Below are 237,500 nucleotides of genomic sequence, written 5' to 3'. Positions count from 1 at the left end.
GAGCCTTTGCTGCCAGAGGTGAATGTTTTGCAAACAGATAACGGGGATAGCCTGGCTACGTAATGCTATTAAGCAAGCACTTAAAATGGTTAAAATGGCAAAATTTATAGTGTGTTATATGTATCTCACAAGTTACACACCACAATAAAAACCTACATATCACAATACAAATCTACGCATCACAGTACAAATTACTATCACAATACAAATTACTTATCACAACACAAATGTACACATCACAGCTCAGATTTTCACATCACAACACAAATTTATGAATCCCAGTGCAAATCTTAAAAAAGAAAGCCCTATGTTATAAATCTAAAAGGCTTCTTTTATTAAGATAAAAATGTTAAGCCATGCAGTGGTGGCTCATGCCTCTAATCCCAGCACTTGGGATGCAGAGGCAGGTGAATCTCTGTGAGTTCGAGGCCAGCCTGGTCTATAAAGTCTGGGACAGCCAGGGGTCCACAGAGAAACCCTGTCTCAAAAAACTGAAAGGAAAAAAAAATGCTAAGTGGGAAATAACAGTAAGTAAGAAGTTGGAGGGTGTGGGCAGGTGACAGATGTTACAGGGTGGGCAGGGTGCCAGGAGGAAGACCTGGGGAGCAGAGACCCTGTCACTGGTTGTAAGGGCAGAGTGGGTGGAACATGGAATGTTCTGGAAAACCACATCTAGATCAGAAAGGTGTGGCTGCCGTAGAAGGGGTCTGTGGGCAGCAGGGGTGACAGAATGGGGGCCATGGCCCAGAAAAGTGGCTCTCAAATGGCAGGCACCGCCACGTCACCCCGAGGGCTGGGTCCAGTTCCACCCCACGAAGCTCCTGCTGTTGGCTTTGGGGGTGGTGGTGGTGGTTGGTGACAGGGTGGCAGCCAACACTGACCCATCTGTCTTCTCTTTAGATACTACCACACGCCTGCTGCTGGGAGCCATTGCAGTCCTTCTGTTTGCCATCCTGGTGGTCATGAGCATCTTGGGTGAGTGTGCATGCCAGAGTGTGGCAGCGGTGTGGCTCTGGCACGCTGGGCCCAGCATGTCCAGCTAGGCAAATTCCTCCACATATCAGGAATTCTGGGGTGGGGTGGGGCACAGTAAATTAGAGATAAGTGTGGGTTGTTAATGTAATGGTAGCCTAAAGTAATACAATCCCACGTGGACTGTGCACTTCCCTTTCCTTCATTGGCTGTGTAGGAAGAATGGTTCCAAGGAACCAGTTCATAAGTGCCGTGGGTATTCAGAGCAGCAGGCAACGCCTTGGAGGTGATAATTTGGAGACATGAGACTAAATATCACATTCATTCAGCAAACACTTATTGAGCCTTGCTACATGGAAGATCCTAGACTAAGTGCTGGGGGCTCTTCCTCTCCTCCTCCTCCTCCTTTTCTTCCTCCTCCTCGAGACAGGCTCTGATGTAGCCCAGTTTGACCTTGAATTCCCCGTGTTGTTGAGGCTGGCCTTGAACTCCTGGTCTTCAATCTTTAGAAAGCAGTTAGGTAGCCTTATTAAAATGGTGAAAATCCACTGACACGCTATCAGTCTCTACTGAGATCTCCCTTGTCCAACTTGTTTGATAAGCAGAGGGTCTGAATGTATTTGCAAATGGACCGAGTAGCCACTGGGGCCAGATCGACTTTGTCTATAATAAGGCTATACACAAGGAGTTATTTTCCTTTCATTCTTGTCCTGGGTCAGGAGGTTAGGGAACATCTGGACACAGGACTGGTGCTTTCAGCAAAGCTCAGCTGTTCTCAGGGGAACCCAGGGAGGTAGCCACACCATGGTCAGTGTTCTCGAGAGGACCTGAGTCAGTGAGTAGGTGGGTGGGCCCAGGGAGTGTCCAGCAGTGACTCTGTGCCCATGTGGTGGTAGGCCCCCAGGACAGTGTGGCTCCTTGAGTAGTATGACGTAATCTTGGCCCCATTTTGCCCAGTATTTTAATTAATTACTTGTAAGGAAAAACAAAACAAAACACAGCATATGCTCGTGGAATTTGAAGTTAACACAATTCCATATGATGGATGGGAAAAACAATCAAGATTAAATTTACCTTTAAGGCCTGCATAGTGGCACACACCTGTTACCCCAGAACTGGAGTTCAGGAGTTCAAGGTCAGCCTTGGAGAACTTGAAGTCAACTTTGGCTGCATGAGACTGTACCAAATCCAAAACTAAACCTTACATTTGAAACTTCAAATGAGCCAGACATTGTGGCTCATGTTTTTAATCCCAGCCCTCAGGAGGCGGAAACCAGCAGATCTCTGTAAGTTCTAGGTCAGCCTGGTCTACATAGTGAGGTACAGGACAGCCAGGGCTAACAGTAAAACCAAACATCAGATGAACCCAAGAGACAGAGACACATGTAGAACAGAGCTGTACAAACGATGACTATTTTTGGATTAACACATGTTCTGGTTTCCAGGAGACCCACATGGTGACGAGTCTTAGAGGGTTGATGGACATTCTAAGCTGCTTTCCCTAAAAAGAGAGTGTGTGTCTCTGTGTGTGTCTATGTGTGTGTGTATGTCTATATATGTGTGTGTGTATGTGTGTGTGTATGTCAGGGTGGGTCTGCGTCTGTCTATGTATGTGGGTCTGTGTCTGTGTGTGTCTATCTGTGTGTGTCTGTCTGTGTGTCTATATGTGCGTGTCTGTATGTGCGTGTCTGTATGTGTGTGTCTGTATATCTGTGTGGGTCTGTGTCTGTGTGTGTCTGTCTATATGTGTGTCTCTGTGTGTGTCTATATGTGTGTGTCTGTATGTGTGTGTCCATATCTGTGTGTGTATCTATATGTGTGTGTGTCTGTGTGGACGGGTCTGTGTGTGTGTGTGTGTGCGTGCGCACATGTCTGTCTGCTGTGGAGGCCTGAAGAGGGCATGGGATCCTCTAGGACGGGAGTTGTACACAGTTTCAAGCTGCCTCAGCTGAGAAGCCAAGGAATTGAACCCAGATTGTGTACAAGAACAGCAGTGCTCTTAACTTAAGGGCCATCTCTCCAGTCTCCATTTAAAAAAACTTTTTTTTACATTAGTATTTATTGGTGGGGTCATGGGTTTAGAAGTCAGGCGACAGTTTGCAGGGGTTAGTTCCCTCCTTCCATTGAGTGGGTTCTGAGGATGCAACTTGGCCGGTCAGGCCTGGAGACAAAGTGTCTTTACTCACTGAGCCATCTACATGGCTCAGGACTCAAAAATTTAAAAGAATTTCCCAGCAGGGTTATGGAGCTAGCCAGTGAGAGAGAGTGGTAAGGAAAGTGGAGTGTGACACACTGACTGCAGAGATGTGGCCTTCAGGTCCCTTCCTGGTCTGAGTTCCTAGGGTTAGGAGAGAGGAGATCTTACCTTGGCTTTGCCCCTCTACTGTCCCCATGGTCACACACTGGCCAGCTTCCTCAGTGCCCCCTTGTTCATTTCCTCTGGGACTCCTCCCTGAGGCACGGTGACTTCAGCAGTGTCTCTGAAGGGCGCTGAGGTCCAGACAGACAGACAGAGGGCTGGAGGCATGCTGGGCACACTCACAGACACTCAGCCCCTCCCCCTCCCCCCCCAAAGCATCCAAAGGCTGTATCAAATGCGAGTCACCCTGCCCGGAGGACTGGCTGCTATATGGGAGGAAATGCTACTTCTTCTCGGAGGAGCCTAGAGACTGGAACACCGGAAGGCAGTACTGCCACACCCACGAGGCGGCGCTGGCTGTGATCCAAAGCCAGAAAGAACTGGTGAGCACACGGGTCGGGAGCACGGACCCTCACGCCCATGCCCAACCCTGATGGGAGGTCCACACCCAAGCAGAATGACCCCCAGGGTGCCTGTCTCCAGTTGCTCAGCCACTGTACAGCGTGGGTGTACAGGTGAGGCCCCTGGGGTCTTAGACACCTGAGCCTCCATCCTCCAGGCCACTTTCATCCAAGGCTGCTTGGCTGAGCTAACAGTATTAAGAGGGTGACGTACGGGCTGGGAACACACTTGTACAATGTAAAACACATCCTCATTTTCTACCATATAAGCCAAGGCGAAGTCTCAGTTAATACCTCAAGCTGTTTTGCCAACAGAAAGGTTAAAGAAACAGACTCCCTGAACCGCTTGCTCACTTTGGACTTTGTGACAGTGCTGTACTCTTCTAAGATAGAAGCAGGTCTCTAAATCAACTTCTGTTTGTCTGCAATACGCAGTATTTCTGCCTCGCTTTTTGGGAAAGTCCTAGAAATACAGGTAGGACCTTACGGGGGCGGGGGGTAGGGTAGGGATGGGTGTAAGATTTGGCCAGGACTCTAACACATCCAGTAGGCCACCCCCAAATCCCAGCTACTTAGCCCAGGCAAGCTGGGGAACGGGACCCTTTCTCAACCTTTTGGGGACATCTACGGTAACCTTGGGGAGCTGTGCCAGTCTGGCTCCAGCAGTGTGGCTGCCCAGGGCTCTGTAGTCATTGATCCGGAACCTCCCGTCAAGTGACACATCCTCTAGGTACCCACCGGTTCTTCCCAGGCCGAGCCTTGGCTTGGGCCATTCTCCAGTGACAAGACTGCACTCCACGGCCGAGTTTCTCTCTTTCCTTTTGCAGGAATTTCTGTTCAAGTTCACACGGAGGGAGCCCTGGATTGGCCTGCGCAGAGTTGGGGACGACTTCCATTGGGTCAGCGGGGACCCATTTGACCCAGACACGTGAGCTGAGGAGCCATTTTCTAGGAGAGAGATGAGCTTAGATGAGGAAGGTGTAAGCCCTTAGAGGCAGCTCTCAAAGAGAGCCATGTGGCTTTGTGGTAGCTACAGATGGCAGGTCTCTGGAGCAAGTGGAGGGCTGTGGCAGTGGTCCCTTTATGAAACTGACTTGATTTCCCTCTAAGTCCAGCCCTGTTTTACACAGAGCTTCACAGGGAAAGATGAAGATGCTCTCTATCTGTGACCACCCCTCTATGCTACTCCTGATGGTCAGAACTTAGTCACGTGGCCACACCTGGTTGCAAGGAATGATGGGAGGTGTGGCTTCTGTAGTTAGTGGGCTATGATAGACTCTGAGCACAGTTGCCCACTAGCGTTGCAGCTCACGGTGACAGCGTCTTTGTGTGCAGGGCCCTGAGGGAGGTGTTGGGAGCACAGTGGTGCTCTGTTTGTGTGGCCCAAGAGATAAGATGGTCTTGCGCAGTGGGGATGGTGGGAGTGTAGGTGTGTGTGGTGGCTTAGGGACAGGAAGGTCACTTCTGGGGAAATGAGAACTCCAGCTTCTGATCCAGGCTCTAGGGAGCAGTGCTCCCTAGGGTGCTAGCTCAGAAGAAGCACAGCTGTCAGCTTGCTGGTCATGGCAAGAGTGTCCCCAAGGCAGGAGCTGAAGTGAGAGTGTGGCCCATCGAAACTCAGTGCCAGCCGGCAGCCTTTCCCGGCCTTCCCCACACTCCGGTGCTCAGGGGAGGCACCTTTCCCTAGCTCCTCGGCATCTTTTTCTTTCTCCCAGCCTAGACCATGGAAGAAGAGCCTTTCTGGAAACTTCCTGCCTTTAGTGGTCTGGAGAGTTCTGGAGGCTAAGGTCTCTCAAGAGTGGCCACTGGGCAAGGGCCTGGCACTCTCACCTACCAGACAGCAAACTGGGCAAATGGTGTGATTTCTAGGAAATGCTCCCAGGGCTGTGTGTGGTTTCCATGAGTTCCAGGCCATGCAGCCCCATTCTTCCAACTTGACTGACTGTATATTACTAAGGTTGTTTTAGCCAGTCCCTGCGAGGGTGATTTCCTTCAGCCTGCATTTCGGGACACTGTGTACTATCAGGGAGCCTAGCTTAGCAGGGCACAGAACCTGCACCCTGTTTAGACTCTGGCTGCCTTGGGGACTGGTGGGGACAGAAACAGCTCTCAAAGCTGTGAGGAAATGTGCCTCTTGGTGCAAACAGGATTCTGTGGGAGATAAGGTGGGCAGAAGGTGGCTCTGACCCAGGTACCTTAGAGCTGGCCCTGGAGGGACAGAGACAAGGTATGGAAGGCGGGGAGCATCAGTGGCAGGCGTGTGGAGCAGTCCCACTGGGTCAGTGGAGGACCAAGCTGGAAAGGTGCACCAATGTCTGTCTTGGTAGTGAAAACTCGAGGGAGGGGCAGGCCAGAGGGCAGCTCAGACTGCATGCGAGCACTTGGTCTTTTCTCGTCTTATCACAGATTCACCATCTCGGGAATGGGGGAGTGCGTCTTTGTAGAGCCCACCAGGCTGGTGTCAACAGAGTGCCTGACGACCCGTCCCTGGGTGTGCAGCAAGATGGCCTACACATGATGGGACTCAGGCTGGAGGTGGCCCCTCTGCCCAGGCCCAAGGGCAGTGTCCGTTCTGCCACCCTGCTTCCAACGGGAGCCGCCACCCTCTCTGGATGGAAGTGATGGGGAGGGTGGCCTTTGTCACTGTCCCCCTCAGGCTCCAGAGCTCCGAGGCCCTGGTCCCTGGTCTTTCTTGTCCCCAGGCAGGTCCTGTGGCTTAGCAATTATATCTCATATGCTAAGTAGTGTAGACATCTTGCCCCCATACACACAAGCACACAAGTGTACATGCATGTACACACATGCATACGACACACACGCAAGCTCTTCTCAACAGGTCACCCCTTCCTTGGCTCCGCCTGGAACCTTCCTCACTGCAGCCCTGGTGCTTCTGGGCAGATGGGGGCTAACATGGGTTGTATGACTTTTGGCTGGGCCACCTGCCCTCCTGAGTGGCTTCTCTCGGGTGGCTGGGCCAGATAGACAGGCACAGCTCCCTCCACACCTTGAGGAGAAGAGCCCATGGCTGGAGGCGCCCCCACCCCCATATCTGTCCTCCCTGCCTTCCCGGGGTCCTCAGGCAGGGCCTCTGCTGTGCTGTGGTGCTGTTGTACTGGTCACTAATGGAATAAAGACATGACTGCATCTGTGTCTGCTGCCATTTATTCCAGGTTCACAGCTTGGGGAGGGGCAGAGGGGCAGTGTGGGAGACACCAGAAAGATGCGCTTGTCCCAGTGTGATAAGCAGCATCGTGCAGGAAGCTAGGATGGGAGAAAAAAAAAAAAAAGGAGCAACAAAATGGACTGCATTTTCCAGCTGAGGCCTCATTTGCTGTTGGTGGTGGCTGTATGAAGGGCAGACTCCATTCTGGTACCTTCTTTGTCCTTTGACTCTATATGGCAGATGTTTATCCACATCTTCTGTGCTGGCTAGTTTTATGTCAACTTGACACAAGCCAGAGTCATCAGAGAGGAGAAAACTTCAAGCGAGAAAAAGCCTCCATAAGCTTGGTTTGTAGGCAAACTAGTAGGGCATTTTCTTAGTTAGGGATTGACCGGGGGAGGGCCCAGCCCATTGTGGGTGGTGCCATCCCTCAGCTGGTGGTCCTGGGTTCTATAAGAAAGCATGCCAGCTGGGTGTGGTGGCGCATGCCTTTAATCCCAGCAGTCTGGGAGGCAGAGGCAGAGGCAGAGGCAGAGGTGGGTGGATCTCTGTGAGTCCAAGGCCAGTCTGGTCTACAAAGTGAGTCTAGGACAGCCAAGGCTACACAGAGAAACCCTGTCTCAAAAAAATCTAAACAAACAAAAAAATCCTAAATAAACAGACAAGCAAGCAAGCAAGCAGGCCAGGTAAACCATGGAGACAAGCAAGTAAGCAGCACCCCTCCATGGCCTCTGCATCAGCTCCTGCCTCCAAGTTCCTGTGCTGTCTGAGTTCCTGTCCTGCCTTCCTTCAAGGATGTACGCTGATGTGGAAGATTGTAAGTCTAGTAAACCCATTTCTCTTCAAGTTGCTTTTGGTCTTGGTGTTTCATCACAGCGATAGAGACCCTAACCAAGACAAATTGGTAGCAGGGTTGTGGGGTGTTGCTGTGTTTTGGGAGGATCGTGGAAGAACTTTGAAATTTTGGGCTGGAAACCCCACTAACTGTTCAAAGCTTGGGGAGCTGGTCTGTGGGGACTTGGAGGAGAAGAAAGCTGAGGGCAGTGCAGACGGTGGAGGCCTGGTTTTTCCAGGTAGACGTTTGAGGGTCTCTGAAATACTCTAATCAGGGCCTTTTGATATTTTGAGTTGAGAATCTTTAGTTTTAGTCAGCTATAGCTGAGGGGTCAGAGTGAGTCTAGGACAGCCAAGACTACACAGAGAAGCCCTGTCTTGAAAAAACAAAAACAAAAACAAAAACAAAACAAAACAAAACAAAAAAAAAAAGAAGAAGAAGAAGAAGAGACCAGTGCCACTAAAGTACTGGGACAATTGATGCTGGTCAGCCTGACCTGAGAAATTAGCTATGATTCAAGAAGAGACCCGCTCACTGAGGTGAAATCTTCCAGGAAGTGTTTCCTCAGGGTCAGCACCCAGAGGCAGCCAAGGTTGTAGTTTGGGCTAGCAGCTGAACTTGGTTACCGGGAAGAGTCTCCCAGGTGATACTGGTTTTGAAGTACAAAGGCTCATGGAGGGCAGCTGAGGCTTGGCACTGTGAGAGGCCAGGAGAAGCCATCAGTGAAGGTGCGGCCTCAGCTGTTGAAGCCCCAGGACTGAAGGGGCCACAGAGAGTTGAGGTTTGGCACCATGGAGAGAGCCCAGGAAAGGCCCCTGGTTAAAGTGTAGCCCAACTGCGGCTGCAGACCCCAGCATTTTGGAGTCCCCAATGCCACAGGACAGCAGCAGCTTTGGAGTGGAGCTGGCCCGAGGCAAGGAGACAAGTTGTGTGTGCGTGGCAAGCCCTCCCGACCCCAGAAGACCGTGAGTGAGCCCCAGGCATTACGCCTTGTGCTATTTACACTGCTGGAGCTTGGTTTTGCTTTGTTCAGGTTGTGACTGAGTCCTGGTTATTCCCTTTCGAAATAAGAAAAGTGTTTATTTTTTAAAATTTTGCTGGCACCCACAGTTGAGAGACTTTGGACTTCTAAAGAGATTTTTTGGAGTTTTACAGAGACCTTGGATTTTAAGAGAGAATAATTTTAAAGAGGCTGAACTTTTTAAAGTGTTTGAATTTGTAAAAACAATGAGGCTTCTAAAGTTATTTGTTTTATATTGTAATATTTTTATTAAAGTGTCCTCTTGTTCAGGTGGTGGTGGTGCACCCCTTTAATGTCAACCCTTGGGAGGCAGAGGCAGGTGGGTGTCTGAGTTCAAAGCCAGCCTGGTCTACACAGTGAGTTTCAGGATGGCCAGGGCTACATAGAGAAACCAACCAACCAGACAACAACAAAAACAACAACCCCAAAAAACATGCCAAACCAAACCAAACCAACCAAACAAACAAACAAAATGCCATCTTGATGACAAATGAGAAAGGAAACGTTCTAGCTGAAAAGTGATGTAATATTTGTATTTCAAGTTGACAAGGAGTCAGTTGTACTGCCTAGTTTTATGCTAACTTGACACAAATTAGAGACATCTAAGGGGGCGGGGACCTGAATACCTCCATGGGCTGTGGGCAGGCAAACCTGTGGGGAGTTTTCTTAGTGATTAATGACCGGAGGGCCCAGCCCATGAAGGGTGGTGCCATCCCTGGGCAGGCAGTCCTGAGTTGTACAAGAAAGCAGGCTGAGCAAGCCATGAGGAGCAAGCCAGTAAGCAAGCAGCATGGCCTCTACATCAGCTCCTGCCTCCAGGTTCCTGCCCCATTTGAGTTCCTGTCCTGACTTCCTTCAGTGATGAACAGTGAGGTGGAAGTGTGAGCTACGTAAGCTCTTTCCACCCCAAGTTGCTTTAGGTCATGGTGTTTCGTCACAGCAATGGTAATGCTAAGACACCTACCATGTCACAGACACCATGCTAGGTGTGTGGGGATATGGGAACATGTAGGGAGAAGAGGAACTAGAAAGCACTGGAATGTTCTGGAGCATTGGAGACAAATGGGGAAGGATGGGGTGATATGCATGGGAAGGTTTGGTGAAGCTCGTGTTGGGTAAGAGCCTTTGAGGGTCTTCTGGCCTTAGGCATCCAGGTTTGCTTGGGAAGGGGCTGGAGAGGTTCTGGGGAGCCTCTTCTTTCCAGCACATTTGGGGGTCCCATGCTGCCTGCCCAGGAGCCTGACTTCTTCCTGGTGTCTGCAACCAAGTGTGCTATGTATGGCTGCTTGGATCCTGGCCCATTTTCAGAAAATGCCTCCGAGGCAAACTGAGTCCTGCAGGGTCCTGTTCTGTCCCTTTGAATGAAATTTTCGGACAAAACTACTAATTTCTGTTAACTTTTCTGCATGTTTTCTAGGTATTTCTTCCAACATGGGTAATTTGGGTCTTCTTGGGAAGGATGTAGGACCATGTAGCTAGGGGATTCTGGGGGTGCTCTTCCACTAATTAGTGTGGTGAAGGGCACTGCCAGGCACCTGGTCATGTTTCCTCTCAACCTGTGCTTGGCCAGCAAAGTCTCTGGAAGGGCGCAGGGTTCAGCGAAGGAAAGCTTTTCGCCCCTTACCTCTCACTCACCTCACCGATCTGGAGAGATGGCTTAGAGCTTCAAAGCACTTATTATGCTTGCAAGAGGGCCTGGGTTCAGGGCCCAGTGGCTACATGGTGAGTCACAACTGTCAGTAACAACTCTGGTTTCAGGGGATCTGTGGTGGCTTGACTGAGAATGGGTCCCCTAGGCTCACATATTTGAATGCTTGGTCATTAGGGAAAGGTACTACTTGACAAGGATTAGGAGGTGTGGCCTTGATGGAGGAGGTGTGGCCTTGTTGGAGGGGGTGTGGCCTTGTTGGAGGGGATGTGGCCTTATTGGAGGAGGTGTGGCCTTATTGGAGGAGGGTGGCTTTATTGGAGGAAGTATGTTACTAGCCGTGGGCTTTGAGCTTTCAAGGGCCAAAGTCAGGCCTTGTCTGTCTGTCTGCCTGCCTGCCTGCCTGCCTCTCTCCCTCCCTCCCTCCCTCCCTCCCTCCCTCCCATCCTCCCTCCCTCCCTCCCTCCCTCTCTCTCTCTCTCTCTTCCTGCTAATTGCAGATCCAGCCGCCATGTCTGTCTGTGTGCCACCATGCTCCCCACCGTGAGGATGGTGGATAGTCTTCCATGGACTGCCTCTATGTGGTCTTACCTGGCTGGTCCTCCATCAGAAAACAAATGAGACCCTTGCCACAGGCCTGTCATAAGCCATGGAGCTCTGTGAAATCTTGTGGAGGGAAAAAAAAAGTTTCTGGGGACTCTTCTAAGTTTTTGTCCATTATGTTGATCAAGGGGCCGTTATCACTTATGAGTAGTTTCTACCCTCACAGTGTTTTTCGGCATAGTCAGAGACCCGGAGTCCTTGTCTCTCTGCCTGCCCATCATCATCATGAGCAATAAAGATAAAAGTGCGTGGCCTCTCTCTTTTAATGAGAACACCAGTGCTAGTAAATGACTTCTCTTTGTCAATATTTATTGAGACCATCAGAAAAACAAATGGACACACCTGGCACCTTCTGCTTCCTCTTTGCCACCCCTACTCTATCAGGCTCTTCTGGCTCATGACCACCCTTACTGTAAGTCACTGCTCGGCCTTCTCCCTGTGAGCCTGCTCAGCCACATAAAGCACAGCCATCGCTTCCTGTGTCAGATGACTGAGAAAAATCCCATCAAAAAGTCAGCAATGGAAAACTATCACTTTTAAAAATCAAACGAAACTATTATTTTATATAAAACTGTATCAATTAACTTTTCCTTTATTATTTTATTTGGCCTAGCACTCTTGGTGATCCTCCTGCCTCAGCTTCCTGAGTGCTGGGACTGCGTAAGCCACGCCTACCTTCTTTTCCTTGTTGAGCCTTTTTACTTCCACAGTCTTTCACATTTTGAATTTCGTTTTCCCTTGATTTTTTCTTTTTTTCAACTAGACTAGTGTCCGCTGCCCTTCCTCTCATATTTCACTACGTAGACTAGGTTGGCCTTGTGCTCAGAGAGATTACCTGCCTCTGCCTTCATAGTGCTGGGTTAAAGGCGTGCACCACAATGCCTGGATGATTCCTGCTTAATTTTACCTCTTATAGAATCTGTGAGAAGAATAACTAAAAACTAAAAACAACAATAAAACAAACCCCCTGAAACCTTTCTTTCTTTCTTTTTCTTTTTCGAGACAGGGTTTCTCTGTGAAGCCTTGCCTGGACTCACTTTGTAGATCAGGCTGGCCTCGAACTCACAGTGATCCACCTGCCTCTGCCTCCCGAGTGCTGGGATTAAAGGCGTGCGCCACCATGCCTGGCTTGAAACCTTTCTTAAAGGCGGTGGTGCCAGCATCCACCGGCTAGCTTTTCTGGGTCACTCCTCACGGAACTGGGGAGTCACCTGGCTGTAGTTTTAGTGTTCCATCTGGCTCCAGGTTTTATTTACGTCTCACCTAGACCATAATCTTCCTAGCCTTAGAATAAGTTTCTTTATTTTTCTGTTTACACATTTTATTTTATGTTTTTAAAACATATTATTCCATTTTAGTGCACGCGTGTGGAGCACGTGTGCCATGGTGTACATGGTGTACATGGTCAGAGGACAGGAGGAGCTGGTTCTTCCTTTCACCATGTGGGTCCTGGGATCAAACCCAGGTCCTTGGGCTTGGCAGCAGGCAACCTGTACCCACTGAACCATCTCAGTGGCCTTTATTTTAGATTTTTTTTTTTGAGACAGGGTTTCTCTGTGTACCCTTGGCTGTCCTGGACTCACTTGGTAGACCATGCTGGCCTTGAACTCACAGCTATCCGCCTGTCTCTGCCTCCTGAGTGCTGGGACTAAAGGCGTGGGCCATTCCGCCTGGCTACAAACCAGTACTTTCAATAGCTTGCTTGACACAATGAAAAGGGTCTTGGGGGGGCCGGCTGTCTGGCTAATCTTCACATTACTTTATTCCCAGGTAGCATGCTGGGGTACCAGGGCCTAGGGACTTCCCAGATTTCCTAAGGATAAAGAACAGATCCTGGAGTTGAACCTGACCTGGACCAACCACACAGCTTGCTGTGTATGCCTCAGTGGCCCGTGGCAGCTTAAAATGTCTTTCCTTCAGCTAGAGGGCTGTCTCCAGGATCAGCATTTTCCTTCTGCCTCTGGCCTTCCACATACCAAGGTGTCAGCATTTATCTCACTATCCGTCCTGATCCATGGGTAAAGATTTTGAGAGAGGTGGCTGCCATAAACCCAAGACATCACTGAAACAGAATATAAAAAGTGTGTAGGGCTGTCCAGCATCTTTACTACAAGGGGACTTGGAGTGTAGCATTGTTTTAGAAGTACCATCAGATGCAATGTCCCCAAAGAAGAGACTCTATATGGCATCTCTTTATGAGTTTAAGTGGGACAGATATGTATTTAAGAAATGGTGAGCCAGCCGGGCAGTGGTGGCGCACGCCCTTAATCCCAGCACTCAGGAGGCGGAGGCAGAAAGATCACTGTGAATTCGAGGCCAGTCTGGTCTACAAAGCAAGTCCAGGACAGCCAAGGCTACACAGGAAGACTTTGTCTCGAAAAACAAACAAATGAAACAACAAAGAAACAAACAAAAAGGAAATGGTGAGCCCAGCTACTTGGGAAGCTGAGGCAGGAGGATCACAAATTCAAGGCCTAGTTGGGCTCTGCATTGCGTATGAGGGTAGCTTGAGTAAATTAGCAGGACCCTGTCTCAATATTCAAAAATAAAAAGGGTTGGGGATGTGCTTAGCAGTAGAGTGATTGCCTAGCATGCCCAAGGCCTGGGTTCAAACTCAAGTGCCCCCAGTCAATCATCAATAGTAAGTGGATGGTGGCAGATGGTCTCAGTGTGGGGTGGGGGAATTTGGCTCTACTGAGCTGCTTCTACAGGGTGGAGGCTGGGTGTAAGGGGACTGCAGCTCCAGGCTGAGTGGCCAGGACAGCCAAGGGAAGGTGATGAGGCTGACTCCCAGGTTGGAGAGGAGCTGGGGTTGAGGAAGCCTCTTGGTTACTATGGAGAAAAGGAATCTAGGAAAGTAAGGCAGCAGAAATGGGGACTGTTTCTCATCAGTCACGGTGGCTGGGATACAGAGGGCCTGACTAAAGCCACGAGCTATTTGTCTGCATGGCTGAAGAGGTTGGGGAATCTAGTATTGAGGGCTATCTTAGTTAGGGGCCTGCTGGATCAGTGGTCTATAGGGTGAACGGCCAGGGGGTCTGCTGGATCAGTGGTCTATAGGGTGAACGGCCAGGGGGTCTGCTGGATCAGTGGTCTATAGGGTGAACGGCCAGGGGGTCTGCTGGATCAGTGGTCTATGGGGTCAGAGGTCTGTAGGGCCAGGATGCTGGGCCAGTGGTCTATGGCGGGAGGGGGGGCGGGGGGATTATGCCTGTTTGTGGTCTATAAAATCAGTGGTCTGTATGGAGGATCAGGAGTCAGGGTCAGTGGTCTGTATGGAGGATCAGGGGTCTGCATGGAGGATCAGGGGTCTGCAGGGTCAGGAGGTCTACTCCAACAGATCTCAGGAGCTTAGCATTTGGGTGATGGAGTGGATTCACAGCAGGTATATGGTGGAAGCAAGGGGTCTGCTGGGTCAGTGTTCAATGGAGCCAGGGTGTCTGCTGGGTCAATGGTCTATGGGTCCAGGGTATCTGCTGGGTCAATGGTCTATAGGGGCCAGGGTGTCTGCTGGGTCAGAGGTCTATAAGGACCAGGGTGTCTGCTGGGTTAGTGGTCTATGGGGCCCAGGTGTCTGCTGGGTCAGTGGTCTGTATGGAGGATCAGGGGTCTGCAGGGTCAGTGGTCTGTATGGAGGATCAGGAGTTAGAGTCAGTGGTCTGTATGGAGGATCAGGGGTCTGCATGGAGGATCAGGAGTTAGAGTCAGTGGTCTGTATGGAGGATCAGGGGTCTGCATGGAGGATCAGGGGTCTGCATGGAGGATCAGGGGTCTGCAGGGTCAGGTCTACTCCAACAGATCTCAGGAGCTTAGCATTTGGGTGACGGAGTGGATTCACAGCAGGTATATGGTGGAAGCAAGGGTTGGCGGCTGCTCAAGTTATGGGCGAGAGTAAGTTAAGGGGCCCCAGTGTTTAGGATGAATAGGGAGTGTGTAAGAGTTGGAGGCAGAAGATCCTGAGGATACTAAAGAGAGAAGCCAGGACAGGAGTGCTGGGAAGAACATGGAGCCTGTGCACTGAAGACGGGAGTGCAAAGTGAGCCACCGTTGGGGCACCAAGATGGTTCCTTAAAAGTTAACATTGTCGTATGACCCAGTAATCCCACCTCCATAAGACATTTCTGAAAGACTCAAGAGCGGAGGTCTGAAGAGAATTTTGCTCACCGACGTTCACAGTGGTGTTAGAAAGGCCACAAGGGGGAGCAGGGCAGATGTTCATGCAAAATGTGGTATGTTCCTACAATGGAATACTATTCAGTCTATAAAAGGAGATTCTGACCCATTCTATTAACATGAATGAAACAAAAATCATTATTCTAAAATAAGGCATAAAAGGACAAATAGTGAATGAGTGTACGCATATGAAGCACATGGAACGGGCAAATTCTAAAGCCAGAATGCAATGGGGCTTGCAGGGCTGAGGAGAAAGGAATGGCAAATTTTGTAGATATTGGCAAAAACCAAAGCAACAACAAAATCATTGACACAGGGAGCTGTGACCAGAGGAGGATGTGGTATCTTCTAGGCTGGGGGAGGGATGGGTAGGTGGAGGCAGGCCTGAGCGAGGCTCCCGTGGGGACCGCAGCCCTGGCCATGGGGCTGTGCCACACTGAGGTTGCCTGTGGAACTCAGGGTGAAACAACAGGACACAGATCTGGGAGGAATGTCGGCAGGGCCACAGGATAGCAACGCTTCGGGGCTCGGATGGGCTCACGGTAGCTTGGAGGAGACAATGGGGTCCAGGAGACCGGTTGGTGGGGAAGTGACCACAAGGCCCGCCTCTCGCCAGCCAGCATGAGGGCGGGTTAAGAGTCCTTTCGGAGGCAGTGAGCAGCGCCCTCTAGTGAGGCTCTGGATAACGAAGCTGCTGGGCAAAGTACAGTGATTTCAAACAGTTTAATGTAATTCCAAGACAGTGTGATCACATCTCTACACATATACAATATGCATATGTGAGTTTACAGATCCAATTAATAACTCGCTTCACCTCAGAGACCAAAAAAATGATAAAAAAGAAACTGAGTAACAAGCTATAACAGAGTTCACCACAACAGGACCCCCCTTTCTCACCCTACAGTTAGTAATATTACAATTAAAATAACTATATTCTTCTATAATTTTTTTCTGTTAAAATCATCTCATAAATTTACAATGCTATTATTAGTTTCCAAGACTAATATAAATTCACTCCATTTTTCTACAACGAAAATGATGATTAATTTAGAAGCGCACGACGTCATGATGAAAACAAGCATTTTAGTAGCAACGACTTCATCAGTTAAGAATTAGTTTTCTTGAAAAACATTCTAAAGCCAAGTAAAATATCCATCCTTATAAGATTCCTATAATGAGACTAAGGAACAGGTTACACAGAGGTCTACGACACACTGGTTTGTCCTTAAAAAAAAAAAAAGTAGACATTTATAAATAAAAGAGGGACACGTCACAGAGGAAAAAGAGGTACACGAGAAAATACTGTTGCACGCAATAATCCCCACACAGATTAACATGGATTAACACTTTATTACAGAAACCATACAGTGAAGAAACGTGATGGGCCAGGGCTCTTAAGAGGTTATCAAGGCTGAGCTGAGATGACCTGGGGGAGGGAGCCTCCTTCCTTGGGCTGGGGGATGGGCACTGCCAGGTCCCCTTTTCCCTGTTCTTGTTTTGAGGGGCGTGTCTTTCTGTCCGAGCATCCTGAACTCACGGGCAGCTGAAAGCTAAGCATTGTTACTGATCTCTCTTGCCATCTTCATGTTTGGGAACACGATAAACTATCAGGCTGCAGCGCAATTCATGTAGTCAGAGCAGAGTGGGATGAAAATTCCAGTCATTCTGATCTATGTCCCCTCACTCCCCTATGCTGTTGTTGCTGGGGACCCTGGCAGGCCTCCCAGCTCACTGAGGTTGGTGGATGGTGAGGGCTAGGGGTGGGGGCCTTAGCTGCGCGTGAAGGAGCACACTGTGTCTTGCTCGTTGGACACACTGAGGCTGGCTCCAACCTCTAAAGGGCTCCTCTTTCTTCTCACCCATAAAGCTATACTTTTTCTATCAGAAATTTGGCTTGATATATATATACACACAAGCATATCTAGCAACATCTCTATCTATACAGTGCTTCTACTCCACGAGGAATCCTGCAGCCCCAACATACACCTTTCTTGTCAACTTCATTTGGTTAAAAAACACACGCAAACGGGTGAAGGGTACTTTGGGGGGCTAGAAATGATTGTGTGCCCTGGGTAACCCACGGAAGAAAAGCCAGCTTTAAATGGGTAGCAACACAAGAGAGGGGGATGTGCAAGGGCAGGAAGCCAACAGACTTGGAGGCAGTGCGAACAGGACCTCTGCCTTGAAGGGCACGTGGAAATTGGTTGAGAGGGAACTAAAGAGAGTGATAGCAAAGCCCTTTTTTAAATACAGTAAATTTACTTTTCAAATGAAAAGCCCACTTCCATACCTCTCATTTTTTTAAAAACATGGGTTAGCTCCAAAGACAATGACATAAAATTCATTTGGTTTATTAGTGCAAAGGAAACGAGACACACACACACACACACACACACACACACACACACACACACACACGCTCCTTGGAGTATGACTAAGAAGGGCGAGATGAAGAACATTCTACAAGGACATTTGAACTGATCACAAGAGCATGCTGTGAGCACGGGCCACAGGCGCAAAGCAAGCATGGGAGGGAGGGAGCAGACCCTGGTGCTGGTGTGCTGCAGCGCTCAGGGTCACATCACACACAGATCGCCATGGGGTCTCCATAGTTCAGTGGTAGCACAAGAGAAAACAAAAACCAAACAAAATCCAGTCCACATTGTGAGTTCCAGACCAGCCAGGGCTACGTAACGGGACCCTGTTTTAAAAACACAACACAACATCCCAAGAAAAACTCAAACCCAAACCCAACAAAACGGTCAGGGACACTGACGTTTCCTATCTTCTCCCGCCTAACAGTGGAGCCCACTCTTGTCTCTGGAGCCTGTTTCAGTCATTGTAAATCCCCTCTGTGGACCCAGTCTCCATGGACCATCCTACACTGCCCACCCCAGCTCCTTGGGTTTGGAAGCCAAGGCCCACCCTCTGAACTGGTTTCAGATCTTAGCCAGACAATGGAAATTTAAATTATACATCATTTTACATGGGTTTTGTTTTAAAGGGAAAAAAAAAATCCTACTAAAACAGAGACATGTAGAAAACCCAGGCAGCGAACATGGGCCCAGGGGTACGGTTCTCCCTCTCAAAATGCTGGCCGAGGTTCACTGGGGACCCTGAAACAGCAGCCATGTCTTCGGCTGCTGAGTACCAGCATCACGTACTGCCAGGTGAGTGATCTAGTCATAAGGAAAGCATTCAAATTGAGACAAAGTTGGTAAAGCAGGGATCACATCTCACTGCCCCTCCACACTGTCAGGAAGGCCAGGCAACATGGCGCAGGACTGCATCTGGCCCAGGTTCAGGACTCACCCCCCCGCTCCCCATTTCCTCTAGACCTTCCTTTCACATTCTCTCAGGTTCACTGGAAAGCAACAATAAGGGAAACACACATGTCGGGCTACAGAACAGTATGAGTGGAACATGCCTGCCTTGGGGAGACACAGCTTCTAACATGAGTTATATTACTGTGGTTGAAGATGTCAGTTATAAACAATTTTCTTTTAAAAAAGTACCAGGCTAAATGTAAACTATAAAATACTTTAACTATAAAATGTAGCCAGAAGTATGCTTGAGTATCTACAGTCAACTGTGTAGTTTCCTTGATATTGGAGAAATCAAAGGGCATGTTACAGTACCGAGAGACGTGCCCCCGTGCACCTGACCACCACACGATGACACACGGAATCATCTCTTTTGGTTTCACTTCTGCTGTGAGGACGAGCTATTCTCAGGAGTCCCTTAGGCAACAGTGGCCAGGGTGTGCATTGATCTTTACCTTCAGCCCAGAGAGAATTCAGTCTTTTAAATCACAAGATCAAGCTGGCTACATGATTTCAAAAAAAGGCTAAAACCAGGACGAACGCCCACATTTGAGGTAATTATTGCCACTAGGTCACAGTTTGTGTAAGGTAACATAGCTAAGACCTTCTGAACATTGTCAGGTGCCCTGCTGGGACACCTCCTCACACCAACAGGCCTCAGATCTACACTAGCTGGGTTTGCTTCCAATGGATTTAAAGTTCTAGAAGAATTTAGAACTTGTGTAAACGACCTAAGAATTTAGGCAAACAAGCCTGGAGCCAGTCAGTAAAGACATTTTTAAAAGAAAAGAGAAACAAGAAACCCAACCAAAACAACTGAGTAGACACTCACAGTGCATGACAAGAGTTTGAAGAAGTTGAAGTCTGGTCCTAAAGCATTTCTAGATTTTTTGCCATCTCTCAAGTGAACTGAAACTGCGTGGGCAGCACCCCAACCTCACAGCAGCCAGGGGTGCCTTTCTCACTTCCTGGGGCTGGCCGCTGTGCTCTCTGACGCTGTTGTGGTGTCCATCTCCTCAGGAAGGATGTCTCTTGAAAGAAAACTCGATTTTGTTCCTCTTCCCAGAAGTCATCTTGCTTTCGTCCTTCCCCTCCTCCTCGTTTGTTTTGTTTCTTCATAGAAAAAAAAAGTTCCTGGACACAGACCCACAAGGTATTTACAGATTTGGCTTCTGGTTCATCCCAGAGCTGAAGAGTGGGTCTATTACAGAGATCAGAGCTGTTGATATTTATAAAGTACAGTAAAAAATAGCATTTTGGAAAAAATATATATACTTTAGTATTGCCTTTCTAGGATTAACTATAAGCAAGGAAAAAAAACTTCATTTATTTATTTAAAAGAAAAGAACACTTTCCCTTCACTTTCAAAGAATTGTAGCAGCAGAGACTAAAGCTAGTTGCTGGAAAGAAACTGGAAGTAATTCTAGGAATCCAGAGAAACTCCCCAGAGAGTTTTCTTAAAGTCAAACTGCCTCTTCCACCTGTAACCAATTCTGGAAGCCTCTTTGCCCAGACCTTCTGCTGACACCCACAGTCCCACGGGGAAGGCAAAGGGCTGTCCTTGCTACACAAGGGAGGCAGCTGAGCTCTGCTCTGAAACCGGGCAGACAGAAAGCCAAGCCCTGACTTCCTTCTCACCAGCTGGGTGCCTCACCTGTGCCAGTGCTGACACAGCCATCCTGAGCACAGTGGTTGGTAACAGGGAGTGGGGGCATCACTGGATGGCTCATAAGAGATAGGCGGCTGCTCACTGCAGTTAGCTAAACAGGGAAACAAAAGTTCACAGCAGGAAAGTCCTGATTGACAAAAAATTGAATTAGAAACTTGGGGATTCTGAGACATCATATTTTCCTTTTCTCATGCCACTCTCTCAGAGGGCCAGCTTTTCCATCTGTCAAAAAGGGGGTGTTGACTTCTTTCCAGGGATGGGTGTCTACAGTGGGTCTCTGAGAGAGCGCTCAGAAAGGGCTTGGCATGTGCGCGACCTTACATGAGGGACTGCTAGTGAGCAGCAAGAGGCGATCAGTGTAATGTCCTCCCGCGGGTCTCAGATGGGGGGCCCTGAAAGGCCTCGGGATGCGGAGGAGCTCCAGCTTAGGAGCCAGGAAGCATGGATTTCCGTGACAGGGAGCCTCCAGGATCTCTTTCCTGGCAATTAAGGCAGAAGGGAGTGACTACCTTGCCTGCCTGTCATGAGCTGCCCCAAACCCGGGCAACCTGAGGAAACCAGACTTTTCCTCAGCTCGTCACTACAGTAGGTCACAGTGCCAAGGCATTCACAAGGTTTCTTTTACAATTAAGTAAGCCTCATCTTGCCATCTTATTTTTGTTTTGTTTTGAGACAAGGTTTCTCTATGTATCCTTGGCTGTCCTAGACTGACTTTGTAGACCAGGCTGGCCTCGAACTCATAGCGATCCTCCTGCCTCTGCCTCCCGAGTGCTGGGATTAAAGGCCTGCAGCACCATGCCTGGCCTATCTTGCCATCCTTTGTTCTCTAGTGGAGTGACAGATTTGTCTGAATCCATTTGTGGAGACTAGGCAGATGGACAGATGCTGCTATCCCAGCCAGTGCTACCCACCCATCCCAAGCCTGGAACACAGTGTGGCCTCCCTGGGGGAAGTTCTGCTTGCTTGTTTTCTAGCCTCCCACAGTAGCATGAGATCAAGAAGGTACAAATGAGCAGCACGGGGACCTCAGTTCCCCAGGAGCAGCAGCATTTAGGGCCACCACTCCACTCCTCTTTAAATACGAGTGGTTTTGAATTAAATGCAGTGAAATTAAAAAGGAGGCAGGACAGAAAGATAAATGGAATTGTATCACTGAAGTCATTTTTGCCAAGAAAGGCACAGGGAATGACATCGGTCCATCTCTAGAGGGGTCTTTGAAAAGGTTCTTTGGCTATAGAAAGGGTCAGTTTTACTTTCCTTTCCAATTTGGCAAGGACCTCTCTGGCCTGCTTAAGTTTTAGGCTTCCTCATGTAAAGCACATAAGAAGGAAAAAAAAACCACTAAGAAAAAAAACAGGGAGCAAAGCCTGTGAGACCCTGGGCCAGAACATGTTGTGTGGTACAGTGGCTGGCGGGGGCGGGGGCGGGGGCGGGGGCGGGGGCGGGGGTGCAGTCTCAGGCTGGGCCATGAAAGGAATTCTGTCTGCTAGCTGAGGGCACCAAACATTTTTCTTCTTTCTGTTTTCTGTCCTAGCAGCTACTTGGCAGGTCAGCAGGAGCCACACCCGCACCCTACCAACCCTCAGACAGATGTTGAGCACCTGGGGGCAGGAGGGACAGACGGGGTACCGACCCAGTCATCCTCCACCATGAACCACCAGCAATACTTCCCTGCGCCTTCTCAGCACCTCACTCTGGCTTCCAAGAACATTAACCCCACTCACTCACTCACAAGCACCCAACCCACTCCTCCAGCACACAGTTCAAAGCGAGTGTGCACAACTCCTGAGACCCAGTCGAGGGAGGGAGGCCTTGTCTGCTTGTGCTCACCTCCCTTTCTGACCTGCTCCACGCTGTGCTTGGTCAGTCCTAGTCCTTAGAGGCAAAGAGAACAAAGCCAAGCTGGCTTTCATAGCTGCGAACAACTTTGCCGCCAGGAAGGGGAGAAACTCAGCACAGTCAGGGACACTGGGCTGCCCGCTCCCTTTTCCTCTGAATCACATGAACCGCATCCACTTCACAGGGCTATCTGGCACCAACACCAGCCTTGCCTACTGGCCTGCTCATCCGCTTTCCTAAAACATCGCCCCCACGCGCTAACACAGGGACATGGGTACCAGGGCTCAGATGGTCAGTAAGAATCCAGCAAGCAGCAGAGCCTGCTGACTTGAGGGTCACGAGGTGCTACAGACCTATTTCCTTGAGCTGACCTTCTCATCTTCCTCATGCTGAGCAGTGCTTCTTTATTAAAGGTGGCCCAGAGGATGGACCAATGATACACGGTCTACTAAGGACTAAGTGGGCCTCCTTCCACTGAGAGCACAGGCCTAAGGACAGCAGCCTTTCTTCCATCTTCTTTGCTGAAGGGGGACACAGTGCTGAGCACCTTGGCGGGAGCCTGGGTGAGGATGCTAACTAGCTGGGGTCTGCTGTGACTCCTAATGCATCAGCTCTGAACATGGGATGAAGAGATCAAGGGAGGGGTGGTTGAGGGATGAGGGTTTGTGGCTTCTGTTTGGGGAAGCAATTGCTTCACTCCTTTCTTCGATGGAAGCCTGGTTATTTCGGAGCGGAGGTGGGTAGTGTATATACACTCATTTCCACAGCACAGGTCCCTGCCACTGTGAGGAAGGGGTGATTTAGAAGAGACCCTACAGTGTCTGGGCAGCTACTGGGCTTTCTGTGGGGCTCTTATGTCCTCCCCATTCCTTTACTTGGCCCCCTAAAATTGTGTGCTGGGAGGACACATCTTGGGAAGAAGCAGACTAAGGAAGCATCTCACAAGGAGATGGTCGCTGGTCACCCTCACTGTACCCGATGGTTTTCAGGTGGGACCACTGACTCTGCATTGAGGGAGATAAGCCAGATAAGCCATACTCCAAATATGCTAATGGAAAACAGTTGAGGAAAGGGAAGAGGTATAGGGCAGGAGAGAGAGAGAGAGAGAGAGAGAGAGAGAGAGAGAGAGAGAGAGAGAGAGAGAGAGAGAGAGAGAACGTGAGCTTTCTTATGCTCAATGTTGGGTGTGAGGCAGGCTAAAATCTGGTCAGTAGTTCAGACATGAAGGAGAGCACAGAGAATGTGAGAGAAACTACCAAAAGGTCCAAAAGACATTGCCCTGACAATGGCTGTGTACCACGACTGGGCCGTGCAGAGAGGATGGCCCCAGTGTACCTGACTCTCTGCTATGTGGTAGCTCTTTCTTGCAGCGCTTTGTGGGACAGAGATGATAGAAACAATTTTCCTAACTCCTGGGCCTTTCTTTTTTTCTTTCTTCTTTTCTTTCCTCTGACAAGACCTGACATCTATATGTCCCTCCACTCTACTCATAGACTAACAGATAGAATAAAATAAGTTTAAATATTACAAAGAAAACACAAAGATACTTGGAATAAATGTGTACTTCAACCCTGACTAAAATAGCAACAAAGTGATAATAATCATAATTACAGTGGCATAATACAAATAATCAGTACAATAATACTAACTTTATGAGCAGCAAGGAACATTTATTCCTGATCTGAAGGATAAAGGGAAGGACACTCGTGGAAGAGAGAAGCTTCAATGTAAGCAGACAAACAGACAGAAGGACAAAGTCGTCCCTCCCCTAGAAGGCCAGTTCTAGAAGGGGCTGGCCTTCCAGGTGCTGCCACACAGCAAGGCGAGCCCAGGCCCGCTTTCAGCCAAGACTTATTATGAGAGGGTTCCATGGGGAACTGGCTGCTGGAAACTATGTGACATACGGGTTTCCATGCTGGTGGCTCTGTAAGAGCCTCTGGCTCAGGGGTTCTCCAAAGGCTTTGATCCCCACCCCTCTCTGAACTTTGTTTCCCTGTTGTCTCACTTCCAGTGAAAGCCATTCTTGGGCTAAAGTGGTTCTGACCAGGATGAGGACAGTGAAGCTCCCCACTACAGGCCGCTCTTTCCACTTCCAGCAAGTCCTTGGTCAGGCCATGCCCAAGGCTTAGCATCTCTTTTTTTGGCCCAAGGTACACTAAGACATATCCAGTTTGGGGACTTGACTTTATAAGAACTGATGGGTGGGGAGGTTTCCAGAGTTTTTCACAGCTAAAAGCTAAGTAAGCTTTGTTACTGGAGGAGGTCAGGGACTGTGAGGCAAGCCTTTCACAGCAGACTGCTCAGGGCCTGCAGAGGGAGGAAGGGGAGGGAGCCGGAGGTTGCTGTACTGCTGACAGAGCCCCTCTTTGGGCCTGAAGATGTTGATGAGGGGCCATCCGGGACCCACTTTAGGACCAGGCAATCCATCCCATGTTCCTGTGTCCCACCCTGGACCTGACAGGTCTCTAACATCCATGGCTTCGGAGTTTCTCAGTAGGAATGGAGAGCTCCTACCCACTGCACCATTCAAGGCTGCAGAAAACATCCAGAACGCAGCAACGGTGCAAAGAGGGCTCAGGGAAGATTTCTTTGGAGGCTTAATTGTCCACGGGAATGCTTCCCCAAGTGCAGGGGACCACGGGCCACCTCATCAGTGCCTACTCACTGTATCTCTCTCAACGGCAGGGATCAGGCTGTCTTGGGAGACCTAGGTTAATTCAGGAAAGAAGCAACAGCAAACTTACCAGTGTGGTCTGCAGAGGGAGAGAGCTGGCAGAACTAGGAGCCTGACAACGGCCGCTGGAGCTGTTGGGGAGATTTGTGGGTGCCTCTGAGGCTACTGGGCTTCTTGTGGGAGGGAGGGGCTGGGGAGGTGACCAGAAATGGGAGCAGGTCTCCTGCCCTCTCTCTCTCCAGGGCTCCAAGAAGGAGCTGGTGGGCTTGGGGGCTGAGGCAGCTGCCTGGCAAAGCTGACATTCCTAAGACCCCCTAGTGTCATACATGGCAGAGCTAGGGAAGGGTGGGGAGTCTCTCTGGATCTCTGCCTTCAAGGTAAAACTCACCCAAAGAACCGGTGTGCCTCACCATGTGGCTCCCACAACCCTCTTGAGATCCACGATTCTCCCCTTTTAGTTACGTGAGCTTCTTTGAAATCCTTCTGCTCAGAAAGAGCCCAGGAAAGAGAATCCACATGACATCAAAACAATGTAAAAACATAAAGATCCAAGTAAAACACTCTAACAGCTAACGCAGAGCTGAGAGCATAGCTGACCAGCCCTGACCAGTTTCTTGGAGTACCAGTGGAAGTAAACCCTTTGCCGTGTCTGTCTGTCAGTCGTTAAGGCACTAGGAGGGAATGGTGTAAAATCAAGACTGCAAGGGCTGTGACGGCGGTGCCAAGGGACACACGGGGAGGGTGGCAGCCCCGTTCACACCCACACGCGCTCATGCACACTCACTCGTTCACCTGGACCACCGCATTGGTTCCATGCCTATGTTATATCACTTTTTGTGCAATTATACTGAGGAATAGTCTATTGGTATCACTGGAGGTGAACACAGGGTAGGAAACAAGGGCGCAGAGTGCTACATTCTACAGGGCGTCCACGGCGACCACTGCCCTGTGCTCTAGGGCGGCCACGGCCACCACTGCCCTATTTTCTAGGGCGACGGCGGCGACCACTGCCCTGTGCTCTAGGGCGTCCACGGCCACCACTGCCCTATGCCCTAGGGTGTCCACAGCGACCACTGCCCTGTGCTCTAGGGCGTCCACGGCCACCACTGCCCTGTGCTCTAGGGCGTCCACAGCGACCACTGCCCTGTGCTCTAGGGCGTCCACGGCGACCACTGCCCTGTGCTCTAGGGCGTCCACGGCGACCACTGCCCTGTGCTCTAGGGTGTCCACGGCGACCACTGCCCTGTGCTCTAGGGCGTCCAGGGCGACCACTACCCTATGCTACACGACTAGGGGTTGATTCAAAGAGAAGAAATTTCCAGAAAAGAAAAGAAATTAAAGACTGAAACACACATTATTAATGACATTTGAGGAATAACATTGCTTAGAGATTTGTCCAGAATGCTTCAAAAGAGGAAACACGCCCTTCCATTAGTCTGGCTGACTCCACTATTTTTGACAAATAAGCCAGAACTGGGCTTTGTCAACCCTAGCCCAACCTCCAAATATAAGCCTCCTCAGGTAATGGCCTGACATTTGAAGGAGGTGTTGACCCTTTCGGAGTTCTGGAAAAATCCCTAATTTTCACGTTCAATTAATTAAAAATCTATTGGATTTCCATATCAGGTGTCCCCGACAGCAAATTCTTCAATGTCACTTGCTGCCATATGAAAATAATCTTTAAAAAGTTCATGAAGTTCTTCAAAAACTGGGGCCCCTTGCTTCCAGAATCTCGCTGTAGCTCTTCTTTTCCTTTCCAGTTTGGTGCAGAATGGGTTTGTGAGCTGTGTTTTTTTCTTTTTTTCCTCTTTTGTTACTAACATTTTTCTTTTTCTTTTTTTTTTCCTTTTTCTTTTTTAAAATAAAAGCATAGATCTCCCCCTCCTTAAACCCCACCTTTTAAAATGTTCTCGTCTCTGCTCTAAGTCTTCCCACTTCCTAGTTCAAGTTTCATTTGTGCCCCAGCTGCCCCCCTCCCTGCCCCATTTGCATTGTTTGTGTGTGGCACCTGCAGTATAAAATCCCAGCTCCCCAGCTCAGTCTGGGAGCTACTCCACCCACCTCCCTGCGGGCCTCCTCCAGTGTTTATATGTAAGGGTATTGGTTGACCTTGGCAGGACTCAGTGGGTATCCAGTGTAGACGGTGGAGGCTGGCGAGGCGCTGATATAGGTCTGGTGGGCGAACTGGGCTGGATACTGACTGGGGTGGATGGTGGGCGAGGGCAGGACCCGGGGCCCCATGCTCACAGGAACCTGGTGGACGATGCTGGCCGGATAGGCAGTGTGCTGCACGGTGTGGCGTGCCGAGCCTTGGGATGCCACCAGGTGGGCTACGGTGCCGGTGGAGCCTAGGGCTGTGGGCGCCGTATAGGTGTAGAGGTGAGGCTGGGTGGGGAGGTGGGCAGCCGCAGCCAGGTGGGGGTGAACAGTGCCGTGGCTCGGGCTGTTGTGCGGGAAGGTGTATGGAGCCTGGGCCATGGTAGGAGTGATGTAGGCCTGCTGTCGACGATGACTCCCAGTGCGGTCTGCAGCCATGTGCTGCTGAGCCTAAGGAGAAAAGCAGCAGAGGGACTGGGTTAGGGAGAGGAGGGGAAGGAGGAGGAACAGAATGGGAAACGAGAGCGGCAGCAGATGCTTCCCTTCAAAAGCAGAGACCGTAAACATTTGTTTGGATTGAGAAAGTAATGTCTGGCTGGCCAGTCACTAGGCTAGGGTGATATCCAGTAAGTCCAGCGGACACTTGGCTGCAGTGTCAGAAGGAGCCCTCTCTCACTGACTGCTTTCCCACGCGATATGAGAGCTCACTCTAAAAGTGGGGTCTTCCAGAAAGAGTCCGAGCAAACAGCCCTCTCTCCTGTAGAGAACCCAAATCACTGGGGCATGCATGCAAGTCTTCAGGTACTCCTTCTGTGGGTTGGGGGAGGCGGGGAGGACAGTGCTGGTTGTGAGGACCCTCTTCAGGGATAGCCTGGTGGACCAGCACAATGGCAGGGCACAATGGTCACCCTTTGCAGGGTTGACACAGCGCCTGTGGGCCCTCAGAGCAGCCAGTCTGCCCTGGCACCATGTCACTGAGTACTCTTATCACTTTGTTTTAGGCTGGCTCTCCATGACCCAGAGATACCACCTTTCCCAGGGTTGGTCTAGGGTAGGAATAAGCCACCCAGGCCCCTTAGGGCACTGCCTACTGTGGCTGCCGGGGTTTACCTGGCTGAGATTGAGGGGCTGCTGCTGCTGGAAATGGGGGCCTGGCCGCTGCTGCCTGTAGGCGATGGCTCCTGAAGAGCTCCCTGAAGAGTGGCCGCTGGTGGAGGTCACGGTGCTGGAGGACTTGGACTTGAAGGAGGACGAGTGGTGACTGGTATTGCTCGCTGACGGAGGGAGAATAGGTCATAGGTCAGTGGCATGTCCTTGGCTGTCTAGAAGATACTGTCCAGACTAAGTCTCCAGCCCTAGTCAGGCATTCACCTCAATTCTAAAGAGGCAGCTGGGCTCTGGGCCTTAGCTCTGTGGAGGATTGAAGCTGCAAATGAGGGAGCTAGAAGAACAAAATCAAGGGTAAAGGCACAGGCCTAAGCTGGGCCCCACACTGGTCCTCTGGGGGAAGTAGTGTCGCAGTACCTGGGAGGTGTAAGGAAGGAAGGAGGCCTGCCTGCTCCCCCCCAAGCCGAGGAGATCAGATGTGATCATGCCAATGGTTGGACCTAACAAACAGGGTGAACAGCAGAGCTACAAATAACCCTGCAGCTCTACTGACCCCAGGCAGGATGAAACTAATTCTCTCAGGGAATGACCTGAGAGCCTATCATGGCTGACATAACTGTCCCTATGTTACTGACAATGTAGACTCTGCCCAGGCAGGAGGTGGCTCTACACCACGGTCAATGTGATTCCAGCCCCATAGCTGGGAGTGGCACGAGAGCCTGCATTCTAACACATTCTCGGTGTCAGTGCTGCCAGGTAGGAAGACCATAGGTTTAGTGGGTAGGAGGTTGAGGAAGGGCAATACTCACATCAGATGGCCTAAGTGCCCGGCCAAGGGAGCCCAGAGCTTTATTAGAGCCTGCTGTCTTAGCCTAGCCAATAGACTCTAAGGATATGCTGTCTGCATGCTTTAAGAAGGAAAGGCAATGAGCCCGCGTCTCCACCAGTCCAAGCATATCTGAGCACTCTCACATTGTGCCTCGTAGTTAAGCGTTTCATTTCCTTCACTGAGTTTCCTGAATTGACTAAAATACCTGTCTATCTATATCTCATCCTTAGGACAAACGGTGCTACACATTAAGAACACCCTATGATAGAAGGTGGGGACCTTGAGTGACTTGGGCTGGATCAACTTTTTGACACTCTCAGGGTGATGAAGTCAAGAGTTGTGAAGCGTTCCATCAGAGGGATTGGCTCCAGGTCACAGGGGGACTGGAGACCTGGGGCAGAAGACAGCAGAACACTCTGCCTCTCAAGAGGCTCCCAACCTCAACTAAAGGAAGGGCTGAGTTGCTGGGAAGGAGATGGTGGGTCCCAGAATGAGGTTCCCCCTATCTGAGTGTGCACTGGCACCTACGGCCTCACCCACTTAACCCACTGCATCCAAGCCCCTTAGGAGGTGCCTTGCAACTGGGATGTTGAGCTTCCCAGGGGTCCAGGGGCATCTAGGTGCCAGTGGAGCAGACTATGTCTAGGATTCAGTGCCCAAACTAAGCCAGCTGGATTCCCAAAGCCCAGCCAAATCCTGGGTCTCTGAGGACTAGATATGGTGTCAAACAGAGAGGAGCATGTCTTGGGAGCCTCCCTTTCTCTCCAGGCCCCAGGGGCTTGTGTGCTGGAATTCAGCTCCTCATCCCTGGCTGGTGACAGACTGTGAACAGATCTCTGCTCTAGTCCGGCGTCCTAGACACTTTGTATGGATTACGTTAGAAGAAGACTGAATCAGTTCAAGGGCTCTACAGTTTGGGCCTGCTAAATGACAATTAGCATTCTACCTATGTAATAGTGTCCGACCTATTACATTATTGTGGTGACAAGATATGGGGACTGGGTCAGAGCTGGTTAAGCTGTCAGAGTGGACAAGCACTGGATGTTGAAGGTTCTGAAGGGGTCAGGAGATTCAGGTAGTGATTTCTCTTTCAGAGATGTGTGAGGTGGCAATGGGCCATCACTATCCTAACAAATTCCATAGCCAGGGAACAGATACTCATGCAGTGTGTGCGTGCAAATGTACACACAGGTACGCTGCAGCACCGGATCCTGAGAGGCCAGCGCATGGCCTGGGCCACTCTGTGAATCTCTGTGCTCTTGCAGTTCTTTTGTTTGGAAATCAGTAGTTATGTGTAGAGTTACTATGAAGAGAGAGTCCACGTGGAATTCGTTCCATGTGCACACCACGCCTTACTGAGTGGCTCAGCAGCCTCATATTATTTCTTAGCCAGGGCACTGTGGGCCCCCTACTCTCCTCACTCCCACAGCATTGACTCTGTAACTAGCATCAACTCCACAGACTGTGGGACCAGCTAGGACATGAAAACGAGCAGCGGTGGGAGGGTGCAGGGCAAATGTATTTGATGGGCCTATGTTCTGAAGAAAGTAGCTAGGGGACCTGTAAAGCCACAGGGGAGTGCTTGAAGGAGGCCGGTGAGCATACCTGACATCAGAGAGTGACAAGGAAAGAACTCTAAGCCTGCTTCCATTTCCTCTCAGGCAGAGCTACCTGGGGTTAAGAGGGGGCCTGGTCCCAGGCTTGCTGTGAGCGTTGGGAAGTCACTGCAAGCTGGCTGCAGCAGGGGACTAGAAAGTCCCTGGAGTTCTCATTTTACTCATACTCCACACTTTGAGTGGCAGCACCTCAGCAGCTGCATCTTCTAGGCCTGGTAATGTGGTAACCACCGAAGAAGAATCCTTACCTTCTCAGATAACCTCAGGTATCTCCTGTAGGCATGTCAGGGACAGACAGAGGTCCCTACCAAGGAACAATAGCCTCTCATTTCTTGACAGTATGTCCCTCCCTGACATCACGAAGATGCTACAGTTACAACAGTCGGCTGGCTGTGGCTGACAACAGCTTGTGGCAGAACAGACACACAGACTCTTTTGGCTTAGCCTCCCAACTCTTGTACGTGAGCATGAGTGGAGGGGACACTGAAGAGATGCTCTCCGTAAGACCGTGGCAAGCCGCTGCCCGGTCTTCAGAGGCTGAGCTCACCGGCTCTCTGCTAGGGCCCAGTTTTCAGGATAAACCTCACGGAATGTTAGTTCTTTAAGCAAAGCTGAGAGGAACGTGCTTAGCTCAGGTCTCTGTGCCCAAGGGAAAATCCTGATAAAGGATCATGACCCTCACATGGCACTCAGAGGAAGTGCTTCCTTCACCAGACACTTGCTCTACTAATAGGACCCTATAAAGATGTCAGCAATGTCCAAATCAGTCAATAAGAAAAATTACTTTCACTGTTTATTTACCAACCAAGGCAGAAGCAGAGCCACCCTGAAGACAGCCATGCTTTAAGACTTTCAAAAGGAAAATGTTTTAGGCAAAACATGATCGTTTTCTATGCGATAGGCAGAATCCCACTGTGGCTGCTTGAACAAAACCGTGTGTACAATGTAGGTGACCTGACAGAATTAGGTCTGTTCTGTTTCACTAGCATTAACAGTTCTAATAGCAGAGAACAAGAAGAGCAGAGAGATGCTATGGGCCTGCTGTGGTCCCAGGTTACCTGGCCCGAGGCTGTCACACTCTACCAACACTTCACTGGCCTGAGTCTTCAGTGGGGGCACGATGATGGTGCGGGGGTTGCCGGGGCAGTGATTCTCCAGGGCTCCCTTGGTGTCCACGGCGTTGGTGCCATTGTGCCCTGTGCGCTGCTGCACCGAGTAGGGGCTGGTGTTGCTGGAAGAGTCAGAGTAGGGAGAGTCGTGGACCGTGACACAGCTGATGACATTTTTTCTTTGCTTGGAGACCGTGCTGCAAAGTTAAAGGGAGAAGTTACAATTGTAGGCTGGCTGTGAGGTGTGGAAATCAGCTGTTTGGAGAACATCTTCTGGTAAAAGCCCCTGGCTGTGCCCTGCCCCAGGGTACATGTGAAGACGGGCAGAGCAGCGCTGGGCCTGGCCCTGGGCACACTGAGCGAGACAAGTGCCTGGGCTCTCCCCATGTGGCAGATTCAGTAGAGATGGATGGCAACCCCTCTGACTGCTGGGATAGGAGTGTGTCTGAGCAAAGAAACAATCTGAACGAACCAGGCAGGTGGAGGGCCAAGTTGGGAGGGAAACGGCCCTGGCTCTGGGCTCTGGGCCTGTGAGAGTCATCAGAGTGTAAGCAGGAAGGAAAGAGGTGCAGGGATTCAGGATGCTGCGGAATAGACAGTGGACAAGTGAGTGAGGCACTGAAGGTGCTGAGGATCTCGGCAGTGTCATTCAGAAACCTTGAGAAGTAGAGATTACATTGAATTTGGGAGATTGTGTTCAGGCCACCCAGGACCCATTCTTAGGGATGACCTGGCCTTCCTGCAGAGTACCTGGGCTGATATCAGGAGACAGTACTGTCCTGAGCTCTAAAGGCAAATGTGTGCTGATGGCACCAGGGAGTGGCTCCCAAGCCCTGGTCTTCATTGCTAACTAGAACTTCACCTGGGAACAGGGAAGAGCTGGCTTGGGATGGCTCCTGGCCAGCACTTGCTTTTCATAGAGTTCTACACTCCTGTGGTTACTCTGGGAACCAGTTCCATCTGCCTGAGGCTTGGTGACAGGCTGCTGAGATGACAGATGTGGAACCTACTGCGTACTATGCAAGGTTTTAAAAATGGATGCTCATCTATTTTTGTACACTGTTTATTTTTAAGAAATAACAATTGCCTAGGCCACATTCCAGCTAATCTGATATGGAAAAAAGGTAGTATTTATAGACTCTGAAGGAGTTCCCAATGCCCTCCTACCCCAGGAGTCTTGTCTAATGCCACAGACCCATGCCAGGCTCTTTCCACGATGAGGTTTTTTTTGTTGTTGTTTGTTGTTTTTTTAAATCTTATTTTATCATCTGAGGCAGAGTGGGGAAGTGGGAACTTTCAAGGGCAGCTAGGCAGAAGGCCAATAGGAGGTCACTAGGGTTGTGGACCTACAGAGGCTGGAAGGGCAGTCGCGTAAAAGCCCTGGGGGCCCTGGCCCCTGCTCCTGACACTTAGCACTGGTGATGCAAGGGCTGGACCACTCCTTTATTGGCCACGCACCCTATTCTTGCTGGATTAGGACAGAAGGGCCCAGACTCGCAGCTGGGTCTGCGAGTTAGAACATGGCCTTCTAGTCAGATGTTTACATTAGTATGTGCTGATGACAGGGCCTTGGGAACTGCTTGTCCACACAGTTATAATATGGGTAATAACAGAACCCGTGTCACAGGCTGTTCTCAGGACCTGGTGAGAAAATAATGCCACATGACACTTGTTAAGTAGTTCTTCACATAAACTCTCACTGTCACTATACAGGACAAGCTTCCATAACCCTTAATCCCCAATGTCCCCAAACTTAAAACTTATTGACTGCTGATATGGCAGCATAAGTGGGAAACCCATGTCTGACCTGATGTGACTGATATGATAGTCAAAAAGCAGGCATACTAAAAATAATTGTGTAAAATCCCCTTTGGAAAACTTGAAATTCAAAACAGTTTTGGTTCCAAGTCTTTTTAATGTTTATTAAAAATAGATTTTTTTCATATAATATATTCTGATCATGATTTCCCCTTCCTCAGCTTTTTCCAGATCCCCCTCACATCAACCCATACCTTTTTTTCCTTTCTCACTAGGCAACTAAAAACAAAAAATAAAAAACAAACCCCAAAACAACAAAAACCAAGAAAAAAAAAACCCATACAAACAAATCAGAATAGGACAAAACAAACGGGGGGGGGGGAGGTGCAGAGATGCACACACAGAGAAATCTTACAAAACCATAAATTCAGAAAACTATATAATGAAAAAAAAAAAAGCCTAGCTAGACAAATCACTATGAAACAAAAGTCCTCAAAGTTTGCTTTGTGTTGGTCATCTAGTGCTGGGTATCCGGCCTGCCCATAAGTGGTTGTTTTATTTATTTTATTTTATTTTGTTTTTTTGAGACAAGGTCTCTCTGTGTTAGCCTTGGCTGTCCTGGACTTGCTTTGTCGCCCAGGCTGGCCTGGAACTCACAGAGATCATGCCTCTGCCTCCTGAGTGCTGGGGTTACAGGCATGTACCACCACGCACGGCTATCCCTAAGTGGTTTGTACCCTAGTCAAATGTTGGAGAACTATTCTTCCTGAGTGGTTATCAACAGGAAGTAGGTTGAGTTAGGAACAGGGCTTATGACCACTTCCCCTCTCTGTGCTGGGACACCATCTGGCTTAGACCTGTACAGGCCCTGTCCCAAGCCTTATTAAAGACAGGGTTCCACTACGTAGTCTAGGCTAGCCTCGAATTCAGAGACCCGCCTGCCTCTGCCTCCCGAGTGCTAGGATTAAAGGCGTGCGCCACCATTGCCTGTTGTCCCACGTCTTTTCGATAAAGGATACTCAACTTGTATTCTCATTGGTTGTGCTACCTTACAAAGAATTTTATGACGGAAGAACTTGCTGAAGAAGTTTCTTCTCTAGTCTTTGCTAAACCAGGAGACTGATAGGAATGAAAGTGACAAGTCATTAGTTTAGAATCTTGGAGATCTACAGTCAGTGCCACAGGGAATAGCTGCACAAAGAAACAGAAACATGCCTCCGTCCCCGAGAAGATGAAAAGCGCAGTAGGAGACTGTATAACAACATGACAAGTTAAACAGTAAAAGCTTTACAATAACCAGTTAGAATAATGGATGTCACAAAGCCTTCCACAACTGTCAAGTGCGTCTTCCAGATGATAATTGTTAAGAACCCAAAAGAAGGAGAGGAATGAACAGGCTGCATGCATTTACAGCTCTGCACATTACCTTATTTTAAAAATTGTACTTGGTGGTGGTGGTGGTGGGGAGTGTGTGTGTGTGTGGTGCCTGCAGAAGCCAGAGGTATCGGGATGCCCTTGAGCTGGAGTTATAGGCAGTTGTGAGCCTCCTGGGAATAGAGCGTAGGTCCAACAAATGGCCTTATGTGATCTTAACTGTCCAGCCATCTCTCCAACCCCATGAGTGAAGTTCTGATATGCATCTTGAAAGTATCACATAAAACAAGCCAGGAACAAAATTTGCATGATTCAACACAAGAAATACACAGAATAGGCAAGCTCATACAAAGTGGAGATAGATTACAGATACAGAGGTAGGGGAGGGGGCAGTTGGGCAAAGAAAAATGTAAAATCATTTAATGGGTAGAGACTATTGGGTGGGAATGGTGGAAAAGTTTTAGAAATAGATAATGGTGACAATTAGTGCCCCTGACTGGCTAAAATGGCAACCTTCAATTTTTTTTTAACCATAATTTAAAAAACTAATGTCCAATCTTCCTAGTGAATTACACATAGCAAATTGGCAAACTGTACAGCATATGAATTATTTCTAATTTTAAAAAGCCGATGGGTTTATCCGCAATAAAAAGCTCACAGGACTTGGCCTTGGGCCCTCTAGTAGCACTGCCTCCGCACATCTCAGGGGCCACACATAACAGATCTGCCGTGAGAGTTAGAAAGCCAGTCCCTAGGAAGAGGGCCCTGAACCTGGAAAACAGGAAAAAGCAATGGAGATGTGGGAGCCGCTGTGCAGAGCTGAGAGGAGGCGTGGCCAAAGGAAGCCACTGGTCTCTGAGCAGGACTGTCTGGTGTCCTGTTGTTGTGGCCTCCCTCCCACCTGCATAAGGTACAAAATGCCACGGAGAATTCTCTGCAGGGAGGTTCCCAAGGGGATGCGGGAGGCACACTGCTTAGCTTGTCACTGTCACTGTATAGAACTAAATAACCCAAACACAGTGGCTCCTCTTACAGTTGCCGGAAGTGGGGATATGTTCTGTCTCAGGGCCGTGTTCTGAAGGTGGGTAGAGGCTGGCTGCCGGTGTGTCCTGCAGATGGCGTTCTAGCTCTGCTCTGCTTCCCCATCACAGATGGGACCCTGGGAACCATGGCCCTATATCATCCATCTCTGACCCACTCTGAAATTACTTGGGGAGATGGGAGAGATTACTTGCAGTATGAAAGGGCCCATTTTGAATATAATGCGGAGATTTATCATGGAAGACATTCAAGATAAAATCCAGTCTACTGGGCTGGAGAGATGGCTCAGAGGTTAAGAGCACTGACTGCTTTTCCTGAGGTCCTGAGTTCAATCCCCAGTAACCACATACATGGTGGCTCACAACCATCTATAATGTGATCTGATGCCCTCTTCTGGCCTGCAGGTGTACATGCAGACAGAGCACTGTATACATAATAATAAATCTTTAAAAATTTTTTATTTATTATGCATACAATGTTCAGCCTGCATGTGTGCCTTCAGGCCAGAAAAGAGGCTCCAGATTTCATTATAGATGGTTGTGAGCCACCATGTGGTTGCTGGGAATTGAACTTAGGACCTTTGGAAGAACAGCCAGTGCTCTTAACCACTGAGCCATCTCTACAGCCCCAAATAAATCTTTTTAAAAAAATAAATCCAGTCTACTGTTCATACCGAGAGAAACTAAATCTCTTCAGTGAGAGGACTTTATACATAAAGCAGGTCTTGGCCAGTTCCTGCTGAGCCTCCTTCCCTTATGCTATTGACTATTTAGAAAGTGATCTAATGTAGCAACACACACAACACTAATTTTGACCAAACTGTAATCTGACCTCAAACACAATTCACATTGCTCCCATTTGGAATTCATAACTCAGATTTGCAAAGTAAAGAAGCCTAATGCAGATACATTTTTCCTAGCTGCTGGAACTTTCTGAAGGCACAATGAATTACTTCATGAACTAGCATGCTGCCATTGAAGGTAGGCTTTCTAGACAGAGGCCTGTGAGAGCTGGAAGCTTGGTTGGAAGTGAGTGGAGCATGTCAGTGTCTTGTTAGCTGTGAAGAAGGGGGTGGGAAAAGCTCTACAAACTCTTCCCGAGGCTCATCCCTCTGTGTGTAGCTAGAAAGCCCCATGACCTAACAAGTAAAAGCACGCGGGGCAGCTTAGCAGTGCATCTTTTGGGACTGATATAAGACAGCTTGGGAAAGATGAATTAGTTTGATAGCCCTGCTTCTAATCTTATCCACTGCTAGAAATGTCTGTGCTCTAGGTAAACTACCCAGATCAGAGAGCAGTGGGAAGCTGCTAATGGCCCATTTAAAAAACCAAGTGTGCTTTTGAGATCGCCACGGCTAGTTCTTCAGGCTCATGTGTGTCAGTACTACTGGGATTCACGCCACCATTGTCTCTGATTATTATTGACAGTTTATCAATACCATTCTGAGCTGGTTAATGGAAGTGAGAGAGACAGCAATAGGAGAGGAATGAGAAATATTTGCTCAAATGGCCTTGGCAGACATCACTTCTGAATAAGAAGCAAAGCAGCAAGAGCTCACGACTGCATTGTGTTGTCATGGCAATAGATGATTTTCATCATTTTAAAATGATGAAAGGAAATAAGGAGCTAAGATATAGAAATGAGCCACAAAGGAGAAAATACAGCCAGAGGATCAGATGCAAGCTGCTGACCCCATCCCTGTAGGATCCTGTCTGGAATGTGATTTTGATTTCTATTTGCTAATCTCAGCCAATTTCATCCTTCAAGACCAAGGTCAAAACTCATTTCCTCCAATAAACTTTCCATGACTCCTGACTTCAGAGTAAATGCTGTATGTGAAAGAAAAAACACAAACCAAAGCAAAGCAAACCAAACCACAACAACAACCCTATTCTTCCATTACAACACTGATGACCAAATATACTGACACACCCTGGGCACATTATCAGCTACCATGCAAAGTGCTGCATTTGTGTTATTTCCTTCAGGCCTTGTAACAAGACTACGTGGTAAAGAAAACGATTACTTCCCTCTTAAAGACAATGAACTGCAGGCAAGGAGAGCTTGAGTCATTTGCTTGCCCAAGGTCAAAGCATCTGCAACATTAATCACTACATAGCCCTCAGCGTCTCCCAGAGAGGGTCCTAGCAAACACTGGAAAGGTAAAATGAATGAAACTCTCCTTTCTGCTGTCTCTGGGGCCCATTTGCTAAGTGGTTTTTGTATTTTGAGCACATGGTGGTTTGCATAGACTGTTTCCCAGCTGAAGGAAATAAGACCTGAGGGTTCAGCCAGCCTTATTGCTTTGTCCCCACGACCCTTTTGCCCTAAGTCCCTCAAGCAGAAACAGCAGAGGATTACTTTTAGCTGTCCCTAGTGAGAGGAGGATGAAAAGCCAAGGCCTGCAGACCAAAGTACCCCGTCTGACGTTACGTGGCTTTTAATTTAGCTATTAGTATGAGACAAAGTACCTTAAAGTTGTTTGTTTACTGTTGATGTATGTGTTTTTGTGTGTACATGCCTAGGCATGGAGGTCAGGGGTCAACCAGAGGTGTCATTCCTCAGGAGATGTCCATCTTGTTTTCTGAGACAAGGTTTCTCTCTGGCCTGGAGCTCACCAAGTAGGCTAAGCTAGGCTAGTCAACCATTGTGTCCCAGGGATCTACCTGTCTTTGTAATTCCACGGCATGCACTACCATGCCCAACTTTTTCACGTGGGTTCTGAGGTTCAAACTCAGGTCCTTATGCTTGGATGGCAAATACTTTTCCAACTAAGCTATCTCCCAGGCCCCACAACTTTATCTTAATATGGTACATACATCTTATTTAAATGATATCTGAATTTGTTTGTTCACACGTGTGTCAACATTAAGGTCAGCCTTCACATGACTACTTTGGGTCTGGAAGGAAGTGCTGTCTTTCCATCCCCTTTCCTCAGTAGTTCGGCTACCTCTTCCTAAACCAGCTTGACTCAGCTGGCCTGGGTCACCAGTCACAAAAGCCATGCTCTGAGCACTGCCCTGCCAGACCAGATCCACTCCTCTCTGGTGGCCTCAGCCCCATCTGTGGAAAGCAATGAGTAACCAGGAGGTTGCCAGGCATCAGTGTGGTTGCAGTATATGAAAGCACCGAGATAAACTATTGGGGCAGACAGGTTGGCACAGTGCTTCTTTTTTCAAGATGCAGCCCCTGAGCCTTTCCCCTCCACCCACTGACCTGTTCTGAACAGTGCCCTGTAAAGAAGTTGTAGTGAGGATGGCTGCGTGAACAACCTACCACTGCTGGGGTGAGTCGCGAGGCTAAAATAGCTGTCAACCTAGGTGTGCCCTGTAGCTCAAAACCAGCCTCCGTTACAGGACACTGTGAGGCTGGCGTCTTTGTTCCTTCCCTCTAGCTGGCAGTCAGGAGCCCAGGAGTGCCATCTGGTGCTGGTTGTACGGGGCCCTCTTAACCAGCCTAGGAGGCGAAGAGTTTACATTGTTGTAGGCGTCAAGGCAAAGAAATTCCAATTTGGGTTGACATTTTTGCTCAGGTAATAATAAATGATTGTTTATTTTTCTTTCTCTGGTTGCTCATTTTTCAGGCAGAAGTCATTTGAATCATTTAAACAATAGTTTGTAAGTTTCCGACTGTGACTTATCTGGAGTAATTTTACCACCTTTTCAATTTAGTATAAAGGAGCAAAATATCTTGGGTCAACTCTTTTTTTTTTTTTGGTGTGAGAACTGTACACAGAGCCTCATGCATTTTGGATAAACAACTGAACTACAGACCTAGGCCCCAATTAAAAAAAATAAGAGTGAAAGAAGACATAAGAAAAGATTTTATATTTAAAACATCCTGTGATATTTATGAACCCATTTTCTTAGAGTTAGGGACTGTTCAGCTAATATTGCCAAGAGTGTCAAGTAGCTGCCTTGTGTGCTGTCAAGTGTGGAATGCAGACACGCCCTATGACCCAACTTCTCTACTAGAGATGGCCATCCAAGTGACTCAGTGATGGGCAAAGGGATAACAGATCATCAGCTGAAATGAATCTCTCTGATCACACACTTAAAATGTTTTCCTTATGTCTCCATAAGGTGAGTTAGGCATGAGGATTTGGGTGAACCGACATGACCTTGTAAACACTGCTCAAGAAGGTTCCATGTAAAAGAAGATAGAGACAATCAAATGCTTCCCCCGTCAGGAGCACTTGCAATAAGGCAGGTTCTACTTAATCCTGGGCAACACAGGAAGAAGCACATTTATTGTTTAGTTTTTCTGTCTTTAGTTATGCCAAGTCTCTAGCTATGATTAGAAAGTCCCTGGTCTGGTAGTGAACCACTGAGAAATAGAGAAAAAACATTTATTAAGATGATATGAAACAGTGAAAAGATTTAAACTTCTGCCCATTTCCTGAGATGGCCTCGGCCTGGCACTCTACAGTGCCTGGTGAACATGCTCTGAACTCCGCGTGGCCCTGTCATGGCTCCCTGCACGCACTGGTGCTTATCATGGGTTGGCCGCAGAAGTGGGAGGACTCAATAGCTATAAAGTTAGTGACTAACGGGAAATCAGTTATTTTGTCAATAATCAATAATATAACGTCTTCAGTGGTATAGCATGTCCTGAATGAATCCCAATTCTCCCACCTGAACCTTTATTAATTAGACTGAGTCCTTTGGCTTTCTTGGGCCTGGGTTTCCTCATTTATTGAATGGAAATAGAAGTGACAAGCAGACTGAGGTAAAACGTATGTGCAGGTCTGCTATGATTCCCTTCAGTCCATCCTGTCCCATGTGTCTGGCCATGTGCTTCGGCAGTTGCCCATATTTGCAGTCAAGACCTTCCTTTTACATTCTTTTAACAATTCTAGGCAATGCTGTCTAGTTTTGCAGATGGAGTGACATTGTCAATAAGGCCCAGACATGTGGTTCAGCACTTATCTTATGTTTATGTTAAAAGACACTCTGTGGTGAGGCTCTGTTTCCCTGTGAGCATCTTTGACCCCTGACTCTTTAGCTGTTGTGCCGAGGCTGAGCCACACTAGGGAAACAACCAGCATTTGAGGACCACACTGGGAACTACAAATGCTAGACTGAACTAAGTAGCAAGTAGGGAATTAAGTCAGGAAGACAGAACACTCGATGCTCACTTCCCAGGAGAAATGTGGTTTGGTGACAAGGATGACCAGAGTTAGAGACTGTGGTGGTTTCAACGAGATGTCCCCCCTAAGTCTTGGGCATATGAATACTTGGTCCCCAGTTGGTGGCTGTTTGGGGAAGACTGGGAGGTGGGCAGGCTTTGAGGTTTCAGAAGACATGTATGCTTTTGAGTTAGTGCCCTTGCCTCCTGCTTGTGCTTCGAGATGTGAACTCTTAGTGGTTCCTGCTGCTTGCTAAGGTAGCTCTGCCATCTGGACTCTAACCCTCTACAACCATAAGCCCCATACAAACTCTCTCTTCTAGAAGTTGCCTTGGCCATGGTGTTTGATCACAATAGAAAAGTAACTAAAACAGCGACAGAATGTCTGCAATGCTCAAACTGGAATGTGGAGGACAGAAGATGCTGTCCAGCTCTGGAGCCCATGCCAAGGGCTTTCTTGTTTAGGTGCAGATAGTATACTCTTGCTTTTCTAGACCTGATGCCTTTCCTTGAGCCTCTGAGAGCCTTCTGACATTCCCTCACCCCCATCCTAGGGGAAATACCTCAAAACCCCATTCCCATGTCTAAACCCATCTCCTCCAACACTCTTCGTCTCTTGGATAAGCTTCGCAACTGCGATGCTTCTGTTTGCTCCCCTTTGTGGTTCTGCCACATCAGGCATCTCACTTAAATCTGCAACTTTCTTCCTTCAGCTCCCCTGAGACTTTGCTAGTTTTGCTGGAAGAGATGCTCTGAATGTCAGAATGATTTGTGCATGTCTTATCTTGCTTATTACCTGCAAGCCTCAAGAAGAGAGACTGTCCCGACTGCTTGTATAACACTTGAAGTTACAGATAGAATATCTTACAATGGGGGTAGAGTAAATATTCACTGTGTTAAATTTTATGGTAATTACAATATCCAGGAACAAGTAATTGTAAGTTCCTTAACATTCTCATTGTTAAATATAGTCACAGTTATTGATACAATTACACAGTGCTTTCTCTATGAATAAGAGCTACTGGCTGCTGCTTCTTCAGGTAGACTTTCGTATCTTCTTAGGTACTGAACCATTTTCTAAGGCAACAGTCATTCACCTCTGCAGAAAACATCACTATTGCATACCTTCCCTGCAAGCTCCCTGTCACCACAGTGGGTAGCCGGGGCCCTTTCCCAGCACTCTGTGGCTTCAGTCTGCAGCGTGTCCTCCCTATTGTGAGGAAGGCTGGCAGTCCTCTATATATCACTGTATGAAGCCACTGGGTTCAGTTTGTGGGTGTTGCTCCCATGTCACCCACCCATTGCTGCTGCCCACCTTTCCTCTGAGCCTCTGAGGCATTTGCATCACAGTTTTCACCAGCTACCACAGTTCAGTTACGATGTTTCCTCCTGGGGAAACAGCTGTGTGTTCTACTTGCCTTTTGCTTTCAGCCCTATTGGCTCTCTGGCTGCTGGAGAGGTGGTGCTCATCTTCCTGTCCTCTGACCCTCTATTCAATTCTCTCCTGAGCACTAATGTTCAGAGTCGGTGTCAATTCAGATCTCAGACTTCAAAAATGGCACTGCATTCTGGTTGACAGCATTTCTCCAGCTGTGCTCAAGGCTGCTCAGCTTTTCTGATGCCAGCACTACAAATACATGCACAGGCTTCCCCAAGTCAGGGGCCAGTCTGGGGTAGGAAGAAACTTCCTCTCCGGAGGGAGACCAAACCCTCAGGATTCTCAGGTTTGCACAGATGGAACCCTAACTCAATTTGGGGCTATAATCACAAAGGCAGGCGAGGCCAGTCTTGGAACATGCAGATGTTCTGTAAAGTAACACTGGGGTAATAAAAACATGTGCCTGATCTCACCAACCCTATGTTCCCTCAGACACCTAGCAAATGGCAGGAACAGAAACACAACAGTATATTATCAAACTACACTGATGATCACACTGCGCCATCCAACAGGAAGAAGGACACATTAAGGAGACACATACTAGCCCTGTCAGTGAAAACTCAGACTACTAATTTCACCTGAAAGCTGGAAGGGTTGCATCCTGTCGGAACTGCTATGGCGAAGGGCTGTGATCAGTTTAACTGAACATTTTGTAATGGCTGCAACCATGGAAATTTACTGTCTTATCAGAAACATTTGTGGTTAATAACTAGCAGCATTACGTCTAGTCAGGAGTCAACAACTGGGGCCTAATTGTGAATATGGAACCTGGCATCCATTTGTGGGACATGTCTAGTGATAATTGGAGGTCCTGGCTCGGGGTGGCAGGCCCCCTTCCCTGGCCTCACTCCTAAGGCAGAGGTACTGGGGCAGGGTGTGGTTGAGACTGTGGATCCTGGGAGGCTGGGCTGGTGGCACATGTTTCTGGAGTCTGGCTGTAAACTGAAGAAAAGAGGCTCTGGTGCCAGGGTTAACAGTCTCACAAATACAATAAATCTCTCCCCTCCATCCAGGAAGCATACACAGAGTAAAATGAATTACTGCTACTTTGGAATAAACAGTAGTGCTCTCTGGGTGAAGAGTCAACTGACAGTTTGAAGGCCTGGGTTAATCAGACATGAGGACATTTTTGATCAATTGGACAATTACTTCAAATTCTGAGTGAGCCAAGGCAACGTTAGAGAGATATCCTGACCAACTAGAAATAAATTCAATAGCCAGTGGCAGCAATTTTTAAGCTTCTAAGTGTTAAAATAACCTGGAGTTGGGAGCCCAGTTTTCATAGGCTCATGCTCCGAAATGTTCAGGGACTGTAACTATTTTTTAAGGCCAAACTCACTGAGAATTATTTTGGTTTTGAACGATCATGGCAAGCCTGTTTGTCACTCTCATGAAGTCAGTTTAGGATCTGAGAGCATGGCTCAGGGATCAGGAGGCGATGATCACCACCTTTCCTGGAAAGCGGTCCGCATCCTTGGCTGAGGGCAGCTCTAGCATGATGCATGCCCTCTGCTCTTCCCTGAGAGTCCGAATGCACAGCCTCACCTGGTGGGGGCATGTTTCTGTTCTTCTTCCTCATCTGTGTCACTGCTGATGGTGATGACACTGACTGTGGGGCTGGGAGTGTCGGGGATGACAATCGTCTGCCGCTGTCGCTCCCTGGTGGTGCTGGAGGCCACGTCACCCCACCCACAGGTGACTGAGGTGCTGCAGGCTGGGCTGCTGTGCACCATGGCACACCGTGGGGGAGTGTTCTCCTTGACACGCTTGGATCGCTGAGGGGAGCTGATAGCCTGTGAAGAGGTCACCTCACAGGTGGAGACATTTCTGTAATGACAAAACAACACATACTTACAGAGGAAGGTCTGGCTCTACATCTCCATCCAAGGGACCCCCAACCTTCAAAATCTCCACAGAAAAAAAACCCGAAGCCCAGGCCAATTGGCCCTCCATCTGTGACAGATGTGACCTCAGCTAGGTCCTCTTTGGGCTCTGGGTTCTTGAGAGCTGGTCTCCTAAGGACAGCTCTTCTGATCAGGAGTGTAACAGTCTAGTCCAACATGGCGGCGTATGATAATCTTCAGGATTCAGTGCAGCCTTTGGCTTCATCTAGTCCTCCTTCAGTGGTACTTGAGTCTTGTTTTAGGAGTGGTGAAAAAGTGTTTGCCACATTAAGGCTTTGGTCTCCTTGCTGATGGTTGGTTTATTATTTAATGTCCCCCTGCCCCTTCTCTGCTGGGGCTGAATCCAGGTTATCACAGATGTTCTAGCATGGAGCCACTCTGCTAGCTTAAGACATGGCGAGAGTTTCCAGAACTAAAGAGTATAACCTCAGTTGTGTGTGTGTGTGTGTGTGTGTGTGTGTGTGTGTTTTCCTCGAGAGTTGTCCATCTTGTGTTTTGAGACAAGGTCTCTCCCTGACCCGAGCGAGCTCACTGATTTACCCTGTTACCCAGGCTCCCTGGGATCTGCCTGTCTCTGACGCCAGGACTTGAGTCACAGGTGTGCTGTGCCATGCTCAGCTTTGTATGTAGGTTCTAGGGACTAGACTCAGGACTGTGCTTGTGTGCTGAGTGATCACAGAGGGAGTGAGCTCCCCGACCCCGTGGTTCAGCTTTCCCTTCTGGGAAAAGCTATGACTATTCAGATTTGTGAATGAACAATGGAAAATAAAACAAACAAACAAAAAACAAAACAAAACTGTTTTTGGATTTTTACCTGAGCCTCATGGGAGGCTTATCAAGTAATTTGTATTGCAATAAAAATGCAAATGCAAGAGGAAGAAGGTATGCTTAAGAATGGACTTTTTAAAATATGGATAAGCCAAATCTGACTATTGTAGCATAGCTCTAACTCTTTTGAAATTATTTATTAGTTTTACACTTATTGATTATTTCATGTGTATGAGGGTTTGCCTGCATTTATGTGCATCTTGGTACCCTAGAAGGGTTGGAGAGGGTATCAGATCCCCTGGGACTGGAGTTACAGATGGTTGTGAGCTTCCATGGGGGTTCTGGGAATCAAACCTGGGTCCTCTAGAAGAGTAGTCAGTGCTCTTAACTAGTGAGCTATTTAGCCCAGCCGAAGGGACTTTTTAATTTAGCTTATTGACCTGAAATTTTACATTAAGTTTTGGTAACTTTAGGGGACAATTACCTTCTTTTTTCCCCATCAAACACATACAGTGAAGATCAAAGTCAAGAGAGAATAAATCTTCGGCCCTGCTGTGTCCTTAGAGTCTAGTACCTTCTAAGTAAAGAGATGGCAGTAAAATAATAGCTCAGTAAAGGTGACCTTGATTTTACACATAGCTACCTTGGTAAACTCCTCTGGAGTGAGGTTTTCTGGTAAGATCAAAGCCTTTTCTATATGTTATGGGGTCACGGTGGTAAAGAGAAAGCATGTCTGCTGTATCACTATAAGGGATGGCCTTCTGTGAGGTTTCTCACAGATTTGCTGGAGATACATCTTTAAAAGAGGCAGCTGTATCATGTGGTGGCGCAAGCCTTTAACCCCACAGTCAGGAGGCAGAAACAGGTGGATCTCTGTGAATTTGAAGCCAGGACTCATCTACATAGTGAATTCTAGGTCAGCCAGGTCTACAGAGTGAGACCCTATCTCAGAAACAGAAACAAAAAGAAGGAAAGAGGTGATTTGCACTGTGACTATATTGACTTTGCATTGCACATGCAGTGTGGAGAGAGACAGTGGGGACTCCAAGGGTCCTGACTATGCATACTAGCAGGGCGGCCATGAATACTAAGCTCAGTTCTGTCTGATCTGCATTCTAGTAGGGCTCCTGGCTGAGCCTACGGGAGCACAGAGATCAAGGCAGTGGCTTCTGCTGCCTCTCAGTGACATTGGCATGTTGTCACACGGCTGCCACACTAAAGCATTCTAAGGAGCTGCCACTGACCTAAGCAGAATTTCCTCGTGTTATCAGAAACACCCTAACAAGGAAGTATGAAGGAGGATGCCAACTTGAGGGGAGTTAGCCCTTGAATTAATGTTTGAATAAGAATTAAACAAGGCAGATCTAACTTCTGGCATGAAGAATAAGGAACCTCATGTGTGAAGAGGAACCTCAGAAAAACTGTGTCCTTCAGATTGGCTGTGGGCATATCTGTGGGAATTCTCTTGATTGCTAATTGACTTAAGAGGGCTGTGGAGGGCACCATGTCTAGGCAGGCGGCCTGCACTGTATAGGAAAGGTAGTTAAGCATCAGCTTGGGTGCAAGCCAGTAAGTCATGTTCATTCATGACCTCTGCTTCAGTTCCTGTTTTGGCTTTCCTGGACAATGGACTATAACCTGAGGTGAATAAACTCTTTCCTTCCCAAGTTGTTTTGGGGCAGAGTCTTTTTTTTTTAAATCACAGAAACAGAAAAGCAAATTAGAACAACTAGACATTTTATGTACCTGATTTCTTTTGTTCAATCTATCCCAAATAAATATGTGCACCTAATTCACTGTCACTGGGTGTTCTGGAGCAATTCTGAACTTGCATGATCTAAATATATTTGACAAGCTATAAGTTATGGTTTTTGCTCTTATTGTTTGTTTTTTGAGTGGAGCCTAGATAGCTCTTTTTAAAAAGGTCAGGCTTATCGAACTATATAGTTGATACTGTATACACTAACTTCTCGCTGCTGAAGTGTTTGGTGAGTTACTGACTAGCATACAGTTACAAGCTCCACCCACACCCTAGACAGGGAACCCTTCATGCACTGTCCCCTCTTCATGGCCAGTCCCTGCCACTGCTAATTTATCCCTGGGTTTGCCTTCATCAAAGTGATGTGATATGTAACAGGGGCCTTGTGTCCATCTTGAGTTCAGGAAAAGGGAGTCATCAATGTTATATTTAAGCAATTATCCAAATGTGTTCATGTGAGATCAGTTTTATAGTTTCACGATCTAGGTCTATCTCACTAGCGAAAGAGCTTAATTTTAAGTCAATGAGTTGTATTTTTCACCTCAAATCTCAAAGAAAGTGCATTTTTCTAGTGTTTTTGAAAAAGATATCTTGATTGTCTGTAATCAAATGGAAGCTTCAGAGGACTGCCTTTTCTAGAAAAGATGACAGAGGTTGTGAGGCCAACTTTAGTCAGGCTTTGAACCTCCTCATAGGCTCAACTGTGCACTTCCTTATAAAAGCTGGTTTTAGTCAGAGGCCACTCCCCATCTCGTGATAGCAGACTGGACTAAATGTCTGATCAGATTCCTTATTCTCCACTGTCCCTTAGGTGATGGCTAATCCTTCAGAGAATCCTGTTAGGGTGGTTTAGCTGCAATCTTCCAGTTTCTGTTGCCTCCTATTTGTTATTTTACCTATGTGACCTAGACACTACTCCCTGGCTGCAAATTCTCACTGCCCATGGTCTGTGCAGAGCTGAGCCCACTCTTTTTCCTCCACTGCAGCATCTCTGACCCCATCCCTGTGGTCTCAAGTAAAATCTTCCTTACTGTGCTTTAATACTTTTTCTTTAATAAAAAGAACTGAAGCACTCAAAATAATTGGCACACCAAGACTCTAGATCTAGGAACTAGGAAGAGTCAAGAGGCAGGGTTTCACTTGCACGGGGCCAAGGGAGACTGCTTTCAGCAAACCCTGGAGTGTTGTGTGACGCTCCCCATTCATGCAGGAAGAGCTGCTTTCTGCACCATGCTGGGGCAGTGCACTGGCAACATTACTTCCCAGCGGTGATGAGCATTTTCATCTTCTGGTGATTCTGGCCCCCAAGCTCTCATCACCTACCTCACAGATGACTGGTGCTGCTTACTCTTCCTGGAGGAGGTGGTGCTGGTTGGTTGCTGCCTCATCACGTGGGCTACACCCACATTTAAGGGCTGGGCTGCTGGAAGGGTCACATGTCCAGTCAAGAGTGCAGGCTGCTGCATGATAGGATTGTAATGGCTTCCATGAGCATGTGTGTTCCTGAAAGAAAAAAGGGAATACAAGGCCCTTAGCGGCTTTACGGAAGCTCTTTAATAAAGCGACGCTTCTTTTCCAGGCAAAGGCTGACCAATGTTAGCTGTCTCACTAAGCCATGAGGAGGCTGAAGAGAAGAGCCTCACAGGGTAAGTTCGTCATGTGGGAGTCCTAGAAATGCAGAATGGAAGCCCTGCGCTGAGGAAGCAGGAGGAATCAGCTGGCTGATGAGTGAGAACCAAGGCTTTCGAGGGGAAAGAATGTCAAGTGTGTAGATTCAGTCTTTAAGTTCTAGAGAAATGGGATAGTAGTTCCTCCGACCTTTACAGTCCCTGAACAATAATATGCGCCTTTTGTTTTAGAATTTACAAAGCAACTTCAGTGGGTTCCTTTATTCTGTTTTGTGAGGTAGGCAGGATGTCTTAGAAATACCATTTTATCATGATGTAATCTGTAATGAAAAAAAATTAAACTTCATTTCAATAAACTACTAGGGTTGGCCCAAGGAGAAAGGGCAAGCAAGTAACAGACATGAGAGAGTAAGCTAGAGTGAGACGGGGAACAGCCAGGGAGATGGATAAATGGGAATGGCAAAAGAGATAGGCAGATGGGTGACAGCAAGGAAGAAGAGAGTTAGAAAGATGGGTGACAGCAAGCAAAAAGAGAGATGGAAAGATGGGTGACAACAGCAAGGAGTCAGACCGTAAGGGAGACAGAGACAGACAGAGAGCCAGAAGAAAAGTTCTCCTGGGCTTTAAGACCTTCAGTTTGTACCTTAAAAAAAAAAAAAAGAAAAAAATTCTTTTCTTTTCTTTCTTTCTTTTTTTCTGGTTTTTCGAGACAGGGTTTTTCTATGTAGCCTTGGCTGTCCTGGACTCACTTTGTAGACCAGGCTGGCCTCGAACTCACAGTGATCTGCCTGCCTCTGTCTCCCCAGTGCTGGGATTAAAGACGTGCGCCACCACGCCTGGCTCAGAAATACCATTTTATTAATGAAGAAATTGTAGTTAATGTGAAAAACAAACTTTGGCGACTGGGAGCCATATGTTTCTGGTGTTAAGAATCATTCCCTCAGTAGCTAACACAATGCTCAGGCATGCAGCAGCTGATCAGTTAATTACACGCTTGCTGAATGAACAATTAGGTTAACTGAGGGATGACTAGACATGTAGAGAGTTTGTATTAAATCAAAATTAATAACAGTCATACACACACTGAAAGAAATACGCTGGCAGCTTGCATCCTGAAAATGGGTTACATTTAAAGTCTTGCCATCTAGGTTGGATGGCGCTTAAAGCCTTGTTTTCCAACAGAAATGTTTAAAGTGGTGATTAATTCAAAGATTTGTCCATAAAAGCCCATTTATCACATAATAAAATTAAATGCTAAAGAAGCATTCATTTGAACCTAAAAAAAAAAATCATCAATAAAATTCCACCTTTGTAACCTGAAAGGGTAAGTAGGAGAAAAAGACAAACATTTTATAGTGATTTTGATAGTCTTTTAGGCATGTCTATGGCCTTTGGAGATGGATGTGGTGGCTTCTTTCTGCAGTTTATTTCCCCACAGGCAGGCCCTTTCTCTTGGAAAGGAGGGCAGCACTGGTGCTCCTCTTTTGTTTTCTAGTCATGGCTATGGATGTTCTTTGGCCCACAATGAAAAGCAGAGCTGGGAGGCCATGGAGAGTACCAGCTGAGGGATGGAAGGGAGGCGGAAGAAGGCAGAATAAGAAAATATGCGTGAGTTAAGTGCATGAATGCTGCTGAGGCGAAATGCCTAATGACAAAGGAAAAGACGCTGTGGTGGCGGCGTCTTTCAGGAGAGGAGGGGGAGGGGCACCCAACAGTGGGTCGCAGAGCTTTCCACTTGGCTGCTGCTCCTAATGAGCTTGAGGAAGAAAGGCAATCCTGGAGCGTGAGCTGTCATGAAGGGGTAAGCGAGAACACCAAGCGTATTCATTCTGTTATGTTCAGGCACTGCTACGCCGCAACTGCTTTGTGTTCAATCTTAATTCACATCCCTCCGCCCACATTCCCCAGTCCTGTGAGGTAAGCACCATTACCCCACTTTATTGAAAAAGAAACTGAGGCCATAAAAGTTAAATAACCTGCCTCAGGTCTTGCAGAGCCAGAATGGAAACTAGTTTTGCCTGGTTAACCATTAATCATACTCTGCTATGTTTTCAGACAAGAGCCTAATGTAACCATTCTCAGGGCCCCCAGCAGCTGATTGGATCAAGATGCTGGGACTTGCAGCCAAGCATTAGGCAGAGTTCAGGGAGTGCTGTGGAAGAGTAGAGGGAAGGACAGAAGGAGCCAGAAGGCACCAGAATGCTGCAAGAAGACCAACAGAGTCCACTGAGTCCACTGACATACCCATGGGGCTTGCAGAGATGGAAACACCAACCAAAGGATATGCATGACTGGGCCTAGGCCTCCTACACAGTGTGATCTTCATGTGGGTCGCCTAGTAAGTTGAGTGGGTGCTGTCTATGACATGGACTCTGTTGTCTACTTTCCTCAATCATTGCCCTAACAGGGTTGCCTTGCCTGGCCTCAGTGGATGAGGAGGAGCTCAGTCCTGATATGATTTGATGTGCTGAGGTGGGTTGGTGGGGGCTCCCCTTTTCTGAGGACAAAGGTAGAGGGGAGAAGGGGGGAGAAGGTAGGAGGGAGGAACCGGGAGGAAAGGAGGGAGGGACTATGATGGAGATGTAAGGTGAATAAATAAGTTAAAAATAAACTTTAAAAAATAGGGGACATGTTATACTGGGTACTCCAGATGTTTGCTCAGTTGTATCATACAGTTAAAAACAATGTCCTTAATGGCTTTCTGTCACTGACGACAGTTACTGCTTTTAGTTTGGATGATGTATGTCACTTTAAAAATAGATGAATTACCGGAAAGAAAAAAATTAAACACAGATTTTGATGGCATTAGAAAAAGAGACAGTGCTTCCATTGAATGCACAGTGCCACTCGCTGTGGGGACGGCCATGCACTTCTCCTCCGGGGACTGGTCAGAGAGTAGTTTTACAGAAAGGAGAAAGCTGCAGGAGACACAGGATTCAGCAGACTTACTTAGCCACCTGCCTACCTTTTCCTGAGAGCGAGTGAGTTATTTCTTTAGACAGAGTTTTACTGTGTCACTCAGGCTGGCCTCAAACTTGTGATCCTCTGCCTCAGCCCATGTGCCTAGACTTCAAATATAAGCTACCACATTGAACCCAAGAACCCTTACTCAGAAAAGGAACCAGGGAGACTCCCAGAGGGTAGCAGGGTGTAATTTTTGCAGAAGGAGGAACAGCCCAAAGGGTGTACGTAGCTGGGGACAATTTGAAGGCTGTCATATGGCTCTATACTGGTCAAGGAGGGCATTGTGACAGTGTTGGGATGGTGACAAGTGCTTATGAAAACAGCAGAGCAAGGTGTCCAGGAAGAAGTTGGTGAGTTGCACGGGCACTTTTGGAAACAAACACAGGGTGCTGGTAGGCGGTGGCTGGGAGTCCCTGGAGTCTGTGGAAGGTGAACTCTCCCCCATAAGACAGGCTGAAGAGACACACTTAGCAAACATCTGTCCAAACGCAGCTTATCTGTCAAGCTTTCCCTGGGGAGCTCAGACAGACAGGCACCTCCTATGTCTCAAGACTTCATGAGAACACTTCCTAGAATTGCTTAGGGCTTTGGGGACTCTCTTCTGTGCTTCTTCACTGGTGACAAATGTTTGCATTCTGAAAGGAACTTAATTCTGAGGAAAAAAAAACCCGCCAGGTTTGGTGAATTACACTGGTGTTTAAAAGATGTGACTGAGTTTTGTGTAGAAGATGACAGTTAAGTGTAAATCAATCAAGCCGGATTTTTGGTGTCCTGGTATATTGTTTAAACCACCTCCCATTACACGGTAGCCACAGCCCACATGATGTTCTCTGTCAGTGGTGGACACAACTCTCATCCCAGAAGATTTCCTGTTTACCTCCAGTCGGCCAGTTGCTGAGTGCCTGCCACGGTCTCAGGAATCACAGCTGCATGCTGCACCGATGTGTGTGTGGCCACGCCAGTCAGCTGCTGCCATGCTGGAGGAAGCAGGATCTGCTGGGCCCCACCTGGCCAGGCCTGCTGCAAGACAGAGGGTATTCACAACCATCACATCCCCTAGGTGATTTGCAAGAGTCCAGAACTTAACCTGGGCTGTGCTGGATCTTGTGACATGTGTGAGCATGTGGACTGGATGTTGGCTTCAAGAACCAGGGGAGACAACAGATGAGTAGGTATAGGGCTACAGAGATACTTAGAAGGAATTTATTCTTTTTTTTTTTTTTTTTTAGACAGGGTTTCTTTGTGTAGCCTTGGGTGTCCTGGACTTGCTTTGTAGACCAGGCTGGCCTGGAACTCACAGTGACCTGCCTGCCTCTGCCTCCTGAGTGCTGGGATTAAGGGCGTGTGTGCCACCACACCCTAAAGATTCTGCCCTCAGGAAGCATTCTATCTAGTGTCCTAGAACTGATACCTGACTTTTGTTTATCAGTTAACATGTACAGCGTTACCTTCTGTATTCGATTCTTACATTTTACAACTTGGAGACCAAGTTTCTTGCTGAAAGAAAGTGGTATAAAGTAATGGGCGTATCTGTGACTTTCAGCTTAAATGACAACCTCAATTCCTCAAGGCAAGAGACTAGTAGGAACTCCTGCTTCATCTTCACAATACGAAGAAGCTTTATGCCTTTCCTCCTTGAGTGGGCTGGTTGTGCAGTGTGCTTCCACCTCCCCTCTACTCATTTTGCTCCTTAAATGACTTTGATTGAACACAGCTGTCCAACAGTGGACGCCTGAAGGACCATCACTACGGTGAAATACTGCTTGCATGGGTCACAGGTTGAGGGGTTTGATTTCGCAGTTACGTGTCTCTCTTTTCAAACACGGCTAACACCACCTAACATTCTCTAACTCAGTGCTCCACTGGTGGCACGTGTGTCTAGCATGTATGCTTTGATCCCTGTATAAATAAACATTTCTATAAAGGGCTACATTTCAAGTCAAGACTTAATAAGCATAATGATTATAAAAATGATAGAAGCATATTTCAGCTCTGCCCCATTTCCCGTTTCGTCATTCTCAGGTTATCAGCGTGGCCCATGAGAACTTACACGGATCTGATATTGCTAGTTTGCTTACTGATCTGTTGTGATATACACAGAATGTTCAGACCACTGATCATACCATGAATATTTAATGTCAGCTGACAAAATGAAAGAATAAACTTTATAAGTTTATTAATAATAGCTAACTGTATTTCAAGTTTACTGAGTTCACAGAAGAGAAATATCATTTAACTAGTAAAACCACTGTAAATTCAAAATATTAAATGAACCAGGTATAGTAGTGCACACCTTTAATCCCAGCAGTCAGGAGGCAGAAACAGGTGGATTTCTGTGAGTTCAAGGCCAGTTTGGTCTACATAGCAAGTTCTAGGTCAGCCAGAGTTCTTGATGAGACTCCCTCCCCCCCTACACACACACACACACACACACACACACACACACACACACACACACACACAAAACAATTTTATTTTCAGTTAAGATTTTTACTGGTTAATGATCTGCAACTCATTTCCAATCCCAAGAAAAGCATGTGTTTTGACTAATGTCATTAAAAATATATCTTGATATCAAGATAAGGTCATCTCTCCCTCCTGCCCATTTCCTGAATATTAGCATTATACCTCAAGGCCATAAGAGGAAAAAGCTATTTTTTTAAACCTCTTTCATTGACTGTATTTATAAGCATCACTTTCACAATCAGCTCATTTGATGACATTACATCAAATCTATAATTTATTAATCCTACTACAAGGAATGGCACTAATACTTCTTTTAAAATATTATTATTGTGTATGTCTGTATGATATGTGAGTGCATACAAATGTGTGTGATTGTATACATGCATGTGAAGGTTCTGGAAACAACTTTTGGGAGTCAGTTCTTGGTTTTCTCTTTCTCCTTTGTAATTCAGAAATTGAATTCAGGTCATCAGGCGTTTGAGGCAAGCACTTTTAACTGTTGAGTCATATTGCTGTCCCACCCCCTTTGAGACAAAATCTTGCTATTATGCCAGATTGCACTTGAACTCAAGATCTTCCTTGCCTCAATCTACCAAGTGCTGGGATTATAGCCAGGCACTACTACGGTAGCTGGAATTAATGTTTCTTGATGCACACTGTAGGCCAAGCAGTGTTGAGCCAAGAATGGATTTTTGGACTTAACATTGGTTCATGAAGTAAGAACTACTATTTCTTCCCATTTCTTAGGTAAGTAGACTGAGATGGAGAGGTTGAATGACTTGACTAGAAAATATGGGAAATTACTTATTGTTTTCTCTGAACCTAACTAACATGGCAGTAAGGAAATAAAATATATAGATTCATAAAAGCAAGAGGAGTGATGGACAGACAATAACAGCTAATAAGATTTTAGAGGTGTAACAGCACACAATTAGCAAGAAAGTTATCAGATTGAATTATTTTAAGGTAATCTGCATATGGACCAGGCCAGATCCATGGTATGCAGGTGTCTACTGTTCCCAGAGCCAGAGGCTAGCTGATCTCCAGGGAAACTGAGAAGTTCAGGAGAAAAGAGGTAAAGGTATGGCATTTGAGGATAAAGATGTGCCAGTGAAAATGCTGGGCCATCTCTAGACACTCCACAGGGGAGCCCAAGCTCATCCCTCGTTGTCAGTGTTCTCAGTGTTTCAGTGCTAACTATGCATGAGCAGGTAGCCGTTAGTAAGCATCTAACGTGGAAGGGATCAAAGCAAAAATAAAATGAAATTCACATGGAACAGAAGCAATGTAGAAATAAAAAAAAATTTTCCAAAGATATATAATGGTCTACAATTAATGTCCACAGAGGTTAAAAAATACTCATTTTCATATAGGTATGTGCATATATGGAGCAAGATAAGGAGCTCCCAGAAATAGAGAATTCAAAAGATAGTTTAAAAAGAAAGTGAAAGAAATTTCTGGGGAAGTAGTGTAGTAGAACACACACACACACACACACACACACACACACACACATACACACACATGGCAAAGATAAGAAACTTTTGAAAGATTAATTTAGAAGTATCGACATCTAGGTTGTGAAGATTGCTCAGTGGATAATGTCTTTGCCAGGAAAGTGTGAGGAGTACTGTGTGATGCCAGGCAGGCACGGTGGCCTTCCTGCGTCCCCAGCACTGTGTGATGCCAGGCAGGCACGGTGGCCTTCCTGCGTCCCCAGCACTGTGTGATGCCAGGCAGGCACGGTGGCCTTCCTGCGTCCCCAGCACTGTGTGATGCTAGGCAGGCACGGTGGCCTACCTGCATCCCCAGCATTTGGGAGGTTAAGACAGATTTCTGTAGCAAACTATCTAGCTAGACTACATTAGACAGAGAAGTCTAGATTTACAAGAGAGACAACCTTGCTTCAGTATATAACAGAACCCAAGACCACCAGGCCAGGGGTGGCAGTGGCCACAATGGGCTAGGCCCGTCCCCATCAAACAATCATTAAGAAAATGTTCAGTGAGTGGTGATAGTTCAAACCTTTAATCCCAGTTCTTGGGAGGCAGAGGCCCATGGACCTCTGTGAGTTCAAGGCCAGCATGGTCTATAGAGCTAGTTCTAGGACAGCCAGAGCTATACAGAGAAACCCTATCAAAAAGGAAAAAAGAAAAGAAAATGTCCTACAGGTTTGCCTACAGTCTGTGATTTAATGGAGGTAACTTCTTAAATTAAGGTTCCTTTCTCTCAGATGACACTAGTTTGTGTCAAGTGACATAAAACTAGCCAGGGCATATGTGTATCCATACCCACCTACCACAAACATATATATCAACACACTCACACATCATACACACATAAAATAGGAGTAACAATATCCAGTCAATAAGATTTTGTAAAGAGATAACAGAGAAGATACTATTAAAGGACAAATAATAACAATAACAGCAAAACTCAGAGTAAAAGGGTCATCAGAGGGGTCCAGAACAAGGTGTAAAAACAACAAGAAAGCATGAAGTCATAAATCGTGAGACCTCTGTGGACAAGGAGAACTGTCTAAAAGGTTTCATAGAGACAAGTAACACATGGGGCTCGTCATATTCAAAACCGAAACATGTCAAACACAGAAACCACTTACAGCCTTAGAATGATGTGGGGCTGAATAATAAGATGCACGGGAGTAACTCAGTGGAAAACACGAGACAGCCATTAAACAAGAAGCCATACAAGGAAGGAAATATAATCAATGTATTATGAAGCTCATCAAGAGCAATATTATAAGGCTGATAATAATTATACAAACATTATAAAGTACTTGGGTCACAAATTATTTAGGAAGAATGGGAGAGTGGAAGAGTGAGAAGAAGCTGATGAGAGTAGGAATGAGTTGGAGTTTGAAAGCTTCATTATGCAAATAGGAAGTCAGTTTATAATACAGCAAATGGGAGAATCACTTAAAAAGTATTCTAGGATGTTACTTATATGGATTTATGTAAGACCGAATGGTCAAGTTAAAGGTTGTTTTGGGATAGACTATATTTTTTAGTAAATGCATGGTCATATAAATGAAAAAAAAAATGTACTGTATTATGTTGAAAAAGGATGAAATTTAAATGTCAAAAACAATGTCTGCAGGCTGGAGAGATGTCTCAAGAGGTTAGGACCTCTGGAGGAACAGTCAGTGCCCTTGAGTTCAATTCCCAACAACCACATGGTGGTTCACAACCATCTATAATGTGATATGATGCCCTCTTCTGGCCTTCAGGTGTATATGCAGGCAGAGCACTGTATAATAAATAAATAAATAAATAAATAAATCTTTAAACAAACAAACAAACAAACCAATGTCCCCAAAGGCAGCCAGTGAATTGTGCGGTGCACACAGACAATCTAATTCCCATGCTCACAGTCCACACCCAAACATACTTTATGGGTTACACCAACATGATGGCCCTATTTGGAATCTGGTGTGGGTGTTAACCACACGAAGGGGGCAGGAACAAACCTTCCTTATCTTATTGTTAGCTGCTTCAGTGCCAAGTGAGACAGAAGTAGACAGAAGGTCAATAGCCGCAAAGACGGCTGCTGAGAATGTCGTCAGTGGAGAGTTACACTAAGAGTGAGTGTTTGGTAGAGTGGACACTTTAAGGAGGTCACCTGTCCTCAAGGAAATACAGGGACCCTGGCCCTGTGATGCAACTGACCAAGAATGCAAAAGCTTCCTCGTGGAAAACAGAGTCTAGAAGGGCTCTGGCATGTCTCAGTTTCTGACTTGATCTTGATAATGAGAGGGAGTTTTGGATCCTGCTCCATGAATTAAATATAACATTATCTCACTCAAGAACTGTGCCTCCCATCTCCCCACTTTTACGGTTTCTCTTGGGGCTTGGGAAGGAGGTCATGGACCTTTCTGGAAGTATCAAGAGTTTCCTTTATAAAGGGTTTTGTAAAGGTTGTTCCTGTGTTGCTAACTGCTCTTCTGCCATGCACATGTCCTTAGGGGGTGCCGGAGGCTCGTTTCCCTCTAGGAGACTCATGCTGCTGCTGGGATACGGGAAGAAGGAGGGGAAATAAAATTTAATGTGAAGAATGCATTTAAAGGGCCCACCTCTAAACCTTCACAAAGGTTCTATGTGCTTTGAAGAAGAAAACGGTATCAACCTTGGGGACACATTTAAAAGCACATAATAGTACTCAGAAATCTTGTATATGATAGTCTAGAAATCTACTCACAGAAAAACAAAGGCCTACATTTTCATATTTGATTATTATCCTAAGTTACTATGGGTTTTCTTGTCCTTTACAAAGAGTATATCAAAACACAGAGGAGAGGACTCCATTTTAACAGGCTAGCATATTGGGGCAGGTTAAATGCAAACAGAGGAAAAGGGAAAACTAGCCAACCACAGCCAGTGTAATGGTGAGTACAATACATGTGTGTTTTAGAAATAAGAAATGTGTCTTCAAAGTCGCATGTTGATTCAACAAATTCCCTGGTGGGGACACTCAACTTGCTTCTAACGGTCCCTTTTATAAACTCTATGCCAATTAAAATCCTATACACATATATTTTTTTGGTTATTCACCTTTCGAATTACAGATTTATGTTATATCAACTTGGTTTCCAACACTAGGGACTCTTTTCAGGTGAGTGGGAGGTAGGGTTCTCCCCACTATGATTAAAGACTGAGGCAAAGTTGGAAATGCTGAGCCTGTTAGTTCCTCCACTCAGCTGAACAATGAGCAATGTCTCTGGTAACTAGCCAGCCATGCTTAGTGTTTCCAACAGAGCTAGCTCCCGGCATACTTGGATTCAGTGTGCAAATACAACAAAAAAGGTCTGTGACTACTCATGAAAGTATACACAGAAACATACAGATTCTGGGCTCTCTGGGAGGCCACTCTGACACCCAAATGAAGGGTGAGCCAGTGTCTTGGCGCTGGGCTGACCTGTATGTAGTTCTCTTCTTGATGTATAGTGGCCATTTTGAACTCCTCACCAGAAAACTATGCAGCAGCAGCAGCAACAGAGACAGTTACAAGGCCAAGCCTGTTTTACAGACAGGTTCTTTGCTGACACTCTTCCAGCAAGGCACACAAGGCTTTGTATGTCACCAGTTGCTGTTGTTGCTGTCACTTGAGCTTTGTCAGTTTAGATGTAAGAATAAAGAGACACATGTCTAGAATCCCACCATCTTAGACAACTTCTGTGTCGTCTTTCTGCTGTTAGGCATCAAGCTGACCAGTAAGTGTCTTACTTTTGAGTAAGGTAGTTTCCCAAAAGATTTCCCCTAAGTGTTCTCAAATCAGATAAGGATTTCCTAAGAAAGGGAAATCATGTCATTTCTCATCTATGAACACAGATGAAAAAATACTAATCACAGTAATTGCAAACTGAGCTCAAAAAGCATGTTGTCAGCTGGGTGTGGTGGTGCACGCCTTTAATCCCAGCACTTGGGAGGCAGAGGCAGGTGGATTGATGTGAGTTCGAGGCCAGCCTGGTCCACAGGATGAGTCCAGGACAGCCAAGGCTACACAGAGAAACCTCGTCTCGAAACAAACAAACAAACAAAAACAAAAAACAAAAAGAAAGAAAAAAAGAAAAAAAAAGCATGTTGTCAAACCAGGCACAAAATGTTTAAATAAAGTTTATCTTATAAATATAAGGATAATTTAACATTATAAAATCTACTAATATAACTTGCTACATTAGCAGATTAGGGAACAAAGTCACATAATTATTCAAAGAGATGAGAAACTATATTTAATATGTACAATATTTATTTGAAAATTAAAACATAACAAACTGTCTCTATTAGTTGGAGAAAATAAAACACCTAATGAGAAATAGCTTCAACAATTTTCTTTAGAAAACAAACTAGGCAAAAATCCCTGATTTCATCTGTTTGTTATTGGACATCATTTTGGACTGCCCCACTCAGCCTAGGATATATAAATAATAGAAAAAGTACAAGGATTAAACAACAAGAAACAAAACTATTATTTGCAACTAAAAAGACTATCTATACAGCAAATTAAAAAGGATTCACAAAAACAGAAGGCTAGATAGATAACAATCCCAACAGATCCAAATCAGCTATATTCCTGAAAACAAATAAGTGATTAGAAGCATAACTAATAAAATTAATAGTTACACAACATGTAAAGTATTTATTGTTTATTTTTATGTGTATGGGTGTTTTGCCTGCATGCACTTCTAGCACTACACGTATGCTTGGTACCCACAGAAGCCAGAAAAGAGAGTCATTGGACCCCCTAGGATGGGAGCTGTACAGAGTTGTGAGCCACCATGTGGGTGCTGGGAATTAGGCCTGGGGCCTCTGGAAGGGCCAGTGCTCTTAACTGCTGAGCCATCTTTCTAGCCCCAAAGTTAGTTCTTCCTTCTTCCCTCCCTCCCTCCCTCCCTCCCTCCCTTTTTTTCTTTCTTTTTTTGTAACCAGCATTCTTATGGACAAATGATGGTAAATGGCATATGGGAAAGAAAAGAGACCAGAACACCTAGGGAAATGTTGAAGAAGTATAAAAGAACAGGGCATTCTCTACCAGAAACCAAGACACAGCTGGAGAAGATTTGATGTCAGAGAGGCCAATGGACTACAAGAGAGCCAAGAACAGACCATACAATTTGACTGCCTATAAATTAAAACAAGGAAAACCACTCCTATAAACAAACTATTTTGGGAACACTTTGGGAAAGTCTCTTGGGAAATTACTTACTTAAAAGTAAAGTAGACAACAACAGGTCAAGGCATCCTTCATGCCCGACAGCAGAAAGATGATATAGAAAAGATGGTGGGAAAATGTGGACATTTGTGTCACATGTCTAGAATATGTCCTGGTTCTGATGGTTCTGACTAGTTGTCAGGGTCCAGGGTCTCACTGTGGAGTGCAGGATGGCCTAGACTCATATGTTAGCCTAGCCTGGCCTTGAACTCACAATTCTCCTGCCTCAGCTCGCTGAGTACTGGTACGGCAGGTGTTGCCACCATACCTGGCTGCTGTAGGGCTCTGAGCAAGTCCCTGTGTTTCAGTTTTCCTACTTGTCAAGTAGAAATGAATATCTTTCTCTGTTGAGAGGATTAAACACATTAACTGTAAAGTGCCTGGCTTAAAGAAAATACATTTGTATTAAATCAAGTGTCTTTAAGGATTGATTGCTGGCATTGCACCAGTACCATTAGTATAAATTTATGTAACACTGTACACATTTTCAATCATTTTTCACCTTTGTGATCTGGCTCCACAGTCAGAATACCTATATGGATAGGAAAGGGAGGTTCCAGCCCATAGCTTCTGCATGTCTGTTTTTCCAGCTCTAAAAATGATGGGATAATCTCCAGGGCTCCTTTCGGCTCTCAGAACCACTTCTATTTTACAAGAAAGAAATCTAAGGCAAAGAGTTGCTAACTGACTTGCCTTAGGTCATTGAGAATTACTAGCAGATTTAGGATTAAAACCTAAGTCTCCTAGCTGACTTAGCTTTATAAAGGTATAATAATAATTTCCCTAGACTCTGTATCTAAATTTCTTCTTCTTGGAATTGTCACTAGACACTTAGGAAATTCACTAGGGGATCATTTGGAACGTTACTGATATATTCCAATGACTAGGAGCTCCTACCTCATTACCAGGGAGAAGTCAGTAGAGACAGACTTTCAGAAAAGCATTAACATGGACCTTAGGAACAGGAGCAATACAGAAGAGAATTACCTGAGCAAGCAGACCTGGTTGGATCTGAAGAGGCTGAGCTCCCGGAGCTTGAGTGACGATGGGAACAGCATTTTCCATCCGTACTGAGTAGCCAGCATGCTTGGAGGGAGAGGCCTGCAGGCCTGTTCAGTACATGGGTGAGAGACAGAAGGTGAATGACAGAGAGATGAAGACTCCTCCTATCAGCTGAGGTAGAGTTACTGCCCCGCCATGGGGTGCTTTCCTATAAGTTTTTAACTGGAGTTAAAATTAGTCCCCTACTTCACACAAACATGCCCCCTGCCCCCCCCAATATTAAAGTCTGATTGGCCAAAGCCAGGACAATTAAAATGACAAATTAAAAGAGGAAAACAGCAGTTGCTGTCCATGGAGATATAACTGAGTGTTGCAGCAAAGGATGCTGAGGACATCACCCCTGGAGGGCTCCCTCTGGATTACATGGATGTGTACCAGTGTGCAGGCTCACATGGGCGCTGTGCAAAAACCTGTTCTTGAGCTTTCTGTGCGGAGCATGACAAGGGACAGAGTCATCTCTAGCTGCTTTAAGTCCATAGGAAAAGAGCTCTGGGATCATGGCCAAAGGGGAGGCAGCCCAAGAGGCATTTTTCAGACAAATTTATATTCTCCACACGAGGGGGGCCTATGATGGCTGCCAGAGACTGGCAATTTTCTATAGATAACATTCAGAGAGCATTTCACGTGAGGAAAGCTGGGGCTGACATCAGCATAACAATGGGACAGACAATGGGCCCTTTACAGGCAGCTGGCTAGAGCCACAGTCTCTGCCAGGTGGTGAGAACAAGAACAAACGGACTTAGTACAAGAGCACAAGTCGCATTGTTTCTAGGGTGGTGGCAATAAGGGAACAGCCTCCAGACTTGGTGACAGCACTCTTAGGAAGGAAGGGAAGAGGGCTTTCTTCCCTGGCAGTGAGCACTCCAGGAAGCAGCAGGGGGCAGACGCTAAAGGTGGCCCAAGAACCAGTTCAGCCTTACCTTGGAAGCCAGGGGGACACACGATGAGAGCTTGCTGGAAGGGGTCAGGCCGGGCACAGATTTGGGCTGTTCCAGTCTGCAGGGGCATGCTCCTCTGGGCCACCGCAGCCATGGATGCCGCTGAGGGCTGGTAGAGTGTAGATTGGTAGTTTAGTATGGAGACTTCGGGATTGGCTAAGGAAAGAGTGGCACTGGTGGAGGTGGGAGCCTAAAGGAATGACGGGGATTAAACAAAAATAAACAAAAATAAAAAATGAGGGACGTGGTATGTTGGGAGACATGAATCTAAATCAAATAAATGAATTTAAAGGAGAGCAAACATAAGCCAAGAGTTTTTTTAAAAGGCAAAAAGTGGGGCAGGAATCCAGCTGAATGCCTCAGAGGAAAGCAGACACCTGCATCCTCACGTTTGCGGGACCCACATAGCTCACTACTGAAAAGTTATCGTAATCTAAAAAACGGTTTGCTTGAGGAGCTGGGGGGATAGCTCAGTTAGTAGAGCGCTTTGCCTGCACTTCATACAAACAACGATGGTGGCAAATTCTTGTAATCTCAGCACCCAAGAGGCTGAGACAGGAGGATCAGAAGTTTGAGGTTACCTTTGGCTAAATGAGCTCCTAACCACCACTCCCCCAAAAGGGGGAAGGAACCCAACAACAACAAAAGAAATAAAACTGTTTAATGAAAGTCTATTTCATCCCAGAAGTGCAAGTTTGGGTGGAGAGCCTTTGTATTCCTTGGATTTTACAGTGGAATATGCTGATGGGGAGGGTGGGAAAGCTGAGCCCTGCCTTCCTTTTCCCTGTGCCTTCCTTTTCCCTGTCTCTACATGACTCGTCCAACTTGATACGCATGTACTGCACTGCCAGCCAAAGCCCCAGCTTTGCTCATCCTCCCTTCCCCTTGGGTCCAGGTAGTCTATACTTGGGAGGGCAAATCCAGGAAGAGGCTCCTGCAGGCCTGGGTCCTGGATAAACAGATCTTAGCGTGGAATCCTATGCACCAGAAGGGAAGCCCAGGCAGAGCGGCACGCATGCGCCTTTTGCTCAGCTCTAAGGACAGCGCTCTTAGCCCACTGCAGGACACTGCTACTGTAAAGGCAGCACTTGGCAAACATCTGTCTGGATCTATCTTTTGAAACTGAATTTCCAATGGAAACAAAGCTGTAGAAGGAAAGCAAATTCTCTGTTGGGAATTCTTATGTTTCTCTCCTTAGCCTTCACATTGATGTTTAAGCAAAGAGAGGCAGCAATTAGCAATGACTTCACACTGAACAGTGTCTAGGAGTTGCCTCTCTAGCGGTTGTAATGACTAAGGATAAGGAGGAGGTAGCTTGTGAGCAGATGCTGGACATACATGTAAATAGAATTTCAAGTGGAGTTAATGTCAAATTTCATAAAAAGGTCAAAGTCTCTGTTTCTTTTTCTTTTTATGTGGTGCTGGGGGAAATCAAACAAGCCCACAGCTTTTGCATACATTAAGCAAGTCTACTACTAAGCGAGCTATCTAGCCCTACACAGTTTTCTTAATACTTAGATTTTATGCTGAATTGTTTTTGTTTTGTTTTGTTTGTTTTTGTTTTGTTTTTTGTTTTTTGAGACAGAGTTTCTCTGTAATAGCCCTGGCTGTCCTGGAACTCTCTTTGTAGACCAGGCTGGCCTCAAACTCACAGAGATTCTCCTGCCTCTGCCTCCTGAGTGCTGGGATTATAGGTGTGCACTACCACGCCTGGCTTATGCTGAATTTTAGTACAAGGCATACATTTATTTGAAAATGATTAAAAATTCCTATGGCACACTTAGATTTTGAGCTGCAAATTTTAGCTGTGCATGCATTTTCAGCAGCCCACACAGTATCTCCTGGAAGTACGGCGGGGACATGTATGTACATGTAGGAGCCAGTGTCTGTGTACTGATGACATAACACCCATCTCCAGTTTTCCCCACACCACTATTTTTCCTGGCAGCTCCTTTAGCACAGTTTCCACTGTCAGCCCAGACACTACAAGCTCAGGCCCTCAAAGTGCCCTGCTTGGGGCCATGGCACCACTGTCTTCCCACCTGACTGGGTATCCCATCTTTTGACCAGTCATTGTTTCTGATGCCTCCGCTTCCAAATGTCCCTAGAATCCACTGTTATCAGTTGTTCTCTGGTGCCCAGGACCTGGAAGTCTTGGACTAGTAATGCTTTGCCCTCTACTTCTCTTTCAGTTCTTGGGCACAGGATATTCTCCCCTTTTTTAGTGTTTAAAATGTGTATGGGTGTTTTGCCTGCATGTATGTCTGTGTACCATGCCTAGTGCCCACAGAAGCTAGAAAGGGGACTGGGCTCCCCAGAACTGGAATTACAGATGGTTATGGGTCACAATGTGGGTCAGGAATTGAGTGGAGGTCCTCTGGAAGGGCAGCCGCTGAGCCATCTCTCTAGCCTTGCATCATTTTGTCTTAAAGGCCACTTTGCACATCAGCACCCTGCTTTGCACTTAAGCAACTGCTCACAGATTCCAGCAATGGCCTCATGAATGCAGTGCATGCGTCTTGGCTTGTACCTTTTGCTTTCTATAGGCCCTCAGTACCTTCCTTGATAATGTATCTATCTTTTTCTTCAAGACAGACTAGTCTACTTGTTGTCTTCCTAGCCTATTGTGAACACAGGCTACTCCTCTCAAAGGAATCCTTTGGCCCATGGAGTTCTCTCCAAGCCCCTGTGCTTTGGGGCCAGCCTGGGTATCAGGAATCCAAAGTGGAACCTTCCCTGATGGCGGAAATAAATTATTCCTGTCTTGTTTCTGAACAGGCACCTGTAGTTGTGTGCTAGGCAGTGTAGTCAGCATTCTGACTAATGTTCCTGGGGAGAAGGGCCTGGGTGCCACTTGTGGTCCTCTGCTTGTCTGCCTTATCTGGCCCTGATGTGTGCAGCCTGTATCTGGATTTATTTTAGCTCATGTACTGTTTCCCTGTGGAGACCAGGGGTAGAACTTATGTCCTGATATGAGCACCAGTCCCTAGTATGACCAGGAGGCATGCTGACAGTTTCCTTCAGTTTCTGATCCTGTTAGGGATCAGCTGATAAAAGTATGTGTGAGGGTAAGGGTGATTTTTACCCTGTCCTCTGTGGTTCTGAGAGCTGTCCTGGCTAACAATGTGAACTAAGAAGAAAAAGTAAGTTCACTGGTAACCTATGTTGCAAGGAAAGGCCAAGTAATTCTTGGATGCAGTTGTAATAGATGTTTCAACAGTCTGACATCTGTAAGAGCAATCTTTGGGCCTGACATATAAATCCATTTAAAACTCTTCTGGAGTTTTAGGACTCCTGACTCACTATTATGAACAGATTGTGAAAGTACATAGACATTATGACACAATTAAGCAACTTCCTTGAAACAGTCACAGATTTAGTAAGCACTTGGGAAAGACCCTATGGCTGGTCTGCTGGATATATGCTAAGAGCAACAAAAAACTAATTCTATGTTCTTCCACTAACATACAACTGTAGGTGTATTTTGCTGCTTCTAAACATCCAAATGTTTAGAATGAGCAGAACTCCAAAGATCTCATGGAAGGAATACAGCACAGGGTCACTAATGTACAAAAGGAGTTTTGTTGGATTTTGAGAGCAGATGACACTAAGGTGCCTCCTGGGGGCCTCCCCAGGGTTCACTGTGCATCACTGCATGCATTTCAAGGGTGCAGGCCCTGCCACCAGGCTGCTGCAGCCTACGCCCAGCTGTCTCATATGCCCTAGGTAAGAGGACCACCTGCCTTGCCCCTCAATTTCCTTCTCTAAAATGCCAATGGTGTTACCTGCTCCACATGGATGCGGGGAGGGCTGAATGATGCGTGGCTGAGAAAAGGCTGATACAATCAATGTTTACTGTCACTAATATGGTCACTTTGTAACATTATCGGAGGAGGTAAAGCACACTTTAGTGTTCATGTCTAGGTTATAGCCTGGGCAACTTCTTTTTATGATATATGTAATTAGGGCTCAACAGTTCTAACTTCAGATGATGGAGACTTGTTCTTAGGATCATGCTTTTGTAGGACAACATTTCATTTTATTTCCGCAATGCTCAGGCCCACCATCATACTAAGTTAATGAGCTTTTCTACTCTCGTCCAAGCTGGCCAGCTTTGCAAGTTTCAGTGTTGTGGAGAAGAAAGGTATTCTTATTTGGACCCGCCTCTGTGATGTTCAGTTTTGGTGATATGATATTCCTTTGAACGGATGTGGTGGCGGCCTTATCACAGGAAACAGAGGTGGCCTGTTCTGATAAGGACAGGGACCATACAGACCTCCAGTCTGAAGGCTATGAAGATATTTATGGAAAGGCTGGTGGGGCAGGAGGATTACCTGACCGACACATGATCTTAGATAGTTTGGTAATGGCAGGGACAGACAGATGGCAAATGGGGACAAGTAATCTGAGGTTAAAGAATTAGGATTAAGACTCTTCTAAGAGCTGGGCGTGGTGGAGCACATCTTTAATCCCAGCATGCAGGGAGGCAGAGGCAGGTGGATCGTTGTGAGTTTGAGGTCAGCCTGGTGTATAAATTGAGTCCAGGACAGCCAAGGCTACACAGAGAAACTCTGTCTCAGAAAAAACCAAAACAAACAAACAAACAAATCTCCTAAGGACTTATGGGAAAAGCAAACCTTAAGGCAATGAAGGAAACCTTAGTGACTGCTGGCTGAGAAGCCCTAGATGCAAAGGCCTTAACCTCAGGGTTGGCTGAAGGGCTGCTAAAAAAACAGTCTTGCAGGGTACAGTAAGTTCTTTACTCTACTGATAGCATCAAGGACACTGGTGGCCTCCAGGGGGCAGCAGATTCCAGATGACTGACAGTCTAAGCAGAGCGCTAGAGAGCGAGAGACAGAAAGTGAGAGACAGACAGAGAGAGAGAGACAGAGAGAGTGAATGAGAGAGAGAGACATAGAGAGAGAGACAGAGAGAGTGAATGAGAGAGAGACAGAGAGAGAAGAGACAGAGAGAGAGCGAGACAGAGAGACAGAGAGAGAACGCTAGCAACTGGAAATCAAGCTATGCGGGAACAAGCTAAGAGGCCCAGTAAGCCCTGGTGGTGAGCAACAGCAGTGCTGAAAAGCAAAGGGCAGCTATGCCTTAGTGACAGGAGAGGGCCTGTCAACAGAAGGTGGACAGCCAGGTGATGGCATCCACGTATTGGGTTTACAGATTTATTTCTCTGCTCTGAGGGTGTATGTGCTTGTGCCCAGGTGAGAACAACACACAAGCACACTGCTGTCATTACAGATTGATAGTAAGACCGAAAAGTCTGGGAAGGCTTCTTTGGGAAACGCGTAAGAGTGAAAGATGGGAGGAATAGTTCAAGTCTCTCAGATTCTAGAGGCAGGTGAGCTAGGATGCGGAGACTCTTCATTCAGGACCTATTTTCTGAGTGTCATCTGTATTTAAACACTGTTCTGTGTTGCTGAGCCTGCCAAGCTGTGGAAGGCTGGAAATCCGTTTGAGGGAAACCCCAGCTTCCTGTATCCCTCGGGGAAAGCTGCTTGGGTTCTGGTAAGAGACCCATGAGCTGGCTTTTCTAGGACAGAGAATGGACTATTTTTGCCTTTCCTGACTGAAGACTGCATGGACACAGGCGTGCGGGCGCTCCTGCTCAGTCTAGTTCTAGAACTTTTTCACAGGCTCTGTTCCCACATCAGCTCAGAGGAAGATGTGGAGAGGCACCATGTCAGGAAGCAGGCCCAGTAGTCAGAAGAAAGCCCCTTCGTCGTCTTAAAAAAATAGCCGAGGAAGCAGGCACTTTAGCTTACAAACCCGGAAGGAAGAGCAACACGGGAAAACTGGCTAGGTCTGCTGGGGGAAATCTGAGTCTTGACATACACATGGTCGGCCCTGTCCACCTTTCCCTGGTGCCTGCCACTTACCTGGTTGTGGACAGTGGTCAGCTGGTTATTAAATGTCATGGTCAAGTTGGTAGATGTGCTGGGGGCCACGTGTGTGATGAAAGGTGTTTTGCTCTGGTTCACTGTGTCATACATGTTCACCCGGCGCTTGCAAATCTCCATGTTTTGGAAACAAGATTTAACACTGTTCATGCAAAAGGTAGAGGCAGAGACACAGGGACAAAAAAGAGGGTGAAGTGGGGTGAGGCGGAGAGGAGAAAAAAAGTGAGAAAAGGAGAGAACGGTTAATCCAGTAAGCAAAACAATCGTGGAAGTCGTACATTGCCAGCCTTCTGACAGTCTGCTGCTGGCTTCGCCATCACTGTGAGAGACTGTTCCGTCGTCTTGCTGCCTTCCTCCTGCCCTGCATGGCAGGCTCCCTGTGCCACAGACATGCTTCACCCATCTCCTCCTGCTGCTTTTCCACCTGCAGTCTCACTGCTCAGTCTCAGTGCAGGCCTTGACCAACAAGATAACCTTTCCAACCAAGGATGTTAAGGAGCTGCTGCGACCTACTTCCCGCTTAGGGCCAAGCTGTCCGCCCCTCCCCCATTCTAGCGACCCTGGGTTACTAGCACCATCTAGAGGTCAGCCAAGGAACTCTCCCATCCAGGGCATGGACTTAAGATGGTCACCTCGCTGGAACCTGTCATGCAAGGAGACTTTTCACTGAGAGCAGTGCTGTGCTGGCAATCCTCCATCTTGTCTTACACTATCCACAAGACAGGATTAAGATCATTGTTCCAATTTTACAAGTAAAGCTGAAGTTTTAGGCCAGATACTTTTCCAGATACATTAACTGACAGTTCAGCCCTTCCCTCTACCTCTCTCTCAGACACATTCCTAAATTTCATACTCTCTTTTCCCTAATTCTTGTCTAGTTACATGAAGTAGAATTCTCACGCCCCCCTGCACCCCTGCGCTTTTCTTCCTCTACTGTCTTACTGAATCAACCCCGAAACCCTAACTACAAGGGCATCAAAGGGTTAAGGTCCAAGCCTGCCGGCCTTCAGTGGCCTCAGCCATTCCAGCTCCTGACCATCCCGCTGTGCTCTACTCAGCTCATACACTGCTCCTCTATGCTCCGTCTCTTCTGTTTCTAAGCTCACTTTCCCTCAAGTGCTAATCTTTAAGATAAAGCCTCCCTTAATCTACAGTTTAAAATGTCTATTGCAATAACTGAATATAAACAAGGCAACAGTTATCTATTACTTTGAAAGTAGAAATTGCTGTATACAACACATATGCTCTGTTTCGGGCTAACTGGGTATTTGTAGGCTATCCCACAATATTTCCATGAAAGATACATTCCAAACTTCAGAAATTGAATATAGACATGACTTAGAGAATCCTACTTCTTTCTAAGTTAATGACTATTTACTCTGACCACTCGATAGACAGTGCATACTAAACAAACGAACTGATGGTCCTAGAAAGAAAAGAAAACCTATTCAGAGGTAAGCAACAGCATGCCTGCAGGTTCTGGTGGGTACAAAGTACACTGCTGAGTGCTTTCACATGGCGCTGAAGACTAAGATGATGCTAAATGATGGTTTTGTGACAGCTCAACGTACAGGCTTCAGACCCCACAGTTTTCTGACTGTAGCAGGCTGAATTTTGGCTGTTAGGATGAGACAAGCACTTCGACTTTGGGTTAGTTTATAGGAAGCCTGGCGTTTACAAATGATGACACTAAAATCTTGGTGTAGAGAAATGAATGGTTCTGCTTTTACCTGCACAACCTTACTTTAGAGCAGCTTAGGCCCAGAAGGTGGGCACGGCCGCAGGCTGGAGTTCATGGTCTTCTGGGAGCCCGTGAAGACTCAGCCCCCTGTTGGGGAGGCCTGGAGTGACCTGGGTTTCTTGTTTAGGCTGGCCTTCTAAATTCTAAACTGCTACTGCGCATCAGTGAGACACTATGGATACTTCCTCACTAGACACCAAGTCAGGCCCTGCTTAGCTAAGGCCCAGGCTCCTGAGGTGACTGTTTCACTGACTTAATGCAGATGGCCAATAGGAGCTCTCTGAAGCATCTGCCTTCCTGATCCCCTACTTCACTGTTTCTCTATCAATTCTCTTTATTCCAAGTTAGAAAGGCTGGCTTTGTGGAGATTTGCCTTTCTTCTTGTGGGGCAGACTGACTCCTGCTTAGCGGCCTCCTACTGAGCAATAGCACAGGTGCTTGGGTGCAGAGGCCTTCTTTATATCGGAACCTGATGGTTTCCAATGTTCCCTGACTTAAAGAGATACTGTCTGGTCCTACAGTGCAAGCTGACTTACTTCACTGACTGCTACCGAAGAGTACTGACGTGGAAAACACGCTTCCTGGTGGTGTGGCCCACCTGTTAGGCTGGGAAAGGTTGGGTCCAGCCTGGAGACTCGGTCACATCATTGCTGACTGTGGCCGGCAAGTACCTATCTGCAGGGTCTTCTCACAGCAGTCCTTGCCCCAGGACCTAAGAGAACCCGTTGCTGTCCTGAGCATGCTACTTGCCCTGCACAACTGCAGGGATGCGACTCTACTCTCCTCAGGCGCATGAGGGTTAAGGCTGGGGTGATATGACCCGCTTCTCGCTCTCTCCCTCTCCCTCACTGAGACTGTGGTCACCAGGCTGGTTGTCCTCTCCAAGTTGTTTTCTGGCCACCCAGGAGTACTGCGGTAGCCATGCTGATACCCTGTCAAGTACCTACTCATCCAACCTCACTACTCCTTCCTCGGGCTGTCAAGTCTGTACTGTTTCTCAGCTCCAGCATCCTGCCTCCCTGGCCTCATTCGCTGCTATCTGGTGCATGTAACTGTAGCAATTATCATAACCATCCTAGAGTTGACCAGAGGACACAATTCACTGGAATCTAATGAATCTTCCTTCCTTTAGTTGAACCCTCAGTAGCTTCCATTTGGGATTATAATTGCTGTGTCACCAGCATCACCAAGGTTGTCTTTTTCTGTTAACAACCTGGCAGCAGTTCAACCTGGACAAACTCAACTGTTTTCTCTATGCCATTGCCTGGGAAGGCCACTTGCACCATCAAGTCATGCTCAGACATCTGAGTCTGTTCAAAGCTCTTCCTACCTCCCCCTTCTCCCTCCACCTTCCACGTGCTGGGGTTACAGATGCACTCTAGCACAGCCAGCTGTCTCCTATGCTTCTCTAGTTAGTTTGCTGTCATGCTCTGCTACAGTTCCCTCCCCCATCACCTCCCTGCCTCTCTGCCCCGCCTCCTCCTCCTTCCTACTCCCATCTCTCTTTGCACTTTCTCTTTGTTTCTTTCTTAACTTTCTTTTTTGCATATGTATGTGTGCTTGTTGGTGTGTGGGTGTGCGGGTATGCATGTGGAGGTCAGAGACTGACCTCCTTCTTTATTCTTAAAATTTTATTTATTTACTTTTATTTATGTATATGTGTTTGTGCATCATGTGTGTTCAGGTGCCTGAGGCCATAGGGCATTGGGTCCCTGGAGCTGAACTTACGGATGGTTGTGAGCTGCCTGATGTGGATGCTGGGGGCAGAACCCATCCTCTGTGAGAGTCGGAAGTGCTCTTAGCTGCGGTGTCACCTCTTCAGCCTCAAAGGGCCTTTCTTTTTTGACTTACATTTTTTTAAAAGGTTTTTTGATACAGGGTTTCTCTGTGTATCCTTGGCTGTCCTCGAGTTGCTTCGTAGACCAGGCTGGCCTTGAACTCACAGTGATCTGCCAGCCTCTGCCTCCCGAGGGCTGGGATTAAAGGCATCCGCCACTATGCCTGGCTAAATTTTTTAAAATTTATTATATGTATAGGTGTTTTGCTCTGTGCTTGTCTGTGCACTGAAGGTTTGCCTGGTGCCCAGAGAGGCCAGAAAAGGACACTGGATCCCCTGAGACAAAAATTACAGACAGTTGTGAGCTACATGTGGGAGCAGGGAAAGGCAGAAGGGTTATTGACCACTGATCTGTCTCCCCAGCTCCCCTGAGAGCCTTTCTCAATCACCCTTCACGGGGTCTGGCTGGCGGCTTGCCTCTGAGGTCCTCGACCATCACCTCTTGAGAGCTGGGATTAGAGGCAGACCAGCCGGCATTTACATGGCTGCTGGGGATTCCAACAGCAGTACTTACTGTGTGCCAAGTGCTTTTTCCACTGAGCCATCTCTCCAGCCATGGTTATCATAAAGCTCTACAACCTTAAAGCCAACTTGCTCTCACCAGATGACTTCCTCATCTATTTTGACATGAAAGCTGTCTGGTAGGAACTCCCTCAACTTTCCTCCGCTGCGCAGTGCACCTGCTGACACCCACGTGTCTCTTCTGCCATGCTATCTTTTTGTAACAGGGCCCATCTCTCCACTCAGCTCTACACACCAACTCAACAGAAACTGGTCACAAGTATTTTCTTCCTTGAACCTCTCACTCACTGCCAGATTCTTCTCATTCGTGTTTGCTTACGTTTCCTCACTCTTCAAAAATTTCCCTCTAGTCCAGGGGCTCCCAACCTTCTAATACTGTGACACTATAATACAGCTCTTCGTGTTATCGTGACCTCCAACCATAAGCTATTTTCATTGCTACTTTATAACTGTAATATTGGTACTGTTATGAATCATAATGTAAATATCTGGTAAGCAGGATGGTCCTGGGCGACGCTTGTGAAAGGGGCATCCCACCCTCACAGGAGTGGCGACTCAGTTGAGAACTGCTGCTCTCCTCCCTCTTGACACTCCTCTCTTTCTTCCTTCCTTCATCACAGCCTCACTTCTTATAAGGCTGCCACCTATTTCTCTACTCTCACTTTATCTTTCAACCTGCTGACCAAGTTTCTGCTGAGAAATGGCTGTTACTAAGTAACCACCAGACTCCCAATTGCAGGATCTCACAGACACTTTTTATCTAGATTACTGGTATGGCAGCGGTTGTATCTGTATTCAACACAAATCTAACCAACCATTCAACCATTCACCTGCTTCGGAGCCCTTTAATGAGTTGCATTGTGCTTTTGATAAAAGGCAAAATTGTCCCTGAGCATGGCTTGCTCTAGCGTACTTCTGTGGCCTGGCATGTTACCCACTGTCCTAGGTCTGGTGTTTAGTCATGCTAGAGAGTTCACACAGGCACACCCTGAGTGCTCGTGCCCATCTTGTCTCCTCATCCTTCAGAGGTTACGTTCTTGGATCTGTGGCTGAGCCAGCTCCTTGTTATTCAGGCTTATCACAGCCATTGTCTGATACCTTCTTCCCTGAAGGCCGTAGCTTACTTAGCAAGTGCCTAGTCTCCTTTGTTCCTCATTGTACCCCAGTGCCTGGTACAGCCCACAGCATGCCAAGGAAACAGACAAATCCAAACAAACTAGACAGGTTCACTCAGGACTGCTTTGGGACCAACCTCTGGTACTGATGCTAGGACTGCTTTAGAGCACAACTGTTTTGCCTGTTTCCCTTTGTGCGCTGATACCCAAGTTTGTCTGGCCCCAAGGTCTCCCATGGTTCATGGTTCCCTCCTTTTTGGTACAAACAGTAGTCTTAGGCTCAGTCTAGGCCTCACAAGTTTTCTAAGTGCTTTGTTGGAGTGCAGATCCTGACTCTGCCTATGTGCTGTATTTACAGCTGCTTTCAGCTGTAACTGAGAACTGCACAGCAGCAGTGGGAACGAAAGGACTACAGAGCCTCACACATTTACGATCTGGGACTTTAAAGTGTTGCCCTTGATATGAAGGATCCAAGTAGGTCACTTACTGTGTACTATGGGGAAAATCCAGCAGGTGTGTCATGGTGACAAAGGGGTGGTTCAGAGTTTCAATGGGAGTGATCCTCTTATCAGCATCTATGGTCAGCATCTTCTTTAACAGGTCAATGAACTCCCGTCGGTCTGCCTTTTCTACCAACATGTCACTCCCTTCCAGATCTGTTGTCATGTTCACCTAGAAGCAAGCAGGGACAGGTGAGGAAGGGCCATAGTATACCCTGCAACCTCCTCTGATCTCAGCCTCCCAGAGGGTAGACTGCCCCCAGTGGAAGACATGGTCCTGTGTGCTGCTCCTGTCCATGGGTGATGGCTTCTTAGATACTGTAGGGACAGAGTGGCCGAGGCAGTCAGGCACCAAGTAAGGGTGGGGGCCGAAAGAAGCCACCATGGTTGACACCTGCAAATATATCCTGGAGACAAGGCACAAAATTGCTCCTGTTTTAACTGATGAAGTTGAAATGAAGCTTTCATCACAACTTATTTAAAATAACTCCAGCATGAAGGGTTCTGGAGACTGATTGCATAACAGTGTGAATATAGTTAATTCTCCTGAACTTCATGTTTAAAAACAGGCTAGATGAGAAATTCTATGCTGTATGTGTTTTACCACAATCAAACTCTATGCTGTATATGCTTTACCACAATCAAACAACAAAGAAACATACACAGCCACACACACACACACACACACACACACACACACACACACACACAGACACATACACAGACAGACAGACAGACAGACAGACAGACACACACACAGACACACACACACACACACACACACACACACAGACACATACACAGACAGACACACATACACACACAGACACATACACACACACAGCCACACACACATACACACACACACAGCCACACACACACACACACACACACACACACACACATACACACAGACACATACACAGACAGACAGATAGACAGACAGACACACACACACATATACAGACAGACAGACACACATACACACAGACACACACAGACACACACACACACACACACACACACACACACACACACACACACATCAAAAGCTCTAAAATAAACCAGTAGAAAAAGATAGAAAAGGGTTTGTTCATCCTCTGGAGGGGAAAAGAGGAGCCTGGGTTCCCTCTGTCGTCATCTTCCCATGGTTCTCTGAGTTAGGGCTAGAATGATTTCCATCCCTGTGCTCCCTGCAGTTGCCTCTGGCCAAAGAAGACAGTGCACCTGACTACAGGACTTTTCTCCCAATGGCAGGTCTCTACTAACACTGCCTTTAAAAAGCTTGCTTTTGGTACTCTCTATTTTTTCCTAGAGGGGCTCTGGAAAGCCATTTCAGTTTTCACAGACCATTTAAGCCACTAATCAACTGGCAAGTGTACTTTACTCAGAATCACGAGTACTAGTTTCACTCATTTTTGCTAAGAGGTGTGCTAAGTGTTTATTGGGCTACAGTTTTATCTCTCAGCATTCTAAAGGAAACTCATTCCGAGTTGCTCTGTAAGCATCACTACCTCAAAATTGCCCATGTGTCAGGGACATAAAGGCCCCTTCAAAAATATATTTGCAGATGACACACAGCCAGCTCGGGGGTGTCTGATGCTAGAATTTTCCAGGGTTTGATTTATGTTCAAAAATAGAATCACATGACTAGAAGGTTCTTGGGAGTTTGTCTCCATCACACCCCCTTCCCCCAAGCTGCAGGCAGGACCAGGACAAAACAGTCTTTGGAGAATGTGTGCCTGTCCTAAAAATACCTGAAGATCTAGAATTATCTCTGATACAAAGGTAAGAGAAAGTTCGTAGTCTCTGCTAGTGAGCTGATAATAACTAAGTGTAGTGGTTTGAATTGGGCTCCCCTAAAAGCTAAATTCAAGTCCTAATCTGTGGAAGCTATGAATGTGACCTTGTTTGGAAATAGGGTCTTTGCAGATATAATCAAGTAAAGATAAGGCCGTATTGGATTAGGATGGTACAAAATCCAATAACCAGTGCTTTTTATAAAAGAACAGATCTACCAGTGAGACCAGAGATGGCACAGGGATAATAGCCATGTGAAAGGTAAAGCTGGGATTAGTGATGCAGTTGCAACAAGGAATTCTAAGGCTTCCAGGAGCCAGGAGAAGCCAAACATATGGATGGTGTTCACTAGGGCCTTCAAAAGGATTGTGGCCCTAAGGATACGGACACCACATGCTTTTAGCCTCCAGAACCATGAGAGAATCCATGTGCGTTGTCTTAACATCTCTAGTTCACTCTATCTGGTTATGTTGGCCCTAGGAAACTGACACACTGAACCATGGGCATCAACTCCAATACAGCAATGGGCTGGGCAGCTCAGCTCAGGAGCGGGTGTCTGCCCAGCACATGCAAGATCCTGGGTGCAGACCCTTTTAGCACCATGGAATAAAACATTAGTAAGGTTGGCCACCACCTTACAAAAAGAAGCAATACAATGCAGCTATTTTTTAAGGAGTTAGTTTCAGAGACCAAATGATTTCTTACTAAGTCTGGCTTGTGATTGTTCTAAAGCAAAGCCAATGACACAGTTGGGTAATGGGGTCTTCAACTCTGTACTGCTCTTGAATATATCTCACTGCTGGTGAGTATCTATCTATCTATCTATCTATCTATCTATCTATCTATCTATCTATCTATCTTTTCTGTTTTTAAAGACAGGGTTTCTCTGCATAGCCCTAGTTGTCCTGAAACTCACTATGTAGACTAGGCTGGCCTCACACTCAGAGCGACTCACCTGCCTCTGCCTCCCAGCATGGTGGGATTAAAGATGTGCATCACCAAACCCTGTCCTGCAGGTGTTTTTTCCTTTAAAGAGTCTGTACTGCATATTCATCCACAGAGCTTACCTGGGCCATATCATCCAAACAGTTGAAAATGTACTTTCTTGCTTCTTTTGACTTAATCCCCGTCTCTGCTTCATGGTCATCTGGTGTCTATGGGTAAAGGCAAAACCTGGTCAGTCAGATGGCACCTTTAGGCACTGAATCTCGAGTCCCTGAGCCTGCTTCCCCATGGTCTTTTATCGCCTTTGGTTCTTGTGAAAGTGTCCTGCACAGTAACTCCTTTCTCTAGCCATCTACACTAGCTCATCTTCCTTCCTCTCCACAGACACCCACCCACTCATGCCCACCCTGCTATAGTTACCAGAGACTCTAAACAGAATATGAGAGCCAGACCTTTATCACTCTTCAGCTTTCCCTAAGCTGAAGCTAAGAGTCCACTGTGGAAGACCAGAGCCCATTTTGGACATGCTTTAAATTTTTATTTTACTTAACAGTCCCTTATACCTACAACTCCTATGCTGTTTTAAGGCACATTAACTCACTAAATGCTCTCCTCTTCTACTACATGGAAACACAAAATATACAGCCCTGGACTCCCAGTGACAGCTGCTTCCAGAGCCTGTGATCTCTGCTGGTCTACCAAAGACACCTATGGCACTATTGGCTGGGAAATTACTTGTTCTACTGGCCATGGGGTTGTGGACTCATTCATGGATGGAAGGTAATTAATTCTGGATGAAGGCCAGCAAACTTGAAGCAACTCAACCCATAGAACAACTGAACACACCGAATGAAGTTCCTGGTAAACAGAGGAGGAGCTACCCCCTACCCCAACCTGGACTCTCCCTCTTGTACCTCAAGACTGGTTACTGCACCTGACCTTGACAACTGAGTCTCATAATTAGTGAATGTCAGGTGCTCTATTTGTAGCCTAAGAGTCTACTTAGCTTCCAAATCCCAGTGTTTTGAAAGTGCGTATTATCTTTAAACTGTATTAGGATTTGTTTGGGGTCCTGTCAAAACCAAACCAAACCAAACCAAACCCACTAAAACTCAACCTACTGCAAAAAATGAACGTACTACATATTAAACCTCTGTATTATTTTTTCTTTTCCAGGAAAAGTATGTTAATTCTAATTATGAGACACAGAGTAAAAGCAAAATATGTTTCCATTAAGACAAAATCACTAAGAGTTTATGGTATCCAGCATGTGGGCCTAGATAATTCGGATCTGCCTTTTTCCCAGGGGTTAGTGACATTTCCATTGCTTAGGCTGCTTTCATTGCCTGGGAAAATCCCTCTATACCCTACAGTTCCCAGCACAAATGTTCTTCCTTGCCCTCGGCCCCTGGCCTGGCTTTTTCTTGGCTCACTTGGGTCCCTCTTATTTCCCACATTATTTTCTCCTAGGACAATAGTCCATATGGGAGCTTAGAGCTTGGGGCACTGGTCCTGTCTCCCCATGGAAAGTGAGCTCCTTAAGGGCAGAGTGTGGCTGCTTCACTGGCCTAGCACAAGTCAGTCATCGGACCATGTGATTAAATCCCAGAAATTCAGCAGTCTTCCCATGGGATACAGCTTCTCAGGCAGCAGTGGGCCAAGGGAACAGGGGTTTTCAAACATTTAGATCCAGCCACACCTTGTATTTACAACTGTATCCTACACCCCTATTTTTCTGGCCAAATTAAAGTGATCAATTTGTAACTATCAGAAGCTCATTATTGTCTTTCCTTCTTCCTTCACTCCTGGGCCATCAGTGTGGAAGGGAGGGGCTGTTTTTCATACCTTTAGCCTCCACAAAGGATATGGCGAGTCTGTGTCACGGTTGAAAAACCTAGTCGTCTTTGTCCCTGCACTTAATAAATATTCAGCTGGCAAACCCTGTGTTTGTGAAATATACCGAATCTGCAAGAAAAGATGAGAAAGAGGTCAGAGCTTTTCCTGTCACTGTACATATGGTATACTGATGGCTCTAGTGGCTTTGAGAAAAATGGAATTATTAGTTTTAGAGGGAAAAGAAGAAGTAAAAAGAAAGGCCAGACAGGGGGTGGGGGGTGGGGTGGGGTGGGTGGGGAGGGAGAGAGGGGGGATATGAATATGAATAAAAGGAAGCCAGGAGAGGGAGACAATAAGTCAGCCTATAAGAACTCCATAGGCAGCTTGAGGCCAGCCTGGTCTACAAAGTGAGTCCAGGACAGCCAAAGCTACACAGAGAAACCTTGTTTCAGAAAACAAACAAACAAACAAACAACAAACCATCACAGGCCAGGTTCTAAGTGAAATGGTAATTGAGGGTTTTCAGGATGGAGAGTGAAGCCACACAGTGAATTCCTGTGTCACCCAGACCTACCTGATCATACTCAGAAGCTCCTGGGTATAACGGCCAGCCCAGGAACAGCTCAGCAATGACACAACCAAGGGACCACATGTCAATTGCCTCACAGAATGGTAAACCAAGGATGATCTCAGGGGCCCTGGAGAGGAAGAATGGAAGGACCCATCAGTGATCTGGAAACACAGGAGCTACTTCTGAATGAACTCTAGCTCTGACCTGGGGTACCTTGACTCCCTGGGTGGGGTCTGTAGTCTTTGAGAGAGGCCTGCACTGCAGTGACCTCTCCATTCTTTGGCTTTGCCACCTAGTTAGAAGAGAATGTAGTTAGTTTGCAAGTGTAGAGTAAGGGTAGGTGGGTGGCAGTACAGCAGACCTACAGGGACGCATGTGTGGGCATCACTATGAAGGCACTCTGTCCATCTGGAACTCTTTATAAAGAATGCCTGATTTTTAAGAAGGAATTCTGAAACAGTCTACTTTCAGGAATACATAAAAATAGCTGCTCTCATTTAAAATACAGCAATTAAGTCTAATATCCACTCATAACAATGACCTTTGTCTTAGGCCTTTGTCTCACAATTCCTCAAGGAAACACTATTATGACTTTCCTCATCAGTTTCTAAAAGGTTAATATCTATTAAAGTTCTTTACTGTTACAACTATAGAAGCCCATTCATGAATAGATCATCTTGAGAGTCAAGCAGAATTCCATTACAAACAGTCCACTCTTGGCTGTGGGAGCTAATGTCTCTGTGACAAGGTCACAGAGAAATTTAAAGAGAAGCTGGGTGGTGGCGGCATACGTCTTTAAACCCAGTACTCAGGAGGCAGAGGAAGGCAGGTCACAGTGAGTTCGAGGCCAGCCTGGTCTACAGGGTGAGTTTCAGGACAGCCAAGACTACACGGAGAAACCCTGTCTCAAAAAACCAAGGGGGAGCTGGGGGAGGGAGGAGAAAAGAAATAAACAAATTTAAAGAGAAAAGTACACATGTATTTGGTAACCAAAACCAGATCACAAAGTATACTTTCTTTTAAGTTTTATTCATATGCTTGTGTGTTTACCTGTGTGAAGGGATGTCACAAATGTGGGGCAAGAAGACACTGGGTCCCTTGGAGCTGGAGGTGCTAACTATGTGTGGGCCACTGGGACTGCTCATGCTCATAGCACCCACAAGCTGGTGTCTTAGTTAGGGTTTCTTTCTATTGCTGCAAATTGGAGAGGAAAGAGTTTATTTTTCAGCTCACACTTCCAGATCATAGCCCATCATTGGAGGAAGTCAGGACAGGAACTCAAGCAGGACAGGAACCTGGAGGCAGGAGCTGATGCAGAGGCCATGGAAGGTGCTGATTGTTGGCTTGCTCCGCCTGCTTTCTTATAGAAGCCATCATTACCAGCTTAGGGATGGCACCATCCGCAGTGGGCTGGGCCCTCCCGCACGGATCACTAATTGAGCAAATGCCTTACAGCTGGTGGCATGTCCTCTCCGATGACTAGCTTGTGTCACACCAACCCAGCCACTACACTGGGGATGCCGTGACTGTTCCTTGATATACACCAGCCTCACTTTTCTTTCGGGAGTCTCATTCCCAGCACCTGCCTAGATCACCTGTATCCTGGGGCCTCTGGTCCAGGTCTCCCAGATAGGTTTCTGATGATGTGTAACTAATCAGACGGCTGGCAGACTGCCCCTGAACTACCTCTGGAGATGGAGGCTGTTTATTTAAAAAAACAAAACAAAAAACTACATCCCATAGAAAGGCGATACCTGAAAAGAATATTAGAGAAAAAATGAGTGTTACAAGCTGTTTTTCTTCTGCATCTCCATTCTGGAGTCAGATGTGTTTCCTGCTTCTGCACACGTGTGGGCTCAGGTCTGTTTGTAAGAGTTCTTGCTCAAGCTTTCCTCACCAGCCTGCCAAGTGTGTTCCTGATGTTTGGACACATCACATTCCAGTCTCCAGTCCCTGTGCTAGGAACAGGTTTGCCTAGGTCCCTGGAGTCTTCCCTGCATTTGACTCTGAGCTGTTGCTGTCAAGTGAATCAATTGGTTCTTGTGGCTTCCGTGCATGTAGCCTCCAACCTCTGGACATCCCTCTTCAATCAGGCCTCTGTTCCCTAACGCTGTGAATGACATAAACATCTGAGAATGGTGTGCAGACACTTGGGTGATGTTCTTTGGCAAGAAACACCAGACACAGGCTTCTACTGCCTTTCTTTTACGGAACTGCCCATTGCTCCTACTTAGCTGTGGGAAGGAGTGTAAGCTTTGTCACAGGGGAAAGCAGTCTTGGTGGGCTTTGCCCTTGGACCCACCATGGATACTCCCTGAGATTAACCTGGAGAGAGACTAGGTGGAGCCATCCTGGGCCTGGAATTCAGGAATCGAACAGGGTGGGGGGGTGCAGGGAGGGGGGACACAACACGACTCCACCTGGATTATTGTGTTTCTAATCGACCCTCAATGGGAGGAGGAGACCGGCCCTTGCACGTGAGAGACAGACAGACAGAGAGGTCGAGAAGAGCAGCAGGTTTGGACTGAGCTCAAGCGCACGTGGATGGGGAAAAGGATCAGCAAACAGGCAGGACCAGCATGCAGGCCAGAGACACCTAGGGACCCGTCCCATGGAACGGATACCAGAAGGTTCACTCTTGTTTCCCTTTAACCTTTTTTCCCTCTTGTGTAAGATGGTTGGGTTGTATAATAAAGTTTAATTGTTAAGAAACAGCCAACAAGCTTAGCAATAGCCATTCCCGGCTTTCTAGGTGCCACTTTCCCATATCCAAACTTCCTGCTTGTCCATACCCTTTGCTAGTGCATCCTTCTTCTGCTCCATGCCCCCTGTTCTTTTCTTTCTATTCTTGCCCTAAGTTATTGTCATGGTTTTGTGTTTACCCTGAATTATATGCTGGGTTGGGGCTAGAGCTCATGGGTAGGAAACTTGCCTAGCATGCACGAAATCCTGAGCTCAATTTCTAAGCAGGGATGTTGAAATGTTATTTAGAAATGGGGTTGTTGTAGGCTTAATTAGTTAAGTTGAAGCTGTATCGTAGAAGGTGAGTCCTAATCTATTATGACAGATGTCCTTATTAAGACAGGGAGATTTGGGTACAGACACTGACATAGCCATACAATGACAGAGGTCACAATTCAAGGATCATCTACAACTACAAAAAGCTAGAGAAGGCAGGGAAATATCCTCTCTTCCATCTCTGAGGCCCAGCTAACATCCCAACTTTGGTCTTCTGGGCTCCTGAACAGCAACAGAGTGCCTGCTGTTTCAAGTGGTACATTTTGTGGTCCTTGTTTGTGGCATGAGGAAACTGACACAGCAGTCATGCCCACCCTCAAAGGCTTAGATTCTACATCGAAATCTCAGTCTCATCTTGGAACTGTCTTTTCAGCTCCAGGCTCATGTCTGACAGCCTAGAGCCTTGCATGCTATGACCCACCGTCATGTCAAAAAGTCCACAGGTTAAAAGGGACCTTGTTTCTGTCTTTCCTCTGTCTTCTTCATGCTAGATGAATCCGGCACTCCCAACCCCCATCTCGCTGCTCTGCGAGAGATCCAGGACTGACCTCTGATTCCTCTTCCTCTTTATTACCTCCAACACCCAGTCCATCCACGTGCCCAGATCCAAAGTCTCCTTCTCCCCTGGCATAGCTCTGGCCGCAGCTGCTGCCTCACTTGGAGCTTCCTACTTGTTTTCTCTTCCTCTAATAACCTCTCTAGTAGCCACGTGTTTCAAGCCCTCAGTGCCTCTTGCTGCACTGGGAATATATGAGTCTCTCCCATGGCGCAGGGATCCCCTGTCCCCTGTGACTTCAAATCACTCTTCTAGTGCAACAGGCTCTGATGCCAGCAGCAGTTTCTTTTCAACTTCCAGAACACCGTAAGCACTTCCTGGGCCTGCAGCCTTCAGGTGCTGCAGTTGCTTCTTCCTCTGCGCTTGCCCCATGGCTCTCAAACAGCTGCCTCCTCATCCTTCACATCTCAGCTTAACTGTCGCCACCATTGACAGACCTCCCCTGACACCAGTTAGTCTCCATCTCCAGGACCATAAATGTCACTTTACAGCACTTTCCATAATAACATCCTTACTGTCTCTCTTCCTCTACCAAGCCCATGAGGGCAGCTCAGTGTTGGCATTTAGTTGCCACTCAGTCAATATATATGTGTCGATTGACTAAAGCTTCATTAAATGTAAGGAAGTGTGGAAACACAAGTTAGGGTGGGAGTTCTGAGGCAGCACAGACAAAGGAAGAGTGAAGGGGTAAGCCTCCACAAGGAACTAAGCCAGGGGTGAGCAGGCACTGAGGCCCAAAGGGGCCTGTGCATACCAGCCCACGCTCTGCTGCATCGGCACCTGAGCAAGAGAGCCAGGAGGAGAGCCCGTGTGTCCTTTTGCAGATGGCTCACCAAAGACTTACACCAGGAAAGGTGGAAGTGTAGAAAATGGAAAGTAGTAGTAAAGTCCTGTAGGGTTAGGATTTTAGAGATTTGGTCCAAACCTCTTTTGGGGGTGGGGGGTGGGGGGTGGGGGTGGGGGATGATCACTAGAGTACAGCTGCACCCTGCTCACCCTCCACTGCTACTAGCTAAATTAAGTACCCCCCAATCTATGCCTCTATTGTAATCACTAATTCATCTCTTGCTTTTGGTTTCAGCCTTTCCGCTCACATCTCAAAGGATAAGTTCCTTTCTCTGCACATATGAAACCTATTTTTGATCTACTTTTCCCCTCCCTACCTCTTCCAATCTTCTTTACCCAAACATATGCTGTTCACTTTGCATCTGCTATCTACACTAGCAAATCAAGATTAAACATGAATGGTTGGTCCAAGAGACATTAACTTAGCACCTGCTGCCCCCCAAGAACTATCCTAAAGAAACCTTTGTGATTATTTAGGACACCAGAAATTCCTTAAACGTACACGAAGTGTCAAAAAATTCTACCTAAGAAAGAGAAATTAATCTCTTACATCTCAACAAGATACTAAAAGGTGTCTGTTTGTTTTTGTTTTTTTGGGGCAGGGAGAGGCTACATCTCATTGGCTCCCGCTGGCCTGAAACTCACTATGTAGATCAGGCTGGCATTGAACTCACAGAGATTTGCCTGCCTCTACTTCTTGAGTGCTAGGATTAAGTGTGCACCACATGCCTGGCTAAGTTCTAGATTCTAATAAAAGAATACGCTGTGGCCATTTTTGACCCATAAACACATTTGCTTATCTGTCTCCTTTTAAATCTGTAAGGATAAGGTCTGTGTCTCACTTATCTCAGATTCCAAGCTAGATACACTGGGGCTGCTCTTTCAACAGCTGTTTGATCCCTCAGGAAAGAAAGATGCTTCTTAGGCCAGTGAGATGTCATGTAAAGCCTATAACAGTCTGAGTTTAATTCCTAGAATCTATATAAAGATGGAAGGAAGAGAATTGACACAAAGTTGTTCTCTGACCTCCACTTGCATGCTATGGTGTGTATGTGTACACACACAGCACTAATAATAATAAATAAAATTTATTTGAAAAAAAGAAGCCACTTCTTTCTTTGGATGCCAGCCATCCTTGGGAACATGAGTCACTCTGCTGTGATTCTGTAGATACATTGTTTCTGTGCTGTTAGACCACGAGGCTCTGAGTTCACAGAGGCTCAGAAGTCAATTCTAAAGGTCCCCCACACCCCCTACCCCACCCCCTGTTCAGCTTTCCTGACACATGCTCAATGGCTGCTAACGTACCTGCTCTTTCATGAAGCACACCCTGACTAGGTCATTCTACATTGGGCTTTGGCTTGGGCTGTACTCACTCCCTTATCCAAACATTCAGCCACAAGCCACTATTACTCAGTGTTACTTTGTGCCAGGCACTATGCTGGGGCTGAAGATCAAACAATAAACCAAACCCCGAGGCTCCTATGGAGGTCACTGTCTAGTCAGAGGCAGTCTCATGCAGACAGCACGGCTGTACTGCACGAAATGTGTACATATTACATGAAGAAGGGCAAATTGGGAGAGGAAACAGAGCTGGGGGCTTCCCAGGAGAGGGCTGAGCTGTGCTTGATACATAGCAAGGCAGGGTGGCCTCCAGGCCAAGGAGTGAGTATTCCTCCTCCACGTTCCTGCTGTATCACCAGTGCCTGGGGCATGGAAGTACTTGATGCACATTTCTAGAAGAAATGACTGTGCCAACCACAGCTCCCTAGCAGTTCCCATTGAGGATGGCAACATCATCCTGGCAACTACTATGCCAAGAGACATACTGCTCTGGCTTTTCCAGGTTTGGGAGGTTTGAGGTCACAGTCCATGGAGGTTGCTTCTGTCCTCAGATTGGTGCCAGTATAGGAAGGACCCTGGGCACATGGATCTCTGTTCTGTGGATCATTCATCTGTCTTGGCCTCCCTACACCTTCATGCCATGGTTCCACCCACGCGGCCATTTTAAAGAATCTCACCGCTATTTTGGGACATCAAAAATGCTTCAAACACATACATCAAGTGTCAGACAAAATTGCACCTAAGAAAGAGAATGACTGTTCCTTCCCAACATGACCCTCACAAGATACCAAACATTCCATTTTTCTATGGTAGTTAAAACAAAAACAAAAACAAAAACAACTGTCACTTTTAACATACCAATTATTGAAGCTTTAATATTTGGTGCCACTGCTCTCTTGACAGTGCACATAAGAGATGTTATTCCTAGATCAGCCCAGGCCATGTGACCCTGCAGAGGCTGGCCTCCAAGAAAGGTGTGAAGACTGCAACCCAGTGCCCACGGTCCTATCCTAGTACTTTTAGGCACTGGCTACACACCTCATTCCAGAATGAGCTGCCAGAAAGAAGATTAAATAGAGCACAGTAGGAAGCACCTCACATGAGGTCTAGGGTACAGCATGGCAATCTAACAACACGAAATAACTCGTCTATCATCTGACTGGATCTATATGGCAGCAATCAAACAAAGAGAACACCCTTTTTCTGGCTTCCTTCTTTTTTGGTGTTCTGAATCCAACCCAGGGCCTTGCTCATGCTAGGAACATGCTGAATATTGTTACTTCTCTTGCTTCTTTTCCTCATTTCAAAGATGCCCTTTCTTCTTACACATTAGAACCCACAGCCACAGACCTCTTACCTCACTTTAGAAGCAGAACTTCCTGCCTGTAACCCTAGTCTTCCATTTATTGTTGTATTCCAACACAGATGGCAGCAGCATGCACAAAACTACAAGGCAAGGACTTAAAAGGCAGCACCCACCCTGCTATGTGGGCAGTCATCCTATCAAGATGGTAGTTGTGACAGCAGATGATACACTGGGAACAAAGCCCAGGGAAGGGGGCTGAGGATCCAGGTGAGGGGAGCTGATCCTGTGCATGCTCACAACATTCCATGCATTGGAGGTCTGAGATGCAGAAGCTAAGCACACACCCTGCCCACTCCAATATGCCTGGGTAACTACTGGCCCATGGTCTGTGACAAAGCAAGGGCAAGGGTCACATGCATTCCTGTTTTGGTGATCAGTCTGCAGCTCATTCAGAGAGCCTGAGGGAGAGCTGAGCATTTCTGGGAAAATGCTACTCAATTTCCCCAAGTTTTATTTCACCTTCTATAAAATGTGATTATTAATCTCACTTTTTCTCTTGTCTGTATAGTAGTTTATGAAGATAAATTATGGCCAGCAGAATTATAAAGCAGTGTGAACTCCTTGGAAGCAAGAAACTCTATTAGTCCCTGGTATTTTATAATCACTGATATTATAAGGTGTACTCAAATTGAACTGCAGTGAAGAAGTCTGTTCTCACAAATATATGCAGATTGAAAGTAACCTCGATATGGCTGGGGCAGAAGCAATCAAAATGTAAAATTGTATTTCAGACGGGTGGTTAAATCTTATGTTTCTACTGCAATACTAAGGAGACTTGGCAGTGATGTCATGAGTGCTGAGCTACTGCTGAGAGTGGTGACTTGGAGTGGAGGCATGGGACTACATCAAAGCGACATAGGGCCCAAAAAATAGCAGCGGAAATCTGAGGGGTACAGAGGAGAAGGCAATTTGAGGAGAACTAGAGCTAGAAACACGAGAGACCAGCAGAAAAGAGCCTAGAGGTGAGGGCCAGAGAAGACCTAGTCCCAGGTCAACCAGATTTGGTTTCGAAAAAGATATAGCTTCTTCAGCAAACTAGGTAGGGAAGAGACTGGTGTCTTTGATTGGGGGCCTGGGGGATGGGCAGAAGGAAAGAGAGACCCATGGGAGAGGGTCTGAGACTGAAATGCTGGGAGAAACTGACCTGGAGCTTCTCGTTGTGTGAGCGTATAAGGAGCCATGCCTGGACCCAGCTCAATTGCTGGAGACCTTGAGATTTTTTGGCCATACTTTCTAGCTCTAATGAGCTGAAGAGATGTCACAGCAGAGATCTGATGCAGAGAGTTGGCTTTGGGTCCAGAAGAAAAGCTGGGGAAACCTCACAGCCTTCAGAGGTCACAGCTTGATACAGCAGACATAGAAAACACACAGCAGAGGCATTCAAGTTTGATCTGAGAGTCACTACTGAATGCTCATAACTCTGTACCGATGAGGATTAAGGCCTTCAAGACCCTCACTGACAGTCTTTGGCTGTCACCAATAGAAATGCCCAAGACATTGAAACCCTGCCTTGTGTCCATATGGGAAGGTGACATAATCACAGTTTGGTCTACATGTTGACATCAGTCTCAGTCCGTCTCCCAGGAAAGCTGCCTTTCTTGATCTCACTGGCCATTTCCAGCACAACGTTAGGACCAGAAGGGTAGCTGTTTTTATTTGTATTGGCAGTAAGCATCTTAGCTCTGAGTGAGATTTCCCCATGTGTGCACTAATACACATGTATTTTCCATGCTAATCCTTGATTCCTAGGGTTACTGCACCTCTGCCAAGGACACCATTAAACTCAAACTCTAGTTCTGTTGCTTACATATGGAAGAAAAAGTTGGCTTTGGAACACAAACTGAATATAACATGAAAGCCTCTAGTAACACTGGAGGACTGGAGCCACGCTCACATGTCTATGTACTGACCCTAGCCTTCCAATCTGTTGGTATGTACTAGGGTAGGTAAAACAAAGAATATAGCTGGGTGGTGGTGGCACATTCCTTTAATGCCATCACTTGGTAGGCAAAGGCAGGTAGATCTCTGAGTTCAAGGCTAGCCTGATCTATAGAGCTAGTTCTAGGACAGCCTAGGCTACACAGAGAAACCCTGTCTCAAAACCATCCTCTCACAAAAACAAAAGAAAATACCCCAAACAAACAAACAAACAAAAAACCCTAACACAACAACAAAGGAATACACAGCCAGAGGCATATATTCACCTAAATAACACTATTTTAGTTTGACAACATCTGAAAAACCAATAAAGAAGTGAAAGAGGTAAAAATAAAAACACTGAGAAATGTTCCTAGGAAGATACAGCTTGGATCTTTTCTAGGAAGAGCCACAATGGCTTATCTTAAAGCCACTCAGAAGCCCTGAAACTCCTCGAACCCTTACCTTCCTGGCTGTGCTGCCCTTTACTGCCTGTTTCTGGCCTGGGTAGCCTAAATCTTTCAGTTTTGTCACTGGTGTTTTTCCAGGAAGTAAAAGGTTGCAGGAGAGAGCCTGACCTGGACTATAGTGCCACCAGGATATGCTTTATATTGGTGCCTTTTGCCAAATATATACTCAACAAATGTTAGTAGATAGTTATTGAACAGGGATTGAATTATGAGGTCTGCTGGTATCCACATAGTGACTTGTTTTACATTTACAAAATTTCAGGTGCTTTTAACAGTTAAAAAATTATTTCATTTTTGTTGAGAAAGACAGACACAAAGAAGTATATGACAAGGGCTGGGAAGATAAGATGGCTCAGGGCATGAAGGGCTTGCTATATAAGCAAGAAAACCTGAGTTTGATCCTACTACCCATATAAAGACCCAGAAGTGGAAACCAATGTTTGTGACCCCAGTGCTGCTGGGTGGAGAGAGGGGGGTCCCTGTGGTTTTCTAATTAACTATGGAGTTCTAGGGCAGCAAGAGACCGTGTTTCAAAATAACAAGGTAGGAATGACATCTGAAGTTGACTTGTGGCCTCCATATGCACACACAAAAAGGAAGGGGAGGAAGAGAAGAAGAGAGAAAGAGAATGAGTGAATGTGGGTGTGTTCATTCCCTTGCACACCTACACACACCCCTTGCACAATTGTATGTGTGTGCGTGCACGCGTGCACACAGACACGAGAGAGAGAGAGAGAGAGAGAGAGAGAGAGAGAGAGAGAGAGAGAAAGAGAGAGAGAGAGAGAAAATGAGCAACGATTAGAAAGCAAAGACAACTACAGCAAAGAACATTCCAGACTGTCAAACCCCTCTTGTCTTCTACACACTATCCTTTCTCCTCACAGGGCTTTGCAACCTGTGCCTTTATGCCATAGGCACACAAGAGATGGGTGGGGGTCACACTGATGAAGTGGAGTCCCCGCCCTCAGCTGTCCTCTGCCTCTTGGAATTCCAGACAAGGTGGGTGTGAAGGAACTGGAAAGAACAGAGCTAAGTGACAGAGTAAGCAGAGCCATAGACATTCAGTGACATCCTTCTCACAGTCCCTCGAATGTTTTTCTTCTGTTTTGTTAAGTCTGCTGACTGAAGCTGAGGGCTAAATTTGTGCAGTTATGCCTTCTAAGGGGAAACTTGCTGATTCTGGGAAGGGCTAACTCAAACATCTCTTGTCACTCGCTGTCACCTGTCATGGCCTTATGAGGGCAATCCCTCGTTCCTCTATCCTGGGAGGGAATTTGGAATTTCAGTTCCTGAGGATCAACTACACACATTAGCATCTTCCCTATATTCGGCCTGGTGACACATTATCAAAGCTACCAACAGAGTGAAAGTAGGATATCATGCCACAGAAGGGCTATAGCTTCTTCCATGGGAGCCTAGTGTTCAAGGCTCACTCTCTCCCCCAGATAAAAAGCATACCAAGGGCTGGAGAGATGGCTCAGAGGTTAGGAGCACTGACTGCTCTTCCAAAGGTCATGAGTTCAATCCCAGCAACCACATGTTGGCTCACAACCATCTATAATGAGATCTGTATACATAAAAAATAAATCTTTAAAAAAAAAAAAGCATACCAAGACTGTGACATTACCTCTGTGGTGCCACTCTCACTGCTTTAACGGTTTGCTTTGATTGGTTCATTTTGAGCACTCAGTAAACGAACACGAGCAGAAGAGTATTGGTGCTTTCCTTCCCATAGCGCTCTGTGCCTGGACTGGAGAAGCCTCTGCATCTCCAGCTCATAGACAAGTGACTGCACCACAGACAAGGCTCATTTCCTTCCACCCTCATCTGGTCATGTGGCTTGCAGAGTTAAATGGCAAGCCACTATTTATTGCTGCTGATTAGGGATAAAAGAGAGGCCTCTGACAATAGAAACTTATTCTTTGCAATGGAGGTCCATGTGGTGTCACTGACGAGAACCAGACCAATTCAGAGAACAAAACCCAGAAACCTGAGCTATGAAAACGACCCCACTGAGCACGATGGCAAGCATGTTAGAGGGTTAATTTCCACTGTGGCGGCAGGGAAAGCATCAGAGGTTTCCCTCTGCTCACTGTATATTGAGCAGAGAATTACCAAGAACTAAGGGCCAAAGCCTGCTGATACCCTGCAGAGCAAGTCCTCAGCAGAGCTTGGAGCTAGCTGATGGGTACCCTGACTCAGTAAGTAGAGGATGTGGCTATCTCCAAGCAAGCGGGCGTGTGTGGGCCTAGAGGAGCCATGGGGACGAGGCCAGCTCTCTAGGAAAAGTTCACATGATCCTGGCTCTGCCAGAAACACCAGGCCTGCAAAGGGGCCTCTCGCGAGTATTGCTTCAAGTCTCAGGCAGTAAACACCGATAGAACAGGTTTAACTATGGCCCATTTTCTCCTGGGATCTGCCCAGGGCCAAGACAAGGGAAGAGCTCGGAAAGCTGTTGGCTGTAAAATGGGTATAAACTATAGGCAAAGGCAACTTATTTAAGAGATAACTTTCAATACTCAAGTGCTAGGGGAGCAAACAAAACTAAACCCAAATTTGCTTTCTTTTTTTAAAAAAATTATAATTTATTCACATTACACCCCAACTGTTATCCCCTTGCTTGTATCTACCCTCCCTCCGCTTCAGTATTATTCCCCTCCCCTGACCTCTGATGGGCGGGGGGGGGGGGGGCGGGCTGGAGAGGCTCCCCCCTTCTGATCACAGCCTATCAGGGCTCATCTGGACAGCCTGCTTCCCCTTCCACTGGTGCCCACAGAGCTTCCCTGCGAAGGGGAAGTGATCATGTCAGAGGCAGTCCCCGCTTCCCCCACAACCTTGGAGAATGAGCTGTGCATTCATTACATCTGATCTAGGTTCTGTGCCTGCATTGTCCTTGGTTGGTGCATCAGTCTGTGCAGGCCCCCTGGGTCCAGATCCACCGCCAGGGCGATCTCCCTGTGGGGCTCCTGGATCCTCTGGGCGCTTCTGTCCCCCCACTCTTTCATACCACTCTCATCCTTCCACCCAGAGTCCAGCTGGGAGTCCCAGCAAAATTTGCTTTCTTATGTCTTATTCCCACAAGAAACAGTCAGCGCTCTCTTCAAATCTGCCACTAGGGGGTGCAGAAGTGCAGCAGGTGGGTAATCGGAACGTCATCTGAACCATAATTCATAGAGGGGTGGGTGGCATTGCTGCCCGTAGTGACAGCCGTTGAATCCTGGGTCACCCACAGCAAGCTGAGCCGAACATAGAAGATCTTTCTGTTGACGCAAGATGCTGCAGTATCCCCAGGTGGCAACGCCTTTGCCCCATCTTCCCATAAACCGCTGGATTTATTACGACAATGGGGCCTCTTTGCTGGGACTGCAGGCCTTTGGCTTGGAGCGACATTCAGCAAGAGATTAGAAGGTTCGTTTTGTTCTCACGAATACCAAGCACTACTCTCGCAGAGTAAGCTGACTGGTAGCAACTGGAGCTAAGGAGTTGTTACAGTTGGGGATAAGAAATGGGGAGGAGGCAAAAAGGACAGCGCGGAGGACGGAGAGGCAGCACTCTCCAGGAAACCCTCCCATTTCCTGGAGTTGCCGCCATGGCCTTTTGTGTTTGGAAAACACTTTGTTGGGTCTACAAGGCTTTCCACTCAGACCTTGTTTCCTCCAGAACTCTTCCCTCACCACAGGGAGGTGCTCTTGTCTGTTTACCACTTACATTAGAACTGTATGCCCCAGTTACGGATAAGCTATGTCTAGTCAGCTTTACATCTTGGGGCCACAGACTGCACACCCAGCAGAGCCTCACAAGCAGGAAGTGGAGGTGTGAACAGAACCCCTGACTTTGTTCACACGATGGTTGTTATGGTGTTGGTTCAGTTCAGCACCTTCTTCCTACCATAAAAGTGTAGTAAATGCTCTATCACACTAAAGTAACTATGTGAGGAAGGAGTGAAAACAGCAATTCCTGGTTATTTTTAAGGAAAAAAGGGGGAAGGAGGGAACAAACTCTTTGAGTTCCTACTTGATAAAGGGCATTTCAATGGGGGCAATTGCAAAAGAAACTAACAAACGTAACCCCCAGCTTTTAGCAGCAGTCTGACGCCGGAATTTGTACATTTAAAAACATTATGTATAAGCTGATGAGGTGGTAGGGAAAAAGAACATACATGAGCACGTGTGTGCACAGCACATACATACATCTACATATGAAGAAACAATAGCAGAAAAGGGGATAGAGAAGACTACATGGGAGGTTTAAGAAAAATCATCTAACTACTTTACCAGGCGATTAAATAGATATTTGAATTGAATGGATGGCCAAAATCCTAGTATGAAAAGCTCAGTTCTGTTGCCGCCAAAGAATAAGAGCTTGCAATAGCATCTGCAGAGGCAAGTATGGCCTGTCACCCAAACCTCCTGAGGACAGGAGGACATGCCTGCAGGCTGGTATTCAGGCCTGTCTTGAACTCCCATGAGACCAGAAACTCCTTAGGGAGATGGAGCCCACACTGGCTTCTTAAGGAAGTGCTGGCGGCATTCTGATGGGCAGAGCACTGTGCAGAGCAGGTGCTTAGCACCAACTACGACCAAGCTAACCAAACTAAGAGGCTCCGCTTGGAAAGGCTTTAGTCGAGGACTGTCTAGTTCTTTTTCATTTGACCTCAACAATTAATTTTAAAAAAGAAAGAAAAATAACAACAACCTCCCTCCCAATACTCCAAAGATTCGACTGAGAGTCAATTCTGAAGCAGAGTGAGACTTTGCCTTGTTAGAAATTCTGGCTTAGATAAAAATCCTGCAGAAGTCTTCCTGGTTGGTTGACCTAAGTGCTCTCAACACGCACACACACGCATAAAGAAGCCCTGGTGTACACACAATGGCTGTTTACTTAGTCATACAGAATGGAATTGTGTCATTGTAGCTGGCGACCATCATGTCAAACAAGAGAAACCCACCTCGGGACAAATCCTGTTATGAGGCACTTAGATCCATCAGCCAGCTGCCTTAGTTTCCCTGTACTCTGAAGGAATTAGGAAACAGAAAATGGTTTATTTACATTGATCCAATGTGTGTGCATGTGCCTAATGTCCTCCCCACCTTACAAATATGCACACTTAGCTGTAGGATAAGTCACAAGCCCTTTCCTAGGGAAAAGAGGCCAGGCTCCAGAGGGCCTTTATATAAAACACTCTTGGAGACTATTTTATTCATGTACAGATTGAGGAAAATGGGGTCTTAAATATCCTTCATTTTTAAAAAAAGAGTCTCAGGTTGTTGTGGGGACCCATTCTAGGCATTTCAGAGTTTTTCTTTCTGTTCCTAAGTCCATTCTTGCTGTTTTTGTAGTGGACTTTGGAGCCTTTAGTATCGTCTCTTCAGAGGGCAGCTCCATATTCCAACTCCCTCATGCTGGTTAAACACACTAAATTTGCAAGTTAAAGGGAGTAGCAAGAGCAGGGAAGGATGCACGTGCATGTGAATATGATCAAAATGTTATATACACCCATGAAAAAGTCCTAACGAAGTGAGACATGTTGGTGTACACCTGCAATCCCAGCCCTTGAGGAGGCGGAGGCGGAGGCAGGAGGATCTTATACAGCACAGCAGTTCCGCGCCAGCCTAAACTACACAGTGAGAACTTGTTTTAACCTACACACTCTCCCTCCCCCCAAAGGGAAATACCATAATGAAACCTGTTGTCTTGTATGACTAATATATGCCAATAAAGAAAGTAAATGGTAAGGAGGACTCAGCCATGTTTCCCTCTTCTGGGCTCCCATGACCAGACCGACAGATTTCCTGTGAGCGTGAAGCCCTGGGGAGTCAGAGATGGCACAGAGAGGCTTTGTGCAGGGGACTTTGGAGCACAGCCCCCAGACTGGTCACTATCCTCCAGGCTTGCAGCTCTGTGTCTGATGTAAGTCCCCACCACCCCTGCATACACCTTCCCATCGCCTTAAAAAAGATTCCATTGTTTGGTTCCAGGTTTGGGTCTGCCCTCCTTCCTCCTGTGTTTGGCACATTACTATAGGCCATTCCCCGATTGTTCTCCTTGGCAGGGAATATGGGACAGAGGGAGTTTTCCTTTCCCTGTAAGCATTGTGTTCAATATGGACAAATATTTGTGTAGCCTCTGTATTCTGTATTAACACTAGGGCAGAATCATTAGTGACTAGATTTTTCTATGGGAAACAGCAAAGCACAAGGGAGAAAGTAAACTCCCTTTGGAAGATAAAAAATGTTAAGGGTGGACATCTTAAGGCATTATTCAAAAACAATATGGGAAATGGCAGAAGTGTATTTCCTCTGTTCTTCTGAAGGGAAGTTCAGGGAAAGGCCGGAAGGAGAACAATGCAGGCCATCCATCACACAGCCGCTCCCCTAGACAAGTCCCTTACACACTGCAGCCCCATCTCTCAATTCTGTAATTACCACCACTCCCCCCCCTGCCCACAGATTGCATGCCATCCTGGCCTTATGAACTATATATTTCATTTCCATTTACTAACACTGGGACTTGGTGGCCACTGCCAGGGTGGGCAGCTTCAGGGACTTGGCTCATACACTGTTCCCTCAGGTGCACGCACAAATGTTACAGGGCCCATACCTGTTTCTAGTGGTAACCATCAATTCTCAGCCTTTGATTTTGTGTAGTGAACAAACAATAACTATCTAGAAGTTGAGGGTTTTCTTAGGGGGAAATCATAGTGGGGTACCTTTCTTCCCCCTTAACATTTTTATTCGAGCTAAATTTCACTTAAATGAATACAAAGGGTGGTCTTAAAGGAGGCTATAGTAGCATGGGGCCTGAAGTGTATGTCTTTGGGTTGGTGGGAGGATCAGAAAGGGAGTACCAGAAATGGATACCACGGCAGAAACTGGGGGGCTCCCACTCCTCCAGCTAGCTGACATGAGATGGTATTGAGGCTTTCTGTAGGGGACTGTGGAGCATAGCCTCAAACTGGTCACTATCATCCAGGCTTGCAGCACTGTCTCTGATGGTAAGTACCCACAGCTCCTGCGCACACCTTCCCTATCTACTTAAAAAAGAAAACCAAACAAACCAACAAGCAGTAGGCTCAGCAGAAGACTGAGAGAGCATGCCAACAAAGAATATTCAAGGGGTACGCCACAGAGCAGACGTGGTGAGCTGACCAGCACTCCCTCTGGGGGCAAAGGGTATACCTGAATCTACTGCTGTAAGGCAGTGCCTCTCAACCTGTGGGGGTCAAATGACCCTTCCACAGGGGTCACATATCAGATATCCTGCATATCAGACATCTTATTATGATTTATAACAGTAGGAAAATTAGTTATGAAGCAACAAAATAATTTTATGGTGGGGGGGGCTCACCACAATGTGAGGAACTTTATTAAAGAGTTGCAGCATTAGGAAGGCTGAGTAACACTGCTTTAAGTGATGGTTGAGCAGGATGTTAAATTTAATTAAAAATTATTACTTTAGAAAGTTCTAGAGAAGGCACCTATGAGATGAGCTATACATTCATGGGATTTAATTTCTGAGGTTGGTCTCAGAAATATAAATGAAACACAAATCATTCTTGGGTTTCTTTGGGAAACTCCTTTTAATGTTGGATGTGTGTTTATAAAGGATTTATTGAGGGTCTACTGGGAACACAGTGGTGACAGCCAGCCTCTAAGATGGCCTGTGATAGTTTACATCTCCTTATCTGCTGTTCCATTACACCAAGAAAAGTAAATGTGTGGAATTGGTAAGATATCACAGAAATAATGATGTGCGACTTGTGACATTAGTCATAAAAAGGCACTGACTTCTATTGAGTGTTGAATCACTGGCTATAGAAAAAAGCAGTGACCATGTAGAGAGGATAAGGAGTGCCTTCCAGCAGTCAGGGCCAGCTAGCCAGTCACAAGAGTGAGCTGCCTCAGGAGCAGATGCCACACACCAGCCAGCCTTCAAGTGCTTACAGCCTCAGCTGAGGGACAGTGGGTGCAGCCTCCCAAGACGGGGCCAGGACTGCCTACGCCAAGCTGCTCTCAAGTTACTGACTCCAGAAACTGAGACGGCGAACACTTACTGCACAAGTCACTAGGTTTATGGGCAATTTGTCCCATAGCCACGGCTCATGTCCATGTGAAGGAATGCTATGCTCCTAGGACAGCAGATCTGTGCAAAACCAACTCTAGATTCACTCTTCTGGCCAGCTTCAGTCGAGCAGCCTGGACACTTGTGCTGGGCTCTACTTAGTCCCTATTCTGCCTGGAATCATTTAAACCCCTTCTAAGGATGGCAATGATGCAGGAGGACTTTCAAATGCCTAAAAGCTGGCAGGACCAAAAAGGCATGAAGAAGGCTTCAAATTGCTATCCTACAGGAAGATTCCAACAGAGACAATAAACATATGACTTGCATAAAACTTAAAATATTTAATTTTGAATTAAAAATGTCATTAGTATATACTAGTTATATATAATAATGGATTTCATTATTGCATTTCCATACATGTGCATTATTTTGATCATATTCAAGATTTACTTTACTTTTCTTTTTCTTTTTTTTTTTTTTTTAAGACAGGGTCTCTCTCTGCTCAGCCTTGGCTGATCTGGAACTTAACTCTGTAGACCAGGCTGGCCTTAAACTTCCAGAGATCCATCTGTCTCTGATTCCCGAGTGCTGGGGCTGAAGGATTTAAGCTTTTAAATATTAAGAACTCAGGTGATATTGCCTAAGAGTAGGGATTTCCAGCTTCTCACGAAAATCAAAAGCTCAGGCAATTCTAGGGCCCATATTTACTCACAGCAATGACGACCTCGGGATAGTGGCCCTGCCCTCTCACACGGCCCCGGTGTGCACCTGCTGCAGCTTCATCAGCTGGCAGACTGCACCATCTGGCTCTACTGGCACTTGAATTCTGAGACGGGCAGGAGACAGGTGAGATATCTAAAAGCAATGACTGTCTTTATCTATGAAGGGCACTTTGGAGGGTCACAAATTCGTTCTTTCCTGTCCTCCCACCGCCACAGCTCGGCTGGTCTAGAACACTACTATGTAGCCCAGGTGGTCTTCAAACTCTTGATCCTTTCTCTTTAGCCTCAGGAGTGCTGAGATTACAGATATGTGCCGTCATGCTCTCTGCTTTCAAAATTAGTTTGTTTGTTTTTACTACACAAAAAGAAAGTTCATTCAACAGCTGCCCTAGAACTTAGAAAGCATGTAAAACAATTACTGCACTTTACATTAAACAGCACGCATTTTAATAGTGCCGTTTATTTATGACGGTTTTCTTATGTAAGGTCTCTGCTGAGAGAAAGTGGGATGTTCCAACTTGCTACAATCTGGCTTTCTACTACAGCAATAATTTACAATAAAAAATGTGACTATCTGCTGGATTCTTCCCTCCTACAAGACAGAATAACATACCCTTTTCTGGCCTTCTCCCAATTATGTATTTGAAAGAGAATCAGTTACAATCAGTTTTTAGAGTGACTTACTCAGGCATTCACTAGCCAACCACTGGATAACAGATATGAACAATCCTCTGAAGCTTTTACAAAATTCTGGAAGAAGAATTTGGGTTATCATATCGTGCCCTCAAGGATATCTATCTGCCCAAGTGGGCAAGAGCTCAGTGGCAAAGAGATGCTGGGTTGCTTAAAAGTTCCTCCAGGGTAGTTTTATATGAGCAGGGGAGCCGGGGCAGAATGAGCCGCCTGGTTGCCCTAAGCACAGTGAGCACTGCGGCAACCTCAACTGCCCCTATTTATTGAGCTTCCAGTACATCCGAGACTCTGCGAGAGGTGATACTAAGCCACGGTTCTGTTCTCACCAGTTTTGGCAATTGGTTAGTGCACACAGCAAGTGATACGTGGGGGCAGAAGGAGCGCACTCTGTTTTTCACTCAGTAAGCATTTACCAAACATCTACGAGGCACTGGGCACTGAGTATTTGGGCGTCCACCAGAAAGGCCGTTTTCTTGCAGAGCTTACACTCCAGTGGTCTGGGAATGCTGCCACCGGCTGGAGAGAACAGAGAACTTGAGTAGTCAGGAGTAGGGAGACAGACTCCAGAGCTGAAAGAGAAGGGAGCTGCAGGTGAGGAAGCAGCCCAAGAGGAGGTAGGGAACACAAGGAATGTTCAAGAGAACAAGGAAGTGGCCCACAGGGCTAGGGCAGTGCAAGGGCAAGTGACACCATCTCGGTCATCTGTGCCACAGTCCTCAAGTGGACAGCAAATTTCTGTCTGTTTCAACAATCAGGAAAAAGGGCCAGAGCATCTTCCTCTAAGCAAGAGGTATTGGAAAACACAGTGCTGAGGCTTCTTAGAGTGGTAACATAGAGAGTGGACCTAGAGACCTGAAAAGGCTGGGCACACCTCTTACACCCCCACACAGAGGGTCTGACCAGCTCTTGGTCACTTTGTAAAGACAGGCCACTGAGAAGGCCAGATGATAAGTGACCGAGGATGCAATCTCCAATGCTTCAGGACCAGCCTAGATTGTCTCATTTGTGACGAAATCTGTTTTATGATGTGTCAGTAAAGTTTTGCCCTTTATACAAGGGACAAAGAAAGCGCTTAAAAAAATCTTTCCAAAGGTGGTAAGGGCAGGGAGTACACTTGTTGTACCCCTGAAACTTTCTTTACTGCAGGAGCAGTGCATCTGTGTAGTGAGTTGGCTGAATGACAAAGTTGTAGAACCAACCTTGATCTTAACTATACTCCAGACAGACAGGCCCATGCACTGCTACTGCGGGCCTAAGTGCACAAGCTGCACATCAAAGTTGCTGTGACACAAATGTGACTCTTCAAATTAAATGTGATTATAAACAAACCTCTGGATTTGTCTGTGCAGTTAGAATGGCTTTGTTGTGTCCTCTGGGCGTTTGGAGCTTGTCATCTGGTCTCACACTCATGCAGTCATCTAGGGCTACTCCCAGGTGGGGTGGCTATCATCAAGAACCAGTGAAAATTCTGGAAGGGCAGAGGGCTAGGGTGCATGTGTACATTTATAAGTCTAAGGAATTGTAATTAACAATGACAACTGTCTGCCCCCCAGCCACCCCTGTGTTCTTCTTGATAGTCCCAGTAATATCAACTCCAAACTTACTTGGATCATACACCCAGTATTTACTTTGGGGAGCAGTTTAAACCAAGAGAACAGCTATTAATAAGTGCTTCTGGAGGGATCCCCTTGAGTGGGAAGTTAAACTGCGCTTTTTAAAGTCCTTGCCAACACCAGAGTTCTTGTGGCTACCACCTGATGCTCCTCTGGTCACATGTAGCTTCCTGTCCACAGGCCACAAAGAGCAGTGTGTCTTTTCACACAAAGACACCTATGCACAGGAGGTACTCACTTGGGTTAGAACGTGTCTCTAGGAACCAGGGTCTTAAGCCTAGAGCTAAGATGCTGATGAGCCAGTCACTGAATTCTCAGACGGACAGCTGCTGTTAATGGCATCAGCCATTTAGTTAAGTGACATTTACCGTAAATGCAAACCAGGAGAAGAGTGGAAGAAGTTGACACAGCAAGAGAAAATTTTGTAACACGTGAAGCTGAGCCAAGGTTCACCTTCCATTTGGATTAAAGATATAAATCCCAGTGCAAAGGAAGCTGGTCACACAAGCCAGGGAAGGATCTCACGGCCTCGCCTGGCTGTGGGCAGCAGGTGCACGGGAATTGGCAGAGTGAGTCTGTCTTCCCTGGCAGTAGCATCAGCTTATTCCACACTGCAGGGGCGTCTTCCTTTTCACTTCCAACGTGCTCACTTTTCTCTCTTCCAGTTGAGATAGCACTGCTTGCCCCGGTTCTGCTCTGCTTTCCTGATGCACTGCTCCAGCCTTTCTTGTTTGAATGAACCCACAAATCCAAATGAGGGCACGTGGGCACATTTGTACTGGGGACCTTACTACCATTTAATAGTATTATGATCTTAAAGGAAGAGACCCTTTGCCCAGTTTATAGAGAAGGACCAGAATGGAAGAACAGGGGCACAGGTTAGGAGGCTAGTGGGGTGCTAGGAAGGTAATTTAAGGACACCCAAGCTGAGGACACACGTCAGAAGCTACATGAGTATGCCACCATCCACCCCTCCCCTGAGGCTCACAGGCCTTTTATGGTCTCTAGCTTCTGCCTGCCCCCTTCTTTGATTAACTGCCCCTGCTGTCCTCAACACTCTCCTATTTAAACCCCTCAAGGGTTGTCATTCAGCAAGCTGCCTCTCTACTGCCTCCTTCTGTCACTCTCCTCTTTTTCTGGCTCCTGTCCCATGCCATGGTAAACTCATTCCCTGCCACCACCATCAGCTGGCCAGTGCCTCAGGTCCAGCCTTTTTACATTTCTAGTGGAGCCTTAAAGTGAACTCAGCAGCCCCTTACCCTTCAACTCACTGCATTTCTCCCAGAGGAACCATGATGCCCTCCCCAGCTGAGGTCAGACTGCTCAACAGTCATCTGTAATATCATCCATTTGTTTGCCTCTCTTAAATCATGAACCTCTGCTTCTTTCTTTCTTCATCTTCTTTTTTTAATGGCTTTGAACTTCTGATCATCCTGTACCCACCTCCAAAGTGCTGAGATTACAGACATAATGGGATTATATGCATATACTACACTGTCCATGATTATTTTTTTTTAAACCAAGGCATTACTGAGGATCAAACCCAGCACTTCATGCACACCAGGCAATCACTCAAATACCCCTCAGAGTCACATGTTCCCCTTTGCGCTCAAGGCCTCCACTCCCTTGGCCTCACCCGGATCTTGGAGATAGTCCCTGGGACAGTCTGTTTCTAGTCTTTCCCATTTGCAATCAATTACAGCCTGTTGCTAGACTTGTTTTCCTAAAAGGGGTTTTCACCACCCCACTTCCTTCCTCAAGAACCAACTTGTTTATCACAGGATATCCAAGTTCTAATTTTACTTGGAAGGCTCCAAAACAACTGTCCCCTGTTCCCATCAAGTTTTCCTCTGGGTTCAATTTCTGACGTCTTCTTTGAATCAGATCTTCATTGCTATTAAAAAAAAAAAAATACCCTGGTGATACCTTCTTACGCCATGCTTTTGTGTGAGTTGCTTCTCTCTGCCCCTCCTGTAATGCTGACATTCTCAGGGCTCAGTTCTACACTTTCTGCTATTAGCAGTCACTTCATGGCCTTATCCCAGGCTTTTGCACTAAATGAGAGCCTCAGAGTGAGCTGCTGCCTGTCTCAATGCAGACAGTCCACAGGATTGGCCAGTGCCTTCGGTTGGACTTTTGTCTCAGCACCATGGGCTGTAATCACGCTGTGAGAATGGCTTGTGTTGGCTCCACCGACCTTTCAGATGCTGCTGGCATGATTCTTCACTTTACTGGTTCCTCAAGTTCCCAAGCCTTTTCTATGCTGAGCTTCCCAATTTCACCTGCAGGTGAAGGAGGCTTTTTGTCTAAGTATAGACGAGCACTATGTATTCTGCCTTCTGCTCACTGTCCCTGGGGATACTCTCAATTGCATGGACCCCTGACTCTGCCTGTGGATCCATGCAGTCTTTCCCTTCTCCACCCAAGATTTGGTTTCAAGTCTTCTTTCAGAACACCTTTCTTTTCTTCAGCTCACCTTCCAATTAACCTAGGCACTGTTTCAGACACTCCGATATTTCTAGGTACAGCAGTTGGTCTCTCCAACTAAGCTGTGAGCTTTTTTATGAAAATCCATGGCACCTTTTCCTTCTGTATGCTACATCCCAGTAAGGGATGTATTAAAGGGCCTCATCAAAACACAATGGGATCATATTTGCTACATGTCCTTTGATTGGCTACCATTTTCCTAGATGCTCCTTAAGACGTCTGCATCAGTGTTCAAAGAGCTGGCTTCTAAAGCCAGCTCTAACTTATCTACTTTGTGGCTGTATTGCTTACTTTTCTGTTGTTGTGATGAAACACCATGCCAAAAAGCAACTTATAGGAGTTTACTTTGGCTTAGGATTCTAAAGAATAAGAGTCCATCATGGTGGGGAGGCACACATGGAGCAGGAAGCTGAGACTCACAACCTCAACCACAGCAGAAAACAGGCAGCTTTAACTCTCAAGGCCTCTAGTGGACACAAAAGCCTCCCAAAAGCCACACCATCTATGCCTCTCCAAATAGGGCTATCAATGAGTGAGCAAGTGTTCAAATATTAAACACTATGGGAGGCATTTCCCATTAAAACCACCACAGTGCTTCTGGTTTTGTCATCTATGTTATGGGCCTAAGTTTCTTGTGCTGTAAGATGGTCAGAACCATTGACCTTACATATTTTGTTGGGGCAAAGATCAACTGAGTTTCAATATATGTGAAAAACTTCTAAGTCTAGCTCACTTGCTTCTTCAATAAATGTTGTGCAAATGACCAGACTCGTAAGTGATGATAAGACAACTATTTTCAACTCCACTGAACTCTTTTCATGGAATAATTTCTATGGAAAATGGAAAGCAAACCTAAATTTTTTCATATAAATTAATTTAATGGCAACATTATTGGAATAGACATATAATTTTGTCAGCCAAATGTTAAGAGTTTTACAGGGACTTTGGCTTAATAAAGGCTTCAATCCTGGGGAGGAGTTGACAGAGTTCCAATGAATGGAGCAGATCTGGTTGGAGCTGTGGATGGGGAGATCTTGGGTTCACACTTTTAGTTCCAAGTGATCACTATTACAACTGTTTCCTCCCACCTCTTTCAGGCAGAACCTCAGGAGGTGCTGAAATGTTTGTTGATTGTACACGGTAGGCCAGGATCAGTCACCAGACTACTAGCTTACCTCATCCTAGGCTTACCGCACAAATTATAGACATATGAAACAAGCTGGATACCTGTGGCTTTGGGTACATGGTAAGGAGTTCACAGGCTGCCTTGGGAAGGCAGGGGTTCATTCTCTTCTGGAACCTGGCTGGGGAAAGCTGGATGCTGACCTGGATGCTGTGCACATTTCTCATGGAGGCCCGTGCCATGTGAACATGAGACACAAGGTGTGAGACAGATCCCGAGTAGGCAGATAGGGAGAGGAGCCATGGCTAGATAATAAAGGCAGAAAATTTCCAAGACAGCCAGCCTCTTCCTCGCTTCTCTTGACTTGAGACAAAAGCTTGGCAGCTTAAAACAAAGGCCTTTTAGGCTTTTGTCTTCCATCAGTAAGTTAATGGACTGTCCCAATGAGTTCAAGGCCTGCTCAGGACATGTAATACAACAGTTCTGGGCCAATCAACCATCCTGGCCTTCTTCAAACTGACCAACCATAAACTAGGAAAGGAAAAGTCTTCAGAGGTTTTTAAGGCCCTCACACCCCCAAGAAGAGACTGGATTTTTTGGCTTTCCGATCCCACCTCTGTCTTTTTCTGTGTCTACTGTAGTTTCCTTACCCCCAATCAATGCCTTTCTTCACCTGCTGATTCTGTCTGTGGTGCTAGAGATTTCTCTGCTGCTGTCTGTTGAGCTTCAGATTTGTTGACAAGGATGTAGACTGAGGTGCACACTACCTCAATAAACTCAGTTGCTTTTCTATGCCCATGTCCCTCACTGTCTTATTTTTTTTTCCCTGAAAGTGGCCCTTTATCTTAACTTGTGCTGCAAGGCCATGCAAGCCTAACTTTCTATTCTCAAAACTTCCTGGCATTCGTACCTCATGTAGCAGATGGTTCACAGTTAGGCATACCTACAAGCTCAGCTTTTCCATAGCTTCTCTAGGCCCAAGTCAAAGAGTCTGAGCACTTCCCAGTAAGCCCAGTTCTAAGCCCTGGCTCCAGCTACAACTTTGTACACCCAGTTTCCTAGTGTCCCAGGTTAGGCTTCTGATTAAAATGACCACACAAAACCTTAATGCAGCCATCCTATACCTCTGCAGAAGTACTCCATTCCCCCCACTTCTCTCTCTCTCTCTCTGCTTTTCAAGATAGAATTTCTGTGTAGCCTTGGCTGTCTTTTAGCCTTGCCTTGTAGACCAGGCTGGCCTCGAACTCACAGAGACCCACCTGCCTCTGCCTCCTGAGTGCTGGGATTACAGGCGTGCGTCACCACGCCCAGCCTCCCCATTTTCTCTTTATTCCCTGTCCTTGGCCTTATGACAGATCTTTCTTCAACAGGTATGTCTCCAGCCTATGAACCTGTGACTGTCTCCTTTCCTCCTGTTTTGCCTTTATTCCTTTATTTCCTCCTGACTCCCTTTGTATTCATTATTGCACACATTAGGATTAATCTCCTTTATAATAGACTCATATACAGTTTCACAATATATAACAACATACTTAAATTAATAACTATACTTTGACTCCATCACTAGTTTGAATACTGAGACTCCGAATTACTCCAATTAATCACTTTTGGGTAGGTTGTTTTCCTATAAAAAGTTGATCAGGTTCACTGCAACATGCTCTTTACTCAGAGTTTTAGGAGTTTTGAGCTGGTTGTAGCCCAGATGATCATGGGTATTGTCTGTCTCTTAGGAAACTGAAAAGGGGAGGGTTGAGAAGAAGGAATCCCTGAGAAAATTGGGAAGGCCTTTGGGGTTTCAAACCTGCAGGTACCTCAGGAAAGTAAATGCAGCCAGTTTGTGTTTTTGTTTTTTATTTAGAGCCTACAAACAAACTCAAATGAGATTTGCATGACTAGAGTAGAATTTGCCCGCTGTGTTTAGCATAAGGCCTTTGCTTTTTCCATGTACATCATGGAGACTTTAAGTCCTCTATTAAAAAAAGAAATGAGGGATAAACAATAGAAGTTTGACCTCTGCCCAGGTAGCATAGAGACAGAGGCTCATTCATCTGGGGTTAAGCCAAGCTTCATCACTGGGATGTTATTACCATACAGCCTGCAAGGCCTACTTATATCTGTGGGTTGGACCTCAGCTCTGCAATTACTTGTTCTCCCTCAGCAGCCAGGTGTTTCCAAGTCCCCTTTCTCTGGATGAATTCATCTGCTGTTCACAGTCCTTTCAGCTAGTGCTAAGAATGGGGTGGGAGGCACCTTCTACAAAGGGCTAGCCAAACAGGACAGAAAACAAGGAAAGAATTATTTTGAGAAACAGAAGATAGCTGAGTTTCCCTGGCAGATCCAGTGACAGAGAAACACATGGGCCTCAGATCTTGGCAGGAGATAGGAAATGGTATGTGCACTAGCAGGAGAGCTCCGCCCAATTAAGAAGGGAAACAGAAGCTAAAAAGACCAAAGCACACAAACACTAGTGTCCCCTCCCCTAGCTCGCCCTTCCACATTCCAGAGGAGCCTTGCTCTAACAGGCTTTCTTCAGTTTGGGGCTCCTCGTGTTATGTGGAGGGGCTGATCCTGGTGGGGGTGGGGGCGGTGAAGTGAGGCTGATCATTAATGTCTGCTGACTTGGGCACAAACACCACCTCTATAGTCAATTTCAAGGAACCAACAATTTAATTCCTGGCTCATAAAGTTCCTGATGGTTTTATATCTAGCTCCTGCAAATTGGTGAATACCAGGCCTAGTTTAGTGTATATAGTGTTTATGCCCTAGAATCAAAGTAAGAATCCTTGCTACAGAATCCTGACTGACTGTTCCTTAAACCTGTTTCATCCTTCACTGATGTGCCCACCTCAGAAGGCCTGTGAGGCCTTTAGTGTGCCGACTGGAGGGACGTAGGCTAAATCCACTTGTCCATGACGTCTTTCACATGACAGCTTCCTATGTATTTCAAGATAGCTGTCACAAACTAGTGTCTTCTCTTCTGCATACTAAACAAACATCCCCTCTCCCTGGTTTCTTAACCATCCTTCACATCAAATGTATGACTGTGTTGGGCTGGAAAGATGGCTCAGAGGTTAAGAGCACTGATTGCTCTTCCAGACGTCCTGAGTTCAATTCCCAGCAACCACACACGGTGGCTCACAACCATCTACAATGAGATCTGATGCCTTCTTCTGGAGTGCAGGCGTGTATGCAGGCAGAATACTGTATACATGGCAAAAATTATGACTGTGCCATAATCAAGTGAACATAAGATGTTCCATGTGTAACATACAATACTTATTACTTGCTCTAAATACAGTCATGGGCCATATTAGGATGTTTCAATAATGATGAACGGACCACATATGGCAGAAATCCCTAAGGATTATATTGCCTAGAGATGCTGTCTTCGTTTAAGAAAGCACACTCTATAGTATTCACAAAATCTCCTAAGGACACATTTCTCAGAAAGTATTTCCATCATTAGCTGACAAAGGCTGTTTCTCTTGCTTGGTCCTGAGCTTGTGTTATCACTGCCCCTTGACAACCATTTGGTAGTGATCACTCATTCTTACGTAACTGACTTCCTCAAAGCCTCCCCACGTCTTATAGTGTACTTCATAATTCGTCAGGTCTCTCCTGTTAATTGATTAAAAGGAAAATATGCAAAGACTATATTGTTATCACCAAATATTACAAGGTTAGCCTGGCTCCTGCTCCTGCCCCACTGAGATCTTTTTCAACCTTGACTCCATCACCGAGGATCTTGGTTATCCTTCCAAAGATTTCACAACCCACAAACTGAACAACAAGTCCGTTCATTTCTTTGTTCAAGCCACTCGTAAGGACAGGACCCTGTGCTACACTACACGAAACCTGGCTCCAGACTTAATGAGTCTCGGATCCATGTTCAGTCTCCCATTTCTCCATCCCACTCAGGATCTCAAGCATCTGTCAGGTGCCTCACTGAAATGTACAATATGCCTTTAGCTGAAAGCACCATATAACCTCAAGGCTTTGCCTAGTACTTTCCTGCCAGGCCTATCCCTCATGAAGATTGTGAGGAAAATAAATGGGATTCATACAGTATGCCCTTTTCAGTGAGGTCAGGCAAGCACGCTGTGATCTTTCTATAGCTGCTTATAAACCACCTGCCAACAATACCTATTGAAGACTCCTGGGAACCAGCGACATGCCTCAGTCCTGCCACATGGGAACTTGCCCTTAGTTTCTCTCCTCCCAACATTCCTGACACCCCAAGCCCTGACTCTGACTTTATGGTTGCTGTGGGACCTTACGCCTCTGGCCCTGCTTTTGGTAGCTCCACTTCTGTCTCCTATCAGTTATACAAATTCCTGTAGCTACCTCCCTCCACTCAGAAACTCTTCTTTCTGCCTTTTGAAATTCCCATTGGCACTCAGGACCCAAGTGCATTCCAAGCCTCCTCCCTATGAAGTTTACTCTCCATTCTGGCCCTGGCCCACCTACTCTATGCAGTATAAAGTTTATAGTCATGGGTTTTCACAAATTGGAAAACTAGATTAAAGATTACCCAATTCTACCCCTTCTGTCTAAAAAGGAGTTTATATCCATGGAAGAGGCAGCACAGGACAGAAGGAGGGCAGCCAGGCCTGAGTCTGAAGGGCAGCTCTGCCATTCTTAGCTAGGCAACCTTATGGGCTTTCTCAACTGACCCGGAGCTCAGGCTTGAAACTGTACTGCAAGTTCTTTCGAAGTGGAGAAGGGACAAAAAGCTATTGGCTCCTGGGCAGTGAAGCTGGGAAGGGGTTTAGGCAAGGCCAATGTAAACAATGGCATTTATAACTGGGGACCAACCAACAAAACAAACATTTTAAATAGCTGGGGATGGGGAAGCGGGTCCAATGGGAACAAACACAATATGTAAGAATTTAACCTTACGATATTAATACTAGCACAATTCCCCCCTCTGAAGTCCAGAGCCAGACTAAGAAACTGAAGAGAAGGAACTAGTCCAGAGCTTCCTATATCTACTTCCTGCTTCCTCTAACGCCCACTCCTAGTCTTTCCCTACAGATGACCTGCAGAGGACTCAGACTCTCTGTAAGCTAATGTTTTCTTGTCACTCTGCTCCCTGGGCTTCAAGCAGCCCCATTCCATGAGGACCCTCCCACTACACCAGGCGACCTGCTGCCAAAGGGACCTTCTTTTAAACTTGCTTCCTTGAGGACCCTGTTCTTAAACTTGGCTACCTGTTTCTACAAGGTAACTTTCATCCTATGAGGCCCTTCTCCTCACATATCAGGCCTGGCTTAAAACTTTTAAAATAAAAAGGTTTTATGTAAAATATCTGAATTTGTAGTTTCTCCCCCATTTTCTTGGGTTGATGCAGTAGCTACGCATGCACTGACCCGTATCTCCAGGCTGGCCTTAAACTTTCAGCCTTCTGTCCATGCCAGTCCACTCAAGCAACCCTCTACCCACCTCCTCACTGTGAACAAAAACTGGAAAGAAGCTGCTTTGCAGAAAATAACTAATTAGAATTTCAGTACTGCGCAGAGTCTAAAATGTTGCTGGTCCAGAGGCTAATTATCTTAAATTGGGCTGCTTCTAGCCCTCCAGAATAGCCATTCCTTGCCAACCATTGCATCTGAACAAATACACTGTGACTAACAAAAACCTTTTGGAATCTCTTAACTTAGCAGACCACTGGCTTCCACGAACCCAAAAGCTAAGAATGTCATCAGATAACATCTGAGGTCCACATAACCCCCGCCCCCAATCTTGCCATAACTGATGTAGGCACCAAGGTATTTTAAACTTGCCTTGATTTATGTATGACTCTTTTCTTCTGTAAAACTTGATGAAATTACTTTCATGTTGGAACATGGAATTTGGAGTAACCTAAATGTGTGTCCCTGGGCTATGGCCACTCAAAAGGGCTCCAGAAAAAGCTATCTCTTGATCCCTTTAAAGTGAGAGATGTGATGTGTCAACACCACCTACCTATTTCTATTAAAAATTTCGATTCCAGTACAGACTTACTCGAAACTGTAAGTGTTGCTTATGCTTCTCACACTTTCAATTGAGTGCCCAGGGGTTAACTTTCTTTCCTGTGTGGGGTCACCTGCGTAGCTAACCTGACCCAGATAATCTGTTGGTGAGGTCGCCCACTTAGCATGCTGTTTGTTTACTGTGAATGTCTACTCTGTGACCTGTTCACTTGGAGCTTCGCAGATGGTCTTCACTTCTGTTTCCAACTCTAAACTCTTCTGAATCAGTAACAAGGCTTAGTGTGTGTGTGTGTGTGTGTGTGTACACGCTTGCACGTAACACTAAGCCTGTCTAGATGGTGCTCCATTCATGGAGATGGGCAGTGACTCTTGGTAGCCAGAAGCCAGTACTAGTAATCACGTACTATAAATATAATACAACTATATCAGAGAAAAGATGCTATGGGAAGCACTTTTTTGCAGACTGCCATTTTTACAATAATTTACTGGCATCCATGAAGAGCAGTGACTTCTTTTTTAATCTTCTTTCCTTCAGGAAAAGGATAAAAATGAGTAAATGGTTAAAACAGAAACAAAAACTCAGAGTTTAAAATATGGGGGTGGAATGCTAGACTATTCTTTAATCTCAGCCACCACAGTTTTAGGCCTCTGAGACTTAACAAGGTAGGACTGGCACAGTGTGTCCCCTGAAAGTAAGACCGAAGAATGGCACCATGGGAAGAGTCCAGGCCTAGTGAGACCTCTGAAGGATCTCTGGCTCTTGTCAAAAGCCAAAGGCCAGGGAGCAAATGTTACTTTACATGCTGACAAATACCATCTTCTTCCTTAAGGTTTTAACCAAGCAGACAAGGCAGCACAGGAGAAGCTGTCCCACTGAGTAAATGGCCTTCTGGGGTAGATAAGGAACACAGATACGGGTCCCATACATGGACGTGGCCACTTGTAAAGCAGAACAAAATACCAGAAACCTTATTTTTGGTGATCTCACATGTAATTAGGACCAATCCCTTCTACTCCACATGTGTGTGCTAACAAGAAGCATACTAGAAAAGGAATCATACAACTTCCTAATAAAAACTGTTGGGCAGTGGTGGCCCATGCCTTTAATCCCAGCACTCCGGAGGCAGAGGCAGGTGGATTGCTGTGAGTTCGAGGCCAGCCTAGTCTACAAAGTGAGTCCAGGGCAGCCAAGGTTACACAGAGAAACCCTGTCTCAAAAAACCTAAATAAATGAATAAATAAATAAATACAAACTAAGACTGAAGCTTAGAAACGAAAACCAATATATACAAAATCTAAAACCTAAGCAACACGCAGAATGGTGTTTCCTTCAAGCTTTCAAATATACAGCTGTAATCATAGTACATGTACAGTTTTGTGGTTTTAATGTGACAGCCTGCGCTTATTTTTTTGCTGGTCTTTACACTCTCAATCCAGAGCCTATCAATTATTAACATCTCGATTTTCTAACTTGTATCTGTCAATTCAGCATTCTGGTTGGGAGGCCTGGTGGCACTCAGAGAAAAGATAAGCAGGCTACCAAGATGAGACTTGATAGTCTATGACCATATGGTGGGGGAGGGGGTCCCCTTTGGTCACAGACCTAGAGGAGGAGAATAGGGTGAAAGCGGGAGGGAGGAAGGAACGGGAGAATACAAGTGAGGAGGAAACAATTGAGATGTAATCTGAATAAATTAAGTAATTAATTAATTAAGTTAAAAAATAAAAATAATCAGATAACCACAGAAGAATTCATGCTACTAGGCTATTTCAAGTGGTCAATGCCTTATATAATGCAGTTACTTTTTTTTTTTTTCCAAGACAGGGTTTCTCTGTGTAGCCTTGGCTGTCCTGGACTCACTTTGTAGACCAGGCTGGCCTCGAACTCACAGCGATCCGTCTGCCTTTGCCTCCAGAGTGCTGGGATTAAAGGCGTGCGCCACCACGCCCGGCCTATAATGCAGTTACTTTATTGAAGGGCCAGTTCAATTTTCTGATCAAAACCAACAAAACCAGTGACATGGTCCTAAAAGTCTCTTCCTCTAACTTAATCTCTTTAGCTAAGGATTACAGTCTCAGAATCGTGGGCTTACCATTCCCGTGGAGAATGACCTTTCCAGAGGGATCGCTGAGCCCTCCTCCTTTCAGAAGGCAAGCTCAGGGCTGCTGTGAAAACAGGCGGCTCTTTCCTTTCTTTTGTTTTTGTTTTTCGAGACAGGGTCTCTCAGTGTAGCCTTGGCTGTCCTAGACTCCCTTTGTAGACCAGGCTGGCCTTGAACTCATGGCAATCCACCTGCCTCTGCCTCCCGAGTGCTAATACAGCCTGGTCTTAAGCCATTTCAAAGTATGACATAAACAGAAGGCGTGCTCTCACCCTTTGAAAAGAAGTGATCTGGCAGAGGAGATAAACCAAAAAAGGGGATAAGCATAGTGTGACTACACATAATTAAAGACAGAGGTGACATTTTAATAAGGCCATTTTTCTTTTGTATACTCAGAGATCTTAAAACAAAGGAACAAAAAACCAATACTTAAATTTAGCCTTTAAAGACTCATTTGTGTGTGGGAAAATGGGATTGAAATGAATGCTACAAAAATTATCTGTTTGAGTATGGTTTTTATTTGGGTGACATCTGGCAAACAGAGGGTTGACCATGTGAGCACATAAATGCAGAGGGAAATTCCTGCTCCTGCTCACTGTTTCATTACAATAATATTGTCACAGTCAGGGGAAAGTAAGTGATGAAATAAAAAGTACTGAGGCTTAGCGTAATCAAACACACACACACACACACACACACACACACACACACAAACACACAACACACACACACACACCCCACCTACCCAGCCCCGACACGATTCTAATAAAAATAAAAGTCTACAAACAGGACTGCTAGAGGACTTGATTAAATATAAAGCGCTGATAACAGTCATATGGTGGTGAGGTCAGCAGGAAAGCCAAGCACAACAGCACCTGCAGCCGCATTTAAAAGACAAGAACAGCTTTAGCTCCTTCCCGTGTCACCCGTACCTCTAATGTTTTGTTTATGGAGATGCCAAGCCAGCAAGCAGAGCACAAGCAACAGGCTAACTGTATTCTTTACTAGGTCTACAAGAGAGTCTGGCCGAAATGTCTGTTAAATTGCTTTCGGACATTCGGCAAGTGAGAACTGATACAACAAAAGTTAAGCAGTTCCCTCTAGCACTACTGGCTTGAGAGGCCGGCCTCAGGAGGCTGTTTCACCGCACAGGGATGCTTTACAGTGCTGCTTGAGGGCTGCAGACCTGCGAAGTTACTCCAGGCCTGAACTCTGAGTTAAGAACATGGATGTCCTTCTGCCCAGCTACTTATGAAGCACAAGAAACATCATGCAACTGCTGACCACAGCAAGGAGCATCTGGCTGCCACATCTGTATTCCTGATACTCACAACGGAGTTGTTGAAGCTGAGGGTAAGTATCTTCCAGTTCTGAGCACAACTTGAAAAAGAAAACTTCTAAAAGCCACACTTTGAAGCAATGAACTGAAAGGGAGATTTGCTATAGAAAGAACATTAAGCTGTTTTTGTTGTTGTTGTTGTTTTTTAAAAAGACAAAACATTGCAATGGGAACTCAGCAAATGGAAACCGGCATGTTAAACAGTAACACAAGAATATAAAGTAAGAATACGAAAATTTAAAATAATAATTATGCCACAGACAGGTTTACAGGAAACATCACTGATGATCTCTGTATTTATAGATTCACTTTAACAGGACTGCTAACATGACATTTTCTTTAACAGTGGTGATTGCCCTGCATGGATCTTTACAGCAGCATCTATAAATACTGCTGAAGGTAGATCAGAAAAGTAAAGCTGTTAAAGACTATATAATTTGTATATTGGAATAGATTGGACTCTATTTCAGGACTTCGGTTGATAATAAAGTTTTAGTGAAGTGACCGGTGCATTTGTTGGAAATAAACATTAGCAAAATCTAGGCATGGAACGTTATCATTCAGATGGGAAAATAAAGAACTGTTAGTTACTGCCATTTGTGTACTCTGTAGCTCTTCTCTGGAACTTATTATATGCTGGTCTAGATTATTATTAATTTACTTAAACTTTAAGTTACCTTTGATGCACGTGCACAGAAAGGTGCACACATGCTACAGTGCAAATGCGGAGGCCTGAAGATGACTTATGAAAGCCAGTCCTCTCCTCAGGCTGCGCAACAAGCGCCTTTACCTGCCAAGCCACCTCACTGGCCCCTTGATTGATTTCTTATTACTTGTTTCTACAGCTTATCCATTTATTCACTCATTCAAGATTTCTCTAGTGGACATGCCGTGTGCTGTGCACTGACTTAGATGCTAGAGGTGAGAGAGAGAGTAAGTAAGGAGACGGCTGTCTTACCCTCATGGAATCTACATTCCATTTTGCAACACTTGAGCATTTACAGACTTGATCCCTGGCTTACTAATTTAAAAATCAAATGCTACTTTAAGTTGGCATGAAATTATAAAATATCTTGGATATGAAACACCTGTCAAGATTATAAAAAAAAACTTGGGAAATGCTAAATATATCAACCAAGAACTGCAAAAAAAAAAAAAAAAAAGCCAATTTTTACAGATTTCAGAATGAGAGGATTTCAAAAGATATAAAAGTAACATTTTTTTTAAAAAAAGCTATGGTGACTAAGATCAGTGAACTAGAACCACAATTTATTTAACACTGTGGACTGTCTTCTAATTGATCACTCACTTCTTTATTTTTAAAAGACTTATTTATTATTTATTTTTTATGCATTCAGTACTCTGCCTGCATGTACCCCTGCATGCCAGAAGAGGGCATCAGATCACATTATAGATGGTTGTGAGCCACCCTGTGGTTGTTGGGAACTGAGCTCAGGACCTCCAGAGGAGCAGTTAGTGCGCTAACCTCTAAACCACCTCTCCAACCCTGACCACCCATTTTTAACTCAAATAATAGAGAATTTACATTTTCACTGTTCTGGGCATGGCATAATTAAGTGTTCTGTAACTTGCAAAACATAATGCAAGTTGGAACAAAGCCCATAGGCAAGTAAAGTTTACTATTGCTTCAATAATTAAAACAAATACATTAACAGCAATGAATCTGTTAGAACAGGAAGTCCCAGGTGTCAGATCCATGATGACCTAGAAAGTGGTATTTAAAACTTTTTTTCCCCTGAAAATAAAAGTGGGGAGGTGTAGAGAAGTGGCCCTTTAAGTTATACCTGAAACCCGCCTGGCTCTGGAGCGCATAGGGAGAAGAACACAACCTATGTACCGAGTATACACAGCACGGTTCTGGCTGTGAACAAACTCATGGGGAGCTGGCTGCTAACATGAAGGGCATGGTGGCGGGCTGGTGACACTGGCAATAATGTCTTGCTCTGGTTCATACTCTTCCATTTCTTCTCCCTCACAGAGTAAACCAAACCAGGGTTTCTGGGAAAAGTGGATCTGCCACCAGCGCTTCTGACATATTGCCATCCCCAGGCCCAGCCCCTCTGTCATCTCTACTTCTCTTGTAAGACTAAGTGGAGGACGAGTGAGGGCCGAGGAAGCTGCTGGAGGCTGGGGCCTGCCACAGGGTATCGGCGCGAGGGTCCCTGTGGCTGGCTTTGCCTGCTACCAAGTGTAGGGCCTCTGGTGTGGCAGGGTGCTTAGCGAAGCCTGATTCTTTTTTTTTCTTTCTCTGACTTATTTCACTTGTGTCCAGCTAGTTGCCAGGCAGATAATTAAAAACATGCTGACTTTTGGTTTGGTGATCTTACGCATAAATGCAGTAGAGAAGTTAGGATTAATTTACCCAAAGATCATATGGATAATAATAAAGATGCCAATAACTAAATGTATGCGGCACCTGACAGCTTTATTGGGTCTTCCTCTGCTTTAGGTCTCTGGATACGCAGAGCTGTCTCTGGATACGCAGAGAAGTCCTCTTCTTGGCCCAGTAAGGTCAGATTTCAAGCAACTAATGCAGGAAATCAAATGCTTGGTCTTTTGTTTCCTGGGTTTGTTTTTAATCTTTTAATTTTGGGGTGAGGAACATGCACATATCTGAGCATGCAGGTGGGAAACAGAGGTTACCCTGGATACCTTCTACCATGCTCCACCTTGTTTTTTGAGACAGGATCTCTTCACTGACTCTGGAGCGCAATGACAGCCACTCTGGCTGCCAGAAAGCTCTAGAGACTCACCTGCCTCCACACCCCTACTGCTAGGGTTATAGGTGTGTCCTTCTGCAGCTGGCTTTTGCATGGCTGCTAGGAATCCAGGCTGGCGTGACAGCTCTGTGCCCCCTGAGCCATCTCTACAGCCCCAACCCTTTATTTCTTTAAATCACCCCACATTCGATGCAGAAAGGGGATGTGAACCCTTGTCTGTATGGTACTGACTAGGTAAAGGCAAGGATGGAGCGAGCTGTAAGAACTAGAACAGTCCTGGGGCAGCATGAACCTGGGAGGGCCAGGTTAAAGAAAGAGCTACCGAAGGAGTTCAGAGATGAAACTGCACAGGCTACAAGAAGGTGAAAAAGGGACCGGAGGCAGATGGTTCTAGCTTAGCCTCAAGAAGCAAACTTGGTTTCTTAGGACAAAAGCAAGAAAAATGAACATAGTGATCATATTAATCAATTAGTCTTCTGTTTTAAACTTCAATTCCCAGAGCTAATTAACTACTCCATTAAGAAGGAGATTCTCTCTTGATTTAGAGCAGTAAGGAACATTACTAAATAAATCCCTATTTGTATTTCCAAAACTTTGATATCTCAGATCCCTTAGACATGGCCTCAGGGCTCCGGCCTCAGCCCCAGCCAGCCCTCTACTTGCTGCCACTCAGACTGGCTCTCCACTGGAACAGCTGTCTGCTGACCAGATCTAAGCCTGGATGTTTCAGCATCTGCTTCTATCAGTCTTGAAGCCAACACTGGGATAAATGCTCTCATCTTGAGTGTATTTATTCTGTGTCTAATTTTAGTTTTATTGTATCATAATGACTGACATGGGTTTAACTGCTTTGTCTGATAGATGTTGGTGCATCAGACTGACAGATGCTCACTCTTACCGTTATTAGCTTGATGTATTCTGACTAATTTATAGAACGAGATAGGGTATGTTTTCTCCTACACATCCATCCTGCTCAGTGGCTGTGTCATCATCAAACATTCAGAAAGGACCAGCTCTGTGAAAAACATTATGCTAATCCCTGAGAACACAGACGTGTGAGTGCAGCCCCACCCTTCGATGCACTTGTGGGAGGGAAACAGAACACACATCTACATACAGATGGCAGGAGAAGAATAGCAAGGGAGGGCTCGGGCACTGTCACTTGGGGCCCAAGGACAGTTATAAAGTTGATGTCACCAGGAAGCAAGCAACACACTGAGTTAAACCCAACTGTGCAGAGACCACAAGGACAAGGCAAGGGTGTGAGAAAGAGCTTTCAGATGGACCCCTATGTGGGTGGCATGAATGGGACACTGAACCATGCTGACTCAGATAAGACTCAAAGGATATTCTGTGTTCAAAGATGCCTCAGCTGATGGCTGCAACATCCTTATAAGAGGTTTCCTATATCTAGGCCTTTCCCACAGCTCCATCCTATTCAATGCCTCCCATATTAACTTTCTCAAACTGTATACACTCCCCTAAGGCTTGTCCCTGGTCAACAGGGCACTGAGTAGACACTGTTACTTTAGACCATGGCCCCAAGGCACTTATCTTTGCCCTATTCCTCTATAACAATACAGTAAACTCTACCTGGAAAGTAACAAAAATTTTAGCCAAGCAGGCTGTATATGCTGCAACTCCTTTCTGTAGCCAACTATTCATCTCTGCCTACAGAACACAAAGGTCTTAGTAGGCTGAGAAGGACAACTGTAAATGTGAGGCCGGCCCTGCCGACCCCACACCATCACCACCAAAAGAGGCACCAGAGACGGTAGGTAAAGGAGTGGATATGGTCATTTAGCAGGCCATACTTTACTTTCCCTGGCATGGGAATCCCAGGCTCAACCATGTCAATTCCCTTGGCTGCCCTACTCCCTCACATGTATCCGTGAACAGCCTTCTCCATCACTGCTGCCTCTCACCAGACCTCAGCACCCACTTGAGTGAATAACAGGCTTTTTGGGGGGGGGGCATTACAATAGAGACAGTGTGACTATTTGGTTCAGTACCTGATGTCAAGTTCCTCTTAGTTTTAGCACCACTGTTCCTTCTCTCTACAAACAAACACTGGGAAGAAAGGGCCCTGCTGAGCAGCGAAGTGCCAGAAAATGCCTCCCACAGTTCCTTGTATACTGTATACTCTAAATACGTGTGCTATATTGAACTGAGTTAAATTTAAATTATACGTGCCCTGTTAATTGATACATGAGTACATATTTAAAAATCTTAATTTTTCTTTTTCTTTCTTTCTTTCTTTTTTTTTTTTTCCTGAGACAAGGTTCCACTGTGTAGTCCTGACTATCCTGGGACTCACTCTGTAGACCAGACTGAGCTCAAACTCAGAGATCCACCTGCCTCTGCCTCCTGAGTGCTGGGATTAAAGGCGTGTGCCACCACTGCCTGAGTCCTTATCACTTTATTTTTCTTGTATAAAAACTCCTATGTGGTAGTTATAGCTGCAGCCTGGGTCCTCTGAATAGAGACTCTGGTGTGGGTTTTCACAAGATGATCAGTTAATTCCTGATAAGGAGTCTTGGTAAACAGTCTCTTTCCAGAGGCCGGGTGTCAGGTAGCTGGGTCTTAAAGATGGCATCAAAAGTGGCCTTGGCAAAGTTGCCCAGGGTGGCAGTGTAGCCCCTGGCTGATGTGCTGCAGTCATCAATACCGGCCATCATCAGTAGCTTCTTGGGCACAGGAGCAGAGACGATATCAATGCCTCTGGGGTCAGGGATGGATAAGATGCACCACAACAGTCACAGCGGCCTGTCACCTTGCACGGAACAGTCTGTGACTTGCCAATCTTGTTCTCCCAGTAGCCTCTCCGCACTGGGATGGTGGAAAGTTTGGCCCAGATGATGGCCCCTCAGATGGCAGTGGCTATCTCATTGGAGCAACGTGACCATTGTAGTCCCCAATAGGGACAAAAGCCTTGAAGTTGGTCTGCTGGCCAGCCCGTGTCTGCTCCTGCACTGGCATGATCCTTTAGGGAAAAAGTCGATAATCTCGGATTCCTTAGTGGGCAGGGAGAACAGGTAGATCGCCAAGGACTTGATCTTCATGTCCTTAACCAGGTGGCCCAGCTTGGTGATGGGGATTCACTCTGCAAGCCTGTCGGCCTCCACCACAGCCATGGCCTTGGCCACTGCCCTCGGCCCCTAAGACCGCTGCCGAATCCTCAACAGAAGCCACTACAGCCTCCTAATCCTGGGCCCCAGGGGCTATCCAGGCCCTCCCATTGAACTGGCGTCATCTGCCATTTCGTGTTTTTTTTTTTTTGAGGAAGAAGATGCCTTACTGTGTGTAAATACATTAGGATGTAAGGGCAGACTTCTAAAGACAATGACCATAAGAGAAACTAGAAATAAATTTGAGCCATATGTATATATTCCTTAATATGTATTTATTAACCAATAGTAACAACAAAATGACAACACTGTGACCACCTTTCTAGCTGGATGAAGGACTTTTATTTAATGAAGATTTTAGGCTAAGGAGATAGGGCTATTTCCAGCATATGGAGATGCATGAATGGGGCTAAAGAATTGTAGTACAGGTACACACACATGCTTGGGATGTATCAATCTTTAAACTAAACAACCTATCAGACTACCTGTATGACATACTGCTGGCTATAAATGTGCTATACCTGACAGGGAGAAAATTCCATGAAAGATTATAAAAGCTTGCTAGAAGCATTAAAAATTTCCAGCCATTTCATTATTTGTCATTCAGCAACTGTTAATATTACTTTTTGTATTCTTAGTGAAGCTTGAAATTAACATGGCTTTCTGTTTATTTCTTCATTTCAGCGCCCTTGTCAGCTCACCTCAGGAATGCAGTTTGTTAGCTGGCTATTGCAGTGCCAGAGAACAAGCTCAGGGAAGCTTAAGCTGACTAGTGAAAGGCCCTGCATGAAAACATATTTGTGTTTTAACCTCTCACAAGCAGAACAGTTAACTTAAAATAAATATTTAACATCTCTGGTGCTTTTATCAAGAATCATTCTGACATGGACATTAGAACCCCAGGGAACAAAGTCTGCTGAAAAAGTAGATTGAAAAGCAAAGGTGAATCTACAATTTTCAAAGGTGAACCAATCTCCAGAAATGTTTCTCCCTCCAAAAATCATTAATCTGAATTTAGTGTAGGTTTAGCATTTGAAGCCTCTCAGGGCTGCAGTCCCCAGGCAATGTCTCTTCTGCCCCAGCAATGCTTTTGTTTTGTGCCTGCTGTACCCCAACCCCCATGGCTACTTCACATGTGGCTCCTGGTTCACACCCAGGGCACCATATTGCCCACACGGCCCAAGGAACCCAACACTCCTGGGGCACAGACCCTTGGCAGGGCAGCCAGCCATAGGAAGTCTGGCCATCTCTTGGTAGGTACTATTTACTGAGTTCCTTTTGCTGCCTTGGATTCCTTCCTTACGCAGTCCCCTGCGGTTTGAGAGGATGACATTTTGTAAGGCTGCTAGGGGTATTTTGAAAACTACAGAGCTTGACAGATGTGAGTACTCAATGCCCCCAGGAACAAGAGTGATCAGTGGTGGTAACTGAAATGGCTTTGCAACTGGCTCAAATGTAGCAACATCACTAAAACAACAACAGCAGCAGCAGCAGCAGCAGCAGCAGCAACAACAACAACAAAACCCCTCAGGTTGAGACCGGCCAAAATTCTTCAGAAGACAGAATCCTGTTTCACTTAAGGCATGAACACATTTACATGCACTCCCTATATCCCCCACCCTCAGCAAGGTACATCCTGCAGGTAGCTTCTCCTCTCAGTGTGTGATCACCTGCCAAACAAGGCTCTTCAGAACGCCCTGGGCGTATTAGTGTAAATCCACTTCCATAGGGCTGTCACTTGAGTCCACTCTACAGCCAGGTACTTGGTGATGAGACCAGGGGGCTACTATGTTACCCAGGAGCCAAGTCCAGGTTTTGCTGCCCCATGAACTTCCTGGAAAGAGCATGGTCATGCTGTGTCCACCCCTCCTTTTTGCTAGTACTGACCCACTAGAGATTAAAGCCATGCTGAGTCACAACATGACACAGCCAATCTCCATCTCTATTTTAGGCGCACGGGAGCTGGTAACACATGTTTCCTGATAGAAATACCGCTCTGACAGCCTGTGAATTTCAACTGGGTCAGTCCTGCTGCATTACTTGACCACTTGAAACTTTAAACTTTCAGAATTTTCTGTTTTGGGCCAATTTTGATGGTAGAAGTGTGCTGTAATCCTGGATCAAACCTGAAGACAGGCTGGATGGAGGTAGAGAGAGGAGGGAGGTGGTGGTCCTGCTTTTCAGGTCCCTCCAAATGGCGTTATTAGCTGACTTAGAAGCTGGGCGTGGTGGCACACAACTTTAATCCCAGCACTCGGGAGGCAGAGGCAGGTGGATCTCTGTAAGTTGGAGGCCAGCCTAGTCTACAAAGTAAGTCTAGGACAGCCAAGGCTACACAGAGAAACCTTGTCTCAAAAGACAAGAAAGAGAGAGAGAGAAAGAAAGAAAGAAAGAAAGAAAGAAAGAAAGAAAGAAAAAGAGAGAAAATTTGCAGTACATTTTTAAAATGCTGGGCACAAATCCACTTCCCAAAAGATGTCTGGATTTTAAAGCAACAAACAAACAAAACTGCCCCAAAACAACAAAACAAAACCCTGATACATTTACAAAGAAAGCTCTAATCATGCACCCTGTTCCTCCCCTACCAATGTGTGCAATCAAGGCAGGACTGGAGCCATCTCTACTGGATGCTGAACATGATGTAAAGGAAGTGTCTCTGTTTCTGAGAATTCAAATTCAACTTGTTTGCTTTACAGGAAAATTAAGGATGTGGTGACTACCGCTAGAGAACACAAGAGCCCTATAATAAAAGCCCTCACAGTTCAGGAAATTTCTGACTTTCTAAGAAGCATATGGGAGGTAGGCTGGATATTCATGTGCCAAGCTGTGTATACTATGGTGAGCTCTGCTCTTAGAAGGAGGAGACCAGAGCTCCCTGAGTGTAATCTTCCAGCATCTCTTCTTTATTCTGTACTTTGGCTGCTTCTAGGAGCCTCTCTGGGAAATCTTCAATGGCCCTAGACTTTCCTGCCCCGGCCCCCATCTGGTGTGATGTTGGTGCTCAGGGTCAGGTACTGTGTGGCTAGTACTCCAGATTCTGATTTTACTTGCTGCAGAGTGGAGTCCCTTTATAGTTCAGCCCTAAGTGATGCCTGCAGCGTTATCCCCCCTCCCCCCTCCTTCACGCATGCATACACTCATTCATCTATTCAGATCTTTCACTGAGGACCTACACTACACTAAGCACTGTGCTGGCACCAGGGCCATACATAAGACCCAGACCCAGACTCAAGAAACGCCTATGTGAGCAGGGCCAGATAAACACAGAAGTATGTGAGCAGATGTTAGAAACGGCGGTCCTGCTGGGGCATAGGACAGGCATGCCAATTCTGCCTCCTGCAGGGCCTACCTAGGATGCTACCTCCCATGGAAGCTTTCCCTACTCACCCCCAGTTTGTCTGCCCCAGCCTCTCTAGGTTCCTTTGTGAACAGGAGCATGCCTGGCTCTTGCCTCAGAAGAATCTGTTCCTTCACAGCCGGACATGTCACTTTCCCCCTCATTTCCGTGTCCCCACTCTACCCAACATTTTCTCTGGCATGTGATGAGTGCTCTCACATGTTTATTGTTTTTTTAAGTATACTCAATGATAAATCATAGAGCAGCAACCTTCTATGAGCACTCAACTGAAAGCCACGCCCTACTTCCTCTGAAGACCTAGAAGAGCCAGCCCAGCCTTGTGGACGCTAGGCTGAGCCAGCCACAGACCAGCAACGCACTCTTCAAGGCTTTTGCTTTTGCTCCCCGTTCTGGCCCGTCTCTCACCCTTGGGACAGTGGAGATGCCTTTCCGAGGCTACTCCAGCATCACAGTCACAGGTGGGGAAGGCCTCAGTGTGCCCAATCCAAGCCTAAAGTCCAGGCACATCTCAACAGGACCAACATGGCAAATCCCTGGAGGAGATACTGTCCTGGGTCTCTTCTAGAAAAACCTTAAGCAATATAGAACCAGTCTAGTAACCAAACCTTCTTGCCCCCAATTAAACAAAACTCTGGTTCAAACTGTTTTGATATGTGTTTACTAATATGAAGTAACTTTGGGCCTGCTGCGCACACGGTTGGGTGGCAGAAGAATCCAGATTCTGAATGGGTTTCCAAGAAAAGGGCAAAACCCACTGGAAAGCAGATTCTAGGGTACTCCCACAAAGCTGTGGATTTGAGCACAGCCAAAGTATACATCTGTTCTTAAGCAACACACATTTTTGTCCCCCTCGCCCCACCGTAAGATGCTGCCAAGGCTAGCAAACACATGGTGCACTGGGCCTGGAGTCATATCCCACAGGGCCAAGGCACACAACACCCTGTCGTCCCCTTTGCATTCTGCGGAGGTCCTGACCGAGTAGGTGTGGAACTCGCAGCTCATTTACTGCGAGACGATCCCTCCTAGCATTGTCTTGGCCCTGAAAGCTCTAGCTCCTCTTGCTCCTCATACTTTCCTGCAGTTCCCACTTCTGGCTCTCTCTTGATGCTGGCAGAGACTGTTAGCGAATGATACCTCGTGCCTGGGAATAGCAGAAACAGTTGCGAGCAAACAGACTGGAAGGGAGAAAAAGGTCTGAAAGAACTGGCTTCTTACTCCATCACCTCGGAAGTCTGTGGATAAGGTCAAGGCCAGAGGGTAGAAGCTGGTGGCTGCTGTCAGGTTTTCTCCCCCGAGCTTCATGAGGGGTCTGATCGCAGAGGAGTGTCAGCGGACTAGCTGCTTCTAGTCTTCATCGACATCGCCCGTTAGCATCAAATCCTTCCCAAAATAATGTGACTTAGGCCAGCATTTGTGTATCAGTCATGTGATTCCCTTCACTATTTTTAACAACAGAGATAAGTTCCTGTGTAAAGTTATTTTCCTTCTTCTCACCTCCCACCCAACCAAAATCCAGTCAGCAAACTTAAAAATACTGTCCATTAAAGGAACATCCTCCCACGTGTATTCCTAGTATCTCAGAACTGACCAGCAGCTGATGAGATGTTGGGGTATATTTAGGAGCTGATGCAGGTTAAAATATGTTATACCCTAATTTCCAGTCTCACTAAAGCTCATACTTTATGTTGTCACTACAACCCTCGCCCTGACATTAGCGAGTCAGTGGAGAGAAACTCAAAATTAAGCCTTTCCTAATTGTCAGCCCCAGATTCAGAGTCAAAGCTAAAGATTACTCTTGTCGGAGCCTGCGGAGTGTCACATTGGCTGGGGTTCCAGTGTAGCCAGAACTCCACAGTGTCCTCCTCAAGAGTAGAGAGCTGGACCTTGGTCAGGGTGGCTTCTCCGCTCTGGGAAAAACCTAGCTGATGGGGCTGTCTAATCCAGTCGGCACCATAAAGCTCATCAAGCACTCGGGGCTGAGGTATGGCTGCTATCAAGTGTGTCATCCTCAAATTATTGTTGTTACGTGCTCTCTTACAAAAAGAAATCATCTTGCTATCCAATATGGAATGAAAAGAAATATTTCTTGTGAAATAGCTCAGAATTCTCTTCACCCAATGCCATTTATTATTAGCTAAATGGTAAGTTCCTTAGGGATGGAGTCAGCATGTCCTCATTGCCACGTGCTGGCAATGGGCTCTGTTCCTGACCTGCAGCAGGGAGAGAGTTCTGATCTATGAGCCCCAACTTTATACCTGCCCATCCCTGAAGACGCAACCACCTCTGATCCGAGGGTAAATGTTTCACCCCTCATGTACTCCTGCGGCTCAGAACTCCAGGCATAGCTTACACTTTGTTAGAGAAGAGTCAGGACTAATTGGGGCCTAGAGATTTCCAACTCCAAAATTAGAAAATGAGGAAGAGGCAGAAACGGGTAGGTGGAATGAGTAAATAAGCACAAGAAACACAGAGCGTTTGCAACAGGGGACAGTGATAAAGGCTTTCAGGTAGCTTCCAGGGCTGGGCAGGGTATCCACGGCTGCCTTCAGAGGGACACCGTGAGTCTGGAAGAGCTCTGGCCCTGGGGCCTACAGCTGACAGCACAGGCTTACGAGGACAGAAGGTAAAGTACCCCACAGACAGATCAGGTACGAGAGACCTCTAGACCACACTGCTGGACTGTAGCAGTTCATCAGTGACCATACTCACATTAAAGCCTGCTTTCCAGAGAGCATCTGTCATCAGTTAGTGACATGAGCACTTTAGACACAGAGTTAGAAGGTGAAGAAGGTGAAGAAGGGCCCAGAGCAGAAACAAAGAGCTAGTCCTTCACGGGGCCAGGTCACCTTCCACCTGATACCTGGCTCACAGGTCTGCAAACTGTTACCTGAAGCTCTGGTGGATTGCCTTGGGCCTAGTGTGAATTTGATGAGAATTGGCTAAATAGGAATCTCTTGATGAAGGAATTATATAGGATTATATAATTGTCAAGATCTCTTTGAGGGCCCCAGTGATAGGATTCTGTGGGAACTCTTTTTTTTTCCCCTAGAGACAGGGTTTCTCTGTGTATCCCTGGCTGTCCTGGACTCACTTTGTAGACCAGGCTGCCCTCGAACTCACAGCGATCAGCGTGTCTCTGTCTCCCAGGTGCTGGGATTAAAGGCGTGCGCCACCATGCCTGGCTCTCTATGGGAACTCTTTAGCCTGGTATTACCCATTCATGAGGCTGGCTGCAGAGCTGGGTAATAAATACATCCACGTAGTTCCATGGTTTCCACTGTGTAGACATCTTGCACTATTGCTGATAACTGAGTATCAAATAAGCCTGCCATCATTATAATTAATATAGAGTTCACCATCAGGGAAGAGTGCAGATTTCTGCTTTCTTTTTACATAAGACAACACTATACCCCATATGTAATATAGTTAAGACTTGTTTTTCTGAGTTTGTCCCTGTCTCCCCTCAGCAGTAACTTGCTTAGAACCATTTAATCTGGCACTGTGCATAGTACAATCAGTGTGAGAAACTGTCAGGGCCAAAGGGAAAACTTAGCCCTTCACCGCAACAACTCCCAACCCCTGAAGGACCAAGCAGAGCAGGCCGTAAGCGCTAATGCTGGAAGGGCTGGCTATTACCGAGGACCAGCTGGCTCTCCTCCTTCCTGGCTCTGGGTCCTAGGACCAGTCAGGCTCTCGATTTGCACATGTGCAGGTGGGAATGACACAGAGCTGCTCTGATGAGCACATGAAATAGTATACATGGTGGGGCTCTGTCAAGAGCAAAATTATACTTTAAAAATAGATAATGAATTAATAAACTAAGAATTTTTTCTAAGAGGAAAAAGCAGCGGCAGGGAGATACGTGGCACTTACATTTTTCCTTCTAAGGAAAGTTTAACCTGCCCAAGCCAGAATATATAGAGATGATTTTAAAAGTTTATGCATTAAAAACAAACTAGTTTTTAATATAGTAGTAACTATACTAATACTATATATAAGTGGGTGGTATTTTTCTTTTCTTTCTTTCTTTCTTTTTTTTTTTTGTATTCTTCTTTAAGCTAAGCCAGTGTCTAAGAGCTCAAAGAAACAATCATCCTGCCATAAATTTGTAATTTTGATATAAAAACTCAAACATTCTCAGAGGCAGCTAGAATCTAGGTCCTCTGCCTCTTACACTACAATGTTTTCCAACAAGTTTGGTGACTGAGAACTAGAAACATGTAAGGAGAAGAGGACGTGACATTAGAAGCCACCAACAGAAGGGCTGATTCAGACAATGGTGAGCAGGGACAACTGAGCCTCAGGAGGATCAGAGACCAGCCATTCTGGGAGAACAAACCACTTTGAGGCAAAAAGGCGGGCTCCATATCATTTAGCAGCTATGAGATTGTGGGTAATTTTACCTCACCTCTTTTGGCTTATTTTCTCACCTATAAAATGAGGCTATTGCTTACCTAGTGGCGTCCCAAGAACAGAGAGTATAAGTACCATTTCTGGCATAAACCAGGCAGTGAACACACAGCACCTCCAGTTGGAATGCTATATACTGATGCATGCATTTGTATGCCTGGAGCCTGTTAGCTTTAGAGTACGGTGCCTGCAATATAATACACACGTCCATCTGAGTGTTTGAGCACATTCATAGAACTCACAGCAACAGTGCTGAGCATGAGGGAACGCACCCTCTGGCAGGAGAAGCAGACTATCTGCCCTGGATTCCAGTGGTCCTGCATGCTGGCAACTCCTCTTCTCACGTACTAGATGGAAAGAAAGTGGCCACCTTGAGAGACAAACGAGGCCCCAGGTTTAGCAGGTGCTAACTGAATGCCGCTGTCTCTCATCCTCTACACTGCAGCACACGGCTAAGGGTGCTGTCTTGTTATTTATCTGTCCAGAAAAAAACAGTATTTACATTTTGACGCTGAGATAAGTACGTGTCAGGCCCTTGGAAATTTATCCACATGCAGTATCTTTATTCTCTAATGCTGTTTCAAGTTCAGTATATGAAAAGAATGAGCCAGGCGTGGTGGTGCACGCCTTTAATACCAGCACTCGGGAGGCAGAGGCAGGCGGATCACTGTGAGTTCAAGGCCAGCCTGGTCTACAAAGTGAGTCTAGGACAGCCAAGGCTGCACAGGTAAACCTTGTCTTGAAAAACCAAAAATAATAAAATAAATAAATAGAATAAAAAGGAAAGAAAGAAAAGAATGCTAATCTAACTCTAAAACAAACCACTTTTTACAAATATAGAATGCTGTCTTTCCTTGAAGTAACTGATTCTAAACTGAGAAGAAACTTAAGAGTCGGGAAAGCCAGAAAGTACCTCCCCCCAAATAATAAATAATCAAGACTGGGTCAGCCTGAGTGGGCGGCATCATTCAGTACTTACGGTTTTCCAGGTTTCTCACTTGGCCTGCAGAAACAGGCACACTGAATTAGCAACAGTACTTTGACCTTTCCGGTGCATGGAATAAATGTTAAGTTCAATCTGTGCCCTCCAACTCTCAAATAATTTGTCATGCTACACCCTGACAAAGACATGCACGTTCTCACATTCTTCAAAAGACAGCAGCTAGTGGTGGGAGTGTGGTTTGGCCATCTAGTCCAGTGACAGAAAGCTACCATTACTCCACCCGTGTAGCTTAGCCTCCTAATCCCAGCAGTGCATAGCTTAGAGCCCCAACAGGTGTCTCCTCGAGGCAAGACAGGTCACAGCCACAGGCATTCCTATGCTGAGGGGTCACTTCTGACCAGCTCTGCTTATCTGGTACTCAAAGCATCCCCTTCCCATACTGTTCAGCAATGTGGGTAAGTCTCCCATTACCTGGTAACCATACCATACTTGTACGTCCAACTTTGTCCACAAAACCACACAGATGTCACAATGTGACAAACTGGAGGTAGTGTCTGCTTTGGTTTGGTAGAAAGACATCAGACAGCACACGAGGGCTGAAAGGTACAGAGCGGGCAGGAGGCTGAAGCTCGGCATGTGAACACCAGGACCAGGACCAGGTGTCCTTATAAGAAGGACAGGCAGTTGCCATAGTATAACAGCTGTACCCAGATATTAAAATAAAAATTTCTGCTGTCACATGACAGATACACTGTACAACTTCAGAGACCATGGGATGCATCTGCCTGAGATTTCAAGGGACTATGGAGACCCACAGGTTTCTGTTTCACAGCCTGCTAATGTTCACTGGCACTTTGCTGGATGTCTTCTCCTGCCTTAGCCTCTGAGTGTGAGGTTCACCATTTTGTCAAGAAAACAAAATGTGAGCCTATAGCTCACATCCTTCACTCACAAACACCTCTCTACGAAAACCTTATGAAAAGGTAGTAAAAGTGAAATATAGTTCATTAATATTCATAGCATCTCCCATTGTCAGCAGCCATGTGTGTTCTATCATTAGATGAGGAGGCTGTTTGCAGCCTAAGTTAGGGAGCTGTAGTCTTTGTCTTCAAAGTGACCATCACAGTGGGCAGCTCAGATGGAGGGGAAGCCCTCAATAAAGCTGCATGGCCATTAGGTGGCCCAGAGCCACCTTTTATCATGAGCTTAGCTGGGTAGCCTCAGGGGGTTTACACAGCATCTCCTATGGTCACACAATTAAGGGGTGGCCTGAGAATGCCAACCCAATTACCTGACATCAGTACTCTGTGGGGAAAGCGTTCCATACTCATGATATATAAATGGATAGATCTCGGCATTAGGAGAGGTAAATGGTTCTTAAGAGGGCAGAGGAAAGCTAAGAATCAAAGCAAACCAGAGCTAGTCTGTAGAATGCCTTATGGGGCAAAAAGTCTGCTAAACAAAACAAAACAATAACCAGTGCAGACGTCGTTAAGAAAGAGTATGCACTTAAAGGTTTGAGGAAGACAGAATAGCAAAACACTCCTATACAATAAAAGATCCTCCAGAGGAATCTCCATTCCCAATCTCAAGCTGTACTATAGAGTAATTAAAACTCCATGGTACTGGCACAGCAATGGGCTGGTGGATCAATGGAATCAAATCGAAGACCCAGAGATGAATCCACACACATATGGTCACTTGATTTTTGACAAAGAAGCCAAATCTATTCAATGGAAAAAGGATAGCATATTCAATAAATGGTGCTGGTGTAACTGGATGTCTACATGTAGAAAAATCAATTGGATACATATTTGTCACCATGCACAAAACTCAAGTCCAAGTGGATTAAAGACCTCAACATAAAACCAGAGACACTAAATCTGTTAGAAGAAAAAGTGGGGAACAGCCTGGAACACTTTGGCACAGGAGACAGCTTCCTGAACAGAACACCAACAGCCCATGCCTTAAGGTCAACAATTAATAAATGGGACCTCATGAGGCTGAGAAGTTTCTGTAAGGTAGGAGACACTGTCAAGAGGACAAAGCGACAGTCTACAGACTGGGAAAAGATCTTCACCAATCCTACATCTGACAAAGGTCTAATATCCAAAATACATAAAGAACTCAAGAAATTAAACACCACCAAACCAAATAATCTAATTGAGAAATGGGGCTCAGAATTAAACAGAATTCTCAACAGAGGGATAGTGAATGGCTAGAAAAACTTAAAGAAACGCTCAACCTCCTTAGTTATCAGGGAAATGCAAATCAAAACAACTCTGAGATTCCATCTTACACCCATCAGAATGGCAAAGATCAAAAATTCAAGGGACACCACATGCTGGCGAGGATGCGGAGAAAGAGGAACACTCCTTCATTGCTGGTGGGAATGCAAACCAGTACAGTCACTTTGGAAATCTATCTGGCGCTATCTCAGAAAACTGGGAATAGGGCTTCCCCAAGACCCAGTTATTCCACTCCTTGGAATATACCCAGAAGATGCTCCAAAATACAGAATACAACAGGGACATATGCTCAACCATGTTCATAGCAGCCTTATTCATAATAGCCAGAGCATGGAAACAGCCTAAGTGTCCCTCAGTAGAAGAATGGATAAAGAAACTGTGGCACATTTACACTATGGAATACTACTCAGCTATTAAAAACAAGGAATTCCCGAAATTTGTGGACAAATGGATTGAACTAGAAATGATCATAATGAGTGAGCTAACCCAGAAGCAGAAAGACTCAAATGGTATATACTCACTTATAACTGGACACTAGCCCAAGGGACATGTCCCATGAAAGTCTTCACTTACCAGGAAAGTGGGCTAGAGGTGAGGACATCCTATTGGGAGTCTAGGTGAGAGAAATATAGGAGATGGAGAAATAGAAGGATCCAGAGGGTCCTAGAAACCTACAAGAAGAACACTATGGTGGGCGGATCTGGGCCCATGGGTTCGGCTCGAACTATGGCACCAACCAAGGACAATATGTGCAGTCATCATCAAACCCCTACCCAGATCTAGCCAAGGAACAGGACATTCTCTACAGTTAAGTGGAGAGTGGGGACTGACTTTCACACGAACTCTTGTGCCCTATATTTATCCATGTCCCCTTGATGGGGAGGCCTGATGGCACTCAAAGGAAGGATAGCAGACTACCAAGAAGAGACTTGATACCCTAACATCATATTCAGGGGGAGGAGGTACCTTTCAGTCATAGTCATAGGGAAGGGGAATGGGGTGAAAGCGGGAGGGAGGGAGGAATGGGAGGATGCACGGGATGGGATAGCAATTGAGATGCAATATGAATGATTTTATTTTTCAAAAAAAAAAAAAAAAGGTCTGGAGAAGATGCCTAGTTCAGTAAATGCATCTTGAGCATGCATGAGGACCAGAGTTTGAATCCTCTGGTGGTGGACATGGTTACTGCTGACCTATAATCCTAGCACTGGCAAGGCAGAAGCAGGAGCATCCCTGGAGCTCACTTGCCATTTAGTTTTTCCAAACTGGTGATCTCTAGGTACAGTGAGAAAGTCTATCTCAAAACAATACCATGCAGAGTAACCGAGGAGGACATCCAACACGGTCAGCTGGCTAACGCACACACACAAATATGGAACACAGAAGAAAATGCAGATAAAGGAGATTTGTAGTCATAAAGTATACCCTGAAAACGGGTCTAGATAAACTGCCCAAAGTTATGAAAGAGGCATGACCAGGGAATAAAATGGCAATATCAACTAAATTTTTATACCGTCCAATTCAACAAAGGTCATCTTTGGCCACAGGAATTTCCATCTTATCTTCCTTACTGGACACGCTTTGAAGGACAAGCCCAGCCCTGGCTTAGTGTGACACGGGGCCTTGCTTATAGTAGATGTCCAACAAGTGTTTCCTGGATGATGAAGGAAGAAAAGCAATACCAAGTTGGAATGTGGGAAAGAGCAAGTCATGTTGTTAGCACTGGCAAAGGGGCAGCAGGCACAAACTGGCTAACCATGGGTTAACTGGCAGAGGCTCATAGACAACAGTGGCCAGGGCTAAGTTTGGCTTGCTGATAACAGGGGAAAGCCACAAATGTATAAATACACAACTGACATCTCCATCTTTCTCGTCTCAAGGCCAATGAAGATGAATACAGTTATCCATGTGGCAAGGCAGGGTGGGAAAAATACAGTTTTTGCTCATGGCAGAAGCTGGTGCTAAAACAAACAGAACCCAAGTACTCTCTATTCTCCAAATGCCCGCACAAAGGAAGAGACAAAGATGGAAAGAGTGTTAGTCCTGATATAGGGACAGGAAAGTTAAGAGGTATAGGTCTGCCAACTCTAAAACCACACACCACTCTACACCACCCCCACCCACCCACGCACAGCTGCATGCATGCACACACACATACTTTAAGAATATTGAAATATAAACCAAATCCTCTCGGGGGGGCCTGTTGTCTCTCCCAGCACCAGTGTCCTCCTTTACACATGAAGCACACAAAGGCATGCGGAGAACCTGAATAATGCTGTCCCACTGTTCCTCAGGGTAAGAAAAGCCAAAATATGAACACTCAAACTGGCATTTCTAATAATTTTGGGGTTGACTTAAAAATTAACCTTAAATTCCCTAAATTTCAATTTCTAGTAAAACTCATTTCAACTTCTTGGCCTGAAAAGTAAGTTTCCTCCTTTTTCTGCTTAAAAAAAAAAAGTTCAAAGAAGCAAAATTTACTATAGGCATCCACAGATGCACATTTGGACTGGTCCGACTTTTGGCTTCGGTGAACAGTACTGTATGAACATGCATGTACAACTACTCAAGTAGCTGTTTTCAGTCCCTTAGGACATAAACCTGGGAATGGAATTCCAGGGATCATATGGCAATTCTATGTTTAATGTTTTTAGTAACTGCCAAGCTGTTTCCCATAATGGCTGTGCCATTTCACATTCTCACCACACCAGCAAGAAAGAATAGAGAAAATCATTTTAAACACAATTTGTGAAAAAAAATTTCCCCCCAAAATTTTCATTAATGCTGACCCCTGTGCTCTATGAAATCTTAGGGATTTCTTTGAGAATCTTCCTTTAATAGGCCTTGTGAAATCTCTACTCTCCAGCCCCACTCCCCATCAAGCACAGACAATATGGTAATTACCAGAGGAGAGCAGACAACCAGAATGTCTACCATCCAGCTGGCTGCCCAGAACTAACACCCAGACACAATTAGCAAACAAATGTCTGTCTGCAAGTTCCATCAGACGCAGAGATGTCTAATACAGATTTTTAAGGAAGTGAGAATTTACAGCAGAGCAGAGAGAAACGCACAGAGAGTGGCCACAGGAAGCTAAGCAGGAACATAAACCTGTGTAAACAGAAAGCAGGTATAATAAAGAAGAGACTCAGTAGCCACGGGAGTCCTGAGTGTCACATCTCTGCCCAAATCCCTGGCCTGCCTTCTGTAGGAGCCCAGCCAACTCTGTCCATCCCTAGGACTTGGGACTTGGGGACCAAGAACCTGGAGAGGGGGCTCCTGAGACCTTTTATCTTCCCGCCCATACTGAGCAGCAGTGTCTCATTTCCAAAGGGCTGTGGGGAACATATCTCCTGCACAAGAACTCCCTTCCTACCTGCCAGGAAAGATAACGCTGTCATGTTTCTTTAGAAGTGTTCAATTTCAGGAGTAAAACAAACCTAGCAAGTCTCATGCTGTGCAAGCAAAATTGAGAGTATTTATGTGTGGTGAGTCTTGCTTGCTTGACGGAAAGAGGAGTGGAATGAATATGTGTGTGCTTCTTCCCCGCTGCTTTATTACCTGGAAACCAGAACTACATGTGTGCCTGCCTTCTGCAGCCCCATCACAGCAAGATGCTCAGTTTTGTCCAGAGGGAATACCCACCAAAAGTCACGTGAGGACTATGAGCTCACCTGCTCAGAAGTCAGACAAGGTTATAACCGGGAGTGTGAGCTGGGATGGGTCCCTCTGTACCAAGCACCGGGCAATTGTTCCCATTGCTGATGCCCCACCACCTGCACCTACCCTGTCCATGCTCTTACACTGAGTGTCTAGAGTAAGACTGCTTCAGATCTGAATCCATCAGAGTGGCAAGCAGCCGTCTGTGCACACCTAGGGGCGTGCGGGCAGAATGGATGCCCAGCTTGGCATGGGGTAGGCACACCCAGAAGACATGCAGGCTCACTATACCTGCACATCCAGCCAGCTTACACTCTGACACGGAATCTGAATTTCAGCCAGAGTGTACAGCACACATATACATCACACATGCATTGTTCTGTCCAGTGTAGTCAGCATTATCATCATCATGGCCACAGACAGACCTGAACAACGACGCTCAGAGTCACACGATGTCCACACAGACTGCGTACATGCTTCCCACGTGACAAGAAAACGAATACTGATGGCATTCTCTATAGGATAACTGCCAGTTGTTTGGAATAGGGAGGGAGCAAAGAGGCTACCTAAACACATTCCAGGGGCAGTGTAAGCTCAGGCTGTTCCCAGGGGGTTAGAGGTAGCCCCACCCCCAGCTGATGGCCAGAGATTCTCAAGTCCATGCTTTCTGGCATAGGCAGGCGCTCATAGGAAGCACACAGATAACCCAGGGCTAGGCCCTGTGCCCTGTGGGATAAGGACAGTAAGGTTCCTGAGCTCCTCTTAGAGTTACTGCAGGGATCATACGGAACCTTGTTGCCAGAAACACGCAAAGACTTGAGTTACCACTATAGGACTGAAGGACTGATCAAACACAAACTACGCGTTGTTGAAGCCGAAATGCCAGGCGCCCAGCTCAACCAATGATTACTTGCTGTGCAGACCACACAGGAATCTGCATGCAACGAGCCTTCCAGCCAGCCAATGGAGGAAACCTTCCTTTTTTCTTGACTCATTTTGTGGTAATTTTCTCCAGAGTTCTCCTGTGGCTCCCCCTAGAGAGTAGGTATAGCTAGCTTTGGGTTCTGGAAGGTCCTGAAGCTCTTGTCAAACAAGATGTGCTCAGAAGGGATGTTCTTGCTGTAAAGAAGTCATAGCACACTCCCTAGCCTAAGCTCTTTTGCATCCCTACTGGCAGAGCCACACAAGCACAAAGTAGGTACACACAACCACTTGCTGAGTAAGGCTTATAAAACGAGGCAATGAGGCAGAAACATGGGACCATGGCATGACATAGAAAAAGACAAGCCTGGGACAGATAAAAGATGGAACATCTCTACCTGTAGTCTTGCTGTTCTGGACAGTGCCAGCAGCACGTAATTTAGATCAATCAACCTGAAACTGAGCGACACATGGAGACATTCTGGAGACGCAGACATAGGGACAGAAACTGAGGACACAGGGGAGCCCTGACACATGATAGTAAAACAGTTACCTGGCAGTGTCTGGAAGCTGGCTTCTCCTCACTCTATTCCCCAGCATGTCAGTCTGGCAGGCAAATCCACTGCAGATGCGTCTACCTGGACTGGATTGACAACTGCCTTCCCCACAGTCAGCCAATGGACGCAAGTAGTTTACTATCACTTCAAAGTAAGTGTCCACCATTAATCATCCTTGGTAGCACAGATGGGCATAGGAGAAGAGAAAGGGAGGCTGGCTGTGCTTAGAAGTAATGTATTTACATCTTGATTGATATGGCAGGGCCCAGCCCACTGTGGGCAGTACCACCCATGGGCAGGTGGTGCTGAGTGGTAGAAGAAAGCAGGCTGTTTAAGCCATGGGGAACAAACAATAAACAACATTCCTTCATTGTCTCGGTTTCAGTTCCTGTCTCCAGGTTCCTGCTCTTTTTGAATTCCTGTCTTGGCTTTTCTTGATGATGGACTGTGATCAGATGTGTAAGCCAAATTTTTTCCTTCCCAAGTTCTTTTTGGTTAATCCCCAGCCTCCTACACCCCCAAGCAAAGGCCTCTCTATGTAGTCCTGGATGTCTTAGAACTTGCTCTGCAGACCAGGCCGGCCTTGAACTCAGAGGTCTGCTTGCCTCTGCCTCCCAAGTGCTAAGAAACCGATGTGTATCACAGGAATAGAAAGCAAACTAAGACAGTCCCTCACAGTGTCTAGAAGTCTCTGGGTTGTGCTGAGTTTCACGTTCAAGTTTCATGAAGGGGTGGGAAGGCTGGGTTCGGGGCAAGGAGCATCCTAGATGAGGGGCGGTTCAGGCTAGAGAATGGCTAGGTGTAGAGACTAACACGGACCAGCCAGTGTTCCCTGTGCGGCAGAAGCACCACTGCAAACAGGTTAGGTCTGCTTGGCAAACACAAGAAACATTCCCTTGGGAGTGTCAAAGAGAACTGTCATCTTAAATTGAGCCACCAGGGACACCAAGGAATATTCACATTTTAATGGCCTTCTTATTTCTTCCAAAGAAACAAGGAAAAGCTCCTGAAAACAGGACAGGACAGGACAGGAAGGACACTGTGCTCAGAGCTGGCCTTGAACTGCCCAGTAGCCGGGTATGTGGCCCAGTAAAAGCTGCCAGGATCATCCTCTGAGGCCCTGTATGAGCTTCAACAAGATTATTTTAAAAATCCAGGACAGCCAGCAGGTGCTCTTACTCCAGGGGGTAAATGGCCTTTCCTGAAAAATTGGTTACTTCCCATACTGGGTATAAGAATGCTGTAAGTGGGAGGCCCACAGGAGGGGAAGTCTAGCTTGGGGAAAGAGCTGCAGGGAGCTTGTCGCACACATGGATGGTGTGCAGGCCACAGCCTGACAGTGGAGAACTGCAAGCACAAGGAGTCCTTGGTCTCGGGTCAGGAATCCCAGGTCTGGGCATTTCAGCAGGAAGTGCATCACTCTCCTTAGCTCTGTGAGGTCAAGCCTGTGACTTCTCACGGAATAGCACTGAGAGAAGCTGCCTGCTTTCAGTGCTGCCGTCAGCAGCAGCTGTTTATTCCAGGCTTGTTTTTGTAGGTTTCCACTGCCCAGCCATTTCCAGAAATGACTGTTCCCCTCTTTCTGACCCTTCTGTGACAGGACAAACAAGACATCTTTTGCCCAAACACCACAGGACAAAACAAAAACAGGAAGAAAAATCAGGCACACTAACGCTTTCTATATAAAATTATCAAGTGTTCTTAACAGAAAATAGATTTACATTTTTAATTTTTAAAACATTTTAAAATTAAATGCTATTTTGCTTAGCTTTAGCACATGCAGACTTGTGTTACCACCCTTCTACTTAGCCTATGACTCCTGCTGCTGATCAGGGATCCACCCTGACTCTGTATATATGCTAAAAATCCAATAATGTTCTGGGGGCTCACACTTGGTGTTTTTATACTTGCCAATAGAAGTTCTATTTTCAAAAAGAAGAGGGACAGAAAGCCCTTCTTGGAGGTAGATAAGAAGAAAGTGACAACAGTAGTTCGTTCTTTGAGTCTGTTCTGACTAGAGAACTTTTATTTCTATTGCCACTTTCTATGTAAGGATGACTTTAGAGGCTGTTTCCCAGGCACAAGAACTCAGAATACGGGGATGCTAGACCAGTCTACTTGCTCCCACTGGACACATGCACCCTGCAAGTAAGTCAACACACAGACAGTAACAAACGCACGGACGGCCAGCGCAGCTAGCACACCCCCCCCAGTGCTGTCCTCGCGGGGAATCTTCAGCATCCCTCTTGCTTCTCTGACCTTTGGGATAGTGGGACTGAGTGAGGAAGGATCATCTGTGTCCCCATTCCGTCACTCTCTGCAGCCACTGCACCCACTCACAGGTCACAGGAGCTCAGGCGTCACTGTGGGTACAGCTGCAGCAGTGTGGCAATGAGCTAAGCTTTCAGAAGTTCAAGCTGGAGGGGTGCATCTGCCTTCTCCCACCACCCATGTTCTACATGTCCCCCCCCCCCCCCCGTTTGTTACTCTCCCAATAGGCTATTCCCTTTGCACTGTCTTCTGTTTCTGTCCCTTTCTGTGTGGGAAAGAAGCCACTCGTCATATCCCTGACCCGCAGGCTTGTTCCTTGATGCATAATGCCTGATGCTTGGTGGGTGGGGCAACTTCTAAACTGCCAATCACGGCAGATCAGATCCATCTACCATTCTATGATGAGCAGACTGATGGGCCTTGGGAAAGATAATGGTACTATGACCCAGCAGCTCCAGCGGTGCTGAACTGGACCCATGGAGCTGTCTCTTTTGTTCCTTATGACAACATCGTGAATTGCTCAGTTTCCTGTCTTAAAAGAAAAAGAAGCTTTAGAAAGGTTTGGAAACTTGCCTTAAGTCACACAGTCATAAAGCAGTAGATCCGGAATTCAAACCCAGGTCTGTCTGCCACATATAATAATGATGACAAAAGTAATGACTACAGTGCTAACAACAGAGGATTAAAATAGCAACTAGCATTTATGAGTACTTCCTCTGTCCCAGGCCCATGCAGAGCAACTTATGATAAGCTCTATTCTCTCCAAGAAGTCTTTGCTCACCCCGCTTTCTAGTGTGAAGACAGTGTTAGAGGCTGCCTGAGCAGCAGAGCCATGAAGCCTCAAACCCAGAAAAACAAGAATCATAGGGCGCAGGGCACCAGCACCAGCTCCCATAGTGCCATTACTAAGTCTCTGTCTGTCACACTGGAGTAGTCCTCTAGCTTTCTGAATAGGACAAAGCAGATGCTTGCTCACTTTGCGGAACTGGCTGGTTAAAGGTTGGGACCACTGACCTCAGGTTTTAACTGCAGCCTGAGCAGCACGGAGATATGCTAGAAATACACATCTGTCTCTCTTGTCTCGTCTCCCTCCCCCACATCCCTGTGTGTGTGTGATGTGTGTCTGTGTGTGTATGGTGTGTGTGTGTGTGTGTGTGTGTGTGTGTGTGTGTGTGTGTGTGTAATATGTATGATTCCCCAAGAGGCTCAAGTTGGGTCCCAGAGAAGCCGAATGACATGGACTCAAGATTTGTCAATAAGGAGGGACTTGTCACAGAGCTTGGCACGCACGGGGGTCTGGTACACGGCAGAGCTGTATTATGAAGCACGGGAAGCTACTCCTATCACCCATCACCCATCCCCTATTCCAGTAGCCATCCCTCTCCACAAATGAGTGTCAGGGAGTGGTAGCTTCAACCTGCATTATTCATGAATGGAGAGAGTGTGCAAATAAAGCAGCTGACCTCCATCTGCCTCTGCTATTTCCCTGCCTGCCGTGTGCTCCACACGTAGGCCTACCTTTCCTCCTCAGTTCCTCCTCAGACCATCTCAGAGTCCAGTCCCACACTACCCCTGAAGGAGGGCTGCAGGGGTTAAGGTGGAGGCATGAGCCACTAGCTTCAGGTCCTTCACATCGTCTACAATACAGCACAGAACCGAGCTTTGAATTCTTAGCCTACACTTCTTAAATCTGCCTACAAAAGCACTTTCCCTTAAATCCCTTTCCACTTGTGAACACCGCACATGTGACTGGCGGGGAGAACAGCAGCCAATAGCACAGACACGGTGCTGCAGCTCACATGAGATGGGGAACGCACTATCCCAGCTTAGTGTACTGTGGCTTCAGTATTCTCTGTGCTTAAAGTCCTGCCCTGGAGCAATCCTCAGAAAAGAAGCCCATTCAGTCTTCACACATTACTCAGCTCCAAAGTGTGCAGTCAAATTAAAGAAACAAAGGCAAACCTGATGCCAGTGGCCCCTGCTTTTCCTATGCTCTGCCTGAGGAGGCCATGTGCAGACTCCTCACAGGGGAACAGAGTCCTGTGGCTTCCCTTACCTGTTCATAATGACACTTATGGTGGTCAGCATCGTTCTCCTAGTCCTCACTCCTGACTTTGGATCATCTACCAAAGACACCACCTGAACTTAAACCCTTGTTTGTCTCAGGGATCTCTTTTTGGGGAACCCAAAGAAAGACAATGGTTCCCTAATGTCATCCTGTCCACTTATATACAGGATCAAGGGCCACACACTTGGGTACCCACAAAACATCGATCCACTGTCTGGCACAAGCTGTGCGTGGCTTGTTTTGTCCCAGTCACCCTCCTTTACACTCCATTTGAGCCAGCAGCTGCTGGGACAGAGAAGAGAAGGGTGGCCATGCATGTATTTGGCAGGGTGGTGGGCTAGAAGCCAGTTAAAGAGACTAAGGGTGGCAGAGATCTGATGCCATGGGGTAGACTTGACAGGCAGTGGCCCCAAACGCCTGGGAGAATGGGCAAAGTGACTGGAAGGTGCCACAAGCTACTCCTCAATTTAGTCAGAGAGAGGATCAGGGTAAGGGAGCTCATTCCACCTGAAGTTGGAGACAGCACAGTAGAGGGCACTCCTACTCGTGTCCTAAAAGCTCAACACAAAACACAGTGCCTGACCCATACCTGGAATTCAAAAATTACATGTACAATGCCTGAGTGAGAATTATGGCTGCTAACACAGCTGGGCAGTGTGCTGGAGCTATCTACAATAGGTGCTGTATCTACTGAAGTTATACAAGTCACATACAGTGTGGGGAGCCAAGCCAGATCCTGCCACGTCAGAAATCCCGTGCTTAGGCTGCACGCTGTGACCTTCCAGTTGCTGACCTCTGCTGGAGGTGGTCTTTGTGTTCCAGGCCATCCTTGGACTATTTACCTTTGAAACAAGTAGGGAAATCCCTACTGAGAAACACCTGGAGGGTTAAGGAAGTTCTTACGGAGAGCTGTTCAGGCTATTGTGTTCTTCTTGCCTAGGGAGCTAGGGAGAGAAGGATCAGAATAGATCCTATTGACCTTACTATATAAAGTCTTACTCGTCCACATTAAAGAAAAACCTTGATCAGAAATTTCCTGACTTGATTCGTTATTTCTCACGTCTCTGTATCCTACTTTCAATCCGCACTCCCTCCTTCAGGTGAACCCTGATTAGATTTTCCCCGCGGGCTGGGACCCGGCAACACGGTCCTATCTCCTCTCTGCCGGGCATCTGCTTGCTGGTCCCGCCCCACTCCAGACCTGCTCCTCTGAATCACCCGCCCTTTCGGTTTGCCAACCCTCATGACCTCTCCATCACACTCACCAACTATTTTTTTATTTTCACGTCCACACCACTGAGTTTTAGGAGTTTAATCATAAGACATTTAACAAATGAGCCCTCAGAGGAGCTACCTATCACTCAGAAGAAAGGCCAACAGCTCAAGGCCAGGCTGGAACCAGTAACCCTATTTTCTAATCTTAACAGGGTAGATATGTACTTTCTATGAGAAGAGACTCTGAAGCCCAAAGCACCTGCAGCACGTTCACAGAGAATGACGACAACAATAAAGAAGGTGGAAGGAAACTTTAGAAGTGGTTCAGATGTGTGTGAATAGACTGTGGTTTCACACTGGTGAATCTTTACAAACTTTACATCTAACAACTACAACTTGTCAAAAGCTTTTTGAATTTCAATACCCCATTAAAAGTGTGTTAAGAAGAAAAGCAGCCAGGCACAGGCCTGTAAGTCTAGCTAGTGGGAGGCTGAGCAGGAGGACTGTAAGTTCGAGGCCAACCTAGACTAAAAGATACCAACAGATAGTGAGTGAGACACTATCACAAAAACAGGTTAAAAAGGGGGTAGTGTATGAAGATGTAACTGATAGGAGGGCACTTACCATCATGCTCAAGGCCCTGTGGATGCCTCTCAGCACTAGGGGAAAAGGAAGAGAAGAGAAGGATGGAGAGGAAGATGGGGAAGAAGAGGAAAGCATTTGCCGTGAAACTTGACCAGTGCCTGTTCCTGTACCACTCCCAGTGCACCTGCCTATTAAATTGGTTTGGCATGTCCTATGTCTCCAATTTCTAACAAGCACCATGAGAGATTCTGAGGTTGCAGAATCCCTAGAGCTCACTTTGAAATCAACTGGCCTATAACTGGAGCCCATGAGGCTCTAGCCTTCCCATCTTTAGGCTTAGAGACATGCAGCTGGCAGCCCTACAAGGCAGAAAGCTGAGCCGAGTTTCCAGGGCACTGACACCACTTCTGCATCTGAGCCTTCAGACCCCAGGGACACTTGAGAGACTTCTGTTGTCTGAGGTGCATGCTCATCTCTGTCTTGCACATATGCTTGTGTCCTTCTTTACACATGCATTCATCTCCCTCTCTGTCTCTATGCACACCAGCATCCCTGCATAGAGGGTAAACGCCACCCTTTCTCACAAGCATATACCCGTGCCTGCATAGCATGTATGGGTTTCACTGTGGTACCTAAGTCAGTGTTTATGAGCATGCACAAGACCTTCCTCTTTTGTGTATAGAAAAGTTGCAGCAGAGAGCTGCTCAAATACACACAGGCTATCACACTGAAAAATATTTTTGTGTTTATTAACAATCAACAGGTAGTTATAAATATGAATTAATACTTATTGAAAGATTAATTTCAAGATGTATACTATATAACTGAAGGTCCCAGAGAATTGAAGGCATCTAACTAGCCCAGGTACCTTATTGATCACTTCTTTATAGAAACAGCAGTGACTCTGCTTGCTTTTACATGTGTATAGGTTGGCAAATGAGACTGTCAGTAAGCTGGATAGTTTTCAAATATTAACGGCCAATGTGAGCCAACACTTACCTCTTCTCCTGTTGTCTTAGTAACAAAAGGCAGGTCTAAGAGCTAATGCTTGCCACACGCAACTATTTTCAGAGCTCTTTTTCCAAAGTGTGCCAGTCACTTTTTATACATTATGATCTGCATAAGTTGTACTATTTCTGACAGTTCTGTTTGTGGCAACACCCTCTATTGGAGTGACTTACACCTTCCGCCTACAGTCTTTGTAGAATATGCCCTATTCACAGTTCATGGGAAACTAAGGAATGTTCCCAGCATGAGTTAGTGATGTCACATTAGTCACCAGCAGGGGAAAAACTCCTTCCTACCCACAGCCAGAATCTCCAACTCTGGCCCACAACCTGGTGAGCACTTGGTGATCAACAAATTCTAGTCACAACAGAATCCACATGGAACAGCGTGGGTGACTCACAGTTAACAATATTCAATGAGTCAGGGAAACAGGTGGCAGGGGCAGGACAGGACTGAGGGCTGAGGTGACCATGCAGAGACGGTCACTTTGTGGTGGTGCTAGAAGCTGAAACAGGTCCCAGAAGAGCAGAGCTTCAGAATCCAGCCTGAGAGAGAGCAAAGTCACAAAGCAAAAAAACCTGTTCCCTGCTAAGTCAGTTCTGCAATCAATTATCAGAAAAGCCAAATGCACTAAAACATCCAAAGTTTAGACCATGGGGGTGAGGTCACCGTACAATCTAGAACCTCTGTTTTCATTCCTGAATATTTTTGGTCTTTGGGTCTCTGACCAAATATCTGTCTATTTTGCCTTTCTCCAACTGATTATATCATTATTAACCTCATCAGATTATTACTTCTTCAAGAATTTACAGAAGCTTCCAATACATTACTTTGACTTAACCGCAGATCTTCATGCTGTATCCACAACTCCTACTGTCAGACCCCCTACCTCCACCACTGTGCTCCAGCACAGGCCCCTTCAGCCACTCGCATGTCCCTATGCTCCTATGTCACTATGTCCCTATGTCACCTTCCTGCCTATCACAAGCTCCACCCCCCAGACTTCTCAGCCTCTGCCCGGCTCCTACTTCCCTGAAGATCTACCTCAAGATGCCCTCACCACAGCTCTCACTCTCTACTCAGCCCATCTCGCAAAACTCCTTCACTGACCCTGAGCTTTGTGGCTGTTTTGCTCACTTCCGCTACTCACTTCAATCTGGTATACAGTGAGTTCATAAGAAGTATCTGTTGAATAATCACACACTTGGAATAACAAATATCAGAATTATATCTCTAGGAATTTCTTTTAAATCTGAAAGAGGCAATTAACTCAAAATTTGAGAGCACACCTCACTTCCTGTACCCTTTAGTATGTAGATATTCAGAGCTACTGAATCAATGTCTGGCTTAATGAGTGGAATTAAAATTAATTTCCATCCTTACCTAACAACCATTCCAGAATCATCTGAAAGACAGCCTCTGCACCCAGAAGAATCAAATCAAAGAGTATTTTAAAAACCTATCTATCTAATTAGTTATTTATTGTGTGTAGTATGTGTGTATGGACACGCTTATGTGCCGTGGCATGTATGTAGAGGTTAGAGGACAGAGGTCAGTTCTCTTCTTCTACCACATGGGCCTTAGGGTACAAACTCAAAAGTTATCAGGATTAGTAGTATATAACTTTATACCTCTGAGCCATCTCACCGGCCCTTATGGCCTGATTTTTATGCCCAAATTTGGGGATCTTAGCAATGGTCTTAAATGTTTCAAATAAGTCTATACAAAATATTTTGAATAGTCCAGAGCAGAAACAAAATTGTACACATTGTCACCTCTGACCATCTTTTGCCCAACAGTGACTTTTTTGGGGGTTTTCAGAGTTTATTATTTGGTCCTGTTTTTAGTTTGCGGGTCAGAAATTCCCTAGCACTAGTTAATTACTTGCTCAAAGAGCCCAAACCTTGGCATCAGTGTACAATTAAATAAGGACCAGGCAGGGACTTCCCTAGTGAGGTAAAACAAGTAAACAGAGTCACCTGCCACTGTGTTCTTTTGAGCATATGAGCACATGAAAGGCAGTACCTTGGAGGAAGCCTGCTCTTAGTTGGAACAGGGGTTTCTCAGGAGTCTCTGGGTGTGGGTAGAGGGTGGGGGCTCCCACGGATCAGGGGTTTCTCAGGAGTCTCTGGGTGTAAGTAGAGGGTAGGGGCTCCCACGGATCAGGGGCCTCTTCCCCTACAGAGGGCACAATGGCTCTGGGATGGGATCTAGCACAGTTCTATTCATATAAATTCTCCAGATTCTTAGGTACAAGAAAGCTTAAAGCCAGGCATGGTGGCGCATGCCTATAATCCCAGCACTCGGGAGGCAGAGGCAGATGGAGCTCTGTGAGTTCGAGGCCAGCCTGGTCTACAGAGCGAGTCCAGGTCAGCCAGGGCTGCTCCTCACTACCCTCAAGTCTCCAGTTCTGCCTCTCTTCATTGTGCCCACAGCCCTCTGTTCCTCTTTCTCTTCCATTTCCCCATCACTTACTTGCTTCTCTTCGTGGAGCCCAAGGTCTCTGAGTGTCTTGGGTAGTCTCAGAAGTGGTCTAGGAGTGCTACGCCCTACTCGTGCATTATGGCGCCGGGCAGGGATCATCTCAGGCACTGTCTGTCCCCTAGGCCTGCATGAAGACCCGACTGGTGGTCATCTCAGGCTAGCTTCCTGTTCAAGCCCCTAGCGCCAGACTGGTGGTAGTCTCAGGCTTGCTTTTTTTCAGGGAGTGTTAGGCTACTAATCATTCGGATGCTTATAGGTCAGAACACTGAGGACAGACATAGCCTCTCTCCTCTCTGCCACCTACTGATGCACTAAGACAAGGACCTTATGATAGACAGTAAAAGAGTTTCTCTTGTCCTCTCTTCCCCAGTAAAGGTGAAGTAGTCAGAAAATCAACAGGAACAGTCTAGTATTGACTGGCTGTTCTAAACAGCTAGGATGAACAGGGTCAAAGCTAAATGTTGCTCTCATGAGCTCTCACTGACTGATGTGGCAACAGACTGACCAACCCAGGGCTCAGATGAGGTCTGTGGTAGGCCCAGTGTTATGATTAATTTGGAAATGAAACATCATTCTAGGACTCTGTGCCCTTGACCCCAGTCAATGGCTGCCTAGCTGGCCCTGAGGACCCGAAACCATGGAGACTCTGGAGAGAGGAAAAACATTCTGCCTAGAATTTTAGGTTAGTAGCCACATAAAGCCTAAAGAAAGGGGTACCATGACACCCCAAAAGGTATCTCAGATGGAAGCAGGGCTGCAGGAAGTAGAGGTGACTATGCCCACTGAGGGATGACAGGCAGGAGCTACTAACTGTAAGCAAACAGCCTCATCACCCCATGAGGTGCTCAGATGGATGACTGGGCTGGTGAGCAGGGACATCAAGTCCAAGAAGAGGACTCAGGCCTGCCCCAGTTCCCATGGAAATGTCACTGCCATTCATACGTTTCCTGAGCTAGGGTTCCTGAAAGCAAAGTACACAACAGAGCCCTTGGCAGGAGGGGCAGCCAGTGGGCGGAGTGACAGGGGCACAGAGGGCAAGAATACACAAAAAAGGCTTCAGAATCCCAGTGTAACTTTTTGAGTCAAGGTTTCCTACACGGATGCATTGCTTATTAAGTATAGTTGTAAGCCATTTTCCAAGCCTCCATGCCTAATTTTTAGCAAATTTCAATGAAGCCGGATTCTGTTCACTAAGAGCAATACAGGTTAACTAAATAATAAAACCTCACACAGCCCTTGAGTTGGCATAGTTTGCCCTAAATTCAAGCCAAGAACTGGCAAGAAACAGCCTTTGGCATCCTGAATTTGTAAGTCTAATATAAAGTGACAGCAAAGCCTCCATTTTGCAGTAACGAGAGAGTAAGCTCCAGCAACAGCCACCTCTGGCCAAGCTGTTTCCCTGTTATGAGCCATGCAGAGCTGGCTTTCCAGGAAGGGCCAGGTACTCTCCAGATATGAGCTCTCAGCCTCCTTCTTTACACTTCCCCACTGTCCGGCTCCACCTTCCTAGATGGCTCTAACAGTGGGCGCGTGGCTCCCCTCCAGGCTGAATGGGGGAAAGAGAGCCCACACGGGTAAATCTACCCTCATGAGTATGCAGAAGCCTGTGGGAATAACTCTTGAGAGCAGAGGGCAGTACATATACCTAAGGGCAGGAAGAAAGCCATCACTTTCCAGTATCAGATTCCAGAACAGGGCAAGAGCTCCTACAGCTCAGGAATCCCTCCTAAGAGAAATGGAGAGGCTCTGAGTCAGACCAAAGAACAAGACAGACAGGAAGGTATGGCTGGCGGCTGAAGGTGAGGGAGCACAAGCAAAGCAGAAGGAGACATACAACCGTGCTGCAAGCACTGGGTCCGGTGTGAGAAGCAAGACAAGATAGGGGAGGCCAAGTAGACAGGGCCTGGTGGTCAGCCTCAGATTAGGTCATAGGTCAGCTTGTTAACACAGCTCCAGTCTGTCCAGTCTTTCCTCTGGAGCCTTCAAGAAGATATGGGAATACACATCCATATGAGAGTGTGGGACAGGAGGTTTCATGCAGCAGGAAATCCTGGGATACTCCTACTAGTGCCACAAGTTAACCTCTTGGGTATGGGTCGGCCTACTTTCTCATGGTGGTTCTGAGTTCCTTTTCTCGCCAGCTTCCAGCTCTGCGGGACTGGCCGCTACTGCTTCCAGCACAGATCTTTGTCACTCTATAACCTTGAACCTTGCGTCTCATCTCCACGACCTCCTGACACGGTGTCCCCCACAGGCTCCAACAGCACCCTGGGACTGTTTAGAAGCCCTAGCTTCCAGCTCATAGGTCAGGAAATGAGAGTACATAAAGTTAGGCAGTCAGCACAAACCACAGCCTTGTGAGTGCAGGGGTCAGTCCAGTTCTGGATTTTACGAATGTCAAAGCCTGCAGCATGCTAGAAACTCTGGAATGGCCAGGGACTTGTTTATATCTTGGAACTTAATAGTGTACAAGGTCCATATAAGAAATGAGATAAATATTTGTGTGGTGTCTGAAGGAACAAGTTTTCTCACTAGAGTGTGGATGTGTTTTGCCCCTCTAAGGTCGTGAGTTCAAAGAATGGTCCCCAGTGTAATGGTGCTGGGAAGCGGTAAGGCCTAGTGTTTTCACTGCCAGTGCTGTCTTTGGACGGAACTGATGTTAGAAACCCAAGTTAGTGTTCTTCAATAAAAGTTGTCTGAATAGCTTGAATCTAACCTTGAGCCATTATATATTTTCCTACCTAGCCTTGTGATCGCTTATTCCTATGCGTGCTCCCACCATTGTGGGGCCATCTACCATGAGGCTAAGGATAGCATCACGACCTTGAACTTTCAGAACTCTGAGCTCAATAAACGTCTTTATAAAATTATCCTGCCTTGAGTATTTCCTTACAATTAATAGGGGGAGGGGAAAGGATAGTGTTTTCTGACATAAACTTCTCACAAAAGGAAGCAACTTGTCCCTGGACAAAGACCGTCCCTTCCTCCAGCCTCTTCCACATGAATATAATAGTAGTCTTCTGAGAAAACTGCTGTCAACCTACTGCACCCTTCCCCTAGCACCACCCCCCACCAACCCTTGCTTGTTCAAAGTTTCCAGGACTTGTTCCAGGCACTATTCACAAATCTTCGGATCTGGCCTGGCAGGTCATCCTCGTCTCCTAAATGAGTCTCGCATTTTGCTACCCTATGCCTGTTATTGGCACACCCCCTTCCTGCTCTAGCTGTCTGGATCCTCCCCGTCCAGAAGGTCCTGACTTCTCCACTCTGCTCTTCACCCAGCTCCCAAAAATCTTTTCCAACTCTCTATGTCCATCCAGATCAAGAGTGTTACTCAGACGCTTTCCTAGATAGCTTCTGTCACTCCAGTCTGCATGCATCCTAATTTTCAACCACATTAAGGTCTCTCTTTTTGTTTTATTTTATGCATATGAGTGTATGTATGTATGTATGTATGTATGTATGTATGTATGTATGTATGTATGTATGTATATATACCAAGTCATATCTGTAGGCCATAAGAGGGGGATAGATCCCCCAGAACTAGATTTACTCAAAGTTGTGAGCTGCCATGTGGGATGCTGGGAACCAAACTGAAGTCCTGTTAAGAGCAGCAAGTGCTCTTAACCACTGATCCATCTCTCCAGCCCCCATATTAAGGTCTCTTCCTGGTAACAACCATTATCTTATGTTCTTATCGCCCCCATGGTGACTCTTTCTGTACATTCCCTGTGGATGCCACTGGACCTCCTGCATCCTTTGACTATCTCCATGGAAACAGTCTTACCTGTAGTATCTAGATTGCAAGTAGGTAGAACAGACAGCTTTGGACACATGACTAGCTGAACCAAAGTCAATGACCTTCACTCGGTATGGTTGTCTGGATGGATCCACCAGCATGATGTTTTCCGGTTTGAGGTCAGCATGGATAAGACCCAGGCTTTTGAGTTTCATCAGGGCTGTGGCTACCTGCTGAAGAACTGGGCGAATATACTTGAGGGGCAAGGGGCTAAACTTGTTCTGTTTCAGAAAGTCATAGAGGTTCTGCTCCAACATCTCAAAGACTAAACATGTGTGATTCTTGTGTTGGAAGCACTCATAGGCCCGCACAAAATTATAGTCATCGGCGCTCTCTGTGCTTAGCCGGGCCAGGATGCTCACTTCAATCTGACCCTGCCGGGCATAGGATGGGTGGTTCTTTAAGATCTTAATGGCCACGATTTCATTGGTGCCCCGTTTCCAGCACTTGACCACTTGACCAAATGTCCCTCGCCCCAAGAACTCTAAAACCTCATAGGTGTTGGTCATGGAGCACAGCACCTCATGCTGCACCAGCTGGTAGTCGCCTTCACTGTTGGAGCCACTGTTTTTAGAGGTGGCAGTGGATGTGGTGGCAGTGGCTACAGTGGCCCCGCTGGCATTATTCTGAATCATGGGTGGATGCTCTTCAATGATCTGCACGCTGCTTGTGTTCTCAATCTCCTCACTCTTGCGCTTGAGTCCACATTTTTGGTAGGTGTCAAGGAGGCTCACAGTGCTTCGACGCATTAGGTTATGCGGTCCGCCGAGGACTTGCCCGGTGACAGAGGTGCTACTTGCTGATGTTACAACTATGTGTCCAGTATTTCCTGGGAAGATGATGGTCTGCTCGTAAGGTAGGCTTGGGTTTGGGATTGGCAAGGAGGTGCTGACGGTTGTGGAGGCTGGCTGAGAAGGTGGTATGTTCTTGCTCTGGCTGTACACTTTGCTGTGGGAGCCGTACCCAGTCATGTCCCAGTTGGAACTTGGCTCTACTTTCAGTTTCTTCACACTACAGAAGGCACTTGATTGAAGGGTGTGAGGGGAGAAAACTTGCACATGTGAGGCCATACCTATAAGTAAAGAAAAAGGAAAAATGAATGCTTGATTACTCCTCCATAAACACAATCAATTCATTTATGCTCTGATCAGATTGTCCTTTAACGTCAAAAAGAAGCTTGCGGGCCGGGGAGGTGGAACCGTGGGGAAAGCACTGCTGCAAAAGCGTAAGCGCTTGAGCTCCCCAGAACCCATGGAGGCCGGGCACAGCCACATGCAACTGCAAGTCCAAAGCTCCCATGGTGAGATAAGTGACAGATACAGGACAGTTCCAGAAGCTAGTCACGGGCTAGCTATAGCTAGTCTGGCATATGTAGCAATAAATAACAAGAGTCCATCTCTCAAACAAGGCAGAGATGGACAGATTCTTGGGGTTTGGTGGCCAGCTCGTCTAGCCTAACACTGAGAGGCCTCATCTCAAAAAAATAGGATGGAAAGTGATTAAGGAGGCACAGATTTCAACCCAAAGTCTATAAAGACACACACACACACACACACACACACACTTGGGAGAAAGAACTATGATTTCATACTGACATATCTGAAACTTAGATAATCTTGAAACCATTTAAGATCTTTCTGGAGTGGCTGCATAATTTATAATTATGGTTATACTGGAAATTTAAAAAATGTGATATATAAGGAAAAAACACTACAGTGACAAGAAAGGCAAACTCCTTAAAGGTACAAGAAGAAACAAATACCAATTACCTTCTAAGATGCCTCTGATAACCATTTCATGTGTGTGTGCGTGCGAGCGTGCGTGCGTGCGTGCGTGCGTGCGTGCGTGCCTGAGATACTGAATAGCCACCCTACCCCCCGCCCCAGCCTATCACCATTTCTTACAAAAGCTCTTAGGAGGTGGAGAGATCCTCAGGCTTCACTGCTACTTAACCATCTGGCTTGAGCTGCTCTCTGACCCCAGCATTATCTAGAGTGGTGGTCTAACATCTCCCTCTTAATTTCATCACTTGTCTCCCAATCCTCACTCTCTTCAGTGCATCCCCACCTTCTGTTTGTTATTATTATTTTACGTTTTTTTAAATTAATTCATTCATATTACATCTCAATTGTTATCCCATCCCTTGTATCCTGCCATTCCTCCCTCCCTCCCGCTTACCCCCTACTCCCTCCCCTATGACTGTGACTGGGGGGACCTCCTCCCTGTGTATGCTCATAGGGTATCAAGTCTCTTCTTGGTGACCTGTTATCCTTCCTCTGAGTGCCACCAGGCCTCCCTATCAATGGGATGTGGTCAAATATGGTGCATCTGAGTTAATATGAAAGTCAGTCCCCACTCTCCACTCAACTGTGGAGACTGTCCCTCAAGACCCAGCTATTCCACTCCTTGGAATATACCCAGAAGATGCTCCAGCATACAACAAGGACACATGTTCAACCATGTTCATGGTGGCCTTATTCATAATAGCCAGAACCTGGAAGCTGCATCTCCACCTTCTATTCTGCCCAGAATCCCGAGGTCAGTCTCATGTTCTGCTAGCCCTCTAATCCATATTCTCCTATATTTCTCCAGAATACTGTTTCTGAGATTCTTTTTTTTTTCCTTGACGCTATTGATTCTCTTCGCTTATTGGGCCAAAGCCTTTAGCTGGTACTGAATAAGCTTGTCCAAATGAATCACTGACCTAACTCTCCTTTCTGCCTTCAAATGTGTGTACATGCACAAACTTCCGACTTGCAAGACAGGAAGAGTAACTGTCATAAGCCCCCTTCACTCTTTCCTTCCTCTCTGTAAATTGATGTTTCAATGCTCATTCTTAATCCTTCTCCTCCAACATATTCAAATACCATCGACCTGTGTTCTTAAGGTACACAACTTCCTAACTGCCTAACCCAATGGCTCTTTCAGCCCCTACTCTCCTTAACCTCTCGCAACATCTGATACTGCTGACCACCACTTCCTTCTTGATGCTCGTATCTGCACTAATGTGAATCTGTAACTGCCTTCCTCCTCCCCATGGCTAATTACACAAGGGGTTAAGGTAGCTCCTCTTCTTCCTCTTCTAAAATGCTGGTGCTTCCAGTAGTCTGTTTGCTCTGGAAGGCATCATTCATTCAGACAGCTTAAGCAGTCATCTCTGTGCAGGCAACTCCCACATGCTTATCACGGGCCAAGTTCTCACTTGAATGTTCCAGTAATGTATTTCTGCCTCCTGCTACATCAAAGATAATCTTCCAAAGCTGAGCTCTTGGTTCCCCCAAAGCAAAGCCATCTAACCCTCCATTCTAATACTTGCACTTCTGTTAATAAAACTTTTCTCTAGTCGTTTGGCTCCCAAGCTGTGGATTTACCTTGGTGAGTCTTCATTACCACAACAGGCAAAAGACACTCAGTCTTGACGGATTTCTCCTTCCTTTAAAATGTCTTTTTTTAAAAATAAAAAAATATTTAAGTAGCCATAGGGCAAAATGTCTCTTGTATCCAACTTTTTAATTACTATCCTTTTGGCCATTCCTATAGTTGAAATCCTTATTACTTTTTAAAAGTAACCCTAAAGTAAAGCTAGAAACCTGGTCCACTGAATCATCTAAATGTGCCTGTGTCTGGCCAGCAGACTTGTCTTAACTACATAAACCTCTGAGCATTGTTCCTCTATCCAAAACTCCCAGAAGATAAGCTGAAGAGTCAACATACAGCTTGGTTCCACACACCTGCTAGCTTCATCGTCAACCACTGATTTTCCAGAAGTCTCAACTCTAAATTGGTCCCACTCATCTTCCAAGAACAGAATGCCTCCTGTACTAGCTTCACTCAGTCTCCAGAACGTTCTGCCTTCTGCCATGAAGTCATTGCTTCTCTTAACTAATCTAAAGACCATCCAGTTTAGAGCCCTAAGCCTGGGCTTTTTGAGAGAAGGTCTCATGTATTTCAGGCTGGTACGAAACTCACTATGTAGCCAAGGATGACCTTGAACTTCGATCCTCCCGCCTCCATCTCCCCAGTGCGAGGATCACAGGTATGAGCCTGCACACTTGGCAAGTTGTTTTTCTCATATACTATTTACATGTTTAAGTCATGTTTCTACAACTAGACTATATTCTGGCAGCAAGGACTCTAACTATACCTCACAACTCTCTGTCTCATACTTCTTTGTGTCATCCCATGGCAGGCCAAACTTGCAGTGCAGGAGTACAACTGTTAACTGAAGAAAGCCTGTAACTGCTTTGTCTCTAGCCACACACATCTAAAGAAGCAGGCCTGACTAGAAATTGGAGGGGAAAAAAAAAAAAGACTTTTTAAAAAGCAAGAGAGAGGACCAGGTATGGTGGTACATGACTAAACTTCCAGTGCTGGGAAGGCTAAAACAGGAGAATTGAGAATTAGAGACTATTCTGGGCTACACAGCAAGACCTGACGCAAAGCAAACACTCTAAAATGAAAAAATAGCTCCTGTCATGGGCTGGACGGTCATGTTCTGCCTATGTTCTCGGTACACGTGCTTTGACATCCCGGAGGCAGGTCTGCTCAATCCCTAAGCACTACTCTGTGAGCCCATGGATCAACAGAGACTTCCCTTCTGGTGTGAAAGCTGACTCCAACCTTGACATGGGTACCATGACTAACATGCCTGTATATGTCTTACATGATTATTGCCTGACATGATTATTTTGGCTTGTTATGCAACCATACTTTTCATTTGCTTTTATGTCAATATCTTCCTACTACACAACACAGAAAGTGGCTATTCTGTTTAATAGTATCTCTTAAATATACAGTTATAAATGCTATGAGACAGACAAGTCCTACCTGTAACCCACAGGCCTCATGTGTTCCAGTGCACCTTCAAATATGGTCCAACACATTTGTACATGGCGTTTGTTACAATGTCAAAAGGTTTGACACCCTTGAAGCAATACAGAAAAGAGCAGTCCTTGGCTTTGAGCTACCTATCCCTGGAAGAGGCTAACCAAAATTAACATCTGCTTTAGCTTCGGTCCCTTGACTGGCTCTTGCTCCTTACTCCTCAAGTTACTGACTGACAGGGGAAGAGAGAGTAGGAGGTCAGAGGAGAACTAAGCTGATTACGCACAAAGCTTTGGAGGCATTGGTCTGAACTGTCCAAATTGTTTCAGAAGTTCTTGGTGGAAAGGCCACATTGCAGAGTGGAATTTTACAAAGGGGAAGAGGGTAGCTTATGACTTATTTGTTATTGGGATGATAGCCAAGGGTCATAAAACTGTGGAAATAATCACTGGCTGCCTTGGGTGACAGATGCCCAGGATCAGCAAGGAGACCTGCATGGCTAGAACCTCCCCACACCCTCCACTGTGGCCAGCTGCCTCAGATTCTGGCCGGGGCTGCTGTGGTCACTGCTGAGGTCAACACCACTATTCCAAGAACTAGACCTAAAGTTTTCAACAATCTTTTTACCTTTGTTCTACAGCACAGACCATTTTCCTCTGGGAAGGTGAATGTTCAAACAAAATATAACTAAAGAAAGCCATTAATAATAATTGTTTAAGCCCTAAAATCTTTATAAGGAATAAAACACTGTTATTTTGGTAGCTTCATTTTAAAATAATCTCACAGCCACAATCAAACTTACTTCTAAACATTTCCCCTTGGAAGTCTTTTCTGGAACAAACATCCTGGTTAGTTGAGCTCTCTCTGAGTTAAGCCCACAACTTTTGCCATTCCATTTGTTCATATCCCTAAGGCAAAGGACAGGGAAGAGGGTGGGGAGACCTGCATGTTTTCTACTGTAAAGGAAAAGCTAAATGTTTCCTCTCATTTCTTTATGGTGTGACCCCTGTACTCTTCAAGGACTACTGACCTCTGGGACATACAAAATAATAATAGTAATAATTTCCCCCCAGAAATGGCAGGGGCTGGCCGGACATTTTCAGTTTGGTCTCATACAAAATTTCAATCTCTGTCCCTTCTCTTGGGCTCTTAGAAGAAAAGGTGGCTTTGTCCCTCTTTCAGTGGGAAGATAGGTTTTGACTCCCTGGAGGGCAGTATGAAGGACCCAGGGAATAACACATGAAATCTGCAATAGTTACACCTGTTCCTTGGAGGTGTTGCCCATCCAGACCGTTCTATAAAAGCCTTAATGGCCTCTCAAGATAGAACCCTACATAATGGTTGTACATGCATTGATTGCTGAGATATAGGATGAAGTAGCTACAAAGGTGTGGTCTTACCACCATGCCACTGGCTCTTGAGCAGGCCAAAATCGTGAGCAATGAACACCACAGATCCTGCCATGTTTCTGGGCTTATGGACAAACTAACAGTAAAAGAGGCTGATTTATAAACCCACTACAAATTAAGCCAAATTACATCACACAACTGTATGTAATAAATTCTTCATTGCATGACAAAAAGTAGTGCCTATAAATCTGCTTAAAAAGTTACAACAGAATTACAGTGCATCATTTTAAGTCATTCCTTTAAAAGATAAGACTGTCTCATGTACCAAACAAATCAGGGTCAGGCAGGTTTTCAGTGCCTTTTGGTAACCTGCATGTTTAAAAGAAAGAAAGATTAACTGCTTTTTAGGCTCCCCGCAATGTCCATTTTACACGAAAACATATGTATAATAAGCCTGTGCTTCAAATACTATTTTTAAAGCACTTGCTTTGTAATCTTTATTTGGATGCCATGTATGTCCACAAAACGCTATCACACTCCAGTTCAGCCCCCTATTTCAAATCGTGCTGCACCGTTCTCCGGGTTTTACATTACCTAGCACACACCAGGCTCTGGGAGGGGTGTCTTTGGGGCAGGGTGAGTGCGTGTGCACCTTTGCCTCAGCCAGCCTGATAATCGTGGTATGCTCATCCCATTAACACATGCTGCACACAATCTCACTCTCACACAGGGCTGAGCTGCAAACCATGAGGTCAGACCATGGCGTGGGATCCTAGAACAGAGGCCAATTCAGAGCCTGACCTCAAGTTCAGGTCCAGGTAACTCTGTGTGGCTCTTTGTCTTTCCTATTCTTTAAGTTTCAACAGGAAATTCTTTTTTCCAGAGTTAAAGACAACTTTTGCTGGCTTTTTGAGACAAGGTCTTGCTATGTAGTCCAGGCTAGCTTCAATACAAATGCTAGGATTAAGGAGTGCGTCATCATGCCTACCTAACTTTTTTCATTTACTTAAAGAAAAAATAGCTAAAACTCTTCATTATCTTGAGTTTTTAGCCCACTATTTTTTAAATGACATTTATTAAAAGACTGAGTCATTTAGTGTATTTTTCCTAACATATTTGCTTAGTTTCCTCAGAACTTTTTATTTCACAATTGGATGAACTGAAAAGTTGCTTCACGTGTGATTACATTTCCTTTCCATTTCACCACCTCAAATTATCTACTGGAAGATCAGACTCTCGTGAAACTACAGGGATAAGTGAGGGTTCAACTATATGATTAATTTTTTTAATTGAATTCAATTTTATTGAATTTAGCTAAGCTCAAGAAAAGAAATATAAGTAAAAATGGGCATCGTTTTTTTATCAGTATTTAAGGTTTAATTTAGGCTTGGCATATGTGAAAAGATTGCCATTCAGAATTCAGTTACATAGTTAGTTAAAGAGAGTAGAGTCCAGATCACCACAGTGGTACCAACTTCCTCACTACCTAAAACCTTCTAGGCATACACTGACTGAACCATGAGCATCTATGGAAGCTACAATGTTACTTTGTTTCTTTATAATACAGAACTCAAAGGACTCATTCCCCTACTTAATAGAATACCCTGTCTTTTATATCATATTTGCACATTAGATATGAAATAAGTTAAGATAAATGTTAGAAATATATGTCTATGGCAGAGCCTGGTGGTGCATACCTTTAACCTCAACATTTGGGAGGCAGGTAAATCTCTGAGTTTGAGGCTAGCCTGGTCTACAAAGGATAGCCAAGGTTATACAGAAAAATTCTGTCTCACCCCCCACCAAGAAATATGTATCTAAATAGAAATGTCTAAACACCTAGAGAAGGGTAAATTTGCATAACCCTTGATAAATTTGTGATTATTTAATGCCTCGGATGGTTGAAGAGTATTGGAAAAAATTCTTCACTGATATACTATAGAATACTCATAAAACTGTAATTATTCTGTGTGTCAAGTTCGCATTTAAGAGTGTGAGGCAATTTTGATTTAGTCTGTTTCTAAGTGACAGATTTTCAAAACTGTGTATACTAAATATCTTTTAGGGCTCATATCATTTTCAATAAGGGGGTGTTTATCCAGTAGTATAATGTTAAATACATAGCAATTCCACCAGAGCAGTGTGACATTAACAAGTTCTTCAGAATCTTTGTTGATAATGACAGCAGCAATACTATTGTACGGAGAATTTGGAAAATAAAATAAATCATTCATCTTATCTGTATTATAGGCCTTCAACATAAAAATGACTGGCGTGAGAGAGAATGAGAACACAAAAGCATCTATGGCATTGCCGTTAGCTGGGTGTGGTAGCACATGCTTGCAACCTAAGCACCCTGGAGGAAGAGGCAGGCGCATCTCTATGAATTGGAGGCCAGTACAAAGTAAGATCCCATGTCAAAAAAGAAAAAAAAAAAAAAAAAAAAAAAGACTTCACCACTGACCTAAAGGAGCTTAAAGTCTCAAGTATCATTAAGTTCTATACCAATTTAAAAGAACAACAGGCACTGCCAAAGTAAACTGCATAATTCAGAGCAGCAATCACTCAGGTTGTAGGCAGGCAACTGTGATTAAAAAAAAAAAAAAGATGTGCAATCTTTTGAAAGGTGAGGCTGGTGTTGCGCGTCCTACTAGGAGGGTACAATCCCAAAAGCCCCACAGTGGGGAGCACTGTTTTCTCTGTCCTCCAGAAGCTTCTGCTTTGTTTGGAGACAATTGAAGTACAGTTGTATATCAGTAATATATTGACAAATGCCAAGACAATAATCAACCTCCAGTAGACACTGTGCATACCAACTGCCTATTTACCCAATTCTGGTACCTCTAATAATCTAGAAATAACTCTAAACATTCGAAGCTGGTGTGATGCCCCAGCTCTCCCCTGACCTATGCTTTGGCTTTCTCTTTTTGTTACCACACATGTAATTAATAAAAAAAATTTTGGAGACTTTCACCACTCTGCTCTTTTCTGGACTCTCGGTGTTTACTCCGCAGGACTGTGCAGTAAGCTGCATTTTCCCTATAAACAAATGGGTAAATATGCTTAGGGAGATGACGTAAGCTACCCAACGTCACTTGGCTACTAGCAGGGTTGAGTTTGGAACTGAGGTCTTCCTGGGTCTCCAATTCATGTCATTACTTCTGCTTCATTTGTTTGGTTCTTGAATTAGAAGCATCGACCATGAGGCCAGGCAGAGTAGCAACCATGAACAGATGAAAGTCAAAAAGATGAGGGAGCAGATCTAACTACGGGACAGAGCTGACTAAACTGACCGTGTAATGGTTACCCACAACAATGACCATGGTGTCTACCATTTCTGTCTCCTCTAGACAGGACATTTGAGATTTTTTTTTTTTAATGTCTCTTTTAAGAGGCAATCATCTCTTTTCTTAATGTGCAATGGGATAGTGCCCAGAACACTGGTCTTGAGTAAGAAGACATAGACCAAGTGACCTGGAGAGCTTGCGTAGCAAGCAGGAAGGTTGTCACACTGGCCCAGAGGTAAGGCTAGGAGGATCTGACCTAGGAGACTGAGAAAACAAAGGAAGGAGCAAAAATATAGGGCTTCACAGAGAAAAAAATAGTAAGACACTGACAGGTTCAGAACATAAGGGCAAAGGATAGACAGGAATCAAATACACTTGACGGATGAAAAGAAGTGAGTCCACAGGTGGTAACAAGAGAGATGGAACATGGGGTCAGACATCTGCGGGGGGGGGGGGGAGATAGTGGGAGAAGAGGATAGAACAAGTTTTCAACAAGTTGAGTAACAGGCACTGGCATGATATGTATGCTGAAGTGTCCAGACATTAACTCATACTACAACACGGAAACAAGGAAATGCTTGATTTAACTGAAGTTAGTGTAAGGAACTGCTGGTGTTTGACAAGCAGCATTTGGAACCTCTGTCCAAAGTAGCTGGCTGTGTGTGTGTGTGTGCATGTGCGTGTGCGTGTGCGTGTGCGTGTGCGTGTGCGTGTGTGTGTGTGTATAGGCCAGAGGTTGATGTAAGGTATCTTCTTCAATTGCTCTCCACTTTATTTATTTTTAGAAATCAAGGTTTCTCACTAGACCCAGAACACACCCAATTCAACTAAACTAGCTGGCCAGCAAGCTTTAGGGAGCCCTGTCTCTACTTCCAGTGCTAGGATTACATGCATATGCTCAGCTTTCTGTAGGTACTAGAAATCTCAGGTCCTCCTTTACACAGCAGGCATTTTACCAACTAAGTCATCTCCAGTCCCAGGTTGACTTTTGAAAGAAGATAAACCATTCTGAAAAGAGAACGGAAACTGATGGGAGGAACTAAGCCTGCACAGGATTAATCAAAAAGAGGAGAGGGCAAGGTGGCCCTAAATTGATTCATGGATAAACCAAAGACAATGAGATGGCCCAAACTATTGAAGGACAGAATGTGAACAGACATCTAAGATATCTAAAGGATAGAGACTGCAAAGAAAGGCTCCTGGTGCTGAAGAGACACAGAGACAGAGTCACTGCTGCCTGTGACTGACCCAGCCAGGGGCCTGTGCTCAGAGAAGGTTCTCGTTAGGTGTCAGGAACAACAGAGAGGCTATGCTACATATATCAAGAAAAGGTCAGGTGGGAGAATGGGCAAAGGGTTGCAGCTGCAGATGCTGGTACCTTGATGAAAATGGAAGTCATGGGAGTAAAGCTGTTTCCCAGGAGAACAAATGCAGAAAGTAGAACAGATGGCAAATAAAGTAATCCTTGGAGGGTACAGATAGGATGTCAAACAGTATGAGGAGGACTCATGAGTCGTAGGAAAAAGCCAAGAACGAAGTGAGAATAAACATGATTAGGGAATTGATCCAGGAGAATAAAAACAGAGGAGTGGCTGGGCCTGGCTGGGAATGTGCCCTCCTTTTTCCCAGAGGTCAGAGGAGAAAAAAGGAATATCCTGGGAAGAGAAGCAGATACACCACATATGCCCCTTGCTTTTCCAAAGCCTTTTGTATTATCTGCCATAAGCTGTGTTTCTTCAAATTTACTGTAAGTTATAGTTAACTCAGAAAACATCTTTCCCCTGCTATTTGCAAATTTCTCATACATTTGTCAACCTACTGGTTCACTATTTGTAAAAAGTCAGCCCTTCTCAGTGTTCAGGCTCTCTTTTCTTTCTGAAAGTTATCAGCCTTGCCCACCACTCCAAGCCTCTTTAGTGACTTTTTGTGACTCCCTTGCATAAAGCCAATGTTATGCCAAGCCAGCATGTCCATGGAATGGATGAATACCTGTAGTCTAAAGTCTGCCTGTGGGCTGTTCACAAGCAACCTGAGTACTCTCAGCTTGGCAAGGCCTGGAAGGCAGCAGAGAGACAGAGAACTTTCCTGCCATGTACAAGACCCGAGTGTCGTGCCCAACATGGAAGAGAGTAGTGATGAGTTCCCAACAGTACTACTAATCTGATATTGTGAAGAATGCCTACTGACAAAATACACATTATTTTTAGTTTCTACAATAAACAGGCAGCAACAAGGAAAGGAAAACAAGTTTGTGCAAAACAACTCCAAAAACCCTTTTAAAACTAGAGTTGCAATGACTCTATTTTAAGATTTATTTTAAAACAAACAAAATCAAAGAATAATAGCATGTATTGCTTGAGACAGGGTCTCACTGTGTAGCCTAGAAAAACCTAAAACTCACAATTGCTTTCCTCAGTTTCCTAGAATTATAGGCATGGATCACCAAGCCTGGCTAATTAACAGAAAGCAGTAACTTCTAAATAAAGGCATATTTGTCTGTTACAGCTCCTAACAAAGCATTGTAGGTTTGTGGGTGGCTGATGACAAAACATCATCTCACAGTTCTGGAGGCCAGAAGGCCACAATTAAGGCATGGGCAGAACTGGTCCCTTCTGAGAGCTGGGAGGAAATGAGGTTTTCCAAGCCTCTTTCCATAGCCATCTTCTCCCCGCATCTCCTCAGTTGTCTTCCCTGTGGGCATCTGTGTCCAGATTCCTCCCTTTGGTAAGGACACCTGTCATAATGGATTATGGCCCACCCTAATGAAATCACTGGTAATCTCTGTAAAGATCTCTCTCTAAACAAGGTCATATTCTGAGGTCCTAACGGTCAGGAATTCTACATAGGAATTTGGAGCACTAAATTCACACTGTAAGAGTACGTTTAAGAAGGTCAGAAGCACTTTACTAAAGTGTAATTTTGTCAGGATGTTGTGACATTTAAGATTAAAACACACACACACACCAAAAAATACATCCTTTGCTTTTTATTCTTTGAGGTAAGATGCTTCATTTGTGCTTTCCTTGAATCCTGACTTAAATAGACTGCAAGTATATTTCAGTCACACATATGGAAACAAGCAAAAGCGAAGTGTTTAAAGTAAGTTCTGCAGGATTTGTCATTATGCTTCTGAAAAGGCCATTTAGAGATATATTTGTGCATGTAAAAAAAAAAAAAACAAAACCCACTGCAGTCACCTGGGTATCAAGGACAACTGCAAGTGGCAGGCTAAAAGCACCAACATGGACTTTGGGGTTCTAAATCTGAGTGTATGGAACAAGTCTGAAGCCTGCATGGAGAACCTCTAATGTACAGCTGTTAAAGCTGAGTGTGGAGCAGGCTGGGCTGGGAGGGGCCCTTCTCATGGCCCCTTTGCTGTTAATGGTAATGAGACTGAATTCTCACCTGTTATCTAAACTGTTTGTTTGTTTGTTCGTTTGTCTAAAGCCTAGTAATTTTTTCCCAGCCTTGTATTTTCCTTCTAAGCAATGCTCTCAAAAAGATAACCTATGAATCAAACAAAAAGCAGAAAACATCAAATATCCACAAACTGTAAAAATAACAGTAGCTACAGTTGAAATCCATTTAAGTACCCCTCCCCCAATTCCTGAAAGCTTTGGGCCCAGAATGTTCTAAATTAGAATGTCCACACTTGCAGTGGACTAGTTTCAGGTGTTGAGTCACCTATCTTCTCAAAAGTGTCCTCTCTGATCCCTTCAGCCTCTCCCTGCCGTTGGCAGGTGTACTGTCTTCTGTGTACCACCATCTCTCAGTCCTTAGTGACCACCTCAACAAGCCAGACTTGCAGCAGTCACTGAGGGGGCTGGGTAGCTGGCTGGTAAGGTGAGTCAGCCTCGAAGGAACTGTGCTATCCCTTAGAAATTTCTTATGCTGAGACTCATAAACTGGTGGGATCTTACTTCCCCTGTGAAGAAAATTGGATATTCCCAGATGTTGCTTATTCCATGGCCAGCCCACTACTGAATTGTTTTTTCAAACTTCTCCAAAAAATGCAATACACTCAGAAACAGAGCTGGAAAACTGGTCTACTCATTCTTCTGGTGGTGTCTTACACTATGGTAAAATTTTCCATTACTACCTGTTCATCAAAAGAATGTGTTGAACTCCCAGCCCCCAGCAGCTATCCATAAATGAAGCCTAATTTGGAAACCCGGTCTTTACAAGTATAATCAAGATGAGGTCATTAGGGTAAATCCTAGTCCAACTTGACTGGCGTCCTTATAAGAGAAGGAAATTCCACATAATGACACCAGCAGAAAGTGAGTGCAGCTGCAAACCAAGGTACCCCAAAGACTGAGGGGCCCACAAGACCCTAGGAGGAGAAGTAAAAGGGTTCTACTGGTGACACCTTTATTTGCCATCTCTGGCTCCAGAACTGCAGAAGCTTGCATTTCTGTGGTTCTCAGCCACCTGGTTTGTGTTACTTTGTTACAGTAGCTCTAGGAAACAAATATACTCTGTAACACAATTCAGGATGTATTTCACTGAAGGAAAAAACGTCTGCACGCAAGCTACAATAAGGTATTTTTAGCTATTGCAAAGTCACTTAGGCCAAATGGCAACTTGTCCTCATGGCCTCACAGCCTGTATTTGTCACCTCCAGGCAGAGAAGCTGCAGAGGCATCACAGCTTTCCTCCCACAGTGTGGTTCCCATTCCCGCCAGGATGCTGAACAACTAACTCCTGATGGAAATGCATTCCTGCATCATGACTGAGGCTGACTTCAGCCACGCAAAACTTGGCTTTGTCCTCACTGGGGGGGAGGGGGGGTACCAAAAGCACAGACAGGAATGATACTTCTCCCTTCCTAACCCCAGATTCTTTCTGTGGGAAAAAGGAGAGCGAGAGAGAGCGAGAGAGAGCGAGAGAGAGCGAGAGAGAGCGAGAGAGAGCGAGAGAGAGAGAGAGAGAGAGCGAGAGAGAGAGAGAGAGAAACACATGGGATCTGCTGTCAGTGCCACACCTGCTTGCTGCCTCTCGTCCTCATCTTTACAGGTACCTCTGAACACTTTCTCAGATGTGCCGCCAGCTAACTGCTCACAGAACTTTGTAAAGGGTGTTGCCCTGGCACAGTGAAGCTGGTGATGGGGGACGCATGGGAACCTCTTCCCCTGAGTCATCTCTCAAGGCAGGCTTCATTTTACCTTCTGTCAGAGAGTAAGACCATTTGCAACCCTTGCTGCTCTACATGGCAACCCTGTTTGCTGCAGCAGCTCTACCCTCCAGCGCTTACTCTCTTGAGAACTTTGCCGTTCCCCGCAGCTGCTTTCAACAGCCATCTGACTAAACGCAGTCATAGGTCACGTTAGGGAAACAGAGTAAGTGTCACCTGCTCTGACTGAAAGGAGGGCAGGAAGGAGCAATGGGGAAAGGAGGCAGGAAAAGAGTTAGGTAAGGAGAAAAAGAGAAAGAAACTAAGAAAGAAAGAAAGAAAGAAAGAAAGAAAGGGAGGGAGGGAGAGAGAGGAAGGAAGGAAGGAAGGAAGGTAGGTAGGTGGTGGTGGCGCACGCCTTTAATCCCAGCACTTGGGAGGCAGAGGCAGGTGGATCTCTGTGAGTTCAAGGCCAGCCTGGTCTACATATCGAGTTCCAGGACAGCCAGGGCTACACAGAGAAACCCTGTCTCCAAGAACAAAAGATAAACAAACAACCCCTCCTTTAAAAAAAGGAAAGAAAAGGTGAGAAAATGAGAAGCCCTGTGTCGAGAGCATCCCCAGAATAATAAGCGTTACCATGCAGTTTGCAAACTATTAAGTACAATAAGGCACTGTATGGTGGTGTGTGTGTATTTGTATGAGTGTGTGGATGTGGAAGTTAGCTGGCATCCCTTGGCCATACATAGAGCAGCCCATGATCACATGTGCAAAGCAAAGTGGGTTCTGTAGTCGTTTACAAGGACATTATGATACTGTGAGTCACTGTCATCGAACCTCTCCCCTGATGGTATTACTCAACAGTTCCATAATGCTAAGCCACTTAGCCCACTGCTGGCAGAGGTGCTTGCTCTCACGTGGGTTCCTGCTGTTGGTATCTTCCTCTCAGGTCATGGCTGAGAGATCAGGTGGCACTCATGTGTACTGATATGGGAGGTGCGATGGCCTCTGGCAATATCAGCAAACTCCGATTTCCCTGCACTCTGGGCTCCAAGCGTTTGTTTTAGATCACTTCTGAGTCTCCAACAGCTATTCAGAAGCAGTTCTACCCTTATGATCCCAGCAGGCTACTGAACCTCTCGGTGCCTCAACTTCTTCCTCTAGAAAGTGGGAATAAAGCAATACATCACGAGGGCTTTGTGTGGATTAAACAACTGTAGGTGTTTTCTGTATTTGTAATGCTGGCACAGTAAACCCTAAAATGGTGAGTAGTGAAAAATGAGGCGTGGGAGGCTGGCCAGCTCACTGTGGTACCTAATACATGAGAATACGTTGCATTACAAACTGGTGCTCACAATACTGAGCAGCATGCCTGGCAAAGGCGAGGGGTGCCGCATGCTGGTTTTAACGAATGAGCAACAGGAGCAGAAGAAAAACGAAATGAGAAGAGATTTGTTTTGGGACAAGTATAAAAGTAAAGTATTTATTTTTATAAGTTTTCATGTTCCATGTTGTTACTTAAATGCTTATTAAAAGCACAAAAATAGAAAATTTTAAAGTCAGAAAAATATGAACGTTTAGATTTTTTTTCCTGAATCTTAATAACTTTTCTCGAGCATTCCACTCAAGTTCCTGCTAGAACTCAAGAGACTCAGCTGTACAACGTAATAGTTGGGTTTGGCCATAAGTGAAGCCAGTTTAAAAAAAAAAATAGTGCATGAGAGGTATTGCTTTTGGGGCAGTGTGAGAATTGGTCCTCTTTCCCTTGCTGTGTAAGCAGCCCTGATTCAGGGAGAAGAGGCTGTTTGGCCTGGGAACGGAAGGACAGCTGAAGGAAGCAAAGACCTCAGTAGGCCAAAATGGAGTATGCACGTGAACAGTCTGTTGCTTCTGTGCATCAGAACCCATCCTAGCCAGCACTGGAGTTTTTCTTAATGCTGTCAATGGTGGCAAGTATGAACACGATTATGTCTTGATGCACAATATGCTTACCCATCAAAACCAGAGAACACATTGGTAAGGACGATTTTAAAACTTCTAAGTAGTTTAAGTCTTTTCTTCCTTACTTTAATGTGAGGATGCTTCCACGAGATTAAGGTGTAAATAACAGGATGGCACTGGTCATCACGAGTGTTAGTAAATTCAAGTATACACACACTAATTACCACCTAGCTTTTCTGAATAAGTGGAAAGTACAGAATTATCTTTTTTAAAACGCCTTCAGTTTGGCCTGGAAACTTTGAGGCGAATTGCTGGTGAGTAAAATGAGAAGCTGCCTTTCAGACTGGCCTCAGGGGCTGGGCATTACTCATCACAGGCCTCAGGGGCTGGGCATTGCTGGTCACAGGCCTCAGGGGCTGGGCACTGCTGGTCACAGGCCTGAGTTCCCTCTAGGATTATCTGTTTTTGTCATGTGCTGGTGGTCCTTATGAGAAGATTGGGCCTTTCTCATCCTGCTCCAGTTGCATTCACCTCCATGACGTAACAGTTATCTTCTTGGTAAAGAATATTCAAGTTCTGACATCACAGTAGTAATGGATATTACTCATGGTATGCTCTCAAGGCCAGCAAGGCACATTCTGTACCCTCTTTATCACTGCAGTCAGCAACGGGCTTAAAAATAGCATTGCTTACACACTCAAGAGCACCACTGATTCATTAACAACTGAACAAACACTATGTTGGTCTCCTAAATGATACAGAGTTTTGTATACAGAATTTTGAGACATGGGTATTTTCCATTACCCTAGTAGAAGTATTATATTGTAGAGACCCACAGATCTTAATTAAGAGAGGGAAACCTCAAAAATCTACAAATTCAGGATTTAACAAGTCATCTGATTTGTGACTCCAAAATTACCAGCCTAAAGTGTAATTAATGAGGCTATCCATAAATTTGCAACCCCCAATATATGAAACATACCAAAAGAAAGGCCTCACCAGAATAGCTGGCCATGGTCATGGTGACATCTAGAAATGGGAGTCTGTGATTTCCCACTGATAAGGGAGCTGGGAGTGTTGAGTTTGGAGTCTTACTCAGATTCTTTAAAGACAAGAATTTCCTCCCCAGCAGACATTCTGCTTAAATGTGTATACGTGTGCCTTCTGTTTAACTCTGCACCTCCTGTTCTCTTGAGACCCCAGAAAAGGCCTTGGACTGTGGAGGGGATGCCCTCCTGACTGGCTGCTAGGATTATTTTCCTTTAAATGATCTAGGCTGAACAATTAACCAGTCTTTCAGAAAATTAGTTAGGAAGAACCAGCCTTTCAGAATCAAATAATCCTAGAATTTCTGAAGTCAAATTTCCAAATTTGCTGAACTCAGGATTCTATAACCCATGGTGAATACCCAAAGCTATCTGCTGAGTACCTATGACGTACAAGCAATATGGTACAAAAGTCCCGCCTGTTTCTGAAAGGCCAGCATGTGTGGAACGAGACCAGAAAAGACAACTGACCACAGAAGGCGGCTGTGACCCTCACCAATCAAATGTCACTGACTCAGAGAAAAAGGCACTCCCCGTGGTGGGTGTGATCTTTATACAGGAGAAGAGGGCTCAGGAGGAGCGGAAGTATCAGGGCCAGGGACCTCACCTTGGGGTGAGGGGACATATTGGATGTGTTTTCATGTAAGATTTATGAGATATCTATCTCCTACAGGACCAGGGATGGTTTGCAGATAGAAAACTGAGATGAGATGAAGCAGGACCAAGCCACCTGCAGGGAAGGCAGGGGAGGATGCAGATGTTAACCATAGCATAGCTGAGTGTAACAGGTCGTTAGCACCTGGTTTTGATTCTGTCCTGAGGCATAAAGAATATGGTGGGGAAGGGAGTGGGGTTTCTCAATGGGAAACGGCTATAGTATAGCCAAAGCCTGACGGCTGTGATGCCAACAGCCAGAAGCCCACTGTGGAGGTTTCTGTGTGTGATGGTGCCAGGAGAGCAGGAGATGGCTCAGTGGTTAAGAGCACTGGGTGTTTCCCAGAGGACCTGGGTTTGATTCCCAGTACCCATATGGGAGCTTGCAAAGGGGTTCTGATGCCCTCTTTTGGCCTCTGCAGGCAGCAAGCATGCACAGGCATAACATGTAGCAAAACACCCATACCTATATTTTAAAAAGAAAGGTGATGCCAGCAGAAAGATAAGGCCTAGACAAACACAGGAGATTGAGGACCTTTCTAAAGCCTTGAGATGGACGGCACAAGAGAGAGCAAGTTGGAGAAAAATCCATGCTCCGATGGCCACTTCAGGCAAAGTAGCTGCAAGGAGAGGGCAGGGCATGGCCTGGAGTTCAGGTGCCAGGCTGAACAAAGGCACTCTACTCTGCCTACTCTGCCACCACAAAGAGATGAGGTACAGCTGGGTCCAGCTAACTGAAGGACATCCCTAAGGGAACACGGGCAGCAGAACGCATAGGACACACACTCTGGCCAAACTTCCATCTAGCCTGCCCTTATTCTCCAAGGCCAAAGCTGACTGGAAACTAAATCAGCTCTCAGCCTCGTCCCTTGAGTAACAATGACCATGTTCTCAGTCAGAGCTGGGAGACACTACAAAGGAACATAAAATCCAAGTCCCTAGGTGGGGGTAGAATTTAAGGAGGACTACAATCCTGAAGGGAAAAGGCACAGCAACTTGAGTGCCCCACAGGGTGTATCAAAACAACATGCCAACCAGGGTGCCTCTGTTGCCACTGAAACAAAGAAAATAATCCAAGTGTGTGTGTTCCAATCTGATGGTGGATGCTGAGGAAGCTTTGAGCTGTTTCACCTGCCACAGACACACTCATCTGGCTCCTCCAAAGCAAACTGAAATGTGCATGCTGTCGTGTACTGTGCCTGTGTGGCTCTCACAAGCTAGCTCTGTAGTCCTGGGCCTGCTGGCCAAGACCTTCCATTCTGTTTTACAGAGGTTAGGTTCAAATGAAGCTATAGACCCCATTTCCATTCTCCCTAAAGAAACCCATTCCCCCTTTTCTGCCCTGGCTCAAATGATGCAGCTCATACAGGACTCCGGCTAATTTCTTCAGTGACCCTTACCTTGCTAAATAGTGTCTTTTCTGAAAATTGCTAAATCAAAACAAAAAGTGGCAACAGGTGTGAGAATACATTCTAAAGCGAAACACAGGAAAGAATAAAGAATATACATGCTGGTCTCTTACTTCTCAGCTTTTACATCACAAAATCCTAAAAAAAAAAAAAAAGGAAACTTCCAAGGAAATGGTGAGCAGCCTAGGAACCTACTCATACCCTAAAATCCCATGAAGTTGCCAGGAACCCTCCTCAAGCCGGTCAGTTCTCCAGTGGGAAGCCATTTCAGCGGTACTTATTGTCCTAAGTCATTACCTAAACCATGGTAGAAAACTTCTAGGAATGCATCTCTTCCTAGACTGCAGGAAGCAAGCTGCCAATCAAAAGCCAGGTGACAACGGCCAGGTGACAACTAGTCCAGAGTCATAGACTGTGTTTCAGCTGTCTAAGGACGGACATGTACTCATTAGCCATTGCAGTCTAACAGACTCCAGCTGGAACTTCGCAACAGGCAGGGGTTGGCACCAAGGACTGAAGAGAACGCCACGTGGGTCACAGGGAGCCTCCATGCTCTCCACGCTAACCTGCCCATGCCGCTCTTCCACATGGCTCCTCTCTTCAGGGGCAGCAGCAATGTGAGTTCCTTCCAGGGAATGCCACCTCATCCAGGGATGCCACCTCATCCAGGGAATGCCACCTCACCACTTTTCTTTAGGACTTCTGTCCCTGAAGAGTTTGGCTGCATGTTTAGGGTAGTTTTTTAAAATAGTAACCTTCTTGACATTTGATTTGCATGTCACAAAGCTTACCTTCTTAAAATGTGCAGTTCAGTGGTTTCAAATAGAGCTATGTGATTGCCATCATGCATTCTAAAACATTTTCATCACTCTGAACAGAAATCCCACACCATTAGCAGTCATTTCTCATCTCCCCTTCCTGCAGGCCCTGGCACCCACTGATCCGCTTCCTGTCTCTATGGACTGGCCTATTCCAGACATTCAGCATAAATGGAATTATACAGCTTGTGGGCTTTGCTGTCTTCTGTCACTTTGGGTAAGTTTCTCAAGCTTCCTCCATGCACATGCTGGCATTTCATCCTCCTTTACTGCACATGACAGTCTACTGAATAGAGACGGTACAGTTTGTTTCTCTTCTCCTCAGTGATGGACATCTGGATTGCTTTCTGGCTGTAATGCACAATGCTGCAATAAACTTGAGCCCAAGTCTGTGTGAACAAATGTTTCCATTACTCTTAGGCTTATCTGTGTAGGAGTGGAGTTGCTGGGTCATGAGAGAACTAACTCTATGTTTAGCCTTTGGAGGAACTGCTACCTGTTTTCTAAACTAGCCTTCTGAACTCCCCAAGAGTGCCTTCATAATGGTTCCAAGCAAGGCACACTGAAAGCCGTTCTATAGAAACAGCTGCCCTCCTGTCGACTGTAAAAGACAGTCTAAATGCAGAGCAGGATTCAGGGTCTGTTCACCTCAAGATAAATAAGGGAAGCTGTGAGGCCACTGGTGTCCGCAGCACGCCTAGCCTGTAGCATCCCAAGAGCATGCCAGCACCTGGCATGGCAACCAAGGCTGGCACAATGTGTACCAGGCTGCCAGATGAAGGGGCACTCTGTGCGAGGAGCAGCTGCACTGGGACACAAACTGGCATGCTCTCACTGTCCCATCCTGGGCCACTGGTCAGGACTCAGTAGTTACTGACTCTTGCTCCAGAGCATACTATTAAAGTGCCTCCTCAGAGACTGAGAAACTGGCAAGGGGCAGGAGAAAGCAGAGAACGTATCAGGAAGACTGGTGCTCTAGGGCATGAAGGTCTGTTAGCCCTGGGATGTTCCAGAGTGAATAAAGAAACTGTACAGTCTGGCGACCAGGGAAGAGGCCAACTGCACCACCAGTACAATAGGTGATTCAGTGCTGGGCATGGGTCCTCTCTGAGCTGACAGAAAGCAAATGCCAAGGTTTCATTCATGTCCTTTTTAGGCAGAAGTACAAATTCCAGACAGAAAAGCAAGCTTTGAGGCTTGAGATGGGTCAGGCTGGTGAGGTAAGAAGATATCCTTCCACAAGGAGCTGTGAATCAGTGAGCACCTTTCATGTATCTACCCAAGACGCACGCGGCTTCAGCACAGCCACTGTACCTGGGCCCCCATTCCTGTCCCCTCATTGCCTTGTTCGTCTGTAATGCTTCATTTGTCCTTCAACCCACTCTCCTCAGGACAGACTTTATTGGCAGGTCTGGCATTATTTTGTTTTTTAAACTGTATTCCAAAGGCATGCTGGTATCTCAGGCTCATTTTAACCTGTGGTGGTAAAGACAGGAAGGCAGGTGGCTCGTGAGCTGGCATCTGTCCCAGCTCCTCTGCTTTGACCTGGCCTCCCATCTCCGTTCCGAGCACTTCAGTACAGCTCTGCGTGCCCATAGGCAGTGACACCGTCGTGTGCGTGCTCGTTCTTTCAGTCGCCACTCAGTACATACCCACTACAATTATTATTATTAGCTCTTAGCATCTGGAATACGCTCAGCCTCTAAAGTCCCAGACCACTGAGCTCAGCCCCTGATGTGATGAACACAAATACAGTTATGATCTTTATAGATACTCTCTCATCTAATCCTTACAGCACAATGAGGCTGTCACTGTCACCAGTCTCTCTGCAGAAGGGAACAGATTCAGGGATACCAGCAGGCCTCGCTGGCTGAGGTCACAAGCTGGCAAACGGACAGGACAGGGTTCAAATGTACCACAGCCTGGTTCTAATGCCTGTGTTTGTTATTAACAATACAAACTACATTTTTTTTTAAATCCAGCTGGCTCATACCTGTGATCCCAGCACTTAGGAGGTTGAGATGGGAGGATCAGGAGTTCAAGGCAAGCCTGGGCTACATGAGACACTATCTGGAAAGGTAAGAAACAAAACCTACTCCCTATTCAATCATGATGGCTATATAGTCAAATGTGATGGCTAAAATCTATAGAATAAGCAACAGAGTAGGAGTTAGGAAATATAGTTTCAGGTTTGACTTTGTGTTGACTTAAACACAACACTTAAATTTTCCAAACATAGGTTTCCTTGTCTGTAAAGGAGAGATGGTTTCTAAAGTGTGCTTAGTATTCTGTGGGGGTGCTAATACTTATGGGGGCGGAGGAATTGGGGTCAAATATTTCTAAAATTCAAGGTTATATAATATTAAGCTACTGTCTTTACTGCAGAACGTAACAGAGCTGTTAATATGGTTATGCACATGGTGAGTCAGCAAGAGAACACGCACTTATACTCTGTGGCCCGAATTTATTTATCAAAGATAAATTTTATTTATTTATTTATTTATTTATTTATCTTGAGACAAGGTTTCTCTGTTTAGCCGTGGCTGTTCTGGACTCGCTGTGTAGACCAGGCTGGCCTCGAACTCACAGCGATCTGCCTGCCTCTGCTCCTAAGTGCCGGGATTAAAGGCATATGCCACCATGCCTGGCATACAAAGACAAACTTTTTAAACCATACTCAAATATTTAAATTTTTTTATCAGGAGAAAAGGTTGGAAAATAATGGATTGAATATTCCAAGGCATCTTCTAGCTACAACACAATAATTTTACAACTTAACAAAATAATTAGTTAGCAACCTTCTGATGGCTTTTCTAAGATATCAGTTAGATAGAGGCAAGTCATATGTTCAGAGATGCCAGGATAGTCTGTGTACAGTTATTCCCATAATGGCCTCATGCACACATAGGCATTTTTTCCACCTTAAAAGTAAAAACAACTAAAGGCAGCTGGGTTGGCCTTGCCTTCCCAGATCTGTCTCCCAGGCACCAAGGACTACCGTAACTGGAGAAGAGGAGTCAATACATCTGTCCATACCACACCAAGTCTGTGCCTAAGGAAAGGCCAAGTCTTTAGACTGGGGCTGTGGCTTCACAACTTTACACCCTCTCAAAGTGTCAGGGACAGCTCTCAGGACCTTTGAAACACCACAGCCCTTCTTCCCTGGCAGCAGTGAAGGAGTCCTAGCCACAGAGGTCAAGGGAAGTGTCTAGGAGAATGAGAGACCCTCTGGACATGGAGAGAACCAAACCCATACTGGCAAAAAGGGAGGGCGTGCCTGTCAGAGGGAGGAGAGAGAAGCTGTTGAGACTGAAATCAAGGTGGTGCAAGGCAAAGAGGACACACTGGGGCATGGAGCTCAGGGCCAGCAGCGTTCCGGCCTCTCCATACAACTCTCTTCTCAATAAAACAGGCACATGATTTTCCTTGAGCTGTTTTTGTACGTAACTTCCAATCGCCAGATCACTCTTAGAAAACACATTACTCATCTCTGCAGTGGCATGGTAGAAAATGCCATCATTCCAGATACACAGCTCCCTGCCATCCCTATCCACAGGGTCTAGATGCCCGCAGCCCAGGACGGAGGACTCTGGCACAGCTCCAACAACACAAAGCTGTCCCATTGCCCTATGACACCTCCATCTAGAAACTGAGGCCTAGGAGCTGTTCTAAATCTATTCAACCAACCAGCGTCTCTAGACTCCAGTGGTCTGCTGCTGTTACTTCCAGAGCCTGCCCCCAGGATCAGAGTGGCTCAGGCTCGGAACTAAGAAGAGCCATGAAGGTGAAGGCTTGAGAGGAGTCAGGATCAGGAAAATGAGTCTTACAGGTCACCTAGAAGCTCATAGACTTCTGTGAGAAACCTGAGATGATGGGCAAACACAGACTGAAGGCCAGTTGCAAACCCAGGCATACTATCCACAGCACACACAGAATTCTTACAACGCAACAACAAATGGACAAATATCTAGTTTTTTTTAATGAGTAAAGAATGTACTATATACTTCTACAAAGAAGACATGCAAATGACTAATAAACACATGCACACCATCATTAGTCATTAGGGATATATAAGCATAACACAAGGAGATGCTAAGAAATTTGAAAACATATGTCCACACAAAACTTGTACACAAACATTTAAGGCAGAAGTATGTATGACAGTCCCAAAGTAGAAACCACTCATCTATTTGTGGACTAACAAAATGTGGAGCAGCTATAGCACAAAAGACTACTTTCAGGAAAGCACTGATATACAAATTGACAATATTATGCAAGGAAAATAAACCAGGCACAAAAGGCCACACTTCCATTTACATGCAAAGTTCAGGACAGACAAAACCACAGAGAAAGTAGCGTAGTGGCTACGAGGGACTAGCAGAAGTTAATGCGAAGTAACTGTTACTGGAGATGAGATGTCTTTGGGGGAGGATGATAAAAAATGTCCTGGAGTTAGACAGCAGTGAGGTACAACCATGTGAATAGTCTAACAACAAGTAAGTCTGTTGTTTACTTCCACAGGGTGAACTTCATGATGTATGGATTAGATCTCAATAAAGCTGTTCTAAAGGGCAGGCTACAGCAGCAGCCCTCCAGCCCACTATTCTGCCTCCATTAAATTCAGCCCTCTATGTTATATCAAGATATGAAAATATTAAACATAAAATGCCAGAAAGAAACAATTCTCAAGTCTTAAATTGTGCATTATTTCAAACATAAGAAAACCTCAAGTTGTCCTGTTCTGGTTCTTGGCTCAGTGTCCACATGGTATATACTATCTGCTCTTCAGTCACATGGCGACCACCGTAGTCAACACGACTATGCCTATGTTACGGTAACTCTCGCTACATCAAAGGGTCATTCACCTCACTTGAACTCACCAGGTACGTACCAGATAATCTCACATTACAAGTATGTGACTATGATACAATGATATTTTGAGAGAAAGAGAGGTTGTATTCATAAATCTTCACTATAGTACATGGTTAGAATTAGATAATCAATTGTCACTGATGACTTCTTGTCACTATCATGGTTTGCGTGTGGGAAGCACATGATCATATGTAAGACTCAGAGCTGTCTGCAGCTTCAGGCATATATTGGTTTTGAGACCACTCTGTGGGTGTCTGTGGCTAAGGGGAAATTGCTATAGTTCCTGGTACACATTAGCTCCAAGGAGCCTGAAATTCAGGTCATCCCCCATTTTACACATGAGGAAACTTGAGAACTGGTGAGAAACAGCTAATTGCAAAGGACCACAATGGAGCCACATTATGGACAGATGGACAGACAGACAGGGTAGATTTGAACTAGCTTTGCCAACTCCTGAGGCCACATTCCATTCACCTTACCATGCTGCTTCTTGCCAAAACAATAAGCTAACCAGCAACTATGGAATGGCTCTGGAAAAAAAGAGCACTCCCTAGACAAAGGGTCACTGAGCAATATAAAATGCTAGTGTTAAAAGTCACATTAAAGGGCATCCTTGCCAAATTCCCTCACTTTCCAGAAAAGTAAGTAAAGATAGCACTAAGCTGACTGGCCCAAGCAGAGTGGCAAGACTGGTAGGCACACTCACCCTCTTGTGTCATAGAAGACAAGCTCTTCTGCAGTTGGTTAAGAATTAAGGGTAGTCAACATTTACTGGATGGTGTCCATTGCTCACCAGGCCTTCCCAGGCTTTCCCTAGAAGACCACTCAGGCTGGTTATAGCTGTGCTGTTCTGTAGTTACCCAGATATTCCTCTTCCAACGCCAGGAGTGCTCTGAAAAGTTCCACTAGGGTACAACTGTCCCCAGGATCCCTCAGAGCCTTTTATCTATTTAGCAGAAACAGAGAGTTTTAGATTTGGAACTCAAGTGCAAAGACAAAGACCAGAAAGACCGAGGAAGAACTGTCCCTATCTCCATACTCAAAGGACTTGAGGTGTGTTGGGGAACCACTTAAGACAGACTGGGAGGGAAACCTGGAGGACTCTAAGCTGAAGGTTCTTTGTACTGTCTGCCCTGACGTCACCATGGGGATGTCACTTCTCAAACTTCAGATGTTCCAATCAAACACAACGTCTCTGTGCTCTCCATTGCACAAGCCTGTTCTTCCTGTCATTCTCGCTTTCTTCTGTGACCACCTTCACTCTCCAAGGGCCCAAGGTGACGGCCTAGGCTTACCTTTCTCACCTGGGTCCTTCCCACCCCAATGTCTAGCTAAGTCTGAGGCCCTCTGACTCCTAATCCCACCTACTGCAGCACCTGTTTACTACAGGCAGTCCTGTACACCTAATAAATGCTCAGTCTTGCCGACAATCAGGCATGACCCTGCAAGTCACGGCCAGAACTATTTAAACATAGATGAGATGGATGACCTCAGGTAAGCAGGTGACAGGAAAGTCATTAAAGCACAGCGCAAGCCTGGGAGCACAGAGCAGATGGGGTTGGGGGCCACCCTCTGTGTGCATCCTGCTGGGACAGAAAGGCACATGGAGACACCAGGGCTGCCAACTGCACCTGCAAATTATTCATTATTTCTGTATGGTCTCTTTGAACTCTCCATCTGTGACACAATCAAATAACTACACTCAAATGAGAAAACCTGTGACTGAAAACTTGGTCCAGTCCTGACAGGTTGTACCCACTGTCCTATGACCATTTGAGGCAAATTCAGGCTCCGCTGTTCAAACCAAAGCCATCCTTCAAAGACTGAACAGAGCATTCCTCTGGACATTCGGGACCTCAGGGCTTTCTCTTTGTGCCTCTGTAACAGTACTCACTGTATATTACTTGGCATCACTTCATGTCTTTTGTTGCTTTGTTTAATCCTGTCTGCAATGAGTTGATAAATTCTTGGAGAAGAGAGAGCTTGTACTTAAGTCGACTAATGTATGTAAAGCAGTATGCTTGGAACCCTCCTGGCACACTGCAAGCAGTCTCCAGATAAGCACTAGCTACTATCAGCTATTGTTATGTATTGATGTCTCCCAGGTCCCCTGGCGCGAGTAGCCAGGACCAAAGCTGCTAAAGTTGAAACAGATTTTCTTTACCCTCTTCTCCTTTCCTAACCTCTTCTAGAACTAAAACTTCTGTCCACCCAGGACCCAGTGATTCTGGCTGAACACCATCTGCTCCGGGGCTCCTTCCAAGCCCTCTCCTCTGCTGCCTAGAGACCAGTCAGCCAGAGGGGGATGGGGCCAAAGGAGAGCAGGGCCCTTTCCACATGGTACTCGCTCTGGCTGGTCTCAGGGTTCAGAGAAAATATAAGTCTTGAGGAGCTATTTGTTTCTCTCTGAATCAGAATGATAACTATGTAGAGCTGGAAAAAGAAGCAATTTTTAAATTATACTGGGCACTAAGCCAAAACCAGTAGTGATAGAATGACAACAGTCATTTGTCCAGGATGGCCAGAACAGTTACAAGGGCTCATTCTTTTTCAGTGTGAAACTGCATCTAATGATGCCCAGTTGGGGTTCCATTTTAGATTCTGTAATATCCCACATGCAGTCTACGCAACAGCATCCTGAGCCTATGTGGTGGGGGTGGCAGTGGGATGCACAGCAGAGAGGAAGGCAGCGCCAGCCAGGGCTGAGGGCTGAGCTTCAGCTCCACTCCAGTGCAGGGCACAGCAAATCTAGCAGCAGAGACACCCCAGGAGCCTTCCTACCTCCTGAGAAGAGGTGCAACTGAAGACCCTCACCTTCTGACACTGTACCAGAGGCCCCTCAGAGCACAGCAGGGCTGGCACACAAAACCTAAAGAGAAAATTCTCTCCACCTTCACCACACCCTTGCTCCCTCACTTCTTCGGTCTGCCACTTTATTTCATATCTTTATGAAGTACTAAACTGCCTAAGACAGGCTGGGCTTGGAGAAGGAACAGCTTTGTTTTGGTAAAGCATTGAAAATTTTGCCTGTGTTGTTTGCTTTCCCTCCCACCATTGCACCTGAGGGCAATTCCACACACTTGCCAGGCAAGGCTGAGCCTAGCTGACCTTCCCAGGAGCCCCATAGAGGATTCAGGCACCCTGGGAGTTCTGCTTGGCCTTAGACCAGTGCTATTCTTACGTTCTAGATCTGCAATACCTAAGATAGTAGCCGTTAGCCACCAGTGGCTATTCTGAAGTTAAATAAACCACAAATGTTCCTTGGCTCCAGTAGCCACATTACTTGTAAGCACTTAGACGCTGAGTGGCTACTGTATTAGAAACTATAGATCCAGAATTCTATCACTGCAGAGAGCTCTGTTAGATGTTAGTGTTCCAGATGGTAACGTTTAAACTCTAGGTGGCCAATTGAAAAACAAAACAGAACTAGCCAGGTGTGGCAGCAAACATCTGTAATCCTAGAGGCTGAGGCAAGGAGAGCAGCTCTCAAGTTCAAAGCCAGCCAAGGCTACAAAGCCTATCTATTCATTCACTCCTTGTGGTCTTGAAGAAAATATATTTCCATCTCCAATGGAACAGTACTGCTTTCTGTAATGAGGTAAAAGGTCACCTCAGAGCAATGTCCTCACATAACAAGCGCTGGCATTCTTCAGAAGCTGGACTGTTAGTCTGGGTTACTCCTTTCTCCTTCCTGAACCCTCGGCCCTACATCCAAATCCCATGCTGCAGCGGAAACTTTAATCAGGACACATAGGGGCTCTCTTTTCTCTTCTGGAGTGTGTAAATTACGCTTTTTCCAGGGATCTGGTATTAGTGTGCAAATGCTAGAGCAAGCAGTACTAAGAAATGGGTGCCTTCAGCAACAAGTTTACTGCCTCCAAGATGTGGAAGCTGAAAGTTCAAGATCAAGGTGTTGGCAGGATTGTTCCTTCTCAGACTGCCAGGGATACTGTGCTAGGCCTCTCTCCCAGGGTCTGGTGGATGATGGCAATATTTGGTGAATAGACTTCTTGCCCCAATCTCTGCCTTTATGTTCATGTGACATGTTCCCTGTGGGTGTGTCTGTGCCCAAATTTCCTCCTTTATGAGGACACCAATCATACTGGATTAGGGGCTTACCCTGCTTCAGTGTGACCTCATCTTAACATAATTGCATCTGCAACAACCATATTTCCAAATAAGGTCACAATCTGAAGTGCAGGGAGTCAGGATTTCAGCATATGAACTGGGGGAGGGGGTGCAATTTGCCCCATAACAGGGCCCTCAAAGCCTAAAAGAAAAGGCATTCCTCCTGGCACACCATCTGCCTTCCATTATTCTATTAATATGAAAAGAACTGTACGAAATTATTGGCTACTCAGCTTTGCAGGAGCAGGTGGTGACCCCAGGCAGAAGCTTATGCCACACAAGGCTATTTCCATTATACATTAAGCAAACTCAAGCCTATTATACTAGATCTAACAAGGTTCAAAAACAAAAACAAAAACCTGGACTTGGACAAAAGTGAAAGAAAAACCGTCACAGCTAAGTCACAGTGCTGGTGTGTCCTGCCACGTTCATCTCCTGGAGCCTCCTCATGGGATGGGGACATTCTCTAAGCAGGCAAATGAAACATGATTGGCAAACATCTCTCCTGAGGCTCACGGAGGCACTTGTCAAGGTCCTCATGTAAATCACTTGCCTGAGCTCATCCAACAGGGTCGTAAAAGATAGAATCACTCAACAGAGCAGTGAGCGCCAGGTGTTATTTATGCAGTATGCTTCCAATGAGGACACTGTGAAAAAGAACTGTGACATTTTAGTTTTTCTTCTGCTTTGGGGACGCTGACCACCCTGCTGACTGTCTGAACCGGTGCTTCCTAGATTAAGGCCCATATGCAAACTTCAATTGAAAAGAGCTAAAGAAATGGTTGCTTCTCTTCAAGTCCCGCATCTCTCCTCTGACAGCGCCTCTTGCAGAGGCGCTGCAGTGCAGTGGCACACTTGTTGAGTCATAAGGAATAAGAGAATGACGGCGGTGGGTAACAGGAACGGCAGGTAGGCTTTAGGTAGTAGAAACTTTCAATTTTCTTTCACCGTTACTAGAAGAAATATATTGGACAAACATTTCGTCTAAGGTTTTGAATGAGGAAACAGCCTGAGAGCCCAGAACCATGTCTCTGACTGCAAAGCCATAGTCCTAGCCATTTCCTGACATGCTCAAAGGAAGAGTGGGGCCTGGGTACAGTATCAAGTCCATAGATGCCCCTTTCCACTCCCCCCGCCCCTCTTTCCCCTGGCTATGATGCATAATGGTTCCTACTAGCCTAGCACTGGTCATCCCAAAACTCTCACAGGGACAGGCAACCATCCAAGCTCTGTCAGGATCCGACCACTGCCTCATGACATTTCTGGAACCTTCTTCCATGCCTCTTTCTGAGTAACATTCACAGCAGCTAGACGCCCGCTATCCCCGACTCACCTGCCTGTCCCTTCCCATCCTTGGTCACTCTCTGCTCAACCCAACAGTCTGGCTTTTGACTTCTGCGCTCCTTTTAAATACTTGGCCTGTATAAAGATGACAGCGAGGCATCTTAGTTATGGCTCCATGGCTTTAACAGCTAGACTTCGTCCCCAGGAGTGGTTAAAGATAGACATTAGCACAGTTTTCCACCCAATTATCCTATTTACAAAAATAGAACTCTCCTCTGTGAGAGTTTCAAATAGAGGCCTTAATTCCTACAGATGTCAACCTTAGCAGGTCAATTCCTAAACTAAATCAGTGAGCTGGCAAGGAGCATGGTGGGCAAGGGAACACCATTTCAAATCATCTCTTCACATGCATCCCACTCAGTATTACAGAGCTCCACTCCTGTGTGCACACATCTGTTCTCCTGTTCTAGTGAAAACTGTGTGGCAGACATGACATAATCTTAAAGAGTAAGTGGGGTCCCAGTGCATGGACCACACCACCGGTAGATGACCAACGATAAGTACTCAGACCTGTTCCTCTCAAGTTCCAGAATATGAAATTTGCTGAGGTACATTTTGGTGTTAAATCTTGAGTTTCCAATAAAAACACTATGAAAGAGAGATATTCTGGTTTTTCATTTGCTAGGGGACAGTAAACAACTTGTTCAGTGTTACACTTACTGCTTCCTAGATTAAGGCTCACATACAAAATGCAATGAAAACAGAGCTAAAGAAAGTCTTACTAATTTTTTAATGTATTTTTATTTCACGTATATGTCTTTTGTCTGAATTCATGTCTGTGCACCATGTAGGTGCATTGCTTTCGGAGGCCAGAAGAGGCTGTCAGATCTCCTGGAACTGAAGTTAAAGAAGGTTGTGAGCTGCCATGTGGGTACTGGGAACTGAACTTGGGTCCTCTGGAACAACCGGTGCTCTTAATTGCTCAGCTATCTCTCTAGCCCCTCCCACTTGAGTAGCTGATATAGCATCTCTAAAAGTAGAACTTACAGCATTTACCACACTGGCCTTTTATCTCTAATGCCATAAAGCTCAGAGACAATGTGAGGCTTGGCTAAACCTCTATACAGTCTGCATGTCTGGGAATCCTTCCCCTCCTGACTTTAAACTATTATAATTGTTTGTATTTATCCTTTTCCCAAATTATTTTTCTGTGTTGTGTATAATGGCAAGTGGAGACACATTGTAAAACAAGTCAAAACTAACAAGAAAAGGTATGGTACAGTTAATTGACTAGAATTATATTAAAATAATCAGCAGAGTAAACAAGGCCAAATTTAGAAAATTTAGAAAATGCATTCCACAGCCAGAGAAACTATTTAAAATTAGCATGTTGAAGCAGATGCTCATACTTGCCTGTCTGACAATCATTCTCTTTCTTACCTGTCAGAACCCTGACTTGATCCTGATGTCCCCTCTCCAAACACCCGCCATCTTCCTTTCTGTAGCTTCAGAGCCAGTCCTGCTTAGCTTAAGCAAATCACTATGTGTCTTTGTAAATAATTGAGCCAGGCTGGGCATGTGACACAAGCCTACCCTATAAAAAGGGAGAAGAGGCCAGGTAGTAGTGGCACACGCCTTTAATGCCAGCTCTTGGGAGGCAGAGGCAGGCGGATCTCTGTGAGTTCAAGACCTGCATGATCTACAAAGTAAGCCCAAGGCTACACAGAGAGACCTTGTTTCAAAAAGCCTAAATAAACAAATAAATAAGAAGGGAAAAGAGACTACGTAGGGCCTTCAGGGAGGCAGGCATTCCTTATTTGACGAATGGGTGGGTAGACAGATAAACATAGAAATGGTGAACCAACTCACGCATGCTGATTTGTTCCATCATAAGGTGCCGCCACAGGACTGCAGACTTTGAGAGAGAAGATGAGGAGCAACAAAGGGCTGGGAAAGTGGGCGCTGCAGGAGCTGAAACACTCCTCAGAAGGCTCTTTCGATGATTTTCTCCAGGTTCTACCCAGAATCATGGAGGTGAACCTAAAAGTTCATCTCTGATAAATATTACATGCAAAAAGCTCTCACTCTTCTATAAAATAATTTAAAGATAAGAAAGAGAAGAGAAGAGAAGAAGAGAGGGAGAAAAAGGAGGAAAGAAAGCAGGCAGCCTGGGCAGAATCACTGACTGCCACATTTCAAAGTATACACCATATCCTCTCAGTATTAGAAGAATTCTTTTTATCAGTAATTGCAATTGTTCACAAGCCACCAACATCTTGCCTTTTCCAACTGGATTTCTCCTCCTCCTCCTCCTCCTCCTCCTCCTCCTCTTCCTCTTCCTCCTCCTTCTTCTTCTTTTTTTAAGACAAATTCTGGCTATACAGCTCTGCTGGCCTGGAGCTCACTGTGCAGATCAGGTGGCCTTAAACTCACAGAGAGCCACCTACCTTGCTTGCCTCTGCCTCCTTTGCTAAGATTAAAAGCATGGATCACAAGTCTTGGCAGCCTTCTTAAAGAGACACACTAGACACACATGCACACAACACATGTACAGGTAAGCCTGTGGGTGAACAACAACTGAGCTCCAAGCTGCCTATTGCATCTCCCTGATGCCCCTGCACGTCAGAGGCCAAGGGCCACCCCTTGTGTCTACGCTCCTCTTGCTACCTAGAGAGCACCCACCTAGACATCCAAAAAAATATCACAGATGCAATATAGCACAGAGCTCTTCTTTAAACTCCCTTATTACTGATGGATAAAATAATACACTTTCAAAATTCTAGTCACTCTCAGCTGGCTCTGCAACCCTCCCAACAGTCCCACCTCTATTTCATGCCTGCTCATTACTTGAGCTGTCTGCATGTAACTTTCCCACCCAGCTCTCTCCCTCCTGCACCAAGTCATGTCCACATCCTTTCCAAGAAACTAAAAATCAAACTCTTTCTGAAAGCCTTGATGTTCATTTCTTGAGTTTGGGCCTATTTACCTACTGCTTGCTCCCTCAGACTCCTTTTCTCTTTGAGGGTAGGATTCTCCACTGTCAGCTTCTGCGAAGTGAGCTTCTCTGCTCACTTTATGAGAGGCAGCAGAAGACAGTCAAAGCAATACACTATGCTGAAGTACCTGTCTTGCTGCAGAGGGTGGGGGTGGGGAGTTCCTTCACCCCAGTGTTCAGTTTCACTCCTAAACTTCCCACATTCATCCAATGCACTGCTACCAGCCAAATACATACAACAGACCTCATCTCATGGGAGACTTAGGTGACAAACAGGACAGAAACAAGCCCAATGTGTCCTAGCTACCAGGAAACCAACGCCAGGGGCTGATCCCACCACAGGCACTGCCTGGAGTGCACAGGTGTGTACATCTATTCCAAGGTTCTTCTGTGACTCCTTAAAGCAACTCAGGAGAGCATTGTGGGTTTGCTGGTGTATTCTCAGCTGACCAGGAACTCACATACGGTACCGCGATGCAGTTCAGAGGCTGGCTCCAGAAAGTAAAGTAAGAGAAGCTAGCTGCCTCTATAGAGCAGAGGGCAGAAGTACCAGATGCCCTTGAAAAAGATTGGCTGAAGCTGAATGCCAGGTAATAAGAAGTCAGCGTCCCAAGGAGCTCAATGGAAGGGGCTGGCCAGGCAGCCAGGGTGTAATCAGGGAGGCCAGTACACTGAGACTTCCTACACGGCACCCTATTCACTGAGACCCACACTAACTCTAAGGATCAATACTACCATGGCACACAACCCACAGCATAAGTGCCAGAGGAGGGAGGAACAGCCATGACACCTGATATCAAATGTGACAAGAAAATCCCCACCTGGGACCGTACAGAAAGAATATATTTCAACACAGAATGTAAGTTTTCCCAACAAGATAGATAAAGCTTGATGTTAGTATCATGGCTCATATGCTTAGAGACAGACAGACAGACAGACAGATAGATGGAGCAAGAGAGAGAGGGGCTGGGAAATGAAGTACATGGGACATGTTTTGGAGCAGTATTGACTCTTTAACGCTTGTTGAATGGCTTTGCAGTGTGGAGGACGGGCTATTTGTGTACATGTATAACATGGACGCATACCCTAACAGGAACTGGGCCACATACCCCAATCTAGTACAGTACAGCACAAATAGTTTTGAAAAATTAAAGTGGACCTGTCTCTTTAACTATGCCAATTGTGAGATGGGGAAGGCGCCAGTGGAAAAGGCATTTAAAGCAGATTGCCCCATTTAGGGAGATATGATTCTTGGAAACGAAGCCTGGCACTTTTCCTAGACTAAAGGTTGTACAGAGTAACCAAAGAGAAAGAGGGCAACAGCCTCACCTGTTGGGCTTCCACCAGACTTCAAAGGCAGGAGCCAGACATGGAAACAGAGACCAGGGGAAAGCTCAAGGCCCCAGACTGCTCTCTGTAGTAATTCAGGATAGTCCTGGTTACCTCGAATACTTGTATGCCTAAGAGACACCCATAGAAAGAGGATTGGGGGAGCATACTGTTAAGCAGTCAGACCTGAAGGCAAAGAAAAAGGGAGAGCCTGTCCTTTGAGTCCTTGCCCCTTAATTGCAGAACCATTTGAAGAATGCTAATTATTTTATCTAAGTCTCCTATGATGGAAGGTGCACAAACAGCAGATGACCTGCAAATATCATCTAGCTTAGTATCAGAGAAACAGACAACTAAAGAGCCTTCTGTGTTGGAGAGCACAGCTGGATATGCCCAGACCATTTTGAAGACAGTGAGGCAAGAGCTAGAACTACACACTTCAGACACATTCTCTTACTAAATGACCAAAACTATCAAAAGAAGAAGAAGAGACCTACAGAGCAAGAAAACCAGCTCCATCCAAAACAAGTCTGATCAGATGTACACATATGTGCAGGCATGTACAGACACATGGTGGGCCTGCTAATAAAACCTACAGCAGCTCAGCTATTCCTGGGTTAGTTAAAGGGCTGGGGCTGAAGTTCAGAGACAGATAATTTGTCTTCTATACAATGCCCAAAGTTTGGTTCCCAGCAGTGAAGAAACTAACAAACAAGGAACTCACTTTTTTCTAAAAGTTAGCCAGTTACGCTAGTGCACACCTAGCACTTAGGAAGCTGAACAGAAGAATCTCAGGCTTGATGTCATCTCAGACCAAAGAGCAAGACTACGAAAATTTTATTTTTTTAAATTATATATGCATGCATGCCAGGGGTATGGGAAACATCCTCTCTTCTGTACATAAGCCCACAGATAAATTTCCTCTGTCATCTGACAGCTGCTGTGGAAGAAGGTGACAGAGGTGTGAAGGGAAGACAATGATGGAACTCCACAATCAGAGAAGACCAAACGCTCTCCCTGCCCTGGAGAGGAAACAGGGATAACTTAAAGTCACGTGGAAGTCTATGAGTCTTTCTTTGACTAGAAACTGATGATGCACATGGGTGAGATGTCCCTAACAAAGCAAGGGCAGTAGGCTTTGGGGATCGCTCTGGTCAGACAGGGGCTCCAGTGTTGGCCACACACAGCCTGATTGGTTTGAACCCACTCCCTTTGCTATTATCACCTGACTTAGGATTGATATGTGAAACCATCCTGGCCAGGAGATGTGAAGAAAAGTCTGCAAGGAGTTTCTAGGAAAGGTATTCTTGCCTGTAAAAGTGCCTGCCTAGAAAGAACTATTCTTTTCCTATAGACACTGCTGAGTTTGGAAGTGACACCTATAATGGCGGCAGCTATCTTCTGAACACATCTTGGATGGTGGAGTACACTGGAAAGAGTGTTGATGGGTGTTTGTTTGTTTGTTTGTTTATAAAAAATTGTATTCTTATGGCCAAATGTGGTACAGGCCTTTAATAACAGCACTATGGAAACAGAGGCAGAGACAGACAGAACTCTGAGTTTTGAGCCTAGTCTGGTCTACACAGTTAGTTCTAGGGAGGCAGAGTTACCTAGCACATAGTGAAACATCCCAGAAAGTTATTATAATTATTATTAGTGGGGAAGGTGGGCAGATGAGTGCCACAGTGTGGCCATCAGAAGACAATTGTGTGGAGTTGGTTCTCTCCTTTATGTGAGCTCCCGGGATTGTACTCAGGTTGTAGGTTTGCCAGTACTTTTATCTCCTGAGCCACCTCACCAGCCCGTATTAGTTCTTTATAACCAACTTCTTGGCAGTGGGACAGTAAGCTTTCCTTTATGTTTCTGCCCCTTAAAGATAAAGGCACTCCCAACCAATAATCTAATGAACAGTACATAAACCGAAGCAGACCAGCACCAACAGCGTTCTACTACCCACTGGTCTCCAAACAGATATGCCTCCCTAATAGGAGACTCCTGACTTCCCACTTCTTCCTGTCCTCCTTGCAGTGAAACACTGCACAGTCCTATGAGGTTGTCTCCCCAGGAGTCTGTAAAGGTCACCTAGGCCATCAGCTACCTTATGCATCTTGAACACCTCCAGGACTGAAGAACCCTTGTCCTCAGAGCGGCTAAGAGATTTCAGCGTAAGGCCCTAGTTCCAGTCTGATGAGATCTGCTTCCTGTGGCTTTCAAACCCTTTGTTCAACTTAGACCCACAGCTAATCTTTTTATCTATCTGACCTTCAGATATTATTTCTGTCCTTGTTCCTTCAGACAAGTATTTTCTTACAGCAAATGCATGACACATGTTTTACTTTCAGCATCTCTCAGGCCAAGACACTTTAGGGAAATCAATTTGTCTCACTTAACCAATGACCGAATGCATGATCAATTAGTCGGTCTCTACCTCTCTCTTTTTCCCTCCCTCCCTCTCTCCCTTCCTCTCTCTTTCCTTCTCTTTCCTATCCCAATGCAAACATGCCTAATATATAATAATCATGTTTATGGTCACATATTTTGAAACAAAATAGAAGCCACATAAGAATCTAATATTGTGTATCTCCAATCTTTGGACCATGTCCCAAAGTCTCTGCCAACCTCTTCACACACATAATCTGACCTAATTAAAGCATCTTCCTTGAAATGCCTTTCTAAAAATTTATTTATTTATTATTATGTATACAGTGTTCTGCCTGCAGGACAGGAGAAGGCATCAGATCACATCATAGACGGTTGTGACCCACCATGTGGTTGCTGGGAACTGAACTCAGGACCTCCGGAAATGCAACCAATTCCGTTAACCTCTGAGACATCTCTCCAGCCCTTGAAATATCTTTTAAAACATTTTTCTGACATTTAATTATTTTCCTTTCCTTACAAATTACATGTATTTCAGCTACAATCTCTTAAAGATATAAGCGGAAGATAAACAGAATTCCAACACGCCCCTACCCAACATGAACCTCAGATAGGTTCTCTCATGTTAATTTTTATTTTTATTTCATGTGTATGAGTGTTTGCCTGCATGTGTGCATGCAAGCCAGAAGAGGGCAACAGATCCCGTAGGTCTGAAGTGACAGGTGGCTGCGAGCTGCCATGTGAGTGCTGGGATCTGAACTCAGGTCCTCTGGAAGAGCAGCCGTGCTTTTAAGTGCTGGCCCATCTCTTGAACTCTCTCATATATTCTTTAAGGTTGACTTGACAACAAAAGCTTTTGTTTGTCTGTTTGTTTCGGTTTTTTAAGGCAGGCTTCTCTCTGTCCTGACACTCACTCTGTAGACCAGGCTGGCCTCAAACCCCGAGATCCACCTGCCTCGGCCTCCCAAGTGCTGGGATTAAAGGCGTGTGCCACCACCACCCAGCTTTACACCCAAATATTAACTGGCATCACTTTTTTCTATAACCATCTTATAGAATAAACTTAGAAAAAAAATTGCAGAAATAAGTTTTGGAACACAGTTCTTGGTGAACTTAGGACTTCTTCTTAAATACATATAAGCTGATCAAGCTCATTCAATACTCCCTATTTGAGGCCCCAGAACAACACCTTCTCTCTTTTGTTTTTATTCACTAGCAACTTATTCAGTACCCATAGTCTAGTGGTGAAAATCATCCTCCTGAAAAGATAATGAGACTCTTAGACATATGTACGAGCAACTCACAGTCATTTGTTTTAATGTAAGAAAAAGTAATGTTGATTATCACAAACAATATATCATACAAAATTACTTTTGCCAGGCTGTTGGATATAACACATGACTTTCCCAGAGGAGAAAAACAACCCTCCCTCTAATTATGTTTTGCCTGAGGAAAAACAGAAATTAATTTATATGTGCTAAAACAGATTTTAACTATAAAAGTAGAGGTGGCCTAGAAATATAACAGATCCAATCACTGATTCAATAAGCATTTTATTAAATACCAAATATTTGCCAGGCACTGTGTCAGCATTGTGGTTTTAGAATTGAAAGCCTGTTCTCTGTCCTCATGAAATCTCACCAATGTGAATTATAAACAAAAACTAATATATAAAGGAATCAGAGAGGAAAAAGACAGCTACCCGCAATAAGATATCATTACACACAAGAATAGCTAGCACAAAATGCAAACACATGCTACACCATGGGTGATGCCCACGAACATTGTGCTAAGTGAAAGGAGCCAGCTGCAAGAGACCACACACTTTACGATTCCATTTATAAGAAATGTCCAGAATACCAAGCAAACTAGTGGTTTCCACAAGAAGGAGGAAAGTGAACATAGAGAACGACTGCTAATGAGTACAAGGCTCCTTTCGGGGATGAGAACAAGTAAAATTACAAAGTAGTTATGGACACACAATTCTGTGCATATACTAAAATTCATTTAACTTATACTTCTGTGAATCTCAATGAAGCTGTCAGAAATACAAATAGAAATGAGTAAGAAATTCATTATTTGCAAGAAGTAGATTGGAAGTCACGTAGCCTATAAAAATAAAACTTTCAAAATTAACGAAGTACACAAGAAAGAACGCACGTGGAAAATTATACTAGCTAGGAAGACTCAACTTCAGAAAGGCATTGGTCCTTCCGAAGTGCTTCCTGAATTTGACGTGATCCCAATGGAAAGGTTAACAGGCTTACTATTTTCCTGGAATCAAGTTATGTTGCTTCTATAGTTTAATGGAAAAACAAACACAGAGAACAGCCAGTGACAATCGGAGGAAGAAGCACAGTGAGAGAACAAGTCTTTTCAGGCATTAAAAGCCTCAGGCTTCAATAATCACCAGCCAGTGGGAACATATGCAGAGTCCAAAGCAGAACCCCAAACTACAGAGCATGACATTAAGAGATACCATGGCAGTCAGGCTGGAGAGATGGCTCAGAGGTTAAGCTCACTGACTGCCCTTCCAAAGGTCCTGAGTTCAATTCCCAGCAACCACATGGTGGTTCACAACCATCTATAATGTGATCTGATGCCCTCTTCTTGCCTGTATCTGTACATGCAGAGCACTGTATACATAATAATAAATAAATGAACCTGTTTTTAAGAAAAGAGACCACAGCAAAAATAGAAACCTTTTAAACAATGGTGTTGGGACAACTGAGCACTGGGAAAACGTAAAGCTACATTCAAATCTCTGCACATATACTATCCTAGTTTAAAAATCAAATGAACCAGCCATCTGAGTTTTTAAAAAAAGATTTTAATAATACCCAAGAGGAACTTAAAATAAGACACAAAAAAGTCTAACTCGGAATCAAAATACAAAAGTTATTTTTAAAGAGATAAATTTGATTATATTAAATTAGAGCAACGAGGTAAACATCATGACCAACTAGAAAAAAAATTTTTTTTACAACTTACTTCAAAGACAATATGTAACAAGCTATTAGAAACAAGGAAGAAAAGATCAGTAAAATGTTGAGAAAATGTACAAAGTTCAGAAAACAGTTTACATGAACCAAATATAAAATGCCAGTTAAATATATGAAAACATCATCTTATTTATGATAAAAGAAATATAATTTGAAATATGTGTCTTACTACCAACAAAGCTCCTAAAGTTTAACAACAGATAGTAGGTGGCATGTCAGGTAAAGAGCTTCAATGTGTTCCTCGTGAGAGTGAGTGGAGGGCAACCATGGCAGTGCCAATTGTGGGTCTTCTCAGAGCAACACTACAGAGCCAGCTCTGGTGCACTCCAGTCAACTTGAACCTAACAGAACCTTCGGCACAGGAAACTGGAGAATAAAGGAACAAGCTTATCCCCGCTACAGAAATCTCACCCTACTCACTTAGCAGCAGGTGTAAGGGTCAGCACGCAACTGCCCGTGTTCTTCAACAAGAGACTGAACAGGGTTAAGGAAATACAAGGAAGTCCACGGTCACACACAGGACATCATCCTATAGCGAATGCTGATTTCAGTGTATCAGATTCAAAAGACATTTCAATTACAAAAATGCAGTATAAGTAAATTATTAAATAAGATAAGCTTTGCTGAAATACAAAATTAGAAGGGAAAAGGCAGATTATGACATGATTAACATTATTTAATAATTTCACATTTCTATTTATAGAGAAAGATCTGAGATGTATACCTGCAGTGATATCTAGAAAGAATGACATTTTAAAAGCATGAGGGAACCAGTAGCAGCAGGGTGGGAGCAGGCCTTGAATGCTGTTGCCTATTTTCTAATGATCTATACCACACAGTGTTTCAACAGAGTTAAATAAAGCTACAAGATTCCCATTTACCTACAAAAGCCCATCTGAAAAATGATTATCTCCCTGGTGGCATGCAGGATTCTTGAAATAACTTAGAATAATCTCCACATTGGAACGCCATTGCTAAGAGATGATTCTCTGGCAAATCAAAGATTTCTTGGTAGGATTTCAATAAAAATAAAACATTTACGAGTTGAGGTCTAAGAGGGAGAAAAGTGGAGCAAAGCCAATTCTCACAGGGCCTGCTGAAATGCCTCCACAAGCACACTTCACCTTCACCTCTCACCTGAAAACCTTCCCAGGGGACGTTCGACAGGCTCAGAGGGCATGGAGACTAGCAGACTTCATGCAGCCCTTCTGTGTGGAGAGACAGCGTCCACTAGATGGGCCTGCTGGCAGGGCATCTGCCTCTGAAAGGCCCTTTGACAACAAAGGCACACCTTCACAACCACTGACATAGTAATTTTTGTTTTGAATCATCACTGTATTTTCTCTACTGCAGCAACATACAAAATGTGTGTGAGCACACCTATGTTGTGTGATTGTTTACTGACTTAGCATCTCTCTAGTGTGCAACTATAGTATGATGGAGACCAGAGACTGACACAACACATTCTTCTCCTGGTGGAGCTTGTAGACGCATAGAGGAAGAAATCGTGTATGTTATTAAAGAAAAACAAACAAGCAAGCAAAAACTAAAACAGGGTGCTCTGACATTGGAAATCAGCGTGAGAATGTCAGTGAGGAGCAGGGAATGTCCGGGGTAGGAAGTGACATTTGGACTCTGACTGCAGAGTGAGCAGGAGCTTGCCAGGCACTCCATGCAGACGGACTGTACATAATGGCATGGGAGCAGCAAACACAGGACCGGCCTCAAACTGAAAGAGCCAGAACGTGACAACTGGAAGAGGGAACTGGCATCAAGGAGACTGGGGAAATAAGCAGGGCATCCTGGGACACCCCACCCCCACCCCCCCCACCCCCTCCGCTCAACCTGGACTGTGCTCAAAGCGACAGGAAGCACTTGCGCACCTGCAGCGGCAGAGCAAGCAGAGCTAATGTATACTTAGTATCGTTGGAGTATACTGCAGAGACTCAGGAATGGGCACGTGAGCCGAGGGTGGTGGTGCACACCTTTAATCCCAGCACTTGGGAGACAGAGGCAAGATATCTGTGAGTTCAAAGCCAGCCTGATCTACATCACAGGTTCCAGAACAGCCAGGGCTATATTGAGAGACCAGTCGCAAAATAAACAAAACTTCTTTTTTAATGGCCATATGGAGCCAATTTAGAAGGCTAGATCATGGGACTGAGAGATGACGGTCTGTAAAAGGCCTGCAGCACAATCATGAGGATCTGCGTTCATGCCCAGCATCCACATAAAATGCCCATAACAATCCCAGTGCTGGGAAGTCGAAACAGGAAGATCCTGGGGACTACTGGTCAGGCAGGTAGGCAAATCAGTGAGTTCCAGGAAAGACCCTGTCTCAAAAAAACAGAATGACTGTGGAAGACACCGGACATCAACCTCTAGTAGGCATGCATGCATACACACACACACACACTCCACTCAAGATAACAGAGTATGGTGGGTTAATGATACCCAACTCAGCCCCAAAGTCTACTTTTGTAAATAGAATATAGCCCAGCCTGTCCGTGGCTTCAACATGGCAACTACAGAGATGAGCTACTACGGTACACACAGTGTTGCTCAAAGTCCTTATGGGAAAAGTTTGCCAGGACAGGTATGGCAGTAGGGAAAATTGGGTTCACAATTCATAATCCACTCTGACTTATTTCAGCTATTCAGAAACAACTGGCCTACACAACATATATGGTGCTTTATTTTTTGTCTTTTTGTGTTTGGTTTTTTGAGACAGGGTTTCTCTGTGTAACAGCTCTGGCTGTCCTGGAACCCACCAGGCTGGCCTCCAACTCACAGAGATCTGCCTGCCTTTGCCTCCTGAGTGCTGGGGTTAAAGGTGTGTGCCACCATGCCTGGCTCCCAAGTTTTTTGCTTGCTGATTTTTTTGTTTGTTTGTTTGTTTAAAATGGCTGAAGTTTTTGAGCACTGTGTTGAGATGTTCATGTGAGCTTCAAGATACAAGAAAGTTGTAGTGTTTCTTATGAGGAAAAAACATGCATTTAATAAGCACATTTGGGCTTTACTTATAGCACTGTTGGCTGTGAGTTCAACGTTAGCCAACAGCAACAAGATAGCTCAGCAGTTAAAGCACTTGTCACCAAATCTGGTGACCTAAGTTCAATCACTACAACCCATGTAAAGGTAGAAGGAGAACACCAACCCCACAAGATTGTCCTCTGACCGCCACACATGAGCCATGGCATGCACATGCCCATATATGTGTGTGTACACACACACACACACACACACACACACACACACACACATATGCGTTCCTCCTCCTTACCCTCTCTTCCACACACAAATACACACAAACACTTAAAAGTTAAAATAAAGTTGCTGGTAATCAGAAACATATAAAAACATTATTACATGAATTTATGTAATGTCAGAACACATAGTATGTACCAAGTTACAACATTACACCAACATTACTTTTTTTTTTCAACTTAACATACCAATGTTATTGATGCCATGTAGTGGCCAATTGAAAATATGACCAGGAAATTAGCCCTGTATTTTCCCTACCAATAATGGCTCACTGTTCACTAATTCAGGATCTACAGCAACTTTACGAAATATAACTAACTACAGCTAGGAATGAGAATGGTTATACTTGGGAAGCAAAATAAAATCAATAAAAAGTGGTGATGGGTTAAATATGAAGTAAACAAAGGTATGGATGAGTCCAGGGTTTCTGACTAGACTACTGTGTAGAGCGTACTGCGTGAGAACAAAGCGTGGAACTCCAGTACACTTCACAGAGGGGACCATGCTTTTTTTTCTTTAGATGTGTTAAAGTTGAGATGTCTATGAGGTCTCTACATAGAAATGTCCAGTAAACTGTTGGCTTCTTGACTCCAAGGATAAAAAAAAAAGTCCAAGTACTGATGGAACTTTGAGAGTCACTGACACACTGAAGTGACCTTGAAAGTCTGGGACACATGTCACTTAAGGATAAATGAGTTAGAGAGCAGGATCCCGACCCAAGGACAACAAGGACCTTTTACTTCCACAACAAACAGGAGGGCTCATTTAAATCTTTATCTAGGTGGTTTTATTTATTTAGTTTGAAAGCGAGTTGAGGAAGAAGTTAATCTACTGGTATATATCTAAAATATGACAAATGTTCAAATCCCTTGACCTGGTAAATACAATTTGGGGAACAGATTTTAAAATTCAGACAAACTTTAATGTTACAGGGAATTATCCTAAGGAATAATTCATGATGGTAAAGCCAGAAATAATCTTAACATTTGGAGAATGTTTACTCTGACAATATTAATGGTATTTTCCTATGATTTCATCTATAGATTCTAATCTTAGAAATTTCAACCTTTCCAGGGATTTAATAAATGTCCACTTCTATTTCCTTCAAGCTTAAAAACAGAACCAAACAAAATAAAACACCACCACCAACATAAAACCAAACTAGCTTATTTGTTTCTATTCACTACAGCACAAGCTGCTCCAGGGCAGTTTTTGTCCATCTGGCACAATGCTGTCCACTAGGCAACTAAAACAGTTGCCTGCATGTTGAGTGTGTTTAGCTGATTTTGGTTGAACCTCATGTTTGTGACATGTGACTTGATTTGTGACAGTGACTTGTCAATCTGTACCATTCCACTTGTCTGACCAACGTTCCCTTCCTCACTCTGAGGCGCCCTCTCCATCATTTGTTAGCCACTCTCAGGCAGCAAGTCTGGAGTTTGGCTCACCTCGCCTGCCCTACAGATAAGAGATGGCATATGACCTTACGGGAGCCAGCTGGGGCTGCATCTCGTGGGGGAGCACTCACTTAAAATGTGGACGGTCCTGGGTTTGATCCCAAGTAATATTTAACAGCCCTTGTGCACATGCACGTGCACACACTGAGTGTGACAACACCAGCCAGCACTTGGAAGGCTAAGGCAGGAGAATCCTGAGATCTAGGCCAGCCTTTGTTACATAGAGTTTTAGAAGCTGGTATGGGAACACAGAAAGATTCTGTTTCAAACAAAACAAAAACAGACAGACAAAAAAGTCATGCTAAACTTGAAGTAAGTGGTGTGGTTTGTTTCTGCACTGGGTTCACTAATCTTCCCTTTCAGGCCTGACTTCTATGCCTACCATCTTATCTTTCAGGGAAAGCAACATAAATCTGTCTCTGCAGTTTTAAAATACTCAGGCTTTGAAACAAAAGTCATTTATATCTAGAGAAGGACCAACATATTTACTAATTCCACGCCCTTATCTATAAGGGTTGGGAAGTCTCCATCACACAGGCATAATCTGATGATAGAAAGTACCAATTGGATCTTGGCTGCTTGGTACCACTGCCCTCTCCTGCTCGGTGGGCTGCCTCACCTTTCTCTGTGGTCTGTACAGCATGCTAACAGTGCAGTCACCCTTGTAGCAATGCCACAGGGATGCAGTGAAGTCTGACAATGCAACAGGCAACCTTGTGTGCCTGATAAGTGTGCACAGCCATAGTCAGCTCCTGGCTCACAGTGGGCTCGTGCCTGGGCTGTGCTGCGACACACCCTCCTCCACAGCTGCACACCGTGCTTCAGCTCCCTACCTCATCTGCCTTGGGTTACGAAGAACATGTCTGTTGGGGAATTTAGCAATCTAGCACAAATAGTCTGGACTTCATTGTTTCTTCTCTAAGGATTCTGCGTCCTTAATGTGTGTTGTCTGGGCCATTCTAACAACCTGAGAGAAGGAGCGCAGCCTGCATGTCAGGACAAGAGCAGGCTGGTGTCAGGTGGACTCAGGTTTGAGCTCTGGCTCTACTGTGACTGGTCAGAAGGCTTTGAATACATCATTAAATATTGCTAAGCCTCAATTTCCCCTTACATAAATGGAGAAAATCACAGAGCTCTTGAATGTTAGCTAATAATAATATGTTACTATGTCAATGATGACTGCCAGTCTGTTCCAGGTCCCAGGCCCAAACGGTTGCACTGCAGACTAGCTGGCTGTGAGAGGCCCAGAGGAAGTAACTCCTGTGCTCACGGACATGCCAGAGGGGATGGGAAGGGAGATGAGAGGACAGAGGCGGCCTCTGCACGTTCCTGAGCTTCGCAAGGAATCATGGCACAAAGGCGGCAGGACTCGTGCTAATGCCAGGTCTCTCTCCCATACATCTAAGAAAAACTTTCATCAAAATAACTATCTGATGTTAAAGGTGCACCGATTCTTCATTTAAAATGCATTCTTCCAAAAAATGACTTTCTCCTGGAAATGCAACTGAGGCCTACCACAGACTTCACAAATTAGAAACTCTGGGACTAGGGTCACATGTTTTAACAAGCCCTCTAGGTGATGGTCCTCTAAAACAGTGAGTGCCCCACAAAGACACATTTCAGAGAGTTCTATAACATCCCTTAGACCCTCCCACCTACCAGGATAACAAGGCACAAACATGCCCAAGATCCACAGAGTCAGAATAAGTAGGTAGGCAGAGGGGCCCTGTGGGTAGATAATAAGCAGTTAAAGTGGAGAGGAGAGATGCCATCAAGGAGGAGCAGGAGGTGAGGCCCCAGGGGCCAGGGGCCAGAACTCACACCACAGAGTAGCTATCAGATTTTCTAGGTCTTCCATGAAGTCTCACTGGTGGGAGGAACATGCTGACTATGGGACCTACCTTAGTAAGACATAGGACTTGGGTCAGTTTCACAATGCCTGAGCTTAACAAAGCAACCCAGGCATGGGATGGAGAGGAGGAGGGAGGAGAGAGAACCAGGAACAGAGCATGAGGTGACACAATCACTAGCTCTCATTTGTACAGAGAAAACAGTTCAAATCTTCATTACTAAAGTGTTCGAACCACAAGCTGTCCCCTATTAGCACTGCCTTGGTCTAAAGGCTAGACTCAGAGAGCCTAGCATCCCTATGGCTGAGGAGTCTCCAGAGTCAAGGTGTGTGCCTGTCCATAGGCCTAGCATCTGCTTTCTCCTACATCCCCAGAGCTGCAGAGCTCTCAAGCCCTCCCAGGGTCTGTGGGTATGTTGTCGTAGGCCTTACAGACATCCATGGGACACCAGGGTCCCAAGAGGAGGTAGGGTGGTTGCAGTTTGGACTCACTAACCAGGAAGACAGAGTGGCATAGGCAGTGAGGTGGGGTCTTGTGATGTACTTCTGCCCCAGGATCTGCTAATGTCAGAGCAAGCCTGCCCTTAGTTTGTTCTCTTATTGGTGCTAAGTAAAGTCATTGTCCAGAAGTCACTCAGCAAGATGGAAATGCTTCCAAGCCAGGTCAAAACCAATACCAGTGCAAGTGTGCTCACAGAATCCCAAGTAGGGGCATGTTGTTACCGAAGGCAGCGCAAGTCTCAAGTTTGTGGTCATGTCAAAGGGCCAGAAGGACTTAAAACTGGGCCTTAGGAAGGCAAAATTGTTTTAAACATTGCTTAATGACTAAAAGGTGCTTTGAGGTTCTATAAAACTAATCATGATTATACTGGTCCCTTGCCTGTGATTTTCTGTTGTTAATAAGTAGCTCAGAGTGACAAGCTGCAAACTTGTCCAGGGAAACATAAGAAATAAGTTCCTAACAGAAGACTGAGAATACTAGAGCTGAGGGCCTTGTTCTGAGAAAAGAAAAACACAGCCTTTAGGTGCTAGCCTCTGTGCAATACTGCAGGCTGCCAGGAACCCCAGGACGCTAGAAGTCAGAAGCTCCCCCCAAGGACTGGGGACAACAGGAAGTGGTTCTGATGCATCCTAGGAACCTGGAAGCTCGGACGCTGTCCTCAGCATTCTAGGCTGTTGTGGGCTTCTGTGCACACCGTCATCACTCAACCCCACCCCCACCCTAGCCTTCCTAGGCAGCATCTGCAGCCTCTTCACTGATCTGGACTTTAGGATCCTCAAGTGTCAGAGGTGGGACACTAACTCATGAAGGCCCTACCAGATTGGACTATGGTCCAAGAAGACCCTGCACAATGTAAAAAGCCTGCAAAAAGAAGAGATTGTTAAAAGAATAGGGAAAAAAGTGTTTTACCAAAACCAGCAAGTCTCCCTGATTCTAGACCCCTGCCAGAGGTGTGGGAGGAAAGCAAAATAAAACAAACACTTCTTGAACCTCTGGGCCAGACACCACAGGCAGATACTCTCTCTGAATTTACTCAAAGGCAACCAGATGCCAGCCCATCTCCAGAGCACTCACGCCTCCTTCTATAGTACCCAGCCTCCTGGCAGCCTCTCCCAAGTTCCCTCCCTCCTCCTATTACATCCAAGCCACTAAAAATTACCTGGTTCAAGTATCATTTTGATACCAGTCCCCTTCTCCACGCCATAAAATGTCTCTTGAATTGGAACCCCTTTTAAGCCTTTGACAACTGATCCAAAACACTTACTGTCCTCATCTGCTGGTCGGTTTTGTGCTTACCACTCCAGCCAGGCAAAAATTACTTTGCAAATGAATCCCATTATGCACTCTGCTCATTCACCTTGTTAAGCCAGCACAAGAGCTTCGGCTGTTTCTGTTGTCTTTATAAAAGGACTCCCTCATTTATCCCGCATCCCTGGAATAGGCTGATGCACAAAATTGATCTACATAAATTAATTTTCCTCTCTACCAGAAGCTTAACCCTTTATGTGGCCTTAAATCCTTTTCAGAGTGAGTCGAAGAATAATCAAATGAAACTTTATTTTGACCATTTTCATTGCTGTAATACATTAGAAGGCCTCCCCATCTCAGCAAGCAGAACACAATGAATGCTGATTAATCTTTTCCTTATGGTGCAGGTCATACTTAATGAATAACAGTGATCATTCTAGGCTGTGGCTGCAGATGTAAATGGTCTAGAGCGAGGCCGACTGTGTGTGTGCCTTCACTCTCTCCCTGCCAAAGACTCTCTGAAACTTCCTTCCCACCCGAAGTCCCCGCCATCAGCATGGATTCTGATAAGCGATGCAGGTACACAGAATGTGGAGAGTAAAGTCACTGTCTTTCTGCAGAATTCCAGGAATTTGCAATCTGGTTTTGGTCAGAACTGTGTTAGTTCTTTATTGAAGGGGGGGTATACGTGGGAAGGAAAGGGGGGGTAAAGCCTTCCACAGTTAGCAACAAACCAGTTTTCCAAATTTCTTTACCGTGGTGTTTTTACAGGCTAGAGGTACAAAGACCACAAAAATGGCCTTCTTAAATAGGGTGATGCTAAAGTTCTATACAGAACTGGCATGATAGAGTTTGACAAACCCTTGGAAAAGTCACTTTATAACTGAAGAATAATTCACAGATTGAATAAGAAAATATTGGTATGGAGGGAAATGCCCCATTTTCATAAACTAGCCTTTGTAAGCAAGATGCGCTCTGTGAGGGCAAGAAGTGCTTTTTTTCAGTCCTCATCATGAAGTGCTTCACGGCGCTTTCCCGCTGCAGATGGACAGAACCGCCAGGGGAGGAGGATGCCCTTGTTCTATTATATATTCGATGACACTCTTTCTGTGACACTAGCACACACAAAAGAGTCAATCAGTGTTAATTCTGCTTACGCATGGCACTTAATTGATCAGAATGTACTAGGGCAAAAGTAGTTGGGCAAGAATTGTTAAGGACAGAACACTATGTGAACCACCACAACTCTATTTAGTATCACGTTCACAAATAAGTGACACCATAAAGCTATTTTTCAGTGTTGAAGGTTTGCTATTATTTTTTTTGGTAATGATTTCCCTAACTTACTTTTTTAATAGTAGAGTCATCCATCAGAAAATGACCTGGTGGCAGTGAGACTGTCCACTGCATCTTTATCCCTTCTACTGGCTCTAGACTGTCAAGGAGGATGCCCTCTGGAAGCTGGCCTTGTAACCACTCTCATAAACAGCTGGCTCCCTGACTGGTAAAACAGGTATGGCTTTTGCTGACTCAGAACCTATAAAGAATTTGACAAACTGTCCTTTCTAACCTGGGTGAACTAATATTCCGCTGAGTCATAAAGACTCTGTGCACTCTTTTCTTCAATCAAGTACAATTTGAGTTAGTGATATTTTATGTCCTCTGCACTCTGTCTGTTCTGCAGCAGACAGTTAAGAAAGACCTAAGAGCTGGACTAGACAGATGAAATTCAAAGGGATGTGTAGAGTCAAGCAGAAGGTGGCAGCTTGGCTGGGAGTGAGGAGGTCAGACAAGAGTACAAAAAGCACTCAGCAGGGTGCAAGCATGGTGGCACACATCTTTAATTCTAGTACTCTGGTGGCAAAAGCAGGCGGATCTCTATGAGTTTCAGGCTAGCCTGGTCTACTTACCAAGTTCCAGGCCAGCCAGGGCTATGAAAGTCAGACCCTATCATAAAAAAAGGCTCAGTGATGCTGCTATAAAGTACTGCTTAGGTGGCATTAAAGAAACCAATGCTACAGATGTTTATGACGTTCCCACTAGAGCTAAAGGACTGTACAACTACAGCAGGGGACACAAAGACAAACCAGGCATGGTTCTTGCCCTCCAGAAGTTCCCAGGAAGTAAGAACCCTAAAGTCCCTTTTCTGGCATATTTCATACTAATAATTCTACTATTAAAGAATTGCATTCAGATTTGATGACCATTATTTTTCGTAATGGAGAGAAACTAGAGTTCACAACAGGGAAAGGAAATGTTTCAGAGACAAAAACAGACCGTAGGGGAAAAGGAAAAGAGTCCAATTGCTATATTCAAGTATATGAAAGGTTTTAGAGGAAAAAAGTAAAAGAAACAAGTTTGGTTGAAAGCAGATGAGATTTCTAGCAGGCCCAGACTCATGCAATCCTAGAACTGGTTAATGAAGGAATTGCTAATGTTCATTCCTGGATAACAGCTACCAGTGAGCAAAGATTCACGTCAGGGAATGGGTCCTTGTTAAGAGCGATGGTTACCTTTCATAGGGGCACGGTCCAAGAATACAGCTGTGGCCCCTCAAAGTCTGTGGTACTATTTGCACATTGTTAACGTAGCACAAACATGCTGCTATGGAAGACCTGAAACCAGGCAAAGCTTGGTGTGAATACAGATGCTGGGAAGGCCGCAGAGCAGTCAGGAGGGAAGGGGCACACTTTCCTTGGTGGTTATAAGGGAACAGCGAGGGTGCCACCTAATCCGTGATTAGACAAGGACACAGCTCCTTACCCCCTCCCAGGGGATTCTGCTAAGGGCAGGGAGGCAGCAGTCACCTCTCAGAAGCCCCTGCCCCCAGGCTCTATGACCTAACTTAAGGATACAGCCAGGCTGTTCCCAGAATTCTCTGTTCCTGGGGTAAACGTGCTGAAAGCTGCTTGTCACTATCCATCTGTGTCCCGCCAGTGAATACCCACCACATGACTATCTAGAATACAAGTGAGACAGTGAAGCCAGGAATGAATCCTCCAACAGGCACACATGGATGGGAGAACCATTCACAACACAGCCTCCAACTCTAAATGTAAAAAACAAAAAGTGTCCCATCAGCACGTGCATGTGAGAACAGTATTTGCATTGATAAGGATATGCAATAAAAGTTAAATAATGAAAGAGGAAAACATATCCTCCGCAAAAGAGATGATAACATTTAAGGAAACCTGTAATGAAGTAATTTCATTCAACTAAAGAAAACATTTCAACATAAAAGGAAGTTGGGGTCTTCCCTTCACACCTTAAGAAAACAAAAGTATGTAAGAACTATCACACAGGAAACACACAACCAAGCCAACAACCACTGTAACTGGGTTAGGCAGGCTCCCCGGTGAGTCTATACGGAGTTTAAATATTTTGACTTTCACTTCCCCTATTCCTGAACTCCCAGAGGTCAGAGGCCAAGTCTTTGTCATTTCTCCAAACACAGAACCTGCCATGAGGCCCAGGGCACAGCAGAGCCTTTGTAAATGTTTGCCAAGTGCATACATGACAGATGCACCCTGGTCTGCAGAATGAGGGAACAAACCGGGAGTTCAGAGAGGAGAGAGTGCATGAAGCACACGGCCCACATCACAGGCTAGGTCATAATCACCACCATCAGCCCCCAAGACGCTCAGTTTCTTTTAAAGAAGAAATAAAGATCTTCCTCTCAGTTTTCAATTTTCAATGTTCTGGTTTGTTTTGTTGGTTTTTTTCCTCCTTCAACAAGGTATTGTCACATGCAATGGAGCTATTATAAGCTTGGGCCTTTCAAGTTCACACTCTTATTAGTGGTTACACAAAGTCTGCTGGTATTGTTTTTGAATCTGGCCTTTGACTACAACCCCAAGCGGTTGAATTGTCATCTGAAGGCTACCAGAAAGCACTAGCAAAGCACGCATCCAGAGAACAATAAGAAAGGCACCCACGTCTCCCCTCCTGATCATCACTACTTTGTTCCACACAAACCGCAAAGGTAGATCCTTAAGCCTGATCTCTATGGGAGAAAGGAAGAAAGAAATGAAGGAGCAGGAAACATAAAATATGAAGGATTTAAGCAGCTATAATTTGCATAAAGCTCCCAATTTTCTTTGGTAAAAAAAAAAAAATGCATGTTTAACTGCCTAGTGAGGCAGACTCTAGCATGTGGCTGGGTAAGAGCCTGTCTTCTGAGAAGAGCCAGCGAGCAACTTTTGGGGACTTCTTAACTAGCCTGCTACCTTGTACAGGAATGGATCCTTTCTGAGGGCAAAGGTTACCTTTCATTCTTAGGGACACTTCTGGGAACACAGCTGCGGCCCCTGAAAGTCTGCCTTACTATTTGTTTGCACATTTTTAACATAGCACAAACATGCTCTGCCTGAAACCAGCAGAAGCTGATGTGAGTAAAGACACTGGAAAGGTCATAGAGGAGAAAAAAAAAAAAGTTCTTTCTTCTGCAGCTATGGGGGTTTATTTTTTGCTGGTTCCCAAACTAGAAAAGGAATAGCAGGAGATTACTAATTGAAATTGAAGTGTTGCTGGCTTTTTAAACTATTTGAGGGCTATGCTTTCCCTGGAGTCATCATGCCTGTAAGCAACTCAGAAGATGGGGGGGTGGAATTTAACACATACTGAGAAAACGCCTACTCTAGGCAGGGACTCTACTAAATATGCCAGGTTCTAATGGACTCACACAATCCAGTAAAGGCTAAAAGTTCTGAAAAGTAGGATACCAAGGTCATAAGCTAGAGTCAAGCTCCAGTTCCTCTGCTTTGAGTGTCCTGCCACCCTGTCCAGTATCAAGGATAAAATGAGTGACTATTTTGACTCACTATAAAAATGTAACAACAGAAACAATTGTACTTCCTCATTTAAAGTTGTAAAGCATAAACACAGGCAAAGATAACACAGACAATGCATCCTAAAACTATGATTCAGAATCTCGTTTCTTGGTTTGCATCTTGGTGGCCAAGGGTCTTCAGGGCCATCTGAGGAGGGACTCTGGCATGCCAGTCTGAATGTGAAAGGTTCTCTGGTTTCCTTCACAGTGATCAAGAAGCCACAGCTCAGGTAAGTGAGACATAGTTAACTTGGAGTTTCGGCCCCTCTAATTGGGAACCCATAGAGATCCAGACCCCTGAGGTTGACCTTTGTCCTGCATACTGAAAAGGCCTTGGTAAGCAAGTTGATGGAGAAATAAAATCCCAAGGCAAATGTTTAACTTTCTAAAGAAAATACCCTCCCCCCTCATTTTTTTAACAAGTCACTAAAAATTAATGTGATATTTATAAACCCATTCTTAAAGACAGCCCTAGAAGACTGATTACACTTTGCCACTTACTAATTCATATTATCAAATATGCTTTGTTTCACAAACAGCACGCCCGTCTAGCTGCCGACATTCCAGCCTTCACTCAGGATTCCAGCCACACTCCATTTGAGAAATTCCTGCTAAAAAGTCTCATGTGTCATCAGACTTCTGAGAAGAAGCATGTGGAAGTGTTAGGAGGAGAAATCCCTCTTCTTGGCAAAGTCTGCAGGAAAAACCCTGCTTACTTAAGACAACACACACACACACACACACACACACACACACACACACACACACACAGAGTCCCTGGGTTCTGGTTAATATATAATAAAAATCAGGTTCACTGATTCCACAGATTGTCCCTGGGGGTCAAGAGAGAGGTCACTGTAGTCGTGGACACACTCAGCACTGTGAGTGAATGTAGGTTCCTGAAGCGTAGTCCTTGACTATGGAGGTCATTCATCTGCCTCATAGCATGCCTAACAGCCTCTCTCAAAAAGACCAGGCCTGAGCTTTGGACTGAGTGATTCCAGGCTGGTAGAGAAGCAGTGCCGAGCAAGACCAGGAAAATAATTATGACGATGTAAAAGAGATGCACTACAACCCAAAGACCGATTAAGAGAACCCACAGACAATATTCAAGAAAACCCAGGGTTGAAAGGGGGTGACAAAGTAGGTTGCCTGGGATAGAGAAAGGTTGGCAAATAAAACTATGAGCTGACACTGCCCCCCCCCCAGCTCCACAGTCCTACACCGAAACACCTTAAACACCTGTAATTCTTTATCTGACATAATTACCAAAAGAGTGAGAGCGATGTACCTAAGACCAACCCAGCTAGGGCTTACTTAGCACCAGGGGGTTAACCTACATGCCTCATGAATTTCAAATGAAATCAACATGATCAATGAAGTTCCCAAGGTGGCTTTGTACAAAGTTGACAAAATACATCCCAACCCCACCTACCCAGCCCCCTAGAAGAGGAATTGCTATTCTATTACAGTCCTGAATTCAATGCCAAGTTCCTTCTAAACTGCTCACCCCGAGCGTCCAGCAGAGGGAGTCTCCAGGAAGCACTTAATAAAGAGAAAACTGTTTCATTTTAACACTCTAGACAGTGGGAGCTTTGACTGCAGCCCCCTCCCCTAGACACAGATGAACAATGAATGCCCGACATGGGCTCTCCTACATGTTCACATCCCCACTGGCATGTTCCTAGTCTACGTGGTGGAGTGATCAGAAATTTTGTTTTGTGGAACAGTTAAATGGACCTTGTGTTCCTCGGAATCAAAGAGGAAAGCCCCTGGAATAACATTTCTCTGTTGCTTTCTAAACAGCCCCTTTGTTTCTAAGAGACTCTGGGGAAAAAAAAATATTTACAGTCCATAGGTTATTTACAGCCCCGTTATTCAGAGCCTGAGTGGTGACTTTATTCCATGCAGAAACCTAATTCATTTGGAGCCCTGGAACTAATAACAGATTTTCTTTTCAGATAAGTTCTTTTTTTTTTTTTTTTAATCAGCCTCTCCGAGCAGAGATAAAACTATTAATGAGATCCCTGTTTCACTCGGCCCAACAGTTCCCCGGGTTTATAGGATTACAATCTTTCCTCGCCCCTCCTCTTGGTTCCTGGCAAACCCGTTTCCCTCTCATTTGCGATTTCATCCACAGAATATCTGAACAAAACCGAAAGAAAGCCAGATGGACCCACGCTAAAAGTATGTAAGAGGCTGCTATTTCAATGATTTCACGAGAGAAACATTTTCACGATGAAATAGCTGAAAAAAATCAGACACACTTGGGTTGAAAGATCCCCCGTACTACAAGCACACAAAAACACACAGAAGTGTGTAAAAACTTAGTTGATCCGGGTTTGATTTCCTCGCTGCAAGCTGACGGAACTGACTGAGGAGAAGCGAAAGAGTGTGCGAGGCAGCTGTATCGCCTTACCTTTTCTTTCTTCTGAAGACAGTCAAATGGGGGAAAAAAATCGGCCAACGCCAGGTGAAAGTGCACAGCACCGATCTACCCAGGCCGAGCCAGAAAACCTTCTTTCGCCTCCCCCCACCGAACCCCCTCCCAAAAGCCAAACTATATCCTCCCTTCCACACGCCAATTGCGGGGAAATTTTGAGCCTATTTCATTGTTCTGCCTGGGTCTGAAATGGACTTTTCATCTCTACCCTCTCTCACCGCTTGGCCCCTTACAATCGGATTCCACAAGCGCCGCCGCCGCCGCCACCACCACCACCCCCCAAAATCGGAGGCTCAGGAAGAATAAAGGGAGTGTGGGGTGGGAGTGGAGATGTTTAGAAAAGGGAGCAGAGAGGACGAACAAGTAGAAAGGAGACCATTTAAAGGTAATGGGGGAGGATCGCATCACCTTCATTTATCACAAATAAACAGAAAGCAGTCACGGATCCGTCTTTTTCCCACACGCCGCCCCCATTTCTTTTCTTCGGGCAGCAGCCCACCGGGCACACACCCCCCGGCTGCCTTCTCTGCCCTGGAAATAAGATCCTGCCCCAGGCCGGCTCCGGTCCCGTCTGGGCCCGGGATAGGGGCACCGGGGAGGGTCGCGAGACCCCGCGGCCAGGGCCCGGGGCTGCGGCCGGGGGCTGCCGGGCGAGGGGCCGCGGGCAGAACAAAGCTGCGGGGGCCGCGGCCGGCGGAGCGAGGAGGGGGGTATCTCGGGCCGGGCGCCCCTTACCTTCGTACACGGGGGCCATCGGGGCCGGGGTGTCCGCGGTTCATGGCAACGGAGAAGGGAACACAGCGCGCGAGCTCGGCCCCCTCAGCCTCAGTGGGAATCTGCCATCTTGAGCCTGTGTCTCCGCTCTCGGCGCAGCCCAGGCCGCCAGCGCCCGCATCACCGCCTCACTTGGCCGGCGCCGGGGGAGGGGGCCGGGCGGGCGGGCGCGTCGCCGCCACCGCCGCCGCCGCCGCCGCCGCCGTAGCCGCGGCCCGGGCCCTGCGCGGGGGGCTCGGCCGGCCCGGGTCGGCTAAGGCGCCGAGGCCAAGGGCCGGGCGGGTCCGCGAGGGCGGGAGCCGGGGCGGGCTGCGGCGGCCAGGGCCGGGCCGGAGCTCAGCTCCGCATGGCTGTGAGGCGGGGGCGCCGGCAAAAGTTGCCCGTGAGGAGCAGGGGGAGGGGGCGGGGGCGGGGCGGCGCGGCCGGGCGCGAGCGGGCGGGCCGGCAAGCGCGAGCGAACGAGCCGGGAAGAGCCCCAGGGAGTCCGCGCGCAATCGAGCGCCGATGGCACGGATGCGAGGCGGGGAAGGCCGAGCCGAAGGGCAAGAGCCCGGCGTCGGCGGGGGCCGAGCGCCGCCCGAGGGGAGCCGAGAGGCCCGGCGAGCCGGGCGCTGCGAGAGCGCGGTGCGCTGGCCCGCAGCCGCCGACCGGAGCTCCTCGGTGGAGGGCGGCCACAACTTTGTGTGTGCGTGCTTGGGAGTGCGCGCGTGGGTGTGCGCGCGCCGGCCGGGCTGGGGAGCGCGATCCGCTGCCGCCGACAGCAGTCCCGCTACGGGGCAAAGTGCCTTCGCCCCAGCGCGTGTGGGCTCCGTTCTAGCCGACGTGCGAGGGGAATGAATGGAGAGAGTAAAAGCTTAGTCCTCTCGGGAGGGTGCCCTGGGGAGCTCTCTGCACACCGCGGGGAAAAGGCAAAGTCTGGATGGACACCTGACCCCGCTGTTTGAAGAGCCCTCTTCATCATCCGGGTGGGAGGGTCCCATCTAGCGATTCTGGGGACCGGGGTGCTTTTTTCTGCTCTCTCGGCCGGCCAGTGAGAAACGTTCTTTAAACTCTCCAAGCCTGGATCCCTGCCCTGGTTTGCCTCTCCAGCTCGCCTCTGAATGTCTGCACAAGATGCCCTGCCTTTGCCTCCAACTTATGAAAACTTGTTGAGTCCTGATACATGGATAGATCAAAAAATATATTCAGTAGGCGACAACAAACTCTTGAAATTCCAACAAAATATTATTATAATAAAAAAATTAGAGCCCATTGCCCTTAGAAAGGTCGACTGGTGTCTCACAAAACTCTTTATTTTCAGGTATAAATACTGGACATCTGATGCAAGTTATATTTCCTACCTGTGGATCAGAGATCAAAAAACAGTTTAAAACCTATCTTAAGGGGTGGGGATGTTACATTATGGCCTCTCGCTCTACACAACTTTCTTTAAAACAAGCCCACTGTTTTCTTGTTTTTTTAAGGTCATTACTTTCTCAGCATCCTTCCAGCCTCTGTATCCCGTGCTCATCCTTCCCCTAAAATAAAAGACAAGCGAGCTCCTGCTCACACTTAGCTAGCTTTGTTACTGAAAAGTAATTTTCTCTTTATCTTGGGATGGTCCTTGATGGACATCTTCTTTGCCTCAAAAAAAAAAAAAAACTTTTTATTTTTTTCTGTTTTTTTTTGTTTGTTTGTTTTTTCGAGACAGTGTTTCCTCTGTGTAGCCTTGCTGTCCTGGACACTGTTTGTAGACCAGGCTGGCCTCGAATCCCTGCTGTGATTCTAGGACACGGTGCTGGCCTTTGCCTCAATACTTAACACTATATACCCTAGACCTCATCTTAGCCTAATGGCATTGCCATCTGTAGACTCCTAGACTACCATTGGTAAGGGGAGCCTCGGAGACCATCTGGGCCTGCCATGGCCTTTTGCAGTTGAAGAAAAGAAGTCCACAAGTGCAAAGGATATTATCCAAATGATACAAAGTATTGAAATGTAACCCGAGATCGCTAGGCCCCATGTTAATCTTCCTTCATACCTCGCTTTCTATCTCCTTGTAATCTGTAACTGGTCTTTCTAGATTTCATCATGGCCAGTTGCTCCTAAACACTGCGGTTCTCTCATAGTCCGTAGATCTGGCCACTCCATGCTCCGGCTTATGTCCTATAAAGACTCAGTTTTATGTAGTGCTGTTTCTTCCTTCCTTGGCTTTTAGTCAAGGCAGACAGGTTCCAACTTACCTCTCCTAGGACATGATTTCAGCAAATCACTGCCTCTCCAGCCAGACTGGTTTACCTGTGGTCCTCTGCCAGCCTTGCTCATCTATGCCTTTGCCCAAATTTTCATTTTCCCACAAGTGGTGCCTTCTCTCCTTAAATGATTCCTACCTGTGGGTTGCCCCGTCCCCTCCCAAAAGCAACCCAAATGCCATGTGAAGAAGACAAGCCTGAGTTCAAATCCCAGCTCTCCCACTTAGCAGGTGTGTGAACTTGGTCCCATTGCCTGACCTCACTGAGCCTTGGTTTCTACATCGTGATTACAATAAGAATGGTAGTGTTAACAGCATGCTCTCTTGCACCCCTCAGTTTCTACCCCGCCTTTACCACATAGATGTGCATTGCTTATTGTCTCCTCTGCCACTTTCCATACTAGTCGCCAGAACTTTCTGCAGTGCTGGCAGGCTCCATCCACTGGTGGCCATTGAACACATGATGAAACGCAGCTAGTCCGACTGAAGGACTAAACATTAATTTTAATAGGCACAGGTGCCTAGTGGCTACCGTATTGGGCTCCCAGTTGTCTCTGTAAGCTCAATGCGGCCAGAACCCACACAGGTCTTGTTTGCCGTCTTATCCCTAGTCACTGCACTTTGCAGTAGGTGATAGTGGCAATTTATTTTGTCCTCATCTGCATCAACACAACACAACTGGATTTTAAAAAAAAAAAAGCTTTTCATAAAGTTCTCACCACAGCTTCTGAGATTAGATTCAAGAGAGTTTGTTACAAGTGCTGATACAAACTAGGGGTTCAATGAGAGGTAATTATCACTACGCCAAACACCTCTCTGTGACCAGGCCCACTGATTGGGGCCTAGGGTTGTTTGTCTTGGTTTGGGATTTTGGTTTTTCAAGACAGGGTTTCTCTGTGTAGCCTTGGCTGTCCTCGACTCACTTTGTAGACCAGGCTGGCCTCAAACTCACAGAGATCTGCCTGCCTCTGTCTCTCACTGATTCCTACAGATTTTGTATCTCTTCTTTCCCTTGTCTGACCCTCCTTTTTGGTGTAAGTACTCTGTCCCACCCTGCACTAGGAGCTCGCTCCCTGGGGCAAGCTCTCTGGTGTGCTTGCTTGGATAGCCCCCACTTCAATGGTGGTCCTTGGTTGGTAATGGCCTCTATCTCCATCCAGGATGCTGGTGAACAGCAGATAATTTAGGTATGCTTATTCTCTGGAATGACACACACACACACACACACACACACACACACACACACACACACACACACTGCAATAAAATGAAAGTAGATTTTGTTAGCTGAAAAAAATCTCGATGTTCCTTCCCATGAGAAATCGGACACTATGGGCAAAGAGACGGAGTCTCAAGAAAGAAGCCATGTTGATAAGGCACTCGCCTCCTCTTTAGGCCACTGTGACCATAGCTGTGCCTATGCGTGGGGGGAAATTCAGTTCAGCTAGCATTCTTGGTATCAAATAGATGGAAAAACTTACTGAAATGAGCTTCAGTTTTCCTTCCACACACTGCCAAGTTGAGGAGAGCTAATTATCTCCTTTCCCTGTAGTGCCTGTAGTCAAGTAGGTGCCATACGCTGACTGCAAAGCGCCACTGTGGAAAGGCATGGAGCCAGGAGAGAGAGGGAGAGATTGTTGGAGATGGTGGCCTGAGAAACACCAGTGTCTAAACGGTGGGAAGAGGAGAAAGAGCTGCCTGTGGATGAGAGAGCAAAGAGCCAGGTAGGAAGATAGGAGAACATCAGGACCACAAAGCAAAGGGCATTTGTAGAGGCAGAATAATCTACAGTGCTGCCTGGCCCTGAGAAAAGACAGCAAGGCCTGTATAGAGCCATGGGATAAACACTTTAGCATTCTGTGTTCTGAGAAGTTTAAAACTATGAACTCATTTAGTAAACAAGACATCCATAGAACTCTAGGTGTCCAAAATGTAAAGCAACTTCAAGTTGTTTAGAAGAGGGAAAGAAAAAAAAAAGAAAAGGCAAGAAAACTAGCAAGGAGTCGGTAACCGTTTATACCAAGTACTTCTTCTTTTTGAAACGTTGTATTTACTTTATTTTATGTGTAGGGGCATTTTCCCTGTGGGTATGTGTGTGCACTTCATTCCTACTTGATGCCCAAGGGTATCAGAAGATGGGGCCCGTGCTGGTTAGTTTTATGTCAACTGGACACAAACAAGAGCCATCAGAGAGGAGGGAGCCTCAATTGAGAAATTGCCTTTGTAAGACTGGGCTGTAGGCAAGTCTGTAGGGCATGTTCTTAATTAATGATTGATGGAGAGGGTCCAGCCCATTGTGGGTGGGGGTCACCCCTGAGCTGGTGGTCCTGAGTTCTATAAAAAAGCAGGCTAAGCAAGCCATGGGAGCAAACCAGTAAGCAGCACCCTCCATGGCCTCTGCATCAGCTCCTGCCTCCAGGTCCCTGCCTTGCTTGAGTTCCTGCCCTCACAGCTTTTGATGATGAAGAGTTGTATGGAACTGTGTGTGAACTAAACCCTTTCCTTCCCACGATGCCTTGGGCTTGCTTTTGGTCATTATGTTTCATAACAGCAATAGTAACCTTAACAAAGACAGGGTCAGATTCCATAGAACCAGAATTACGGATGGTTGCTAGCCACCATGTGGATGCTGCGAACTCTGGGTCCTCTGCAAGAGCAGCAAGTGCTCTCAACTCTGAGCTATCCAGGCCCCAGCTACCTCTTAATTCACCTTTCAACAAATTGGAACAGCCCTCCTCTCTCAGGATCTAGAAACATGAACAAAATGTAATTTCAGCATCCTTTGCTTACATGGCAAGTAACAAGGGCCCTCTCTCTCTCTCTCTCTCTCTCTCTCTCTCTCTCTCTCTCTCTCTCTCTTTCTGTATTTGTGCCTTTGGTTGTATCTTCAAGGCCACCAGATGGGGATAGTGGTCTTTAGGGTACATATATTAGGTGTGTGGGTCGTGTTATTCCCCCCAAGGTGCTTCAGCAGGGCGGTTGTATAAATCACACCTTGTTCTGACTTGGTGTCTATCATTCTTGTTTTCCTGACAGCTTCTTTCTGAATCTGAGCCAGTGGCCTGTGTATTAAAGATGTGCCTAGAAGAAGCAGATCACACTCTCAAGTTCTGGCTCCTAACATCACCTCTGTGAGCAAGGGAGATGGCTTGATCTGTAAAGTGCTTGCCTTGCAAGCGTGGGGACCTGAGTTGTGTCACTAAAACCCACAAATAGAAAGCAGCTTGTTTGTAATCCAGTCAGGCAGATCCTGGGGCTCACTGGCCGACAAACTTCTCTACTCAGTGAATTCCGGTCCAGTAATAAGAGAACCATCTCAGAAAGCAAGCAAACAAAGATGGGAAGAAGGGAGGAGAGAGGGAGGACAGGATGGAGGGAGAGAGAAAGGGAGGGAAGAAGAAAAGGTTAAGGTAAGATAGAAACTTCTGAGGAACGACACTGACACCGAGGTTGTCCTCTGACAGGGCCACACTCACAGAGACACACAAACCGACCTCTCTTTTGGTCTTGTTTGTCTCTGTCTTCTTTGTGGCATTATGGCCATCTCTTTTTCTTTTTATCTTTCCATATGTCTTTTATTTCGTCTACTCCTTTTCTCTCTCTCTCTTGATCCCATTTCTTGACAAATCATAATTTAGCACAATTTTGTTATATTGGTTTTTTTTTCTTGGTTATTCTTCTGTTTTGTTTTTTGTTTGTTTGTTTGTTTTGTTTTTTGTTTTGTTTTTTGAGACAGGGTTTTTCTGTGTTAGCCTTGGCTGGCCTTGGACTCACAGCGATCCACCTGCCTCTGCCTCCTGAGTGCTGGGATTAAAAGCGTTCGCCATCACGCCCAGCTCTTGGTTATTCTTAATAAATTCATTTGTATCTCTGCTTTCAACTATTGCTTGGTCTCAATGATCTTTTTGTAAGAGGGTGGTATTTAATAATGACACTTCAGTGACAAATATCACACCCACAGAGAATTTTGAAAGAGTGGATAGGACATTCAAATGAGCGATGGTAGCAGCTATGGCTTTAAGGGCAAAGGGTAGACCAGACCCGAGACTTGGCAGGGCAAAGGGGATGTGACTATACAACAGACACAGCAGCCTTAGAGAACTTGCATGAACAAGGCCAGCGTGACAGGGGAAACAGCACTCGCTTTCTGCTTCTGTTTATAGAAGAAAAACAAGCAGACACCTGGGCGGCAGCAGCACAGATAAGGCAAGTTGATACCCAAAGAGCACTCAGCTGAAAGGAGTTAGGGAGAACAAAATGACAAAATGTAATCCACTGGTGCATGAGAAAGTCGCTGCAATGAAGGCCAGGGAAGGCAGGGCAGTTTTCTGGAGGGTGCAGAAGTGGCAGGCTGGGGTAAACTTTTCCTTAAGAAGTAGTTCTGAGAGGTAACCAGGCCCTGCAAAGGACTTCCTGTGATGATGGGAAGGCAGGTTCCTTGCCTACATACAGGTCAGGTTGAACTTGGGCGAACTAGACAGAGAAAGTACCCAGAGTCGTTTGGGAGGGGGAGGTAGCAAGAAAAGGAGGCGGAAGGAAACTCTTCACAAGGCCAGCGGCTCCTGCTCCATCACGCCAACCTGGCCAGGGATGAAGCTGAGGGTCTGAGCATCACTGTGTGTCTTGTTTATATAATAAGTTTCTCCTGTTGACATGAGCCTGCCCTATGAGGCAGACCCTGGAGGGGTTGACCTCAGTGGCAGAGGACTATCGGACTGATGGTGACCTGCAGCTCTTAGTGATCTCTTCCATGCCAATTCCAGTGGTGTCCTTCCTCCCCCCCCCCCCCCTGCATCCCCTGCTGGAGCTCTTAGGCAAACATCAGGTGACCTGCAGCTCTTAGTGATCTCTTCCATGCCAATTCCAGTGGTGTCCTTCCTCCCCCCCCCCCCCATCCCCTGCTGGAGCTCTTAGGCAAACATCAGGTGACCTGCAGCTCTTAGTGATCTCTTCCATGCCAATTCCAGCGGTGTCCTTCCCCCCCCCCCCCATCCCCTGATGGAGCTCTTAGGCAAACATCAGTTAGACCCTATCTTTCTCTTCAGTCACTCTCTTCTCTCTGCAAACTGCATCAAGTTCCCTGTCAACTTTCCTGGTCATTTTCTTCTTCTTCCCTCCACACCCCGTCCCCCATCTCTTCCCTTGAGAATTTCAACTCATTAGCTATCCTGTGTTTGTGCTAAATTCTATAGCAAGAGCTGGGAGTATAAACGCCACAGTCTAGCTTTTCAGGTGCTGAAGTTCAAGGAAAAACCATCAGTGGAAGAGCACAATACATTACGATAAGCATTGTCCTGACATGGGTACCTATAATCTAAAGGTAGCTTGGGGGTGGGGTCGGGTGGGGTGGGGGATGAGGAGTAAGGAGTGTGTTTGGGGCCAGGGGTGATGGCACATCTGTGCCCAGCCTGTGACTTCTGACAGAGGACCGCAACATAGAAAAGTCTGTGCATCCAGCATCTGTACAAAGTGAGAATACTGCCAAACAGGAAAGTGTAGGGGGAGGCTGAGGTAGGGAAGGAAGGACACTGGGGACATTATGCCAAGCTGAGGAACCTGCACTGTATCCAATAGGCACCAGGTGTGGGGAGAAAATGAGTGATTCTGAACTTGTTGAGTTCAAGGTTTCTGGGGGTGTTTCCACAGGGGTGCTCTGCGGCAGGTGGCTGTAGAGCCTGGAGTTCAGCCAGGAGATTTTCAAGGGAGGCAGACTGTTTTGAGTCATAAGTATATGATATGTTGCTAAGCCACAGGGGTGAGGGGAGAGGTTGAGATCACACGGGGAGGTTGCATGGTTGTGTAAAGCGTGGCCCTTGCGCCACCTGTGTGAAAACCTCACAGGAGATAGCTAGGGATGAGGAATCAAGGCCAAGAACCAAACTTTCTGACTCAGGAATCCAGGGGTGGTGCAAGGATTAGCATTTTAACTCCTCCCTCTGGGAGAGATTTACACAGCCATTAGTCTCTAACCACTGCATCTGAGGGGAAGCAGGGGCCTGCTTCGCCCCCTCACCCTTGAAGGCCGACACCTCAGCTCTTCCTGTTCTGCTTGCTCTCTCTTATGTATGTCATTTAGGCTGATCTCTGCATTTATGGAGCGTTCCTAGCTCTGGTCCCACATTTCCCAAAGCCGTCTAGAAACCTCTATGAAATGGAACTCATAGGGGGCTGGAGAGATGGCTCAGTGGTTAAGAGCACCACCTGCTCTTCCAGAGGTCCTGAGTTCAATTCCCAGCAACCACATGGTGGCTCACAACCATCTATAATGTAATCTGATACCTTCTTCTGAAGATAAAGCACTCATAGGCAATAAATAAATAAATCTTTAAAAAAAACAATTGAGTTGTAATCTGAATAAATTAATAAAATTAAAATTAAAAAAAAAAAAAGAAATGTAACTCATCTGCTTTTCATGGAGAACCACCATCCTCCGATGCTTCCACAGCCATCTCAAACCCATAGGCATGCCCCGCTGTGTCTCCTCCTGCAGTTCCTCCCCCTAGCTCAAGTTCCTTTCCCCTTACTGCCAGTGTCCAGTCAGTCTCCCCTCACCCCACCCTGCTTAAACACCCTAACTCTGGTCTTTTTTCTTGGACGCATGTAACTTGTTGATAAAATTGTCTTCCTGCATTGCTCAGACACGGTGAGTCACTGCCTTGCCTGCACAGCAAACCTTAACCGCCGTAAGCAGACACTTGAATCTCATTGTCATCTGCCCCAAACCAACCTTCTAATCTCATTCCCCACTCTTGCCCCACCTATGTCCCCAGGACTGACCACACCCTTAGTCCCTGTAAACACCCTCCCATCTGTTTTCTCCATCCTTTCAGACCCAGTGGAAGGTCTTTTAGGAACCCTTGACACGCTCATCTGCATCCCAGAACTTACCCTTTTGTCCGGTCAAAAGCAAAACTTGGGTCCATTTTTTGCCATGCCACCCCATGTAGGAATAAAGTTCTTTGACCTTACCTTCCCTCTCTCTGGAAGCAGCTGAACCAGAACAGAACACGGGGAAATGCAGGTCTCAATTCTATCACTCCCCCCTAGATGACAATGTAAGCATCATCTAAGGCTCAGTTTTCTCATCTGTGGAATGGGGTAATGGTGCCTGCATCAGTAGAAATCAGCAGAGGACACAGGCATTTTACGAATGCCTTTGTGAAGTGCTGTCGTGTCAGATGAAGGAGGAGCTTAACAGACGCACCGATTGGTGGAAAGAGGTACATTTCCACGCGATCTTTAACGTTTGACCTTGGAATACAAAATGTCAGTGACTGAATGTAAGGAAGAATTTAGTCTTGTTTTAGTTTCCTGGCGCTTCTGCTCCGTGGAGCAGACCCATGAGGCGTGCAACCCAGGTTTTATTTGGACAGCAACGTGCCTGCCCCAGGGGCGATAATCTAAGTCAATTTGTGGCAAAGCAATCACGTTTGGGTGGCAGCTGTGTGGTGGCCTGTTCTCACCAAGGAGGTAAAAGGTGAAATTTGGGGCAACTGGGAAAAGTGGTTTATTCCTGATAGGACTACTCTATAGGAAGAGGCCCCCCCCACACACACACACACTCTGCCCTTCAGCCTGTCAGAGTAGAATGGACTACACAGTTGCTTCTAGAAGCTTCAGGAGTCAGAGAGGTGGGGATAAGGAGGTGAACCAGCCTTGGGAGCGCTGACCTCTCATCTGATTGACAGAAGCCACCTCTCCATGGGTGTTCCTGCCATAGCACAGTCCATCCTCACAGCTAGCATCTTAAGTTATTTAAGAAATAAATTTGTCATTTCTTGATAGTATTTTTTTTATCACTGTTGACATGGGTAGCTCTTCAAAAATATTTCTACAGCCTCAAAGTATTAAAAAAATTTTTTTTAAAGAAACAAAGGATCTTTTGTCACAAAATCCCGAGGATTTTTTTTTCTGCATGTGTGAGATGAATTGGAATTTTAAAATAATTTGCAATATGGCAAGATCTTCCATTCACATTCTATTTGCCCTGGGTGGTACTTAATCAGTAGTCAGAGTTGCCAATTTCCTTATCTTTTCTTTAGGAGGCAGACACTGCCTGGCTGATTTGAGCTAGTTTATTTTATCTCCTTGAGTTGGATGCTTAAATAGAAAGCAGAACAGCACAAATACCTCCCCCTCCTCATTCTCTCTCTCTCTCTCTCTCTCTCTCTCTCTCTCTCTCTCTCTCTCTCTCTCTCTCCACACACACACACACACACCACATACTCTCTTGGTTCTTCTGCCATTATTTCACTGGCTCCCATGGTTGACTGCATGTGGTGGGGTACACCTGTAATCCCCAAACTCATAAGAAAGATCAAAGAGAAAGATTAAAACCCTGATGCTAGGGCTAGGCTGGCAACTCAGAGGGAGAGTGCCTACTTCATATACATGATGTCCTAGGTTCAATTCCTAGTACTGTCCCACCTCACCACCCCCCGCCCCCCCCTCAAAAAAAAAAAACCTGAGGCTGGTCTGTGCTATGTAGAGACTTCCAGGCCAACCTAGATCATCTAGTGAGATCTTGTCTCAACAAAACAAAAACAAACCTTTGCATGTTAAGTACTTTGAAAGTGGAGAGTGGTGGGAAGGCTGGAGGGGGTGAAATGGGCTGGTAACCAAGATATCACCACTGGGCACCTGAGCATTAGAAGAAGCCAGGCCAGGGAGAGAATGTGCTAGAAACTTAGGCCCATGGGGCATTACAGGAGGTGCCTTTCCTGCCCCCCCCCAACGTAACTACTTGTCCTGTTACCCTTGCTATCCTCTACTTGAATCCATTTTTCTTTTCCTACTATCTGTAACCCTTGTTTTGTTTGGCGAGAAAGGGTCTCAGATAGCGTTAGTCTTGAACTCTGTATAACTAGGGATAACCTTGAGTTCCCGATCTTTTTGCCACCACAAACTGAGTGCTGGGATTACAAACTTCCAAGAGAGGCTTTTAAGTGAGGGAAACAAAAGACATACGGTTGCAAAAGAAACTAAGTATATTGAGACATAGTTACTAAGTATCTGTTTATTGATACACTAAAGAACAAGATTTAATCAGAAGCCCCATAGCTACAAAGTAGCAATGAGTAGAAACAATAGTTCAAGATATTTCTTTCGGCTCCTAAAAAGATAGACAGTATCTGTGATTTCTGGCAGCGAAGTTATAGTTGCTGTTATTCCTGGGCCGGTAGGCTGCTACACTCAAACTAGAGGTTTTCAGATCAATGAAAAGAAAAAAACCCCTGCCTCCTACCTATTCAAATGTATGCCCCCTCCCATGCTGTCTATGCGCCAACCCTTGTGGAACTGGGACTCTAAAGTAAGAATTCCCATTCTAAACCATCATGCCACACACCTGTCATCTCAGCACTTGGGAGGCAGAGGCAAGTGGATCACTGTGAGTTCGAGGCCAAACTGGTCTACAAAGCGAGTCCAGGACAGCCAGGGATACACAGAGAAACCCTGTCTAAAAAAAAAAAAAAAAGAAAAAAGAAAAAAAAGAAGAAAAAAAAAGAAAAAGAAAGAAAGAAAAAAAGAAAAAAAAGAAAATCTTATTTCCCTGGGTTGTTTTTGTTTGTTTGTTGTTTTTGTTTTCTTTTATAGACTTAATAATCTTCTAGCATCATAAATTATTTACTTATTTCTTGTCTTCTTGTCTTTAAATTTCTTTTCTTTCTTTCTTTCTTTCTTTCTTTCTTTCTTTCTTTCAATTGTTTCTATTAAGATGTAAGTTCCATGTAGCATTTGGCTGTTTTACTCAGTGATATGTGTCCAGAATAGCGCTGACAATTATTAGAGGCGTCCTCAGTACTAATTATGCAGTGGTGGCCAGACTGTACCAGTGTGGGCAGGGAGGCAGGGTGTGCGAGGTTTTCCTCTTTCCTCTAGTTCTCTGCAGTTTCAACCCCTCCCCCTAGTATTCCCCAGCTCAAGAAGTGTCTAAGAAAAGGCAGCTGTGGGCCTTTGCCATCGGGAGCTTGTCGGTGCCTGGGCAGTCAGTCACTAGGGAAGTGACTTTTGGAGCTAGGCTAATGTAGTTAGCATCGGTTTCAGTATCAGTTGCCTCATGGTGACAGGCACATTTGTTAACTTTTCTGTGACTTGGGCTTTTATTTTGTTTGTTGTTGTGTCTGTATTTTACTCGCCCCCCCCCCCCCCATTTATTAGTTAATCTTACAGGGCTCACTACATGCCTGCTCCTGTATGTACTAGTGTTCCAGTGGGGAAAAAGACAAGTAAACACAGGCTACAACCAAGATAACAATGATCGTGCTCTGAAGAGCCGGTGACAAGGTGTAGCCTGTGGGGTGTAGCCTGAGGCCCACCAGCTTCACTCTTAGCATACTGCAACAGTCAGGAAGGAAAAGGGTCATTCCGCTAAACTTCAAATAAATCCCCCCTCTCTCCCTCCCTCCCTCCCTCCTTCCCTCCCTCCCTCCTTTTTCTCCACATCTGGAACAAAACCAAGGAGGATCTAAACTCACAATACAAGCCAAGAGTTAGGAAATCTCCTTTTTTCCACCCCCAGCTAACCCAAGGCCTTCTCGTGTGGATTAAATTAAACTCTCACCTTCTTTCTAGGGGTGAAAGAATTGGGCAGGTTAAGGATTTCAGGGGTTTTGTTTTGTTTTGTTTGGTGATTAAAAGAGAAAAAGGCTGTGGCCACCCTCGTGCACTGATTTTGCCCACACCCAAGGATCGCACAGGATAGGGATGTTGTAAAGGAAGTGTGACATGAACACCCAACTTCTAAGGTTGGGATGAAGGGGGACGCTCCCAGAAGCATAGCTGTAGAATGAAAGATCACAGAATTGAGCTGAGTGCCAGGCGGTGGTGGCGCACGCCTTTAATCCCAGCACTCGGGAGGCAGAGGTAGGAGGATCGCTGTGAGTTCGAGGCCAGCCTGGTCTACAAAGTGAGTCTAGGACAGCCAGGGCTACACAGAGAGACCCTGTCTCAAATAACAACAACAACAACAACAACAACAACAACAACAACAACAACAAAAATTGAGCTGCGGGGCATGCAGTCTGACTAGAGCACAAGGGATGACCAGGAGGCTGGTGAGAGAGGCTGAAGGGAAAGTGGGGCAGGGAGGGAGCGCAGAGAGAAGCAGAGTGTTTCAGGCAAGGCCTCCTAAACCTAGTTAAAAAGCTGAGATTTGCTCAGAGATAATAGGAGGTTAAGGAGCCACATGATCAGCTACAGGTGGTTAAAAACATTTATTGGCTGTGGAGAGGTCCATAACCAGGAGGCAACATGAGGAGGCCACTGTGATAGATGTCAGGGGCAGTAGAAATTGTTATCTTCAGAGACAGTCCAGAGTTGAAGTCTATATAGTTAGTGACTAAGGGTGTGTGTGTGTGTGTGTGTGTGTGTGTGTGTGTGTGTGTGTGTATAAGTGTGTGTGGTGTTGTTGTTGTTGTTCCTTGGGAGCTGTCCCTCTTGTTTTTGAGAGGAGGTCTCTTAACTGAACTTCAAAACAGGGGAATGTTATGAGGTTTATTTCATGTGTCTGTTTATTGCTATCATCATGTGAGTGCATACAGGTGTACACATCACAGAATATGTGTGAATGTCAGAGGACTTCTTTTTGTTTCAAGACAGGGTTTCTCTGTGTATCGCTGGCTGTCCTGAACTCACTCTGTAAACAAGGCTGGCCTCAAACTCAGAGGTCCACCTGCCTCTGCCTCTCTGAGTGCTGGGATTAAAGGTGTGCGCCATCATGCCCTGCACAGAGGACAATTTTTAAGAGTCAGTTCTCTCCTTCCTTGGTTAGCTCTGGGGATTGAACTCAGGACTTCAGGCTTGTAGAGCAACTGCCTTTACCTGCGGAGCCATCTTGCCAGCTCTCTTCCTATGCACTTTAAATCATCGCTAGATTACTCGCAATGCCCAATACAATGTAAATGTTGTATAAGGAGCCATTATATGAGACTGTTTAGGAAAAACAATAAAATGTTCAGCATAGATTCAGTTTTTAAAAATCCTATTCAAGAATACAGGACCCTCAGATATATAAGGCGGATTGTCTACACACATGGGCTGTGAGACATGCCCAATGCAGTGCACACACACAGGCCATGAGACACTTCCAATGCAATGCCCCGGTGACAATGCAGTACACACACAGGCCATGAGACACGCCCAATGCAATGCACTGTTGAGAATGCAGTGCACACATGGCCCATGAGATGTGCTGAATGCAATGCACTGTTGGTCTCTTCTGCTCCGGAGACCAACAGTGCAGGACAGAAGCAAGGCTAGCACCCCTGAAACTTGACTTGGTTCTCTACCTTTCTGCAGATTCCCAAACCCAAGGACATTAGGGCTAGAACCCATTCTTGTCACTCTTTCCTCTACTTTCTTCTTCCTTCCTCCTCCTTTTTCTTCTTCTCACCACCTCCCTCTCCCGCTTCACTTTTTTGATAGAAAGTCTTGCTATGTAATCCAAGATGAATTCAAACTTACGATCCTCCTGCCTCAGCTTCTTGAGCACTAGGATTGTAGTCATTCACTACCCCATAGCCAAACAAGACCAATCGTGTTCAAAGTGACGTCTAAGGACTTCCTGTCCCGGAAACTTCAGAGGTACATTTCATGGCTGTGACAGTAGAGCGAATGAGTGAACAGTCCCTAAAGATTCTGGAATCTCAGGCTGCTACACTCAGGAAGCTGCCGTGCCCAATCCGCTTGCTCTTTTGAGAGGTAGGGAGCCAAGTGATTGTGTGGAAGAAAACGCAGCACCACCAGGATTGGCTGTAGGGGTGGGGTGGGGACAAAGTAGGAGGACTTAGGGGTGAAGACTGGGCATGCACGAATGAACCCAGCACCCAAACACCCATGTCTATGAGATAGCCCTGCCCAGACAAGAGAAAGCAATAATGGGTGCAGACTAGGACTACATAGTTAGTTGTGCTGGCCCGGGACTGGGGAGACCTTTAGAGGCAGGAAGAGGTATTTTTTTTCATGCGTCCTTTACCTTATCTTTAAGGCAAAAAGCACAACAGCAAGCAATAAGCAACCAGCCAGGTCCTGTGCTGTAACCCTAGCACTCACTCAGGGAGCTGCGATGACATCATGACTTCAAGGCCAGCTGAGTTACATGGTAAGCTGCAGGCATATGAGTGAGAGTCTGTCTCAAAAGCCAAAGGGGGAAACCCAACCCACAAACAAACAAACAGACAGCTCACAAAACTGAGATAATTATTTAGGAAGTGTCTGCTCCTATCAGAATAGCAAAATCTGTTAAGTCTGAGTGATGACTCGGGAAGATCGAACACAAACACGGCACTCAAAAAAGAAAGAAAGATGGATCCCTCAACTCTTGAGCCAAGGAAATCAAATTTGCTCTTTGATTAAACTAAATGTGGTTCTATAGTCATGAGAAAGGCGTCTGAATGTAAGGCAACCTATTGTTTTTTTCCCTTGTACTTATGTGTTTATTCTCATAGATAAGTACCTGGACTCCAGGTCACATTTATATGAATTAATGGATCCTCTGAAATTGTGTATATAGATAATCTGGATTTTATATCTGGTCACCCATTTATAAAGAAAAGGACACAACAGTATAGCAGGACAGTGTGGTGACACAGCACGTGTGAACAACACGGGCTGTGGTAGTAGATCGTTCAAATAGTAGTCAAACGTAATGGAAGTTTCTGGTTCCCACAGTAGGCCAGTGTGGGTGAGCCTGACAGTGAGTGCATCATCCCAACAGGCAGACGGGAATAAGTGAACCCCTTCCATGGGTAGCACCCATGGGCCAGGCCTGGGAGTGGTATCCTATCTCCTGTCCACACCACTTGGGCAACACTCACTGCTGTGACTCCATCTAACCACAAAGGCAGCTGGGGAATGATGGAGTATGATACGGCTTCTAAAAATAATGAGTTTGAGCTATCTCTGCTGACCAAGGGGAAGTGTCCATGATATATTAGTGATGGAGTAAGTTTCACAGTAAGATGCATCATATGATATTTATAAAAGAAATGTGGTGGTTTGGGGCCTTTGCACAAGCCCCATGGAAAGCCCAGAAGGCTGACACACCCTGGGCTCTGCCTCTCTGACCATTACAGGCAAGGAATGAGGATATTGACAGAGATGTGACACTCTGGACCTTTGCTTTCTGCATCTTTGAGTTCTGGCGTTTGTTTTACTCCTACTAATGATCACACACTTACTTTGGACTTTTTTAATATGTGTGATTATAAAACAGTTGTGGTAGAAGACTCATTTAATCCCAGCACTCAAAAGGCAGAGGCGGGTGAATCTGTGAGTTTGAGGACAGCCTGGTGTACATATGAGGTTCCAGGCCAGCTGGGGCTAACATAGTGAGGTTCTGTCTTGAAAACCCAAAACCCAAATCAAAAGAAAACAAAATGCTTGGTTTAAAAATATCAAAACAAAGAAGCATTTTATAACTGCTCATGTAAGCAGTTTGTGGGCCCTGTGAAATGCAGCACAAAGAAGCAAAGAGGAAATAATATATTTAGGGGTGTGTATGCACCCAACATTTGTTCCTCTAGGAAGATACTTTTTTCTTTTCATAGTGGAGCAGCAGCCTGCATGCATCAGGATACAGTACACAGATGCTGATTCCACATAAAACAAGTTAATGTTTACTATATTAGCTTCTGGTATATCAAAGGCTACTAGGCATTCTACACCTAAATATTTGGGCCCTAGAATCAATCAATCAACCAACCAGCCAATCAACCAATCCACCAATCTCTCTCTGAACATTATTATTATACATACTCTCTGATTCTGAGTGTAATTGGTGTGAGTCTATGGCTTGCTTGGACTGGATCAACTTGGCAGATGATCCTGGTAACTCTTAGTAACCCATAGAATAGACTTAGCTAGACCACAAGGCTGAGACCTGGTTCCTCCCTATGGCCAATACTTAGAGATTCTTCTAAGAGTCAACCCCTAAGAGGACAGAAGAGCTAATGGGCCCCATCCACAGCCTGTTTAATGGCTTGTTTCCTGGCCACTTTCCTGTCTGTGTTTCCCCTGCAGGTCTCAGGTTTTTAAAGACTCTGGCTATTAGTCCATTTTCCTATGGAACTTGGCCGAGCACCTAGGTAGAGTTTATTGCTCACAAAAACAAGCAAGCAAACAGGCATAGTGATCCATATCTCTGATTCTAGCACTTGGAAAGTGGAGACAGAAGAGTCAGAGTTCAAAGCCATCCTCTGCTACATAGTCAGTTTGAGGCCAGTATGGGCTACATGAGACCCCATTTCAAAAACAAACAAACAAACAAACAAATGAGTCTGAGGAGATGGTTCAGAGGGCAGGAGCTCTTGTGAGAGCAAGAACATCAGAGGTTAAATTCCATGGAAAAGTGGGCACTGGCCACAAGTTCCTACAAGTCTAGCATTAGGGTGGTGGCAGAGGTAGGCAGATCTCAAAACTTTTGGCCAGCTAGCCTAACCAAAAAGTCGGCCTCAGTAAGAAACTTTATCTCAAAAAATGAGGTGATGGGGGACAGATGAAGATTCCCAAAGTTCTCCTCTGGTCTTTGTGTGTCTACATGTGGGTATATAATATGCATTTGCATGTACATACCAACTGATCAATACAAACAAACAGGGTTGGGATCTAGAGAGATTTTTTATTGGCTTGTTTTCAGACAGGGTCTCAAGTAGCTCAGGCAGGCTTTGAACTTGCTAGGTAACAAAGGAAGAACATGAACTTATCTTTTTGCTTCTATTTCCTAAGTACTAGGAATACAGGTGTATACCACCATGCTTGGTTGAGTGTTTTAAAACACTTAGTTTCATTGTATATTTTTCTTATCACTTTTGGGGGGGAGTGCACATGTGCACCATAGCGTATGTGTGGAGGTCAGAGGACAACCTGCAGAAATTGGCTCTCTTTTTCTACTAGACCCTATCATCACCCTTTAGTCTTGGGTTATGCATACATGAGTGTTCATGTGAATACACACACACACACACACACACACACACACACACACACACACACACGCACGCGCAAGCACGGTTTGGGGAAGAGGAACATGGGTCTAGTTTCAGGGGATTCATATTCCTTTAGAAACATTGCTTTTCTAGGTCAGAGTTGTCTGGCACAAACATATACATCAATGTTTTAAATATGTTTTTATATGGTTTTGGTCTAACATACGTCTAATGAATAAAAGACAGAACTTGAGGATAGCATCATTTTAGAAATGTCTCATGTCTCTCATCCATATCATGATGGTAGATCATAGAATAGATAAGGCCATTTATTTAAAAATAGCTGTACAAACAAACTGTGATTTACCCGTAGCATCTAATATCATCTAGGGATCAAAGTAAGTGAGACAGCAAGCCAGCCACAGAAAGACAGAAAGGGAATGTCCATGAATGCTGCAACTAAGAGAAAGAAGCCAGTGAGACGGCATGGTCCTGGATCCTTCTGACTGTGACCTTTTAAGACAATCGAGGATGTAGAAGCATCAGAATGGTCCTTGATAGCGAAAGGTGAGGGGGAGGAGGGAGGGACACACGGGTGGGGCACAGAGGACTTTTGATGCCGCGAAACTATCCTGCCTGTTTACTGTAATAGAGCCATCATTGTACACTTGTCAAAACATATATACAACAGGAAGAATAAGCCCTAATGTAAACAATGGGCCTCAGTGAATAATACTCTGTCAATATTGGTTCATCAGTTGTAACAAATGCACTACATTAATACAAAATGTTAATGACAGGGTGAAAACTTCATGAGGTGGGGGATGGGGACACAGAGGGCTATATGCACATTTTTTGTTTTCTGCTCATTTTCTTGAAAAACAACAACAGCTATTACTCATCTAAAGGTTGTGACTGTAGCCACTAATGACCACAGAGATAAAGAAGGTTCTATCTTCAGCCTGGTGTGCTGGCTCATGTCTGCAGTCTCAGCAGTTGAAAGATGGAAGCAAGAAAATTACTGTGACCCTGAGACTAGCCTGGGCTACATGGCAAGTCCCAGACAAATGAGGGGTCGTTCATACTCCCTTAAAAACATTGCTTTTATAGGTCAGAGTTGACCCTGTCCCAAAGCAAAACAAAACAACCCCAAACTGAAAAGAAAATATGTTAGAACTTCATGCAATCTCTATTTCTATAGGTTGTGTCTACTGTTTAAACTCACTTAAACCTGCTACTTGGTGGGGTGTTGATATCATATCCAAGAGTTTAAAATGAACCAACTTGATTACAACAGTAAAGTAGACAAAAGAAAGATACAGGTCCTTTCCAATCCCAGTGTTGAGGAAAGCCTCAGCATTTAGCACATAAAGTTTAATAGGAAGAAAATCCATTATAATATAATCATGGAGTCTTACTAGTAGTACAAAGAGAAGCTGAGAGCCCGTGGCCATGAGTGTGTGGAGGTCAGAGGTCAAAGTCAGTCACTCCTCGAGTTTTTTGTCTTTTGGTATTTTGTGGGTTGTTTTTTTTTTTGTTTTTTTTGGGGGGGGGGTTGTTTGTTTTTTGTTTTTGCTTTTGCTTTTGTTTTTCGAGATAGGACCTCTTATTAAGCCTGGCTTGTGTTCAGTTTATATTGGAACCTGAGGAAGCTGGTCCTCACACGGGTGAAGGAATGCTGCAGCAAACAGGACAGACTTGCCAATGAGAGTGAGGACCAGCAGGCACAATGCAGAGCCTTCTTCTTCTTCCATGTCCTTTTATCAGAAGGTGCCACCCAAATTTAGGGTGTGTCTTACTGCTTTAAATAACCTGCTCAAGAAAATCCCTTACAGAGCTCTTCAGCAGCTAGGGTTTTCATTGATTACAGGTGTAGTCAAGCTGATAAACCAAGACTAAATATCACACAAAGATAGACAGACGTAAGAGAGGTACAGCTAGAGATCCAGTGATTTTGCCAAATGTTATTTCTAGGAATTTTCTTTTAGGTTCTTTAGGATCCATGGTATAGATCTAATTGCAGGAAAACCAGTGGATGGACAGCAGTTCTCCAGGAATCCACCAGAACCCCAGTGCCTGATGGGGACTACTGAGATATCGGGCCTCAGGGAGCAAACAAACACTGGATTCTCAGCCTTTCTGTTTTGAGACAGCAAATTTTGGGCTACCTGGACTACATCCTGTAAGCCAACTTAATAAATCCCACTTACACACACACACACACACACACACACTAACAGTTCTGTTCCTTCAGCGACTGCTGACTGACACACCACATCTATTTTTATATGTCTACACATGGAGGTATTTTGTTCCTATATGCTAGCAATGTACACATAAATGTCAGAATTAAAATACTAATTCACAAAAGATCCTTTATGTGAAAATAGCAAAACATATAAATTTTACGTGTAGAAAACTATAAAGTTCTGATGAATAAGTTAAATATTTAGTAAACAGCAAAACATTGTGGTTTGGAACACACAAGATAGTAAAGGTGTTAACTCTCCTTAGGTTGATAGATAAATTTAGTGCCATGCTTCTAGAATCTCAGCTAGAACTTTGTAGATATAGGAAGTATTATATAAACTTTTATGTGGCAGTGAAAAAAAAGAATATCTGAACACCTTTTTGGAAAAATAAAAATAAAATTGGTTGAGCAGTCAAAGAAAGAAAGGAAGGAAGGAAGGAAAAAACCTGGCTTAGCTATATCGTCTGATCAGGGAGCCCCAGGGATACTCTTGCCTCTGTCTGCCCAATATTTGGGTTACAGGTACATCTAGGTTTTTATGTGGGTGCTGGGAATCAAACTTGGGTCTTCAGGTTTGCCTAACAAACCCTTCAGTAATGGGGACTTAGTCCCGGCCCCACCCTTTTCTCTGAGACTTGAACTTAATTATGTATCTGAGGATGCCCTTGAACTTTTTTGTTTGTTTGCTTGTTTGTTTTTCGAGACAGGGTTTCTCTGTGTAGCCTTGGTTGTCCTGGACTCACTTTGAAGACCAGGCTGGTCTAGAACTCACAGCCATCTGCCTGCCTCTGCCTCTCAAGTGCTGGGACTAAAGGTATGCGCCACCACGCCCGGCTTGCCTTGAACTTCTAACACTCCTGCCTTTATTTATTAAGTGCTGAGCTTGCAGTCCTGCCCGTCTGTGTCCGCATGACACAGCACTGGGGCCTGAAGCCAGGACTTCATGCTTGCAAAGGACTCTACATTCTGAGCTACACCCCCACCCCCAGCCTTATTTTTATATTCTTTGTTGTTGTTGTTGTTTGTTGGTTGGTTGGTTTGGTTTGGTTTGGTTTTTGGTTTTGAGACAGAGTCTCCTGGAACTCATTATGTAGACCACACTGGCCTTGAACTCACAGAGATCCACCTGCCTCTGCCTCCCACGTGCTGGGACTAAAGGTGTGTTCTGCCATGTCCTGCCCTGTTTTTGTTTTCTTAGTAGATGCTTTGAGGAAAAAGCCGTGTTTACCCAGAATGAAATGGGTATTCACAGTCACAGGCAATCAGCTCAGTTAGTAATGGAGCCCTACTCACAGCATTGTTTTCAACTTTGAAAGAATATGCTTAAGATAATTGACCCAGGAGACATCTCCCCTGCAGCCACACCCAAGCTGTTTATTGTCAACCCCCTATAGTCACAGCTTCCAAATCTATGAATTCAACTGAGGATCAAAAATCATTCCTTAAAGATTGCATCCATACTAAACATGTCCAACTCTTCTTTCCTAAACAGTGCAACATCATCTAATGACTACTTGCTTAGATTTGTGTTTTACTGGGTATATAATAAGCAGCCTAGACATGATTTTAAGTGTACAGAAGGGGGTGCGTCTATGCAACTACCAAAGCATTTTACACCAGGGACTCTGTTGCCTTTAGGGTTTAGTGTCTGTAAGATTCTGGAACTAGTTCTCTGAGGATCCCAAGCAATGCTTTTGAAGTCAGGCAAGGATCAGGGCCACAGAATTGGCCATTTCCCTCATCTGATATCATCTTGTGTAGCAAGTAAAATGGCCGAACTGACGGACAAAACCATCCGAGTCCCTTACTCTCTGTGCCTTGCCTTAATAACCAGGGAGAACCCAGCTGGTTGCTACAAGTTGCTTCGTTATTAGCTAGGGAGAGAAAGGCTTTCCCTCTTCCCAGTTAGCCAGTATTTCCTGTCCCAAATAAACAGTGTCTACCATCTCTTTGCTCATTCGTGAATTCTTTGTATTCGGATGGGAGGTAGAAAGATAAGGAGAGTCAGGCAACAGAGGAGGCAGATGCTACTGGCCACTCTGAAGTGTCCGCTTAAAGCCGAGACTGTATTCAAGGACCATAAAAGGGGCTGTAGCAGACTCGCAGGATGCCCCCGAAGCCTGAGCATTGGTCTGGCCACATGAAGCTCATTTGATTCCATCTATTACCTTCTCGAATAATTATGAGCAGCATGTTTACCAACCAAAGCAAAGAGCCACCAAAGCTCCTCTCAGAGCACTGAGGCTCCGCATTCCAAGTGCTTTAGCCCGAGGGGGGGGGGAGTGTCGCCATTGTGTACACACAATAAATCTTAGTGTATCAGGAATCCAGGCAGTCACGAAGCTCCGAAGGCAGAGATTTTTTTTTTTCTTCCTTTAACAGACAGAAGTCAGGGAGGGCAGCCAAACAATGAGACCCAGGCAAGAGCAGCTCTGAGTCTCTGAGCTGTGTGTGGGAGAAGATGGATGAAGCAAGAATTCTGAGGAAGATAACAAGAAGCAAGCCAGAAAGGGAAGAAAGAAGTTGGTGACACAGGAAGAGAAGAAGGCTCAGAAATAAAGGAGGGTGAGAGATGGAAGTTCGGGGGCAGGGGGACGAAAAGGGGGAGTCATCAAAAAGGGAGATGTTCCCGGAGGAAAGCAGTGAGCACCGGGTGGGACGAGCCAAGCTTCCACGGAAGGAAAGCAGGTACATTGCTTCAAACCACATTACTTGCTGCCTGCCACCTGGCTTCGGAGGTGTGTGAGGAAAGCGAGAGCAGAAAACAAAATGCCGGCCGGTAACCCTGACAAAGAAAACTTGTCTTCCATGAGAGTTTTGAGAAGTGTGAGACTCGAAGCCATCTGTAGGGGAGAGCAGGGCCTCTGTAAATGTCAGACATCAAAGCTTGAAGCGAGTGTTTGCTCCCAAATCTTGATGGTTATGTTCCAGATAGAGTTTTCATGTACTGCCAAAAATTCAGGACCTCAACTTTGCCCCTGAAATGTGACAAAAAAACAAAAAAAAAACAAAAACCTTGAAGAAAACTAATTTTCAAAGAAAGATTGATTGTGCTGAGTACAATAGAGTATAACAGTGGCTCTCAGCCTTCCTAATGCTGCAACCCTTTAATACAGTTCCTCATGCTGTGGTGACCCCTTCAACCATAAAACTATTTTGTTGCTACTTCGTAACTACAAGTTTGCTACTGTTATAAACTGTAGTGTAAATGTCTGATACACGGGATAGCTGATAGTCAATCCAGTGGAAAGGTCATTTGACCCCCAAAGGGGTTGAGACCGACAGGTTGAAAACCACTGACTCAGATGCTGAGTGAATGTTGCTAGATTCCAGTCATCATCACCATCACCACCACCATCATCATTATCACCACCATCATCATTACCATCACCACCATCATCATCACCACCACCATCATCATCACCATCACCACCATCACCACCACCACCATCATCATCACCATCACCACCACCATCATCACCACCACCACCATCATCATCACTACCACCACCACCATCATCATCACTACCACCACCATCATCATCACCATCACCACCATCATCATCACCACCATCATCATCACTACCCCCACCATCATCACTACCAGGACCACCATCACCATCATTATCACCATCACCACTACCACCATCATCATCACCACCACCATCATCACCACTACCATCATCATCACCATCACCACCATCATCACCATCACCACCATCATCACCACCACCATCATCATCGCCATCACCACCATCATCATCACCACCACCATCATCACCACCACCATCATCATCACCATCACCATCACCACCATCATCATCACCATCACCACCATCATCATCACCATCACCACCACCACCATCATCATCACTACCACCACTGGTGCTGTGTATTAACCCTAAGTCCTTGGCAAGTGCTCTACCAATGGGCTACATGCCCAGCCCTTAAAAACAAACAAACATTTACATTTTGAAAGCAAGGTCTTGCACTTATCCAGGATGGCCTTAACTCAACGTATAGACCAGATGATCCTCCTACCTCAGCATCCCAAGTAGCTAGAACTACAGGCCAAGGAAGACTGAGTCCATTATTGGAAAGAAAGTCTCACTCTTGGTGACCTAGGATGTGGTCCATTTGCCAGCCAGGCTGGATCCAGCCCTTTCATTCTCTGGTTGTAGAGGGACAATTGTCATCTGGGTGTTTGTTTGTACCTGGAAGCCTTGCCATGGCTGGAAACCATGACCAGGGCTGGCTGTCATCCCTCTGCCTGTATCCCTCCACCCAGCTACTTCCCTGACATAGCATTACTGTCCTCCATCCTCTCCTTTGCTTCTCTCTTCTCGACTTCCTGTCACCTTTTCATCAAGTAACCTTTCAGTCCCTCCTTTGCCTTTCTCAACGCCCTTAACTAAGGTCAGGCCCCCATTCGCTGGACTCACTGTTTCAGCCTACACTCAACCCAGGACAATGTTCCCAGCACAGCCTTCAGTCCTCGAGTCCCTGAGGTCCCGCTGTTCTCTACAGCAGGAAGCCCGGCCTGTCTTATGCAATTCACGATGAAGCAATTTCTGCTGACTTCCCATGGTCCTCTAAAACATGACTTAGCAGAGACTTGGGGATCACATATTTCCTCTTCTTCCTTTGTCGGTGCTGTAGACTGTACCTCTACAGTATTAACTTGCTCCGCCCCCCCCATCATCCCCATGGTTACCACCTTCACTAAAGATAGCTCCACACCTTAGGATAACTATAAGCTACCCCGTCCTCCCTGCTCCTCTCTATCCTTCCAATGTGTTCTCCACACAGTGGTCAAAGCAAGCTTTTCCAGTGCAAGTCAGGTTGAACCATTCTGCCAGGGGCTTCTCACTGCACTAGAATAAAGTCCCAAATTTTTGTCAAAACCTCTGGGGTCCTGCCCAGCTCACTGCCTGCCTCCCTTCACTTGAATGTCTGTGGGTCTTACACTGGCCCCACCACACTGTTCCTGCCTTCCTTGCAGGCTGTCAGGAGAAGCACCCATTGCCCATCCTCTTTCTGATTCTTGGCTGGCAGAACCCTTCATCATATTTCCAGTCTTGGATAATTAGCTGCAGAAAAGCCACTTTCCACCACCACTCTTATTATTCCTCTCTCTCTCTCTCTCTCTCTCTCTCTCTCTCTGTGTGTGTGTGTGTGTATTTTTTCTTTTTAAAAATGTATTCACTTTATCTTCCTATGGTAGCCCCTTCCTTCCTTTCTTCCCCGTCCCACCCTCCTAACGTCTTCCCCTTTCCCTGCTCCCCTTCTCCTCAGAAAAGGGGAGACCCCCACCACCAACCCACCCTGGCACAACATCTTTCACTGAAGCAGCCCAGCTAGGGGAAAGTGATCCAAAAGCAGGCAACCGAGTCCATGTCAGAGACAGGCCCTGTTCTAATCGCTCTGTCCCATGGGGTGGGTCTCAAGTTGGGTGAGTCATTGTTTGGCCCTTTCCTCTATCTCTGCTCCATTTTTATCCCTGCATATCTTGTTGGCAGGGTAAATTTTGAGTGGAATGTTTTGCGGGTAGGTTAGTGTCTTACTCCCTCCACTGGAAATCTTGCCTGGGTTGTCTATTGGGTTTTTTTTTTTCAGGACAAGGTTTCTCAGTGTAACCACCCTGGCCATCCTAGAACTCACTTTGTTGACCAGGCTGGCCTCAAACTCACAAGGATCTGCCTGCCTCTGCCTCTGGGATTAAAGGCGTGCACCAGGACCCAAAGGACCACCCAGCGTCTTCTTTGTATATTTTTATCACCATTTGCAAGTATGTCATTTGTTTCCTTGTGTCTTCTCTGCCTCCTGGCTGGACTCTGAACGTCAATAGAGCCTGAAACATGCATGTCTCGGAAACCATCCTTATCTCCTAGCACAAGGCTCAGCGTTACTGCTTTTCAGTGCTCTAGCATACTCATATAAAACGCCCTCCCTTCTAACTCCAGCTGTCGGTGCCTTTCTTATGTCTTCTTCCACAACCTCTAATTGACATGTCCTCGATCTTGACGGTCCTAATTTTTCAGTGTTTTTCCATGGGCTGCTTAATTTTTTCTTTCATTACAAACAAAATCAAAATCCAACCTATTATCTGAATTCAATTATGCATCTATCTATCTATCTATCATCTATGTATCTATCTATACATACATATGTGTGTATATATGAAAATATATTTTAATCTCTCCCTCTCTCTCTCTCTCTCTCTCTCTCTCTCTCTCTCTGTGTGTGTGTGTGTGTGTGTGTGTGTATGCACCTTGGAGGCCAGAAGAGGGCATCCTATCTCCCATAACAGGAGTACAGGCAGCAGTGAGCTGCCCTCACGGGTGCTAAGAACTGAACTCAGGTCATCTACAAGAACAGTAAGTGCTTTTAACTCCTGAGCCATCTCTCCAGCCTGCACTTCCTCTTCTTATGAAAACCTGCTGTGGGAATTGTCTGCAGCTTGCTGTACTTTCTCACTTCCATTTATTTCTTCCCTGTACTCAGCATCTTCCTGCTTGCTTTTTTTTGTTATTATTACTCCAAATTAATTTCATAAATAGTTTTTATCAGTCTTTAAAACAATCCTATAACACTAGCATTGAGGAGAGAGGGCAGAGCCAGGTGGGGCCCTGAAGATCACTGGCCTGCCAGACTAGCTGAATTGATGCGCTTTGGGTTCTGGGAGAGACCTGGTACTAGTAGGGAAAATAATGGCTTCCAAGGCATGCATGCTCTGGCCTCTCTTGACATTGAGAGTTCAATGGGGACACAGATAAGACCCAGGAAACAAAAGGTGGAGTGCAGGCAAGGACAGGCTTCTGACCGCCATTTGCCCGTGTGTGCATGTACATCCATATACACAAGTGTGCACACACACTAGCCAGTCCCTACACATTTCACATCATGCACACATCACATCATACTTGCACTCAGACCACACCCATATACCATAGCCCTTACATGCGCCGAAACAAAAAAGTGAGAAAAGAAAAAAACCAAGATAAAACAACAATAAAAAAAATAATAATAATTCTTCTTTCTTTCCTGCTTCTGGGAGCTCTTTTCCCCTTGCCTCTCGCTATTCTTCCTTGTGCGCGCCTGTACTCTGGCCCCTCTCTGCTCTGCCTGTCTGTTTTCCCACTCTGCACACTATCCTCAGTAACTTGATGCCTATAAAGAGTTTACTGCCATCTGAAGAGCCTGTGTCTGGTCCAGAGGCCACAGCGTGGGTACCACCAAAGCTGCCTTAAATAGCTAGTTGTAGGATCTTTTCAGCCAAAGGCTTCCCAGATCAGACACTGAACACCCCCATGTCAAAAGCCACACAAGTCCTCCTTTCTCCCAGGACTTGTCTCCTGCACGCTGCCTGAGTTCAGCTAACCTCAAAGTCACCTTTAGTGCCTGCCTCTAGCTCAGTTACTCTCTAGCACACCAACACACTCCTACACTTCTGCAGAAATGATCACTTCTCTCCTAAAGTCCTTGGAGATCACAGCTTCCGGTTTCTCAACAGGCTCCCGAAGGGCCTTCTGGACCTCACCTACCCTGTGGTTGCTGCTTTAGGTTCCCAGCTTCCTGCACAGCTTAGGGTTCCGTGTTCCAGCTGGCCTTGTCTGCTGGTAAATAGTTGTGATCATTAACCATCACTGTCAACTTGGCTGGGCTTAGAACTGCCTAGGAAACACCCCCGAGGGTTGTCCCCAGAGTCTCAAACAAGCTTAAAAATGCAGCGGGAAGCCCCCATCCCCCATCTCAAATGTGAGCAGTGTTATCCCACAGGCTGGGGTTCCAGACCGAACCAGAAGGAGAAACCAAGCAGCGCAGGGCTCATCTGCCACGGACACAGTATGATCGGCTGCCTCGTGTTTCTGCCACCACAATTATCGCTGCTCTCACCACCGCACCTTCCCAGCCACAACCGACTTTATCCCCTCAAACCGTGAGCCAGAGCAAGCCTGCCCTCCCTTAATTTGATGCTGTCGGGTATTTCGTGGTAGTAAAGAAGAAAAGTAACTGACACAATGATCTTCTGTGCGGAGGCGTAATCCCTGATCCTTCACACTTCCTGGTGTCGCTGGTGAAAATCCTCCCACGATGACCAGTCTTCAATCTAAGCACACGGCCTACTTGTCTGTGGACTTGTGAGAGATACACAGTAGCCACCGTTAGATCATTATTTCCACCAGGTGGGACAGACCTAAAAACAATTTCCTCAGAGCAGAGATAATGGTAAAAGTAATTCGAGAATTTTTAGTATTTATTATCTCTATTTCGACACTTAATTATACATCTATACAACATAATTTTTAACAGTGGCTACATGTAACAACCAGCTGGTAAGATTCCAGAACATGAGCAAGCCCCTTCCCTCCGCCTGTTCTAGGCAGCTGTGGGCGTGGCTCATCTCACTTTTCACCAGGGAGAGCCCTGGTCTCTGTCCATGGTCACTCTGCCCATAAGTGAACTCCCACCCACACTGGGATGCGCCCCTCCTCCACGCTGACAGTGCTCTCGGCACATTATAAGGACAAGGACCTGTTGTTCCTCTTGTTGCATGAGCATCCTGAGGTCACAGGCTATGTCCCCTCCTTGTCATCCCAGTAACGGCTCCTGACAGACGCCCAGTAGACACAGTGAGTGGGCATTTTCTGTTGGCAACATCTGACATCCTTATCTCTACCTAATCGCTTTGGGAAACTGATGCATGATGGGACCTTGCACTGGGCATCAATGAAAAGCCAAATGCTTGGTGATGGGTTGAGCCGACCATGTGAGTAGAGCATTTGTAGGGAGGAGCTGTTTACTTGTATCTATTTGGAGGAGGGCAGGGCACGCTCTCCCAGCTGGCCAGATAAGAGATCCCTGTGGCTTAGGCTACAGCATACAGATTCATTTCTTGGGGGGAAAGTGATGTGTTGGACAGAGCGCTCATGAGAAATGGAGTGCATAGGCTGGGTGGGAGGGTGGTGGCTGGCTGGGTGGGTAGATGATGGACAAGAGTGGCTCACCATGAGGTCACATGGCTGTGGAGCTACAGAAGTCCCATGATAGGGTGTCTGGAACCTGGAGTCCCAGCAATGCAGTATTTTCCTCAGCCCAAGTCTGAAGATCTGAGAAGCAGGAAACCTCGTGATACGAATCTCAGTACAGGGCCAAAGGCCTCAGAACTGGAGTCAGGTAGGGCTAGGCATTGAGTGAGTCCAAGGTCTAAAGGCAAAAGACCTCGGAACCCCGAACCCAAAGGCTGGATGAAAGAGCCCCAGCTCTGAGATAGAGAATGCACACTTAGCCGGGCAGTGGTGGTGCACTCCTTTAACCCCAGCACTTTGGTGGTAGAGGCAGGCGGATCTCTGTGAGTTCAAGGCCAGCCTGGTCTACAGAGTAAGTTCCAGGACAGCCAAAGCTACATAGAGAGATCGTCTTGACAAGAAACAAAACAAAAGAAAAAAAAAGAAAAAAAAGAAAAAAGAACAGAAGAAAATGCATGTTTGAGGCTGGGCAGTGGTGGCACATGCCTTTAATCCCAGCACTCAGGAGGCAGAGGTAGGGGGATGGCTGTGAGTTCAAGGCCCACCTGGTCTACAAAGTGAGTCCAAGACAGTCAAGCGTACACAGAGAAACTCTGTCTTAAAAAAACAAAAAAAGAAAATGCCTGTTTGTCTTCTGCCTTTCTGTTCTGTGGTGAGGTGGGGATGGGTACAGCAGATTGGATGGCCCACTCGTTTCATCAACTTACGTGCCAGTCTCTCCTGGGCACACCCAGAGAAAATGCTTCACTAGCTAGCCAGGTATCCCTTCACTAAAAAATATACCACCACAAGGACCAATTAAGGCGGTGCTACATCTGATGTTATGTGGTATTCTAAGCAGTGGCTTAATCTTTTCTACTAAACAAAAATTAATTTCAGAATCACTTTCTGATGGACAGAAGACCAGGGCAGTCCATCAAGAAGAGTTAGTTAATGCTTGGATAGAATTGCCGGGCGTGGTGGCGCGCGCCTTTAATCTCAGCACTCGAGAGGCAGAGGCAGGCAGATGGCTGTGAGTTCAAGGCCAGCCTGGTCTACAGTGTGAGTCTAGGTCAGCCAAGGCTACACAAAAAAAAACCCTGTCTCAAAGAACCAAAAAAAAAAAAAAAAAAAAAAAAGAAAGAAAGAAAGAAAGAAAAAAAAAGAAAAGAAAAAGAAAATGAAAAAAGAAAGAAAAAAGAAAAAGAAAAGAAAAGAAAGAAAAAGCCGTCACTGAGTGAGCATGTATTGTGTGAAAAGTGCTGTATTAACCTCTGCAATGGAATATAAGTCACAAGTGTACTGGTCATTGATAGCAGTGGGGAATTTGTTGTTACGTCTACATAGACTCTAATTTCAAAGGCTTTTCCAAGAGACTCATATTTTTTGTAGCCAATTAGCTGCACTGGATGGTATCTTTGGGCTCCTAAGTTATAACACATCTACAGAAATGTAGCTCAGATCTTACCAGGAAAGGGTCATTGTTTACCCACTGGAATTGTTTTATCCCTTACAAAGATGACTTGTTTATATAACAAAATCTTTTTTGTTTTTTTGAGCAGATTCAATGGTTCCATTAAGCAGCAGCCGAAGTCGCTGTCACTTCTGCAGAACAGATTTTGGTCTTAGCGAGATTTATATGACACAAATAAATATTTAAAAGCAAACCATAACAGAGCTAAAACTAACCATATCACATATCCTCAAACTACGCCAGTTCGTCTAGACTCAGGCCTTGTAGAAACTGTATGTCACTGAAACCTGAGAAAGATAGGACTTTTTCCTTAAAGAAAAGTTTGGGGTCTTTAAGATTCTATATCTACAAATGGGCTCAGTCTGAAAAGCAAAATCCAAAAATGGATATTTTTTTTTCTCCCAATTTTCATTCAAATTTGAGTTGGTAGAATCGAAAAGAACTTATTTTGGGGTTGGAGTCAACCTTATCCAATTTTGATTTAGATTTCTTGAAAATCTCTTTATGCAGAAACCCTGTTTCTTGCTTTCAACAGGTATAGATACATACACATCCTCGGGTTCAGGCAGTGGTTCGGCATTGGGTCACCTCTGTGGGTAGCAGACATTCCCTAAGGGTCTTAGATTCTTGGGTTGGCAAGGTGGCTCAGTGGGAAAAGGCACTTGCTGCCAAGAGTGACGACCCAAGTTCTATCTCCAGGGCCCGCATGGCAGGAAAGAACTAGCTTCAGCAAGTTTTTTTTTCTCTAGCTCCCATGTGTGCGCCATGGCACATGCACACACACAAATTTAATGCATTACAAAATTTTAAAAAGGAATCTAAGCTTCTTATCCAAAGATGAGGTATATGGGAAAGTGGGGAGCTACCCAATGAGGCTGTTTGTTTGCTTGCATGTGCATATGCATAGCAAACATACATGTTTGAATGCATGTGGACGTAGATGTGGGTGCACATGAATATGTGTGTCCATGTGTGTAGAGGCTAAAGATGTCCTTCTTGGTCACTCTTCACTTTCTTTTCTGAGGCTAGGTCTCTTCCTGAACCTGAACTCACAATTTTGGCTACTCTAAGCATCCCACTTGCCCAGGGACTCTCCTGCCTCTGTATCCCCAGTGCTGGGCTTATAGGTAGACCACCACACTAGCCCGGCTTTTGTTTGTTTGTTTGTTTTTAGTTTTGTTTTTGGAGACCAGTTTCTCTGTGTATCCCTGGCTGTCCTGGACTCACTTTATAGACCAGGCTGGCCTTGAACTCACAGAGCTCCACCTGCCTCTGCCTCTAGAGTATGGGAATAAAAGGCGTGCACCACACACCCAGCACCAGCCCAGCTTTTATGTGGGTGTTGGAGATCTGAACTCTGGTCCTCACATTGTTGTGGCAAGCTCTCTATCCACCGATCTAAATCCCCATTAAGTGCTTGTTTACCATTTGAGGCAGGGCCTCACGTAGCCCAGGCTGCCTTGAACCCACTGTGTGGCTAAGGATAACTTTGGGTCTTGATCCTCCTGCCTTCCACCCACTCAGTGCTGGGATTACAACAGTACAGAGCTGGCTTAGATGAGACTGTTCAGAGCCATGTACAGCCGAATTGTCCCCATCGGAGAAGTCACTTGGGTAGGA

At 45.8% G+C, this 237,500-nt stretch overlaps 2 protein-coding genes and 1 long non-coding RNA gene across 7 annotated transcripts in view; 2 read left to right on the top strand and 1 right to left on the bottom strand.

The window, feature by feature from the left end:
* CLEC2L (C-type lectin domain family 2 member L) overlaps positions 1-6,876 on the top strand; it is a 16,379-nt gene extending 9,503 nt beyond the window's left edge. Inside the window, exons 2-5 of one of the 2 annotated variants that reach the window (XM_084785544.1) lie at positions 901-975; positions 3,548-3,714; positions 4,560-4,631; positions 6,139-6,876. In XM_084785544.1, coding sequence (XP_084641670.1) covers positions 901-975; positions 3,548-3,714; positions 4,560-4,631; positions 6,139-6,354 — 530 coding nt within the window. In that variant the 3' untranslated portion in view covers positions 6,355-6,876. Of the gene's footprint in view, positions 1-900; positions 976-3,547; positions 3,715-4,559; positions 4,661-6,138 lie in introns of both variants that reach the window. The other variant, XM_084785545.1, reaches the window with a different exon arrangement.
* Positions 6,877-26,625: 19,749 nt separating this feature from the next.
* HIPK2 (homeodomain interacting protein kinase 2) lies at positions 26,626-205,133 on the bottom strand. Of its 4 annotated transcripts, none has more exons than XM_084785522.1 (15): positions 204,956-205,133; positions 148,185-149,268; positions 79,174-79,297; positions 78,609-78,728; positions 76,886-76,972; positions 74,006-74,190; positions 68,283-68,445; positions 62,374-62,581; positions 61,379-61,500; positions 52,077-52,216; positions 47,931-48,110; positions 43,722-44,003; positions 31,388-31,635; positions 27,888-28,051; positions 26,626-27,227 (listed from the first exon to the last, which is right to left on the bottom strand). In XM_084785522.1, exons 1-15 carry the CDS (start codon positions 204,972-204,974, stop codon positions 26,766-26,768), a joined length of 3,588 nt encoding a protein of 1,195 aa, XP_084641648.1. In that variant the 5' UTR covers positions 204,975-205,133; the 3' UTR covers positions 26,626-26,765. The 4 variants fall into 4 exon arrangements, with proteins under 4 accessions (XP_084641648.1, XP_084641650.1, XP_084641647.1 ...); XM_084785524.1 differs by having other exon boundaries at positions 62,374-62,500; XM_084785521.1 differs by having other exon boundaries at positions 52,077-52,219; positions 204,956-205,132.
* Positions 205,134-211,328: 6,195 nt separating this feature from the next.
* Positions 211,329-227,955, top strand: LOC311599885. Its single transcript, XR_014780044.1, has 3 exons — positions 211,329-211,430; positions 220,210-220,323; positions 227,781-227,955. It is a non-coding gene; the product is annotated as an uncharacterized lncRNA (long non-coding RNA).
* The last annotated feature ends 9,545 nt before the right edge of the window (positions 227,956-237,500 follow it).

This window comes from Acomys minous (genome assembly GCF_964271855.1).
Source record: "Acomys minous genome assembly, chromosome: 6".
Taxonomy (NCBI): domain Eukaryota; kingdom Metazoa; phylum Chordata; class Mammalia; order Rodentia; family Muridae; genus Acomys; species Acomys minous.
The sequence above is the reverse complement of the archived record's forward strand: the minus strand, read 5'-3'. Positions and strand labels throughout refer to the sequence as shown.

Coding starts and splice junctions, on each gene's coding strand:
- HIPK2 (XM_084785521.1), bottom strand. Junction 76,973..78,608: donor ATCCTTTGTGGAGGCTAAAG/GTATGAAAAACA, acceptor CTTTACCCATAG/ACACCAGATGACCATGAAGC. Junction 52,220..61,378: donor AACCAGGTCTGCTTGCTCAG/GTAATTCTCTTC, acceptor TCTGTCTTGCAG/CAGGCCTGGCCAGGTGGGGC.